The sequence below is a fragment of the Ursus americanus genome, chromosome 22 (assembly GCF_024610735.1).
Source record: "Ursus americanus isolate L20-20 chromosome 22, mUrsAme1.1.p, whole genome shotgun sequence".
NCBI classification, from domain to species: Eukaryota; Metazoa; Chordata; class Mammalia; order Carnivora; family Ursidae; genus Ursus; species Ursus americanus.
Window position 1 is genome coordinate 22,479,952 of NC_142148.1, and position 232,784 is coordinate 22,712,735.

General features: G+C 42.3%; 3 protein-coding genes, 4 non-coding genes and 1 pseudogene across 9 annotated transcripts; 4 read left to right on the forward strand and 4 right to left on the reverse strand.

Moving 5' to 3' along the window:
- Positions 1–6,269: 6,269 nt before the first annotated feature.
- CNBD2 (cyclic nucleotide binding domain containing 2) lies at positions 6,270–62,676 on the reverse strand. Of its 2 annotated transcripts, XM_087853610.1 has the most exons (13): positions 62,306–62,676; positions 59,911–59,964; positions 45,325–45,462; positions 42,916–42,969; positions 39,577–39,740; positions 35,794–35,950; positions 35,128–35,279; positions 33,227–33,365; positions 25,468–25,582; positions 21,312–21,489; positions 19,027–19,147; positions 11,783–11,946; positions 6,270–6,615 (listed from the first exon to the last, which is right to left on the reverse strand). In XM_087853610.1, the coding sequence occupies exons 1-13, from the start codon at positions 62,609–62,611 to the stop codon at positions 6,297–6,299; spliced, it is 2,061 nt and encodes a 686-aa protein (XP_087709736.1). In that variant the 5' UTR covers positions 62,612–62,676; the 3' UTR covers positions 6,270–6,296. The 2 variants fall into 2 exon arrangements, with proteins under 2 accessions (XP_087709736.1, XP_087709737.1); XM_087853611.1 differs by lacking the exons at positions 59,911–59,964; positions 62,306–62,676 and adding an exon at positions 47,772–48,118.
- Positions 62,677–62,779: 103 nt separating this feature from the next.
- SCAND1 (SCAN domain containing 1) lies at positions 62,780–63,614 on the forward strand. Its single transcript, XM_045805778.1, has one exon. The coding sequence runs from the start codon at positions 62,829–62,831 to the stop codon at positions 63,360–63,362; it is 534 nt and encodes a 177-aa protein (XP_045661734.1). The 5' UTR covers positions 62,780–62,828; the 3' UTR covers positions 63,363–63,614.
- Positions 63,615–64,619: 1,005 nt separating this feature from the next.
- PHF20 (PHD finger protein 20) lies at positions 64,620–209,307 on the reverse strand. Of its 2 annotated transcripts, XM_087853609.1 has the most exons (20): positions 209,172–209,307; positions 189,367–189,481; positions 188,004–188,050; positions 158,350–158,419; positions 154,880–155,051; positions 153,111–153,195; positions 145,101–145,180; positions 140,815–141,202; positions 136,039–136,152; positions 135,171–135,359; positions 134,475–134,654; positions 108,382–108,660; positions 93,215–93,313; positions 91,972–92,136; positions 90,823–91,001; positions 83,333–83,432; positions 79,999–80,194; positions 74,162–74,567; positions 72,281–72,464; positions 64,620–67,176 (listed from the first exon to the last, which is right to left on the reverse strand). In XM_087853609.1, the coding sequence occupies exons 2-20, from the start codon at positions 189,447–189,449 to the stop codon at positions 67,034–67,036; spliced, it is 3,159 nt and encodes a 1,052-aa protein (XP_087709735.1). In that variant the 5' UTR covers positions 189,450–189,481; positions 209,172–209,307; the 3' UTR covers positions 64,620–67,033. The 2 variants fall into 2 exon arrangements, with proteins under 2 accessions (XP_087709735.1, XP_045661692.1); XM_045805736.2 differs by lacking the exons at positions 158,350–158,419; positions 188,004–188,050.
- On the reverse strand, positions 75,751–75,857 carry LOC123800899 (U6 spliceosomal RNA). The gene has a single exon (XR_006782050.1). It is a non-coding gene; the product is annotated as a U6 spliceosomal RNA (small nuclear RNA).
- LOC123800884 (U2 spliceosomal RNA) lies at positions 79,655–79,843 on the reverse strand. Its single transcript, XR_006782039.1, has one exon. It is a non-coding gene; the product is annotated as a U2 spliceosomal RNA (small nuclear RNA).
- LOC123800929 (U6 spliceosomal RNA) lies at positions 82,630–82,741 on the forward strand. The gene has a single exon (XR_006782063.2). It is a non-coding gene; the product is annotated as a U6 spliceosomal RNA (small nuclear RNA).
- On the forward strand, positions 142,896–143,245 carry LOC123797776 (transmembrane protein 256 pseudogene; annotated as a pseudogene).
- Positions 209,308–210,743: 1,436 nt separating the features above from the next.
- On the forward strand, positions 210,744–210,847 carry LOC123800913 (U6 spliceosomal RNA). Its single transcript, XR_006782058.2, has one exon. It is a non-coding gene; the product is annotated as a U6 spliceosomal RNA (small nuclear RNA).
- The last annotated feature ends 21,937 nt before the right edge of the window (positions 210,848–232,784 follow it).

Sequence of the window (232,784 nt, forward strand, 5' to 3'; positions counted from 1 at the left end):
AAAGCTGAAGCTCTCCTAGGGAAAGGGTCACAAAAAGCTGAGAGAAGAGGTTAGGTCTCAAGCAGTCTTGGACCTCTAGGGCAAAGCTATCCCTCAGTGGACAGAAGAGGAAAGAAGTCCAGAGGGGACAGGCACCACCTGGGAACACACCTCATGACTGGCAATATGTATTGCCAGGGAAAGAGAACTGCTTCGGAGTCAAAGGCTCCATTCTTGTCTAAGCTCTCTCACTAACTGGGGAACACTGGCCAACTGATCCTCTTTGGGCCTCAGTCTCCTGACCTGTAAGGTGAGCTCCTCCAGATCAGATGCTGGGCCTTTCAAAACCGTAGACTTAGTGCCAGAGTCAGGGCCATTCTCTACTAAAAGGAACCAGGGTCATTGGAGAAATGGCTAATTCCAGGATTATATCAGAGGAAGTACAAGATCATCTGGGAATATCCTGTCGTGGCAGAAAATAAAGTGCTTAGAGAATAAGAGCATGTCAAAAGGATTGCATCAAAATATAGAATGATAGTAACAGGTTCTGATACACTGAATAAAATAGGAAGCCATGAGTCCAATACTAATATAAATAAATGAACTAAGGAAAAGTATGATAAGGAAGGGGATATTTACATAGTCACGTATCTCCTCACAAATCCCTATCAAAACAATATGACATAATCAACAGAGTGAAAAGGCAATCTGTGGAATGGAGAATATATTTACAAATTATATATCTGAAAAGGGGTTAATATCCACAATATACCAAGAACTCTGACAACAAAGCAATGGACAAAGGACTTGAATAGACATTTTTCCAAAGATGATATACAAATGGCCAAAAAGCACATGAAAAATGTTAAACCTCATTAATCATGAGGGAGATGCAAATCAAAACCACAGTGAGATACCACCTCACACCCATGAGGATGGCTAGGAACAGAAACCAGAACAACAAATGCTGACACGGATGTGCAGAAATTGGAGCCCTCGTGCACTACCGGGGGGACCGTGGAATGGTGCCACTGCTGTGGAACCAGGATGATGGTTTCTCAGAAAACCAAAACTAGAACTACCACATGACTGCAGCAATCCCACTTCTGTATATATGTCCAAGAAAATTGAGAGCAAGTTCTCAAAGAGCTATTCATTCACAGCAGCAATATTCACAAAAGCCAAGAGGTGAAAGCAACCCAAATTTCCATCAACAGATGAACGGATAAGCAAAAGGTGGTATCTACATGCAATGCAATGAGTAGTATTCAGCCTTAAAAGGGAAGGAAGTCTCATCACAGCATGGATGAGCCTCGAGGACATGGAGCTAAGGGAAACAAGGCAGTCACAAAAAGACAAATACCGTAGGAGGTTATCTAATGTAGTCAAATTCAGAGACAGAAAATAGAATGGTGGTTACCAGGAGCTGGTGGGAAGGGGAAAGGGGAGTAGTTCAATGGGTATTGAGTTTCAAATTTGCAAGATGAAATCGTTCTAAAGATCTCTTTCACAACAATGTAAGTATACTTAACACTACTGAACTACTCACCTAAAAATGGTTAAGATGGTAAATCTAATGTTTTTTTTTTTACAACATACGTACATATATACATAATTTTTAAAATAAAAAGGGAATAAGTATCAAAAGTGACTTTACAGTGGAGACACCATTTCAATCCAATAATCAAAGTTATCGCCAGCAATGGGACAAAAAAATCTTGGGTCACCTGATAGCATCCAATGAGAAGAACATAGCCTCACTTCTGTGATTGCCAAAGATAACTTAAATCTAATCATGAGAAAACATCAAACCAACCCAAACTGAAAGACATACTATAAAGTAACTGGTTTATATAATCTTCAAAAGTGTCTCCATAATCTATTTTCTTCTTGATTCTGATTTTCTCTTGGGGGTGAGGAGGCTTTAGAAGTTTAAGAACAGGTGGAGGGCAAAACAAAAGACACGGAGGGTCAGGGACCCTGCACAGCCCTGGGGTTGGGGGGAGGCTTGAAGCACACACACCAGACCCCTCAAATTTTACAAATGATAGCAGTGAAGCTCCAGAAAGGGACGGAGCCTGGCTGCAAGTCGCACAGCACATGTCTCAAGGGGCCAATTTCCCACAGCTACGTCCACAGGGCTAAAGCCCACAGCCTCCAGCAGCCATGAAAACCCCTGTTCTAGCTTTGGGGCTGCTTCTCAGCCACCTAAAAACTACTCATCCTTGTTGTCGGCTCTGAACCAGTGGTCACAAATTCTGCAACTCAGCACCCTTGTGGTTAAGCCCCTTAAATCCCCACATAGCAGAAAGGCCTCGTGGTGAACTGCGTCTGGAGGTACTACGGGAGTTGTCAAGTGACCCATGTCACCCCAGAGACTGTCCATAACGGAAGGTAAGATTTTTCCATGAGTTACATAAAGGGAAGGAGGATTTAAAGAATGCTTTTGCTTCCAACCCCAAGATGTGATCTCAGACACTTCCTGTAACAAACTTTGGCAATATCTCCTGTGTTTATTTTTCAAATGGGTTTTTCCATTTTCCCCAAACAGTGGAAGCTGTTAGCGCTGGGGCTGTATTTTTGGCTCGAGTGGCCTGGGTGTGCCTCTCCAAGTATGACTATGCTTTATTTACATATGGAAAAGCATTCCAGAGGGCGATTATATTCTCTCTCACACAGTTCCAGGGTTGTGGGCACTGAATTCTGAAAACAGGTAACTCATTTGGGATAGATGAGTAACGTGGCGTAACAGCACGCGCGCTGCCGTGCGGCCTGCTAGGGGGCCACCGGGTGCGGAGAAAGCACATGCACTTCCTGCAGCCGCCACCCGACAGCTGAGGGAGCTTGGACAAGCTCCTAGGCCTCGGGCTAGGCCTCGGGCTCCTCGTCTGTCAAATGAGCATAACGTCAGGAAATGTTTTCAGGACAAGTGATAGCCTTTCTAGAGTGCCTCACACAGTGCCTGGCACACACTGGGCACTCAGTACCTGAACCCGGGCCCTTCCCCCTAGCGGTGGACCACTGTGGGCTTCCTGAACCTTGGCTCTGTGCCCAGGTGGGCAGTGAGGAGCACTGAAAGCAGTTCGTTGCTGACACGGTGCCAAGGGGTGTCCTATCTGCTCCTCCTAAATGAGCACCCTCCCCAGTTCACCCAGGATGGCCTGTAGCACTGATTATGAAGACTTAGCCTTCCAAAGCCTCGGTTTCCTACTCCACTGAAGGGGAGAGAGAGTCTCTCGATGGCCAAACCCATCTCAGTCAAAAAGGGTACTAATAACATCTAATATGTTCTGAGCACTCACTGTGTACCAGGGACCTCACAGGTGTAACCCAAATATACCTGGGGGCCCATTCTCTGCTCGGTTGCTGAATTCAAAGCAACAGCAGTACTGCATAAAACCGTAATTAAGAGCTATTCAAATGTTTACTTGGTTTCTTCAAGAAAATACCAAAGAAAAACATATTCTCAATGCACAGGAAAGCTCTTTGAAAACCTCTTTACATTTCTCATCCTCAAATTCTTCTCTCTGCTAAACGGTGGCTTCAGAAAAAGCTCTGCTCTTCCTCTGCTCCTCTCAGGACCCCCGAAGCCCAGCCCCCACAGTCTCTCTCCCCACACAGCCCCCTCACTCCGGGGTTGCTCTTCTCATTGACTTCCTCACCCACCATGTCCTACCTCTTATTCTGGAGGTTTTTTCCTCTCACTTCCCAGGAAGCGGAGCCCAGGGATCAGGGTGAATAAAATCCTACATCTTGCTGTACATGTAGCACCTCCTTTTTCTTTTTTTTTTTTTTTTAACATTTTTTTCCAGTTCATGTACCATCTCTTTTATTTTATTTTAAAGATTTTATTTATTTATTTGGCAGAGAGAGAGACAGCCAGCGAGAGAGGGAACAGAAGCAGGGGGAGTGGGAGAGGAAGAAGCAGGCTCCCAGCAGAGGAGCCTGATGTGGGGCTCGATCCCAGAACGCCGGGATTATACCCTGAGCTGAAGGCAGATGCTCAACGACTGAGCCACCCAGGTGCCCCCATGTACCATCTCTTTTAATCCTCAACAGCCATTACGTGGCAGAGCTGGGATCTTAACCCAAAGGTCATCAGACTGCAATGCTTAGCAAGATGGCTGTCACAGAACAAGCACGCAATAATAAGCTTCTCACCCCTTCTCTGGTCATGTCGTGTCTGCTCAAGAACCTTCAAGGGCTCCTCACTGCCTAGAGTAGGGGTCAGCAGACGAAGGCCCAGAGGCCAAATCTGGACGACCACCTGTTTCTGTAAATAAAGTTTTATTGGAACAATAAAGCTGTTTTCACCCAATAGAGTTGAATAGTTACAAACAGAAACTGTATGGCCTGAAAAACCTGAACTATTTATTACTTGGCCCTTTACAGAGTTTGCTGACCCCTGGCCTAGAGAATAAGAGGGAACAGAGACTGCCTCTTTTCCTCCTCTGGATCTGCTCTGAAGCCAATATAAACAAAAGTAAATAGATTTCAAATGAATGAACAAGATGTTCATACCATCATCTTGGAGCCACAGCCCTAAATGCAGAGAGATCCCTAAATATAGTCAGACACCCCAATTTACCTAGTCCCCAAACAGTGCCACTTCGTCCCTGTAGGTCACAGACAGCCCTTTCAGACCTGCTGCAGATGTCCCAGACTCCTTGGCATCTGGAGCTATCAGAGAAGTCAGAGATGATTAAGTCCTCCACTTCTCTACTCTTTCACATCTACACCCTCTTCTGATAGAAAAATTCCATACTCCCCCTTCTTTGCTGTGCAACATAAAAAGTCTTCTTTCAAATTCAGCAAACAGGGGCACCTGGGTGGTGCAGTCGGTTATGCTGCCCGCCAACTCTTGGTTTCAGCTCAGGTCATGATCTCAGGGTCCTGGGATCGAGGCCCATTACGGGCTCCACACTCAGCCAGGGTGTCTGCTTCTCCCTCTCCCTCTGTCCCTCCTCCTGCTTACGCTCATGCTCTCTCTCTTTCAAATAAATAAGTAAATCTTTTAAAAAAATGAATTCAACAAACAAAATTATAATGTTGAATGTGCTTTTCAAACTATACTCACCTCTCGTGAAGGCCATTGATCTTGTCCAATTTGCTCACTTTGCCACCGGGGAAACGGGCAGGTACAGGACTCAAGGTGCTCAAGGGGGTCCACTGGCATAGAAACAGAGCCAGGCTCTCCAGAGCTCCTGAGGCCCAGCTCAGTGCTCAGGTGTTCCGAACCTGCTCCTTGCCAGGTGGGGCAGGTGAATGTGTGGGGTGGGGAGTGATGGGTGGAGGAAGGCTCCTGTCTTTCCTGGCAGCCCCTGGCCAGGCTCATGTGCTGCTGTGGCCTCTACCAGGCTCCCCGGTGCTCTCAAAGCTGAACTATGGAATTTCCCAAGGGAGAGAGGTGATTTGGCCCAGTGCTACCAACAAAAAGAGTCAGCCCAGGTCACTCACAGCCAGGCACAGATTCAGGACCCCCCAGAGGGGCTGAGGAGCCCTTGGTAAGTCCAATCTACCCCCTCCTTACCTCTGGCCTGACTCTTCTCTCTCAGGCTGCTGGCTCCCGATCCTTGATACCCAGGACGCCAGCTCCTGTCACTCTGCCCATCTGTCTCTCTGGCTCCTTACACCTCGACCCACCAGTCAGGCCTCCTCCAGTCTCTGGCAATGCCCTGTCAGAGGGGTTTGATGAGCCCTGGCAAACCAGCAGCCTGGAGGCCCAAAACAGCCCACGTCTATGTTTTGTTTGCCTAACACAGTATTGCAAAAACAATCTGAATTAGTTGCTCACATTTAAAAACCAGTAGGAATCATCTAAAATATTGGGTTTCTTGGTTCTCTTGAAAAATCTAAAGACTGGCAGGACCGGGCCTGCACTATTTCCTGGCATGGCATTGACTAAAGATACGGAGCAGCTGCTCCACCTGGATGGGCGACGTGCATACCAGGCCCCACCATCGCCTGCTGCCTGCCCAGTCTTTCTGACGCACTCCTTCAGATGACCTGCGCAGACTCTGGAAGGCGTTGAGTTTGTAACCCCAGTCATGCTCACTTTGATCTGAGCCCCTCTGTACCTCCCATCCATCTCACCAGGTAAGACCCTCCCACCCCCAGGGCTTAACCCATCCACACCCAGCCTCCTGATCGTCCACTCACGCAAGCCCCACAAGTATCAAGGGAGAGAGTGCTCAAGCTGCTGCCCCCCAAACATCCCTCTGGACCCACAGCCCCCGGGAGCCCTGACTCCAAGCCCCACAACTCCCATGTGGTCACTCAGGAAAACAGGGTGACCAACCCAACATCTTTTATTGAGTCTAAACAAGGACTCCTGCATTCTTATACTGAGGCAGGAGCTCTTGGATTTTATATCGGGGTGCTGTGATGGCTTGGACGATCCTCAATGGGGGCAGGTATTTCTGGGGTGCCATAAAAACGGGATGACAAGGTTTAGTCTCCTTATTGAAGCTACACAAATCCAGAATCAGTGACCTGGGGCTATAGATCCCTTTCTTCTTGGGCCGGATTGGGGTGAACGGTGGACGCTGGCGAGGCTTCACCAGCAGCCGCAGGAGGTCCTTCCGAAAGATATTCCAGCTGTTCTCCTGAAGGAACTTCTGGCACATATCTTCATCACTAAAGGTGAGGCACAGATGCTGAGTTTCCCACACCAGCTTCTCCTGGGCCCCTGCCCCTCCAGCCTTGCCCCCCACCACTCTTCCAATTCCTAAACACAGTGTGCTCCATCCCACCTGGCTGCCTCCTCCCAGACTCTTCTGCCTCCTCTCCCTTTCCACACTTTCTTCCCCTAGAACCGTGCTGCTCCGTGCAGTGGCCATGAGCCACATGGGGCTACTGAGTACCTGTAGTGTGGCCAATCTGAGTTAGAGATGTGCTGTGAGTTTAAAATACACACTAGATTTCAAAGACTTAGAGCAAAAACAAATGTAGAGACTCTCATTAATAATGTTTATGGTGATTACATGTTGAAACGATAATATCTGAGATACACTGAATTCAATTAAAATATATTTTAAAAATCAATTTCACTCATTTCTTTTTACTTCTTATAATGTGGCTATGAAAAAATTAGATTATTTGGGTAACCATTTATCCATCAAGGAAATATAAAGCAAAGCCACAGTGAGATGACCACTAGGATGGCTATAGTAAAAAGACAGATAAAAATGTGTTATGAGGGGCGCCTGGGTGGCACAGCGGTTAATCGTCTGCCTTTGGCTCAGGGCGTGATCCCGGCGTTACGGGATCGAGTCCCACATCAGGCTCTTCCGCTATGAGCCTGCTTCTTCCTCTCCCACTCCCTCTGCTTGTGTTCCCTCTCTCGCTGGCTGTCTCTATCTCTGTCAAATAAATAAATAAAATCTTTAAAAAAAAATGCATTATGAGGTGGAGGGAGTAAAACAAGGGTTCTGGTGCACTGCTATTGCGAAAGTAAACTGGTGCAGCCACTTTGGATGAGAATCTGGCAGTTCCTCAAAAGGTTAAACAGAGTTAACATAAAGCCTAGCAATTTTACTTTTAGGTATATACCCAAGAGAAATGAAAACTTAATGTCTGCACAAAGCCTTGCACAAGAATGTTCATAGCAGCATGGAAACAACCCAAACATCCATCCACTGATGAATGGATAAAGTGTTATATATACATGCAACGGAATATTATTTGACACTAAAAAGGAATGAATTCGGGCGCCTGGGTGGCTCAGTCAGTTAAGCGTCCGACTCTTGGTTTTGGCTCAGTTCATGATCTCAGGGTCGTTAAGATCGAGCTCCATGTTGGGCTCAGCACTCAGCACAGAGTCTGCTTAAGATTCTCTCTCTCTCCCTCCCTCCCTTCCTCCCTCTTTCTCTTCCTCTCTCTCAAATAAATAAATAAACAAATAAAACCTTTAAAAAAAAAGGAATAAAGTACATACTACAACATGGATAAAACTTGAAAACACTATGCTAAGAAGCCAGTTGCAAAAGACCACACCTCGTATGATTCCATTTATATGAAATGTCCTGTACAGGCAAATCTATGGAGACAAAAGTAGATTGGTGGCTGCCTTGGACTGGTCTTGGTGCCCTGGCTCTGCTCTGTCCCCTCCCCTCGTAGCAGGCAAGGGTGGGGAAAGTGGGGGAGAAGGAGCAGGCTCAGCACCCACTGGCTTATTTCCTTCTGAGACCACAGCAAGAGAAGGGCGTGTTCCATTTCCACTGACTTGCCTACACTCTCACCTAAGGAAGCAACCCTAATAAGTCACTAACAAATTAGAACATTCTTCCAGCGACATTATATTGACCAGGGCAGGGTCAACTTTGATCCATAGGCATCAACTTAATAAAAAACCCAGAGGTCACAACGGGCTACTGGCTAGTCCTGTTGGGCTCAGTGGTGTGCCAAAGTCAGCTCCTCTCAGTTCAGTGGTGATCACGTGCGCCTCTCCTCAACCCCGTGTTCAGTGACATCAGGCTGGTAGGTCAAAATTGGCCATGGTGGGAGAATGTACACCCCAGAAATCAGTAAGCCCTTCAAATCAGGCTTCCCTCCCACTCACCTCCCAGAAAGCTGGTTGTTAAACATTCACCAGCACACTACTGGATAGTCTCCACTTAGAAAATTCCACTAATTTCCAATTTCTTCTATTAAAAAACCAGCAATATCTAATGCTGACTTAGCGCTTACCAAGTGCCCAGCACTTTACTTGTTAACCCATTTAATCCTTACAACTACCCATTTCACAAACATGGACACTGGAGTTCAAAGATGCTACAGGACTCACCAAAACCTATGAGGGGGCAAGCGTGTGATTACAGATGCTTGGGGGGGCTTTTTTTTTTTGGTGGGGGGGACTCAGAGTCCAAGTTAAGACAAACAAGATTCCTTGTTGCCTCCTGATGCTGATGGTCATATTGATTTCTAGTTAATTTTTTCACAAAACAGGATCACTCTTCTAAAGGCCTCAGCTTGGTGCAGGGCTTTCAGTTCCAATCCCTCCCTCACGTGAACTCAAAGTTTCATCTGTCCCTGCAGGCTGTAAAAACTTCAGCCCACGATGGCCTTAACCCCCGGCCCAGCCCACCCCCACCAGGCAATCCCACACTAGATCACACTCTGTGCTTTGGCTTTTAGGCTCTCCTTCATTTTGGCCCTTGGAGACTTCTCTTCTCTCTTGGGAACTCAGCTATTGGTTACGTTCTACACAGAGCTCCCCGCACTTTGCAGGGGTAGAGACATCAGGTTACCCAGGCCGTGGCATTCACAGGACAGATGTCACCGCCATGGACTGTGTGATCTTCAGGACATCATGTCCTCTTTCCCGGGCTTCACAATCCTCAATTAAAACATGGAGGATTTAAGCTAGATAATGGATATGGTTTTCTGCCTGCTTTAGCAGTCTAGAAACCATGAGTTCAACAGTGAATGAATGAGCCAGAATTCTATCTGTCAGCACTGCGGATCATCGCCGCGAAGCGCTGACCGCGCGGGACAGATGCTGAGGACTCAAGCATCTGCCACCCTCAAGTCTATGGAAACCTCTTCTGAATTTCAATTCAATAAGCATTAACTGATACCCATCACGTGCCAGGCATCATTTGAGGATCTAAGGCTCCTAAAATCCTTTTTTCTTTTTAAGATTTTATTTATTTATTTGAGAGAGAGCAAGCATGAGCAGCGGGAGGGGCAGGGGGGGAGGGAGAAGCAGACTCCCCACTGAGCAAGGAGCCCCGGGGGCCGTGGGGCTCCATTCCAGGACCCTGAGATTATGTCCTAAGCCAAAGGCAAATGCTTAACTGACTGAGCCACCCAGGCGCCCCAACATCAAAAGGTTTTAAGCAGGAGTTTAACATGGCCAGGGTCTGGGTTTTAGGAAGAGCACAGAATGCAGAAAGGATCTAGTGGGGAGGAGACAGAGGCAGGGGGCCCAAGGGTAGGCTGGGGGGGTCCCAAAGTGGGGGTACAGGGTCATGTCACCTAGGGAGATGAAAAAGATCCACTGGGGTGTGTGAAAAAAATAGTAGGACATCATTTATATTTATTTTTGTCATATTCTTCTTAAAGGTCTATTTTGGCATGTCCATAATATATATATTAGTACAGCAATATATGTATGTAATAATAATAAGTTAACATGTTATTCATGTTTACATATATTCTAGGGGGGTATATATTCAAACACTTTTTAGTAATAACAGTGTGAGATCAAAGTAGTTTTGCAACCACTGATCCAGTTAACTTTTACATAAAAATACAGTTTTTTTTCACATTATAGAAGTATTCACTCCGGAAAATTTGAAAACTAGGGAAAAGTAAAAAGTAATCTTTTTCTTGAATCTTTCAAGATAGATGTTTTATTAATTATAAAAGTAATATATCATCATTACCAAACATTTGGAGAATAAAGAAAAAAGCCCACTTGGAATGCCACTATCCTGACAGCAATTTTTTTTTGGGGGGGGGGAGGGACAGAGGGAGAAGGAGAGAGAATCTTAAGCAGGCTCTATGTCCAGCATGGAGCCCAACACAGGGTTTGATCTCACAACCCTGAGATCATGACCTGAGCCGAAATCAAAAGTCGACACTCAACCAACTGAGCCATGCAGGTGCCCCTGAGAACTTTTAAAAAGTATTTATTTTTGCCAAACTATGGAGAGAACCCAAATGTCCACAGACTGATGAACGGATAAAGAAGATGTGAGATAGATAGATGGAATATTACCCATTATATATATAGAGAGAGAGACTATTACTCAGCCAGCAAAGAGAATGAAATCTTGCCATTTGCAACAGCATGGTTAGAGCTAGAGAGTATGATGCTGAGCGAAATAAGTCAGTCAGAGAAAGACAAATACCATGTGATCTTACTCATATGTGGAATTTAAGAAAGAAAACAGATAAACATATGGGAAGGGGGGACAAAGGAGAAAGGGAAACAAACCATAAGAAACTCTTAAGGGTAGAGAACTGAGGGTTGATGGAGGGAGGTGGGTGGGGGATGGGCTACATGGGTGATGGGTATTAAGAAGGGCACTTGTGATGTATCACTGAATTCTCCTCCAGTAACCAATATTGCACTGTATGTTAACTAAGTAAATTTAAACTAAAAAAAAATTTTTCTTTTCTTCCCTCATTATTAAAGCAATGCGTACGCACTGCAAAAGCAATTAAATATGAGAGGAATATGTAACGATAACCAGGAAGTACCTTTTCGTTTCACCTTCCAGACAGAATGACTCTTACAAATTTGGCAACATCACAGATGTCATCACTTTTGCTTATTTCCTTCTAGGTTTTTCTCTTGTGTTTTACAAAGGCATAGCCATAGTACATGCACAATTTTGCATCCTGTCCTTTTCATGTATCATCACATCACCTATTTTACCCTCCTCCTACAGAGCCATTAAACTTACAATTTTTTTTAACACAGCAGTTATGTTCTATCAAAGGAACGCACCACAATTTCTAAACTATCCCCTTAGTGCAACACGTGCGGGTGGTGGTGGTAGAGGTTTTTCTCTCTGTCATGAAGATGGCTGCTATGAACATCTCAGCACATGTAGCTTTTCCCAGAAAATTCACAGGTAGACCTTTTACTTCAAAGAGTATAGCCCTTGCAACATAATACTAAAATCATTATCAAAAAGATTGAGACAATTTAAGGGGTACCAACAACTACCGGTTTCATTCCCCCCTTTTCAGCATTAGGTATTAGCACTTTTTTTTCTTTCTTTTACTAAAACAATAGGTGAAAATTTGTTTATTAGGTCTGGTGGGATGTATGCATGTTTCCAGCACTAACCTGGGGTAGTTGACCTTGAACCTGGACAACTTCTCTGTTACCTCGCTGTCGATCAGTTCACAAAATTTTTCTTTCCTCACCCGTATCACCTCAGCTCCCAGGCTCACCAGGATCAAGGGCCGCATGTCTTGCTGGTTCTCCGGGAGAAGGATCTGGTGAAGGCCCTGGGGAACAGAAAGTTCCAGAAAGTTTGTCCTCAGAGACTGTCCACTTCTACCAACAGATTATCTAGATGGGAAAAACAAGGCCCCAGACAGAAGGTGAATCCATTTGGGGGCCATTCTGCAAGTGATGGGGAGCAAGTCTTTCTGTTACATGACATCAAAGGTCTCCGGCTGCTGGGATTAGAAGAGCCTGTAAGAAAGGCACTTTGTCCATGTCCTACCTCCCTGCAGGCTTTCCAAGAATCACACTCAGGCAGTCCCTCTCCAGGGGACAGCATTTCACAAGGCTTCCCCAATGTCCAATCTCAACTCTTGTGCCAAGTAAAGCCATTGTCTCTTCCTCAAGACAGTGACAGAATTCCAGCGGCGAGTCTTCCTCTTCTAAATCTTCCCTCCCGCAGCCACCACACCCTCCCTCATCCTTTCTGCAGGTCTTTGCTCACATGTCCCCACTGAGCCTCAGTTACCTTCTCTGTCCCTCACAGACTTTGGGGGTCACTGGCCTCCTCTGTGCAGCTCCGTCACTCCTCTGGCCCCCTGGCCGTGATGGCAATGACGATATGACAGCAATATTTATTGAGCATTCGCTACACCCCAGGCCCTCTTGCTGCTGTCATGGATACTAACTCATTTGACACCGTCACAATCCCCCATGAGGTGGGTCCTATTGTTATCGTCATTTTACAGAGGATGCTGCTGAGGCTGAGCAACCTGTCCCACATCACACAGCATGACGCAACAGAGCTAGGATTTGGGCGCGGGGGTCAGAGTCTGTGCTGTTAACCACTATACTCTGAGGAAACCGAGGCACAAAGAGGTTAAGTAGCTTGCCCAAGGACAGAAATAGGTGGAGGCAGGATTTGAACCCAGTGATCTGCTCAGGGCCCCAGTGAGGGCAGCACTGTTGGCAGGTCCCCTCATCAACCTGCAACCCCCCCCCCCACACCAGCCAGTCAGGGCTCTTTTCTGCCTAAGCCCTTCAAATAAGTACCTTCCCACAGGATAAATGAAAATGCCTCATTGTGGCCCCAAGGCCTGGGCTATCTCACCCTTGCCTGGCTCTCCAGTCTGGCCTCATGCCGCCCTGCCTTGTTTACTCTGTTCCAGCCACGCTGCCCGCCCTTCCAGTACCCTTGACACTCCTAGCTCCTTCTGGCATCAGGCTTTGAGCCTAGTCTTCCTCAGTCCACAACACTCTTCCCCCAGGTTGTCCCCAGCTTGTTCTCTTCACCATTCAGGTCTCAGCTTACACACCACCTCCTCAGAGCCGCCTTCCTTGATTGCTCCATTTAAGAAGCCTGCGTCCAACCAGCTTTCAATTCCATTCCTAACAGGAACTTGCAATATTTTATGTTTGCTAATTTTTTATTGTCTGTCCCCAGACTAGATCATAATCCCCATGAGGACAGGAAGAATGTCAGTTTACTTGCCCACACTAGCATTTTGGGCCATGGTTGGAGCATGGTAGATGCCCAAGACTTATCTGCTAAGATAAGGCTCAAATGGGGTCACAGAACATTCAAGTTAGCAGCTCATCCAGGAGAATTTCCTCATTTTCTGATGAGGACACAGATTCAGAGAGGTTGAGTGATTTGTCCAAGGCCACACAGCTGTCTAATTAGAAGCAAAATGAAGAGAAGGACCCCCTGACCTTGACCCCAATCTGTCATATCCCTTCTGCCCCGCCCATGGCTCCAGCTTGCCCAGTCTAAGGGCTCAGTCTGCCTGTTCCCTGGAGAAGCTGGTTCCCCTACACCTCTTGGCTCAAAACAGAGGCTCTACTCCAGGCCCCAACCTCTGCTGTTTCTAAGACTGACCCAGCTTCACACTTCTGCTGCCCATGTTAGGCAAATGTGGTCCCCTAGGTGAACACAGGCACAGCTGTCACCATTCACTCGCCTAAAATGAAGCCAGGGCCTTGAAAGCAGGGAGAACAGAGTCGAACCAAAGACATCTTACGGAGACACCCACAGGCCTTTTCATCAAGAGTCATGCTAACACATATTTGTGGGGGGCCTTCTCTGTGCTGGGCCCTGTGTGAAGAACGAGGCAGCCAGGTCTTTGCCCTGAGCCCCCACCCAAAGCCTTCTACGCCATCCTAGAGAATCAAGGCCAAGGACCCTATTCCAGCACTGCAGGCCCTTGACAACACGGACCCTGCTGTTCTTGCTCCATATTGCACAGCCTCCACTGCCGGCACCGTCTGCCCAACCAGGAGATGCCTTTCTGCCCTCTGGCGCCCTCATTCGGCTCCGGGTGCCCAGCCTCCCCAGCTACTCTGCCTGGCTGTGTGTGAGGCTGCATTCACAAGCCAGGAGCTGGCCTCAGGAGCCCTGGGTTCAGTTCTGAGCGTCACTCAGAAGCACTAACTGCCCTGAAGGAAACGGTGAGTGGGGAGCAGCTGGAAGTCACCTCACCTGAGCGCTGCCTGAAGGAATGGAGGATGTTTTGACCGAATGAGAAAATAATTAACGGGGCATTGGCACTGTGCCTGGCTCCAGAAATGCTGAATGAAAAACAAAGTGACATTCTTTAAATATCTAAGGGGCCATCATGTGGCTAGGAAGCTGACTTCTTGTTTTGTTCTTGGGGGTGCAGGGAAGGTTAGGGGAGGAGCTAGTTAAAAGTTGCAGGAGGCAGAGTTTTGCTGAAAAAACGGAAGCATTGCCTAAGAGCTTGGACATATTCCATCGGCCTTGAGGGAGGGCTGTGCCAGGGGCTGGGGCTCCCCCCCCCGGCCTGTGCTGGCCTTCCTGACTCTGAAGACTCACAGTCCCGTGGGGCAGGAGCATGAAGAGCCCACCACAACAGGGCGTGACAGGCACGTGAGGAGGACCCTGGAGATACTGTAACTGAGGAAAAGCGTTAAGGGCATGGCGAGGGAGCAGCTCTCCGGACTATGATGACCACACACTGGATGATGACCACACGTGGGGCTTCAAAAGACAGCCCCTCCCCGGGGCAGGCGGAGGCCCACCTGCTACCCAGTTCCCACAGTGATGAGCTCACGGCCAAACTTGTTTCATCCATGCATTTCCTGCCCTGCCAACTATTGCATAACGTGGGGCTTGAACTCACAACCCTGAGATCAAGGCCTGAGCTGAGATCAAGAGTCAGACACTTATCGAATTGAACCACCAGGTACCCCAGATAATTGTGTTTTTAACAGACTTTATTTTCCAGAACAATTTTAGACTTAGAAAAATTGAGAAGATTGGGCACCTGGGTGGCTCAGTCATTAAGCGTCTGCCTTCACTCAGGTCATGATCTCAGGGTCCTAGGATCAAGTCCCACATCAGGCTCCCTGCTCAGCAGGAGGTCGGCTTCTCCCTCTCCCACTCCCCCTGCTTGTGTTCCCTCTCTTGCTGTCTCTCTGTGTCAAATAAATAAATAAAATCTTTAAAAAAAAAAAGAAAGAAAAAGAAAAGAAAAACTGAGAAGATAGTACAGAGTTCCCATATACCCATACAGTTTCCTCTGTTATTAGCATCTTACATTAGTAGGATATCTTTGTTATGATTAATGAACCAATATCGATACATTATTATTGTTAACTCAGGTCAAAGAGTTATTTAGATTTCCTCTTTTTACCTAATATCCTTTTCCTGTTCCATGATCCTATCCAGAACGCAAATTCATTTTCTCTTTTATCTCCTTAGGCTCCTCTTGGCTGGGCAGTTTCTCAGACTGACCCTGCTTATGATGACTTTGATAGCTGTTGAGGGGTACTGGTCAGGAATTTTGAATGATACCCAGCGATGAGAGTTTGTCTGATTTGGTCCCTTGATTAGACTGGGGTTGTGGATTATTGGGAAGAGGACCATGGAGGTAAAGTGTCATTCATTCTCATCACATCCTACGCCATTTCATCATATTGAGGGATATATAATCAACACAACTTAACTGCGGCTGGTGGCCTTGATCACCGGGCTGCGGTGGTATTTCTCAGGCTCCTCCGCGGTAAAGTTACTCTTTCCCCCTTTCTGTACTGTACTCTTTTGAAGGAAGTCACTGTGTGCAGCGCGCACCTAAGGAGGTAGGAGTTATACACCCTCTCCTTTAGGGCCATGTGTCTATGTAAATTATTTGGAATTCTTCTGCATGGGAGATTTGTCTCTTCTCCCCTGTTTATTAATTTGTTCATTATTTATTCATTATACCAGTATCTTCTCAGAGATGTTTACTATATACTTTGAGTTATAATCCAATACTATTTTCTTTTGTTGCTCAAATTGTTCAAATTGTTCTAGCTGTGGCCACTGGGAGCTCTTTCAGTTGGCACCTGTGTCCCTTTGATAGCCTGCCTCCATCAATGAAGGTTTTCCCCCAACACTTCCTTACTCCTCCACACTACAAAATGCTCCAGGCTCAGCTTGTCTATTTCCTGCCCTAGTCCTAGAATCAATCATTTTCCAAGGAGCCCTTGTTCCTCTTATTGAAGAATGTATTAGAAACCAAGATCCAGGGGCGCCTGGGTGGCACAGCGGTTAAGCGTCTGCCTTCAGCTCAGGGCGTGATCCTAGTGTTGTGGGATCAGGCCCCACATCAGGCTCCTCCGCTATGAGCCTGCTTCTTCCTCTCCCACTCCCCCTGCTTGTGTTCCCTCTCTCGCTGGCTGTCTCTATCTCTGTCAAATAAATAAATAAAATCTTTAAAAAGAAAAAAAGAAACCAAGATCCAGGGGCACCTGGGTGGCTCAGTCAGTTAAGCGTCTGCCTTTGGCTCAGACCATGATCCCGGGGTCCCGGGATCGAGTCCCACATTGGGCTCCCTGCTCAGCAGGGAGTCTGCTTCTCCCTCACCCTCTCCCCTGCTTGTGCTCTCTCTTTCTCTCACTCTCTCTGTCAAAGAAAGAAAGAAAGAAAGAAAGAAAGAAAGAAAGAAAGAAAGAAAGAAAGAAAGAAAGGAAAGAAAGAAAATAAAAGAAAGCAACCAAGATCCAGGTGCTAGGTCTGCTCTTTGCCACTGGAGTGTCATTTCTTTCAGGCCCTGTCAGTTGACAGAGCAAAAGATATATGTTGATACACATATCTATAAATATTTCCATGTGTAACTATCAGTATTAAGCTAAACAGGAGTTCATAGTGATGTCCAACGAATCCCTTCCCACCTGGATCAGTCTAGCCTCCTCCTCGCTTATCTGCAAATTTCTATTCCAATGATGAGAAACCTGGCTGCCATTATCTGCCATTCATTGACTGAACTGATCCATTTCAGGACACGTGTATTGCAGTATCAGAACTGTTAAGCATATACCCATGGATACCAATGTTATCAGCTAGAGTACAGTGCTCATGTGCAGTTCCTTCGGCTTTCAGTCTCGTGAAGCCCAGCCACCTCCAGCATTACATAGGTCAGCACCTTTTTCTCCTACCCTCTTCACTGAGATCGTTTCATACATTTGTACTATCATTAGATGTTTTCGTCATAATCTGCATTCCCTCCTGGGATCCCCTGCCTCCTAAATGACTCCTATTTTTCTTTTTCTTTCTTTCTTTCTTTTTTTTTTTTTTTACAAATCGGATACATTAAGGTTCACTCTGCGCTATGGGTCTAGGGGCACCTGGGTGGCGCAGTTGCTAAGCGTCTGCCTTCGGCTCAGGGCGTGATCCCGGCATTCTGGGACCCACATCAGGCTCCTCTGCTAGGAGCCTGCTTCTTCCTCTCCCACTCCCCTGCTTGTGTTCCCTCTCTCTCTGGCTGTCTCTCTCTGTCAAATAAATAAATAAAATCTTAAAAAAAAAAAAATTCTATGGGTCTTGTCAAATGCTTAAGGTTTTGTATCTTCCATTACAGTATCATACAAAATAATTTTACTCTCCTAAAAATCCTCTGTGATCTACCTATTCATCCCTCCTCCTGAACTCCAAACCTCTGGCGACCACTGATCACTATCTCTATAGTTATGCCTTTTCCAGAATGTCATATAATGGGAATATACAATACTTAATCTTTTCATATTGGCTTCTTTCACTTAAAATATTCACGTAAGTTTCCTCCGTGTCTTTTCTTAGCTTGATAGTTCATTTCTTCTTATTGATGAATAATATTCCATTGTTTGGATTTACCAGTTGGTTTATATTCACTTTTCCATGTAAATTTTAGAATAACTTTGTCAATATCCACAAAATAACTTTCTGGGATTTTGGCTGGGATTGCGTTGAATCTATACACCAAGTTGGAAAGAACTAACATGTTAACAATAGAATCTTCCAATCTACGAACATAGAATATTTCCCCATTTATTTAAATCTTCTTTGAATTCTTTTATTATAATTTTTTAAAAGATTTTGTTTTATTTTTTTGAGAGAGAGTGCACACACAAGCATGGGGGAGAGGCAGAGGGGCAGGGAGAAGCAGACTCCCCACTGAGCAGGGAGCTAGATGTGGGTCTTGATCCTAGGACCCTGAGACCATGACCTGAGTGGAAGGCAAGTGCTTAACCAACTGAGTCACCCAGGCGCCCCATGAATTCTTTCATTATAATTAATAGTTTTCTGCATGTGGATCCTGAACATACTTTGTTAGATTTATATCTAAGTATTTCATTCTTGGTGCTATTGTAAATGGTATTGTGTTTTTATTTCAAATTCCAATGTTTGTTGCCTTATACCCTATGATCTTGCTATAATAATTTATTCACTTCAGGGGGGTTTTTTGTTTTGTTTTGTTTTTTGATTCTTTGGAGTTGTCTACATAGACAATCAAACATCTGCAAACAAAGGCAGCTTTATTTCTTTCTTCCCAAATGTTTTATTTCCTTTTCTTGTCTTAATGCACTAGCTGGTCTTCTAGTACAATGCTGAACAAGAGTGGTGAACGGGTACATCCCTGCCTTGTTCCTGGATTATTTTAAAGCAAGTCCCAGATGTCATATCATTTTATCTGTATTTTGATATGTATCTCCTAAATATAAGGACTCTTAAAAAACATAACCATGATACTGTTATCATATCTTAAAAAACCCTTCATATCACCAAATATAGAGCAGGATGTTTTTAAACCTTCCTGTTATCACTTAACACTCGCAGCCTGCCATGTTACACACTATATCATGAACAAGGTTCTCTGCACACTCACCACAGCTTCTCCTTCCTCCACAGTGTGGATCTTGATGTAGGCGCCCACTGCAGCCTCCTCGGGGAGATCACCATACTTGGTACTGATCATGGGACATTCAAGCAAATGAAGATTCCTGGATCTGAAATATGACAGCTTGTTAAAGAGAGCTCATTGTCGCACAGCCAGTTCACGAGGCCCTCGACAGTCAGCCCCCTGCTCTGTTGCACAGAGAGACCTCCCCTCCCTGGAGAACTCACACTGCCCCCAGAAAGTGAGAAAACTCAAACCAAGCTCTGGAAGAGAACATGTCAGGAACTGGAGAAGTTTAAGAGCAGGGAGACTAGCAAAGAAAGAGATAGGACCCCTTTAAACACTTGAAGGCTGTTAGGTGGAGGAAGGGGCTGATGATCTCATGCAGCTGAGCCAGACCGAATGGACGAGAAGTCCAGGCTGGCTGACAGATGCTCAGCATGAGGAAGACATTTCTAAGTCAGAGCTGTCCAATAATGGAACAGACTGCTTTGACATAGAGTAAGCTCTGCGCCCCTGGGGACACAGCAGAGGTTGGGCCTCTCCTTCTTGGCAGAAAAGCAGAGAAGAAATGGCTTTGTTTATTGGTTTAAAAGACAGGTTTCCTTGGGCAGCCCGTAGGCTCTGTACTTTGTTCATGTTGGAATTAATTTTACACAGGCAATCTTGTTGTGCTTTCTTTGGTCACAAGCAAGGTAGAAGGAAGAAATAGGCTATGCTATCTGGATTAGAGGCAGGGAAAAAATTATCAACTGAGAATATAGCTGATATTTTCACCCAACTCATAAACTCACCGAACACATGAACGAGGCAGCCCACAATTCTCACCCCCCAGGACATGTCCAGCATGCTCTTTATTTTTCACTTCTGGGTCCAACCTGTCCCTTCCCTTTACTGATGTACAGCAGAGAGACTGGGTCTGTTCCACCCCTATCTTCAGAAGAACTGGGACTGGGACTTGGAGCACTGGATCCTTTGGAAATAATATCCATCAGAGGGAATAACAACTCAGAAGTCATGGAATGCTCCTTATGGAGGCCAGCAGGCTAGAAATGTTAATAGGCAAAGGACTTGAGTGTAGTGGTACTTGGAGCAAATGGAGATTGTGACACTGATGTTATTATTAGTATCACTGTGATATATTTTTTTAAAGATTGTATTTATTTGAGAGAGCAAGAAAGAGAGCATGAAGTGGGTGAGGGGCAGAGGGAGAAGCAGACTCCCCGCTGAGCAGGGAGCCCCATGAGGGGCTGGATCCAGGGACTCCAGGATCACGACCTAAGCCCAAGGCGGACACTTAACCAACTGAGCCACCTAGGGTCCCCTCATTGTGGTATTTTAATTTTACATGTAATGGGGGGGAGAGGGAAAGAGGTACTGTGTTGCTCTGGGTCCAGCGTTGAGCTGCCTCGAGGCAGGTACCACTGAGCGTCCTTCCCTGCTCCTCAGCCTCTCAGGGTTGAGGCAAAAGCACAGCCCTCGTTGTGCATTCTCTTTCCAGCCGGGACAGTCGTACCAAACAACAAGACGGAGCACTAAGAAGCTGCTCAGGATTGAATTCTGGCTCTGCCACTTCCTGCCTGTATGACCTCAAAGAAGGAACTTAATCTCCCTCTGTAGCTTGGTTTTCTCACCTGAAAAATGGGACTGATAACAGTACTTACCTCATAGAACTGTTGTTGAGGGTTAGATAATCCAGGACCTGGCAGAGAGTATTCCACAGGTGTTAGCTATAATTACCATTATCTCATTTAATTCCTGGCTTCCGACAGCACCAAGACTTAAATACTATTATCTACAGACAAGGGAACTATGGCTCAGCGAGGTCAAGTCCCTTGTGCAAGGACACAGAGCTAAAATAAGTGGCCAAGCCAGAACTTGAACCCGGGCTGAACTGACTCCAAAGCCCAGGCTCTTATCTCCTGCCTCATTTAGATGGGTAGAATTCCCGAGGAGGCTCAGAGTCAAAAAAAATCTAGCGACACACAGAGTATCAGAGCCAGAAGATCTACCCCTCCTTCTTCAAATAGGTCCCCTGAGAAAGGAAGTAGCTGACTACCTGAAGTGGCTCTGTGGGTTCCAGGCAGAGAATGCAGCTCCGGGGTCTCGAATCTAGGACTTCTCTAGGCTGCCTTCTGTATATACCTTTGGGGTCGAGCTGTGCCTGCTACCTCTGCCCCCTCCCCAGTATCCCTGACATTCTGTCGTTTCAAGTTATATCTCCCTCTTCAACCAGAAACTGGACACTTCTGTCTACCCAGAGCTAAGCTTACTTGATCTTCGGGCCCAACATCTTTGGCAGAGTATTTCCTGAGGTGTTCGTCCTCCTACTGAAGCTGGTCCTCTGTTGCTCCCAGGAGTTCTGGAGGTGCTTACGTTTCAGAAAGCTAAAATCCTGTACGGGATATGATTTGATCTGAAATTCCTTAAATCTCTCCACAGGAGAAGATTCTGTTAGAGAAAGCACAGAAAAACACATTAATGGGCCTTTCATATGTGAGCGTTGTGCTGATGATGGTGAAAGGTATACCCTACTCACCTGCCTGGCCAGTCTGACGCATGGGGGACATTAAGGAAAATAGAAAACGCTGTGGTTTCCATGTATTGTCCCTCTGGGCCGGGCCCCGAGCAGACCCTTCACATATGTTACATCCACATAAGTGTCACTGGCTCCATTTAAGAAATCAAATGAGCATCAGAGAGTCTAAGTCACCCAGGAAAGGGCTGAAGCTTGGATTTAACTCAAGTCTACCTGATTTAAAGCTCACGACTTTCCACTAATAGATCATATTTATCTGGGATTGGGGATGGAGGCAGCAGTAAGAGATAAGGGAATGATGAGCCATAAAACCTTGAATGAGGTAATTTCCTGGAGTCCTCATAGAATTATTATAGGAATTACAGATTAAGGAGTGCCTGAGTGGTTCGGTCAGTTAAGCCTCTGACTCTTGGTTTCAGCTCAGGTAATGATCTCAAGGTCCATGTCGAGCTCCACACTCAGCACAGAGTCTGTTTAAGACTCTCTCCCTCTCCCTCTGCCCCTCCCCACCCCACGGGTGCACACGTGCTCCCTCGTTCTCTCTCTCTCTCTCTCATAAATAAATAAATCTTTTAAAAAAATAAATCTATTTTTATACTGTTAGAATCAACTATTAAAATTAATGTTAATAAAAATGAATTCAAAATCTATAAAGAGTAGGCCTAAATTAACAGAGCACATATAAAAAGCCCTGAGTAAACCTTTTTGGAAGGCTTTTTGTCAATACCTATCAATATTTTAAGTGTGCATGGCCAGTATGCATTGGATTGATTACTTGATTTAGGAATTCTAAGAATTTATCCAAAGTTTCCTTGTACAAGTATACAAAGATAAACACACCATGAAATTCACCACAGCAGGATAATACTGAAAAATTGGAAATAACCCAAAATATCTGTAAAAGGTCATTGCTTTAACTAATTATGGTATACACATACAGTAGGATAAAACTCAGCTATTAAGAAACACAGATCTAAAAAAAGAAAGAAAAAGAAACACAGATCCATACTTCTTTTTCCAGCCAAATGGACTAACAGGGACTAGACTTACCTCCCATCTAAAACTACTAAAAAAACTGGGATAAATGTATGAGGCATGGGACATCAGGCCATGAAGAAATCATCCCCGCAAGATAGAAAACAAATGGGGTAAGCTTTACTATTGCCCCAGCTTACTGCCTGGAGGTTTTCTGACCCATGTTGCAGGAAGAGGGAACCCAAGGGGAGCCCAGAAATTCCCCTGAATTGATGAAACAGAACTGAGAGTCTGGAGAAGACAAGGCAGTAAGAGTTCACAGAGCAGAGTACCCGAGAGCAGAGAGCTGCACAAATAAAGAACTCTGAAGATCAAGGCATAATAAATGGAAACACATCCCATGTTCATGGATTGGAAGACTCACTACTGTTAAAATGTCAATACCACTCAAAGTGAGCTATGGATTCAATGCAATCCCTAACAAAATCCCACTGACTTTTTTGCAGAAATAGAAAAATCCATCCTAAAATTCATATGAAATCTCAAGGGATGCCAGATAACCAAAACAATCTTGAAAAGGAACAAAACAGAAGGACTCACACTTCCTGATTTCAAAACTTACTAGAAAACTATAGTAATCAAAGCAGTGTAATATTGGCATAAAGACAAACATATAGACCAAAAGAATAAAATAAAGAGCCCAGAGATAAACCCTCAGAGATATAGTCAAATGATTTTAGACAAGGGTGCTAAGACTTCAATGGGGTAAGAACAGTCTTTTCAACAAATGGTGCTGGGAAAACTGAATATCCACATGCACAAGAGTGAAGTTAGACCCTTACCTCACACCACACATAAAAATTAACTCAAAATGGATCAAAGACCTAAATGTAAGGCCTAAAACTATAAAACTCTTAGAAGAAAACAGGGCTCGGGGCACCTGGGTGGCAGTCTGTTAAACGTCCAACTCTTAATCTCAGCTCAGGTCTTGATCTCAGGGTCCTGAGTTCAAGCCCCGCATTGGGCTCCATGCTTGATGTGGCGCCCACTTACAAAAAAAGAAGAAAACACAGGGCAAAAGCATCATAACATTGGATCTGGCAGTGATTTCTTGTATACATACCAAAGGCACAGGTAACAAAAGAAAAAAATGGACAAACTGGACTTCATGAAAATGTAAAAAATTCGTGCATCTAAAGACAATATCGACAGTGTAAAAAGGTAACCCACAGAATGAGATAAAATATTTGCAAATCATATATCTGGTAAGGTACTACCATCCAAAATATATAGAAAATTCCTTAAACTTAACAAAAAAACAGACAACCAGATTTTAAAGTGGGCAAAGAACTTGTATAGACATTTCTCCAAAGAAGATACGTGAATGGCCAATAAGCCCACAAAAAGATGCTCAATATCATTAATCATTAGGGAAATACAAATCAAAACTGCAATAAGATGCCACCTCCTATCCATTAGGATGAATATCATGTTTAAAAACCAAACAAACAGAACATAACAAGCACTGATGAGGATGTGGAAAGATTGGAACCCATGTACCCTGTTGGTGGGAATGTAAAATGGCACAGCCCCTACGGAAAACAGTATGGCGATTCCCTAAATAAATTAAAAACAGAATTAGCATATGATCCAGCAAGTCCATTTCTGGGTATATGTTCAAAGGAAAACTGGGGCTCAAAGAGATAACTATACACCCATGCTCATAGCAGCATTTTAGTCACTCTAGCTAAAATGTGGAAGTTCTCAAGTGTCCATCAATGGATGAACGGATACACACAATGGAATATTATTCAGGCTTCAAAAGGAAGGAAATCCTGACACATCTACAATAGGATGAACCTTGAGGACATTATGCAAAGTGAAATAAGCCAATCACAAAAAGACAAATACTGTATGCTTCCAATTATATGAGGTACAGTAGTCAAAATCATAAAGATAGACGGTAGCATGGTGGTTGCCAGAGGCGGGGGAGAAGGAAATGGTTAGCTACTGTCTAATAGGGATACAGCTTCCATTTTACAAAATGAAAAAAAGGTTAGGAAATGGATGGTGTTGATGGCTGTCCAATATTATGAATATATTCAATACCATCGAACTGTATGTTTAAAAATGGTTAAGACAGTAAATTTTATGCTATGTGTATTTTGCCACAAAGAAGAAAAAAATTGGGTAAAAAAATGTTAGGGATGCAGCTTTTTCTCTGGCGGATTGGCAGCAGAAAAGAGAAAAAAAGAATTGACAGGAGAAGAGAAGGGATATCTCCTGTGTGCCTGCGCATAGGCCCTGGACACACACAAGCTGATTCAGCCTCCCTTGTAACCTGTGGGATAAAGACGACAAACATCTACTGTAGAACACTATCCAGGTAAAGTTCTAAGAGCTTCTGTATTCGTTTGCTTCATTTCGTAACAAGTCTATGAGGTAGGGACCATCTGAGGGCACTGATGGCATGGGGACATGGTCACTTGCCCAGTATCACACAGCTAGGAAGAGAGGGACCCTGGATTCAAATGCAAGCAGTTTGGCTCCTGGGCCTGTGCTCCCAGCCACTCCACTGCCATGACAAACCAGACCCAGAGGCTTTAAGTACTCACCAGAGTCACCCAGCTAAGCAGTGAGATTCAAACCCAGCTCTGTCAAGCTCCGGGCTCCTTTCCACCCCTCTCCCCAGGAGCAGCTGACACAAACGGAAAGCTGAAAAAGGAGGAGCTGGAGGGTGGGCAGGAGCCTCACCGGGTGGGGCCATGTGGGCCACGTTTCCACAGCTGGGAAAAGAGGGGATCAAACCAGACATCCTGCTGGGCCTTTCTAGCTCTCGATGTCTAAGAGTCTACGGGCCGGAACTGGAAGCAGAAGGGCCCAGGCGCCCCCTGCTGTGTGCGGCTGCCAGTTACCATTGAGGTGGGTCTTCAGAGGTCTGTTGTAGAGCAGCTCCAGATGCTGCCAGATCCACTTGTAGTAGAAAGGCGAGGTCCCAAGGTCTATGAGACGCAGCACTTCACAGCTGCCCTGGAAACATCAAGGGACACAAACAAAAGGGCTAACCCCTGAGGCTCGGGGCAGGCCAGGCTTTGAAGATAAGCTCTATTGCATCTTACCCCAGTTTACTTGGCTTAATGCAAGCAGTTTTAGGTTCTTTTTTTTTTTTTTTTAACACAAATGTTATCTATTCATCATAAGTTCAAATAGCTAAATAGGCATGAGAACCAAATAAATGTTGGCACTGGGGGGAAAAATCACCATAGAGAATGTTATTGGGATGAGTGGTGAAATTGACTATGGACTGCAGATTATGTTACATTAATGTTAAATTCCCTGATTTGGATAATTATTCTGCAGTTAATTTCTGACTTTAGAAAATAATCACTCGGGTGCCTGGATGGCTCAGTTGGTTGGGTATCTGCCTTTGGCTCAGGTCATGATGCCAGGGTCCTGGGATCAAGCCCTCATTCGGGCACCTTGCTCAGCAGGGAGCCTGCCTTTCCCTCTCCCCCACCCCCTGCTCATGCTCTCTCTGATAAATAAAATCTTTAAAAAAATAAAACTCAATATATCAAGGACATCATCTCACGCCAAGTAACATGGTCATACATTATTGTTTTTAATCCCATATTATTCTATGTATGCCGCGACTTACATATGATTTAAAATAAGAAATAGTTGATCAAAACAAGCCAGACACAAAGAGCACATATTGTATGATTCCATTCATATGAAATGCAAAAACAGGCAAAAGTAATCTTCTGACAAAGTCAGAAGAGTGGTTCTCTTTGGTGGGGGGGATTTTGTCTGGGAAAGGGTACAAAGGAGCCTTCTGGGGTGCTAGAAATGATCTCTACCTTGATCTGGGTGATGCTTACACAGGTGTATACCTATATAACAATTCACTATGCTGTAAGGTTTAGATCTGAGTTCTTTATTGCACACATGTTACACCTTAAGAAAATATTTTTGAAGATTAATATTCAGTTGTATCTAATTTGTCAGTATTATATATAACTCTGTTCTTGCTCAGGACGACAAAACCCCACTTATAAAACTCACCACCTTCCCAAACTCTCCTGCAGTGGGGGTGGCAGTGAGCCAGTTCCAGCTAATGACATATAAGTGGAAGACTGATGGATAAAACTCCTAGGAAACTTATGGTTGTCCTTCCCTATTACCTCTGCCTGAAACTCAGATGTGATGGCCAGAGGTGGAACAGTCATGTTGTGACCACTAGGATGAAAGCTATAAGCTGGGGATGATTAGGGGAGAAGCTAGAAGGAGACTGGGGTCTTAAAGACTTCCTCCAACAGCTTTCTAGCCCTGGATTGCTTAATTCTAGACTCTCAACTGCAAGACAAAATTACTGTTCACTAAGCCACTGCAGTCAGATTTCTATGACAGCAACTTTAACTGATACTCTTGTACATATGTCTTTATGCCCAAAGGGGTCATTAAGGCAGTTCACAAATACTCAAGTTCTCCCCCCAAGCGTAAGGCAGGATTGTCTTTTTCCTTTGAATCAGACATGGCCTTCTTACTTGCTTTGGCCATTTTTCTTAGCAAAGTGACTTCTGATAATCTGGGAATTTTAAAAGCCACTGCTTGATTCTCAACATTCCTTTCCCCTGTCCTATTGACCACGGAAGCATAGGTGAAGACACTGGGTCCCCGAGGGACCATGAAATGCAAGGCCTCCTGCTGATGTGCTGTGATCACGCAGTGGGATGAAGGAATGAGTCTTTGGTTAGTTAATCCACTGAGATTTGAGGATTGCTTATAATTGCAGTATAACCTAGTTTATCCTAATATAATATCCATGTTTGACTATCCCCTTGGTATTGTTTCCTCCAGGTATGTACGTTTTAAATTTCCATACACATTGCCGAACTGCCTCCCAGAAATAGTTTACATTCTCGCCAGCAGTGCATAACAGAGCTTGTTGTATCTTTGTGTTACATCGAAAACTGAGTTTTCACAATCCTTTTAATCTTTCCTAATCTGATAGGAAAGACAGATATGCCATTTTTTTTCTTATTTATTTCATATCTTTATAAAATCTTACCCTTTTTTAGTAGGAACTGTAAGAGACACGTCACAGTTAAGGTTCAAGACAGATTACTGTTGAAGAGGAAGGAGACGGGATCAAACATTTAATAAGCCCTTATTTACGCCAGGTGTTGGGCTTGGAGGTTTAGTCAACATTCATGCAACATTTATCAACAAGGAACTGCTGGTACCAGAGGAACGCAGGTGAATATTTTCCTCTCAGAAAGTCTCTCGTGGGTCTTTAATCCCATCTGTATTGTGTAGAAAACAATTTCACCATGTGCCCCCAAATGATATAAATTGTTAAAAAATGAGTCAATTGTGGGTACTAAGTATGTTTTCTATGCCACCAGGAAATGACCTTCCCTAACTTTCCTGGAATCCCAGGACACGCAGGCCACTCAGTGCTGATATCGCTCTCTAGCGGCCATATCCGTGAACTACAGGAGCCGGGCTACCGAGTCTCCGATGAATACTCCCAACAGCCGGGCTGGTGGGAAATAAAAATGGGAGAAAAAAACAGTCCCTGTAAAAGGGGCAGGTGCTCTTCAACCCCAGCCAGAGGGGGCTGCCTCACAATACAGCCTGGTGTTGACTGATCTTCTGAATAGTCAAAAGAAGCCAGAAATCCGAAATTTTATTTACAATCTTCACAATAACGGTTAAATCAGTTTTCAATAAAACACTGTAGAGGGTGGCTCAGTCGTTAAGCGTCTGCCTTCGGCTCAGGGCGTGACCCCGGTGTTCTGGGATCAAGCCCCGAATCAGGCTCCTCCGCTATGAGCCTGCTTCTTCCTCTCCCACTCCCCCTGCTTGTGTTCCCTCTCTCGCTGGCTTTCTGTCAGATAAATAAATAAAATCTTTTAAAAAACAAAACAACAACAAAAAAAACCACTATAAAGGACAAATCCAACTCACCTACTAGCCAGGATGGCCACCGCCCTCACACACCTGCTGTCACTTTGTGACATCTGTATTATTTTTCTCAGAATGAACTTCTAGAGCGCCTGCATTAGACTCACCAGCTGTGCTTATTCAAATGCAGATTGCCGGAGTTAATGAATGAGACTCTGGGGTGAGGCAGAAATTGGCCTAAGAAGCTCCCTAAAGTGTTCTTTATGCTTACTCATATCTGAAAAACCTCTTCCCTTAAATCAGAGATCTCCAATTTTAGTGCACATCAGAATCACCTGGAAGGCTGTTCAAAACAGAGTTTTGGATATTGAACTGCTCTTGGGTAGGCCTGAGAATCTGCATTTTTAGTGAGCTCCCAGGTCATACTGACTGCTGCTGCTGATCCAGCGACAACACTCAGAACCACTGAATTCGAGGATGACTGTGAGCTAAGTAAATCTGCGCTAGACTCTCATCCTTACAGACTTGAGGAGGTCAGTAAAGTCCCACTTTACAGACAAAGAAGTGGAGGCTGAAACAGACTAAGAACGTTCTGCTGGTCAAGATGTAATCATCATGCTGGTTAAAGCAAGTCTTGAACTTTGACCCCCTATCACCCCTGCCCCCAATCTTCCCTGGCTATACAGTATCAAAAGACCTCAGAGTTAAATCTGGAGACACACGGCATTCTTGGCTTTGGAGGTGATCACCCCAACATTTTAGGAAAGAGAAAGCAGATGTCAGGGAGGAGAAGGGATTGCAAAGTATTGAGGGTGGCCTTCAGGGCTCTCTGCTACCATTCCCTCTGCTAGGCTCTCCCCACTCTCCTCACATGGCCATCAGGATTCTCCAAGCTTACCACACTGTTCCCCGCGGCTGGCAAGGGCCTCACCCTCATCCCCACCCTCACCCTCATCCCCACCCTCACCCTCTGGGTCAGATCCTGTGCATCCAGTCCCTTAGAGTGTACAGGTTGGAAGACATATACTCCCAAACATCTCCCAAGCCTCCTGGCAGCTAAGGAGGTGATTTGGGGTCCCCCGCCTGGATGCACGTGGGCAAGGTCTGGTTTTGGACGGCAGGCCCTCCACGGTGCTCGTGGAGGCGGTGGCTATAGCTGTGGCTTCCGGAACTTGGCAGGAGAAGCAGCACCTGTGACTGTCCAGTCTGGACTTGGACTTGGAGTCATTCAGGGATCACCTTCAGTCTAAGGTCTGTTCCTTCAGGACTCCCCATCACCAGTAGGTCTGTTAGCCATTCAACATCCTACAATAACTCCCTTTCTGCTTACATTTAGCTCGTCTTGACTCTCTTCTCTGGGACTGAACCCAGAATAACAGCACAAATACCCACCTGGTGTTAAGTCTAATAATCGGCTCTCTGGGAAAAGGTATACACATCTATAAATCTTACTCTTACAAAGGGTGTGCTGCACACAATTTATAAATAATAACAAAACAAACTATACTCTGACTGAAAGTTCCATATAGCCAAGTGATTCTCACAGAATGCTGTTGCAGACTCTGGCTGAGTCCTGTAACCATAGCCGGTCTATAGTCACAATTCAACCACGATTTGTGAAATGAAGTTGCATCCGATCCACTCTTTTCCCAATAGACTTAATATTATTAAGTCTGGTTTGTAATCTCCTGGCAAACTACTTCTCACCCTTGTATAAATTATATTCATTAACTGAAACCCCCTCTAGCTTTAGCACTAGTATATTAGAACTTTGCTGGTTCATCAGTGATATAACTCCTATGATGAATCTATGATAAACAGTGTTTAAATACTGGCAAAACATTTCTGTAATTTCCTTCTCTTTACAACATGATGGCTACTGACCCACCCCATTTTCAAATGTAATCTGCTCATAAACATTTTCTCTATAGCTTTCTTAAGACAATCAGCAGAGCTATAAATCAAAACCTGACTCAGGGTGTCTGCTGATTTCCACTGTCCCGCTGGGGCCAATTTTCATCTACCAATGTGAAGTCACTGACTGTGGAGATGGGAAGAGACTTGCACAATTGTACAGTATTTGCACCGGATAGATAAAACAGACATAAATAAACTCCAGAGCACAGATAATAGTAAAACGCAGTAATGTCATGAGGAAATGATGAATTTTCATTATTTACTATCCTTGTTTTCCATATAATATATTTAATCGTAGGTTTATATAATTTAATGTTTAGTAATTATTGTGTCTATTGTCTTGCAAAATTCCTGAAAACTTAACCAGCTCTCACAGACCAGTAGGAGCCAACTCCAGCACACAACCAATCCTGCCCTTCCTTCTGTCTAACGGTCCAACGCTTCAACGGTCAACTCCTCCTCACCTTCTCCAGGAAGCCTTTCTTAAAGCCCCCAGTCTTTAGAGAGGTCTCCCTCCTAAATCCTTGTAACTTGAAGAATTTGCACTAATCACTTCGTAGTTGGCCTGGATAACTTGGTACCTGCTCAGAATCTAGTGGAAGAGAGATATAAGGAGAGAGAAAGAGTCTTTTCTATCCTCATATCCCTCCAGAGCATGAACCAACCATGGCAAAAAATCAGCAATGTTTGGTGGCTTGATAGGAGCAACAGCTATATGGGAGGTACTAAAAGTTTGTGGGCAGAAGCCTGACTCCGGCACTTACTAGATGGGTGGCCTTTCCTAAGGTGTCTTAACTTCAACTTCCTCATTTGTAAACGTGGAGTAATAATATCTTCCTGATACAGCTATGGTGCAGATTCGCGGTGAAATGGTACTATGTTCACAGTTCATCAAAGCCCTGCTTGAAACAGCAAAAGACTGGGGCAACCAATCCATCAATAGGGAACTGGTTAGATAAATTCAAGTACAATCATATAGGAAAACATTGCACAAGTGGTTAAAAAAAAATATATATATATATACATACACACACACACACATATATATATATGAGTGGGTTCTTTCTGGACTGATATGGAACAATCTACAGAAATACTCTTGAAACGGCAAAGTGCAGAACAGCCTGTGTAGCATGATGCCCTCTATGAAAACAAGGAAAGAACATAAACATGCGTTTGCCTTTATATACAAAGAATAGATGCAGGACAGACACAGAAGAAAACGGTGACAGTGACTGTCCCTCGGGAGGAGCACTGGGTGGCAGCGGGAAGAGGTGAGAGGGAGACATTAGTCTTTTGAACCTTTCGAATTTCGAACCATGTGCAAATAAACCAAAACAATTACCAGTGCTAGTAGAACCCCTGGCACAAGAGCAAAGGGTCTCAAAAACAGGCAGTTGTCATGATGATCATGAAAACGACAAAGGCATTGAGCAGAGTCCACAACTGACAGAAAAGTCGACTCAAATTGCAAATCCCAGCCCGAGAAGAGCTTCAGAGTCAGACCTGGGTTGAACCTGGCTTCTGCCCCTCATCAACTGTGTGACCTTGGAAAAGCCACTTAACCTTCCTGTGCCTCAGTCTCCGCCTCTGTCAAATGGGAATAATGGCAGTACCAGCCTGCACTGGGCTGCTGCGAGGCTGAAATGACACAAAGCACATGGAGCACACAACCTGGGACACAGTAAGCACTCAATAAATGTCAGACTCTCTTTTCATTATCAATCAACAGAGAAGTTGGCACAGGACATAGAGCAATTCACAAAAGACAAAATTTAGGTAGTAAACAAACATGATGAATCTCACCACTCATGAGGAAAAATGTAAATTAAATCCCCAGTGAGGTAGCAGTTGCCATCTATGAAATGAGAAAAGTTTTGAGGGAATGACAGGTGAGCCTGGCAGAGGTATGCGGTGCTGGAAGCTAGAGAAAGTGGATCCTCTGGGACAGCGACTTGTTCCAAATCCATAAACATGATCCAAGCAATACCACTTGTTTTTTTTTTTTAGATTTTTTTTTATTTATTCATTTTTGAGAGAGAGGGCGCATGAGCACAAGCAGGGGGAGGGGCAGAGGGAGAAGCAGGCTCCCCACTGAGCAAGGAGCGCCACACAGGACTCTCCCAGGACCCTGAGATCATGACCTGAGCCAAAAGCAGACGCTTAACTGACTGAACCACCCAGGCGCCCAAGTAATCCACTTCTGAAAATCTGTTCTGAGGTGATGAGCGCATGGGTGATTTCTTCCCTCTATCCAGAATTATGTTTTATAATGTGGTCATATCACATGTATAACTTAAAGATTATACTTTTATTTTATTTTTTTAAAGATTTTATTTATTTATTAGAGAGAGAACACACACAAAGAGGGGGAGGGGCAGAGAGAGAGGGTGAAGCAGACTCCCCACTGAGCAGGGAGCCAAACTAAGGGCTCGATCCCAGGACCCTGAGATCGTGATCTGAGCTGAAAGCAGACGCTTAAGTGACTGAGCCACCTAGATGCCCCTAAAGATTATAATTTTAAAAACTGATCTGGCATCATTAAGATTCAAGGGCCAAATGTGTTATTTAAATATGCATCTGTATGTAAATAAGCATGTACATGAGCTCAAGGAGGAGGTACCCCCAAGGCCCTCTTTCTAATTAACAGTGTGTCTCAAAGTTCACAGCAACCCTCCGAGGGAGGAAGGCCAAACTGTGTGGTATGCCATTTACAGCTGGAACACGACGCTCAGAAAAGGAAGTGCTGCGGAACAGGGTTCAGCCCCTGCCTGTGTAGCCGCAAGACATTATACTAGGCATGCCTTCCGGGCTTCCACCCCACTCTCCCCATCCCAGCACTCTTACCTTGCTGACAAACATGATGGAGGACGATTCTACAAAGTCTTTTGAGATCAGCTGCCCATAAGGGAACTTCTCCACCTTCCCCAGGGTTACGAGCTTCCAGAGCTTCTCATCAGACAACGATTCAAACAGATCCATCTTCCTAAGGGGAAAATCCTCTTAGAATTCATCGCCCTCCATCATGGAAGGTGCCCAGCTCTCAGCAATTTCCAGAAAGGGAACGTGTCATCTTACTCTTGCAAATGCTTGAGGTGGAGGATTTTATTCGGCCTCCAGTTGCCTCACCTGGCCTGTGCCACCCCCTCCAGCCCTCCCCTCTGCTGCTCCTCAGTCCAACCTCTCTCACTTCCACTCTGCCCTCCAGGGGCTTCTTCCTGGCTCCATGCCCCAACGCTGTGCTCACTAGGCTAGTCTCATTCCAAGCAACTCTGAGAGTTCCCCTCTTCAGCTCACCTGCTGTCCTGTCCCCTAGCCCAGCAGTCCTGACCCTCCCTTTGGTTTGGGCAGCTCGCTCCAACCTCCTCCAGCCTGTTAGCTTCAAAGACTCGGTCCTGTGCCTGATGAATGGGGGATATCTGGACTCCCCTCTTTTTGCCTTTGTTCACTATGACTGAAGGCCCACCCCACAGTGCCACCCCTTCCCCTGAGCTCATGTGCCACCACTCAGTGCCTTGCCTTCCTCATATGAATCCCTACAGGGCTAACAATCATCTCATATTTTCTCAAATCCCACAGATCACGAGCCCAGAACTCGGGTGACTCGGCATTAAGTTCCATCGAGGGCACCAAGGGGGAGCAAGGTTGGTGCCATGTCCAAAGGAGAAGGGTCTGGGGACACAGGAAGGGAAAGCAGGGTCGCCACAGAGGGAACACCACGGGGCCACACACTTTCCATGATCATCTCATTCAATCCTTACAATGATTTGGGAGAAATGAATCATTATCCCCATTTTACAGAGCAGAAGACTAAATTCAGAGAAGGGAGGTGACCCATCTACAATCACATGGTTGACAAGCCCAAGAGCTGACACTGCAACTCAGTCCTATATTTCCACTGTGTGAAAACAGGAAGTGCTCCCCGCTGCAGGACTAAGTCCTCCCTTCGCAGGCCCCAGTCCTTCTTACAGCTCCTACTCTCTGCACTCTCCTCTGCCCTATAGGGCAGCCCTCTGCCGCCGCACTGCTCTAGAGCCGCACGACCCCACAACCTGTATTTTCGGGGCTGGTGCAGATACTTCATCTGATTTCCATTATTTTCCTAAAGGCGAGTAACTAGAAGTGATACAATGAGCACCTGCGTGTGCCTGGCGCGATGACAACATGGGGATTACCGTGGCGAAAGGGCCACTACGCCCTCACGACCATAAGTGCTTCCTGCCTGAGGGGCAAATAAACTGTAAAGGAGGTACTATGTAATCAAGAATGAGTTTGGCTGGGACTTTACGGAAACACGGGGTATGGCGGAAGAACTGGGGAGCGCTCTCTCTCTCTTCTGGAGGGCAGATGGGTGGGGTTGGTTAGGGAGGTGGGGCGGTGACGCCCAGAGACTTCTGAATTGAACATTCTGGGTACATCACCACCCTGAGGCTTGGTTTCCTTACCTATAAACTAGACAGAACAAGAGAAACAATGTCGCGAGATTGAATAAGTTAAAAGCGCTGGTACAAAGGGCTTAGTACATGTTAGCTATTCTGTTAGTATCGTCACACAAAGAAGGGACGTTTGAGCTGAGACCTGAGGGTATAGTAGGAGTTTGCTAGACGGAGAAGTCTGGTAAGAGGTGTCTCCCACCTCAAGAGCATTCCAGGCAGAGAGAACAACACCTACTGTATCCCACCGGGCCTACAACAGTCAGGCATCTAAAAAATACACAGGGGTTAGATGTTGGCTGATGCTGGCGGTACCTAAAAAATTCAAATTGATGCTGAGCATCTTTCTGGAATTCCTGGTCCAGCTTATTCGCAAGGAAATCTTCTCTGTCGACAACCAGGAATTCTGTTTCTTCCATACAGACCACGGTGGCTCTCCTTACTGAAGGAGTCAGAACGCCCAATTCCTGTTGGGCGGACATGGGCAAAGGCAAGTGAGAGGCTACCAAGCGAGAGGCTACCTCTGGCTTTCTGCCTGCAGCCTTGCCCACCTCTTTTCCTGCTTCCATCAGCCCCCAGAAATCTCTACTCCCCAGACTGTGGATTGTCTGGCCCTGTGCTCCTGTTCATTCCCCATTTCTGGGGGCCCATCACCTCCCTCTTAATATGCTGCTTGTGGAAAAGAGTCAACAGGCTTGACCAGACCAGACAGAGGAAGCCGGAGGGGCCTCGCTGAGGGGTCACTGTGTCTCTGTGGGGGTTATACAGGGAACACGTTCCTCAGACATCACAGACAGAGGAGCCAGCCTGGGACTTCAGCTAGTCCAGTCAATTGGCCTGTGACCGGAAAGGGCACTGGGACCCACGACAGGGCAGTGACTTACTCACAGGAGAAGGCAGGACTGGGCCTGGCTGTTCTAGCCCGAGTCCTGTTGAGCCCCCAAGCCTGCCCCAGCAAGGCAGACCTTTCCCAGTGCTTACCTCAAAACAATCACCCCTGTGCAACAACGTGGGGTGGGTGTCCAGGAAGGCGCTGCTGCCATCATCATCCTCAGTCACTGCAACCATGCCCAGGTAAATGAAATAAAAGCTGTTGCCCCTCTGCCCCTTCTTGACGATCACGCGCCGGCGACCAAACCTGAGGAAAGACAGTGGCCAGTAGGTATGGTAGCAAGCAGGGAGCCTGGCCCGTGCTACAAGGAGCTCCGCACTGCTGGGCTCTTTGCTCGGGAGCAAGAAGGCACAGGCTGGGATGAAAAGGGACCTCACAAGAGCCCAGCCCCGCCCCCATCAAGCTTGACCTCTCCACTAACATCCACCTAGTCGCCTGCCTCCATCAGACTGAAGCTTAATGAGAACAGAGCCTTCGTCAGTCTGCTTTGGCACACAGGACGTGCTCAGTGAACAGCAGCTGAATAAATGAAGGACCAAATCCTGAAAGCAATGGCTGAGTAGCTAAATGATGGAGACCAGGATCCAAGTCCTGATTCTGCCCCGAGCTGCATGGCTCTGGGCACTCACATTCATTCCCTGACACTCAGGGTCTCTTGTCTGTAAAATACAGATGAACACGCCTAGAAAAAAAATTGACAAATGGTCTTCTAATCCCCAAGAGCTCACTACACAACTGGGAACCATTAGGGTAGAGGTGCCCAGGTCCAGAGCAAACTGGGAGTTAGTTCTTAAGCTCCGAGGGGGAAGATTTTTGCATTTCAAATGTAAGTTCAAATTTCACTTCTTTCAACATTCATTCATTTCCTTCCTTCATTCAGTAAGTTAAATAAATACCAACTGTGTCTATCAGGCAGAGTGAGAAAGGACAGATTTTGTCCTAAGAATTACGGTCAAGTACAGGAACTAAATTAGGTTTAAAAATGCTTTAAGGGGAAAAAAAAGTGCTTTGAAAAAGATAAGCACAGGCGAATTCAGAATCATAGAGAAAGGGAACTTAACCCAGCTTAGGAAAGCCAGAGCAGGCTCCAGGATAGTGTCTGGAGTCTTCCAGGTAGACAGAGAGATGGAAGAGTGCCCCAGGCAGAGAGACCACCACGTCCAAAGGCACAGAGGTGGCCGGAAGCATCGTATCTTGGGGAAAATGGAAGACAGGTAGGTCAGGGGAGTAGTGGGAGAGAAATTTGGCTGTGTCTAATCATAAGACACTTCAAATACTGGGCTAACTTTGGATTTTACCCAGAAGGTAATGGGGAACACAAAAGTCTGGAAAGAGGAGATGGCCCAGATAGCAATGACTAGATGGGAGAAGACAGGCACATTCAGCTGGGAAATGAGACTTTGGGGAGCACAGCTAGTGCTCATCCAAGTCCAGACTCTTGGAGCCGGAGCTGGAAAGACCCTCAGGAACCATCTAGCTGGATCCACATTACTAAGATGAGGGAAGGTCACACCTGAGTCACACCTGAGTCAGCACTAGACCCCAAATCTCCCGTAGCAGACATCTGTGGCTTTTGCTGCCAACCATCAGGTCACCTTTTCCACCAACCACACCCTGACTTCACTTTGGGGAAAACACCTTTTCTTGACTCTCAGACAATTCGTCATCTTGCTGCCACAAGAGAAAGTCTGGTGAAGAAGGTGGTTTATGAGAATGGAGTGTGAGGAGGTGGAGAGAGACAGACAGGTACTGGGTCCTGGGGACACTGGATCCCTGAATCCGGCTGAGCCAGAAGCTGGAGAACTATCCCAGGACTTTTCAGATACGCGGGCCACCCATGCATTCCCTACAGCTAGGTTTTCTGTCCCTTGTGACTGAAAGAATCCTGTTTAATCTGCTCATTTCCAGTCCCAGAAATAATCAACTAGCTGAAGAGGGCTTTAACAGTCACCACCTCTTCATCCTCACACAAACCCATAAAATCTGTATGGGTAGCCTCGTTACATGGACGAGGATACTGAGGCTCAGAGAGGTTAAGTGGCTAGCCTGAGGTCACACCTCAGAGTGGCAGATGCAGCATCACATTCCAGAGCTTCTACCGCCATGATTCTTTTTCTTTGCATGATACCATTCTGCCTCCTATGGAATCTTACTGTAAGACAGTGGTGAGTTGCTCTTCTTTATTGGGCTAGAACAAAGCAGATGATTCCCTTCACCTGAAATGTTCTTGTCTATACTTCCACTTGTCAAATATACCCATCAAATGCCACCCCTTCTGTAAATCTCCTTTGGCCAAGCCAGCTGGAGGGTCCCCTCCTCTCCCAGGCTTATTGCCTGTAAACAGATCCTGTGCAGGTCATAACAGGCCTTAATCTATAGCTAGTTGTGATTATGGGACCTGGGACCTCCATGAAGGAAGACACCAGGGCACAGACCTATAGCACCCTTACAGCCTAGATTTTCAAGACAGGACTTACCTCAAATATTCTGCTAGGCTGCCTCTCTTAAGCCACCGAAATGTCCAAGAAATGGCAATATTTCCACACACACCTCTTAGACTTCTCTCGTACAAGGTATTTATACGGTACTTTTTGTGTTATGGACCCTTTGACAATCTGGTCTTCACAGAATAATGTTTTAAATATATAAAATAGGGGCGCCCGGGTGGTTCAGTCAGTTAAGCGTCTGCCTTCGGTTCAGGTCATGATCTCAGGGTCCTAAAATCGAGCCCTGTGGGGGGCTCCCTGCCCAGCGGAGAGTCTGCTTCTCCCTCTCCCTCTGTTCCTCCCCCCTGCTGCTCGTACTCTCTCTCTCTCAAAAAAATAAAAATCTTTAAAAAAATGTTAAATATATATTTATTTATATAAATAAAATACAGCATAAACAGTTAATAATTGCCTTTTAAAACCCAAATTGTGGGGGCACCTGGGTGGTTCAGTCAGTTAAGAGTCTGACTCTTGATTTTGGCTCAGGTCATGCTCTCAGGGTCATGAGATCAAGCTCCAGATGGGGCTCTGCGCTCAGCGGGGGTCTGCTTCAGATTCTCTCCCTCTGCCCCCCGCCCTCCCCCTTCCCCCCATGCCCCCTCATGCTATGCACACGCACTTGCGTGCACTCTCTCTCTCTCTCTCTCTAAAATAAATAAATAAGTCTTTAAAAAACAAACGAACCCCAATTGTGATCTAGCAATATACGTGCGTCTCTATCAAGGCACTGAATAACAAGACCCAGCAGCAGATCTAATTACTACCATAATTTCAAAGATGTGATGAATATAAATTATTTTTTGAGAAACCTGCAACAATATGAATGTGTAATCTTGGTGATTTCTTTTGGTGAAAAAGTCACAGGAATAGCTAATACTATAGTGGTTCATTACCTACATCCGCGATTAAAGGAAATGATAAATTTTAGTTAGAGGTTAATGAAAACAGATATAAATTTTTTCTTCTCCAAGTTCAGAGACCCTTGCCCTAGCTCCTATCTGGACATAGCACAATCACCTGTGACCCACTGTGGCTTTTAGGGCTCGGATTTGAGTCTCAGCTCTACCCCCCATTACTTGGGTGACAGAGTCTGAGTCATTCTTACCCTCTGAGCCTCTACTTCCTCATCTCAAAGAGGAGGGAACTGGACCAGATCCTTTCTGAGGTTCCTACCAGAGCCCCTCCAGATCCAGCGGCTCCTTAATCCTGGGTAGACTAGCAATAAATGAAGGAGATCAAGCATGCTACAAGCATAACAACGAACACTCGAGTGAACTGACAGCTTTTCACGGCTGACGCACCACGGAGACACCAGCAGACCTGCCGCAGGCTCCTCCTGCCCAGCCTGTCCCAGCCCAGGTGCCAAGGGGTGTGCCCCTCACTGACCGTTCAAAGCGCATGACTTTGGCCAGGAGTAGCTGCAGGTGCTCTGAGTAGTTGCGGTAGCTGTCCAGGACCTGCAGGAGGTTACAGAGGGCCTGGATCTCGGGCTCTGTCCTCCAGGAAGGCAGCTTCTGCGCGATCTGCATGGCTTTTGGAGGGAAGTGACCCTGGGGAGAGAGGACCAGAGTGACACACAAGACCTAGCAGTCTCCCCCAGGGGCCAGTGGGCAACTCCCCACACTCTGTTCTTATACTTTCCACTCCCCGTACAACAGTGGCTGACATGTACTGAGTGCTTACTGTGTGCCTGGCATCGGGATACACATCTTACACACACCATCTCACTGCATCTCTGCCCAGCCCGAGAAGTGAAGCACAATTACGGTTCCCATTTGACAGATGAAGACACTCAGGGTGATAACCTAGATCTGCTACGTACCAAGACCCTTATCCCCAACTCCTGACCATACTGGCTTTGCCGTTCACTGACCACCCCCTTATGGGCCCCACGTGGTCTGACTCCCTTCCTCCCTACCCCCCACAACCTCACCTCCTGCCTCTCTCCTTCATTCTCCAGTCTCTAGCCTTCTACCCATCCCTTGCAGGAGCCAAGCTCACTTCTGTCCTGCAGACTTTGCTTGAGCTATTTCCTCTGCCTGGAATGTTCTTCCCCTGGGTTTTCACATGGTTATGGCTGCTTCCTCCTCTTCATTCAGTTCTTATGTTACCACATCCTCAGGGAGTCCCTACTGGATCATTTGACCTAAAATAGTAAGCCCCCTTCCCAGCAGTCTATAGTCTCTGAATCATTTTTCCCAAGTAATGCATACTTTCTGAAATGACCTTATTCTTTCTTTTTTAAGATTTCACTTATTTATTTGAGAGAGAGAGAGAGAGAACACACACACGAGTGAGGGGGGGCAGAGGGAGAGGGAGAAGCAGACTCCCTCCTGAGCAGGGAGCCCCACATGGGACTCGATCCCAGGACCCTGAAATCATGACCTGAGCCAAAGGCAGATGCTTAACTGACTGAACCACATAGGCACCCCTCTTTTTTGTTAATGTGTATATTATCTATCATTTCCCCATTCTACACACACACACACACACACACACACACACACACACAGAGACACTCTACAACTGCACTATCCAATATGGCAGCCATTAGCCACATGTGGCTGTTGAAATTTAAATTAAATTAGATGAAAAATAAGTTCTGGGATGGCTGGGTGGCTCAGTTGGTTAAGCGTCTGCCTTCAGCTCAGGTTGTGATCCCAGGGTCCTGGGATCGAGCCCCACATCAGGCTCCCTGCTCAGCGGGGAACCTGCTTCTCCCTCTGCCTGCCACTCCCCCTGCTTGTGCTCTCTCTCTCTGTCAAATAAACAAATAAAATCTTTAAAAAAAATAATAAGTTCCTCAGTCACACCTAGCTACAAGTGCAACATGTGTCTGTTGGCTACTATATTGGACAACACAGACAATTGAACATTTCCATTATCTCAGAAAGTTCTATTGGACAAAGGTGTTCTAGACTATAATCCCTAATATAAACACCTAGTGGCTTCATCTATCTTATTCACCCCACTCTAGAATAACATCTCACATGTAATGGGCACTCAACAAAATAAAAATTTATGGAAAGAATGAATGAATACCAGCTAATTTTACATAACAGTAGTTGTCATAGAACCAAAAAAAAAAAAAAGTGGGACATGATGAGAAATTCTGGACAACAGGTCTGAAGCCTTGCATGTTCACTCAGAGGGGCAGTGCTGCTCAGTGATTAATAACACACAGATTCTGGGTGCCTAGTGGCTCGGTCAGTTAAGCGTCTGCCTTCAGCTCAGGTCATGATCCTGGGGTCCTAGGATGGAGCCCCAAGTCGGGCTCCCTGCCCAGCAGGGAGTCTGCTTCTCCCTCTGCCCCTCCCCACCGATCGTGCTTTCTCTCTCTCTTTCTCTCTAAAAGACAAATAAAAACTTAAAAAAAAAATTTTTTTTAATGGACAGGCTCTGGTGCCAGGTACTGGGGTTTGAACCTTGGCCTGCTCCTTCCTATGTGTGTCCTGGGACAAGTTACTTCTCCCTGAGCTTCTGTTTCCCTGAGAGCAGCAGAATCTGAATGTATAAATAGCAAAGCTAATACATACAAGGGGCTTACAATGGGCCCAGCTCCCAGCCAGGACTATGGAAGCACTGACTTTTTTTTTTTTTTTTTTTTTTGATGAAGTAGGCTCCGTGCCCAGCATGGAGCGAGCCCAACATGGGGGTTAACCCCATGACCCTGAGATCAAGACCTGAACTGAGATCAAGTCAGATGTTCAATCAATTGAGCCATAGGTGCCCTGTGTTGGCCATTTTTAAGGTCTGAATCCAATCTTCTTCCTTCCTAACCCTCTCTTGCTATCAATAACCCATTGGGATTTCTATCACAGGGTCCATTTATGACAAAACCCAGATGACTCTGGTTTCTATGAACAAAATCGATTCTCTGGGCCCACTAGGGGCCCTAATTCTTTGAGGAAATCTCTCTCACCACCCCCAACCCGTAGAGACCCCCTTCTCTGGATTCCTACAGAACTGACTCTGTTACTTAACTTCCCAGGTAACTTTCCTCACCTTAACTCCTACTTAGCTCCTTAAGGGCAGGTGGTGATGTGACACCACTGAGAACCCCCACAACCAGACATAGATCTAAGCCTCGAGCTGGTAAGAGCTTCAAATCTTTCCTATAAAGAGTTAGGCCCCTTTAAAATTTAAATTAAATTTTAATTTAGTATCCAAGATTTGGTGGGAAGAAGCTGGGAAAATAACAACAATTCTTGAAATTCAGAGAACAAGTCACACAGTCCACAGCCTCACCGAGATATGAAGCATTCCCTCGCCAGAATGGCTGTCTGACAGCCACGTGGGGGATAGGTGTGCCCAGTGTCTCTCAGAAGGCTTGAGGCAGAGCCAGAATTCACACACAGGCCAGGGTTTTTCCCACCACCCTGATTAATTCTCCTGTGTCTAGAGTTCTCACAGCCTCTACTTTGCATTTTTCTCCCTTGTCCACGGGTCCAAGTACAGGAGCTCTCTCTGCTGGTTCTGCTCTGTTCTAAGGCGACAGTGGGTTCAAGGGGGCTCACAGCCTCAGAGTGTCAGGACTGGAATTTTGGGATCACTGAGATGGGCTATTTCATAGATGAGGAAACTAAGTGGTTAGTTCAGGATGATACAATGGTTTGGTGCCAGAACCCGGACTGGACCCAGCTGTTCTGATAGCCAGTTCAGTGCCTCTTCCAGGCCATGAGGCAGAAAGAAAATTCCCAGCAGCAAAGTCAGAGTTACACATACCTCCTCTGCAACGAAGTCCATGGTATCAAATGTGATTCGGCCTTGCTTCCTTTTCTGCAGGGAAAAAAAGGAATGGGAGAGAAGAAAGAAAATCAGCAAGACTGCTCCTAGAATTTTGCATGAAACCCTCCTGCATCCCCAGTCCCCATCCCCGTGGTAGGCAGGAAGCCACAGGAACCCTCCTACCCACTGGCCCTCTCATGGTCATCTCTGCTCAAAAGCCCCAACTCAGCCCCAGACTCGGGCCCAGCATTGACGTGTCACTGTTGAGACAGAGAGAGATGCGGAGGGGTGAGGATAAAGAGAGGCAAGATGGAGAGTAAAAAGGAAGAGGAGGAAGAAGCAAACAAATGGGAAAGTGGAGAGGGACAAAAAGGGACAAAATGGGGGCGTTGATGAAGCCAGCCTTTGCTAAGTGCCTATGAGGAGCCAGGCTCGCTCATCTTCCTTCCTTACTCCATTTCACCCTCAGGACAAAGCAGGTATTACTGAGCCCCCTTTTGGACCCGAAGCAGGTGAAGGAAACTGCCCAGCAATGACACTGAGTAACTGGTCCTCTCCTAGAGTATGGCCAGAAGAAGGAAGTGTAAGAGGTCTTAGGGATGAACTAATCCAACTCTATCTCCTAACAGACACAGGGGGTGTGGAAAGAGTAGGGCAAAGGCAGAGAGGGGGAAGATATGTGGGAGAAGGCAGAGGGAGAAAAGGGACAAACAAGGCCCTGACCACCACCTGGGCCAAACCAAACCACCCCCACCCTTCTCTCTAGGCATACCTCAGGTCCTCCCCACCCCAGAGCCCCATTCATAGCTTGTGTACCTGCGTGGTGCTTCTCAAGAAGGCCCGTGAAAGAAAGCAGTGGTGTTCAGAAAGATCTGGATTCACGAGCTCTAATGAAAACTGGTCACGGCTCTCTTTACCCAACCCCACACTCCAGCCCTAGCTCTCTGCCCAGTGGCCACAGGACCCCCTTAGGCTGCCCTTAAGGGGCTTCTGCTCTGCTCAAGTCCACTCTGCCCATGCAATGTCATTAAGTTTTAGCCTCACACTCCCCTGAGGACAAGGTTGATTTGGGTCTTCAGCTTCCAAGTGCCCAGGCACTGACCCACATCTTCTGGGAACCAAAGACTCCTGGTTCCCAGGGACCATTGCTTTACCACTACATGATGACACCCTGAGTCAGAATGTCCTTTCTGACAGTGAACCTCAGTCTCTCGGGTTCCAATTCTTCCACTCCACCCCTTCCCAACTCATGGTCCAACCACAGGGCAGAATCTGGCTGTAGATTCATTTGGTTTGGCCAGCATAATGTCCTTAAAATACATGAATTTGTTTAGACAGGACGTGCTCTTCTTTTCTGCAGACCCTCAGGCCCCTACTCCCTGCTATGTCTTAAACTCAGCCACACACACACAGTTACACCTGCCAGCCCCTTAGAGACTGATCTGATGGCCTTTCTTTTACCCATCAGCACTGCCCATACCCCTCTCCTTCAGAAACCATTTAGGACAATTTCTTGGAATGAATCCCTGGGTGTAGTTGGGAGGCAGGGCTGAATCTAGTCACTTGGCACAACAGGAAAATGGGCAGGGTTTGTCCAGAGATTGAGAGAAACTTTGGGGCCCTGAATAGTAATGAAGACACCTTTGGGGATCCAGAACAGGTTAACAGAATGGTGATCAACTTTTCTGAGCTGAAAAGGGTGCATGATCTACCACTAGGATGAAATATTTGAAACGGGGACCTTCTAGAAAATCTAGAAAGCATGGTCTCCAAAGTGAGCAGGGCCCTGCATGTGCCCCTTTATTTAAATGGAGGGGACAGGAAAGAAGGTGGAGAAGATGAACATTCAGAAAACCCTGACTCTAATGAGACTTCTGGATTTCTCTGGCTCTTTTGATCCCTGTTGGAATGGAGATGGCTTCTTCCCTACTCCTGGTGTTTCTTTCCACATGGAGGGAGTTGTACTGGCAGAACACTACTAGCTCTTCTCCTTCCACACTGAGAAGGAGCAACTTAAACTCCTTGGTGAATTTGGAAGGAAGAACTGGGTGAGATCATTCCTTCTCCATCCCTCTGAGCCCACAGTCTGCTCTGCCCTCCTCTCCTGTGAGTTTAGGGCAGGAGGCCCTGCTCCCGCAGTGGAGGCCTGCCTTGGTACAGCACTGCCCATCCCCAGGGACATAAGGCTATCTAATTCTGGGGTTTAGTCTTAGGTCATCCTCTCGCTTAATGATACAAACCACCTTCTCCAATAAAAGTCTCATCATTGATAAAAGTGACAGTTGGGTCTCCCATCTGGTTTACCCTTGTCTTCTCTCTGTTGGTTCAGAATATGGCCTGAGAAGTGAGGTGCTATTTCCTAGACCCCCTTAAACCCTCACGATCCTGCTGAGGCCAGCTGCTTACATCCCAGAAGGAAAAGAGAGGATGCTTTCTGTGAGCAGTCTCGATGATCTGATATTCCCGGAATCCCCTGAGGCCCTGGCGGAATATTTTACACACTCGGATCATCACAATGATATCCATGGTGAGCTGGTACAGCCCCTGTGGAAATAAAACAAATTAGATCAGTAGAAACCATCTGTTTTCAACAGCCACCAGCAGGCTGGATGGCGCTGACAAGGTGAAACGGGATAGGATTAAATGTAGGGGTGTTTTGGAGCCATGGTTACATTTTCAGAAAGTCTTCTAGCCCACATAAGATAATATCATTTGTTTTACGCCACAAAATTGTGTGATATGTTACAGTAGCAATAATTGGAAACCAATATAACCACTCCATCCAAGCTGGGCCATCTGATCCCAGGCAACCTTTGAGCCTGGCAATTTGGAATTGGAACTGAGAACAAATCAGACTCTCTATCCCAGTATGAATTTGGCAGTAAGGGCAGTCACCTCCTGTCTGCCAAGTAAATACAAGGGATAGGGAAACAAGTTCAACACCAAAGAGACAAATCCAGAATGTGAAACAATCTACAAGTCAACTAACCCAGTTTCTTAAGAGACATACAAATAAATGCAAAGTATGAAGCTTTGGATCCTGATTCATAATAACAAGCTGTAAAAACCATTATTTAGGGACAAATAAAGAAGTTGAATATGCCTGGAGATTAGACGATATTAGGGATATTAGTGTTAATTTTCTTAATATTATAGTGATGTTGTAATTACGTCCTTATTTTTAAGAAGTGTCATAAAAAAATGCAACTTAAGGGCGCCTGGGACGCTCAGTTGGTTAAGCATCTGCCTTCAGCTTGGGTCATGATCCCAGGGTCCTGGGATCGAGCCCCACATCGGGCTCCCTGCTGAGCAGGGAGCTGGCTTCTCCCTCTCCCCCACTTGTGCTCTCATGCTCTCTCTCTCAAATAAATAAAATCTTTGAAAAAAAAATGCACTTACTCTCAAAGGATTCAACTAGCACACACACAAATATGTAAAGCCAATGTGGCAAAATGCTGACTGTTAGATCTAAGAAGTGATCATTATATTTCAACTTCTACGTTTGAAAATTTCCATAACAAAACAAATGTAAAAGCTAAAAACTTTTGTTTATTAACTTCTGTTAATCAGGAAAAAAAGAAAGAAAAGAAAAGAGAAAGAAAGAGAGAAAAGACAAACTGAAGATTGGAAGAATACATTTGCCATGCACAGAATCAACCAAGGACTCCTACCCAAAATTACAAAGAATAACTATTACAAAAAACTACTATCTGAAACTGTTTTTTTATTTTAAAAATTCTATAAATCAAAGGAAAAATACAAATAACCCAAAAGAAAAAATGAACAAAGGATATGAATAGGTAATTTAAAGGGAAAACCCAAATCACCTATAAATAATGAAAAGATTCTGAACATCACTAGAGATAAAGGAAATGTAAATTAAAGCGACAACAAGATACCATTTTACACTTATTGGATTCGGGGAATGGGAGACATTTCCCATGGGAAAAGCTGAAAACAACTGAAGTGTCCGTCAGTAGGGGAATGTTATCAATGCATTACTGTGCAGTCCCAGGACTGAACATAGCCCTAGAGCTGTGTATGTCAGTGTGGGTAAAGCTCACACGATTTTGAGTGGAAAAAAGGTTGAAAAGGACACCATTTTAAAAAATGTGCTACATGCTATGTTGCTTATAAGTACATATGTAACAAAATTTTTAAATCTAGATAGGAAGAGCACACATCAGCCTCAGGAAAGTGGTCCCCAGTGCGGAGGAAGGAACGGGATGATGAGGAGCTTCACCAGTACCTATAATATTTTCTTTAAAAACATGTATATCTGAAGGAAATATGGGGAAAGGCTTTATTAATAAAATTAATACTAATCAAATACCAATTTTCCATCAGGTACTATTCTAAGCCCTTTATATGTATCTACTCATTTCATCCTCAACAATAAATCAATGCAATAGATACTAATACTATCATCACCCTTCACAGAGGGGAAAATAGGCACAGCAAATCAAGTAAATTGCCTAATACTAATATTAGTCATATGACTAATAGGTGATAGGGATTTGAACCCAGGCAGTCTGGTCCAGGATGCGTAGGTTCAACCTACCACTCTATCCTGCTGCCAGGCCTTATTCTCTCTGGATCTCCTAATAGCAGGAAGGGTGGGTACAGAACAGTTCTTAGGGGCTCAGACTGTAGCCTGTGCCATGACCAGGGTCAAGGGGATAGCAGTCTACAGGGAAGGAGTCAGAATTCAGTCTTTCTGTAGCCTCACCTGGAACTCTAAACTTTGTGCCATGTTGTGACTCCAAAAGATATAGCGTAGGCCCCCTCTTACACCTGCCTCTCCCTTCCTCAAAATACCACTCTTCCCTCCCAGGACCCTGGACACTCCTCACCAGTTCCTTCTTCAGCATCTGCCACGAATAAGACACCATGTATCTCCTCATGGTTCCTGATCTGCAAATGGCACAGCTAGCCCCTTTGCCTTTCAAGGGTAGGACCACAAATCCTTCCCAAAGAATCCACTTATATTAGAAACAAATAGTTTCCCTCAGTGGCAAGGTAGGAGTTCCTCTCCACTCCTCATACCCTACCAATGGCTTCTGGAAGCCTTGTTCTGAGAAAATCTCATTCTCAGAATCTCCTTATATCACAATGGTGGATTCTGGAAGAGAAGGCAGTGGGAAGGAATTGGAATCTGGGAGTCTAACATTTATTGAGCCCTCATAGGCATTATCTTAGTTAATCCTCACAACTACCACAAGGTGAAGGTCTCACACCCACCCCATGCATAAGAATGAAGTTTCATGTAGCTAACTGATTGCCAGTCATGGGGCCATCTTAAAGTAGGAGGCTTCTGGGCTGGGGGCAGGAGCACCCAACACCTCAGCCTAGGGGGATCTCCAAGGCTTAGAACTTGGAGACCCTGAAGTGTGAGTGCATGACGCTGTCCTATAAATCTTGTTAAATCAGCAAATCAGGAACACTCGGAAAACCAGAAGTACTCAGCTAAATGGGGTGCCAAATGTTGAAAGGAACTCAGTGACTAGAACTCAGTGACCCTGAAGTCCTTCCAAAAGTAGAGAAGACTATGGAATCTAAAGTACTGCTGTTGACTAAATTAAACATGGCAGTTGATGATCACGATTTGCTCTTGTATGAGAATCTTCAATAAAAAACTATGACTTCAAGTATTGCCTGATTTGATATTCCTATCCAGCTAGGCCTATCTGCCACCCCTCTCCCAACTGACAGCCAAATGGAAGGACACAGAACACAGTGAAGAGAGCCTGACAGCAGGGAAGACCCAAGCTCGGGATTACTAAATTCAAAAGCCACCACTCCTAGAGTGAGACACTAACCACTTACAGAGATGAGAAGAGATAGAATTGGGTTTTCTTCCTCCCTCGCCTAGAGAAAAGATGCAAAGAACTCAGGGAGATACAGAATAAGAGAAAGTTTCGGAGAAAAAGAGAGAGAAGCAGTGTGGAGTTTTTGCCTCCTCTACCACAGACTTGGTCTTAAGGAAATAAAGTTTAGGGGGTTTCTGAAACAAACTACTGGGGACGGGAAAGGCCAGAAAGATAGTGGAAGGTGGCTATGGACAGGGAGGTATCTGATCGGTCCTCTGAGCTACCTGAGATGCACGTGACATGAAAAGGACCCAGACTAACAAGGGCATCAGAGGATGCCAGTAAGTAGGGCCAAGACCCTGAGGAGACACTGAAAGTAGATACTCCCACCTCACCTCTTGCCAGCAGTGGTTGTATAACTTCCCTAGGAATTGGATCAGTGTTGGGGAGAAAGAGGCAGGAAGTTTGGAGAACTCTGAACTGGCCTAAGATGAATCAATCAGCCTGAAATTACATCCCCTTCAAATTACTAGATTGGATCTCAATTTACCTGACGACATCTAAATTGTCTATTAGGAGGCAGAGTGGGGACTCAGAGTCAGACAATAAAGTCAGTTCTAGAAATTAAGGAAGTGTTGAGCGCCTGGGTAGCTCAGTCAGTTATGCATCTGCCTTCAGCCCAGGTCATGATCCCAGGGTCCTGGGATCAAGTCCTGTGTCGGGCTCCCGCTCAGTAAGGAGTCGGCTTTTCCCTCTCCCTCTGCCCCTCCCCCTGCTCATGCTTGCTCTCTCTCAAATAAATAAATAAATCTTGAAAATACAAAAAAGAAATTAAGGAAGTGTCATTTCTGTCCCAGTTTCTAATCTTATAACTGAACTGTTGTAGAGTAGAACGTCAGAAAGGGCGTTGGTCCTAATCTTAAGTGATTTTTTTAAATTAACATATAATGTATTATTTGTTTCAGGGGTACAAGTCTGTGATTCATCAGTCTTACACAATACACAGCACTCAGCACAATACATACCCTTCCCAGTGTTCATCACCCTTCCACCCCATCCCGCCCACCCCCCTCCACTCCAGCAACCCTAAATTTGTTTCCTGAGATTAAGAGTCTCTTATGGTTTTGTTTCCCTCTCTGGTTTCATCTTGTTTCATTTTTTCCTCTCTTGCCCTATGATCCTCTGCCTCGTGATCTTAGGTAAATTACTTAACCACACTGGGCCTCACTTTCCTCCTTTTAAAACTGAGTTAGAGGGACACCTGGGGGGCTCAGTAGGTTAAGTGGCTACTTTCAGCTCAGGTCATGATCCCCAGGGTCCTGGGATCAAGCCCCGCATCAGGCTCCCTGCTTAACAGGTGCTTCTCCTTCTCCCTCTGCCTGCCGCTCTGCCTACTTGTGCTCTCTCTCTCTGTGTCAAATAAATAAATAAATAAATAAATAAATAAATAAATAAATAAATAAAATCTGTTTAAAAAATTAAAATAAATAAAACTGAGTTAGAGTCAATTCCACAAATAATTTTTCTTTTCCTTTTTTAAAAAGGATTTATTTATTTATTTGAGAGAGAAAGCGTGAGCAGGGTGAGGGGCAGAGGGAGAGAGAGAGAATCTTAAGCAGACTCCCTGCTGAGCACGAGCCCAACTCGGGGCTTGATCCCAGGACCCTGAAATCATGACCTGAGCCAAAATCAAGAGTCAAACCCTTAACCAACTGAGGCACCCAGGCGCCCCAAATAATTTCTTTTCAAGATAAGATCCTTATTGTTTTGCTAATTATAAGAGTTATCCAACAAACATTTATAGAGCTCCAACTACATGCAAAGCATGAAAAGGTGAATAAGATATGGTCTCTGCTCATAAGGAGTTCACAATACAGTGGGGATGGAAACTGCAGCCATAAGAGAAAGTCACACTAAAATAAAGCTATAAAGATAAACGAAGAAAGGGCAGGGTCTGATCAGAGAGCACGTGATGTGGCTGGAACATGAGATACACAGGAGGCATGGCAGGAAGTGAGGCTGTGCAGGCAGAGGTCACAAACCAGCCACCCATGGGCCAAATTGAGTTTGCAGACTGCTTTATTTGACCCACACGGTGTTCCAGTTAAAATATTGTTAAAACTTAACTTGGTTATCTTTAGTTGGGGAATGGGCTCTCTAATTCACCAAAGTCCTCACCTCACAGAATCATGTTACCTGCCAGGCATGGTACCTACTTGCACTCCCAGTATAAGATCTATATAGCCTCTTTCAGGCCTAAAATCCTTTGACTATATAATCAGTGGTTGCAAAATTGTGGTCCACGGGCCATATCTAGCCTACTGGCATGTTCTGACAGTTTTTTAAAAATTTTGAATTAGGGGCACCTGGGTGGCTCAGTTGGTTAAGCATCTGCCTTTGGCTCGGGTCATGATCTCCGGGTCCTAGGATCGAGCCGCACATCAGGTTCCCCGCTCAGCAGGGAGTCGGCCTCTCCCTCTCCCTCTGATCCTCCTCCCTGCTTGTGCTCTCTCTCTCTCTCAAATAAATAAATAAAATTTTAAAAAAAGATTTGAATTAGTTGGGGCATATGGCTGGCTTAGCCGGTAGAGCATGCTACTCTTGATCTTGGGGTTATGAGTTCAAGCCCCATGTTGAGTGTAGAGATTACTTAAAAAGTAAAAAAGTCTTTAAAAAATTTTTTTGAATTAGTTGTCAACACTTAAATATTAGGATTTTACAGGCAATTATCTAGGAAAACATAATTTATCCAAGTGACCCTGATATAAGCCATCTAAATGGACTAACTTTCACAGAAGAAATAGAGGAGGTTGTAAAAGAGCTCTCTCACCACCTCCACCATTACCAAGAAAGAAAATAGTATCAGGTCATAAAGAGAAAGCTAGAGATTCATCTCACTTATAAATATTGTTTTTAAAATCATAAATATGGGGCACCTGGGTGGCTCAGTCGTTAAGCGTCTGCCTTCGGCTCAGGGCGTGATCCCGGCATTCTGGGATCAAGCCCCACATCAGGCTCCTCCCCTGGTAGCCTGCTTCTCCCTCTCCCACTCCCCCTGCTTGTGTTCCCTCTCACTGGCTGTCTCTCTCTGTGTCAAATAAATTTTTAAAAATCTTTTAAATAAATAAATAAATAAATAAATAAATAAATAAATAAATCTTAAATATAAGCAAACAGAATTCAATAATACACTTAAAAACAACATCATTGGGGGCCGTATGGCGGGCACAGTTAGTTAAGTGGCTGACTCTTGGCTTTGGCTCAGGTTGTGATCTCAGGGTTGTGGGATCGAGCCCTACCTCGGCTCCGCACTCAGCGTGGAGTCTGCTTGGGTTTCTCTCTCCCTCTCCCTCTGCTCCTCCTCCCCTCCCCCTGCTCTCTCACTCTCTCAAATAAATAAATAAATCTTAAAAAAAAAAAAAGACGTCATCCGGGTACCTGGTTGGCTCAGTTGGTAAAGAATGTGACTCTTGATCTCAGGGTTGTGGGTTTGAGGCCCATCTGGGTGTAGAGATTACTTACAAATAAAAGAAAAAAAAATTTTTTTTAAAGAAAAAAAGAAATCATTTTGGAGCATCTGGCTGGCTCAGTCAGAAAAGCATGCGACTCTTGATCTCGGGGTGGTGAGTTCGAGCCCCACATTGGGTGTAGAGATTACTTAACAAACTTTTTTTTAAAAATTAAAAACTTTTTTTGAGAGGGCCACATTAATGAACAGGTCACTCTTGGGGACAACTGGGGCTCCAATGTGTGGGGACCTTAATAAGACTGCACAGAGCAGGCCTCGAAGTTGTCCCATTGATTAGGGGCTACCGCTGGAGGCATTCACGGGCCAGCTTCTCTGGACTGAGCAACCCAGTGGCCAGAGAAAGCTCTCAGCGAAGGTACTTAGAGTAGGAAGCTGTCTTGTTGGCCTGTGTAGAAATGGCAAGTCAGAGGGTTAAAGGCATTCTCTATTGGCTTTAACTACAGGTCTGTGGGCTACAGGTCTCAGGGAGAACTAGCAGAGTTCCAAAGTCTTCCCAAAAGGTGGTACACTGGAAGGCAGAACCAACAGCACCTTCTGTAGAGCACTGGGATCAGAAGGGCAGGGCTCTGAGAGCTTCCCGTGCCACTGGCACCGAGGAGAAGCAGGGCACGAGGGCTGGCCAGGGAAGCATGCAGACTGCCATTCCTGCAGCCCTGCAGTCGCCAAGCTCCATCTGCCAGGAGGAAGAAAGAACTAAACCAATTCGTTCACACAAAACCTTTGTCAGAAGGAGCTTTGCTGATGACCCTAAGAGACTTCCTGCCAGCCTGGAATTCTACTCTAGTCCTTTCTCCATGCACACCTCCAACAAACAGCTGGTCCAAAAAGAACTCACTTCATTCAAAGGGGATTTATAATTAAAAAAATAGATAGCACCAGACCCATATATTACGGAAAAGTGGGGGACGGAGGGAGGGAGGGAACAAGAAAAACAAATGGCAGATGAAAGGCACTCACAGAAAAAAAAAAAAAATTAACATGAAACAGATGATAATCAGGAACCACAAAGAACTCAAAGGGCTTAATACATTTCAAAACAAGAGTTCAAAGCAAAGATCCAATAGTTCAAAGAGATGATGAAGCAACTGGAGGAGATGGTATTGGCAGAGCTCAGGAAAGAAGTTTTTTAAACAAAAAAACCACCTCAGAACTGAAGATCATTTCAGAAACATCAAAAAGGAAGCTAGCCTTGCTGACAGAGGTCAGGATTGCAAAAAGCAAGTTAGGGAGTTATCAATGAACACTTAGAAAGGAATGAAGAAATAATACAACTAACAGGTATGGAAACATAGAGGGAGAGAGAGTGGACTAAGTACATGGGTTTCTTCAACTTTTAGAGGTATAAATCTTTTTTTTTTTTTTTAAGATTTTATTTTTAAGTGGGGCGCCTGGATGGCTCAGTCGGTTACGCGTCTGCCTTAGGTTCGGGTCATGATCCCAGAGTCCTGGGATTGAGCCCCAAGTCCGGCTCCCCACTCAGCGGGAGAGTCTGCTTCTCCCCTTCCCTCTGCCCCTCTCCCCAACTCGTACACGCGCTTTCTCTCTCTCTCACTCTCTCTCAAATAAATAAATAAAATCTTTAAAAAAATTATTTTTAAGTAATCTCTACACCCAACGTGGGGCTCAAACCTACAACACCAAGATCAAAAGTTGCATGGTTTGCTGACTTAGCCAGCCAGGCTCCCCTATAGCTGTAAATCTTAAGACACATTTAAGCCTGATAAACCAAGAAAAAGATGTAAAGTCTATTTAAAGATATAAAGGGGGGCGCCTGAGTGGCTCAGTCATTAAGCGTCTGCCTTCAGCTCAGGGCGTGATCCTGGCGTTATGGGATCGAGCCCCACGTCAGGCTCCTCTGCTGGAAGCCTGCTTCTTCCTCTCCCACTCCCCCTGCTTGTGTTCCCTCTCTCACTGGCTGTCTCTCTCTCTGTCAAATGAATAAATAAAATCTTTAAAAAAAAAAAAGATATAAAGGGAACTAACAATAATAATTAAAACTACATAGAAAAGGATGAAAAAAGGAGAAGTATAACAATTACTCTTTTTGGACTTCTGAATCTTGTACTAGGCACATATATATCTATAGATATAGATATATATGAATATATGTCTATTTATATAGATATATGTCTTATATAGATATATATATTGACATATATCTATATAAGATATAGATATATTTGTACTAGGCACATATATATATATATATGACATATATAGCTTCACCTGTTAAAATGAATGCATCAATTTTTAAAATTTTTTTTATTTAAGTAAACTCTAGCCCCAACGTGGGGCCAGAACTCATGGCCCCAAGGTCATGTGTCACATGCTCTACTGACTGAGCCAGCCAGGCGCCCCTAAATGCATCAATTTTTAAGTAATTAAACAAAATCAATGCAGTACAATAAGCAACAGAGCTATAGTAGAGCACCACAATAAAAACAGGTTCATTGAGTTCTAGAAACTAGGAGGGTTGCAGTTGAATAGGAGTGAAAGGAGAAAATGACGAAAGGATTATAAAGTACTCAGGCTTCTAAATTTACATTGGTTTATCAGGAACAATAATTAGTAATAACTGAGTTAATTACAAATGCAATCCAGCTAGATTAAGCACCCTAGACCAGTTATCTGCAGCTTATCAAAGGATAAAAGGCCTTTACCCCAATATCAAACACATTTAATAAAATAGGTTACCAAAAGAAATGAATAAAGTCAGTAGAGAAACCAGAGCAAGCTTCTGAGACTTTGTAATAAAAGATTTAAACACATACACACACACACACACACGCACACACGCACACATGCACACACGCACACACACACACACAAAAGGAACACCCTGGGGCCCTTGTATCCAAACCACCTCATTAGCTAAACCTGCTTTCTCTTCACCATGATCACAGCTGGCCTCCTGGAATGATGCATGTAGTGTGTGGTAAGAATAAACAATAAGATTACTAATCTGTTGAAAATATGAATATCCTGCCTACTCATAACTTACCTTAAAATTTTCTATTTAACATCTCCCATTGAGAAAATAATACACAATAACAACTGCTGGCAAGAATGGGGAGAAAGTGGAACCCAAGTGCATTGCTGGTGGGAATGTAAAATGGTGGAGCCACTGTGGAAAACAGTATGGCAGTTGCTCAAAAAATTAAACATAGCTTTACCATATGATCCAACAATTCTACTTCTGGGTATATACTCGGAAGAATTAAGAGCAGAGACTCAAAAATGTATCTGTATACCAATGTTCACAGCAGTATTATGTTCATAGTCAAAAGGCAGAAAAACCCGGGGCGCCTGGGTGGCACAGCGGTTAAGCGTCTGCCTTCGGCTCAGGGCGTGATCCCGGCGTTATGGGATCGAGCCCCACATCAGGCTCCTCCACTATGAGCCTGCTTCTTCCTCTCCCACTCCCCCTGCTTGTGTTCCCTCTCTCGCTGGCTGTCTCTATCCTGTCCAATAAATAAATAAAATCTTAAAAAAAAAAAAAGGCAGAAAAACCCAATCCATTGAAAAATGAATAAGAAAAATGTGCTACATATATATAATGGAAAATTAGCCTTAAAAAGGAAGGACAGTCTGATACATGCTATAATGTTGATGAAACTTGGAAACATTGGAAATTGGAAACAAGCCAGACACAAAAGGACAAATATTGTAGGATTCCATTTGTATGAGGTTCCTACAAGAGTCAAATTCATAGAGACAGAAAATAGAATGGTGGTTGCTGGGGGCTGGGAAGAGGGGTGAATGGGGGGTTATTACTTAATGGGTACAGAGTTTCAGTTGGGGAAGATGAAAATTTGCCGGCGCCAGATGGTAGTGACAGTTACATGACAATGTGAATGTACTTAATGCCACTGAACTATACACTTAAAGATGGTTAAAATGGTAAATTTTGTTTTGTAGATTTTACCACAATTTTTCTTTAAAAAAAAAAAAAAAAGGATGTTCCCCTTCCCCCTCCATTCTTAAATGATTGTCTAGAAGCCATTAGGTGGGACCAGCCATGGTGGGCATCTCCCTGGGGGTGGAGGAGACTATGGTTGGCAAGCAGGTAGCACTGGAGCCCTGGGCAGGGTAAGGAGGATGGGAGATGGAAGCAACAATGGGAGATTAGTTACTAGTCTCTAGTAGGAGGATTGGTCCAAGACGATCATGAAAGCCAGGCTTCTCTCTGTTGAGAAAGAGAATTAAATGTATGGAAGGGGCAAAAACTAGAATAAATCCCATGGTGTTGAACTTGAGTTGAAGGTGTTGGTGTGAACACATAGATTTCAATATATAGAGACTGATATAGAAATGGATTTATAAATAAACATATATATATAGTTAAAATAACAAAAATTCAACTGAATAAATTTGAAGATCTAATTGGCTTTATCAAATAATTCATAAATCATGCAACACCTCATCTAGCAAGCAGAGATAGTCTGAAGAGTTACGTAAAATGGAAGGCTTTCATAGAGAGGACTGTGGGACAAGGAAGTCACTAGCAAAGGAAACATGAAGGTTCATTAGAGGAAAGTAAGAGTTCAGGATGATGGCTTCTCATTGGCTGAACCACAGCACTTCCCATTGGCTGCGCTTGTTGCTGGGCCAAAAGAATATCTTCCTTTCGCCAGAGTAGTGAAGTAGTAACGCCTTCCTGTTGGAGATGCAAGGTACCTCTCCTCCTGTTTGGGGTAAGTGGCCACAAGTGGTTGCAGAAGAGCTCCCCCTAAAAGCCTTCCTAAGTCCAACTTTAGTTAAGGTTTCCTTTACTAACTTTCCCGGTACTTTTCTTCACTCTGTTCATGAGGGAGCCTAGGGGCAGCGATTATCCCAACAGCAATGAACAAACCCAGTGCCTAAATCTTGGTTTCTCAACACCATTCTCCACTAAAAGAACAAGGGTTTCTTGGAGAAATGGCTGATTCCAGAGCTGGGTTAGGGAAGGTACAAGATGTACTGAAAAGTATGGAAAATTTCAAAAAATGATGGAGACGTGTCAAAACGACATTGATATCAGCCTGAAGGGGTTCTTACTGGTCAAATATAGGGTAATTTCAGCATCAGAATAATGAATTCCAGTGGCAACCAAGATGCAGTAACCCCATTACAGGGGTTTCCCCCCGTCCATTGCAACACACAACTTGGGACTCTTTTATTTTATTTTTTTTTAAGATTCTATTTATTTATTTGACAGAGAGAGACACCCAGTGAGAGAGGGAACACAAGCAGGGGGAGTGGGAGAGGAAGCAGCAGGCTCCCAGCGGAGGAGCCTGATGCGGGGCTTGATCCCAGGACCCCGGGATCACGCCCTGAGCCAAAGGCAGACGCTTAAGGACTGAGCCACCCAGGCGCCCGGCAACTTGGGACTCTTACAAGTAAATAATGGCAAGTGTACTGGTGTGGGGGGCGGGTAGTTAAAATGAAAAAACAGCCCCGGTGGGGGTGAATTTCCTGGTTTAATGAAGTCACAGGATACAAGTCATTAGACAAAAATCAATTGTATTTTTATATACTGTTGAACAATTAGAAACTGAAAATTTTAAAATAACACCATTTATAGTAGCACTAAAAACATGAAATACTTAGGTATAAATATAATATGTGCAGATTCTATAGGCTGAAAACAATAAAACATTGATGTAAGAAATTAAAGAACATCTAAATAATGCCAGACCTGGTACCAGTTCCTTTACATATATTTCCTCTTTGACTCTTCAGAGCCATTCTGTGTGGTAGTAACTACCCCCAGGCTCAGAAAGAGTCCAACTTATCTAAGGCCATATGATAAAAGAATTCATAGCAGCTTCATCTTGGAATAGCCCCAAATTGGAAATAACTCAAATGTCCTTCAACCAGTGACTGGCTAAGCAAACCATGGTACATCCACGCCATGGCTTATTACTCAGCAATAAAAAATGAACAAACTATGAAACATATAAAACAACCTAGATGGGGCGCCTGGGTGGCTCAGTTGGTTAAGTGTCTGCCTTTGGCTCGGGTCGTGATCCCAGGGTCCTGGGATAGAGCCCTGCATGGGGCTCCCTGCTCGGCAGGGAGTCTGCTTCTCCCCCTCCCTCTGCCGCTCCCCCTGCTTGTGCTCTCTCTCCCTCTCTCAAATAAATAAATAAAATCTTAAAAAAAAAAAAAGAGTGCAAAAGGCTTTAAAAAATATATAAATAAATAAATAAATAAATAAATAAATAAATAAATAAATAAACAACCTAGATGAATCTCCAGGGAATTATTCTGAGTGAAAAAAGCCAGTCCCAAATAGTTACACACTGTATGATTCCATCTCTGTAACATTTTTGAAATGACAAAATTATAGAGATGGAGAACAGATTAGCGGATGCCTGCGGCTAGAGATGGGTGGTAGGGGAGAGGAATGGGTGTAATTATAAAGTGGTAGCATGAGGGACTGTCAGAACTAGACCCCAAGACCTGACCTTTGCTGCCTACCTGCTTCTAATCACCAACCTCTGTCCCACATGTTTCCTTAAGCTCTTCTTTCCAGCTTATCTCTTTAACTCAGGCAAAAGACCCAACAGACAGAGCATCCTGTGATGGAAACTGAAAACCCTCAAGCAATTAGGACTGCTTGGACAAAATGCTGCAGCTGGCCCAGACCACCCAGATCAGTTTGAACTCAACCCCTGACTCACGAGTGCGCAGATGAGCCATGGAGTGACCGTTACCTTTACCTCATTATAGTACTAAAATCTCCACTCAAGGAGGAGCACAAACCTCATTTACATAATACACAATGCATGTATAGGCATGTTTCCTTAAGGTGCATGCACGACATTATGCCCACCTCTTCATATGATGACAAGGCCCTCCTATCTAAATATCCATCCTAACCCTAAATAAAAGGAATCCATTCACCCTTGTTCAGAGAGTCATGGCTTTGGAAGTTATTACCCGTGATCTCCTTATTTGCTGCAAATACGGTTTACTTTGTGAGAGCACTCCACGTGGTATAGTTTCTATCTGTGATTCACCAAGGATCAAACTTACTTTATTTCAGTTACAGGATCTTAGTGCTCATCAAACATTTCTAGGTATTGATTGTGGAACAGTTGCATGAACCTACACATAAAAAAATCACATAGGCCTATACACATACACAAATAAGGGCTTATGAAACTGGTAAAATCTGAATAAACTCTGTGGATTGTATCATCATCAATTTCCTGGTGTTGACATTATACTATGATTGTGCAAGATGTCACCACTGGGGAAAACTAGGTGAAGTGTGCATAAGACCTCTCTATACTATTTTTACAACTTTCTATGAAGCCATAATTAATCCCAAATAAAAAGCCTTAAAAAAAAAAAGTATCCAGTCTTCTATACCACAACCCCCAACAGTATGCCATCAAAAGACACCATCTCTAAAGGAGTATGGGAATCATATTAGAGCTCCCCTTCACAGATGAAACCCACTACCTGTCCTCTTTTCCTTGATTCGACATTTACTGAGAGTCCAACTGGGAATCAGGCCTTGTGTTGGAAGCTAAGTGATAGGAGATGCATGATTTATGATCCCTTCCCAAGTGAGCTCCCAACCTAGTGCTAATGAAAAGTCCTAATATGATAAGAACATCAGACTACAAGTCAAAAGAATTCTGACCTCATGGAACCACTTACTAGGTTTTTTAGTTTGGACCAATCCATTTCCTCTTGGTGTGCTGACTTCTTAACCTGCAAAATTCAGGAGAATGGAATACGTATAAATATATTTTAAACTTAACCTGGGTCCTGTGGGTGGGTTCAAGGATACCTGGAAATCACCTGAAATTATATGCGTAAGTATGTAGGATAATTCCAGAAGAGGTATGTTAACTTTTTTTTTTTTTTCAGATTCTGGGGGTTTGCTCACCCATAGAGTTTAGAATAACTGCATCTAATTTCTGGATTTAATGTCAATGGTCCCTTCCATTCTAACATTCCACTATTCTAATAGATCTCCAAGATCTCTCCATTTCTAATATTCCATGATTCGAATAGGGATTCAAGAAATGGACTAGAGATCTAACATTCTGTGATTCCATGGACCACAAGAGTTCATTCTCTTCCCCAACAGAACAAGGATTCAATTTTTCAACGTGGAATTCTAGGCAGTCTACGATTTAACCTCCAAATGACCTTTCAACCTCGGCTTTCATCCCTTTGCCAGACCCTGGCCACTCCCCCTGTGTAGTCTGCAATTTCCACAAAGTTTTGGTCCCATTCACTCTGTGCCTTGGCACAGGCAATGCCTTCTACCTGGAACACCCCTAAATCTACCCTTTTTCTTCTTGAGTATCAGCTCGAAGTTCTCTTCCCCAGTTAAGCCTTCCATGACCCTTCATCCTTGCAGCAAGGTTTGACGTGTTCCCTTAAACCCAGGTTTTTGACTGCCTGTTACCACCCAGGGAATAGGACAGTTGGTTCACTCAGAATCAAAATGAATCAAAATGCCAAGAGGCGAGGCAGAGGAAGTAAAGGTTTGAAGCTAGTAGGTATAACAAACTCTAGACCCCTGTTTTCCCACTTCTGAAAATAAAGAAAAACATCAGCTCTAAGGAAAACAACCACCTGAGAGCAATAGTAAACATAAACAGCATTCTGTTTCAGAGACAAAAGGGAGTGTGTGTGGGGGGGGGTTGATGCCATCTGGGACAGAGCATCTTGTCTAAAAGGAAACTCTACTCAGCTCCAGCTAATTGTCGATTGGCAGCAGTGGGGGTGGGTCCAATGTGGTCAGCTCATCTACTTTTTCAAGAAAAGCTGGAAATCCAGATTTGCATGTGAAATCTCCCAATTTTGTGTCAATAACTAAAAAATATTCAAGACCCATTGCAATGACTTTCAAGGTTTTCAAGCTGTGAAAAATGTTCTGTGAGGATCCACTTCTATCTATCCAAGAGAACACACCCTGCGGGGGAGGCAAGTTTTGTATCAGCGCTGCTGGTATATTGCAAGTTGTTAAACAGACCCACTCCTGCGCAGAGCTCAGACAAAACCTTTCATATGGGGCCCCTGTCTCCCTCTGGGTCTTAGTTTCGCTATAACTGTGAGTCAGCTGACAAACAGAATTTATCACTGAAGGGTTATCAAAGCTACGTGCTTTTACCTGCATCATCTTGATGAATTCTCATAACTTCTATGAGGTAAGTTGTATTACCTCCACATTTTACATATTAAAAAAACTGCAGCTGAGAGATAGCAATTTACCTAATAAAGGCAATAGCAAACATATAAAAAGCCCTTTCTTTCAAAAGGCTTTACTGATTTAATCCTCTCAACAAGTCTGGCCTAAGGCAAATAAACCCTGAAATGGGGATTCCACCAAGGTAGCCTGATTCCAAAACCAAAGTACAGGGCTTCTTAACATAAATACAATGCAAGCCATACATACAACTTAACTTTGTCTAGTCGCCACATTTAAAAAATAAAATAACACAGGTTAATTTTAATAATACACTTTATTTGACCCAACATATGCAAAATATTATCCATCTAACATGTAATCAATATAAAAATACTGAGATATTTTACTTTTTTTGTACTAAATCTTGGGAGTTTTTTACATTACAGCATATTCCAATTCCGACTAGCCACATTTCAAGAGCTCAGTAAGCCCATGCAGCTAGCGGCCACTATATGGGGGAAGGCATGTATTTACAGTCTACTCTTAATGTTTAAAAGCAGAACTCACAGAGGCACCTGTCCCTTGGTTTCAAAGGACACGCAAAATATAATGGCACACAGTTCTTGAGCATATACTTTGTCATGGAAGGGGCGAGTCTTACTATGTGTGTTGGGGATCCTCACACGTTTTATTTTGTCATCCTCGCAACAAGGCGAGCGCCACTGCCCTCGCAGTGAAAGAGGACTGAAAGAGGACTTCCCTTAGCCTCCCCTAGTGCCGACCTCCGTCCCGCCGCCCCGCTCCCGCCACCGGCCGGGCGCCAGTCCCAGCGAAACCGGGGTTCTCCATCATCCTAGTCAGGATCTGGTAAGGGGCAAGGAGACGCGCACCGCAGGAGACGTAGATCACCTTCGGGCGGAAGAGCTCACAGTGGGTAAAGATCCCTCCGGGCTCCTCCTCCGGCTCCTCCTCCTCCAACACCTCTTCCTCCTCTTCCTCCCCCTCCTCCTCCGACTCCGATTCTGACTCCGACTCCGATTCCTCGAACTGGTGCCCGTAGGCGACATCCCGAAGAGAAGCCCAGCGCACGTTTAGATAGGTCCGCCTCCTCCCCTCAGTCGCAGCCGGCTCTTGACGCAAACGGCTAAAGCGAGGGGGCGCCGCTTCCGGGAGTCGGAACTCGGCTTCCAGGCGCTCTGGCGCCGAGCTCATCATAGAAGCTAGTGGGGACTTCCGCTTCCGGCACTCTCAGGCGCTTTGCGGGTGAGGTTGAGTTCGGGCAGCTGTCGACCCGCCCCCATTCGTCTCCCGGGAGGCCTCGTGGGCTCGGCCCTTACGCGCCAAACGACTCTCTCTTTCAGCCCGCCCCCGCGCAGACGCAGTGCTGAGCCCACAGCTGCGGGACAAAGAGTGACGTCCTGAGCTTGGAGTCATGGCGGCCACTGAGCCGAGCTTGGCTGCTGCCGGGGGCCTCGCGCTGCAGCCAGAGAAGGAGGAAGGAGCCTGCCTGAGCTCAGGCCCACAGCGTAACTCTGCGGGCTCCTCGTCGACTCCCGAGGCCCCACCGCCTTCCCCCGAATCCTCCAGTCTCAACGCCGCGGTCCCCGAAGCGATTCCTACGCCTCCTGCGGCGGCCTCCGCGGCCTTCGAGCTGCCTCCCACAGTCCTGGGCTCCCCCCCGCTTGCCGAAGCCGCTCCGCGCTCCCCTCCACACCCTGGCGGATCCCGACCCGGCCCGGAGACCTTCCGCCAGCGTTTCCGGCAGTTCCGCTACCAGGACGCCGCAGGCCCGCGGGAGGCGTTCCGGCAGCTGCGGGAGCTCTCCCGCCAGTGGCTGCGCCCCGACATCCGCACGAAGGAGCAGATCGTGGAGATGCTGGTGCAGGAGCAGCTGCTCGCCATCCTGCCTGAGGCGGCGCGGGCCCGGCGGCTTCGCCGCCGCACCGACGTGCGCATCACGGGCTGAGCTGTGGAGCTGCGGGCGGCCGGACTCGGGCGTTCTCTGGACTGGGGCCACGATCGGGTCTGGAGGCCTGAGCCTGTCTCTCCATTCCGCGTTGGTGAAAAATGAGTTTTTGGCAGCTCCAGTCGTCTGATATGTCCCTTTCGTTCGTCCTTTACTAGGTTTATTTTCCCGAGCCTATCTCCTTCCAACCTCTTTTTTGGCTGGTGGCGAAACCAAGTTGGGAGCCCATGAAAATAAAGCCTTTGTTCCCTATTCACTTGGCATTTATTGGCTTTTGTGGGATCATTAACGTGTTGGCTAGGCTTGGGCCTCCGCATCTGGGAAATTTTTCTCCTCGCTCCACAGGACCCCACTTGGGATTCCTTTGTTTGGTTGGAGTCTCCGTGAAGAGGGTTTTAGCAGCCTGGTTTCCGTATTCGCCCCTACCTCTCACTAGATTATGAATTTGCTTTCCCACCTAAAAAGGTAGTGGATAGTGGTTGTGGCAGGCAAATAGCTGACTCGATAAGTGCTTACCTAACTGGCTACCTCTATACCAACTGGGCCATTAACTTGTTCAACCAACCTGCCTTTTGGGCACAGGCTTCCCAAAAGACCCAAGCCATTGGGCTACTTTAGGAAGTGTTTTAGTACAGTTCCTTACAGAGAGCTCACCTTGTCGTATTTTAGGCTCCTAAGATTTAAGTAGAACTGGCGTGAACTAATGGATTACATTGCTAGAGCCACACTCACTTTAATTCTTTCCAACTACCTCTACTTTTTTAATCAGCATAATTGTTTAGAAAGACAAGAAGGAATTTGGCAAGTAGTAGGGAAGCTCTGTTATGAAATCTTAACGCCTACTTTTCCTTAAGTCCTCTGCCCACCCAGGAAGGAACTAATTGGGGTCCACAGGCAATTTGGATTGGTCTCAGAAGGGTCCTAATTGCAATGGGTGCCATCTCTTAATATGAGGAAGGCCAGACCTATCTTCACTTCATTGCTCTCAACAACTGAAATACAGTAATCCTGCAGCTCACACCACAAAGCACGAGCCAGACTGGGTTAGAGGACCGTGTGGGACATTTTACATTCGAATAGACCCTTAGATGAATTCAAAATTATTTTGCATACTTTCTTGGGATTTAGGATCTTGATTTTGCATCTGCGTCCCTGCAGAAGATACATGTTTACAAAGTAAAAGTTTTCCTCTAAAAGATGTTTATAGAAAAACATGTAATGCATACTAAAAATAGGGTACAGAACGTTGTAACATGATTGAAACAGCAACAAAAACCTGTTTTATTTTTTCCAAATACAGATACAGAAGTTTGCATGTTTTGCAAATATTGCTTCAAAGCAACATTTCTATATACAGCGCCTTCTGTTCTAATAGCACGTAAACATAGATATGTATCCACAGTGCAATGTTGGCTCATCAAGGGTCCACCTTGCATAACACTCATCATTTAAAGAAACAAAATGATTAGTCAAACCAGAACTGTTTTTGTCAAGGCAATTTTTTATAGGTGGATAGTTTCTCTCAAAAGAAAACTTAGGTAGTGTACATATTTCTAAATGGTAACAGTAATCTTTGCAAATAACAGTTTCCAGTGCTCCAACTTGGGGTTAATTCAGCTTGACCCAGGAATTGAGGGTGGAGCCCCTCAACATGGCTTTAAATTAGAGAAGCACACTGAGGTTATCAGAATTTGGGAGTCATCACTGCTTCCCTAAGGACAAAAGTCGCAATGAGTAAAACGGGATTATTTCCTTTATAAACAATAAGCCCAATAATGGCCACTTGGCAGAATTAGGGTAATTCAGTTTCTGCTTCCACCTTTGAGAAACACATGACATTGACTCCCTTAAAGTTGTAGCTTCCCCAGATGTGATGCTCAAATGTATTTGAGAAAAGAAAAATCAGTAATCTAATAATAGTCATCATACCTCACAGTTGTGGCTACAGAAAATCATCCTGTTTCATCCCTTTTCAGGCAAACACACAATTCTTATAATGTGGCTGTCTGATAAACCACAAAACATAGATGCCATGCACACTCCTTGGACATCTCTTCCCACACCAGAAATGCCAAAGTTAGCAATGGGAAAGAGCCTCTTGGAGAGGAATCACGTCAGCTTTACTACAGGTGTCACAGCCACATGTTTTCCCTCTGATGGATAAGCTACAGCAGGTCAACTGGTTCTAAATTCATTTTATATCAAATGGTGAAGAAATCACTGGACAGAGCATTCCCTGAAACAGATTTTGGTACAGAGGCCTTCAAAAACCACAATGACCTGTGTGCCTCCAAGGCCTAATCATTCCAAAGGTCGCTGGAGATACTGTCATTGCTATAGAGATATTGGCTACTTCATGTTTACATAGTAAATATTTGCAGCATATAACATTACAGATTCATAAACCCATAATTACCTTGTGAGTGTTAATGGGACAACTGTGCTTTGATTTTTGCCTTTAGTGATAAGAAAACTAAATGGTAAAACAGGTCACTCCTCAAAGCATGGGAACATTTTCTTTAACTTTGTCTAGCAAAGAAAAATGAAAAAATATAGCAATTACACATGGAACCGTAACCTGCAAGAAGAACAAATGTCTTAAAAGGTACAAATTGTACCTGGACCTTAAGCAGCATAATCACCTTGACCTCACAAAATAATACAAACAGGAAATCTAAAGTGTTAAAGTATATTAAAACAATTCTGAAAATGCCAACTACTGAACATACACCCTTCTGGGAAGGAGAAACGCGGCAGATGTAGAATCTGAAGTTTGTTTACAACAATATAAAATAAGGTAATTCTCCAAACCACGTTCTTTGTAACAAATCTTTACAGTGAAAGAGTTCAAAATTTGGGGAAACATTTTTTTGGACATTAAATAGAACCGGGAAGCTGTCGATATTAAGAAGTGGGTAGAAAACGCTGTCCTTTGGGTTCCAGACCCTGCCTGCTTCAGTTTGGAATTCCTCCTAGATTCTTATTACAGTGAGATTCTAGTTCCTCCACAGGCTGCATGGGTTCTGCTACAAAAGACACAACCCAGCCAACTCTGGGGTAAAAGCATACAAAACTTGTCCCCGGTACCATGAAGTCATGCAAGACAGGTGGGTGAGAAAAGTGAAGAGTCCTAAGGAGAAGGCAGGGCAGCCAAGGCCTCTGCTCCTTCCCAACCTCCACAGAATGTTAAGTCACGACATTCTCACGAAGCTGGAAAAATGAAAATGATGCCTGCTGCCTAAATCCATGCCAGGCAGAAACAAGAAGGCTTGGCATGTGCCCCACCCTGACAAAAAAGTCAATTAAATAAGCCGCAAGTTGAATTTACAACTGTTTCCGACTAAACTTTTTTGGCTCTCATTCCATTTATCAGTGGCACGATTTCAAGTGAAGTTTGTGCAAAAAGACTCACTCTCCAACGATGTGCACAGAAGAAGGGAATCCCAAGAGTCTATTTGCCACCTTCCTGGTAGGCTTCAAGATCAGAGTGCCCTGCCCTCCAGCAGCCAAAATGGCCCCTTTGTCCAGTGTCCATCACACCCCCTGCCCGGATCCCTGAAGTCAGTCGGTGTCACGTGCATTCGGCATGCTAGGTTTATTTATTTAAATATGCAAAGCTCCTCCTGCAGGTGCCCCAGGATTGTGCCCCCACTAGTTCTGGGTGCCCAGTTTCATGTTGAGCAGCAAAGTGCAATCTGCTGCACCTTGCCCAGGTCCATCAGCAGCTGCTTGATGCAATGCTTGAGCTGCGGAAGCCTGGCCAGTGGCTCCGGGGGCTCCAATTCCCCAGTGTAGTCCAGCCAGCTCTCCAACACTGTAGGCAGAAGAGAGAGAAGACACAATGAGCTCCTAACACTTCATCTGTGAGAACATCACCGAGAATTTCAGCATGTTCTCCCATCTATCCCCACAAGGGGCAAGGAGGAAGAGCCACTCAGGTGACACTGACTCATCACCATCTCTACGAAGTATTACCCCTAGGACAAGGCTCAAATGCTTTACGGGAACACAGTCCAACAGAACCTTTCTGCAGTGGAAATGGTCTATGTTGGTGTTGTCTATACAGTAGCCACTAACCACATGTAGCTAATTGAGCACTTAAAACATACCTATGTATGACTAAGGAACTGAATTCAAATTTTATGCAATTTTAATTCATTAAAGAGCCACACACAGGAGCGCCTGGGTGGCTCAGTTGGTTAAGCGTCTGCCTTCAGCTCGGGTCATGATCCTGGGGTCCTGGGATCAGGCCACACATTGGGCTCCCTGCTCCATGGGGAGCCTGCTTCTCCCTCTCCCTCTGAAGACAGCTCCCCCTGCTTTTGCTCTCTCTCTCTCTTAAAAAAAAGAAGAAAAAAAAAAAGTCACATGTAACTAGTGACTACTGTATTAGTGCAGCTCTACAGTCTAGAAGGCTTTGAAGAACCCACCTTCCTCAGTGTTACTCCCCAGTCTTTTTTTTATTCTTTCTTTCCTTTTTTTTTTTTTTTTAAGATTTTTATTTATTTATTTGAGAGAGAGAGAGAGAGAGCGAGAGAGCGCAAAAGCAAGGAGGAGGAGCATTGGTAGAGGGAGAAGCAGACTCCCAGCTGAGCAGGAAGCCCAACACGAGACTTGATCCCAGGACTCCGGGATTATGACTTGAGCCGAAGGCAGTTAACCAACTGAGCCACCCAGGCGCCCACTCCCCAGTCTTCATAAGGTTTTCCCTTGTTGGAAATCAGAGAGCCTAGTGTTTTAGCCTCGTATTAAGAAAAATGAGAATCTAAAGGGACTTGAAAAGGTCTATTTTTATCACTATTAACTCTGATTTGTTTCATATTCCTATCATCAGTATCACCAAATACTCTGACTTTATTTTCTAAGTATTTAATGTAAGATGTCCAGGTACTAACATCCTTGATTATATTGGCTCAGTATCTTAAAAAACTGCCTTGTCTCTGAGAGCAGGGATTTCTCTAGAGAAGGTGTCTTTTCTTCCCTAAGCCACTCCCTGAAGCTCTGGCATTTGGAGAGAGGCCATTTTGGCACCCTGCATCTTTTGACAAGAGCCAGCCCCTTCAGGGAGGACTGTGCTCACCCCACTCTGCCTGTAGCCTTTCTAGTTCATAAACCAACCTGTACTGAGCACCTTCTGGACCCCTGAGCTGAAGGTGCAGAAAGAGGAAAACCCACCCAGTGCCTGTTCCTCAAAGAGCTTATAGCCTCACACATAATCCTTTTCCCTCCCCAGATCCAGCCCTCCACCTTCCTTCCCACCTTTCAAAATCCTTTGTTCCCTGTAAGTTACTTTCCAGAGAAGCCCTCCCCAACTCTACAGCCTGAATCTGGTTGCTGTGTTAAATTAAGGGTGCTATGTGATCACATGCTTTCCTCCTTTGGAGTACTGACCATGGCTTATAATTATATATAAAGGGATAATCTAATTAATACCTGTCTCTACCTCAAGATCAAGTTCCATGAGGGCAGAGGCCAAGTCTGCCTTGCTTATTACCCTTATATCCCTAATACTCAATTGTGCCTGAAACATAGTAGGCACTCAACAGAGGCAGTGAGAAAATGTGGGAATGGCCTAGCAAAGTGCCCTACTGACTGCTCAGGCTCCACAGAACTCACCTACCTCCCTCTGGTTTCATGTTGGTACTTGGGGGTTCCAAGAAGGAGAAACAGCCCTTCCTCCTCATCCCAACGAGTACAAGGACTTGAAAATAAGAAAAATCAGACTGCCTTCTCAGACCTGAACTTGAAAGCCAAGAGTAAAGGATCAAAGTCACGGGAGAGTGACTAGTGTGACAGGCTGAGCAAAATAAACTCCTCAGTGACCAGTTTCAATACATCAATTACTCTTTAAGGGAAAAAAAAACTAGGAGACAGGAGACTGCTCAGCAAAAGGGCACAAGAATAAATGGAGAAAAGGCCCGAAATCAATGCTGGAAGAGCCCATCTGGATGAGTGTAGAAAAGATGCAGTCAGGGGTACCCGAGTGGCTCAGTAGGTTAAGCATCTGCCTTTGGCTCAGGTCATGATCCAAGGGTCCTAGGATCAAGCCTCGAGTCTGGCTCCCTGCTCAGTGGGGAGTCTACTTCTCCCTCTGCCCTGCCCTACCACTCATGCTCTCTCTTTCTCTCAAATAAATAATAAAAATCTTAAAAAAAAAAAAAAAAAAAAAAGAGGCAGTTAGGACTGGCTGGGTCATTTCCAAAAGATAGACAATATGTCAGTCCATCTGTCCTTGACAAGATGATCCTACAATTGCTGAGAGGCCCCTCTTATGGTCATTGTAACTACTTCAGATCTGGTTCCAAAGACACCAAAGACACCTCCCAACACTGTGGTGACCCAGGAGGCATGCACAGGGAAAAAGAGCACCAGTGTGCAGACAGAAGAGTCTAGGCCACTCGGCAGTCTCTGAACTTGCTTAAGAGGAGTGTTTGGAGCCCCTAAGGTGGAAGCCTTCTCTCTAGATCTCCAGGACTGAAGACAACCCTAAACTGTAAGAGCCAAGAGCATCTCCTCTGGACCCCAGCATCCAGCAGGCCAGCCTTCTCTCCATACCATGTGCTGGACCACTACCCCAAGTTTCTCTTTTAAGGAAGCTCAACAGCTTCTCAGCAGTATAATGATCATAAGCAAGGCAGAAGGTCACAAAGGTAAAGTTCTATTTCATATACTTTCCCAGACCATCTAGATAGAGGCCAATGCTCAGTAAAGTAACATTTTTTTCTTAAAATAGTATTTCTAACACTAAAAGATTCAATATTTTCATGGTCATTAAAAATCTTTTGTCTTGGGCACCTAGGTGGCTCAGATGGCTGAGTGTCTGCCTTTGGCTTAGGTCATGATCTTGGGGTCCTGGGATCGAGTTCCACATCAGACTCCCTGCTCAATGGGGAGCCTGCTTCTCCCTCTGCCTGCTACTCCCTCTGCTTGTGAGCTCTCTCTCTGACAAATAAATAAAATTAAAAAAAAATTTTTTTTAATCTTTTTTAGTTTTACAACTGTTTATACAACTACATAAAATATTAAATTATGGTTAATATTAAAGCAATAACTTTTAAAATATAAATCAGTCAATAGAATAGTTTACTAGACTATTTCTTAAAAGGAATACTATATCCAAATTCTTATAAAAGCTCAGTTTTTCTAAATGGTATTTGGATGAACTCAAGAGTTCCCTCCCTACTATAGTTGAAGTAAAATGGGATTCCGATAAATCTTAATTAAATACAATGGAAAAGACTTTATCTGAATAAAATCTTTAAGATTTATAATTGATTTTCATACTTCAGGGCCTGGAGTATCAGAACATGAACAGAGTACGTGATGCCAGATCAGCAGGACACACAAGAGGCCCTCAGGAAGGCCAGAGAAGGGAGCCCAGACTTATCCTCCTCAGCACACTGGCCATGAGACTGACTGGGAGTGGCAAGTCAGTAAGAGGTAGGGAAACACTGATGTCTCCCTTAAGGGCAGGCTCCTCTGGCAACAACAGAACATTCTCTCTGTTTCCATAGTGCTAAGCCTACTCTCAGGGACCCAGAGCCACTCCTACTGCCATTCTCTCAAAATCCCTAATTTCCAGTCTGGCATTCAATCCTCTTTCAGCTAGCGAATATAGCAGGGTTTTCAGACAGTGGAATCAGTTACCATTCTAAGGAGCCCAAGGAAACCTTTTAGGAGTAAAAGAAACAGAAACACTCCCCCTTCCAGAACTGCCCTCAGAATGGACCCTGAATTAGTCTCCCGTTCCTAGTTCCTCAGGTTTGCCTCAAAGGCAGGACAGAAGCATGAGGGCATTGGAGGTCCTTCTCTTACTTTTCTCCATCAGGACAACCCTTTCCCAGTCAAGCCAGTCCTTTTATCACCTACTAAGTCACACCCTCCCCCTCAGAAAACCTCACTTTCCCCAAGGCTCGGCTTCAGACCCAGGGATTCCAGGAAGCCTTCCTGTTATCATTTCCCCTGCCACACTTCACCTTCGGCAGGGCCTCGGTCATACACTTGCCCTGGCCACACCTCATGACTCTAGTTTGTGTAATGTGTGGCATCTTTCCGAGTTATTTCATGCAAGTAGCTTCATATCCCCAATTACAGTAATGGTAGCCTGACTATACTCAGAATCCTCAAACAGAATATTTACTTTTCAATTTGGCTTCATTTTAAGAATGAAAACAAAAAATTAAGAAATAAGTGAAAAATCAAGAAGGAATTCTGTCTTCAAAAATCAAACTGGCAACTTCCTAGGGATCAAAAGAGACTGAACTCGAGCATGTTTATCATGAGAAATACCCAGGGTTACCCAAATGACTCAGTCAAGTTCTTAAACGTCTGCTGATAAAGAGGAGAGGCCTTCGGTTTAGATTTTAAGAAAGGCCAAAATAGGGGCGCCTGGGTGGCACAGCGGTTAAGCGTCTGCCTTCGGCTCAGGGAGTGATCCCGGCGTTATGGGATCGAGCCCCACATCAGGCTCCTCCGCTAGGAGCCTGCTTCTTCCTCTCCCACTCCCCCTGCTTGTGTTCCCTCTCTCGCTGGCTGTCTGTCTCTGTCAAATAAATAAATAAAATCTTAAAAAAAAAAAAAAAGAAAGGCCAAAATAAAAGGTTTCTTCAGATTAGTCCTTGAAGACATCCAAAAACCTCTGTTAAGTCAAAGTTGAAGTTCCCCACAGAACTTGGTTAGCAAAGTTGCTAGGTCGCACAATGCCTGCAGGCAGAGTCTAGTTATTCTTTTGCACTCTGCTTTGCAGAAGGCACTAGGTAAGTGAGGGAGGACTCCTGACATCACACAGACCTTAGAAGTGCCCGATAAATACTAAAAGTAAAGCCTGACCATCTAGAGGGAGGATGGGGATGGATGAGACTGAAAAGAAAGGAAGCAAGAACACAGCTATCTGTGGAGAGCCAGAGAAGGAGCCCTACCATCCAGCTCCTTCTCAATGGAGTCCATCCTATGTGTGACTTCGTCCTGAAGAGATTCCACATGGGTCAGCAGGTTAAACTGCCACTGGTGCTGGGAGCTCAGCAGCCCCTCTCCACCTCTGTCCAGCAGCTTCCGAGTGGGCGCTTCCTCAGGCAGGACCTTTTTGGAGACATATTCCCTCACCTAGGAATGCAATGGCATTTAAGTTACTGAGTGGAGACAGTCCCAGTCCCTTCTCCAAACAGCCAGTGTTTGCAACCACCTGAAAAATCAGATGCTGTTTGAATATTCCAAACCTCTACCTCCTTCTCTTCCTGTCTTGGACACCAGGCAGAAGTATGCCTGGGGTAGCAATCACAAACACTCAGGGCAGCACAGGCCTCACAGCTGCTTCCCAGTGACTGGCGCAAGCCCCAGGCCTGAAACAGGCCTCGCAGAATGGCTTCTAGAGCCCTGAGATCAGAACAGAGTAGGATGGGCACAGACAGGGGTTAGTATGTTACTTAGCAGGGATAAGACAAACTAGTCTTAAGTCCACGCTCCTTGTCTTGCTGAACGTGTGAGCCTGGATTAGTTATTTTTCCTCTCTGAGCCTCTGATGCAAGTAGTAAAACCTATCTTACAGGTTCATGAGGATGAAACGGGATAAGGTTATAAAACACCGTGTTGGCCTCTGGTCAGCTTTCCATGAATAAAAGATATTTTCAATCCTAGCTGACTTGTTTAGGCCCAGTATTTTCAGAATTTTTAATATGTGGCAGATGACTCTAGGAATCTGCCTAGTTTGTAGGATCACAACCCTCTTCTACAGTTTGGATCTCAACCTTTCCTTCCTTCCTTCATTCATTTGAAATGAAATATAGTCAAGCTAATATTAGAGCTGACTGTGCAAAGCTCTGTGCTGACAGCTCTTCACAGACACGATGCACAATAACTAGAGGGCATGGGCACTAGCCCCTCCCACAGGGAGGTGAAAAGACACATCTAAGGAGGTGAAGTGACCTGCTCAGCAATCCACAGTAAGTGGCTAAGCCCAGACTTGAAACCGGCTCTATATCCAAGACCAACCTTGACCAGCACCGTTCAGACACTGGCAAAGGCACAATGCCCACCCATGAGGGGCTTATAATCTAGGATGTCCCACTCAGCAATATGCAGTAACATATCTAATGCTGGTGATGCCAACCACAGGGTAAAGATTGAAAGGAAAGATGACAAGGGTGGAGAAACTCTCCAGTTACACAAAGCCTCACTGACCAACTGAGGACAGGACAGAATGACACCAGTGAACAGTTAAAGATGACAACATTGGCAGGAAAATGACACAAAGAGGCTCTAGAAGAGAATAATTAGAATAACAAAAAATTGAGTGTTGTTCTTGGGAAAGCTGAGGAAACCAGCAAATATCCTGACAAAAGGGACTGTTCTTATGTCAGGGCTGCAAAGTTAAAAGTCAAAGTAAAGCTATCATAGAATTGTATTGAAAATCTTATGCCTAACAAAACACTTGATTCATTCTTTGCTCATGCTAGGAATTAGCAGCTAGGTGCAATTATAACATAAACCCTGTTAAAGAAAAAAACCTAACTTCCATTTATCAAGTGCCAATCAACACTTTTCCCCTCACTTCTTCCCACCTCCCCACCGCCCAACCCCAATGACTGTCATTTTGTAGGCATTTCCTATAACCATGATCTCGGGTTTAATCAGGCTCTCCTGACTTTGCATCCATTTTAACCCACCAAAAAACACCTATGATAAGCAAATTTAAATACAATTTTACAGTAAGTACAACTTTATAATGTCTTCCACAGAACCCTACAGGGGGGGCTCAAGCACTCAAACACTAGATTAAGAACAAGTACAAGTGAGCCACATACCTTTAGGGAGCTAGATTTGGAGTCACTGGCCCCCCTACTCCTGTCTTGGTCTAGCGGCCAGCCCAGGCGTGGAGAGAGAGAATCATCACCATTCTCACGGAGGGGGTTGACTGCATCGTCGAGGGCAGAGCCCCGGGTCTCCACCACCAGCTTCTGCTCCACAGCAGGGTAATAGGCGCGGGGCTTCTGATAGCAGTGCTCGCTGGTGATATAGGACTCCTCCACAGACCGGGGTAAGGGCAGGGGCAAGGGCTTCTCCACCGCCCCATTCAAAGTTCTATAGCTTGGGACTTCCTCTTTGCTCTTAGCTTCAGTGACATGGATGTGTTTCGAATGAGATCTCCCCTCCCCTGAGTGCTGTTTCCAAGGCTGACACCACAGCTGCAGATCAGGATGCCCCCTGCTTCTGTTGGGAGGGCAAACATAGAAAGGGCTTTGGAGCAACTGGGACCACTGCAGGGTGTCTCAACTCCCACTCTCCCAAGAGGAAGATGGGAGATGGCTTGGGCCACCTGGCCACGAGCCACCACTAACCAAGCAAAAGGGAACATAAATCCATGGTCTCTGAGGAGACCACCTGTAGCTAAGCTCCTGCTGTGAACACTCACAGTGAGTGAGACTGGACTTGGAGTCAGAAGACCTGACTGCATTTCAATTCAGCCACTGATTAGCATTACAGCTATAACGAGTCACTCAGCCAGACTCATTCCCATTCCCTCCTCTGCAAAACTGGCCTAACCATCTGTCTGCTATTAGCCAATGAGTTTGATAAAGATTAAGTAGATTAATTCAAATAAAGTACTTTGTTGGCAGCAAAGTACTCTTCAAATGTGAGTTACTAAAAATAACCCAATAAGTAAGCATGATAATCCTGGCATGCAATAGCTTTCAGTTGCAAAAATGCAATGATGGGGACACCTGGATGGCTCAGCCGGTTAAGTGTCTGATTTCGGCTCTGGTCATGATCCTGGGGTCCTGGGATCGAGTCCAGCATCGAGTCTGCTTGTCCCTCTCCCTCTGCCCCTCCCCCTGCTTGTTCTCTCTCTCTAATGAATAAAATCTTTTTTTTTTTTTTTTAAAGATTTTATTTATTTATGTGACAGAGAGACAGCCAGCGAGAGAGGGAACACAGCAGGGGAGAGGGAAAGGAAGAAGCAGGCTCCCAGCGGAGGAGCCCGATGAGGGACTCGACCCCGGAACGCTGGGATCACGCCCTGAGCCGAAGGCAGACGCTTAACGACTGCGCTACCCAGGCGCCCTAATGAATAAAATCTTTTAAAAAATGCAATGACAATGGGTCAAGGGGGCAGGAATCAAAGTCATCTACATATAAGCCATTAATAATTAAGTTTTTAAAAATTCTTCTAAAATCTTTTATTTTCACCATTTCAAGGAGAAATCTTTGTTATTAAAGAACAGGGATTCTAATCCTTTTTTGAGCCACAGACTCCTTTGCTTTGAGAATCTGCTGAAAGCCCTGCCTACACATATGTGCACATAAAACTATGTCAGCACTTCAGTCTCCCAGCATCATTCACTGTTGGAGTTCTGACCCAATAGAGGATCATTAAATTAATCTACTGGATCATAATCAATTGTAATGCTCTACGAATTTGCACGTCATCCTTGTGTAAGAGCCATGCTAACCTTCTCTGTATCGTTCCAATTCTAGTTTATGTGCTGCCGAAGCGAGCACAGCATAATCTATTGTAGAAAAAGGAAAACAATAAAAAATATCATAACATACCATTCTAAATAATAGTAGGTGTTCTGTGAAATTTTAGTTTCAGTTTTATGTATGTGAGTAATATAAAATATATTTCTTATTGTGGGATATACATTTTATTAAGTTTAAAAGCCACTACTCGAGATAAATTTCACCTTTTAACTCTTCTTTACTACCCAGAACTTCCACTACTACCTTTGATCATTAAATGAAAAGAAGGAAAAAAGGGAGGGAGGGAAGGAAAAAAACAGTGGGCTTCTCGAGTAAGTTACCAGAGTTCCTAGCTGGGAAGGCAGTGCCCTCTAGGGGGCGTTTGGAAATAAACAGACAGGTGCTACCCACATTTGGTTCAGAGATGGGCAGAAATGTGACCTAACTGCCACAATGACTGACAGGTACTACTGGCATTTAGTTCACTGAATCCAAGGATGCCTAACATCCTATAATGCTTGGAACAATCACACATGATTGGGATAAAGAAGAATCATCCCACGATATAATCAACAGTACCTTCCCAGCCCCCAGCTGAAAAACACTGAACCAGATCAGCAGGAAAGCAGAGCTTAACTCACCAGCAACTCCCATATCTGGTACCCCTCCACACACACCTGACTGAAGCCTTCCTGCACAAATGGAATAGGCCATATATATGAAAGCATGGAGTGATCCTACAGAACCTAAACCTCTGCTCCCAAGGGGCTACAAGTATCCTTCCTCAGCTCTCCCTCTCCACCAATCACCAACACCCCTCCTATCCAGTGGAGAAGGACAGGCAACAACGAGTATCAAGGCAGCCTAGGTCCACTGTCAGCAGGGTACCAAGCCTGTACCAGGAATCCAAGATGCCAGACACACCTCTGAAATCATAACTGCTTCAGGGGAAATGAGAGTCATTGTTAACTTCCAGGTTTACTGCAGTCTGAAATCTGTTAACTGGAGTGTACAAGCCACAGTATGGACCTCTTTTTGCATGAAGATCACAAGTCTTTGCTTCCCCCTTCCTAGGATTTTTGCCCTTCCAGGTAAGACCTGAAGCCCCAGCTACTACTTCACACAAAAATAACGCCCTGGACTTTCTTTGTACACCCTGTCAATCATGAAGAAGGAATGTACAGCCATGCATGGTACTTTTTAAATGACACCAGATGCTCTGAAGTTACTCCCAGTTTTATTGTTTGCCTTTGAAAATAAACCTGCCAGGCTACTTAGGAACAGTATTTCTGAGAATGAGGACCCAGAGTTTGTGATAGCAGAGACTATCCATGTGTACACAGAAACAATGGGACCACCTGCCCAGGATCTTTTCTTCACATATAATGAACAAGATCTCCCTATGCCCTCTTCTGAATTGCTAGAAGTCAGATTTAATTCCAGTAGAAAGTCACTGTTATAAAGACGAAGGATCTAAATGTGGATTCAGAAGGGACACGGTTCCAGAATATGGAATAGGGCCAGGAGCACTGGCATTTCAGTAAGAAAAAAAGAAACACCAGCTGGTTGAATCCTCAAATGAAAAGTAATAGAACAAAGTTTACAATCATAAGCATCACCTGAGGTTTTTCCAGGCCCTCACACGGACCACCTTCTACCTGCCTGTTTCTGGCATCTCATTAAGAAGAAATTATTTTGATATATATGGGGTAAAGTTTTCTGATTTTTTAAAATGTGAGGGGGAAAGCTTGTCTCTGACGTATTTTTTTAAAGATTTATTTTAGAGAGAGAATGAGTAAGCATGGGGGAAGGGGGCAGAGGGAGAGAGAGAATCTCAACCAGACTCCCCACTCAGCACAGAGCCTGACACAGGGCTCGATCTCACAACCCTGAGATCATGACCTGAGCCCGAATCAAGAGTCGGACACTTAACTGACTGAGCCACACAGGTGCCTCAAGTTTATCTCTGATATCTTATCCAGGGCTATCACTTGATTCAGTTCATCTCAACAGATATTGTCACAATGACAGCTAACTGCCCCCAGCAACTACGTTCTCTTTCTCTTAGCCTTCCCCGCAGTTAGGTGTGTCCATGAAAAAAGCCGTCTGTTCTCCCGTTTCTCTTTTCCCTGACCTGGGGGGCTGGAACAATTGAGGTATTGGTGAGGCTGTTTCGACCATGCAGATGAAAAGAACCCCAGTGGAATGCCAGAGCAACAAGACAGAAGGAACCCAAGTCCCGAGTCCACAGACGGAATCCTGGAAAAAGACCACCTATCTGGCCTGGACCCCTGACTACCCATGGACCGACCTTCGTTACGTGGCAAAGAAGATTCCATTTTGTTTCAGCCTTTATTTTTTGGGTCTTTGTTATAGCACCTTAGCTTTTACCCAAACCAATATATACCATGTCTCAATGTGCCCTTGCTCAACCACTCCTTGTCATGCCAGTTCTTGAAGCCATGAGGCTTCTGCACCAGAATGCAGGGGAAAGCAAACCCCCTTCTTCCATCCCAGGGCTCTGACACTCTGTCTGATGCTGAGGGGCCTCCAGGACTAACCTGCACAAAGGAAATCTTGTTGGGGAGTGGCCTATCGTGTCTAACTTACTCACGGCACGAGTTTGTCACTGTTGATGTCTTAACTAAGATGGCCCCCTATGAACACGCCCATGGGAAAACTTGAGAAATTTTTACATATGAGAAGCTGTCCCTGACACAGACTGTTCTGATATCAGAAGAAAATGCATGGAATCACTGAGAGGAAGTTAGAAAGATTAGGACAAGTACTTGACAGGAGCCAGGCCTGGAGTTCTAGACCTGACTCTACCCATGGAAATCATGGGAGAGCAGCAGCCTCATGCAAGGCCCCAGATCCCTATTTGGTAAAGTGGGGGTCGATTATGAAAGACAAGAGACCCCAATAAGAGCTATATGTCTTTCTCAGAGCTTACATGAACTTGGGTCATCTGACACATAGAATGCAACCACAGAAGGGGAATTCACACTCAGTTTCACTCCTCAAACTTCTAGCCACTAAAAGCCCAAAGTCCAGTTCCAGAACACCTAAAACTTTGCATGAGCAAACCATGAAGAGAAAGACTTACTGAGTAACCACTATGCTGGAGAGCAGGCCTGCCAATATTATCTTTTCCAGCAGCTTTCAATTTTACTTTGTTTACCAGTCAAGGGTGTTAAGGATGAATGGATAAACAAAATCCAACATTATCTACAATGGAATATTATTCAGCCTTTAAAAAGGAAGGAAATTCTGATACAGACTATAATATAGATGAACTTTAGAAGACACCGTGCTAAGTGAAATGAGCTAGTCACAAAAAAGACAAATACTGTGGGATCCCATTTATATGAGGTATCTAGAGTAATCAGATTCACAGAAACACAAAGTAGAACGGTGGTCGCCAGTGGGGAGGGGGCGGGCAAAGTGGAGAGAAGTTGTTTAACAGATACAGAGTTGCAATTTTGCAAGATGAAGAGTTATGGAGATTGGTTTCAACAAGATGAATGTACTTAACACTACTGAACTATATATAAAAAACAGTTAAGACTGTTTATAAATTTATAAAACATAAATTTTATATTATGCATATTTTACAATAAAAAAATTCAGAACTGTACACCAAAACAGTAAACAAACTAAACTATAAATACATACACCTATTTTGATTATGGTGACAGTCTCAAGGGTGAATACATTTGCAAAAACTCAATGAACCTGTAAAATGACCCAACTTAATTATATACAAATTCTACCTAACAGAGTTCCTTTTTTTAAAAAAGAATGTTGATTGTGTAACTGACATATTCCCCCCACCCAGGGGGTGCACCGCTCCTGGAAGTACTGCAATACCAGGTCAATGCACGGCGTGGTTGGAGAAAGCTCCTATTCCATCTCCTAGTTCCAAAATCCATTTAATATATTGTGCTGGATAGAGGACATATCAGATATTAAACTGCTAAGAACACACACTACACCTGACCTTAGCCAAAAGGCTGAGATGTAACTGAACGTTTTTAGTAAAGGTCTCAAACTCATTGGTCTTACCACTGATTCTTGTGGCTCTCCAATCTCAAATTTATCCTGACCGTCTGTCCCCCCGTCCCCCACACAGACCATGTCAAATCAGACTCATCCCCAAAGTTACAGGTGCCACACTTACTGCAAGACGCTCATCTTGAGCTGCAGGCCATGGAGAACCTCGATCACTCTCTGCACATCTCCAAGAAGCTGGTGGGTGGCCACAATCTTCTTGGCATTCTGGTGGGAGTAGTTCTCTTCTAAAAATGCCAGGCCATGCATATGTCCCCTGCTCAACCACTCCTTGTCATACCAGTACTTGAAGCCAGGCCTCTGACCTAAAGCAGTGACAATGACAGAGTTAACACCTGGCCTGAAGAAAACCCAGACCATTGCATCATTGCACAGATATCAAATAAATTACTGGAAGGATGGACTGGTGTGTTCATTTTATTTATTCATCCAATAAACATTTACTTGGCACCTACTATATCCTGGGCTCCCTACTAGGGCTTGGGAATAAGGGAGTAAGACGTGTAAATTTCCTGATCTAGAACATGCCAGAGGTGGAGTGGGAACCTGGGTATCTCTTTACATTTAAATCACATCATTACATCTCTTATTTAAAACCTTCAATGACTTCCTACTGCATACGGGGGGCGGGGGGGGGGGGGGAGCCAAAGCCCTAACACTGGCCTAATGAGCTCACTGCACCCAGCTCCTTCCTGCCCTCCTTGCCCCACCCTTACAGTGGCCTCCTTTCAGTTTCTGGAACACATTCATGTTTTTGGTCTTAGGATCTGTGCTCTAGCATCCTCTCTGTCTGGAGCATTATTTCCAAGGCCCCTGAAGGACTGGCATCTTTCCACTTCTTCAGACAAGCCTTTTATTACTTTCCAAGTAAGAAAGCTTCTTCAATGCCTCCTAACTAATTCCCTATATGGTTGCTAAGCTCCCCCACCAAAGCATTCATCCCTACCTAACATCTTCCTGCTTATTTGACTTATTTTGACATCTGTTTCTGGCCCCAACCTCACTAAGAGCAAGAATAATAAAAACCATCTTGTTCATGGTTGTAAAGACATCTTGAATGGATTTATCAAGTGGAAAGAAGCTCCAAGTTCCCCTTCCAACTGTCACCTATCACCTTACTAAATATAAACAGTCAGGCACCCTCCCTTCTCTGAACCTCCATTTCCCTTCTATTAGAATGACAGATGAATTGGATGGTTTCAGTGGTCTTGCTCATTACAGGGATCCTTAGGAAGAACTGAAAACACAACTACATGTGACTCGGCAGTATTTCCTGCTCCAAAAGCCCAAGGAACAGCTTTCAACCAGATAAGCGTTTACCTCCCAATATCTATAAAAACCCTGAAATAACCCACATAATCCCTGGCACGGTCCTTGGGCTCTTTCTGACTTTACTAAAACACATGGTAGCGATACACCTCGACTCTGTAAAAAAACATCGTCATGTAACCTTTAAAGAATAAATCTGTTAGGTTAAACTTCTGGTCCAAGACGCTGCACAAACACAGGCTATAAATATAAATGTAAAAGACAGAGAACACTCGATTTAAGGAGGAGTCTATTTACAGCGCTGGCAGTTAGAGTTGTGAAGTTCAGCAAGTGCAGAGGAGTAGATGAAGATGTTGTGCATGATTTGTAAAAAGGAAAAAGTGGAGGGAGGGGAGGAGTGAGAAATATTAAAGTAGACAAAAGGGATTTTTAAGCGGCGCTAAGGAGCCCCAGGGATTACGGGTGGCATCTCAGAGGCAGCTGCTACATGAGTGGCCTGAGCAGAGGATTCATAGTAGTACCACCTGTTTTATAAAAGGAAGGTCGAAGACCATGGTTCTCATCTCCTATCTGGCACTAACTTGCTGACTTATCTTAGCCCCGTCCCTTCTGGGTCTATATTTGCTCACCTATCAAATGTCAGGGCTGAAATAAGTGGTCTCTGAGATCTTGCCCATTAATTACATTCTGTGATTCATAGACTAATCTTCTGACCATATTCTTTCCTTGGAATAAAGCGACAAAAAGGCAGATTCCTCTCTATCTAGGGACTAATCTAGCACAAGGAGATACAGTGTCACAACAGAGGTCATCAGGTCCCAAGGGAACACACTTGCTAGAACATGAACTACAGTGACTACCCCCTCCCCACACAACCAGCAAAATCAAGATCTGACCCCATGAGTCAGTTCTAATTCCTATTTGCTTTATGAGATTGAGAAAGTCATTCATGTCCCTGGGCATCAATTTCTTCCTCATAAGCAAAAACAGGAAAAGGAGCTCCCACCAGGACCACCTCATAGGACAAAAAGGATCGACAGAAGTAGAGGCACTTAAGCACTGTCTAGCCTTGCCTAGCCTTGCGATTATGGAACTGGAGCAAAGGGGAGAAATCTTACAGGTAGTGAAGGGAAAAGAAATCACCATCCCACCGACAGCAAGACAAGAACTACAGATATATAAGACTTCTGGAAAGGGGAACCCAAGAGCCATAGGACAGCCATGCAGCCATGGAACAATGAAACTAACTGATCCTGTTAAGGAATTAATTCGCTGGTTTGGGTAGCAGTCAAGCCCTATCAACTACACATTTCCCCTTCCCCTCAAGGGCTTCTCTCTCTTCCAGGTGGCAATGATGCAGTGGAGGGCAGGTGCCACCAGAGGGAGCAGAGGGAGGTTCCTAACCCTTCAACAGCCCCAAAAAGCCGAAGACATAGTCCACATCTTCATGAACCCTCAATAAAAGGAAAAGGTGCCTGTTTCAGCAACACATATTCTAAAACTAGCTCAACACAGAGAAGACTGGCATGGCCCCTAAGCAAGGCAAGAATGACATGCAAACCTGTAAAGCATTCCAGTTTTTATAGTTTCAGTCATGCAAGATGGAAAAAGTTCTAGAGATCTGCTGTACAACATTATGTTTCTGGTTTATAAACAATACTGTACGGTACACTTAAAATTTTGTTAAGAGGGTAGATCTCATATGATTTTTACTACAATAAAAAAGTAATTCTAGCTCAAGGCCAGGCTTTCCACAGGCTTCACACAAGCTCTCTCATTGCTAAGTTCAGGACAGCAGTCTACCAGGTGTGCTAGCAACAGGGGCAAGGAGAGGGGCGCCTGGGTGGCACAGCGGTTAAGCGTCTGCCTTCGGCTCAGGGCATGATCCCGGCGTTATGGGATCGAGCCCCACATGAGGCTCCTCCGCTATGAGCCTGCTTCTGCCTCTCGCACTCCCCCTGCTTGTGTTCCCTCTCTCGCTGGCTGTCTCTATCCTGTCGAATAAATAAATAAAATCTTTAAAAAAAAAAAAAAAAAAAAAACAGGGCAAGGAGGAGTCAGTCTAGCCAATGTCGAAGAAATAAGTACCAAAATCACAGACAGGGAGGCTGCTTCATGGCCAGCTGTGGAAAAGGTTACATACTGTTAATATCCCTGACTCCATAAATCTCTACCTGGAGGGTCTTGGCAAACATAACAGGTGTATTTCTCAGGCACATTTTCTTCCAGTAATCCCATGCAGACCCCATGCTGCCAGCACTGGCACTCTTCACACTGTTAGAATTAAAGAAGCAATAAAAATTAAACTCAGAAGGTATCCTCCATCCAAAAGCAAGACCCACTGTGGGGGGAGGGGCACTGGGAGGGAGAAGGAAACGGGAGGGAGAATACTCCCAAATGAGCTGAGCTGCAACCCCTCATCTACAACTGTGCCGGCCACAATGGCAGCCACTAGCCACCTGTGGCTCTTTACATTTCAATTAACAAATTAAGTTAAAATTCAGCTCCTTAGTCCTATTAGCCACATCTTAAGTGCTCAAAAGTCACACGAAGCTAGTGGCAATTGTACTAGATAGCACAGATGAAGACCATTTAGAGTTATAAAACACTGTTCATCTCAGAAAACTATTTTCACTCCCATTTCTAGAGGTTTTCACTTTTCTGATCACTTTATGAGAACAGAGAAAAATGTTCAAGTCCTTGGAGGAAGATTAACCTGGAATGACTAAAACCTGAGTCTGAATTCTAGGTCAGACACTCACTAGCTGTGTGACCTTGCACAGGTCACTTCTCCTCTCTTGGCTTCAGTCTTCCCCACTTGCAAAATGGGGTACTCTTCCTACTGACCATGGTGGCTGTTTGTGAGGAATCACAGGGTCCTATATAAAAACTCCCATCAAAGAGCCCAGCATACAGCCCTCATGCACCTATTACTACTGCAACTGGGCAACCTAATTGCCTTTGATACCTCCTGGAATAATCACATGCTAGCTCTTCTGAGTTTATGCTCTCTAAATCTTACCAAAGGTCACACAGCTGAAGAGAGGCACCAGTGGTGAGAACGATCAGCAGAGCTAATTCTTTTACCCCGAGGCTCCAACAAGCCTTACTTGGGTAAGAGGCTAGAGGCAGAGTGGGGAGAAGGAGGGGCAGGAGGCAGAGAGGGAAAGAAAGGAGCAGACAATGAGGGCAGCACCGCGAGTTGTGTGGATGGCCTGAGGATAGTAAGCCTGAGGGCTAAGGGTCTGGAGGGAATGGAAAGGAAAAAGGATGCCAAAAGAGATACTAGAACACTTCATGGAATCTCAAACCAGGATCCTAAGCCTTTAACTATGCAAACAAACGGATAGCTCTGGAAGGTGGACAATAAGCTTCCTTCCCAGCATGGCCTTTGAGGGTGGGCCACCAGCCTGTCCACAAGGGACTAAAGTCCAAAGCTCAGACAGTCCTCAGCTATTTGGAGCCAGACAGGGCCTAGCATCAAGACAGCTTTCCTGGGCAAATATGAATCCTCTAGGAAGCTAACTGCATCAGAATCAACAGAGGCAAAGCTGGAAGACAGACTTTAGCTAAGATCTGATCCAGATTCATTAATTTACACATGAAGAAACTAAGGCTCAGGGGGAAAGTAAAGGCTGCACAATAACAAAAGAGTTAGCTGCAGAAAACAGAATTAAGAATAAGTCTGTCTCACCAATAACTTTTGAAATCTCTTGACAACTGGGATTCACTAAAATTCAATCAAATACAGCTAAGTTGAAAACTTCAAAATAACTTTTTTCATATGGGTTTGGCTAAAAAACATTCATTTTAAAAGTTTAAATTTAGGGGGCGCCTGGGTGGCTCAGTCGTTAAGCATCTGTCTTCAGCTCAGGTCAGGATCCCAGGGTCCTGGGATCAAGCCCCACATCGGGCTCCCTGCTCAGCAGGAAGCCTGCTTCTCCCTCTCCCTCTGCTTGTGTTCCCTCTCTCCCTGTGTCTCTTTCTGTCAAATAAATAAAATCTTTAATAAATAAATAAATAAATAAGTTTAAATTTAGAAATGAACAAGAATAACAGAAAAGATAAAATATCTAAGAATAAACTTAAGACTAAGAATAGACTATCTAAGATATCCAAGAATATCTAAGAATAAAGCATGCAAGATCTCTGTGGAGAAAATTTTAAAATACTATTTAAAAGACAAAAAGGTAAGGAATGGTAAGGAATATCAATGGTAGGAATATCTTATTCCTGCATAGCAAGAGTCATCATAAAGAAGTCCTTTCTCCTTAGGTAAAGTTATAAAAATAATATAGTACCAAATAAATAATTAATGAATAGCTACAGAACTGGATAGAAGCTGATCCTAAAATTAATAGCCAGGAAATTTGTAAAAAAGAATAAAAGGGGGTACTAGCCCTATCAGATATTTTAAAAATATTATAAAAGTAAAATAGAATTGTATAAGAAATACACAGATGGATCAATGGAAAAGGAGAATCCAAAAAGCGATCCAAATACATATGGAGGGGTGCCTGGGTGGCTCAGTCATTAAGCGTCTGCCTTCGGCTCGGGGCGTGATCCCGGAGTCGTGGGTTCGAGCCCCACATCAGGCTCCTCCACGGGAAGCCTGCTTCTTCCTCTCCCACTCCCCCTGCTTGTGTTCCCTCTCTTGCTGGCTGTCTCTCTCTCTCTCTGTCAAATAAATAAATAAAATCTTTTTAAAAAAATACATATTGAAATAAAATAAACAAAGGTGATATTGAAGTAATGGGGCACGGTACTGGGACAACCGGGTAGCCATGGCCCTCACACCTTATACCAGGATAAATTCCAGGTGGATCAAATATTTACATCACTTTAAGAAGAATAAATGAAACTTCAAAAGTACCAGAATCAACCATGAGAGAATTCTGTTAAAAATTTTTCTATAAACTTTTATGAACTTCCAATGAGGAAGGAACTGTTATATCTAAATTTCAGAAGCCATTAAAGAAAAGTTTGATACAGTTGACTCATAAAAACAAACAAAAAATCTGAAAGTCAAAAGATGACAAAACAGGTACAAGAAGCTGTTAACTGTTCTTGCAGCCAATACAAAACAAGGTCTAAAAAAGCCTATACAAATGAGTAGGAAAACGACCAACCATTCAACAGAAAAATGGATAAAGGACATGAACAGACAGGTCAAAGGAAAATATCTAATTCTTAAATAAACAGATGTTCAAATCAACCACTAAAAGAATTCATGAACAGTTACTTGAATTAATATAATTAATGGGAAATTAACCAGACTAATAATATGCATACACATTAGTATTTCTAGGTTTGGGGATTACATATAAATATCAAGTAATTCTTTATACATTTATGTACTGCCTGAAGTTTTTATAATAAACATTTGCTTTTATCCTAAAAGTGTTATTCTCATGAAAAACTATTTACAGAGTATAATTTTCATTTATATATATATGTGTATGTGTATTTCAAAATATTAACAGTGCTTATCTCTGGGTAAAAATAATCTGGGTAATTGTTTTCTTCTCTGTGATTTTCTCCGTTTTCCAGATGCTACAAGTATGAAATTTTTAAAAATTTATTTAAAAATAAATTATAGGGGTGCCCAGGTGGCTCAGTCTGTTAAATGTCTGCCTTCAGCTCAGGTCATGATACCAAGGGTCCTGAGATCGAACCTCGTGTTGGGCTCCCCTCTCAGCTGGGAGTCTGCTACTCCTTCTCCTTGTGTGCCTCCCCCAGCTCGTGCGCATGCTCGCTCTCTCAAATAAATATCTTTTTAAAAAAATTATAAAATGGCTATACCAATACACTATTTTTTCACTTATCTTTTTTTTTTAACATTTTTTTAATTTGAGAGAGCACACATGGTGTGTCAGCACGGGGAGGGGCAGAAGGAGAGGCAGAGTGAGAGAATCTCAAGCAGACTCCCTGCTGAGCATGGAGCCTGACCAGGGGCTCAGTCTCATGACCCTGAGATCATGATCTGAGCTAAAATCAAGAGTCAGACACTCAATGGACTAAGCTACCCAAGTACCCCTTTTTTTCACTTATCTGAAGAGCAAAGATAAAGCTTGGTAATACCCTCTACTGAAAAGGGTGCTCCTAAGACCTCACTGGTACAGCCTCCAGGGAGAGTTTATATAATATTGCTATGACAAACAAAAATATTTATCAAAATTATACATGCACATAACCTGTGGCCCAGGAATTCTACTTCCAAAACTTGGTCCAACAGGTGTACTTACACAAAATTATTCATTACTGCTAAGGTTAGAAACCATCTAAATGTCATCAACGTGGGAAGGGGTTCAATAAATGATGATCCATCCATTATACAGCCATAAAAAAGAATAAAGAAGTTTTTTATGTTTGAAAATGAAATGGGCGTCAACTTATATATTGATAAATGAGAAAAGATACTGAAAATACTACATACAAAGTAACATTTGTGTTTAAAAAAAGAAAGATGGTTGCACAGCAATGTAAATGTACTGAGTTCATCTAATGCCACATACACTTAAAAATGGTAAATTTTATGTTATTTTACCACCAAATAAAAAAGGGGGGGAGGAAGAGAAAAAATTTGTTATCGCTTGCTTAGCCACAGAGTGTTTCCAAAATGCTACAAAAGAAGCTGATAAAGGGTACTTCCCATGAAGGGGGATGTGGGGTCAGATTTTTTTCTCTATACCTATGTATACTTTTTGGACTTTGAACTATATGAATGCTCTATGTAGCAACAAACAAATAATATGAATTTTAAGACAAACAAAGCTTTTAAAATGGACTTCTGGTTAAAACTGCTATACAACTTTTACTGGGCTTGGCACCTAATACATGTTTGTTAGTCTAGGGCAAACTATAGCCCAGAGGCTAAATTCAGTTCAAGTCCTGTTTTTGTAAGTAAAGTGTCATATGAATACATCCATGCTCACTTATCATGTAATGCCTATGGCTGATTGGGGCAAAGCTGAGTAGCTGCAATAAAGAACACATGGCCCTCAAAGTCTACAATATTTATGACCTAGCCCTTTAAGAAAAAGTTTGCCCAAACCTGTCCTGTAACAATTAAAATAATTTAAATATCCGGGGGCGCCTGGGTGGCACAGCGGTTAAGCGTCTGCCTTCGGCTCAGGGCGTGATCCCGGCGTTATGGGATCGAGCCCCACATCAAGCTCTTCTGCTATGAGCCTGCTTCTTTCTCTCCCACTCCCCCTGCTTGTGTTCCCTCTCTCGCTGGCTGTCTCTATCTCTGTCAAATAAATAAATAAAATCTTTAAAAAATAATGATAATAAAATAAAATAAATAAAATAAAATAATTTAAATATCTGATGGATTTCCTGAGGTTCATTTTTATGTGATACCCAGATTTCTCAAATATTCATGATTATTAAGTAGGATTTTAACCTCCCAATGATTTATATTACTAGCACTGGTAAATAAAATCAAATAATAATTTACTTATGTTAATACCAATCAAATAATGGAAATAATCAGAGAAAATCACTCCTCTAAAGTAACGTATGCATCTTCTAGGAAACAAACTCTAAATGTATTCTAGGGTAGTGCAAATTACCAATATAAATAAAAAATTTATTTAAAAAATAATCATCGAATCTTCCTAGATGAAGAAGACATTTAAAACTAGATGATGAACACATTTAGTAAGTTTAAATTGCATTTGTTCCAGAGCTCCCTCTAAATATATGCCTTTTGCTAAAGTTACTGAGTGGAAAAGGCATATTGCTCATAATGACAGGGAATGTTAAAAACTGTCCCTCTATACCACAAAGCAAGTGGACAGCAGAGAAAAGTCTTCTACGGCAAAACATGAGGTGTTTTGAAGTGAGCTCATCGTCACCACAACACCCCAGGAAGCCAAAGCGTTGAGCTGAGCTGAGCTAGGGGAAGGCCATGCAGAGCCTGGGAAGAGACGAAAGTCAGTTTCTGACTCTGCCCTGTAACAGCTGGCATGGCCTCAACAGCTCCAAACTTAAGTTTCCTCACAGAGCACATAATGCCACACCAAGCTCTGCCTCCCCGAACACCCCCTATCATCCTTGCTACTTATAGAAAAGTCAATAGGAAAAGTACAGTGGATCAGAACTAGGTCTCTTCTGAAATAGCCCTGCCAGGAAGGGCCTTTACTACTCACCCACTAAAGATTTCTATAGACAAATGAAGACCAAATCAGGCTTCCAAGACCCAGAACTGACCACACGCCCCACCGAGAGACAGGATAAGAACTAACCATCTTCAACATCCTTTTAAAAACCAAACTTAAAAAAAAATTCTACGTAAACGATAGTTTCCATGTTGTGTGAGAGTTTTCAAATTGTAGTCCACTGAGTTTCAAAGGTTCTGCAAATGGGCATCTTTCTAAAAATAAGAATATTTTTTAAAATTAAAACAAGAAATGCATCTTCAAATGTGTCCCAAACATAAAGTTAAGACAACATAACCCACCAGTATACGTAGCTCTGTACTGCTAGGCTAGCTCAGTATTGTGCTACACTTGGAATAAAGCTTTCCCTCCCATCTCTGATTAATCAGTGACCATGCAGCATGCTGTTTAGGAAAAGTCACCCATACAAATGGCCATGTCTCACAAAAAGAGAAAAACTATTGAGTCACTAAAATGCTTCAAGTTGGCAACTCTCACGCACAACCCTGACTGCATGTCAGACTTCACGGGAAAAAGCACACCATTCACACTTCTGAATTCAAAAGTGAAGATGATCTACTTTGAACTTTCAAAACTACTGCTTTTAAACTTGTTATACATTTTGTGGTTCTATGAAAGAATCCGTTAGGAAAATGGGTTTTGATGTTAAAAAGGTTTGAAAATCACTGACCTAAGGCTTACTAAAGGTCATAAATATCATTGAAACCATGTATGTACTCTGAATTCCCAGACGTTACCATGAAGGCTACTGAAAAACAAAGAAATTCCCAAAGACTCCTAACCAATATAACCATGACTTACTTGAAAAACTCAGGTTCCCTAGACAGTCCAGGCAGCTGCCAAGACACGCAGTGTATTTATGACAGCCTTGGGAGTCATCCAGCCAGCAGCCACATCACCAGAACTGTCGTCAAGAGCAAGAAAAGGGCCAGAGGCGAGCAGGTGCTGGCCAGTGATGCTGTCCCCAAGCAGGCAGGGAGGCCCACCCCGCAGGCACATCCCAAATTTGGAAATGACAGATACAAATGTCAGGAAAATAAAGAACAAGAAACAGACAAGTTATGAAACTGGCCTCCATATAGAAATTTTACATCAGAGAGAAAGTAAGGGACCATAGGAAGATTCAACTGCCACTCAAGAGATTCAGATCCCTGCTGTTCAACTCCTCACTGTGTGACCAACAGGCAAGGCCCTTCCCATTTGTGGATCCCAGCTGCCCCAAGCAGAGCAGGACACTTTTAGACTCAGTGATGTTTCAAGTCCTCTCTCATTCTATTAATAGGCTATTTACCTCAGCCTGAGATTCAGAAGAAGCTGAATTAAAAAGTAAGCTCAATGTGCTGCTGGTAATACTGCCTATCTGGCTGGGGCTTCTAAAAGGACTCTGTGTTTGCTGTCCTCAAACTGCAGTCCCTCCAAATTTCCTCCAAGGACCAGTTTGTGTTTCTCTATGCCTGTCTCATGGAAGCTCTACCTACCTGAATCATGAAGTCATTTTCCTCCTGAACCTCACAGATGCAGCGGACCACTTCAAAATCATAGCGGTCGTCCCCATCAAGTTCCTCGTCTGGGTTGGTGGTCACATCAACATCTTGACCATACTCCTCATCGCTCCAAAGAAAGCTCTCAGAAGAGGACTCACTCAGATTATCCTCCTCTGAGAGGGAAGGAAAAACAACAGTCACTATTTTAAATTAAAATTTTCAAAAACCTAGAATGTCAAGAGTGGAAGTGACCTTACACCCCCGCTCCTCTAGGAACTTTTGCAGAGCTGGGAACCAGGAACTCCAATCTGTTCCTTGGGCCTGTCATTCAGCAACAGCCCAAATGACATATGCTGCCTGATGATGAACTGAACTCCATTCCTCATTTTACTGAGAGTGAAGCCCAAAGTAAGTGGCAGCTCAAGGTCACAGAGCTCATTGGCAGAGAGGTTGCAATTCCCTATGAACTACACAGATCGTCATCCTAATGATTCATATGCTCCTCAACCTCATCCCTTCCACCCAGGACCTGGCTCACCGTCAAGTCTACATCCAGAGCCATCTTTAAAACTCTGTAGACAGTAGGAAATGAAAAAGGGGCAGATTCCAGGGATAATCAGAACTAGAATCACTAGATCTTGGTGCCCGATTAGTTCTAATTACAGCTAACCTTTACTGATCACTTATTTTGTACCAGACACTGTTGTAAGTACTTTCCATATGCTTATGAAGTCCTTCCAAACTCACAATCACCCTCTAAATTGCTGGAGAAGAAGCAGCTTCAAGGTTGACTCAGATTTCCCCAAGCAACCAGGTGAGATGCAGACTCCATCAATAAGAAATGGAGCAATGAGAAGGGTAGGTATGCAAGAGGATGGGGTATAATGGATTTGGGGGGTTACAGACATACTGGCCTGGAGGTACCTAAGAGGCATTCAACTAAAACCAAAGTTGGAGAGAGAGAAAGTTCAGGAAAGGCACAGCTAATAGCCTTTGTTTTATTTGATGTACTTCTTTATTTTGAAAATATAACAGACTGTACTTGCAGAGGGCCTGGGGAGTAAGTTACAGTGTCAACATAAATCCAGCCTTCTCCAACTATAGTGCTATACAAATGATCAAGTCAGCAGACAGTCTCCTTACCGGATACTTTCACTTTCCCTTTATGGTTTCCAGATTCTGAGCCATGGAGCTGTGGGCTCATATGGACCCCAGGTTTATGTGAGGACCCACACCTGGTGACAGCAAATGTCTTGGGTGGAGAAGGTTCCTGAGAGGTATCACTGATCTCCTCACTGCAAGGGCATTCTGGAAGATAGGATCAAAAAGGAATTAGTATCCCCACATATCATCAGGGCATTCCAGAATGAATCCCATCCAACCAACAGCTCCACTGTTCAAACAACTCCACAGCAGAGAAGAGATTCAACTGCAAAGGGGTGTGGAGGATAGATTTAGGGATTAATACTTCTGGCTACCTCCAAGAACCTCAAAATCAAAAGCTTCCTCCTCACCATCACCCTTCTCCCCTTTTTTCTGATAAGACTGTTTTTCTAAGCCAAAAGATAATTAAGAATAAAACATGGCATCCCTTTGGCTCCCAAGGTGGGAACACTGATTTTCTTAACATCTTTGTAGGAGCTAGATACACACTCTTCAAGAAATAAATCCTTTAGTGAAAGGTTGAGATATGTGTTTGAGTTGTGTGTAGGGGCGCCTGGGTGGTGCAGTCAGTTAAGCATTTGACTCTTGGTTTCGGCTCAGGTTGTGATCTTAGGGTCATGAGACTGAGCCTCACGCTGGGCTCTGCACTCAGCACAGAGTCTGCTTAAGAATCTGTCCCTCTCCCTCTTCTCACCCCCTCTAGCTCTCACTCTCTCAAATAAATAAATAAATCTTAAAAAAAATAAAGAAAAAGGAGTTGAGTATACAAGGGGCGCCTGGCTGGCTCAGGTGGTAGAACATGCAACTCTTGATCTTGGGGTCATAAGAGCCCCACGTTAGGTGTAGAGATTATTCAAAAACAAAATCTTAAAAAAAAAAAAAAAAAAAAAGAAGAGTCGTGTGTACAAACAAATACAGTCATTCATCTGCATATCCTCTCTTACTATAATGTTTTCACATGCACTACCCTATGACAGGGCACATTGGCCAATGCTGCAAGAAAAGAAGGCCTTCCTAAATGCCAGTGTGGCCTTGTAACACCCAGGATGAACAGACTCCTCCCCTGCCAAGGTGTATGCTAGGCTGAGCCCACAAGCTCCCTCAAAGGCCTATGGCCCCTCCTCTCCTCAGTGCAAGCTCAGAGGCCAGAACTGGAGAGAAAGCAACCCCTCCCCAACCCAGGATAGGAAACCCAAGTGAAACACCCCAGGGAAAAAATTACCAGGTTTGGTTTTCTTTTTCTTTTTCTTTTTTTTCTTTGGCTTCACTCTCACAAACTCTTTGAATTTCTTCTCTTTATTCTTTTCTTTGTCTTTTGCAGCTGGAATTAAAAATAAGTATAAGATAAGTCTTGGCTTTCTAACCTCTTGTTTCCATTGCTAAGATGTTTATTCTCAAGTAAGTATGTTCAATGTGAGGAACTAAAATGGGCAAAGGAACAGAGTTCTGGATCTGGTTCTGCCTACGAGGTTACCTTCCATCCCCCTCAAGGCTCTGGAACCCCTTCTCCATCATCTAGCCTTTCGATCAATACTGAGCAACTCTGGCCCACTGCCTGTTATTTTAAGTTTTATTGAAACACACCATGCTCATTCGTTATATATTGATGATGGCTGCTTTCACACTTCAGCAGCAGAGTTGAGGAGTGAAGATGGAGACTTCACGGCCCTCAAAGCTGAAAATATTTGGCCCTTACAGATTAAGTTTGCCAACCGTACTTAGATCAAGACTCTTCACTGGCTACATACTACAATCACCGGGTGAGATTTTTAAAAAGTGAGTGCCCAGGGCCCACTCACAGAAATGCTGATTTATGTGGCTTATGGTGTGACCTGCATGTCAAGATTTTTTTTCTTTTTTTTTTTAATAATTGAGGTACAATTCACATAAAATTACCCGTTTAAAAATGAACAGTTCACACTTTTCAAACACCACAACTTCATTCTCTACTACTCTTCACAGCAAACTCAACTCATCAACACTCCCTGGTCCAAACTTCTCACTTCAGTTTTTCCTAATTCCATTCTAAAAAGCTTCCCACCCACCACTCTTGAGGCTATTTTCAGTTTTCAAAGTTAACAATAGCCTTACCATTGCAAAAATCCAGTTGTTTTGCTTATCAAATGTGTCCATAGCATTTCATATAATTGATCAAGCCTTACTCTGTAGATGTCAAGAAGTGTTTAAGCACACATATCTTGGGACCTAACCACTTTACTCCTAGATATTTACTCAAGAGTAGGGATACTGTGTCCACACAGAGACAGGTACACGAATGCCCGCTGCAGCTGTAGTTGTAATCACAAAAGGAAAAAATGCTCAAATGTCCACCAGTAAATGAATGCATCATTTGTGGTGTGTTCACACAATGGAATACTTTTCAGCAATAAAATCATGAAGTATTAATATGCGCAGCAATCTAAGGGAATCTCAATACGCTAAAAGGAGCCAGATAAAACCTAATATATACTGCATGATTTCATCTGTATAAAATTCTGGAAGATGAAAAGTAATCTATAAAAAACAGTGCCTGATGACAGGAAGGGAGGGCTGGAAAGGAGGAATTAAAAAGGGGCATGGGGAAAGTCTGGGAGGCAACAGATGTGTTTGCTATCTTGACTATGTCGCTCTTCAAATTATACAGTTTAAATACGGGCAATTCACTGCACAATTAAGCTTCAATAAAGCTGTAAAAAAAAAAAAAATCCAGTGGTATGTAGTACATTCACCACATTGTGCAACCAGCTCTACCTAGCTCCAAAACACTCCCATCACTCCTAAGGAAAATTCTTTACCACTAAGCAGTTTCTCCCTAGCCCCTCAATCCCTGGTGACCACCACTCCACATCTGTCACTACACATATATCTATTCCAGACATTTCATATAAATGCAATCACACAATATGTGACCTTCTGTGTCTGGCTTCTTTCACTTAGCATGTTTCCAAGGGCATCAAAAACCGATGATCACAAAGCAGTTATGGAGTAAGGTAAACAATCAGATTCAACTGATTTTTAACTAAGCACTTCTGTGCAAAGAAACCACAAACATCTCATTTAATCCTAACAACAACCTGTGTATATCATTTTCATTTTACAGATGGGGAAACTAAAGCTCAGGGGTGAAGGCACCTGCCTGACATCACACAGATACCTGAAAACAGGTTCATCTGGCTCTTCGGCACCATGTTAGCACAACAGCCCAGGCCTCTCACCCTAAGGGACGTCCAGAAACCATCAGAGAGGAGAGTGGGATGACCTCCTAGCTGACAAGCCTGGGCTCTACAGACAGAAGTTAATCTACTGGCTAAAGAACACAGGATTTAAGGGTCTCTAAGTTCCCTCCCAGTTAAAGTAGTCCATAACTGAGAAACAAAGTTCAACAAACAAAACTCTAGAAAATACCTTAGTCTAATTTACAAAAATACTCAATTTAAGATTAAGAAACCAAGGTCCAATGCAATAAACCGACCTGGCTAATCATACGGCTGATTAGCAAAACACAGTCAAGTGCCTCCTGAATTTTATAAAAGTTATCAACCATATTTACTTTCCTCTGATCCTGGGAACAGTCTTCCTCAGATATAAAAACAGAACTCATGGGGCGCCTGGGTGGCTCAGTCGATTAAGCATCTGACTCTTGATTTCGTGGTCATGGAATCAAGCCCTGAGTTGGGCTCTGCTCTCAGCGCCTAGTGGGCTTGAGGATTTTCTCTCCCTCCCGCTTTGCCCCTCCCCCCACTCTCGTGCTCGCTTATTACACACATTAGAAAGGAAGAAATAAAACTATCTTTGTTTGCAGAGATAGGGCTGTCTACGTAGAAAATCCCAAAGAATTGACCCAAAACAAAAAAACAAAAAAAACCCTGCTGGAACTAATAGTGATTTTATCAAGGCTGTGAAGAAACAAGGTTAATATACAAAAGTCCACTGCTTTCCTATATATTAGCAATGAACGACTGGAATTTGAAATCAATAAATTTAGCAAGGAGGCCTGCACGTCTCCACTGGAACTGAAATTAGAATTTGGTTGAGGGGGGTGGCTGGGTGGCTCAGCTGTTAAGCATCTGCCTTCAGCTCAGGTCATGATCCCAGGGTCCTGGGATCGAGCCCTGCATCAGGCTCGCTGCTCGGTGGGAAGCCTGCTTCTCGTTCTCACACTCCCCTTGCTTGTGTTCCCTCTCTTGCTGTCTCTCTCTCTCAAATAAATAAATAAAATCTTAAAAAAAAAAAAAAAAGAATTTGGTTGAGGGAGAGAAGATGATGTGGCTAGAAGCAGATCATGTAGGGCCTTGTAAGGAACTTGGCCTTTACTATGAGCGATTTAGGAGGCCACTGGAAGCCTCAGAGTAAAGTTGTCCCCCTTCAGGCTCCTTGCTCAGTGGGAAGCCTGCTTCTCCCTCTGCCTGCCATTGCCACTGCTTGTGCTGTCTCTCCCTTGCTCTGACAAATATATAAATAAAATCTTTAAAAAAACACCTCTAAAAAAAAGAAATTGATATATCATCACACACAAACATACAGAAACTGTTGTGCAATCCAGTTTTTGATTTGTAAACTCAGGTTTTAATGACCTCCAAATTAAAGTAACTATATCCATTAGTTTACTGAAAGGCTAACAGCATTAACCCAATTGGTAGAAATGGCTGAAGAAGAGAGATCACCTTGGTCCTGGATCCTTGAGAGGTCAAGATGTAGGGTATAAACTGCCAAGTACCAGGGCATACCCAGTTATCATCTAAGTACAGGAGGGTATTTTTGGTCTTTTTTCATTTCATATTTTATAAAACAGCATCACATCCTTTAGGGAACCCAAAGTCAGTAAAAGAAGAATGGGGTGGTTCATTCCATACAAGGGATTCCCGAAGTCCGCACATTATTCAAAGTCATATAATTCATGACTAACATTTCCATAAAATGAAGACATAATGAACACTTTCATTGGCCTACCAGCTTTGAAATCACATGGCTAATGAATTTTCTCGGTTTCTTAGGATTTGAATTAATTCAAATTTTGCACATAAGACTTTTTGTATCATACAACTTCAAACATAATTTTGCATAAAATGCAGCTATACCTTAACATCATTACCACTCAACAGAGGAGGAAGTGAAATTCAGAGAAGCTGCAAGATCATGTAGACTGCTGATCGGAAAAGGAGAACTCAGATCTCTGAAAGGACTTGGGCCCTGTGCACAGTCCCTGAAATAGGAAACAGGGCATGGATCTGCTCTGTAGTTCACCACCACCACCACCTGGTTCCCTAGCTCTGCAGGTTTCTTTTCTCTCCCTGCACGTGCTGGGTGTAGGAGACACTGTGGCTATCTCCCAGAATCTCTTTTACCTCTACTTCACTGGGCAGCATGCAAGGGCTTTGAACAGGATTGACTCCACACTCAGTTAAATCAGTAAGAGTAATACCATGGCCCTGGTCGAAATTTTAGGCTTAGATAATCTGAGCCTGGCCAACTGGTTCCTAAGGCAAGGATCGGAATGGACTGATCTGACCCACATGTGGGATCCTAGTCCAACATTTATAAAAAGGATATGTTTTTACTTTCTTGTTAGATTTGAATGAAACAGTATAGAGTCTTAAATGATACTGGCTACCACCCTATGACCACAAGGTATCCAGCCTGAAAACAGCACTGAGAGGCGAGATGGTAAGACAGTCCTGGACTCGAACGTCCCCTGGACTGCCCCATTATGTGAACCAACACACCCTCTTGATTGTAGAGTCAATTCAAATAGGATTTCCTGTTACTTGTAACTAAAAGCATCCCAAGTCTTGCAGCTGGTCTGAAATATGGTCACCTTAAGCTTTAAAGAGTCCCCTCCCAAGGCTTCAATTAGAGGAGTAAACAATGAAGATAAAAAGAAGAGCTATTCTGGGAAGTTCTGCTATACAGGCCTATGAATGCAGAGGGAAGAGAGAAAATCTTCAGAGTCTCACCCTGGCTTCCTGCTGAAAACTGGGAAGTCGCACATGGCCTGAGATGGCAGAGCTCACAGGGACAAATGTCCAGCAGTGACTAAGCTAATGCAGATGATTCCCTGAGGTACAGGGGTAGACAAGCTGACAACAGGCAGAATGCATTCGGACTACCCATGTACACAGGAAGTCTCCTACAGGGAAGCACTCCTACTCCCCACTCCAGGACCCAGGGGCAGGGCATCCTTCCCTGGAATCCTAAAAGACCAGACACAGAGCCTAAAGTGAGGCTGCAGAGCCTTTGCAACTAGATTCAAATCGTGGCTCTACCACCTGCTAGATGAATAGATATTGGTTCAAGTTAACCCAACTCATCTGCATCTCAGTTTCTAATTTATCAACTGGGCACAACAGTACCCACATCATAGGGGTTTTTTTTAGAATTAAACAAGACAATACAAGTAAAGAACCTGGAACAGTGCCTAGCACATGGCAAGTTCTCAAATGTTAGCTGTTGCTATCTTGCTTGTAATACCCTCTCCATGAAGGGTGAGACTGGTCTGCTGTCAGTTCTCTCCTTGGACAGCTTGACCAATTGTTCCATGACCCACACAATATGAACCTGACTGTGAAGCTTCTTCCAGATTGCCCAAGCTTGGCTGCACAAAGAGCAATTTCCTGCCAAGGTTCTGGATCAGAGAGCAGCTTGTCACCTGAGGAGGGCAAGGCTTTTCTAGGATGGCCACTTGTCTCCTCAGGCTGTAGGTGTCCATTAGAAGTACTAGAGCCCTTTTCTCCCTCTGTACAGCCTGCTCCCTATTTCTCCACCAGACCATCACCAACTTATGAGAGCAGGACATTAGACTGCTGCTTCCAGGAGGGAAAGGCACAGAATAACATCACCATCACCTATGGGAGAACAGCCTGTACACCACAGAGCACAGCCACGTGGCTGGGACAAGCAGCAACCAGAGCATGCTCTGACCTGCATGAAGGGACAGCAAGCAGCTCAAGGGTAGAGCGGAAGTGGGCACACTCTTGGAGGAATTCTCACTGCCTACCAGAGGAGGTCATACTTGTGGCAAACTGGCATTTCACCATGCCTATCTTCCCAGCCTCTTCTCCCAGCAGTTCCCCCACCACCCCATGGATCCCACCAAAACACCAGCCCCACAGGGCCCTCCAATAAACCCCTCTCTCAACCCCTGCATTTTTCTGCCTTAGTTCACATGGCAGAGACTGCTATGCCCTCTCCAATGCCCATTTCTCCACTTCTTTCATTAAGGAAAGAGAACATTTCCCAGCTTCTCCTGAGCAAGGTGAGGTGAGGGACATACATTCTGGCCTATGGGCTATGAACAGAAGTGATCCGACACTTCTGGGTTTTACCCTTAAAAGAAAGAGATATGCCCTTCCCTTCCCAGCAGCTGAAAGGCAAGGTGGTAAGCAATCCTGGACCATGAAGAGGAAAGCAACACCTAAACATAATGCAACAATGAGCTGGCCTTGGACTTCACAGATCCACAAGAGCCACCGTGGGGAGCTTGCAGTGTGACCTGAGAGGGAAATAAACCTCTGCCTTGTTGAAGCAGGGCACTTTGGTTCTTTTAGGCACCGTAATCTAATGAAGCTCATACTACCCTCTTTCCTTTAAGGGGAGAGAGAGCATGTCCCTGTAAGAAGGCCAGTCTAATGCCACAAGGTGTAGATGGCAACAAAGAAGGGTCAGGTCCACTCCAGTGCCTCAAGACTCATTTGGGCCTAAAGCCGAGGGTTACCTAGAGTGAGAATATGAACCAAATGGATGGTACAATAGATAATAAGCACAGGTGAGGCTTCCTTTGATTCTAGAGTATTCCTTCTAGGACAAACTGCTACTGAGGACTGAACTCATCTATGCAGAAACAAACCCAAATACCAAGGAAGCCTGAACTTGCCACTGAAAGAGAATTTATTAAATGGATTCTAGTATTCTGAGAAACCTCATTTGTAAAAGCAAATCTAAACTGACCTTCCAAATTCACTTATGTTACAAAAGGCCTGGCTGAGGGAAGAGGAAACATCTGAAGGCCAGAGTCAGCAGGGGCACCTCAGGGACAAAGGACCATAGCCATTTATTCTCCTCGATGCCTCTTAACCTCCGTTCTGCTTGGTGCCAGCATGAGTATGACTCTCCTATGCCTGAACTTCGTTCAACCCCTCTACCCTTACACTTCAAGCCTTAACTCAAATGTCACCTGTCCTCTCAACATCCAGCCCCTGCTCTACAGGCAAAAATCTGAATCTTTGTTTCCACAGCACATTTTATGTTCCTAATACAGAACTTAGCCCTTTTTACTGTATCTGATTATGGGCTTTTCTCCTCACAAGAAAGGGCCTTTTCTCATTCACATCTGATCCTACATCATCACTTTAGAAATGAGGAAATCAGATCCGTGAAGAGCTCAGATCACAAGTGAACAGTAGCAGGACCGCTGCTAAGATTCAGTCTGTGGATTCTCAGACCAGAACTGCATCTCCTGCTCAGCCTAACCAGTAAGAAAATTGAAAGAAACAAAAAACAATCTCTGCAGACCATTTTCTGGAGCTCATGGAACAGAAGCACCAGGAATCTCCATCTGAGAACTCCATTAGATTTCAAGGTCCCATAAGCCATAATCAGAGCACTCAGCATAAAGGGAGTATTTTTTTACAGTAATTATCCCTAAGCACCACAAGTCCTGTAACAGTCTATCTGTTTTACACTTAAGCATAATGTCAAGTTCACAATGCCTGTGAACTTAGGACACAAGCTGCCTGGTGTCAGAGCCCCACCTTGGAACATCTCCCCACCTGAACCTACCCCCCACCTGAAATTCCACCCCTAAGGATAAGGGCTTTCTTAGAAGTCTGAGCAAAACCTAGATACATTGAGAAGAGGTGAGCTATTAAGCTGGTCTTATTCTTTCAAATCTTGAGAAATTTAGTTATCAGATTAGTCATGTACTCAGCAAAACCATGAGGAAACAGAAGGAGGCTTTGATGGGAGTAAGTGAGGGGAGATGCCTGGAACAGGGGGTTTTCTGGACGCTTGGGGTCTGTAGAATCTTCTAAATACCCTGCTGTGTTTGCTCTCATTGACAGCCAGCGTCATGACAAAGGCTGAACGTGGCTACTGACCCCAGTTCACTGATGATGATGACTGAGGCTCCTACTGGTTAGTAGCACAGGCAGGACTAGTGGCCAGGGTTTTCATTAACCACCTAGAACGCAACAAGGTAAACAGTCTGGTTTACTTTAGCCTAGTCACTGCTGGCTATCTCCACAATCAGGCACGGGGCAGTTGTGAAATCATCCATGAGGTCTGTGTCCACTTGACATGAGGACAGGGGTGTGAGCTTCCCTAGCTGCACAAAACTGCTCTCCACTGAAGAGCATACAGGAAAGGAATGACCAGGCTCTACCCCAAACAGTCAGTGAGTGGCCTGTGAGTGCCACCATATGGACCAGTCTTATAGAAGATCAGCAGGGGAGTAACAAGTTAAAAAGCAGGGGAATTTAAAAATCCCTTTTGTTCACCCTAAAGAATTTTGTATTGCCCACCCCTGCCAGCCAGGTGAGTATATCCACAGCAGGTCTTGTTATTAAAAAGGAAACTGGCAGGCAAAAATTCAACAACAGACTTCCAAATCACAGTCAAAGGATCCCTCGGCATTAAGAGAGAGAATAAAATCTCAGGCAGGTATGTTGGTATAAGACCCAAGGGCAGTACACAAAAGTGAAAATCAATCACTCAGGTTTTTTAATTATACCAAAATGGCAACAACTTGCATATTGATTTTAGTAGTAGTCAGTTGAGTTTAGAACTCAGATCTCTAACTGCCTGGTTTAATGATTTCACCGAGACAAAGAGCTACTATTCATTAAGAGTTTACTATCAGCCAGATACCGTGCTAAGCATTTTGCATTATATTGCATTCAATGTAACAAAGCTCTGAGGTCGGTAATACTATTATCTTCATTTCACAGAGGGGAAAATTAAAGTTCAGCAAGTTCTTTGCCCAAAGTCACATAACAAACAAGCGGTAAAGGCTGGATTCAAATTCAGGTGGGCTGACTCTGAGCCTGCACACATTACTAACACAAATCAAGACCCTCAAGCATATTTAATTGGGAATCCCTAAACCAGACAAGCAACCCGCACACAGCCAGACATCCACCCTGTACTCAGGTGCATTATACTGGGCAAGGTTCCTCCTCAGACAATTACCATGATCAGAGACAGGCAGAATTATGCCCTAGCAGAGGGCACACACCATGGTGGTCAGGCAAAGCATAACTTTCCTCAGTCCCCTTATGGCCTCCTGTCAAGCCTCAGCCTTTGGAATAACATGGTTCAAGAGGCTCTGTGTCATCTGGTATAGACTGCACCCACGTCCACTTGCTCCCTAGTCCTGCCTGCTCAGATGTCACTCCATCACTGTATCCACTGACTACTATTTCTACTGGGTCCTGACACCTCAATCTGGTCTCCACTTATCAACACAATTACCAATCCCTAAGCACTAGCTGTGTCCACAGATCTGAGCAGAGCCCATGGGATACTGAAGCAACAATGTTAATTCCTCCCTAAAAACAGTTACAATCTAGCTGAAGAGCTCATACCAATGCACCAACTTCAGTCATACATGGCTGGATGAGACAAAATTATGGTGAAGTCGAAGAAGGAAATGCACATCCTGCCTAAGGGACCTTATAATAGGTTCATTAAACAGATTAGCTCACAGACTCATCGTAAGAACTCATCAAGTTTATGAAGAAGACAGAAGTCAAGAAACCTACAAAAAGTCCAACAGCGGTTACAAGAATTGGATAGGATTCACAACTCATATGTCCAGCATTAAGAGAAGAAAACTGGCTGAGAAAGTATTACAACAATCAAGGCAAGAGAGGAAAACCACTGTCCTATCCTCAAATACCAGATTCATTTTTATCTGGTTTTGAATTGTATATAAAACCATATCATATAGGTTATGAGCTTACACTAGCTTCTTTGGCTCAACATTATATTTGTAAGATGCACCCACATTGGTGGATATGGCTGCGGTCCACTCACTGCTATGTAGTATTCACTGGATCAAGACACCACAATTTATTTGCTCTACTTACACATTTACAGGCACACCTCCGAGATATTGCAGGCTTGGTTCCAGATTACGACAATAAAACAAAAGTCACAATAAAGTGAGTCAAATGAATTCTTTGGGTTCCCAGTGCATACAAAAGGTATGTTTACACTATACTGTAGTCAAAAAGTATGCAATAACATTATGTATTTTTGAAAAAAAATGTACACAACTAAATAAAAAATATTGCAAAAAATTGCTAATCATCATCTGAGTTTTCGGCAAGTCATAATTACTGACTGCAGATCAGTGTAACACAAAATAATACTGAAAAACTTTGAATAGACACGTAGACCAATGGAAGAGAGCAGAAAACCCAGAAAGAATCCCACAACTATATGGCCATTTTATCTTCAACAAAGAAGGAAAGACTATGCAGTGGGAAAAAGACAGTCTCTTCAACAAATGGTGCTGGGAAGACTGGACAGCTACATAAAAAAGAATGAAACTGGACCACTTTTTTACACCACACACAAAAATAAACTCAAAATGGATTAAAAACCTGTGTGTGAGACTTGCAAACCATAAAAATCCTAGAAGAGAGCACAGGCAGTAATGTCTCTGGCATCAGCCACAGCAACATTTTTCTAGACAAGTCTCCTGAGGGAAGGGAAATGAAAGAAAAATAAACAACTGGGACTACATCAAAATTATAAGCTTCTGCACAGGAAAGGAAACAATCAATAAAACTAAAAGACAACCTACTGAATGGGAGAAGATAACAGTAAATGGCATATCTGACAAAGGGTTAGTATCCAAAATATGATATAAAGAACTTATAAAACTCAGGGCCCCTGGATAGCTCAGTCGGTTAGGCATCTGCCTTGGGCTCAGGTCACGATCCCAGGGTCCTGGGAGCGAGTCACACATTGGGCTCCCTGCTTAGCTGGGAGCCTGCTTCTCCCTCTCCCTCTGCCTGCCGCTCCCCCTACTTACACACACTCTCTGTCAAGTATATAAATAAAATCTTAAAAAAAAAAAAAAAAAAAAAGAATCTGAGGGCACATGGGTGGCTCAGTTGGTTACGGATATGCCTTTGGCTCAGTCATGATCCCAGGGTCCTGGAATGGAGTCCCATGTCCGGCTCCCTGCTCAGCAGGGAGTCCAATTCTCCCTCTCCTTCTGCTCCTCTCCTTGCTCAGCTCTCACTCTCTCTCTCTCAAAAAAATAAAATAAATAAATAAAATATTTTTTAAAAATCTGAAGGAAATACGGAAAAAAGTTAACATTTGTTAGTCTGGGCAGGGGATGGATATATGCATGTTTGCTATATAATCCCATGTACTTTTCTATATGCTTAAAATATTCCAGAATTTTAAAAACAAAATACTAAAAAATCACTGAGATATTTTTTATCAGATACACAATAATTTAAAATTTGATAATATCAATAAGAATGTAAAAAAATTGATACACATAACTGGTTGGTAGATTATAAACCAGGATAAGGTTTTCAAAAGGTGACTTGGCCTCATTCATCAGAAGTTTAAATATGCACATACCTTTTGCCAAAGCACATCACCTCCAGGAATTTAACCCATTGGGCTTACTTGTACACAGGGGCAAATTTATCTTTGGGAGGTTTACTTTACTTTACCACTGGATAGTGTGAAAAAAATTAGAAAAATATAAATTTTTTATAGGAAGAATGTTTAAAATACAGTACACCCATACAATGAAATAATGACAACTGTTAAAATGTCATAGAGCTAGGAGCACCTGGGTGGCTCAGTCGGTTGAGGGTCCAACTCATGACTTCTGTTCAGGTCATGATCTCATGGATCGTGAGGCTGAGCCCCACATCAGGCTCCACATTCAATCAGACTCCACACTCAGCAGGGAGTCTGCTTGAGATTCTCCTCTCCCTCCCTCTCTGCCCTTCCTCCATCCATGCTCTTGCTCTTTCTCAAATAAATAAATCTTAAAAAAAAATAAATAAATAAATAAGGTAGAGCCTCATACCTACATTGATAGGGAATGATGGCCAAGATACCTTTAATGAAAAAAGCAAGTTGCATATGATACTGTGTAAAAGATATTTTCTATTTGGACATATATGTGCTTGGACATGCACAGAAAATATTTGAAAAAAGTTTGCTAAACAAAAATAGTCACATCTGCAACGGGGGTGGAAATGCCAAGGGAAGGGAGACCTTTTCCCTTAGTATTCTGTGGTACCAATTTCACACCAATCATATGTCACTTTTATACTTGGGGTTGGGGAGTACAAAAATTATAGATTCTAAACTTAGAGCCACTGAAATGGAGTGTCTGGAGAGCAGGACCCAAAAAATCTGTATTTTAACAAGTAATCTAGGGACGCCTGGGTGGCTCAGCTTATTAAGCATCTGCCTTCAGCTCAGGTCCAGATCCCAGGCTCCTGCTCAGCAGGGAGTCTGCCTCTCCCTCTCCCTCTGCCCCTCCCCCTGTTTGTGCTCACCGTCTCTCGCAAATAAATAAATAAATAAAATCTTTAAAAAAAAAAAAAGTCACCTAGTGTGACTCCCAGGCAGCTGGATTAGCCACTGCTCCAGCTGAGACCTGGGCCAGGTGGTATATGGGGTAAGGGGAAAATCTCAGTGACAGATCCCTCAAGTTCTAAGAAATAAGGCTGCCCCCAGAATTGAACATGTATTCAATGGCAGAGAGATATAAACTCACCTAAAAGACAGAACGGCCACCAAAGCCAGCAGGATTGGCCAGTAATAGACATTAATATCCATAAGGATGTTAAATGATCCCTAAGGAATCAATGTTTGGTCCTAAATGAAACAAGAATCACCCAGGCAAGAGAATGCTCCAGTCTGAGAACTAAGCCAGTCTTTATTTCTTTGTGCCAGGAATATTCACAACCAAGATCTCAAGCAGAACAGGACTCAGGTCTCTTTTGTAATGCCTAGAAAAGAGCCTGGCATATAATAGGCATTCAGTAAATAGGTGCTGAATGAACAAGTCAATCTATTTTAGTCTGAGGCATTTCTAACTCCAGTGTTCTAACCCAATGCTCAATAAGCAATTTTCTCTTCCCACACAGGTCTGAACTGGATACGGGAAACGAGTTTTGACAAATAAATAGCTGGCACTTGGCCTTGACCATCATCTATTGCTATTTGGTTCATACCAGCCTGCTCTGAGAAACAGCCATCCACTGGTGGGTACCTGAGCAGGACTCTGGTAAAGTCACTCTGGTGAGTGCTGCCATGCCCTGCCGCCCTCCATGGCAGGAGTAGTCTCCTCCTGGGGGACTACTGGCCAGCTGGCCTTCCTCAGGCACCCCCTATTAGCTCAATGCTTAGGCTCCCCAACTGCGTGCTAGACTGTCTACAGCTGAGCGTATTAGAGCTGCATGGCCGATACAAAGGCTACTAGCCATATGCAGCTACTGAGCAACTGAAATGTGGCTAGTCTGAATTGAATTGTTCAGTAAGCATAAAATACACACGAGATTTTAAAGGCTTAATATAAGAAAATATAAAATAGCTCACTATAAATTCTTATACTGATTACATGCTGAAATGACAGTATTTTGGATATACTGAATTAATAAAATACATTAAGAGTAATTTCACCTGTTTCTTTTTACATTTTAAAATGTGGCTATGAGGGCACCTGGGTGGCTCTGTCATTTAAGCGTCTGCCTTCAGCTCAGGTCATGATCTCAGGGTCCTGGGATCAAGTCCCACATCGGGCTCTGTGCTCAGCAGGGAGTCTGCTTCTCCCTCTCACTCTGTGCTCTCTCTCTCTCTCTCTAATAAATAAAATCTTTAAAAAATAAATAAAAATTAGAAAAATAAAAATAAAATGTGGCTATTAGAAAAAGTTACATGTGGCTTGCATTGTATTTCTAATAAATAATACATCACATATGGCTGAGAAACTCCCACCCTATCTTCACAACATGGCTGAGGACTGATCTCTCACAGGGTCAGAGATCACTTTAGTTAACATGGCCTGACCCACTGTCCTGAAACCTGATTTCATACTTTCTTGGGAACAGTAACATGTCCTAGGAGTTCCATATAACATTTAATACCTATTTATTTTGGGGTGCCTGGGCAGTTCAGTTGGTTAAGCATCCAACTCTCGGTTTTGGCTCAGGTCAAGATCTCATGGGTTGTGGAAATGAGTCCTATGTCGGGCTCCTCACTAAGCAGGGAGTTTGTGTGAAAGATTCTGTCCCTCTGCCCCTCCCCACCTTCTCTCAAAATAAATAAATAAATCATTTAAAAAAATACCTATGTATTTTAATGGAGAAGTTATAAGCCAAAAATATAATAATGATGTTACAATTTCAGGTAAAAAGAAGCTGAAGAGCTTGTAGAATTTACTGGAAACTCATTAAAAAGGCTTCTGTAGGTACCTGGCTGGCTCAGTCAGTGGACCATGCAACTCTTGATCTTGGGGTCATGTGCCCCACACTGGGCACAGAGATTACTTTAAAAAAATAAATAAATAAATAAAAGGCTTTGGGGCACCCAGGTGCCTCAGTCGGTTAAGTGTCTGCCTTTGGCTCAGGTCATGATCTCAGGGTCCTGGGATCAAGTCCTACATCAGGCTCCCTGCTCAGCGGACAGTGTGCTTCTCCCTCTCCCTCTGCCTGCTATTCTGCCTGCTTGCATGTGCTCTGTCAAATAAATAAATAAAATCTTTTATAAAGAAAAAAAAAAGACTTCTGAAATTCTCCCAGAAACACGTAATTTTTCAATTTGTAAGTTTTAGAAAAAAATCTCCAAAACAGCTCTTTGTAATAGGACATGACCATGAGATTTTGTGGTAATCCTTACTACCACCATTGTCGTTTCTATGCAAAATAAACAGTGCTGTTAGAAAATATCTTAAGTTGCAATTAAAATGAAATTGAACTCAAATTTGGAAACAGCAAGAGAATCCCACATATGTTTTAGTTCTTTTGTTCTTTTGCCCTGCTAGCAGGGATGGAGTAGGTTTGGAGGATGGAGTGACTACACCTGGCTTCGGAAGGAGCTCCCTTTCCTTGACGGTCCCCACTCATACCAGGATTATAGGGGCCTTCAAAAGCTAAGGGACTTCTCAAGGAACCTTGAGCAGCAGGAGGCCAAGATAAGAATAACAGTTAGGTATTTGTACTTCCTCCAGCAGGGCCATAGCCCCATGATGCAACTCCTGAGGATCACTTGGCATTTTCAATCTTCGAGATTCAATTGGACCAGACCAACCTAATGCCTTCTTTTATGTCAGAAATGCAAGCAGTGTGACCTGAGCAACAGACAGTCCTCTATAATATAGATACAACACAGAACCAAAATACTTACTTGGGGAGCTGGCAGAGACCCGCTTCCTGGTCAGGCTCTCCTGGTTGGCCTTGTCTGAAGCTGACGAGCCCCTTGTTTGGACATGCCTCTTTCCTGGGCTCTCCTCTGGCTCTGGTGACTTCTCCATCCCGTGGAAATACTTCATGTGATAGTGCAACAGCTTGGCCTTGCGGAAAAATTTTAAACAATCCACAACCTTGCACCTGAACTTGTGATCTAGGTCGACAGCTGGTGCTTTACATGTCACAAAATCATCTGTTTTCTTAAATGTATTTGTTACTGAAAAATAAAAAAGAAACAAAAACAAAGATCCCTTATGCTTCTCCTAGTTTCTATAACATATGCATTAACACATGGCAACAGAAAGTGAAAGAGCAGAATGCATATGTAGCTGGAGACATCAGACAGCCATTACCTCCCCAGATTACTGTTTGGAGAGAATGGATACAACTTCAGGGCAAATAATATAGATTCAACCATGATTCATCTTCTGAAAGAAAAGATCAACATGTTTTTTGTTTGTTTGTTAAGCAGCCATACAAGTTCTCAAGGTTGTAGACTGTGGGGAAAGAACAGGGGAAAATCCTTAAAACAATCAAAAAAATCAGGGACCCAACCCAGCACTTACTACTCATGAGTTGGACCAGATTCAGACTTACTACCATCTTGATACTTGCATGTGTGGACAGAACTAGGGAATATTCTGGTTGGGTGTCTTTATGAAACCAAAGGAATCTCACAATGGTTTCTGCACAAAGAGAGTGTAACTGTTACAAAGGTTTTTGAGATTTTGCTATTGTGTACTTTGTGCAAAGGGACTCAGAGACAGTAAGAAAAAAAAAAGACAACCAAATAAATGAATCTTGAAGGCATGAGGAAAACTCAGGAGTCAATGATCAAATTTAAAGAGGCAAAAAAAGTTTGAAACGCCCCCCAAAAAACCAAATAAACAGAAGGCAATGGTCTATCATGTATCAATGACAAAAAATACAGCTGTCACAAGGAATTCATGTATGTTGGAAACAGTTTATTGAAGATTCCTTTCACAATGCCCTCCCCAATGAGAGCAATCACCTTAAATTCAAATTCTCCTACTCTACTTGATTAGGGCACCCAAGAATATCCTGAGTGGACCTTTCCTGAGTAAATCAAATTTCTCCTTAATGCAGTGTTAACAATTTCCATTAGAAGCACAAAGCATACTGAACCATTGGTAAATATCAGGATTACGTTTTCAAATACCATACCACAATCACAAGAAACAAAAAAAAAAATTTTTAAGCTCAATCTAAATCATACTCTATATTTCAAAATCAGCACTAGGGTATAATTACAAAGCTGGTAATGCTTGATGATCTGACAGATGCCATTGTATGGGCAATTTAAACAAATAAAAAATTATACATCCCAAAGCAGAATGACTTAAAATCACTTTCTATCTATAACAAGAGATAAAAGAAAGAGGTTCAAATCAATAAGATGCACTTAAGAGAAGAAAAGTAACATGAAATAAAATGGAATATATAGACAAATGGTTGCACTGGAAAAGCATGTCAGTGGAGAAATTCAAAACTCAAACTTCCAATACATCCTAAAATTATTTCTTAAGAGAAATTACAAGTGATTTCTCTGGAATTTCCTCCTGTTGGGCCTATTAAGTTAAACCGTATGAATTTGCCATTTTTGTAGATTAAGAAGGTTAAATATTGGCTATCTCATACAGTTCAACCTAATAATCCCTTTTTCCATTATGACAGTCTCAAAAATCACTGCAGACAAGGGACGCCTGGGTGGCCCCGTCGGGTAAGAATCTGACTCTTGGTTTCAGCTCAGGGCCATGAGATTGAGCCCCATGTCGGGCTCTGCCCTCAGTGCAGTCTGTTTGAGATTCTCTCTCTCCCTCTCCCTTTGCCCTTCTTCCGGCTTATGCTCCCTCTCTCCCTCTCTAAAATAAATAAATAAATCTTAAAAAAAAAAAACATCACTGCAGACAACTCCACTTACCATTACATGAACAAAGCTAAGGTCCAAGTCAGAGCGCATCAACACCTCCTGCCACCACCTGAGAGCTACAGTAGTCAAGTTCAGCCAGAGTAAACTCATACATCGTTTGGCCTGTGTTTGCAGCCCTGGTTGATCATGATGAACTTATTTTATAATGGAAAAGAAGAATGCCAAAATGCGAACATCTTTGAATTTAAAAAAAATTAAGAGTCGAAAATAATGAGAACTTTGAACCAATTCCATGAAGAATTATCATTCTCTTTATTCAAAAACCCTGCACCTTTGTGTACACACAACTGGCCATTTGCATAAGGCAAAGACAGGACAGTGGTTAGAAGTGTGGGTTTGAAATCATTAGCCATCAGGGAAATTCAAATCAAAACCACCTTGAGATACCACCTTACGCCAGATAGAATGGCAAAAATTGACAAGGCAGGAAACAACAAATGTTGGAGAGGATGTGGAGAAAGGGGATCCCTCTTACATTGTTGGTGGGAATGCAAGTTGGTACAGCCCCTTTGGAAAACAGTGTGGAGGTCCCTTAAAAAGTTAAAAATTGAGCTACCCTATGATCCAGCAATTGCACTACTGGGTATTTACCCCAAAGATACAGATGCAGTGAAGAGAAGGGCCATATGCACCCCAATGTTCATAGCAGCATTGTCCACAATAGCCAAACTGTGGAAGGAGCCGAGATGCCCTTCAACAGATGACTGGATTAAGAAGATGTGGTCCATCTATACAATGGAATATTACTCAGCTATCAAAAGAACGATTTCACAACATTTGCAGCAACATGGACGGCACTGGAGGAGATAGTGCTAAGCAAAATAAGTCAAGCAGAGAAAGACAATTATCATATAGTTTCACTCATTTATGGAACATAAGTAGTAGGAAGATCGGTAGGAGAAGAAAGGGAAGAAGGAAGGGGGGTAAAAAGAAGGGGGAATGAACCATGAGAGACTATGGACTCTGGGAAACAAACTAAGGGCTTTAGAGGGGAGGGGGTAGGGGATCAGGATAGGCTGGTGATGGGTATTAAGGAGGGCACGTATTGCATGGCACACTGGGTGTTATATGCAAGTAATGAATCATAGAACTTTACATCAAAAACTTGGGATGTACTGTATGGAGACTAACATAACATAATAAAAAATTTTTATTAAAAAAAAAAAAAAAGAAGTGTGGGTTCGGGAACGCCTGGGTGGCTCAGTCAGTTAAGTGTCTGCCTTTGGCTCAGGTCATGATCCCAGGATCCTGAGATCAAGTCCCATAATGCTCCTTGCTCAGTGGGAAGCCTGCTTCTCCTTCTGTCTGCCGTTCCCCCTGCTGTGTGCGCTCGCTCGCTCTCTCTCTCAAATAAATATAAAATCTTAAAAAAAAAAAAAAAAAAAAGAGTGCGTTCTGCAGCTGAACAGCCTGGTTAAAATCCTAACTCCTTTACTTACTCCTGCCTCATGTTCCTCATGTACAGGGTGAAGAGATTAATGGCAACTACTTTATAGAGTTGTGAGCATTACATGAATTACATGCAAAGATCCTAGAAAAGTAACTGGCACATACTAAGCGCTCAATAAATATTGGTTCTTACTACCATATACTATAATTTTGGACTTATAAACAAATAGGACTTGTGAACAGCACCTGCTCAGGAATTAATCTGCAGAACAACAGAAGTCCCTACTACTCTCAGCCTTACTGCACGCTCATGCTAGAGGCAGTGTGGTATAATGCAATCAGCTCAACTTTAAATCCCAGCTCTACCTTTCATTAGCTGTATAAATAAGCTGTACATATTTTCTAAACTATTCTCATTCAGTTTCTCATCTATAAAAGAGAATAAATACCACCTATTTTAAAAGAGTCGAGAGAAGGCTATAGTATATGTGCTTGGCACAAAGCTGTTCATTTCAAATATTAAATACATCTTGATAAACAGGCTTACATCATTTATGGAATGTGGCTGGAGACAGCTATTATAATCATCAACCACACTGAAACATTCCTTCAACCAGCCCTCATAAGCTCTGACTGGGGACATATCACTCTGTAAGCACTCTGTTTTTCTGCATCCTTCTAAAAATGTGAAATCCAAACCAACCAGAAGATTCCTAGTATGGCCACTCAATAAGATTATTACCCCTACCTTTCAGAACTTCATACTTTTACTAATGCAGCCAAGGGGTTTTATAAATTTGTTGGGTTTTTTTAATAATCACATTACATGGTGCTGAAAAGTACCAGCTTAGTCCACCAAAATCCTGAACATTGTGTTGTTTGCCTTTTTAAAACATGAATTACAGTGCATTTCCATTTTCCCCAAATAGTTTTGTCAAACTACATATTGGAAGTTACACATTTATCCCTAACAAATTCCATGAGATTATTTTAGTCCAAGAAGTTTATAACTCTTGATTCTGTAATTCTATATATTTAGGTCTTCATCTAAATTGTTGATAAAGATCCAGTGGGACAGAGCTGAGGATAGCCTCTGGATAGCCTTCAGGCTGACACCAATCAATTAATCTACACTCTCTCAGGTAGAACTGCCTGAGCCAATTCAACTTCATCTATGCGGATTCCCAATGCACTCATGCATCTATCTCCTCCAGGATCAGAGAGAGATTTCAAGAAATATGTGCTCAAACTATCTGCTGAAATAAAGATTCACTTGGTCTGACGGTGCTATAGATCCCCAAAATTAATATGTGAAAACCTAATCCCCAATGTGATGGTTTTTGGAGGTTGGCCTTTGGGAGGTGATTAGGTCATGAAGACAGAGCCCACATGAATGGGACTAGTGCCCTTATAAAAGAGATCCCAGAGAGTTCCCTTGCCCCTTCTGCCACATGATGACATAGTGAGAAGACTGCTGTTTACTAACTAGGAAGCAGCCTCTTACTAGACAATGAATCTGCTGGCGCCTTGATCTTGGACTTCCCAGGCTCCAGAACTGTGAGACATAAATGTCTATTGTTTATAAGCCACCCATATTCTGTTATAGCAGCTTGAATGGATGAAGACAGTCTACCGATGCAGTAAGCTTCTCAAAAGGAAGTAAGTTTAGTGTGGCAGAATAAAAACTCTTCCTCCCTAGAAGTAATACCCTGGGTTTCTCACAGCTAAGCACAAAGTAGGAACAGCTGGACCTCCAAAGGTAAATAAGCATGGCACTCAGGTGGGCCACCTGCCTCTAAGAGGTGGTACTAGTATCACAGCAGCTCAAGTAAACAGAGAAACTCCCCACGAGAGAAGGCACTGCCAGGTGTCACTGTCACAAAGGCCCTGGCCAAATCAAGAGCTCTTTTCAAAATGGTAACATCAATGAGACAAAATGAGTCACTGGTTGTTGCCTAAAGGAGTACATATTTAAAGAAGAATGATTTAAGAATTATGAATATTCAAACACAGAAGTTTGATAAGTAAGATTCCCTCATAAACTCAACTCAGTGAGAATAAACTGACCATTCCAATTATAAGCCTGTCAATAATCTACCTTGCAGTGTCGAGAAAAACAACATAAGCATCAAGGTGAGAAAAGCAGCAAATAAAGTATAAATCAGTTATGGAAAACAGCCTTTGACAAAATCTGATAAATTACAATTAACTATAATTTTGGATCCACAAATCAAAAAGTAGATAAGAATATAGTAATAAGATAATGTTTATGCTAACTTTTTAAGGATGATAAAATATTTGGGACATGTTAAATGAAAATGAAACAACAGCAAAAACAATAAACATCCCAAGACTTAAGTAATCACTTCCTTTTTCATGAAGACCTTGCAAACTGTACTATTTTTAACCCAACTAATTTTAAGAGATACAGAAAATGGTATCTTCCAGACTGCATAATTTTATCTTAGTTTTTGTATACAACAGCCAAGACAAGCCTCTGTATGCAAAATGAAAGCTGCCAATTCAGCCAGTGTAGGTCACATGGTTCCCTCCGTTTGGGATACCTCTCTCACTTACAAACCAAGCCTTGCTCATCCTTCAAATGCCACCTACTTGCATAATGCTTTTGCCTTGGCCTCTCAGCAGAAAAGAATCTACTCTGCCTTCTCTGAATTCCCATTAAGTACTTCATGTAAAATAAATCTTGTACTATCTATCCCTTTCTATCTGTATTACAGTTGGTTCTGCTCATTCTTTCTTCTAAATGCTGAAATGGGGGACATGCTCCATTCTTTACTTCTATGATACTTATCTTGGTATACTACAACATTAAACAAGAGAGCTGGCCTCTCCAAGACCATTTCCTCACCAAATGGGAGGAAAAATACTTATTTCACAAGTCTCCTACATATTTCCTTGAGGTAATAGAAGAGAAAACCCATTATTAACTACACCAAGTAACTTGAACATTAGTTGTCATCATGGCTGTCACTGATCTCATTGTTGGTTTTTTAAAAAAAAATCAAAGTTGTGGGGCGCCTGGGTGGCGCAGTCGTTAAGTGTCTGCCTCTGGCTCAGGGCGTGATCCTGGTGTTCTGGGATCAAGCCCCACGTCAGGCTCTTCCACTGGGAGCCTGCTTCTTCCTCTCCTACCCCCTCTGCTTGTGTTCCCTCTCTCGCTGGCTGTCTCTCTCTGTCGAATGAATAAATAAAATCTTTAAAAAAAAAAAATCAAAGTTGTGCATAATCCCTGCCATGGGTCCGTCTATTAGTGGCACAACCTGAAAATTTTAACATCTAATTGCCCCACTTTATTAATCAAACACTCAAGTTTGGTAACAAAAGCATAATAGGAACAACAAAATGATGCAACCAGCAAAATATTTTACATTTTCAAAGAATTTAAAAATAGAATATGGGGGGGGGGCGCCTGGGTGGCTCAGTTGTTAAGTGTCTGCCTTCGGCTTAGGGCATGATCCCGGCATTATGGGATCGAGCCCCGCCTCAGACTCCTCTGCTGAGAGCCTGCTTCTTCCTTCTCCCACTCCCCCTGCTTGTGCTCCCTCTCTCACTGGCTGTCTCTCTCTGTCAAATAAATAAATAAAATCTTAAAAAAAAAAAAAAAAAGAATGTGGGGCGCGACTGGGTGGCTCAGTCAGTTGAGCATCTGTCTTCGGCTCGGGTCATGATCTTGGGGTCCTGGGATCCAGCCTGGCATCAGGCTCCCTGCTCAGTGGGAAGTCTGTTTCTCCCTCTCCCTTTGCCATTCCCCCTGCTTGCGCTCTCTTGCTTGCTCTATCTCAAATAAATAAAGAAAATCTTTGAAAAAAATAAAAACAGAATATGTACGGCATAACTATGCCAAAGAAAACCCACAAGAGAAATATAATGATAAAAAAATTACATAGAATATATACAATACAGCAATATAAATAATGGCAACCCTCTGGTTACAAGACTTTGAGTAAAAAGAAAAACTGTTTTCTACTCTTCCATGCTTTAATAAGGTATAATAGCCATATTATCTTCACAACGGAAAGAACAACACAGTGCTTTTGTATTTCTATATTATCCTACTCTCCAGAACAGTGTTCCTGTGGCAAAAGAAGCATGGTGCTAAAAGCATGGCCAAGAACTAGGAAAGCCACTGGCTGCCCAAAGGGCCCACTGGACCACACACAGTCTGCGTAGATCCCAGGTCTCTCACAGGTGTGTATTTCCCAGTGGGAGTTTATCTGGATCATATGGCACCAGCCAGCTGAATGACATCATCCACTCTGGGATACTACTGTCCTTTGTCAACAAGGGAGCAGTTACTAGGAGACAAAAGGCAGAAAATATGAAAATTAAATCCTCAAGGGAGCCTGGTTCAAAATCTAAGGTTAATCGAATTACCCTTTGGGTAGAAAATAAATCACTGGAACCAAGTTACTCCTGTTTTTGAAAACAATATGGAAATTAGTATTTCCAAGTAGTTACTGGCATTATCACTTAACTGCTCTGTACTCTTCCTCATGTTTAATAGACTTTTTTTTGGAGCAATCAAGGCAAAGCATAGAACTCTCCCCTGGGATCCAAGGATCAAAATCCCAAGAGTCACCCTTTGTTTTTGCCTCTCCCAAAATTACTACTATATGTTGATATATGCAGAGAAAAATGGTCCACAGAATTTGAATTTGCTTTTAAGAATAATAGCTCTAAGGAATGTTTTCTTTACTTCTGGGAGGAGAATAGGGGAAAATAAATTATAAAATGTCTCCAAATAATCCCTGCCTCCTGGTGTTCACATCCATGTGTAATCTCCTCCCCTTGAGTGTAGGTAGGACCTATAACTTGCCTCTATTGGAATAAGCAAAGGTGATAGTATGTCACCTTTCTTGAAAAAAAGTTTTGTGATTATATTATGTAATATTTAACATCTATCTTACTAGCAGGTATTCTACTTTGAAGGCTTGATGAAATGTGCTATGTTGTGAGCTACTCTATAGAGAAGCCCATGGAACAAGTAACTAAGAGTGCCAGCAAGAACTGTGGCCCTGAGTATGACAGCATGCAAAGGACTGAATGGTGCCAACAACCATATGAGCCTGGAAGCAAATTCTTCCCCAGCAGAGTTTTCAGATGAGAACACAGCTCTGGTCAACTCCTTTCCTGCAGTCTTGCAGAGGACCCGTTAAGCTCTGCCTGGATCCCTCGAGCACAGAAACTATGAGAAAATAAATGTATTGTTTTAAGCCACTATGTTTGTGGTAATATTGTTACATAGCAGTAGATAATTTAGGGCAGGATCAGAACCCTCTCGTTTTCCACATACTTGAGTAATGTTTTTATACTTTCCCTTTTATGATAAACATCCATTAATTTTATACTAAAAAAAGGTTTTAAACTATGTTTTCTGAAACGTGGCTTAGAAATAATATCCTATTTAACCCTTTTTAAAATACCCATTACCAGAACCTCAAACCTCATAGTTAGAGGATTATGATGGTGATATTTAGTCTCATTGACCCATACCCTGGCATTCCAAGCCCATGTCAATCTAAGTACCACCTTTCCAAACTCATCTCCCATTAATCCACAATGAGGCCTCAGCAGCTGCCTAGCTAGCCCAAACAACTGCTTCATGCTCTCATAGCTCACACCTCCACTCAGGCTTTGCCCTCTCCCTGACATTCCTCCATGGCTTGGCCAAATGTTCACTTCCATCCAAACTCAGCCCACTCCCCATGCGGGAAGTTGCCCAGATGGCCACAGCTCTCAGGGACCACATGCCATCAACTCCTGACACAAATGACTACCACATCTTCAGCACCTCAGATCTGCTGCTGGATCCTGTTATTTGCCACTTCTCCAGCCAGAGGATAAGGGCCACTTCTCATTGCCTTATGTATGTACCCTCAGCACCACCCCCTAATACAGCTGGTATTCTTGTCAGCAATGACACCACATGATCCCAGTAGTTTAACACTTTTTTGAAATGTATTTCCAATACTATAATGGGTAAAACATTTATCAGGTCTCTAAAGAAATAACTTTATCAGCTCTGAAGCAACAGAAGACAATCAGAGAGAAACATGAATGGATTTTAATATTCACAGCAAATCCAGTCAAATGCATCAAATAAAGAAAAAATGTCCTTAAGTAGAGGAATAGTTAAATAAACTATGGGAAGTCTGCATTATGTAATTCTAATCAGCTATTTAAAAGAATGAAGTAGCTCTGTACTTACTGATACGGACAATCTCAAAATATACTAAGTGAAAACAGTCCATACCATAGTATATGACCTCATGTATGGTTACAGGTGGGGAAAAAAAGATATTACAAAAATACATAGAAAGGGGGATGCCTTGCTGGCTCGATCAGAGGAGCATGCAACTCTTGATCTCAGGGTCATGAGCTCAAGTCCCACATTAGGTGCAGAGATTACTTAAAATAAATAAATTTTTTTTTAGATGCAGAGAAAAGAAACCACAGAGATAGAAATTAAGATGTTGACAGTGGTTATCTCTGGAGAGGGGCTTGGGCTAGAAATAGTAATAAGAGGAACTTCCACATTTTCTATATACACCCCAGAGAAATAGTAATAAGAGGAACTTCCACATTTTCTATATACACCCCAGGAGCAACAAGCATACCTAGCACCCAGATCTCGGTTTCTAAATACAGTTTTTCACTTAAAAGAAATTCTTGGAGAAACCCAAGGGTTTCTGAATTCCTTGCTGAAAGGATGGGTAAGTACAAGATGAGCTTGGAACATCCTGCTAAACCAGAAAGTAAAGAAGTGCTCACATTTAAAAAAAAAAAAAAAAAAGGCAGAGTGGGGTGGGGGCTGACTGGTTCAGTTGGTGGAGCATGTAATTTTTGATCTCAGGGTTGTGAGTCTGACCTCCACGTTGGGTGCAGGGATTACATAAAAATAAAATCTTTACGGGTGTCTGGGTGGCTCAGCTGGTTAAGCATCTGCCTTCGCTCGGGTCATGATCCTCGGGTCCTTGGATCAAGCCCTGTGTCGGGCTCCCGGCTCAGTGTGGAGTTTGCTTCTACCTCTCCCTCTGCCCACACCCAGCTTATGCTCATGCTGTCTCTCTGTTAAATGAAAAAATAATATCTTTCAAAAATTAAATAAATAAATCTTTTAAAGTAAACAAATAAAATCTTAAAAAATATATATATAAAGGAGCACCTGGGTGGCTGTCGGTTAAGCTTCTGCCTTCAGTGTAGGTCATGATCCCAGGTCCTGGGATCAAGTCCCACACTGGGCTCCTTGCTTAGCAGGGAGCCTGCTTCTCCCTCTGCCTGCTGCTCCCCCTGCTTGTGCTCTCTCTCTCTGACAAATGAATAAATAAAATCTTTAAATAAATAAATTAATTAATTAAATAAAACATAAAAAATATATATATTTATATATATAAATAAAGCACTTTTTTTTTTAAAAGATTTTATTTATTTATTTGACAGAGATAGAGACAGCCAGCGAGAGAGGGAACACAAGCAGGGGGAGTGGGAGAGGAAGAAGCAGGCTCATAGTGGAGGAGCCTGACGTGGGGCTCGATCCCATAACGCCGGGATCATGCCCTGAGCCGAAGGCAGACGCTTAACCGCTGTGCCACCCAGGCGCCCCAAAGCACTTCTTTATATACATAAAGAAGTGCTCGCAGAATGAAGAAGATACAGGAACCAGTCTGAAAGGCTCCCCCACTGGCCAAATCTCGGACAATGTGGGTATTTAAATAAATAACCATAGACAGATCAGGCGCCTGGGTGGCTCAGTCAGTTAAGGGTCCAACTCCTGATTTTCGCGAGGTCAGATCTCAGGGTCATGAGATAGAGACCCACATCGGGCTCCATGCTCAGCAGGGTGTCTATTTGAGATTCTCTCTCTCCCTCTGCCCCTCCCCCTGCTCATGCTCTGTATCTCTCTCTCTCTCTCAAATAATCCTTAAAAAAGAAAAAAATGACAGACACAGATTATAACCCATAGAACAAAGCAAGAATCCATGAACCCATGTAGATACAAAGAGAAGAAAGAAAGAAAGAAAGAAAGAAAGAAAGAAAGAAAGAGAGAGAGAGAGAGAGAGAGAGAGAGAGGGAGAGAGAAAGAAAGAAAGAAAGAAAGAAAGAAAGAAAGAAAGAAAGAAGCTCTTGCTTAAAATAGAATACAAATTAACAAAATACCAAAGAAATTATTTAAAGTTAGAAATCACTATTTGGGGGCGCCTGGGTGGCTCAGTTGTTAAGCGTCTGCCTTCGGCTCAGGGCATGATCCCGGCATTATGGGATCGAGCCCCGCATCAGGCTCCTCTGCTGGGAGCCTGCTTCTTCCTCTCCTACTCCCCCTGCTTGTGTTCCCTCTCTCTGGCTGTCTCTCTCTCTGTCAAATAAATAAATAAAATCTTTAAAAAAAAAAAAAAAAAAAGAAATCACTATTTGTCGGTCATTAGAGTAAAAACTGTTTCAAACAAGAAATACCAGCAGATGCTAAAACAGTAGGTGAATGTTTCATGGAGAAACAAAATATTTACATAGCCTCAAAGTATCCTCTCACAAGTATAATTTATTATTTATAAATTTTTATTTAATTTATTAATTTATTAATAATTTATTAATTATAAAGGGAAAAATAGTAGCTTTACAGAACAGATACTACTTTAGCCAAGTGATCAAAGTTAACATACTGATAAATGCGACAAACAGATATCATGTGCCTCCTGATAGAATACACTTCTAAAGAACACGTTGCCTATAGGGTATTTCTACTAAAAGTTAATAACCTAAAACTAATCATGAGGATACATCAGAAAACACCAAACTGAGGGACATCATATCCTTCAGAAATGTCAAGGTCATGAAAGACAAAGACTGAAAAATTATTTCAGATGAAAGGAGACTAAAGAAACAGATAATGAAATCCAATGTGTCATCCTGGATTGGATCCTGACCAGGAAAAAACGTTTTTCCTACTTTTGCTATAATGGACATTATCAGAAGAACTGAGGAAGTCTGAATAAGGTCCTGATTTTGATAATCATATTATAGTAATGTAAGAGAATGTCCTTGGTTTTAGGAAATATGAATTGAAATATTTATGGGTAAAGTTCTGTAACTTATGCCAAACAATTCATAAATAATAGTTTTTTAAAAAGGGAATAGGGTCACCTGGGTGGCTCAGTCAGTTAACTGACTGCCTTTGACTCAGGTCATGTTCCCAGGGTCCTGGGATCCAGCCCAACATCGGGCTCCCTGCTCAGTGGGGAGCCGGCTTCTTTCTCCCTCTCCCTCTGCCTGTTGCTCCCCCTGCTTGTGCTCGTGCGTGCTCTCTCTCAAATAAATAAAATCTTTAAAAAAGAAAAGAAAAGAAAATATCTTAAAAAAAAAAAAGTGGCGGGAGGGCACTTGGATGGCTCAGTAGGTTAAGCGTCCATCTCAGTCTTAGCTCAGATCTTGATCTCAGGGTTGTGAGTTTGCGGTTTGCCCAGCATGGAGCCTATTTAAAAAAATAAATTTTTTTTTAAAAGAATAATAAAACAAACATGGCAAACCACAAACTAGTGGGAGAATCTGGTTGAAGATATATATGAATTCTTTGTACTACTTTTCCAACTTTTTATAAGTCTGAAATTATTTCAGAGTCTTAAAACTTATTAAAAATATATGCGGAGGAGGGCCTGGCTGGCTTAGAAAGTAGACCATGCAACTCTTGATTATGGCAGCTGTGAGTTTAAGTCCTACACTGGGGGTAGAGTTTATTTAATTAAAAAAATTTTTTTTAATAAATGCAGAAAAAAAATATATGCAAAAAAGCTACTTTAAGGCCACAGAACAGCTAAGTGGGAGGAAAACAACTCTGCCAAGGCTTTCCCCTAGATGCAAACCTCTGCACTCAGTCCTCACAAAAATCACTGAGCGTTTATTCCACAAGATGGCAGAGCTGCCCCAAATGCCAGAGCCATGTTTGGAGCAGCTAACACCGCTCTTTTGCTCTTGGCTAGATGTGTGTTGACTTCCCTGGCTCCCCCTCCTGCCGTCCAAGAGCTTCTTTCACACAGATTTCCTAGATTAGGACTCCATCCCAGGTTAGAAATTCTGAGACTGGCACCAGCTCAGGACAGCAATCACTAAGTAGTGACTCACGTGACAGCATCCTGGCATAGAGGGACCCTGCTGGATGTTTCTGATGATGATACCGCCCTCCTTCCTGCTTACTTACATAATACATTCCTGGTAAATGAATCCTCAACAAAACAATCGCTCTCCCAGCCATCTTCCTAGATCATCCTGTACTCACCACTAAGCCCATGTTCCAAAAGAAACACCAGAAACATCATTCCATTTCCAGGTCAACATATCTTCCTCCCTCAAATTAAAGAATTCCAAAGGCACCAACCACCCTGTCTGGAGTACTGACATCACTTGTACCACACACTCCTCTTCAAACCTGGCCACCCCACTAAGCCTCTTACTCGTAGTATACACACCGCTTTAACGAGTGCCCTCCAGAGATGTGGGAATTTTGTGTCACATACTATGCAACTTCCCTAGACAGGGACTGTGTTCATGTCTCAATTTATATAGCACCCAGCATCTCATCAGATGGCTTTAGGCACTCAGATGGAAGATGGGAGTCAGAAACCCTGTATCACCAGCCAGTAGGAAGTGTGCAACTATGGTTAAGTCCTTCTTGCCAAATATTAGGCTCTTTGCCTATAAAACAGAATAGTGAAAAATTAGAAATAACTTAAGTATTTTTCAGCAGGGGACAGTAAATAAATTATAGAATACCCATACAATAAATTACATGTAATTGTGAAAGGAGATATGAACTAATATGGAAAAATACCATAAATGAAAATTGCAAGCCACTGAATAATGTAAGAATATGATTCCATTACTTCGTTTTTTAAAAAGTTATACCTGTGTATGTATATTTATATATGTACCAGAACCATGTCTGGAAGGATGGAAGGACATATATCAAATTATACCATGGCTCCTTCAAGAGTGAGGATGCTATCTATATAAGGGAGGACATTTCACATTTATTTTCTTTTACGTGGTTTTAATTTTTCCTGGTATGTATTGGTTTTGAAATTTATGAGGGGGAAAAAATTCAGCAAAATGACTCGATAAAGTAATTTTTTTTTAAGATTTTATTTTTAAGGAATCTCTACACCCAACATGGGGCTCGAACTTACAACCCTGAGACCAAGACTCGCATGCTCTACCAACCGAGCCAGCCAAGTACCCCTATTATTTTACAGGGGGTCCGAGTAGAGGTCCGAGTTGACTTTTTCAGAGTCATAAAAATTCATCAAGAACTAATACTCCTTGAGGCGCCTGGCTGGCTTGTTGGCTGGGTGGCCGACCCTTGATTTTGGCTTGGGTCGTGATCTTAGGGTCCTAGGATAGAGCCCCGCTCTATCTATCCATGGGCTTCACGCTCGGCAGGAAGTCTGCTTCAGCATTCTCTCTCTCCCTCTGCTCCTCCCCTCCCCCCTCCGCCAGTTGGTCTCTAAAATAAATAAATCTTAAAAAAAAAAAGAACTAATACTCAAAAAGAATTACTATACCTTAGTGTTCAGATTGTAAGAAATCACATTTTATTTTAAAAATCAAACACTATGAAAAACCTTTCACTGTTATTTCCTTATTACTCAAAAATAATCATCATACTAAGTCCACACAGTCTGGGACAACCTTAAGTTCCTGCCATGTTATGTCTTTCCATGAAAAAAATTAATGAATAACTGAAGTAATCTAACTTTAAACATCTTAAAAAACATACTAAAATACCTTTTCACATTATTTTTCAAAAAAGATTTTTTATTTGATCATACATGTTGATTTTTTTAATACCCATATCCAACAGGAATCTTAGAAAAAAGAATCACTGCATCAAAAAATAGGACTTCAAAAAATTTTTTAAAAGATTTTATTTATTTATTTATTGGACAGAGAGAGAGACAGCCAGCGAGAAAGAGGGAACACAAGCAGGGGTAGTGGGAGAGGAAGAAGCAGGCTCCTCGCGGACGAGCCCGATGCGGGGCTCGATCCCAGGACTCTGGGATCACACCCTGAGCCAAAGGCAGATGCTTAACGACTGAGCCACCCAGGCGCCCCAGGACTTGAAATTTTGTTTTGAAAAAGAGTTGTCAACATTATGGCAGATCTAGAAATATTTAAGCTGGGCAATCAATCAATAATGCAATTAACCATTTATCAACTGGAAGTGTCCTAGACAATCCATTCTTATAAATAAGTGTCTCCCCTGAAGTCGAAGAGATCAATTATTCAACTTTCTGTGTCTTCCTAACCTTTTCCAGCTTTCCTTTCTCCCCCTCAAAGTTTTGGTACATAAGAAATGCTCAAGTAATTGACTTGAATTACCGGAAGTAACTGAATGAATGACCCAATTAATTAAATATTCCCCACTACTTAACTGATGAAACAAGTCTTCCAATGGATCTATTTGCTCTGGTCAGGTATAAAACATATTCAATAAAAGTGTGCCAAATGTAAGCCCAAAGGTAAGAGCACACCTGCTGTGTCTGCAGGATAGCAAGGAGGCCATGTGGCTGGAGTAGAGTCAGCAGCAAGGAGACAGTGAGGAAGGGTAACAAGTGGCCAGAAGAAGGAGGGCCACTGCAGGCCAGTGTATGGGCCTGTAACATGCATGAACAAATACCAACAGTTCTGGGCAGTGGGAGACATGAATGTTGGTTTTATTATTCTTTTTTTTTTTTTTAAGATTTTATTTATTTATTTATTTATTTGACAGAGAGAGAGAGAGAGAGAGAGAGAGAGAGAGAGAGACAGCCAGCAAGAGAAGGAACACAAGCATGGGGAGTGGGAGAGGAAGAAGCAGGCTTCCAGCAGAGCATGAGCCCGATGTGGGGCTCAATCCCAGGACCCTGGGATCACACCCTGAACTGAAGGCAGATGCCCAATGACTGAGCCACCCCATGGTTTTATTATTCTTAATAATAATTTCTGGATTTCCTTTCAATTTTATCAACATAAAAAGGCAAGTTACCAAAACGAGTATACTGAATGTAGAGAAGATCACTTCCATAAACAAGGTAAAAGGCACCAACAAAATCCTTGGTGAAGTTTCAATAAGGTCCTGGTTTTGATAATGATATTATAGTACTATAATGTAAGAAATATACACCGAAGTATTTAGAAGTCTGAAATTTATTTTCAAACAATTCAGAAAAAATACTTTGAAATACCTTAAGGCCAAAAAATAATAACTAAGTAGGAGGAAAGCTACCTTACCAACAGAGAGATCCAGGTGAACACGTCAGGGCTATCCCCCCTATTGAGAACGAAGCATTGTCAGTAGTTCCATCAACTCTTCAAAGCAACTGACCTTAGTTTGGCAGCAACTGATCTGCTCAGCCTTAACCCAGTTCAGAAAGCCTGCAATTAAGTCAGAAAGCACACCTAACAGTCTCAGAAAAGACTCTATGATTATGCTGTTGACGTTGCTCTGCTTCCATCTCCAAATGCCTAATTGCTACTCATCCTTCAAGGCCCTGTGAAAGTACCACCTTCTTCCACCCCTGCCCCCAAACCACCAACCTAAATATCACCTCTCTCCCAGAGTCAGATCCAAATAGCATTTAATGAACACTAAAACCAAGAGTGTCCCATTCATCATTGTATACTCAACAGTTAGCAGAGGTCCTGGGCATATAGTAAGGGCTCAACAAGTTGAGTCCTGAGTTCAACTTTCACGTGGCAAGCACACATTATTACTGTCAGTATTCTCTCCCATAGTTTTAAGTATTTATATTACAGGCAACGGCAGTCTTATCAGTTCCCCTAGACAGAAAAACCTAGAGCACTGATCAGATGTCTCATTCATTATTCTAACTCTAGAACAATGAATTCTCAAGCAGTTCTCCACCAGTACATGCCTGATGGCAAACCATAGACACTTACAACTTTCCAAACTACAATGGCCATAACCCTATGACTTTCTACTCATGACAACAGAGAACACAGCACATGAAAGCTAAACTACTGTAGGCATTACACGAAAATGGACCTGATTAATTTTAAAATAAATCATTTGCAAAAACAATTATAGACATTACTCTAAAACATACCGGGTTAACTTACAAGTAAATCATTTGTAAACATTCAGTATTTTAGTGACAAATAATTTCCTACTCATTTTATAACTGACAACATATCAAGACTCCATGGGTTAGAATCATTGATCTAAACCACAGAGCAATGTGTCTCATTTCTAACAGGTACATAGATTAAAAGAAAAAAAAAAAAAAGCTGAATAAGCCTGTACTTCTATTGGGTCTTCTCCCTTATTTATTTTGTGGTTCATATAGAATATTGACAAATGAGAGAGCTTAGAATAGTCTGGCACTTAGATGGCACTAAATAGTTGTTGACTAAAACAAATGAATGGACCACAGCCCCTTTCCAAAAAGCTCTGGTAACCTGTGAATGACCAAATAGGTTGGGCCCAGATTTAGAGAACAATCTGAGATCTCTGAACTTCTAAGGGCACCTACACTAACAATTTTATTTTAAAACATAAACAAATGCCTACCCAAGTAGAAGAATTTCAACAGTATTCTCCTCTGGCTTCTACGTCATCAAAGCAAATAGCCCAGAGCACTTACTCTTCCTAGCTCAAACTCAAGGTAATCTGACCTCTATCGTTGCTATAACCTTTCTTAGAAAAACGGGCAAGTACTTCAGTTAGTTGCAGTGGTTTCTAAATTCCCCAGAAAATCCTCTGTGTAACCCGAAGAAGCAAAAAAAGACGTGAACTCTTACCACCATCCTTTCCCAAAGCTCATCTGTCCTGCCCTCACTTTACCTTATTTCCATCCTTTCCACAAACCAGAGACACAGCTAAACTAACTGACAGGACAGAAACCGTATGTGTGTGTGTGTTTTGGAAAGAGCTTAAAACCCCACCGAATATGTAAACTTTAAAACAGGCACTGGAGGGGGTGCCTGAATGGCTCAGTTGGTTAAGCGTCTGCCTTCAGCTCAGGGAATGATCTCAGGGTCCTAGGATTGAGCCCCACATGAGGCTCTGTGCTCCGTGGGGAGTCTGCTTCTCCCCCCCCCCCACTCCTTGCTCACGCTCCCTCGCTCGCTCTCTCTCAAATGAATGAATTTTTTAAAATATTTAAATAAGTAAAGAAACAAATACTAAAACAGGCACTGTATTTAGCCTCTAGTCTACTTAGCCTCTAGCCTAGTCTCTTCACTCCTCTCATCTGCACAGCATATTTCCCGGTGATGTAGGAACAATTTATTACCAATTTCAAGTGATATCTAACATAACACCACATTCAAGACAATATAATTTAAGAGCTTAGTCTTCTGAATTATAAGGAACATGGCTGTCATCTAGAGCTCTCCACACCAAAACAGACAACCAAGTTCTGAGATTAAATTTCCACCTCATTTGAACAAGTTCCTTTCTCCCACATGACAAAAAAGTAGGTTGGGAGGAGAGGAGCACTGCCCCTGATAGAAGGCTCAGCAAGAAAAGGGAAACTGTGTACACCCAAGAAGAGCCCACAAGGCTAAGGCACAACACTAGACCCACCGGGACAAAAGACCAAACTAAAGGCACCACAGAGGAGCCAGGACTGAATATTTGAGTACTTTCAGCTTAGTATTTTCAAAAAGCTGCTCTGCTATACCATTTATGTTAACCACATGGCACGTGGTCAAGACCCCACACCCCAAAAGGGCATCTGGGTGGGTCAATTGGTTAGCATCCGACTCTTGATCTCAGGTTCATGACTTCAAGCCCCACCTTGGGCTCCACTCTGGGCATGGAGCCTACATAAAAAAAATAATAATAAGGGGTGCCTGGGTGGCTCAGTTGGATAAGCATCTGCCTTCAGCTCAGGTCACAATCCCAGGGTCCTGGGATCAAACCCCACGTCGGGCTCTCTGCTCGGCCAGGAGCCTGCTTCTCCCTCTCCCTCTGCCTGCTGCTCCCTCTGCTTGTGCTCTCTCTCTCTGTCAAATAAATAAATAAAATCTTTAAAAATAAATAATAAAAGTATGCAATTCTGACGACAAATACTCATTATAGTGTCAGTCTTTTAAATGGTCCTGTTAAAAATAAAACAATTTAAATGTCATTCACCATTTAACAAAGTAAAATTTTCTATTTATAATTTAAAGTACTCCTAATACTTGGAATTTGCCCTTCTAGAAGAAAAGTAAGTATTTTCAAATCTTATATTCATTGTTAAATATATAAATTAGATTTAGTACAACACAAATGAGGACATAAATGTACAGATTTGGTGACAGCTAAAATTAAAGTCACAAGTATGTAGTGTCAAAATACAGAATCATCAATATTCAATTGACTACCTTCTCTCCAATGAAATAACATAACAGGAATTGTGCTACACACACCTTTGCTTATGTTGTCCCCTCTGCTGGAATACCCTGACGCCATCTATCACTCATGGGACAGTACTATCCATCCATCAAGATTCAGCTTAAAAATTATTGAACACTTGGGGCACCTGGGTGGCACAGCGGTTAAAGCGTCTGCCTTCGGCTCAGGGCGTGATCCTGGCGTTATGGGATCAAGCCCCACATCAGGCTCCTCTGCTATGAGCCTGTTTCTTCCTCTCCCACTCCCCCTGCTTGTGTTCCCTCTCTCGCTGGCTGTCTCTATCTCTGTCAAATAAATAAATAAAATCTTTAAAAAAAAAAATTATTGAACACTACATCTGAAACTAATGATGTACTATGTGTTGGCTAACTGAATTTAAATTAAAAAAAAAAAAAAAGATTCAGGGCGCCTGGGTGGCTCAGTGGTTAGATGTCTGCCTTCAGTTCAGGTCATGATCCCAGCGTTCTGGGGTCAAGCCCCACACTGGGCTCCCTGCTCAGCGGGAAGCCTGCTTCTCCCTCTCCCACTCCCCCTGCTTGTGTCCCTCTCTCACTGCCTCTCTCTCTGTCAAATAAGTAAATAAAATATTTAAAAAAAAAAAAAGATTCAGCTTAAATGGCATGTCTCCTAAGTTAGGATGGTCTTCAGGCAGCCACTAAGTCTTACTTGTATCAGTGATACTACTTGTTTTAGCACAGCGCCTGGTACTTAGCAGGTTCATAGGGTGTTCCAACTGAGCAAAAGAAGATATGCAATCGAAGGTTGGTAGCAAAATCTCTTCTCACCTTTCCTGCCCTAGCTGCAGGAAGACAATTTCATTTAATCTTTACTATTTCCCCAAGTCTCTCACTAAAAGAACTTCTCAGAATATTCTTCTCCAGGGAACAATGGGCAACCCACAATCTCCTCAAGCTTCATTCTTCCTCTGAGCTCATACGTACATAATAAGTTTTATTTTGAGAATAACAGAGCCCATACTCCCCACACACTGGAAAGGGAGAAGGTTACATGTCACCCATATCTACCAAAGGAACACTTCCCAGGTCTAGAACCATGTCCTCAATAGAATCTCATGAGAATTGATTCCACAGCTCATTTCTGGCTAAATTTTCCAAAACACTACGTCTTCCCCTTGTTAGGTCTGCCGTAGTCCAGAAGAAGGCTATCCTGTGAGACCTTAGGCCATCACAGTCATCTAGGAAATGCCAGAATTTACCTACACTTAATTCCCTTCTCCCTTACTCTACCCCTTTCAATTTATAATAAGTCAAACTTTGCAAAATAAAGAAATTTTTAAAGATGAATGTTGATCAAGAACTTTGGGGTATGAGCTATCAGTGGGAAACACTTAGAATTTTATGAAAAATTTTAAAGTGTGGCTTATATAATAATTAATGTGATTTTTTTAAATATGGTAAAATACATATGTAATAATATTGACTATGCATATTATGATCATAACTATATTTTCTAAATACTGAAAGAAAATAAAATTCTTAATTTCGGTATTATAAATGACAATAAATAAAAGTAAAAGACAAGAGAAAATAAAGTACAACGTATATAAGACAAAGGATCAGTATCCATAATGTACAAAGAAAACCTGACAAATCAATAATAAAAACAACCCAACAGGAAGTGAGCAAAGAAAATTCACAGAAAAATAGATAAAAATCTTCAATAAACACATGAAAAACTGTTCAATCTCATTAAAAAAAAAATGGACCTTAAAAAATGAAGTCTTGTTTACAATGTGAACACAAATTTGAGAAAATTTAAAAGATGAATAATATCCACAGACGGCAAGGATGTAAGAGAAAATGTACTCTACCATACTCTTGGTCAAAATATTAAGTGGAATGGTCATTTTGGAGGGTAATTTGTTAACGCAATTTAAAATGTGCATTCCCTTGAACCCAGCAATTATACTCAAAGAAAGTTATTCCAAAGGACTATTTACCGACTGTTCAAAAATATATGTTCAAGGAATACCAATGCAACATTGTTTGAAACACTGACTGCTCAGAAACACTCTAAATGTCCATCAAAAGGGAAATGGTTAAATATATGATGGAACATTCTTACAAGACAGTAATATTCAATCATTAAAAAGAATGAAACAAACGTACTGACAAAGATCTCAAGACGACTATAAAAATAAAACAATAAGCCTAGAATTAAAACCAATTACATTTAAAAATAATAAAATCTTAATTGCCTCCCTACCTATGTAAACATATAGAAAAAGATCTGTAAAAATAACAAACTAATAAAAGAGGTTTACCCAAGGGAAAAGGAGCAAGATAGAAGACACTTCTTACTTTAACTCCTAATACATCTACATGACATTTTTATGATCAGTATAGTCTGTATTATTTTATAGTGCTTTTTAAAAAGGAAAATAAAAAATAAATACACATATACACAAAAAAGTGGCTTAGATATTCTTCACTGTAAAAGGCAAAGATCAAGATTTATTCATAGTTAGCACCATCTCGGACTGTGAACATTTACCACAAATATAACATTATTGAAATGTTAATCCAAGTAGCTATTAATGCAACAAGCAATCACTACTTAAAAGAAAAAAATCCCTCTGTATAGTCATGAATGTGTACAACCTCCCAGCCTGTCTATTACCATAACGTCTTCTCTTTCAGTCATGTTAGTAAAGCTCATAGTGGAACATCCCTTTTGCATACAACAATTATAAACCAGAAAAAAATATTAAAAAACAAATATGAAAAGGCACTAAAGAGTAACAAAAAGCCTGCAGAAACAGGAGTCGGATATTTGGAATAAGAGAAGGGCATTAGGTAAGTTTCCCATATTTTAAGGCTTTTCACCGAAAGGCAGGCTCCAGTCAGTAACAGTGGGTAGCTAAAACTCAAGTAAGAAACTTTTAGTCTTACTGGTTGAAGAAATAAAAGACAAAGTTCAGTTCAACTACAACAGCTGGAAAGTGAGGGAGAAAGTCCTAAAAAGAGAAAGCTACGAAAGGGTGGCCTCATTTTCTTCATATAATTCTGCCTAAATCTCTGGCTGATCTTTGAATGTACAGTTTCAAGCAGCCCAGTGTAAGCTAAAAGAACCGAGCAGAGGTTTCAGCTGCTGCCCCCTGCAGAGGAAAAAAATTTGGAATTTGAGAGATCAGCATTCTTTGGAGGAACATACTATAATCCAAGCTCTACAACACAGCAGACCCCATGTGCAGGATGCAATACAAAAATTTAGACATGAAGAAAAGGGAAAATGTGATCTTTAGGCAATAGGAAAAAAAACCCTCAATCAATAGAGATTAACTTCAAGATAATCCAGATGTTGAACTTGGCAGACTGGACTTTAAAGCAACTATTAAAACTATGCTCATAATGAATTTACAGTCTCCAAGATCTCAGCAGAGAAGCTAGAGGGAAAAAGGGGAATTCTAGGACTAAAAAACATCAGAAATGGGGTGCCTGGGTGGCTCAGTTGGTTAAGGGTCTGCCTTCGGCTTGGGTCATGATACCAGGGTCCTGGGATAGAACCCCACAGGGCTCCCTGCCCAGTGAGGAGCCTGCTTCTCCCTCTCCTGCTCCTGCTCCCCCTGCTTATGCTCGCCTTCTCTGTGTGTGTGTGTCAAATAAATAAAACCTTTAAAAAAATTTTTTTTAATCTAAGAAAAATTAAATAAATAAATAAATAAATAAATAATAAAAATAAAAAACACCAGAAATGAAAAATGCCCTGGATGGGCTTAACAGTAGATTGGAATCGAGAGAAGAAAGAATTTGGAAATAGAAATATTCAATCTGAAGGGCGCCTGGGTGGCTCAGCTGTTAAGCGTCTGCCTTCGGCTCAGGTCATGATCCCAGCATCCTGGAATCGAGGCCCGCATCGGGCTCCCTGCTTCTCCCTCTCACACTCTCCTCATTTCTCTTCCCTCTTTCGCTGCCTCTCTCTGTCAAATAAATAAATAAAATCTTAAAAGAAAAAAAAAAAGGAAATACTGAATCTGAAAAAGGGGGGAAAGGGGGAAAAAGAAAAGAAAAAAATCACCAAGTCCCAGGGACCTGTGACCCACTATCAAAAGCTCTAACATAATTCTAATGTGAATCACCAAAAAAGGAAGACAGAAACTGAGAGAATTGGACAGAAAAAAATATTCACAGAAATAATGGTTGAAATTTGATTTTAAAAAAATTTTCAAATTCAAGCTCAGTGACTCTCAAACAGGTTAAAAAAATACATCACGGTCAAAATGCTAAAAAGCAACAATAAACAGAAAAATCTTAAAAGCAACCAAGAGGAAAATACATTCATTATACACAGAGAAACAAGGATATGAATGATCACTAACTTCCCTTCAGAAACAGAGGCCAGAGGACCATGAACAACACCTTTACAGTACTTAAAAAGAAAAAAAAAAAACAAAAACAAAACCGTAAACCCAACATTCTATATCCAGTGGAAATATCCTTCAAGTCTGAAAGTTAAATAGTCATTCAGATAAGCAAAAGCCAAGAGAATTTGTCACCAGAAAACCTGCACTATGAGAAAGACTACAGGAAAATTTTTAGGCTGAAAAGAAATATTCAGGAAGATATGAAGAAGTAGAAATGGTAAATATGTGCATAAATTAGCCTCTTTTGTCTTCTTCGTCTTTATAATACATAGTTATTAAGAGCAAAAATTATAATACTGTATAGTGGATTTTATAGCACATATAAATATATCATGAGACAGGTAGAGCATAAAAGGGGGAAGGATTAACAGACTACACATTTTATATAAACTGGTTCAATATTAAAAGTAAACTCTGAAAACTTTAGGATATATATCATAATCCCTACAGTAACCTCTAAAACAAACGCTAAGAAATACAACTAATAGTTAATAGCTAAATTAAAATGAAATTTGAAAAAAAATTCAATTAACCTAAAAAAACAGGAAAGGTGGAAAAGAACAAAACACAGGATAAATAGGAAACAAAAAGCAAAGTGGTGAATCTAAAAGCAACTGTATCAATAATTACATTTAATGCAAACTACACATTGCACTTAAAACCAAAACCCAACTAGATATATACTATCTATAAAACACACTTTGAATTTAAAGACACAGTTAACGTTGAAAGAAAAGTGATAGCAATAGATACACCATGCATATAGAAAGCAAAGTATCTGTACTAGTAACACATAAAGCAGACTTCAAATCAAAGTCTATTACCAACGATACCATGACATTTCACATTATAAAGGGAAAAATTCACCAAGAAGACATAACAATTATAAATGTATATGCCCCTAATAACAAAACTTCAAAATACATGAAGCAAAACTGACAGAATTCACTGGAGAAACAGACAAATCCACAATCATGGTTAGAGATTTTTAACATCCCTCTCTTGGGAATTGACAGAATTAGACAAAAAAACAAAATCAATGAAGATATAGGTCAGAAAAACACCATCAATCACCTTGACCTTGACCTAATTGACAGATATAGAGCAGATATATAATGGCAGAACATACTTTTTTTTCCCCCAAGTGTATATGGAGCATTCACCAAGACAGAGCATATGCTGGGCCACAAAATAAGTCCCAACACATTTTAAAAGACTGAAATCCTATAAAGTATGCTCTCTGACCACAATGGAATTACATTACAAATCAGTAACAATAAAGTATCTCTAAAAACTCGAATACTTAGAAATGAAACAACACACTTTAAAGTTAACCCATTATCAACAAATGAATCACAATATATCTTGAATGAACAAAACTGAAAATACAACATATCCAAATTTGTAGGATGCAGCTAAAGCAGTGCTTAATGGGAAATTTGTAACTTTAAATGCTAATACTAGAAAAGAAGATCTAAAACTAATGACCTAAGTGGGTTTTGTTTTGTTTTGTTTTTTTTTTTGGTTTTGGTTTTGGTTTTTAATGACCTAAGTTTCTAGAAAAATGTAAAGGAAGAAAATAAGATCAGACAAAACAAAAAACAAAAAAAAAGATAAAAAAACAACAGAAATCAATGGCATTTTGAGAAAATTAAGGTAAAACATTGGTTCTTTGAAACCATCAACAAAATTGATAAATCCCTAGCTATACTAATCAAAAGAGAGGAAACACAAATTTGCAATATCAGAAATGAAAAGGATATAGCATTAAAATGATAAGGAAATATTAGTAAGGTGAAAAAAACATCATAGAAAGGTCCATTTTTTAAAAATTCACCATCAAAGCAGAAGCAAAAGTATATATAGAAGATGATTAAGTTAACACTAAATAGGAACCTGCCACAGTAGAAATCTCTTGTAACTCAGCAAGAGGAGAAGCCGGTTCAGTCTTCATACTGTTTTCTCCCATTGACTTGCAGTTCAACTCCAAGCCTGCAGCCCCCAATCCATCACCAAAGGAGTGGCAAGTCAGCGCAGATGAAACCTGGTCAGCTTCCAAAGGAGATTTCAACTGACCTAGAAGAAAAAAAGAAAGCCTAGGGAACATATACATATATATAATCAACCAGAAGTCCCAAAGCAGACTAAGATATCCAGGGACTTTTTAGTCCTCACAGCATACAACAATACATTCACAGGTTCCAGCACACATAGCCAAAACTCTGAGCACCTCAAAGAAAAAGGTCAATAGGAGACCAAAGTAAATAGAGGATTTTTCTGGAAGTGTTGACAAAAAGGCAGAAGCACTGGAGCGAGATGGCACCAGAAACAGAGAGAGAGGGACAGGACTCTTTAAGCACTATACCTCCAACCCAACGTTCAGACATATACAAGTAAAACCAATCACGAACGTGTACAGAAAGTTTGTCTACTGAATCACCAGTGAAGAACAGTATAAGAAACATTGCAACCCATTCAAAAATTTAATTTCAACACCATCTAAAACTTGTGGAGGTAGTATACAATGATTTAGACTGGTTCTCACTAGACAGGCAAGCTGGCCAGACAATTCTAGAACAGACGCTGACTCACCTTCTTCAGATTCCTTGTTACTGGAAGATGTGTTTTGCAAAGGATCCGTGTTAACTGTATCAACCAAATCTGATATAACCAAGTCAGGATCTAGGATGTCATGTGTCCCATTAGTGGACAGCCTGGAGGACCGTCTCCTCGATAAGTCTTTGTCAGTGTTTTCCGAATAGGTTTTTGACTTTTCCTGGGCTATAAACCATTAAGAGAATTATGGTCAAGAACCCGATAAGAAGAAATAACTCTATTACAGATTTCTGGGCTGGTTACCTTTATAAGGGCTTTACAGAGACTCCTGGAATATTAGACCAGTGATAAAAGGAAAGATCTTTTCTTAATTTATAGTTTTAAGTAAAGGCAGTCTCTCTACCAGGATAGAATCATCCTTACTCATGGTCTGAAAAATCTGTTTTAAGGTCATGCCCCAATCTTGACAACTAAGTTCTATTTTGGGGCTTCCCAACTTAAAAGTTTATGTACTAATTTTCAAAGTCAATAAGGTTTATAAAGCCTTAGGAAAATCACAAATTGTTTTTGGAGCCAAAGTATTTTTTTAAATCAATAAATAGCATTTTTGAAGTCTTACTCAACATATGAAATCCATCCCATCCCAGCCATTAAATTTCCAATGGAAATGTATTTATGGGTATGAAGATGACACCACTGAATCCAACATTAATATAGTTTGTGCTTTGGGATTTATTTTTCTTCAAGCAAAACTCCTTATCCAACCCAAACCATCCAATTAGCTCCTGTGACCAAAAACAGCATTAGAGCTTATATATAGGCAACAGGAAACAACATGGATACAGAGGAGGCTAATCCAATCAACATCAAGTTCTAGCCACACATACACAAACTGGAGACTCACACGAATTTTTGTCAAGCCGGGGACGTTTCAATGGGACTTCACTTCCTTTTGATATTTTCCGCCTTCTCAATTCCAATGTTATTGGTTGCAAAGTTTGAGAGTTTGAATCCACAGCTACAGTGTATATAAAACCACACAAAAGAAGTTATGTCATTTCTTCGTGCCCAATCCTCCTGATTATATAAACACACACACACACACACACACACACACACACACACACACACACACGCATGATAAACAGACCCCCAAAGGTCTAATAAGAAAAATGTAATGGGTGCAAGGCTACTTCCTTAATACGAGATGCTGACACCCTAGAGACTGACCTCCTTCATCTATTTCTCTCTCTTTTTTTTAAAGATTTATTTAAGTAATCTCTACACCCAATGTGGGACTCAAACTCAAGCCCCAACATCAAGAGTCACATGCTCTACCAACTGAGCCAAACAGGCGCCCCTTCTTTCATCTCTTTTTTTGTTTGTTTGTTTCTCCTATGACCCAGCTCTGCATCCACTTCTCTCCTAAAATCCCCTCTTTGAAACACTAAAGCCCCAGGAACGCCTGGGTGGCTCAGTGGGTTAAGGGTCTGCCTTCGGCTCAGATCACAATCCCAGGGTCCTGGGATCAAGTTCGGCATTGGGCTCCTTGCTCAGCAGGGAGCCTGCTTCTCCCTCTGCCTTCTCCCCCTGGGGCTTGGGCTTGCACATGTGCACACTCTCTCTCACAAATAAATAAAAATAAAATGTTCAAAAACATAAAAAATAAAACACTAAGCCCCAACATGACTTAAATTTTTTTTTTTTAAGATTTTCTTTATTTAGGGGCCGCTTGGGTGGCTCAGTCGTTAAGCGTCTGCCTTCAGCTCAGGGCGTGGTCCCAGCATTCTGGGATCGAGCCCCACATCAGGCTCCTCCGCTGTGAGCCTGCTTCTTCCTCTCCCACTCCCCCTGCTTGTGTTCCCTCTCTCGCTGGCTGTCTCTCTCTCTGTCAAATAAATAAATAAAATCTTTAAAAAATATATATTTTCTTTATTTAGGGGCACCTGGGTACCTCAGCCGGTCAAGCGTCTGCCTTCAGCTCAGGTCAGGCTCAGGTCATGGTCTGAGAGTGCAGTCCTGGGATCCAGACCTGCTTCAGGCTCCCAACTCAGCGGGGACTCTGTTTCTCCCCTCTCCTTATCCTCCCCACCCCCTTTTTAGATTTTATTTATTTGAGATTTTATTTATTTATTTGAGAGAGAAACGGAGAGGGTAAGCACGAGCTGGGGGGGGGGGGGGGACAGACGGAGGGAAAAGTGAGCCCAATGAGGAGTTCAATCCAGGACCCGAGGATCATAACCTGAGCCAAAGGCAGACACTTAACTGACTGAGCCACTCAGGCACCCCCAACATGACTACTTGAAAATATGAAGGTGCAAGGGCAATTTTTAAAAAGTCATTTTTATCACCATCAAATCTCATCAAAACTTGAATTACCCAATACTCAGAAAATCCACCATTCAAGCTAATTCCTAAGGTGTGTACCTGGGACTACAGCTTGAGTGTTGTCAATCTCTACCTGCTAAATTAGTTAGCTTGGCATTGGTCCTAGTTATGAGGGACCAAAAAGAACGTCAACATTTTTAACCTCTTAAAAACAATTCCAGGAAAATCTCAGGAGACTATGCTGTTTGATAGTCAGTGCTCCAGGCAAGGCTGCTGATCTCAACAAATCCAGCTCTGACATAATTTAGCAGTGCAGACACTAAACCCTTGGATAGTATTCACTCTTTATTTTTAAACCCAACATTTAAGAAGCTCTCCCCAATCATGAAAGATGAGAATCCAAAAAAAAGGCAGGAAACAAAAGAAATGAAACTAGGACGCTTGGGGGGGGGGGGAGGCTGAAAGGAGAGAGAGGGAGAAAGGGGGAAGGAGTTGGGGGGGTGGCCCACAGAGGGTCGGGGGTTTGGGGAATGGGGAAGAAGACTCACTGAAGACCAGTAGCTTCAGATCGGCCATATCGAAAGGCCCAACAAGAGACAGAGCTGAGAGCTCTGAGGAGGCAAACCAAATGAGTATGCTGAGCTCCTCGGCTATGTTCAATCTTCCCAATGTGCCAACATTATTTTGTTCCAAGTGGTGAGAACTTGGAAATCATACACATTCCAAATTAAACACAAATACAAACAACCCTCCCTAAATAGCTCAGATCCTGTTCCAATCAAGTCTGTAAACTTAGGGAGCTCAACACTCCACTCGGTCAATGAACTTTTTCCAAGCAATTTTTAAAGGAGATTTTAACTACACAGAAGATATTTGGTAAGCATTCTTCACTTTGATACCACGTACAAACCAGGGCTGACGACACAGAACCTTAGTGTTTCCCAAATTCTTTTTATGGTTAAGAATCATGGGGGAAGGGGCACCTGGGTGGCACAGCGGTTAAGCGTCTGCCTTCGGCTCAGGGCGTGATCCCGGCGTTATGGGATTGAGCCTCATATCAGGCTCCTCCGCTATGAGCCTGCTTCTTCCTCTCCCACTTCCCCTGCTTGTGTTCCCTCTCTCGCTGGCTGTCTCTATCTCTGTTGAATAAATAAATAAAATCTTAAAAAAAAAAAAAAAAAAAGAATCATGGGGGAAGGCTGTTAACAATTCCAGAGATTCTGACTGGGGAGAAATGGCTCGGGCAAACTTGGAAAACACCATTCTCTATTAAATCGATCCTATCTGGTATGAAATCTAACACTTACAAAATGAAAGCAATAAACTGAATGCCTCCCCACCTTTTTTCATCTGAGTGAAGTCACGTGGCTTCATGGGGGCAGTTGAGTTGAGTACAAAGTTGAGTACAACTACCCCAGTACATACTTTCGGGAGGGTACGAGCCAGAGCACGAACAGCTAAAGGGGAATCCATCAGAGCACTCAATTCCCACATACAGGCTTTCCTAAGCTGAGATGAAGACACATCAGACTTCTACCAGTTCTCATTTTCCACCTCTCCTTGCATAAGTGCCCTTCCTCCACTTACATAAAAAGGCCTGCCTAACACTCATCCTCCATCTTAACACGGTACACTGCCCAGAGGTTTAAAACCTCCAGACCTTCTTAACTGGAGTTCCTCAGCTGAACACAGAATGCAGAGGTAAGTTTCTCAATTCTCCCAAGTGTGGTTTACAACTAGTACCATACTCAATGCATGGAAGAGAAGTCAATTCACTATGGATGCCTTGGGCAGTTGGGGTTTAATTCTTTCCCAGAACCCTGTAGAGAAAGCCAGTGAATTTAGGCCACTGCTTTCAGACAGAAATATCACGAGAGCCACAAATGCAAGCCATATGTATAATTTTCAATTTTTTAGTTTAAAAAAAAGTAAATTTAATTTTAAGAATATATTTTAACCCCAATACATCCAAAAACATCACTCTGACATGTAATCAACATAAAAAATTGAGATATTTTGCCAGTTTTTTTGTACCTAGTATTTGAATTCCAGAGTATATTTTACATTCACAGCATATCTCAATTCAGACCACCCACATTTCTAGTACTCAACAGCCACATGTGGCTAGTGTCTACCATACTGGACAGGGCAGGTCTAGGCCATAATTAGGCCTAGGGACAATTCCACCATGCTCAGCTTTTGAGCACAAAACTCAGTTACAACCACTAAAGGAGGAGATGGCTTAATTCATTTGCGAAGAAATCAATCTATATCTAATTTCCTATCTTAAAGTTAGAACTCAGATGTGAGAAGGCTGTCTACTGGGAATGAATACTAATATTTATTTGAAGTAAATTAAGGCAGACGTTTTTCCCACAGAAATTAAGTCTGATGTATCTGCCTGGGTTGACAGGACTCACTTTGCATTCCACATCATGCAGGACCAATGAATGAGCTAACTCTGTATATTTAAAATACAAAATATTTTAAATATATCATTTGCAGCTATTTAATCTTGTGAGAAAAAATAGCTATCACTCTAAAATGTACTAAAGGATTCAGTCTTTCAATATTCGTGTGGGAAATATGTAAGCAAGAATATGTGAAGACTACTGCCAAACTCCTAGCCAGCATTCAGACTAGAGATCCTAAGCATTCTTCACGCCACTGAACTGATCTCAAGAAGGAATGTTTGATCTAGGAAGAAACTCAGGATGTGTTTTATTCTTGGATATTCCTGAAGAATTCCAAATTTCAACTTTTTAAAATAACTTATACATTCTTCCCTAAATCTGTACCCTTTAACTTTAACTCTTACCAATTAGCCATCTCAGTTTTTCACTTAGACTGTGAAAATGTCCAACCCAGAATCACTCTCCAGAGGGCTCAACTTCAAAATGCACCCATGCCTTCCTAGGTCCAGTGTTCTTTGATCCAGGCTCTGTCAGACACCCACATCTAATTACTTCTTTCCTCTTTCATGTCTCTCAGGAAAACTATTATTTCCTAATCCCAAGTTCTATTAAGCTTACTTAAACTGAGATCATTTGAATAGGCACAGGCAAAAGGCCTTAGCTTATTAGGTTTTACCATATAAGCTGAAGCATCTAGTGGACAGTTATGTACCACCCCAGAAGCTTAGTCGAGGACATGTTTTGCAACTTATATTCATCTGGATACATGCCTCCCTTAAAATTCAGCTCCACAAACATAACTTATTTTCAGATCACAGGATGATTCAAAGTCAGTCACAAAAATGAAAAACTGAAGTATGGAAGTGATAAAGAACCACCAAGAGCCACAGAAGAACACTCTGGCATTGCCCAATGCAGACCCCACTTGGGAAACTCACCAGTAGGAGCTATGGAAGGGGGCCTGCCTCGTTTTCTTTTTGGCTCCCTCAGGTTTTCTTGTGGACTCTTCACAATGTCATTTTCAGGTTTTTTATCCACTTGAGCATCTCCAGAATACTCTCTGTCATTTTCTGAAATGTTCTCCTTATCTTCCTTCTCGTTCTTGGGAAGGCTCTTCTCTGACACCTTCCCCTTTTCAGAAGAGATTAACTTTCCTTCTTTATCAGGCTGCTTGGGTCGCTTTTCTGTCTTTAAGGCTTTATCCTCTTTGTCTTTCTTCACATTGACAGTGGTTTTTCTTTGCTCTTTAAACTTCTCTCGTTTATCAGGTGATGATGGAAGACTTTTGTGATCTGTTTCTTTAGGCCTAGCATTACCCACAATATTCTAAAATGAGCAAAATAGCGGTGAAACACACTTTGTGATTACTTGCAAATATAAAATCAGATGGTTTTTTGCAAACTTATGAAGACAACAAATTAAAACAGGACATATGTTATGTCACATAATGGAAAGAACCACTGAAAATATCCATCCATACTCTGAGGCTTGAGAACCAATCCTAAATTTAAAAAAAACAACAGTCATGTTCAATTCCTTCTGAGCCAGAGTGATCTCCCATATTTTGATTATTAGTAAGTCACTAGATAATTAAAGGGACAGACAAATACCCAGGAACTTCTGCAAAGCAATCTTTCTGACAGAGGTGTTCTAAGAAAATGCCTCCAAGCTACGTCCTTCTTATCCCAAGCATAACTACATAGACCCAGGGCCTTTCAAAGGCCTGGCTCAGTTTGCCAATGGATGCTGATGCCCTGTGTAGAGAAGAACACAAACTAATAACTGGAAGCTGAACAGGAAAGCTATGAAGATTGTCCAACCCAGAAGCAGGGTCTTTGCTTCCTCAGCTGGGTAAAGGCTGTGCCCAATCCAACAAAGGCACCTACTGTGCTCCTGAGCTATTAAGTTTTTGTCCACTAGACAGAAGTACTACTTCTTGGTTACTTTCCTCCTAAATAACTTTTAAAGAATTCATTCTAAAACTCCTGTGTCCTAGTAGGACACAGCTCTGAAAGCTTTGTAGTTTCTAAAACTACAATTAAGTTTGTGTATCTCTCTTCCAAGACCTCTAGAAAACAGCAGGAAGCACATATCATGTTCATATGGGATCCCCAGCACCTAGCACACATTAGGCACACAGATTTCTCCCTAAAGCTAGAAGGAGTGCCTTCACTCAGGAAGGTTTAATTTGTCCCACAGGGAAAAATAATAAACAAGGAGAATCCCTATGACTAGAGCCTAGAAGGAAATATTTTTTCAAGCCCCCCAAATTTTCTTGAAAGCAGGTTGAAAGTAAGCACTCCTCAGTAACTGCTGGCAGAACTATAAATTATAACCACTTTGGGGGGGGAGGAGGAGCACGTTACCAATTCGTGTCAAAAGAATTAAAAGTTTATACTTTTGAACTAGAATGAATTCTTGGAAATGAAACTAACAGAATAATCGAAATTGTATACTCAGATTTACAAATATCCTTATAAATGACCATTAGAAAATTGGTTACACACAGTACATTTATATACATATAATAGAACACTGAAGAGCCAGCAAAGCCATATTCTCATACACTATTAAGAACTTAAGAAAATGTTATTTTGTTAAAAGAGCAAGACATCCCCCTTTTTTTAGAACAAAAAGAGAGAAAGAGAGCAAAATATGGAACAGTAATATACTACATGACCCCAATTTTAAAAATACAAATATTTAACAAAAAACACAGAAGGATATATCCCAATATGTTAAGAGCAATTCTATTTAGATGACTGAATTATATCATTTGTACTTCCTTTGTGCTTTCCTACAGTGTCCAAATTTTCTACAGTTTATGTATCGTTTTTGTAACTTCAAAAAAATTAGTATTCCTAATATATAAATTATCGAAACATTCAGAGTAGTATGATCACACAGGAAAAAACCTCAATCTATTCCAATAATATATGAAAAAAGCTTTAAAAATTGTCTGTGACAGATATTTTTAAGAAGTTAAGCTTTGGAGGAGCATGACCATCCATCCACTGTCATGGCCAGGCCAGCAGCTGCTTTCCATCACTTGGGCACCTTGTCCAGAGCTGGGGCCTTAGACTTGGCCTCCTACGGGACGCAGGGCACCCAATTTCCAGATGCCTATGGGAAGGAGCTCTTTGACAAGGCCAACAAATACCACTTCTTACACAGCCTGGCCCTATTACAGGTGCCCCGTTGTAGAAAGCCCCTCAGGGCCGGGTTACTACTAGCCTCTGGAACCAGCTTATTCTTCACTATCTTTTACTACCAGGCCCAGGTTGAGTGGAGACCAGGCTGAGTGTTCAGACTTTGGCTCCTGTGGGAGGGAGCCTGCTAATCTTGAGCTGGCTTGCCTTGACTCTTTGAGCTTCCTTGTATTTAACTTCTGGGTACTTTTTTAAGAGCTGGAGCAGGGAGAGGATTAAAATAGAAAGGCAAATTAAAAAAATAATTTAAAAAAAAAGAAGTTGAGCTTTGTATGTTGCCATTATGGAACCCTAGATCCTCAGGGCTGAAGAGACCTGAGAAGTCGTTTATCCAAATACAACGCTCTCTTGGGGAAAAAAACAAACACAAGCAGGAACTGTGGGCCTATACCTGACCACCCGCCAGGTCTGAGATGAGGTGAGACACTCAGGGATAGCTGGGAATTGGGAACTGAAGCACCCACAAATCCACACTGGGTAAGGTGCTCATCTCCAAACCAAAGCACCACAAGCACTATCAATCAATTTATTCAGTACAACAGAGTAAACAGTTGAATGTTTGTCATCTGGAACCCTGGACTTCCATTTGGGGAGGTTCTAGAACAATGTGACAATTCTGAACAAGTTCTTATCTATACAGTCCTCCATCTGTATTAACTCATTCCACAAACTCAACAAAAAAATTGCCAAATTTAAGGCCAAAATAACATTTTATTTATTTTTTTAATTTTAAGTAAACTCAGGGGACCTGAGTGGCTCGGTCGATTGAGCATCCGCCTCTAGCTCAGGTCATGATCCCAGGGTCCTGGGATAAAGCCCCACGTCATGCTCCCTGCAGAGCAGGGAGCCCGCTTCTGAACCCTCTCCTCCCAGCTCCTGCTCTCTCTCCCTATCTCTGTCTCTCTCTCAAATAAATAATCTTTTAAATTTAAAAAAAAAATTTTTTTTAAGTAAACTCTACACTACATGTGGGGCTCAAACTCACAACCCTGTGATCCAGAGTCACATGCTCTACTGATTGAGCCAGCCAGGCACCCCACAAAATAACATTTTAGAGTACTGTAGTGACAGCTCCTTAGATGCCTAAGAGGCAAATGATCCCAGCGAAAACATCTTCAGGGCTAAAGCTTTATAACTGTTTCAATTTTCTTTTAAGGAAAACCAGAAAAAGGCAAAAAGCAAAAACATTCTTAAGGCTACCTTTAAAGATACCATGAAACATAATCCTCTGAAATTGCTAAATACATGTACAGAAGAATTTACTAAAATTTGTGATAAGTAGAGGCATTTGATAATAAGAAAAGACACAACAGGTTCCAGCATCATCAAATACTGTCACATGAACAACTACCCAAAAAGGTAACAAGTAACAATCAGAAGTTTTAAAATATCAATACCCAAATTTTGATCTTGCTTTCCCAACTATTTCATTAAGGCATAAACATGAAAAAGACTAAAGGGGAAAAAAAGTATGAAAAGAGTAGGCAACACTTCTAGATGGCCCATACTTCCAGTGTCAAAACTCCTGTCTCATGCTCAAGCGAGCACATGCATGTGGTGACTGCAACAAGAGGAAACAAAATTTTCAAACCAGGCATATCTAGCACAAGTGACTGCCAAATTCATGCCAAACTATAGTTCTGAAACCACCAAGTCATGGTCCTGAGCTGAAGGACAAAGTTAGATGAGGAGAAAATACACTATGGCTTCCTCAAGCCTTAGCAAGTTCCCTATGATGAGCTCTAGGGACAGGGCACAGGGAAAGAGAGAAAAAAAAAAAAAAAATAGCCCGACAGTTCTGAGAAAAAGATGAGGAAAACAGATAACAGGAAATGGCAGAGAGAGATAAATATTAACAATTTCTGAAAACTTGTGTATTGCTTTCTAGTGAAATTGTGTCAGGTGAAGGAAATACAGACTTTGCCATCATAAACAAATGTAACATCTTTATTTGAGAAACAGAACTACAATGTTAGCAGTATTCATACCACAAAGCACAAAACCACATTTCTCACCTGATCTTTGGAAAAAGCTTTGACATGAATATGTTTGACAGTCTGAACTACTCCATCATAAAATTTCACAGTGTAAGTACCTAAAATTCAAGAAGATATCATGATTTAACTTACAGTTTCATGAAAGCAACAAAACTTTTCAAAGCATAAACACAAGGGAGCTCCAACCACAATAATAAATGTATGAGAATTAAAATACTAAGAAACACACTCAGTCTTATTTATGTCCAAGGTAATAACTAGCATGCATGCCTTCATTTCTTAGTTAAGATTACATAGTAAGTTTTCTCTTTATACAGATCAAAATCCGTCTGCTTTTTGATGGAAAAAAAGAATTGCACTGAATTTAGGCCAAGAACAAACAGCAGTAAAACAATTAAGAATGTGAGGAAAAGGCAGTTTTATTTACTGCTTGGTGAATTATTAGGTTTCATCAAACTTTATTTTCTGGGCTTAAGGGTGGTAATATCTTTTAAACTTTAAAAGAAACATGTCTGCTTACTAAAGGTATCATATTTCTAGAGGTCCCATTAGTCTCATAATCCATATGAGTAACCTTCATGTTACAACATCTGAACAGACTTGGCCAAAACATTAACCAGTGCCTGCTACATTATCAGTTTTATTCCATTAGAAAAAGAAATCTAACAAAAATCATTCTGTAAGACCGAAGCTGAAAATCCAAATAATCTTCTTCCCAAATAAAGCACCAACTACAATACAAAAGTTCTCATTAGTTGCACTCAAACCAACTCTTTCAAGCTTCTGCATCTTAGAACCCACCTCTCCCCCCACCCTACCTTTTTTTTTTCCTTTTTATTTTTTGGTCCCAGGGATTAAAAAAAAAAAATCACAGTTAATCTTGTCAAGATTACCAGTGAACTACTGGTAACCATGTAATGGTTTACTGCTGGTAAACACCATCAGTCAGTTTTCAAGATCAGTTTCTCACCAAACAGGGAAGGTAAAAAAAATCCCTGGCAGTAAAAGAATGTAACAAGGAAGCCTGAGACCTTCTGGCTAGTTACCTCCTTCTCAAACATTCTCTCCCCTCCCCAACCCACCTCACCCTCCTCCACTCCACCTCTCCTGCAGTCCTAAATAGGGCCCTGTCAATGGCCAGCCACCTCTAATGAAAGCCTCACTCTGTAGTATTCAAAGTCCACTGCAATCTTAGCCCAATTATTTTCCAAACCTTGTTTCTCATTACCAACACAGAATACCCACCAACTCAAAGCGATGAGCTACTTGCCACCCAATGAAACTGCCTTGTGACATTTCCACCTCCACATCTTTATCAAAGTATTTTCCTGCCTAGAACGCACTACTCATTGACCCTTAAGCACTCAGCTCAAATGACCACAATAGTTCTGTAAAAGCTTCCCAACTTCCTGGATAGAAAGATTTTTCCCTCCTCTGAACTTCTCAAAGACTCATTTTGGTACCTTGCCTGCAGGGCCTCAACTTAGTCTATCTTCATATAGAAGGCAGATCCCAAATCAAAGGCAGGCTCTCCAAGGCCAGGGACCACATCTCACACCAGTTTCTCTCTCACACAGCATCTGGTTCACTATAGACTAGGGCTTCTCGAAGTATGGTGCCCAGACCAGCAGCATCAACAACTCCTGGGAACTTTTAGAAATGTAAGTTACCAGCACCACGCCCAATATACTGAATCAAAAACTCAGAGTGCAACACAAAAATAAATGAGTGTTTTAACAAGTGTTTCAGGTGATTTTGGTGTACTGCCACAGACAATTAATAATTACCTACTGAACTTTACTCCTGGTAATTACAAAATAAAGTTGATTATCTGTCACAAGTGTCACCAACACAGAACAAAGTGGCTAGCAAACTAGATAGAAGGATATATGGTTATGCTTAGTTGGCTAAAACAAGCAATAAGATGTCAGGCTATGATAAAGGATTCTACATAAGGCAGCTCATCAATGACTAATGAGTTCTTACAACAAAGGCCTGGGCTCCTGTCTCTATTTGGCAAGCAAAGAAGCAATGATAAGCAATGCTATGGAACTCTAAACACACCCTTTACAAGCAACCATGACATGGTTCTGGCCAGCCTGGGGATGGGGGTATTAAGAACCTAACTCTCATGAAATCTTAAATATCAAGTGTGCCAACAAGAAACCCAAGCCTATACCTCTTCAACTTCCTTACCAAGAAAGAAAGTCAGCATCAATTACATCAAGATGAAAACTGTTCATTTCTATAGACATTTCAAACATCCAGAAGGACATTTTCAGCTATTTGAGGTCAATTTTGATGCTTACTCCTGATGGCAGGCTCAAAATGGAGGCCTCAAATGAAGGGATGTACCCTGAGTTCCAAAAAGAGCTAAAACAGAGCTAAGCAGAGCTGGGATTAGAACCTAAGCCTCTCTGCTGACCTCTGACCAATTCTTCTTCCACCATTCCAAACTGCCTATTCCTCAAGTCCCTCAGCCTAAAGTCTAAACCACAGACACAGTGGCATCAATGGCCATTCTGAAATGACCCACTCTATGGTAAAAGGTACTCAGGAATCACTGTCCTGAGACAGTAATATCCTGGCCCTGACCCTTTTTACTTCCAAATAACTATAAGGGATCATCTCAAAACATTCTCCCTTGATCATGTACACAGCCTAACTTGGGCTTCAATAAATCAGAAGGAAAAAAACAACACATCCAATGGACAATGGTGGCCTAGGCTCACTTCTGGAAAGAGGCCCCAAATTTACTTCAATGGTTCTTGTACAACTAAAAGAATGTCTTCCTGGGGCACCTGGGTGGCTCAGCTGGTTAAGCACCTGCCTTAGGCTCAGGTCATGATCCTGGAGTCTGCTTCTCCCTCTCCCTCTGCCCCTGGCCCAGCTCGTGTGTGTGTGTGTGTGTGTGTGTGTGTGTGTGTGTGTGTGTGTGTCAAATAAATAAATACAATTTTTTTAAAAAATAAAAAATAAAAATAAATGTCTTCCCGTGGAATCCTCCTGTGGGTGGCTGACAATAGAGCTTTCCCATGACCATACATAACATCTAACAAATAACATGTAAATGACAGAAAAATAAGTGCATCCTTAACACAAAGGCCCCCTGCCTCAGGCTCCCTTAAGAAGCCCCTGTACTTACACATGCCAGGTGAAACAAAGCTTCCTGGTCTTGCCCCTCAGGGGGTTAAGAACTCAGCGTATCAGATAACCTTATAGCAGTCAGTAGGTGCAAAAGGGAAACTAGAGATGCGAGGCAAGCTGATCTTCTGTAGGACCAAGGAAATAGGACGCACAGGTGACTCTGGATAGATATCTGCTGTTCTTGAGTTCTACCATAACTCTGACTCAAGGGCCCTTTCTCTATCCCACTCATCTCCAAGGGTCAAAGAATTCCAGAATGCCATGAATAGGAGACTCAAAGTTTTCAAATATGGATTCTCAAAGTCTTGAGGTTCCTGTACATGCGTCTCAGGGGGTGAGCAGAGGGATATGCACATGTTTGCAGGTATACCTTCTCCTCCCCCATCTTTTCTTCTTAGCAATTTTACTAATGGGCTTAGGTTCTGTAGCCAACAACTTCTAAAAATGCTTTTCTGTTCTAATTCCTTCTTCTAATTCCTTCTGCTCAAATGAGCCCAGAGAACAGGTAGTGAACTGCCAATAATCATTGGCACGGACTGGGACCAGATCCTGACCCCCAATCGGGGCTCTCAAGACACCACCAGGCTCCAGAAAGTACTCACCATCTACACCCACCCTACCATCATATCAGGCATGTGTGCACGCACACCCAGTGAACACCTGCCACTGACAACTCCTGCCATTTTGGGAAAACTCTGCCCTAAGAGGCAGCCCGGTACTGTGGGAACTGCAGTTCAGGAACTTTGGACCCCACAGACCTGCATTCAGTTCACAGCTCTACGATTCATGTACGGGCTCTGTAACCTCAAGCAACTTCTGTGAGCTTAGTTCCTCATCTGTAAAATGATGGGGTTGATGGCAACAACCTTTCATGTTTGCGTGAATACTAAATGAGATCAGATATGGAAATTGCTTAGCAAAGGAACTGTTAACAAAGGAAGGGATCAATAAGTGATTCCAATTATTACCATCCATCAATCACTTTACAAGGGAAGCACCAACCCCTTCCCCACAAAGACAGTAAGAGCCACGCTAGCACCTGCGTGTGTGGGCCTATATCTTCCTTTTATCTCTGTGCAAAGCTGTTCAGTCCCAACATCCCCACATTTCAAATGTAGGATCAGTTACAGCATGAAGGAGACAAAAAATAGTAACTACTTCAACAAGAAACTCTAGAAATGAGACCATTTCCATAGAATCTCCTGTTATAAATGCAGACTTCAGGCACTGGCCCAAAGATTAAACTGAGGGAACAGGGGACACGTGATTTAAGAATACGAATAATTTTAAGGAAGAGGGATCTGATTCGCCTGTTCACTCAAGTTAAAGAACCACAGATCAACAGGAAGGAACAATTCCTCATTTTGTTGAAAATGCAAACCTACTTTCAGTTTCCCCCAGAGAATGCCTTGCAGAGCAGCAGGGTCCATGACTAGGGACACAAAGCCCTGACACACAAGTAGCCCTGCCATCCCCAGTGTAACAAAGGGAAGTTGAGCAGCCCCAGCAAAGAGCTGAGGTCAACTCACCAGAGATGGCTTCCGAACAAAGATTCCCTGGAAGCAGAATCCCATCCTTTACTCCAACACAGATGGAGGGACTAACAAGGCTAACCACGTGTGGCTGCGTTCACATGAAATGATGCTTACCTGCTACTGCCAAAGAATTATTCCAGGTGAAAAGAGCTAAATAACATTGCACTGCCCTCCCCAGTTTCCAAGTGCTTAATTACTCCCTTAAGAAATTCTAAAGTTGCCATTTGGTTGTGTTTCAATGATGCCAGATTCCCAGTGCCAGCAGTCTCAACGCTCAGCCTCGGGAAAACCACCAAGGAGGTTAAGAGTGGCAGGAAAATGAGGGCAAGCCTTCCAAAGATTAATCTATAGGGTATGACTTCACTATATGCCCAGCTACTCCTAGTAGCACCAACAAGACAGAATGACTTTTACAGGAAATAAAGGGGGTACCTTGCCAGCAGAGCTTCTCCTCACAGTGCCATTAGGCTGCAGTGGTCCCTGCTACAGATAAAACTGAGGCAGAGCAGAAAATACCAGAGAAAGAGTGGAAAAAAGAGCCCAGCACTGTCTCTCCCCATCCTGCGATTACTGAAATCATACTGAACTAGAAACTGTCCAACAGATCCCATGTAACTGAAAGGCAGCAAGAGTCATCATCTCTCCCCAAAATCAGACACAGATCTGAGCTCTCACAAAGGATAGCTTTCCTTCACAATTCACAATGTGGCAATAATACCAGCCTCCAATTCCACTAACTTTTAGGATTTCCCCTCCCCCATCCCCTTCTTCTCCTTTGCCTTCCAATTAGTCTCAAGACCAGTAAGGACTTCAGACCCAAGAACTCTGGGGAAAACTGGTTCTGGCAGAAATCTCCACTCATATTCAATGTCCTTCGATTAACTAAAATTCACTGGACAGAATTCAGAGCTTACAGGACCAATATTATTAGGGTGACAAATGACCGTTTTAGGGACAATCATTATCTGAACTCTTTCTCCCATGGTTTTAGCTCATGGAGGAAATAAACTGAAAATATTTTTTAAAACAACTTCCAAAGCTCTGGTTGCCCCAGTTTAAAAGACATTTAAAAATCTTAACTATGGCCAACAATTTGGCCAATGACTTTTAGTCCTTAAATTATTATTCCAAAAAAATTCCAGACCCATCCACATACAAAACCAACCAACCAACCAGTAATTGCAGACAGGGGTGCCCGCCCCCTCCCCTTATGATTTATCTGCACTGTTCTGTTCCTGTACCCCCTCCTCCTGGTGGCCACATACTTCACACTACTTTGAACTAGTTTTTGTTTGTTTCCCTTTAAATCCATGATGCCCAGCTCTGGGCTCTGAAGATTTCAGATGCAAACAGTAGGTTCCTAAGCCTCTACAGGTCCCACCAAGACACCACTCGACCCCTCTGCAAGACTGCTCCCAGGGTTCCCCAAACCCTTCTTCCACAATCTGGCTTTTCTTCTTTGCCACTTCCTCATCCAACCCCCCTGGCCTCCTTTCTATCTTCCATAACTCTGGGACATCACTGGATCAAAAGAGAAATGTTGCTTCCTTTCTACAACCTCCTTTATCTACAGAATTACCATGGTACTACTCACAACTTGTACTTTATCTAAGGGCCAGCCATTTCCCCAAGGGAGCACAACTCCAATGGATATTATTCAGGAGCAAAATATAATTGATCAGCATAAATCAACCTAACAGACATGCAAGAACACATCTATGTACATATAGAACACCTATATTTCATATCATATGATTTAAATCCAGTGAGAGCAGAAAACGTTGTTCACCTTGAAAATAAGACTCTAAAAAAGTAAACCATGTCAATTACCAAAAGGCAGTTTAATACATGTAAGCTTTCCTTTAAAATACGTTTTTAGGCTAAAGTGATACATATGAAAAGTAATAACAGGGGATTTTATTTCAAACACAAAATTATAAAAGAAATTTAGGGAAACAAGGACTATCCAAAAAGACTTAAATCAACCATGAGCTGGAGTATCACTAACTGCTTAAACATCTTTAAAAATACAACCTTGCTTTGGAAGCCTGAGGCAAGAGGATTGTGCATTCAGGATAACCTTTATCTTAGCAGAGTTAACCCATACTGGCCTAACAGCTGGGGGTGGAGGTAGAGTGAATGTAGCAAAAGAGAAACAAAGTTCTGCCATATGCAAACATATGTTCATTTTTTACCATTTCAACCCATTCTCAGACAAGGCTTGGTCAGCCCCAGGTCCAGCATTCAACAGAGTGCTGAATGAATACTGGAATAACTTCACTGTATTCAGTCAATCTGGCCCTAGAGTCACCACTAACAGTGGTACTAAAATGCCTGACTAGCTTAAACATTCACTGAAGAGATCATGAACATACCACAAACATCCTGACAGAAAATGCACAGCAGTAAAAGGTATCACTCGGACCCAGAGTCTATTCTCTCATTGTGAGGATGCTGACCATGCATATTACCTTCTTGACCCTCCTTTTGCCTTTGTACTAGCAAAATGAGCCTCTTTAGATCATGCTGCCAGTCTTGATACCGCACGGGTTCTAAACTGGCTAAGGCATCCCAACTCAGTGTTCTAAATCCCAGGGCCCCAATTTCACCTAGCGGCTTTGATATTACAGACCACCCTCAATCATGTTGCATCCAGGAAGCATTTTTTTTAAGTAGGCTGAACACCCGATGTGACCCCAAGATCAACAGTCACATGCTCTACTGACTGAGTCAGCCAGGCACCCCTCACAAAGCATATTTTTAAGAAATGTTTATTAATGTCCACTTCATTTCTAGGCTATTCACAAATAATTAAAAGGAATATTGAGGCTTATTTCATCAATTATATTAGGAACTCCTGGACAAAAACCTGCACACTTACCAGCAGAGTAAAGGATGAACCATAACTATTTTATGGAAAACTATTACTAAAATTTAGGAGGCAAAAATCAAATTCCTTGGGGCGCCTGGGTGGCACAGCGGTTAAGCGTCTGCCTTCGGCTCAGGGCGTGATCCCGGCGTTACGGGATCGAGCCCCACGTCAGGCTCCTCCACTATGAGCCTGCTTCTTCCTCTCCCACTCCCCCTGCTTGTGTTCCCTCTCTCACTGGCTGTCTCTATCTCTGTCAAATAAATAAATAAATAAATCTTAAAAAAAAAAATCAAATTCCTCTTTTTAACCCAGCTTTATCTCCATTTATAATTTCTTCCTAATTTCTGACACAGTGATTAACTTGGAGAGGATTCCTAGGCAATAAATATATACTGAAAATACACTATCGGACTCTAATATTACAAACTCCCCCCCAAGTCATGAATAAAAACAATAACAACTCAAACACCTTACCATCCTTGTTAACAGCAGTGACTTTGGCTGGGTAGAAACGACAATCAGACCAGCAAGCAAGGACCTGTTCGTTTATCTGAAATTCCTAAAAAGCATTAAAACAGAACAGAACAAAACAAAACAAAAAGATCTGTTACCAATCCAATTTCATAGGATGCACACAGTATCAGATGTCATGAGAGAAGCTGACTGACAACAGTGGGAAGGGGAGATGGCTACCGGGATGGAAGAAGATGTTTCTGCTGTTCAACACTGGGAGGCAAACCAAAAGGGCTGGACGGACACAAGACTCTTCTATCCTGGAGGTCTGGGCAGGCATAGCAAAGCACTGATCATAGTCCCCACCCTGTCCTTGAGCCCAGGACCACTAGGAACACACCCAGCATACAAGTTGGAAGGAGGGAACCTACCGCAGCCCAAGGGAACCAGCATTCATGCCACCTAATACCACCCACATTTTTAAAGGGTTTTCTGCCAAAGGAAGCACACATTCACCTATAATATTTCAAACTGTTTTCCCAGCACACAGTTTACATTGATACAGTTTGCAGAATGAATACTGAGCAATCAAACTGGACAACAGTAAACAATTCTTTTTTGTTGTTGTTGTTAAGATTTGTATTTATTTGACAGAGAGAGAAAGCACACAAGCAAGAGGAGAGGCAGAGGGAGAAGGAGAAAGAGAAGCAGGCTCCCCGATGGGCAGGGAGCCAGACATGGGATTCAATTCCAGGACCCTGGGATCATAACCTGAGCTCAAGGCAGACACTTAACCGACTGAGCCACCCAGGCAACTCAACAGTAAATAATTCTGAATGGGGGTGGGGATGGGGGAGGAATGACACACACAGACAGCAAGAGTTCAAGTTTCCTGGCCAGGGTTAAAATGAAAAACAGAATCTGGGGCTGAGTCAGATCCAAAGGCAGCAGGATTTCTACAGATTTCTCAATGCCTGTTTAAAAAAACTCAAAACTAATACTTCATTTTTCATTCTGAAATCAGTAAGTGCTCCAGGCATAACGATGAAATTTAGAAAAAGGAATACAGTCCAATTCCATGATATTCAAGAGCTTTTTTTTTTTAAGGTAGGCTCCAGACCCAACATGGGGCTCGAACTCACAACCCCAAGATCAAGAGTCACATGCTCTACCAACTAAGCCTCCCAGGCACCCCTCAAGAGTTTATAAAAGGGGGTGCCTGGGTGGCTCAGTCGGTTAAGTGTCTGCCTTCGACTAGAGTCATGGTCTCAGCATCCTGGGATCCAGCCCCACATTGGGCTCCTTGCTCAGCAGGGAGTCTGCTTCACATTTTCCCTCCTCCCTCCACCCACCTGCGCACGTGCACATGCTCACTCACTCTCGCTCTCTCAAATAATAAATAAAACCTTAAAAAAAAAAGTTTATAAAAGACCATGATATGAGGCTCCACATGGAATGATTGCTTAATAAATGGTCAGACAACAAATAAGTTTAATAAATGACCTGAAGGGATATAGGGGTATAAAAGAAAGAGATAAGGTCCCCACCATTCATCCTTAATGCTTTTCAACCAAGTTAGTTTATGAGCTGTCACGTCAATCGTATCATACACACAGATGACAACTGAGATTCTTCAAGAGCCCCATGCACCATGGAGATCTCAGGGTTGCAACTACAGGCCTAAATAAGGATTGGTTCCCCAGCTGCTACTGACTTTCACACCGAACATCAAAGGCTGGAACATAAAGTACCCAATGGCTTACCCCGCTCATTATAGATTTGATACTCACAGAAGATCCTTCATCTTCATGTAAGCCCTCTTTCCTCAGCTGTATTTTCTCTAAAGGGCGTAAATAAGGACTGTCCCAGCAGAACCACTCATCATAACGATGGTTCCAACGCTTGAAATGGATGAGTACTTTTCCTTCTTCGTAGTCAATGTCTTCTATGTGAGCTGGATACCTGAGTCAGAAAAAAAAGTTAAATGCCTTTAATACCTGCCCAAAATATCCAAAATAGTACCCTTTCAAACCTCTTCCCAAAGGACTAGGTTATCAAAGTATTAAATAAAGCCTACCATTTAGAGACTGTGATTGTGTCAAATTGCAAATTATGGAGGCTCACAGACTTGGGGTTCAAATCCCAACCTGGACATTACTTAGTTTATGTATTACTAAACTGACTTTTCAGAGCCTGAGTTCCGTCACATAGAGTAGAGGAAGGATACCCAGCATACTGGGTTACAATGCAAGTAAAACAAGATGACATACACACAAGAACAGAGCACAAATGAGGCAGGAAGCAAACATTTAACAACTAGATTATATTTTACATAAGCCAATAAATTAGAATGACCATGCAACCCAGATTGTATTAGATAGCCCCAATTTAAGAATTGTATAATCCATATAGAATACCATGCAGCTGTTAAAAAAAAATAAATAACCAAAATGGTTCTATGTCATGATATCTCTCAAGATGAACTATTAAATGAGAACAGCAAGGTACAGAACATTGTGTATGGTAAGCTATTGTTTATTTTTTTAAAAGATGAAAAAGTAGGGGTGCCTCGGTGGCTCACTCAATTAAGCATCTGACTTCGGCTCAGGTCATGATCTCAGGGTCCGCTTTGAGCTCCCCACCCAGTGGGGAGTCTGCTTCTCCCTCTCCCTCTGCTCCCCCCACTCATGCTCTGTCTCTCTCTCAAACAAATAAAATCTTAAAAAAAAAAAAAAAAAGATAAAAAAGGGGTGCCTGGGTGGCTCAGTTGGTTAGACGTCTGCCTTCGGCTAGGGTCATGATCCCAGGGTCCTGTGATGGAGCCCCACGTCAGGCTCCCTGCTCAGAGGCGAGCCTGCTTCTCCCTCTCCCTCTGCCTGCTGCTCCCTCATCTGTGCTCTCTCTAATAACAAAATTTTTAAAAAACAAAAAAAAAAGATGAAAAAGTATATTTATACATGCTTAAATATGCATAAATTATCTTACACAAGAATCTAACAAGGGTTACTTATTGAAGTACGTACGGTCAACAGTTCAACAGTTCACCCTCCTTCTAGACTGAGAGTCGGAAAAACAAACAACTACATTTCCCTGACTCCCCAACAATTGGCAATCAAGGTCATGAAGACCTGTGGGTTTAGAGGCAACTGTAGTGGCCCAACCCAGTGCTCCAGTGCAAGGCCTCTCAAACTTTCATGTAATGCAACTCATCAGAGGATCTTATTAAAATGCAGATTCTGATTCAGCAGATGGAGCTAGGGCCTTAGAGCTTTAAACAGCTCCCTGGTGATACTGATATACTGGTCTGCATTAGCAAGGATCTAATGTCTAGTTACTGGCTTACTAAGTAGTATCATGCAAGTGTTGCGGGTGGCAGTGGCACTGGCAGTAGTGAATTCCTGACCTCCAGAACACAGCTCCAGCGGTCCTCCAAATTGATACTTAAGGGCAGCAACCTGAGTCCCACTCCTCCAACGCTTCTAACAATTTTGTAAATACCCAATTTCTTGTGTTAAATCCTTTTGGTACTTAAAACCTAACTGACACAGTAGGGGAACTGGGTATGTGCGGGAGGGAAGAAGCGAAAGTGACAGGGAGACTTTTTGTAGTGTACCTTTTAATGCTCTTTATTTTTCAACCATATTATTGTGTTGCTCATTCCAAAAATAAATAAATGGTTAAAAATGAAGAAAAATAAATACTGTTTGCAATTGTTCTCTTAAATACACTTGTATTAATCAGATTGCTATTCTAGATTGAGAAAGTTCAGATTCTATCTATATTTTCTCTCTATAACTTGGATTTGTACCATTTCCAGCCTTTCTTAAATCAATCACCTAGTACCCCCGCCAACCTAATAAATATATGCTACCTAAATAAACAGGCCTGCTTCCTTGTGTCTGTACACTATGTGCTCTTCAATCCTACACTAGTAACCTCTAAGGCAGTTTGCTTGCCATTTAACCTATCACAGTAGGTTGCAGATACTGAGCATACAATAAATGTTGAGCAAAGGAATCTTGCTTTCCCTATTCTTCCCAAAGGTCAGGTGTCCTGTCAATTCTTCAATCCCAAAGCTCTTAGACTCTAGCTACCCATTCCAATTTGAGTCACTCTCCAAGTTCAGGCCCCCATCACTTTGTATGGTTATTTCTCCAACAGGATTGACAGGGTAAGCTTTTCAAAATTCTGAATGGTACTATACATACATTAAGCGCCCAAAAAATGTTAACGGAAGGAATAAACAGCTTTGAAACTAGTGTCTCTACTTCAATACAATTGACATACAGCTGCTACAAACATAAGATATCCTGACAGCAGGCTAATTGTATGATCTGACAAACTGTGAAGTACAATTGCAGGAGACAAAAGGATTCCCTAAACCTATTCCTCTCTATAAAACAGGGTCAGTTGGTGGCACATTGAACTCTTGATCTTGGGGTTGTGAGTTTGAGCCCCACATTGGGTGTAGAGGTCACTTAAAAATAAAATCTTTAAAAAAAAAAAGAAGAACATGGATATTTCAATTACATTCCTCTTGCCGGGATGCGTGGGCTCAGTCAGTTAAGTGGTTAAGCATCTGCCTTCAGCTCAGGTCATGACTGGGATTGAGTCCTGCGTGGACTCCCTGCTGGGCAGGGAATCTGCTTCTCCCTCTCCCTCTGCGCCTCCATCTTCCCCCCTTCCCGTGCACTCTCTCCCTCTCAAATACATAAAATCAATATATTATACATATATATATATACGTATATATATATATACGTATATATATATACACACACGTGTGTGTATATATATATATATTCCTCTTGCCCTCTCATTTGTTCAGTCTACCAGAAACTAGCAAGCCGCCCCCTAAAATAACAAACTCTGACCTAACACACTCCTATTCAAAAGCCCTTTCTTGAATGATTTACTATATCTAGCAATAGTTTTCAAACACAAGTCTTTGGACCAACACATGGAATTAATTTTTCACAGAACTGAATTTATTTAATTTGCGGAACTTTTCTTTATATTAAATCACATTCCTTCTAAATTTCTGGTGCGTATTTTTTAAATTAAAACAGTGGTAACTGTCTGTTTTTAATACTCTTACTAATATTATGGAGCCATTAAAAAGATTAAGTCAGCTCTCTATGTACCGATTTTAAAAGGTCTCTAATAAAAGTGGAAAAAAACCCAACAACTAAAGATGCAAAATGGTACTGAATACACTACCATTTATTTGGGGGAGGGGAGAGAGGCAATACATTCATACCTGTTTATAAATGCGTGGGCTATCTCTGGAAGGATGATCAAGCAACCCGGTTTGCCTCTTGGGAGGGGAACTGGATAGTTAAGGAACTGGAGAGGAAGTATGAGACTTATTTTATTCAATGTATATCTTTTTGTATGTTTTGAATGTTGTACCATGAGTATGTATTAACTATAAAAAATATATAATTAGATATTTATTTTAAATATCCTTATTTGGCAAAATAAAAAGTTGGCAACCTCAGGACAAACCCCAAATTATTTTGAATTTGCACTAGTCAGTATCTTCTAAAAGTCTGGTAAGTCCAAATTCACAGAATCAACTCTAAATTCCTAGGTTAGCAACTCCAATGCATATACTCAAGAGTCTGAAGAAGGACCTCTAGGCCCTTGGCTAGCCTAAAGCCCTTCTCTGCTCAAGTAACTTCACAGGGCACAGGCATCCTACTGTCTGCAGACTACACAAACCTCTCCAGAAGGGTCAACAGTAACCAAGAGGTAAGCAAGATTTCCTAAGGAGAAGGCAGTTTTCCCTACTTTCCTAAAGTGCAAGGCCCTCATGGAGGATGGGGAAACCCAACTGCATTTCAGAGAAGAGGGCAGATCAAAATTGCTAGTTGCCTTGGAAAACAGCTCAGCTTTATCAGTCAACGGAACTTTATTAAGTGACTTTGATCTGCTCAGTCAATTCCAGGTCTTGAAAGGGATTATAAGACCTATGTGTTCTGGCTCCTGCCCTTGAGGAGAATCAGACATGTGAACCAATTAAGTTTTAAAACTATTAGGTGAAACCATATAAAACCACTGATAACTACTTTTTACCTACAAAAATAATCATTTTATCTGGTGAAACATTAATATCTGGACAACCATTAGGGGTACTGGAGAAGATGCCACAAGGTTAACAAAAAAGGTGTTGTGAATGGAATCTGTTTAGACAGAAAAAGGGAGAAAGAATTTCCAACTTCAACATGTACCCAACAGCCTCCAATAAGACTCTAGTTTCCAAACTAACATTCCAGCTGGGAGTCACATTTCTAATGGAAATATTAGCCAGAAAGGAACAGATATCAAATACCAAACTGATTAACAAAAGTAACCTCTATCGAGGGAAAGATGTACTGGAAATGGCCAAGAGATTTTGCCTGTAGTTTGAATTTTTCTTTCTTTTACTTTTTTTTTTTTTTTTTAAGATTTTACTTTTTTATTTCTTGAGAGAGAGAGTGAGTGCAAGCGGGAAGGAGTAGAGGGAGAGGGACAAGCAGACTCCACTCTGATCATGGAGCCGGACTTGGGTCTAGATCCCACAACCCGGAGATCAGAACCCAAGCCGAAACCAAGAGTCAGACACCTAACTGACTGAACCACCCAGGCGCCCCTATAGTTTCAATTTTTACAACAATTTATTCACATAAAAACTTGTGTAAGGAAAAGTAAATACTTTTTTTTAAAAAGTGGGCTCCATGCCCAGTACTGCAAGGCCTGAACTCACAACCCAGAGATGGAGAACCGAGCTGAGATTAAGAGTCAGACATTCAACCAACTGAGCCACCCAGGTCCCCCCAAAATAAATACTTATAAATTGAAAGTTCTGAGAAGTATGTAATGAGCAGACTTTCAACCAACAGCTTCATGGTTTCGGGATTTTTTATGCTGCTTGGCACTTCCACAAAACAGAATAATATGCAGCTATATACAAAAGAGAGAGAGAAAAGAGCGCCTGAGTGGCTCAGTTCGTTGAGCAACCGACTCTTGGTTTCAGGTCATCATCTCAGGGTTGTGAGATGGAGCTCCACATCAGGCTCCATGTTCAGCACAGAATCTGCTTAAGACTCCCTCTGCCCTTTTGCCCCTCTCTCTAAAATAAGTAAATCTTTTAAAAAGAGAGAGAGAGAACAAACTTGGTGAATTGATATAGAAAGATTTCCAAGACATGTTAAGTTTAAAAAAGGCAAGCTACAGAATAGTTCATATCTTATGATACCTTCCTTGTTACAAAAAAGGGAAATAAGAATATGTATTTGTTTTTGTTTGTATTTAAATGAACACTAGTAGGATGGATAGAAACTAATAAAACTGGTTACCTATAGAGGACAGAGCAGGTATAGGATAAAGAAATGGAAGCAATCATTCTCACTGTAGACCTTGTTACACTGTTTTGATTTTTGAACCTATTCAAATTCTAGCCAATGGATTACCAATTAATTCCCTTGCATTTCCCAGGTGGACTATCATATCATATTCAAATTATGGCTATACTATCTCACTTTCAATACTGATACCTACTATTTATTTTTCTTTTTTTATCACACTGATTAGTGCTTCTAAGATGATGTTGAAAATTAGCAGATAGCTGGCATCCTTATCTTTAATGAAAACGTCTCCAATATTTCATCAAGTCTGAAGTTTGTCAAATCTTCTAATCAATGCCTTTAATATGAAGTTTTCCTCCACACCTACTTACCAAGGATTCATCAGGAATAAATTTCGAGACTTTTCAGACTTAGACTTTGTCAAGATGAATATACAGCTTTTCTCTTTTATTCTATAAATATGATAAAATAGCAGATTTCCTAAGTTTAAGTTACCATTACCCTGCTAAAATACGTCATATTTGGATGTGTGTGTCATTCATTTAATAACTGTCTATTTGGTGTTCTAGTATTTTACTGACAAGTTTTGTGTCTCTTTTATAAGTAGGATTTGTCCAAATTTCCTCATATTATGTCCTTCCTGCCCAGTTTTAGTATTAGGCTATACTAACCTCATAGAAAGTACTAAAAAGCTTGACTTCATTTTCTATTAACTGCCTACTCTGAGATCTTTCCAAGAAAATTCTTTTGTCTTTTCCATCACTTCTATGGTTACTAATCTGGTCATGTTTTCTACCTCTTCTTGAATTAATTTTGCCTAAATAAGGGAGTATGAAATGATTATCAGATACAATTTAAGTGTTCAATAGTTTTCCTTTGAAGAAAAGAGCTCAAGACTCAATAAAAACATTTCAAATTCAACTCACAAACAGGATTTTTTTAATAGATTTTATTTATTTGTCGGCGGGGGGGGGGGGGGGACAGCACATAGCAGGGGGAGCGACAGGCAGAGGGAAAAGCAGGCTCCCTGCTAAGCAAGGAGCCTGATGCAGGACTCGATCCCAGGACCCTGGGAGGCGCTTAACCGACTGAGACACACAGGTGTCCCACAAACAGGATTTTTAAATGGCAAATACAAACACCAGATGCTAAGCACTTCATAGGGCAAAAACTACTCCCTATTGATTCTATTACTCAACAAACATTCCTAAATTTATATTCTTTTTTTTTTTTAAGACTTATTTACTTATTTGAGAGAGAGAGATTGCATTGGGAGGGGCAGGGGGAGAGGGAGAAAGAAACTCAAGCAGACCCCACGCTGGGTGTGGAGCCAACACAAGGCTTGATCGCACAACGCTGAGATCACAACCTGAGCCGAAAGCAAGAGTCAGATGCTCAACTGACTGAGCCACCCAGGTGCCCCATAAATTTATATTGTGAGACAAATGGCTAGGTCCTGGAGTTACAAAATAGATGACCAAACATCAGGCATTCTAGAGTAGCAAGGGCCCAAAGAGAAGTATGGTGGGTTCCTTGGAATTCGCCATCCATCTCTACAAAAAGACCAAGAACATTCTTGATCTCTGGAAGGAAAAGAGTAAAGGAGTATCAGGCCTAGAATTATCGGGCCTTACCTATACCCCATAACCAGAACCAGATAGAAGAGACAATATTTCCTATGACATACCTGGGCTAGAGACCAAGTTTCTGCATGCTCTCCTCTACCCCCTTTCAAAAGCACTTAAGTGGACACTATTTTTTTTTAATCTTTTGTAAAGATTTTTTTTTTTTATGTAATCTTTACCCCCAAAGTAGGCCTCGAACTCATGACCCTGAAATCAAGAGTTGCATACCCCACCAACAGTCAGCCAGGTGCCCCGGGCCCTTCTCTCTCTCTCTCTTTTTTTTTTTAAGATTTTACTTATTTATTTGAGACAGAGCGAGTGAGTGTGGGCAAGTGGGGGGCGACGGGGGAGGGGGTAACAGAGGGGGAGGGAAAAGGAAAAGCAGACTCTGCACTGAGTGCGGAGCGTGACAAGGAGCTCAATCCCAGGACCCTGAGATCATGACCTGAGCCAAAATCAAGAGTCGGCCGTTTAACTGTTTAACTGACTGAGCTACCTAGGGGCCCCTACACCCTTCTCTTTTAAAGTACATTTCATACCACTCGACTCCTAGTCTCTTCCTTCATTTACTCAAAACTACTTTTGCTCACCTCCCTCAGAGGCAGCAAATGAATGGAAGTCTGCTTCAAACTTCTTCATCAGGTACTAGAGGGTTAGGAAAACGGCTTTAAAGAAGAAGACTTAGCACTTGGGCTGAACCTTGAAAGATGAAGAGAGGTGTTTGCCAAATGTGTGAATTTCCTTCAGAGTGTTCTGCATGTAGAATGCATAAGCATTCAATAAATGTTCATCAAATGATGAACATCATTTTTTTTAAGATTTTTATTTTTAAGCAATCTCCACACCCAACACAAGGCTCAAACTCACAACCCTGAGATCAGAGTCACATGCTCCACCAACTGAGCCCCCCAGGTGCCTTTCTTTTTTTTTTTAAGATTTTGTTTATTTATTTATTTAAAAGAGAGGGAGTGAGAACGTGCACAAGGATGCACACAAGTGGGGAGGGGCGGAGAGGGGGATAGAGAGAATCCCAAGCAGACTCCACAGAGCATGGAGCCTGACACAGGGCTCAATCCCACAACCCTGAAACCATGACCCAAGCTGAAATCAAGAGTCAGATTCTCAACCGGCTGAGCCACCAAGGCGCCCCCAAATGTACTTTTTAAAAAGATTTGATGGGATGCCTAGGTGGCGCAGTCTGTTAAGTGTCTACCTTTGGCTAAGGTCATGATCCTGGGATCATGTCCTGGGATCAAGTCCTGCATCACGCTCCTTGCTCAGCTGGGAGCCTGCTTCTTCCTCTCCCTCCCACTCCACCTGCTTGTGCTCTCTCTCTTTTTCTCTGACAAACAAATAAAATCTTTTTTTTAAATTTTTTTAAAAAGATTTGATTATGAATACCTAGAGCCACAAAAACAGCAATAGGAATATACACACAAATCAAGGTGAATCATCAAAATAAACCAATGATATCCATGTTGCAGATGTCAAAAAGACAAAAAGATCCCCATACAAGAATTGTCAAATTAGGGGTGCCTGAGTGGCTCAATCAGTTGAGTGTTCAACTCTTGGTTTTGGCTCAAGTCATGATCTCAGGGTCATGAGATCGAACCCCATGTCAGACTCTGCACTCAGCAAGAAGTCTGCTTGAAATTCTCTCCCTCTCCCTCTGCCCTTCCTCCGGATGGTGCATGCATGCTCTTGCTCTCTCTCAAATAAATAAATCTTTAAATAAAAAAAAAGAATTGTCAAAATGGAGGGAACTGACCACAGCACCTAGACAAAATTAGTTACAAAACAGCTTTCTTCCAAAGGCCAAAAAGCATTGAAAACTCATATTTTTCCAAAATTCAAAACTGGCAAGGACAGATAACCTAAACTTCATAGTAAATTAGGTTATTATGGTGATCTTATTTTAAGCAAGGAGTGTAACTGTCCACTAAGCCAACAAGAAAGAAAGAAAGAAAGAAAGAAAGAAAGAAAGAAAGAAAGAAAGAAAGAAAGAAAGAAAGAAAGAAAGAAAGAAAGAAAAGGAAGGAAAGAGAGAAAGAGAAAGAGAGAAAGAGAGAAAGAAAGAAAGAAAGAAAGAAAGAAAGAAAGAAAGAAAGAAAGAAAGAAGAAAGAAAGAAAGAAAGAAAGGAAGGAAGGAAGGAAGGAAGGAAGGAAGGAAGGAAGGAAGGGAGAAAATCATCAATTCAACAGACATTTTCTGAATCCTACTCTGGAACAGGAAGTGTGCCAGGGTTTGGAAATACAGGGCCAAATCTATGAAGATGTGTGATCGCAGCAGCTGGCAGAGGAAGACAGACTCTATGTTGTAAGACACACTGGGCCTTTCATTTCCTCAGACTTATCACATACCTTCCCATACCCAGTCTGCTCCTTTTATACTTGAAACATCTCTCCCTGCCCACTCTTCCCAGGCAACAGCCTTACCCTTCTGCAGCCTCAGAATCCCTGACTACAATATCTCAAGTAGCCCCCATCTCCTTCCAGTCTATGTCAGCTTCCCACTTGATTCCTTCATAGTACTTACCCCAGTCTATAATTATTTCCTTTGTTCCTCCATTTACTTATTTATGTTTATGGTCTGCTTCCTTAAGACACTACAGAAACCTCTAACAGTATCTGTCTTATAGTCACTGCAGAATCCTCAGGGGAATAAACGTGTGTCTATACGCCCAAGTAATGATAATAAAGTATCAAGGTGCAACAACAGAAGACTACTTAAGGTAGAGTAGGGTACAGAGGACCAAAAGATCAGTTCTAGGGCCAAGAGCGAATAAAGAGGCTGAGGAAGAAGTGGGGGGAGAAGGGGCTCAAGACAATGCTAGTGAAGAAGAGACACTTGATTTTAATTCTGAAAGATGAAGAGGCATTTTCCAGGTGATCAAGGAGACAGGCTGGAGAGTGTTTCTCAGAGAGGTCGCAATATGAGTAAATCAGCATAGGTACAGAGGAAGGGAAGCACAAAAGAGGACAAAGTAGTGCAGAAAACTGAAGGTGAGAAAGGAAACAGTAATTCCACGCAGAATGCTGTACAGGAACCTTACAGATTCCATACCTGTAGTATGGATGGGCAGTTGGGCCCTAAATGACTATTTCCCAACAGCATTCCCAATGGCAGTCCATGGACCACTAGGTGTTGGTGAACAGAGTCAGCAGTCCATAGGGCTCCATGAAAAATGTTTTACGTGCTTTTCCATAATATGGGCCATCTTTATCACAGCAAACATAGTATCATTTTGTTCCAATGCTACTAAAAGTGGGATCCATAGATAGTATACAGGTTGGAGGTGCCAGTCCTCACATTTTTGAGTTTGAGAAACATTGCTCTAAACTACCAGATAAGCCAACCTACCCAACGTCTTCGCCAAGGAAAAGAGAGGACTGTGGGAGAGTGAAGCTCACACCAAATGAGAGAGAATAATGCCATTTACATGTCCAGAAAGGCAGAGAAAAGTCTAGATCTAACACAGGGAGACAATATTGGCTTGCCCACAGTAAATGACTTCAAATCTCGGAAGGCTTGCTGCTCAGTCTTGGCTGCTTATGAGTAAAATTAAGCTTCCCGACCCCACACACTGTGCACATGCTTAAATTAGAGCAGCTAGACAGTGCTTGGCAGGAATCTGTTTGGTCCCCCCACACATACCAGAAATACAAACTGAAGAAACATTACAGAGGGAAAAAAAGGAGGACCAGAAAGGATAAAAATTTCCCTCTGATTTCCCACTCCAACTGGTCAGTGCTCACTTACAGGGCTATTAACAACCAATGTGTACCACTGACTGTGGGGGTTAGAACTCCCATTACATAAGGATCTCACTGGATCTTTACCACAATCTCAGGAGCACTTAGGCAGTTGTCATTACCACTGCACCCATTTTACATTTGCAGAAACAGAGAGGTTCAAAAGAGTGACTAGGAAAAGGTGTAAGCAAGATCAGTATCCAGATTTTCTGACTAAACCCAGTGAGGAGCCTTCTGCTCTTGATTTGACTTCACATATAAATATCCTTGTAGTGACACAGGTCCATAAAGGTGTCTCTCGTCTTGACCACCTAATAGTCTACCTGATGGCTAGCCCAAAATCTACCTAAATTTTCCCCAGGGGTTGGGCATTCAGGCTGCTTCCGCATTCTTACTTTATATAAAAATAGCCTTTCTGTAAATATACACGCATTTACTTCAAGAATCAGAGTGCGCCTCTATTCTTGGCTCAGTGCACGCACCAGAAGCAAAAGTTCTACACACAAAAGTAACATTCTAAGCCATCCCCAGCCTTTGCTGGAGAGAGGATGGAAATGGAAGTTGTATTTAGTGAAAAACAAAAGGCTAACTATTAAGCTGCAGAAAATCTGTGCTGTTTTAGATGCCTTAACTCTTTCCCTACCCCTTCACCACCTCCACCTCCATTAGTCAATATCTGACACTTCTAACTCCAGAAATGTCTTGAATTCATCTCTCCTCTCCATTCAAATCATTTCTCACCAGCAACAATTAAATAGTCAGTACATCCAGGCAACCTATGCCCCTCTATCAGTACTGGCAAAGGGCCTGACACAGAGACACTCAGTAAATATTTGGTGACTGAATGAACACCACCACTTTTCTGTTCCTAAGAGGGATCTATGTCTCTCTCTCTCCTAATTAACTTCTCCCTGTTTAGCCCAACCTCCCAGCACTCCTGATGTGTTCCCTCTCCAGATTGTGGGAATACATCATATTCCTTGAGCCCTGAATACTTATGCTTACACTGTTCCTTCTGCCTGCCCTCACCCTCACTTCCATCCTGGAAATCTCGTCCTTTGAGCTCACTTCCTTCCAATTCCCTGGCCCCTGTCTCCCTCCATCATACTTGCCTGGATAAACCCCAACCCTAGGTAAATCGGATTCTCCACATTCTCCAGCCAGGCAGCTAATTATGGCTAGATAATGCACTCAACGTGCTGATGAGTCTCACTTGAAATGCATGACCACAAATAATGCTTTCCTTGGGGATGGAGCAGGCTGTGTGACTGAGTGTGGGAACATGTCTATATCTTGATCTGGGTGTAGGTCACACACACACGTATCCATGTTAAAAAGTTCATCAAGCTATACACTTGAGATCTGTGTACTCTAATATAAATTATACCTCAATAAAAAATTTTTTAAGAATTTAAAAAAAGAGAGGGGCACCTGGGTGGCTCAGTCAGTTAAGCATCTGCCTTCGGCTCAGGTCATGATCCCAAGGTCCTGGCTCCCTGCTCAGCTGGGAGACCGCTTCTCCCCCTGCCCTTCCCCTTGCTCCTGTTGTCTCTCAAATAAATAAATAAATTCTTTTAAAAAAAATTTTTAAAGAGCAGCATAATCTTTGCTCTCTATATTCAATGTCTTACAACTGTAAACTACCATGAAAATTATTATCAAGAAAGTTTTTTAAAAATTCAGGGTGGGGGGGACCCTGGGTAGCTCAGTCAGTTGAGCGTCTGACTCTTAGCTCAGCTCAGGTCTCAATCTCAGAGTTGAAAGTTCAAGTCCCGTACTATTTTAAAAAATAGTAATAATTCAGGGTCAAAGGGAAGAATAAAATTAAAAATAAATAAAAAATAAAAATAAAAGAAAGGAGAAAGGAAGAAAAAAATTTTTTAATTAAAATAAAAATCCAGGGGCGCCTGGGTGGCACAGCGGTTAAGCGCCTGCCTTCGGCTCAGGGCGTGATCCCGGCGTTACGGGATTGAGCCCCACATCAGGCTCCTCTGCTATGAGCCTGCTTCTTCCTCTCCCACTCCCCCTGCTCGTGTTCCCTCTCTCGCTGGCTGTCTCTATCTCTGTCAAATAAATAAATAAAATCTTTAAAAAAAAAAAAAAATCCAGGGCCTACCACTGGCTGTTGAGTGGAAAAGAGCCTGATGAGGAAAGGAAGCTTAGTCCAGAAGGATATAGGAGACTAGTTAGGTGGCTAGTGCTAGCCAGGGTCCAGAAGATCCATGATAGAAGCTTTAGGCCAGAGGGGGAGGGTGGAGGTGGCAGCCAGTGTGAGAGTCAGGATAGATTCTGCATGTGGATCAGACAATTAGCTGATGGAATAAGTGATGGGGTGGAAAAGAGGAACTAAGGAGACTCCAAGGGGGCTCTACAGGTTCTAGCCTTTTGAGTTCTGTGACACTTCATTGTTCAAAAAAAAAAAAACACATCCTACCATTGTAATAAAAAATATATATATATTGGGGCGCCTGGGTGGCTCAGTCGTTAAGCGTCTGCCTTCAGCTCAGGGTGTGATCCCGGGGTCCTGGGATCGAGCCCCACATCGGGCTCCTCCATTGGGAGCCTGCTTCTTCCTCTCCCACTCCCCCTGCCTGTGTTCCCCCTCTCGCTGGCTGTCTCTCTCTGTTAATAAATAAATAAAATCTTGGGGCGCCTGGGTGGCACAGCAGTTAAGCGTCTGCCTTCGGCTCAGGGCGTGATCCCAGCATTATGGGATCGAGCCCCACATCAGGCTCCTCTGCTATGAGCCTGCTTCTTCCTCTCCCACTCCCCCTGCTTGTGTTCCCTCTCTTGGTGGCTGTCTCTATCTCTATCGAATAAATAAATAAAATCTTTTAAAAAAATAAATAAATAAAAATAAATAAATAAATAAAATCTTAAATATATATATATATATATTATTTTTTATTCTAAGAATGATAATCCAGAGACGAGAAGTAACAATTCCTCAGTAGCAATGAGCACACCTAGCACCCAGATCTCTGTGTTTAATACCATTTTCCAATAAAAAGAACCAGGGTTCTTTGGAGAAATGGCTAAATGTAGGACTGGGGAAGGAAATATACAAGATGAGCCTAAAATATTTTGTAGTGCCAAAAATAAGAAGTGTCTCACTCACACACACGCACGCGCGCACAAACACACACACACAGCGATGATGGGTGTATGTCCAAAGGACACAAGAGGCAACTGAAAGAGATCCCAATGCAACAAGAGCAACAAAACAGTATTGGACTATAACCCAAAGTCTAAAAGATATATGAATGCATGCTGATATAAATAAAAGATCATCAAAAACAAGGAAAATCTAGACACTAACACAGCCAGAAGCAGCCTAAAGAGACATGAATGCTAAACATAATGTTGTATCCTGGATGGGTTCTTGAAACAGAAAAAGGACATTAGGGGAAAACTAAAGAATAAAGTATGGACTTTTAGCCAATAATAATATACCAATATTGGTTTATTAACTGCAACAAATATACCTTACAGTTCTGTATTATTAATGTACAATGTTAATAGTAGGGGATACTGGGTGTGCTATACACAAGAACACTGTATTCCCTTTGGAATTTTTCTGTAAATCTAAAACTATTCTAAAATAAAAAGCTGAGGGTGCCTGGGTAGCTCGGTCGGTTAAGCAGCTGCCTTTGGCTCAGGTCGTGATCCCAGGGTCCTGGGATCAAGTCCCACATCAGACTCCTGCTCAGTGGGAAGCCTGCTTCTCCCTCTGCCCCCTCCTTACCTTCCCACTTGTGCTGGCTCACTCTCTCTCTCTCTCGCAAAAATAAATAGATAAAATCTTAAAAAATAATAATAAAATAAAATAAAAAGCTGGGACTATTGGCTGGTTCAGTCAGAGGAGCATGCAACTCTTGAACTTGGGGTTGTGAGTTCAAGCCACATATTGGTTGTGACAGCTTAAAAATAAAATCTTAAAAAATAAAATAAAATAGGGGCACCTGGCTGTCTCAGTCACTAGAGCATGTGACTCTTGATCTCAGGGTTGTGAGTTCAAGCCCCACATTGGGCATGGAGCCTACTTAAAATTTTAAAAAATTAAAAATTAAATTAAATTAAATTCTTACTGAAAAAACTCCATGACCACCAACCTCCAATGGGACTTTAACGGAATTTGATGGCATCAGCAATCCTACCACATTTTTCACATCCAATCCCTCTTCAATCTTCTAAATGACATTTCATATCTTATCTTCTTTCCTCAAACCTAAGCCTTCCTTCTTTAGATCCTCAGTCTTAGCTAAGGATTTTCTTATCCCATTTAAAAAATAGAATCAATCAAAAAAGAATTCCCAATGCTGATAGGAACATAAAATGCTGCAAATGCTGTGGAAAAAAAGTTTGGCAGTTCCTCAAAAGATTAAACAAGTTAATTATCGTTTGACCCAGTAATTCTACTCTTAGTTAAATACCTAAGAAGTATGAAAACATATGTCCACACACAAACTCATACAAAAATATTCATAGCAGCATTATTCATAATAGCCAAAAGGTGAAAATAATACAAATACTCATCTACTGATGAACGGACAAACAAAATATAGTATATCCTTATAATGGAATATCATTCACCCGTCAAAAAGAATGCTGCTATATGTTACAACACAAATGAATCCTGAAAATACCATGTTAAGTGGGGCGCATGGCTGGCTCAGCTGGTAGAGCATGTGACTCCTGATCTCAGGGTCGTGATTTCAAGCCCCACACTGGGCTTGGAGCATACTTTAAAAAAAAAAAAAATGAGAAGGTAATACAAAGTAGTTAACTTTGGGGCACTTGGCTGGTTCAGTTAGTAGAGCATGTAACTCTTGATCTCAGGACCACGAGTTCAAGCCCCACACTGGGCACGGAGACTATTTTTTTAAAAAGAAAATATGTTAAATGAAAGATGTTAGTCACAAAGAACACATATTGTATGATTTGGTTTCTATGAAATGTCCGGAATAGGCAAATCTATAGAGACAGAAAGTATATTAGTAGTTGCCCAGGGCTGGGGAGCGCTGAGGGGAAAAAGAAAGTGACTGCTAATGCATACAGGGTTTCTTTTTGGGGTAATGAAAATATTCTGAAGTTAGATAACAGTGATAGCTGTACAACTTTGTGAATATGCTGCACTGATTTGTATGCTTTAAGAGAGTGAATTTATGGTATATAAATTATAATTCAATTTAGGAAAACAATAAAAAAGGAGGGAAACAAAAGAATCCCACCAAGCACTGGCAAAGACACAGAGCAACTGGGACTCTCATGCATTGCTGGTGGAAATGCAAACTGGAATAGCCACACTGGAAAACAGCTGGACAGTTTTTCAACAAGTTAAACACACACTTAACCTATGACCCAGCAATCCCACTCCTTGGTATTTACCTAAGACAAATGGGAACTTATGTTCTCTCATATTTAGGAAAAACTGAAAACAATTCATATTTTTGAATCAGTAAATGGATAAACTGTGGTAGATCCACACAATGGAATTCCACTCAGCAATAAAAGGAACCAATGACTGATTCATGCTAAAGTGTGGATGAATCTCAAAAACATTATAAGTGAATATGATAAGAAGCCAAATTTAAGAGACTACACACCTTATAATTTCATTTGTATGACACTCTGGAAAAAGTAAAACTACATGACAAGGACAGGATCATGGGTAATAAGGGCTGGAAGTGATAGGAAGAGTTGACTACAAAGGGATACAAGGAAATTTTGTGGGGTGATAGAAGCACTCTACATTTTGATTGTGGTGGTACATGCTTGACTATGAATTTGGCAGGCCACATAGAACTGTACAGTATAACTCAATGTTATTTTTTTAAGATTTTATTTATTTATTTATTTATTTATTTATTTATTTATTTATTTGACAGAGAGAGAGAGAGAGCACAGCAGGGGGGGGCAGCAGGCAGAGGGAGAGGGAAAAGCAGGCTTGCCAAGCAGGGAGCCTGATGTGGGGCTTGATCCCAGGACCCTGGGATCACGACCCGAGCTGTAGGCAGACACTTAACGACCGAACCACCCAGTCACCCCTCAATTTTATTTTTTTTAAAGATTTTATTTATTTATCTGAGAGAGAGAGAGAGAGGGAAAGCATGAGCAGGGGAAGGGGCAGAGGGAGAAGCAGGCTCCCTGCTGAGCAGGGAGCCCAACATGGGGCTCAATCCCAGGACCCTCAGATCATGACCTGAGTAAAAGGCAGACAGATACTTAACTGACTGAGCTACCCAGGTGCCCCCCCATAACTCAAGCTGAAAACAGAAAACACACACACACACACAAAGAAAAAAACACATGCTCCCATCACCAACTCTACCAGTCAACCTTCATTTCTATCTGTATACCCAGTCTCCCTTTTCCCCTTATAATAAATGAACCATCTGCTCCTGTAAATGGCTAATTCCTCCATTTGTGCACCACACTAGTCTCTCTCCCATTTTTCTTGAACTCATGCCAATCAGGATTTTGTCCCCACTTTGTCAAGATCATCTATAACCTCGATGTCACCAAATCAACAGTCACTGAATCTTCATCTTACTTGACCCAGCAATGTCACAAACTGAAGTGATTACTCCCTGCTTCTTGAAATACTTTTTCGCATTAGGCCTCTGGACATCCTCCTCTTGGGGATTCCTCCTGCCTCAATGGTCACTCCTTCCCAGTGTCTTTTGCTGGTTCCTCTTCATCTGTTAACATCTACAGGAAGGCTCCAGGGCTCAGTCCTCCTTTTTATCTATACTGATTCCCTAGATTACCACTATCCAACAGAACCTTCTCACTGAAAACGTTCTGTATCTCTGCTCTCTGATACGTTAGCCACTAGCCACATGTGGCTATTGAGCACTGGAATTGTGCCTAAGGTAACTGAGGAGCTGAATTTTCAATTTTACTTAAACAGCCACATGTGGCTAGTGGCTACGTTTTGGACAGTACAGCCACAAGATGAGCTCATTCAGTCTCATAAAAACACATCTGATAACTGTTAACCAAAATATACAAGGAACTCTTAAAACTCAACAAGAAGACAAAGAAACAAACAAAAAATGGGCAAAAGACCTTAACAGACACCTCACCAAAGAATATATAGAGATGGCAAACAAGCATATGAGAAGATATTCAGGGACACCTGGGTGGCTCAGTTGGTTGAGTGTCTGCCTTTGGCTCGGGTCGTGATCCCATGCTCAGGATGGAGCTCCCTGCTCAGCAGGGGGTCTGCTTCTCCCACTCCCTCTGCCCCTCCCCCTGCTCACTCTCTCTCAAATAAATAGATAAAATCTTAAAAAAAAAAAAAAAGATACTCAACATATTTCGTTAGGGAAATTGCAAATTTAAATCACAATGAGATACCACTATTTATCTATTATAATGACCAAAATCCAAAACACTGACAATACCAAATACTGGTGAGCCTGTGAAGTAATAGTAACTGTCATTCACAGGTAGTAGGAATGCAAAATGGTACAGCCACTTTCAAAGAGTTTGGCAGTTTCTTACAGAACTAAACATACCATATGATCTGGCAATCACACGCTATTTTTTTTTTTTTTAAATAAGCTCTACACCCAACATGGGGCTTGAACTAATGATCCTAAGATCAAGAGTCGCATACTCAGAGTGACTGGGTGGCTCAGTCAGTTAAGTGTCTGACTCCTGATCCCAGCTCAGGTCCTGATCTCAGGGTTGTAAGTTCAAGCCCCATGTTGGGCACCATACTGCATGTGGAGCTCATTAAAAATTTTAAAAAAATTAAAAAGAAAAGCTGCATGCTCTACCAATTGAGCCAGCCAGGTACCCCGCAATCACATTCTTTAGTATTTACCCAAATGAGTTGAAATCTTATGGCTAAATAAACTGTGGTACAGTCTGACAATGTAGTATTACTTAATGCTAAAAAGAAAGGAGCTATCAAGCCATGAAAAGACATGAAGAAACCTTAACTGCATATTACTAAATGGAAAAAAAAGCCAATCTGAAAAGGTTACCTACTGCATATATGTTCAACTGATGACATTATGGAAAAGATAAAACTATGGCGACAGTAAAAAGGTCAGTGATTGCCAGGGGTTAGGGGACAGGAACACGTGAAAAGGCAAAGCACTGGGGATTTTTAGGGCAGTGAAACTATTCTGTATAATACTATAACAGCGGATATGTGTCGTCATAAATTTGTCCAAAACCACAGAATGTACAACACTAAAAGTGAACCCTAAAGTAAACTACGGAACTTGGGTGATAATGATGGGTCAATGTAGGTCCATGCATTATAACAAATGTACCATTCTTGAGCAGGGTGCTGATAGTGTGGAAAGCTATGAAAGTGTGGGGGCAATGGATGGGTCTTCTCTGTACTTTCTGCTCAATTTTGCTACAAACCTAAAACTGCTCTAAAAAATAAAATCTATTTTTTTAAATCCCATGTACTCACTGCCAATTTCCAAATTTCTAACTCTAACCCAGAGCTCACACCTAAATGCCTGACTCAGTTACTCGACCATCTGCTCAACAATCTCTGCTTGGTTATCCAAAAGGAATGCCATATTTAACATGTCCAACACCAAACTGCTGATTTTTCCCATTTCAGCAAATAGTAATTCTACTAGTACTTAGACCAAATGCCCTTGGAGTCACCCTTGCCTCTTCTCTGTCTCTCACAACATCATCTGCAAATCTGTCAGCTATACCTTCAAAAAATACTCAAACTCTGACCACTTCCCATAATCTCCACCACTGCTTTTTTTGTTCAAGCAATTATCACCTTTAATCCAAACTACTACAAAAGACTCCTTACTATTCTCCCTCTTTCTTTCCATGCCTGCCTGCAGCATATGCTACACAAAATAACCACAGCCACTTTTAATAACTGAAATCAGACAATGTCACTTCCCTGTTTAAAATCTTGTAATGACTTCCTATTACATTCAGAATAAAGTCCAAATCCCCAAGTATGGCCAGATCTGGCTCCTGCTGACATTTGTGGACTCATCTCCTACCTCTGGCACCATTAATCTTAACCCTCATTTTCCAGCTTGAATATGCCCAGCATGCTGTGCCTTGACTGCCTCTGCCTGAAACCCATTTCCCCTGGATGTCAACCTGGCTCACTCCCTCCCTCACTTTGGATCTCTATTCAAATGTCTCCTTAATACAAAGATCTTCCCTGAATACCTTCTATATGAGAAAACGTCCCTCATACACACACCGAGTCACACTCTTGTCCACTTAGTATTTATTCCCCTTCCTAGCATTTATCACAACTAACCTTACAGGTATGGGTCTGTTTGTTTATAGTCCATCTACCTCCACCAAATGCCAGCTCCTAAAGATCGGGGACTACATCAGTCTTAATCACCACTCTATTTCCAGCACCTAGCACTGAATGAATGACTTGGCATAAGACACCTCTGTGAAACCTTCTAAAATTCCCACATACACACGAAATGAACTGTTCTCCCTCAGGGGTTTATACATGAACTCTGTACAGAGTTAAGTATCACTTTATGATATAATCAATTTCAAAAACTTCACTTTCTATCCTAGATACAAGACACAGCATGGGGATCAAAGTCATACCCTGTCATGCTCACGAGCCAGAATACCTTGATTCAAGTCCCAAATTCATCACTTATAGTTGTGCAACTTGGGGAAACTTAGTTAACCACTCTGTGCCTGTTTCCTCATGTATAAAATGGGAATAATAAAAATACCCACACCTCATAGTGTTATGAGAATTATATGGGGTGTAACATGTAAAGCCTTTAGACTTGTGCCTGGCAAAGAATATATCCCTCAATAAATGTGAGCTATTAGCAAAGACATAAGCATCAGAATATATGATTAACATCATTGGCTGGCAATGCTAAAAGCCAGAGCCAAATACCCAAGTAGCCTCTAAACTTCTTGAGGGCCTATGTGATTTTTCGTTCTACAGTGTGTAGCTTAGTGTCTGACTCCCAGTAGACACTCAATACATGTATGTGAAAAGCTCAAAAATGAAAAATTATTTTTATTTTCTTGCAAGATTTTATTTTTAAGTAAGCTGTACATGCAACGTGGGGCTCTACCCCACAATCCCGAGATCAAAAGTCACACATCCCACTGACTGAGCCAGCCAGGTGCCCCAGAGAAAAATTACTTTAAAAAAATAAAGAAAATTTCGGGGCGCCTGAGTGGCTCAGTCATTAAGCGTCTGCCTTTGGCTCAGGGTCTGATCCCAGGGTCCTGGGATCGAGCCCTGCATCGGGCTCCTCTGCTGGGAGCCTGCTTCTTCCTCTCCCACTCCCCCTGTTGTGTTCCTTCTCTCACTCCAATAAATAAATAAAAAATCTTTTAAAAAAATAATAATAAAGAAAAATAAAGAAAGAATAAAAAAGAATAAAGAAAAAAAAGGATGGTACAAGAAGTGAAGAGGTAAGAACTAGGAACTCAGACTTGATCAATGCAAATAATTCTAACAACGACAAAAGAAGAAAAAAAATTAAGAGGAGAGCTAAGGACATTATGCAACTCAGATTTTAAAATCCTTTGTACAAAAAGTGGAAGGAGACCGTGATCAACTTATATGGAAACAAAGCAGTGGAAATGTGCCAAAGAGTCAGGAAAGCAACAGACAGAAGGAGTTTTTCACCGTGTTCTGGGCAAGAAGAGAGAAGGCAAGGCCTACTGTTAAGAGGCAGATGGTGCGCTCCTGACAGATGAAGGGAACAAGGCGGAGGGAGGCAGAACTAGCAGTTTCCGGTTCTAGCCACCAAACAGCATTGCTAGGAGACTGCAGCCTCTCACATGGGAGTCAATTCATCTGCATAACCCCAGAGGTAAAGTGGACAGGCAGGATTATACCATCCACAGAGTAGGAAATGGGTAACTGGAAGTTGTGTCCCAAAGTGGTAGGTCCAAAATTAGAACATGAATTCTTATCAGTATTCCATAGCCTGTTTGGTGAGATAAACTGTTTTGAGAACTAACAACCCCCATGGAAAGTCTAAATCTGTATTTTACAAACTCCCCTCTCTAAATAATAAAAATCCTAATCCTATGATTTCTTTGGGACCCCAGAATTTAGGAAGGAAAAGCTGGTTTGGATGATTTACAAATGAATTCTGATAAGGTATACATAAAACAGTTTTCTAACAAAATCAAGTTAAGTCTCAGATTCATCAGTGATTAATCTGTGATCCTGGTAGGGTGCCCAGCTGGCTCAGTTGGAAGAGCATGTGACTCTTGAGCTCAGGGTTGAGTTCAAGCCCCATGTTGGGTGTAAAGATTACTTAAAAATAAAATTAAAAAAAAAAAATCTGTGACCTTGGGCAAGTCATTTTACTTCTGAGATTCAGTTCCAAGTGGGCTTGCTTTTGGAGATTAAACAAGATACCTCCTGTAAAGCAATTAGAGCAATCAGCATCATACCTGACACATAGAAAATTTCCGATAAATGTTAGCTACCATTGCTATTGTTGTTTAACGTAAGTACATGTGTAGTAGACAAAGTAAGAGAGAAACCAGGCTTCTGTATAAGCATCACAGACAAAATAAATCAAAGATACAAACCTATTAAAAATATCAAAGCATTAATCCAGAAAGACCCACTCACCGACTCTGGGTCACATTTGTATCTTCATACATGTCTACTGTCACATGGGTTTTGAAAAATACCTTAACCCTTTTCATCCCGGTTGTTTGTTTGTTTGTTTGTTTGTTGCAACCTAGCAGCAAATCCAGAAAATATGGACGAGCACTCAGAAAAATACCACTAGAGAAAGGGATCACCTGGGAGGCAGAGCCAGTGTTTGGAGTCAGATCAACAGGGCTTCGATTCCAGCTCCACCACACACTAGCTGTGAAATTTGGAACAAAGGACTTTTACCTCTGTGAGCCTTGGTTTCTTCCCTCATTTATAAAATTGAAACAATAAACAACATAGCTTGCTGAGAAGATTTAATGGAGAAGCTGCATATGGGGAGCCTGGCATAGTCAGTGCACATAATTGCTATCTAATTCTGCAATATTAAAAAAAAAAATCTCTCAGACTTAAGATGTAAGCAATCAGAACAACCCAGAAAAATGTTTTCCTACAATCATCTGGAACTTGGTCCACAAACACTTGATTACCTATTATATGCCAGGTGCAATTTTCAGGCACTAGAGATATATCAGCAAACAAAATTGATAGCCCACCCATGGCTGCCTTGCAAATGCACCCATCACATCCTTATCAAGTACATAGTAGATAACCCCAGCTGCAAAGGCTCTAAACCCATCCCAACCTCTGTGCCATCTCCACACTTCCCTAAGGTTGCTCCCAGCCAAGGACTGAGTGAGCAGGTATACTAAGATAAGACTCCTCCTAAGAGACAAGACTCTTTTGACAGCAACATTGGCTTAAGAAATCTCCATCTCCTTTACCAAAACTTTCTGAGAACTGTATTTCAATGGAAGACATCCTACCTTCCTTTTCTCTCCCCCCCAGGGGTAAGACTTGCAAGACAGTCTGAAGGCTCTCCCAGCCTCTTCCCCTCACTCCCCATTTCTCCCTATAGGGGGTTTCCAAATCAATCAACTGCATTGCTTCTCAGAGAACCCTAGTAGGACAGATAAACAAATAAAAATATAATCGGGAGTACTTGGCTGGCTCACTCAGTGGAGCATGTGACTCTTGATCTTGGGTTGTGAGATTAAGCCCCACACTGGATGTGGAGATAAAAATAAAATCTTTGGGGGCCTGGGTAGCTCAGCCAGTTGGGTGTACGACTCTTGACTTTGGCTTGGTCATGATCTCAGAGTCCTGAAATCGAGCCCCACAACAGGTTCCACAATGAGCCTGAGCCTGCTTAGGATTCTCTCTCCCCCTCTCCCTCTGCCCCTCCACCCCCAACTTGAGGCATGCATTCGTGTGCTTTCTCTCAAAAAATAAATTAATTAAATAAATTAACAAATAAAATCTTTAAAAATTTTTAAAAATCAAACCAAATAATTATAGACTGGCAAAGGTATAGCATAAGCAAATTCTTTAGGTGTTCTCCTTATCCTGTAAGTTGTGACGCTTATAAGAATCTATACATGTGTTAAAACTCATAGGCATGTATGCCAAAAAAGGGGGGAATTTTACTGTATATATATTTAAAAATAACTTAAAATGTAGAAAATTATACTGCAGGAGTATTAAAAAAGAACTCAGAGCAGCACCTGGGTAGCTCAGTCAGTTAAGCGTCCAACTCTTGGTTTCAGCTCAGGTAATGATCTCAGAGTCATGGAGCCTGCTTAAGATTCTCTCTCCCGGGGCGCCTGGGTGGCACAGCGGTTAAGCGTCTGCCTTCGGCTCAGGGCGTGATCCCGGCGTTATGGGATCAAGCCCCACGTCAGGCTCTTCTGCTGTGAGCCTGCTTCTTCCTCTCCCACTCCCACTGCTGTGTTCCCTCTCTCGCTGGCTGTCTCTATCTCTGTCAAATAAATAAATAAAATCTTAAAAAAAAAAAAAAAAGATTCTCTCTCCCTCCTCCACTCTAAAATTAACTAATTAATTAAAAATTAAATTTTAGAAATAAAAGAAACAAAGATTTTCAAAATAAGAGGAAAGGCAAAAATAAAAATCAAAATATAAATTACAAAATATTAAATTTAAATTGGAAATACCAAAATGAACTCACAACTTTTCAAAAATTTTATTTCTTAGCTCTATCCACTGAAAAGGCCTAAAAGCAATAACATTCTAGCAGCAATAACCACACCCAAGGCCCAGAGCTTTATTTCTAAACACTACTTCCACCTAAAAGGAATTAGGCCTCCCTGGAGAAATGGTGGACTCCAGGGTCTAGAGCATGACATGCGCAAAATAAATGTGGGCCTTCTAAGTAGTGCCAGAAAAAAAGAAAATATTCAAGGACTAACAGAACTGTGTCAAAAGAACGAAGAACCAGGTTTAAAGGGCCTCCCACTAGCTAAATTTGGGATAATTTTAGGACCAAAGAGAATAATGAATGTAACCGACTATAATACCATACTAAATAATCTGAGTTTTGGTGATCCTTTTTTTTAAGATTTTATTAAGATTATTTATTTTTAAGATTTATTTATTTGACAGAGAGAGAAAGCCCAAGTAGGCAGAGCGGCAAGCAGAGGGAGAGGGAGAAGCAGGCTCTCCACTGAGCAAGGAGCCAGACATGGGGTTCGATCCTAGGACCCTGGGATCATGACGTGAGCTGAAGGCAGACGTTTAACCGACTGAGCCACTCAGGCACCCCTGAGTTTTGGTGATCCTTAAAAGTGAAAAAAGAAAGGGATGCCTGGGTGGCTCAGTCGGTTAAAGCGTCTGCCTTCAGCTCAGGTCATGATCCCAGGGTGCTGGGATCAAGTCCTGAATCTGCTTCCCTGCTCAGTGGGGAGTCTGCCTCTCCCGCCGCCTGCCACTCCTCCTGCCTGTACTCTCTCTCTCTCTCTGACAAATAAATAAAATCTTAAAAAAGAAAAAAAGAGAAAAAAAAAGCTCTTCTTGCAAAAGAATGTCACTAATAAAACACAAAACATAAAGCCAATGATAGAGGTAGAAAATCACTATTCTTCCACTTTCAGTGTAATAATAAATTCAGGCAAGGATTATCAATGGATGCTGAAATCATCAGGTAAAGGGTGTGACTTAACAGGATACTGACATGCACCAAAGCATCCCCACAAATTATTTACTACTTTCACAGAGAAAAATATACCTTTAAAATGGTGAGAGATGACAGTCACTTCCTTACGGAAGAGATACATGGAACAGTGGACAACCTAAGCTTTGTGTGTCCCCTGATGTGATACAATATGAAACACACACCATTACCAATGAAACATTCTGAAAACAAATGTTAATTCTGATGTCTAGACCTAACTTTCAGTTTACAGGAAACATATGAGAATACAAGAAACAAGGGAAATTCACCATAAGAAAACAATGTGACCAAACCAGCATGCAGAATATTCTACAAAACAACTGTTCAGAACTCTTAAAAAAAATAAATAAATTGGGGCACCTGGGTGGCTCAGTTGGGTAAGTGTCTGCCTTCCACTCAGGCCATGATCCCAGAGTCCTAGGATGGAGCCCAGCATCTGGCTCCCTGCTCAGTGGGGAGCCTGCTTCTCCCTCTGCCCCTCCCCCTGCTCATGCTTTCTCTCTCTCTTTCTCTCTAATAAATAAATAAAATCTTAAAAAAAAAAAAATGTAGGGACACCTGGCTGGCTCTCAGACAGAAGAACATATGGCTCTTGATCTCAGGGCACTGAGTTTGAGCCCCATGGTGGGTGTAGAGATTAATAAAAAAAATAATAAACTTAGAAAAATAAGATAAAATATAAAAGGAAAAGTAGATTCTCTGCCATTAAAAAAAATTTAATGGGCCAGTCTTGATTACTGATCTCAATTTTGAAAAATGACATTCTTGGAACAACAGGAAAATCTGAATACAGTTCGGATACTAAATATTATGGATACTAAATATAACGCTACCGCTAATTATGATTAATTACATTATAAAAAGTATATAAATCAAATTGGGTAAATATGTTAACTATTCATGAACAGAGGTGGAAGGTACAGTGTTTATTACACTGTTCTTTCAACTTTTCATTATGTTTGAAAATTTTCATAATAAAAAGCTTGAAGCTCATTTACTTTAGGATCCCCAAAATAAGAACAAATAATCCAAGGATTCAGAAGTTAAAAATCAAAAGGAAATAAGTGATGAAGAGTTAGACCCTAACCCCCACAACCACATCTTACCTCAGCGTACTAAAAACTCAGTATGCGGCTCCACCCTGAAGAAATACCCCTTATTGTAATGTAAATGATCACTTTCTCAGGGTGAAAAAACAACCACTAAAGATAATAAGATAATAAAACAAATCCTTCATTATTTTTTTTTAATCTTCGCCTCTTTCTTTTTAAGTAATCTCTACACCACTGGTAATGGGGCTTCTGGCTGTCCTTAGATAGTGCCAGGCTCTCTCATAAGCTGATCCTCGCCTGTGCTGCCACCAGAGTAGGTTGGCCCACTGCCTGCCCCATAGGCAACACCTAACAAACACACCTAAACAGTGTCCATACTGGACAGCAAGGCATGGGGTGGTGAGGAAGAGCCATGAGTGGGTGCTGGAGAAGAAGGAGCACTGCAGGCATCAGGGCAAGGAGGTCAGACCTGACACTTGGTACACCAGTCACAAGCACAAGTCCCACTTCTAAGCAGTTAGCTGTATCAGCTCAGGCTGCAAGTGGGAAACCTTTTATCAGCTGCCAAATAATGTTTAGAAAAGATTTCTAGTTCTAACAGCTTTTCTTCACTAATGAAAGTTCTGAACGCATCTTAATTTCTTCTAAAAGCAATATAAACCACTTTCTGTGGAACTGTGGGGAAAAAAAAATTGGAAGCAGGGGTGCCTGGGTGGCACAACTGGTTGAGCATCCTCCAATTCCTGGGTTTGGACTCAGGTCCTGATCTTAGGCTTGTGAGATCAAGCCCCAAGCTCTGTGTTCGGTGTGGAGTCTGCTTGCGATTATCTCTCTCCCTCTCCCTTTGCCCTTCCCACTTTCTCTTTCTCTCTCTAAAAACTAAATCTTTAAAAACAAATTGGAAGTTGGGGCACCTGGGTGGCTCAGTCAGTTAAGATTCTACCTTGGGCTCAGGTCATGATGTCAGGGTCCTGGAATAAAGCCCTGCATCAGGCTCCTTACTCAGCGGGGAGCCTGCTTCTCCCTCTCCCTCTGCTGCTCCCCCTACTTGTGCTCTCTTGCTCTGTCAAATAAGTAAACAAAATCTTTTAAAAATAAATAAAATTTAAAAATAAAAAAAATTGGAAGCAAAAAGTTCTATACAAAGGTAGAATAACCATCTGAGATAGTTTATCCACTTAAGAGAACAGTTATCTATTACATTATACTATCATAAGAACTAAAAAAGTTAAAGAATATATAAAAATCTTATGTACACAAAGGTCATGCCTATTTTATTTATTTGAGAGTGAGAGCATGCACACGCACAGAGGGGCAAAGTGAGAGTAAGACAAGCAGACTCTGACCTGGATTCAATCCGACAACCATAAGATCATGACCTGAGCCAAAATCAAGAGTCCGAAGCTTAACCAACTATGCTACCCAGGTGCCCCATGCCCATTTAAACAGAACTTTTTTCTTTTTTTAAGATTTTATTCATTTATTTAACAGAGAGAAAGACAGCCAGTGAGAGAGGGAACACAAGCAGGAGGAGTGGGAGAGGAAGAAGCAGGCTCCCAGTGGAGCATGGAGCCCAATGTGGGGCTCGATCCCAGGACCCGGGGAATCACGCCCTGAGCCAAAGGCAGATGCTTAATGACTGAGCCACCCAGGCGCCCCAAACAGAACTTTTCATGCAATCTCTACACTCAACATGGGGCTCGAACTCATAACCAAAGATCAAGAGTCGTATACTCCACCAACTGAGGCAGGCAGGTGCCCCATGATCATGCCTATTTTATATATAAGCAATTACAAAAAAGACTACCTTGTTAGGTTGGTAGAATTACAAGTAACTTTTTCCTATGTTACTTACTATATATTATATAAATTAAATTGCTAGCATACTTGAAAAAAATATGACATAAGCATAAATAAAATCAAGATAATTGACTCAAGAAAATGAAAATAGCAGAAGACTAACAATTAAAATATTTGAGGGGTACCTGGGTGGCTCAGTCAGTTAAGGGTCTGACTTTTGATTTCGACTCAGGTCATGATTTCAGGGTTGTGAGATCGAGCCCCACGTCAGGCTCCATGTGGAGCCTGCTTAAGATTCTCTCTCCCCCGCTCTCCCTCTGCTCCGCCCCACCTAAAAAAATAATAAAAACTTTTAAAAAGTAAAGTATTTGATTTAGAAGTCTAAAATTTATTTTTATAAAAAGGGGTATTGGCGGGATGCCTGGGTGGCTCAGTCGGTTGGGCATCTGCCTTTGGCTCAGGTCATGATCCCAGGGCCAGGGATCAAGCTTCATATCCAGCTCCTTGCTCAGGAGGGAACCTGCTTCTCCCTCTGCCTGCCACTCCCCCTGCTTGTGCTCTCTCTGACAAATAAATAAAATCTTAAAAAAAAAAAAAAAGGGTGGAGGGGTTATTGGCAAGGTCTAGCAAAGCTTCAAGAAACTGTTCCAGATGGGGCACCTGGGTGGCTCAGTCAGTTAAGCATATGACTCCTGGTTTTGGCTCAGATCATGATCTCAGGGTCCTGGGATCAAGCCCCACATAGAGCTCTGCACTCAGCGCAGACTCTGCTTTCCCCTCTCCCTCCCCCTCTACTCCTCTACCCAGCCCCACACATGCTCTCTCTCTCTCAAATAAATAAATAAAATCTTAAAAAAAAAAAAAAAAAAGATTCCGGGGGGGGGAGAAAAAACTACCTCACTTCCCTAAGACTTCTATAACAATAGACTGAAACTAGACAAGGATGGTGCAAGAAAAGATCAAAACCAAAAGTACTAGTGAACATGGATATCAAAATCCCAAATAAAATACTAGCAAACTGAATCCCACAATTTATTATATAAATGACCTAACAGGGTCTATCCAGGCATGCAGGCAAGAAATGTGCAACATTAGAAAATCTACTAATGTCATATACCATACTAACACAATGAAGAGACCAAAATGTATACGGTCAATTAATTAGATGTCCAGAAAGCATTAGATGAAACTCAACAGTCACTCAGGCCAGGGGAAAAAAACAAAACAGAAACAGAAACAACTTCCAGCAGACCAGGAATAAACAGGAAGAAACTACCTTAATCTGATTAAATAACCTACCATGATCTTAACATTAAACATTATACTTAATGATAAACCTTCACATGTGCTCCTGCTAATCAAACAATAAGACACAGAAGGCCACTATCACCACTACTACAATTTAACACCATGCCGGTGTGGTCCTGGTCAATGAAAATGTGTGAGAGAGAGAGAGAAAGAAAAAGCAGTAAAGAAGGAAGGAAGGAAAAGAAATGAGAGGCTTAAGGACTGGAAAGTAAGAGGCAATATACCTGTTTGCATATATATAATAATCTACACAGAAAATCCAAAAGAACTAGTACGACAAGTATGAAAATGCAGCAAGGTTTCTGGATACAAGTTTATACAGTTTATACAGCAATAAACTCTCACATACCCACGACTTACGACCACTTTTGCTTCCTCTATCCTCCCATCCTTTCCTCCCTTCATAATATCTTTGAAGAAAGTCCCAGACAACAAATAATTTTATTCATATATGTCAGTATGTAATCTCTAAAAAATGAGGACTTTTTAGGGATGCCTGGGTGGTTCAGTCAGTTAAGCATCTGCCTTCAAGAGCTCAGGTCATGATCCCAGGGTCCTGGGATGAGTCCCGCATCAGGCTCTTTGCTCAGCGGGGAGCCTGCTTCTCCCTCTGCCTGCCACTCCCCCTGCTTGTGCTCACTTGCTCGCGCTCACTCGCTGACAAATAAATAAATAAAATCTTAAAAACAAAAAAAAAAAAAGGACTTTTTAAAAACATAACTATATCATTTCTATACCTAAAAGAGTTAACAATGATGCTTTAATATCATTAACCAATGTTCAAATTTTTAACAATCTCACAAATGTCATAAATCTTTGTTTAGCAGTTGCTTTTAAACTATGATCTCAGTAGGACACCTGGGTGGCTCAGTCTGTTAAACTATGTTCTCAGTAAAGTTCACACACTGAATTTGGTCAACAATAACAAAACAGCATGACTAAATATCACCAATAACCAAAGAGAAAATGTAATATAAAAAGATCCAGGGATGCCTGGGTGGCTCAGTAGGCTGGGCATCTGACTCTTGGTTTCAGCTCAGGTCACAATCTCAGGGTGGTGGGACTGAGCCCCACATGAGGCCCCATGCTCAGCACGGAGTCGCCTTGAGATTCTCTGTCTCTGTCCTCCCCCCACTCACACACACACTCTCCTCCCTCCCTCCCTCCCTCCCTCTCAAATAAATAAATCATTTTAAAAATTTAAAAAAATTTAAAATAAAAATTCACATCAAAAGTAAAGGTCTAGGGGCGCCTGGGTGGCACAGCGGTTAAGCGTCTGCCTTCGGCTCAGGGCGTGATCCTGCCGTTGTGGGATCGAGCCCCACATCAGGCTCCTCCGCTATGAGCCTGCTTCTTCCTCTCCCACTCCCCCTGCTTGTGTTTCTTCTCTCGCTGGCTGTTTCTCTCTCTCTGTCAAATAAATAAATAAAATCTTAAAAAAAAAAAAAAAGTAAAGGTCTACACCTGAAACTAATGTAACACTGAATGTCAATTATACTTCAATTTTTAAAAAAAGAAGAGTAAAAGTCTAAGAAAACAACAAGTAAAATTAAGCACAAAGGAGCAAAATCTGTCTTAACACCTATCAAGACTTACTTTAAAGCAATATGAATTAGATAATGTGTTGCTATTAGCACCAGAGTAAATATAAATTAATAGAACAGAATAAAGAGCTAAGAAGAGACCCATGTTATGGGACTTGGTATACAGACATGGTACTGCAGATCAGTGGGGAAAGAATGGACTGTCCTATAAACAATGTTGGGGCAACTGATTATTTAAACGGTGAATAAAAAAAATTAGACCAAGTTCATCCCATACACAAGATCAATTCTAGGTAAATAAAGATCAAAATATGAAAAGCAAAACTTTAAAACTTTTAGAAGAATTTTGGAGAGTATTATGTGCCACGAAAGATACCAGAAACAAGCTGAAAAGACAAGCTTACAGACTGGAAGATTTCTGCAACACAAACCGACAAACAATTGGAATCTGTAACATATTAGTAAAACACTAATCAATCACTAAGAAAAGACAACCAAATAGGAAAATAGTCAAAAGCAAGTCACACAACACACAGAAAATGCTCAACCTCACTAGAAGTACAGGCAACATAGAATAAAACAAAGTTTCATAACCAACAGATTGGCAAAACCAGAAAGTCTGTAAAAAGCAAGGATTGATAAGGATGTGGAAAAACAGGAAGTTTTATGCACTGCTGTAGGGGTGTTATTTAGTACAAGCATTTTGGAGATAAACTTGGCAACTTCCAGTAAAACTGAAAATGTGTATATCATATTACTCAACAAATTCACGGGAGTAGGGCTTATCAAACAGCAGTTCATGACCCATTAGATTATAAAATCAAATTAATGATTCTAGACCAGCATTTGTGCATATGTTCAGGAAACATACATACAACCTAGAGGGAAAACATCAGAATATAATGCATGTCCTAAGGTTAAGAACTGTTTCTAAAAATTTTTGCTTCAGTTAAATTTATATGTGTATATAGATGGGTACTACACTGGATTTAAAATATCTTACTATAAGTTGCCATAAAAAAGGTTTGAAAGCCACTGCCCAAGAAGTATTCTAGCAAATGGACACACAATAAAGTCATTTACAGAGATGTTTACAACAACACTGTGTTGGTTTTTTTTTAAGATTTTGTTTATTTATTTGACATGACAGAGACAGCCAGCGAGAGAGGGAACACAAGCAAGGGGAGTGGGAGAAGAAGAAGCAGGCTCCCAGCGGAGGAGCCTGACGTGGGGCTCGATCTCAGAACACTGGGATCACACCCTGAGCCAAAGGCAGACGCTTAACAACTGCACCACCCAGGCGCCCCATTAATTTATTTATTCTTTTTAGTAATCTTTACACTAACATGGGGCTCTTACTCATGACCCTAAGATCAAGAGTGGCACACTCTTCCGAGCTAACCATAGCAACATCATGTTTAAAGTGGAAAAATTGGAGGGGCGCCTGGCTGGCTCAGTAGGTACAGCATGTGACTCTTGACCTTCGGGTTATTAGTTCAAGCCCCACATTGGGCCTAGAGCTTACTTTAAAAATAAATAAAGTGAAAAATTGGAATCTAAATGTCTACCAGTAGGAGACTAGATAAAATACAATATATTCTTTTTTTTTAATATGGTATATTCATAAACAGTACTGTACACAGAAGTTAGGATGAGTATCTTATATATCACTATGAGTAAATTATACAAACATAAGCTAAAGAAAAGAAACAAACAATATAATATCACTTATATTCACTTTTAAAGTACCTAAAGTGATTCTAACTATTATTTATGAAACATATATATATATAGTAAAAATGTAAAAACATGGACAGAAAGGATACAACCAACTTCAGGATGCTGGTTGCCTCTATGGAACACAGAAGGGGAACTGAATCGGTAACGTATAAAAGATACTTGTATTAAATCAGAAATGTTTTATGCCCTTAATTTTTTAAACATAAATAAAACAAAAATGTTTTATTTATTCTGAGTAACATTTATTAATTTATTAATAAATTTTATTATTAAATTTTACACACTAATTTGTTTTACTAATATTTATTAATATTTTTTAATTCTGAGTGATAAGTATACAGATTATTTTATGGCTAGCTGTACTTTTTTACTTTTTCTATATTTTAATTTTTTCCACATTAAAAAAGAATTCCCTCCCTTGATTAAGCTGCCTTAAAAAGAGCTGAGGGAAAACAAAAAAGATAAATAATTATCTGTAAATAATTACAGATAATACAAACAGCCTAAAACAACTAGGTGTTCAAAATGTCCATAATTCATATATCAAATCTTCTAGCCCCAAAAGGCAGCAGAGACATTTTCTGCCCCTGCCAACATTTCCCTGCTTCTCTTTTTCTCTCTTTTCTCTTCCTACACCCCAGGAACTGGTCAGTCTATTTTGAGAAAACTCCCCAAAAGGGCTACACTCTTCCTTATGAAAACTCAGAAAGGCTTGAGTTCTGAAACCCCCACCTTTATCTTAAGCATTAACAAATGACCAAATTCTAGGATGTTCTCAACAACAACCATCATTTTACAGTTGGTAAGGAAGGCCTTTCTCCACATATTCCATTATTTGATTCTCAGAAAAACTCTGAGGTTGATATTACTACTACCCACACATTTACAGATGAAGCTGATGCTCAAAGTGGTAATTACCACCCAGAGGTCACAAGTCAATGACAAGTCAGGACTACAACCCCTCAGCCTCTAAATTTAATCACCCCTACTGAGTGATGACTAAATTTCAACCATAACATACACCCAGAAAACAGGAGGGGTTGTTCACAACACACAAACTATTCCAATCTAATCCCTTTCCTTCATTCTTCCATCCCTGATCTTTCCTCTCCTCTTCCAGACAGGCAGGCAAGAACAAGAGAGCTGCCACTTTTAACTGTTCCCTGCCTTGTAGCCATCCATGCTTCTTTTTCCCATCAGTCCTTTCCCCAAACAGGCAGAAAGGAGAAACAAGTATTAACAAGTAGTCACTGGATGGTCTCCATGACAGAGGGATCCCAGCACCAAAAAGAAAGGACATTTCCACAGCTCTAGGCTTAAGTCTCCTTCTACCTTCCAAGAGTCAGGGAGCAGGAAAACACTAGAGAAAAGCCCAGGCTACCCCTTTTTATCAATGCTAGCAAAAATCCTTTACTGAGGAATTTAATTAACAGAAAAATGTAAAAGTACCAGTTTTTTAATCGGTCCCGGGCTTCCAACTGGGCTCCCACTTCAAAGCTGATTCCTCGTCTGTTAGGTGGATGCTTTGTCATTTTCAGTCATCAGCGGGGCTGCCTTTATTCTCCTGAAAAAGCCAATTAAATATTTATGAAACTTAGGCAAAGTCTGCCCAGAGTGTAGCATCGCTCACTACACATAAAAGACAAACAGGCATTATTCAAAACAAAAAGCTCCAGGAAACTGCCAGTGGCTTCTTTAAGCCTGCTCTCATCCTAACACAGGTGTGCCCTCCACTGGCTCCTTCTCTATTATGCAGCAATCTGTACTTCCAGAAGCCATGAGGAGAACCCACACTCAACCATGCTGACCAAGGACTCACTTATAAGGGGCACCCCTCAGAACTCCAAAAAAACTATTGTTCTCCACATTAAATACAATCATTTGCTAATGCGTTGTCAACAAGTATCTGCTGAGAGACTAGGAAAACGGTAAAGACCAAAAGAGACACAGTTCCTGTCCTCATGAAGCCTCTAGTCCACTGGGGGGAGACAAAAATGTAGCCAGTAAACAGATGAATAACTACAAGCTGCAACTCCTACGAATTTTAAGTAATACAAAAGAAGTAAACAAAAGCTGAGACTCTGATTTCTGGCCCTACTTGGAAGGCCAGACAAGGAAGAACTATACTTTTTTGTTCTATTTATATTTTCTGCCTCTTCTTGAGTTCATTCTGACAACTTATATTTTCCTAAGTAATTCATCAAATCTTTGGATACTGGGATGCTGGTGAATAAAATTTATCTTTAGGGGCCAGACATGGTTCTGATGGAAATGTAGCCACTCTGAGCTGTTGGGGCACTTAAGCAGGAGTGCTCACACAGCGGGTTACCTCAAACTGCATTTTCCTGCACTAAACTTTGGGTCTCAAAAGTTTATACTGCCCAAGCAACACCACAGCACTGCCAAGTCAACATCTGCCTCATACCAGAAACACAATCTTTGTAGTGGACTGAATGTGGAAAAATCACACAAGTGGATCCTCATATCTGATGTGTAATGCCATCACATCTTAGGAAGAATTTGTTTGCAGTACATTACATGAAAAGGCAGGATCCCAAAATACACCACTTTGAGCCCACATTAAAACTCATGTATGTTTGGGACACCTGAGTGGCGCAGTCAATTAAATGTCCAATTCTTGGTTTCAGCTCAGGTCATGATCACAGAGTCCTGGGATCAAGCCCCATGTTGGGCTCCCCCTCCCTTTACTCCCGCCCCTCCCCCACCTGCACACACTCTCTCTCTCTCTCTAAAATAAATTAATCTTTAAAACTCATGTGTGTTTAGGGGTGTCTGGGTGGCTCAGTCAGTGAAGCACCAGACTCTTGACTTCTGCCGAAGTCATGTTCTCAGGGTCAAGAGATCAAGCCCCACATCAGGCTCTGCACTGGGTATGCAGCCTGCTTAAGATTCTCTCTCTCCCTCGCCCTCTGTCCCTCCCCCTGCTTGTGCGCTCTTTCTCTCTCTCTCAAATAAATAACTGAAATCTTAAAAAAAAAAAAAAAAAAAAAAGCTGGTAGAAAAATACAGGTTGTAGGTGATCTTTTCCTTTTATTTATTAATTTTTTGAAGTAATCTCTATACCCAACATGGGACTTGAACTCACAACCCTGAGATCAAGAGTCAAGTACTCTACCAACTGAGCCAGCCAGGTGCGCCTGTTCTTTTCCGTTTAAACAGTTTCATAGGGACACCTGGGTGGTTCAGCTGGCTAAGCGTCTGCTTTTGGCTTAAGTCATGATCCCAGGGTCCTTAGCTCCAGCCCTGCATTGGGCTCCCTGCTCAGCGGGGAGTCTGCTTTTCCCTCTGCCTGCCGCTACCCCTGCTTGGGCTCTCGCTCTATCTCTCAAATAAATAAAATCTTTGAAAAAAATAAAGTTTAGTAAATTAAAAGATTTTCACAATGGAAATTTTCCATAAGAAAAACAAAAACATGTAATTTGAAGGATGAGCTATCCATTAAACAACCAATTCGCAAGGGCTGATACCAGGTAACACACAAAGCAAGTGAAATGAAGGCAGGAAATGGTTGACAGTTGTATTAAGGAAGCTGAAACATTCTAATAAACTGAAAAGTTACTATGTTAAGAAGGAGTGTTTCCAGTATAAGAACCCTAGGAAAGGGAGAGCCAGAGGTCTGAATGGCTTTACCTACCACTCTCCAGGAAAATGAGACATTAAATCTTATAAGTAAATCCAATCGGTATAATTTTTCATTTTGGGGGCACTTGAGTGGCTCAGTCGTTTAAGTGTCTGCCTTCGTTCAAGTCATGGTCCCAGCCCTGCATGGGCGGGCTCCCTGCTTAGCGGGGAGCGTGCTTCTCCCTCTCCAGCTCCCCCTTGCTTGTGTTCCCCCCTCCCTCTGACAAATAAATAAATAAATAAATAATCTAACCCCCCAAAAAAAGTTTTCATTTTGGCTTGATTGACAAATACCACCTCAAATTATCTATCCTTTTATCTCTGACTTCATGCATAAGTAACATACAGATTAATAATCTGGCCTCCCAGGGGCGCCTGGGTGGATCAGTCGTTAAGCATCTGTCTTCGGCTCAGGGCGTGATCCCGGCAATCTGGGATCGAGCCCCACATCAGGCTCCTCCGCTGGAAGCCTGCTTCTTCCTCTCACTCCCCCTGCTTGTGTTCCCTCTCTCGCTGGCTGTCTCCATCTCTGTCAAATACATACATACATACATACATACATACATACATACATACATAAAAAATAGTTTGGCCTCCCAGATTATATGCAAAAGTAATGCCAGGGCTGCCTGGCTGGCGCTGTCGGGAGAGCATCCAACTTTTGATCTCAGGACTGTAAATTAGAGCCCCACGTTGGGTGTAGAGATTACTTTAAAAAAAAAAGAAAGAAAAGAAAAGAAAGAAGCAATGCCCAACAAGAAGGCAAGAGTGGCACTGAACACTCACTGAGCTCCTCCTATTTGTCAGCAGAGGGACAGCTCCCTTTTATAGATGCTATGTATATAATGTAATGGGATTAAATGCTTGACCTCAATCCCCAAATCCACCCCATACTAGCTGAATGAATTTGGGTAAATTACTTAACCCCTCTGAATTTGTTTCCTCTCCTTAAAAAGGGTTATCGGTGATAACAGTACCTGTGTCTCCAGGCAGTGGGTGTGAGGATTAAATAAGATAATCCATTTAAGGGGCACAGGACGGGTACAAAGTAAGGACTATAAAGGAGTTATTAACTATTAATAATTCTATTATCACAAATGAAGAAATTATGCTTAAAGTAATTTGGTTAAGGTTCAGGTGCTAAGTGACAAGCCCCAGAACAAAAGCTCAGGTCTGCTTGATTTCTGAAGTAATTCTTTCACCACACAAATTCTCCCCAGGTACCCTAGGAGGCCTTCCATTAAAATACAGGAGTGTGGAAGGAAGGCAGTAAATGAATGAAGATGAGCAAATTATTCCCAGGGGCTCAAAGGGAAAAAAAAAAAAGGGCAGGGGGGAGAAAGAAAGAAACAATTCCTCTTGAGGCTGAATTGTCAGAAGGTCTTCCTTACCATGAACCAAAACCTGTTCCATTCTAACTCTGACCCACCCGTTTGAAGTTTCACTCTCTGGTATTGAGAGGGAGCAGAAGGCTAGCTGAAGACAAAGCATAAGCTGACACCCTGCAACCTCTCCCCTTACCCCCACTCCTGGGTAGGGTAAATGTGACATTCTTCCAGGAAGCTCTCAACATAATGTTAATGCTTTACTAGAAGGAAAAACAACCATAGCTTGAAAATAGCAAGGCCTCCAGTATCCTGAGAGTCTTCTTTAGCATATGAAAATCATTTTGGACACCTCCCTTTTTCCTTTTTCCCCCAACTCCCAAGTATATAATCAGCCACGCCTCACAACCCCCCTGCAGCAGCTCTTTCTATCCATGGGTCCCATCCCAGTTCTTTAATCAAACCACCATTTTGCACCAAGAACGTCTCAAGAATCTTTCTTGGCCGTTGGCTCCAGACCTCACCCCACCAAACCTCACCTACATTCCTAAACTACATCAGTACCACAAAGAATAAGATGAAGGATTAATCTGACTTTTGTGTCCCATCCTCAATCATCCCTCCACTCCTCTGGGGTGGCAGTGTTTGTTTTTAGATTTCACATTAAATCAGTAAGGCATTGTGCTGGAAATTAGGAATAAGAAATCCAATTCAGTCCCTGCTCCAGTCCACCCAAAAAGACAAACACAAACACTGGAAAGAGATGAACAAACTCCAACAAGGGGCAAGGGGAATGACACCTGAGAAATCATCTAAAAGTCTCAATTTAATTTTGTTGTTATTGTTTTTAAATAAGCTCTACGCCCAACATGGGGCTTGCACTCACAGCCCTCTGAGATCATCTATGGACTTAGGCAGCCAGGCACCACAAAAGCCTCAATTTAATTTGACAACAACACTAACAAATAAAAAAGAGTTCAAGACAGAAGCAGAAATTAAAAAAAAAAAAAAGTTACCTAAGAAGTTCCTTTTTTTAACTTCTCACATTTAGTTTTAAACACAGATTGTTCTCAAGATACAAAAAGGGGAAGATTCCATAGCTTTTAACTTATCCATTCTTCAGGGCCTTAGCTTATTCTTCCAAAAATCTCCAGCTTCCAGAATTAAAAGTTAAAGGGAATACATTCAATAAGAACATGGAGGAAAATTAAGAGAAAAAAATCTTATGCAATCTGTATTTATACAGGATTCCATTTTAAAGACCTTGACAGAACTTTAAATTACTCCTTCACATTTCCTACAATGGGAACCCACTGCCACAAAGAAGACATAAAGCCTTATTTCCTTAAATACAGTATTCATAGTCGAGGCTCCTGTTATCAATAATAATAAAAGCTTTAAGTATATGCTGTGTAATAATGTTTAAAAGGCACTTTCAGAAATGGGGGGAACAGCTACAATGCATATGACAAGGAGCTAACTTCCTATATTAACAAAGAGTGCACACAAACCAAGAACAAAAAAGTCAACTTACTTAAAAGCAGGCAATGTATAAGAACTGGCAGACTACTGGGGAGTGGGGAGATAATACAAAGGTCTAATAGCATGTTATATTCTATCTATGTAAACTGACCCTAAATTAAAGGAAATATAAATCAAAATAACAATTTTTCAGTTCTAAGGCAAAAAAATCTAAAGGTAGGATAACCAGTGTTTGCAGGGATGAGGAGAAAAAAGCATCCTTATGCACTGTTGATAGAAGCATAAATTGGAAAAGCTTTTCCAGAGGCAACTTGGCACTATCTACAAAAATACACATGCAGCGCCTGGCTGGCTTAGTCAGAAGAGCATGCGACTCTTGGGGCGCCTGGGTGGCACAGCGGTTAAGCGTCTGCCTTCGGCTCAGGGCGTGATCCCGGCGTTATGGGATCGAGCCCCACATCAGGCTCTTCTGCTATGAGCCTGCTTCTTCCTCTCCCACTCCCCCTGCTTGTGTCCCCTCTCTCGCTGGCTGTCTCTATCTCTGTCAAATAAATAAATAAAATCTTTAAAAAAAAAAAAAAAAAGAAGAGCATGCGACTCTTGATCTCAGGGTCATGAGTTCAATCCCCATGTTGGGAGTAGAGATTACTTAAATTAAAAATACACATATCTGCAACCCAGCAGTCCCACTGCCAGTAACCTACCCTAAAGTCTGCCAAACTACCTGTAACATGATCAATATAGCTCTGCAATTTCTGCAGCTAGTATGTCCATCAAAAGAGGCCTTGGTAAATGAATTACGGCTCATCTATACAACAGAATGTTGTACAGCCATTAAAAGGAATAATGGCAATCAGCAGATGCTGATACGGAGCCATCTGTAAGACATATTGTCAAGTAAAAAGGGCACAGTATAGAGGCATGTGCATGGTATTATCCTTTCAATGTAAACAAACATAAATACAGACACATCTATTATAGCATACCCATAAAATTATTTCTTAAAAGGAACTAAGAAACTGTTTTTTGGGTTTTTTTTTTTTTTTAAGATTTTAATTATTTATTTGAGAGAGAGTGTGTGAGAGGGGTGAGGGGCAGAGGAAGAAGCAGACCCCTGGCTGAGCAGGGAGCCTGATGCAGGGTTGATCCTGGAACTCCAGGATCATGACCTGAGCCAAAGGCAGACCATTAACCGACTGAGCCACCCTGGCGTCCAAGAACTAAGAAACTGTTTCAGTAGTTCCCTTAATGAGAGGAATGGAGCATGGAAATGTAATTTTTCATTTTTTATCTTACTATATTGTTAGAATTTTCTAACCTTGAGAATGTACTTTTTTTGTTGTTGGCAGGGATGTATCTAGTTGATAATATTTTAATTTTGGATTACTTCTTTGTATTTTTAAAAAAATATTAAACAGAGGAAAGTCCTTTCATTTTTATACCGTCTTACCAGACCTTCATAACTGCCAAGTGATCTAGTTATAACTATATGTGACATTCCCATGGCACAGAAAGAAAACTGAGGTGCAGAGGAGCTAGCAGCTTCAGAGGTCCTCCAAACCAGGAGATATCCCGGGATGCCTGGGTCGCTCAGTCAGTTAACCGTTTACCTTCAGCTCAGGTCATGATCCCAGGGTTGTGGGACTGAGTCCTACATTGGGCTCCTTGCTCAACAGGGAGTCTGCTTCTCCCTCTGCCTGCCGCTCCCCCTGCTTGGGCTCTCGCTCTCTCTGACAAATAAATAAATAAATAATCTTGAAAAAACAAAAAAACAAAAAACAGGAGCCATCCCTCTTATAACATGTAACAGGATTTTCCCAGAGATACACAAACCACTTCTCAAAGGCCCTTCTTCTCTCCCCTACCAAAGTTGTTACTATGTTTATTATATTCATGCCTTTAGATATAAACATAATTTGAATACAGACAGGAAGATTAAGTAATTGGATGCTTTTCATATGTTGTGTCAGAATTATCACACCATTATATAACAAGCAGAAATATTTAACTTTTCAGAAAGAACAAAACCTAAGACTGGCCCAGCTGTGGGGAAACTGAACATTTCAACCACTGCCTAATGCCCTGACCATGGCCATCCTTTTATTACCTCAATCTGCAAGCAACGAACAAGCTATAAAACTGCTTATACACTTGGACTCAGTAACTTCAATGTGAAGAATACAGTTCAGGATAAAAATAAATCATTTTGTAAAAACGAGAAAAAAAATAGCTCTTTAGATAAAACTCTGGGGAAACTAGATATAGTTCACATGTTTAAATACAAGAGAATACTGGGGCACCTAGGTGGCTCAGCTGGTTAAGCATCTGACTCTTTTTTTTGGCTCAGGTCATGATCTCAGGGTCCTGAGATCAAGCCTGCTTGGGGTATTCTCTCTCCCTCTCCCATCTCCCTGCCACTTCTGTTCTCTCTCAAACAAAACACAAACAAAAAAAAAAAAAGAGAGAGAGAGAGAGAATATTTAAATAAAACCTAATGTAGTAGGATTATACTCTAAGATCCATTAGGGAAAGGAATGACTGACACTCAACAGATGCATAATAAATGAAGTAAAACACAAAATGACAAGGATGTGAACTAACTTTACAAAAGAACAGACAGAAAATATCCTTAGGCAGACTAACAAGACCTACATAAAAAACATTTATAATGATAATAACAATAGCTAACTGTACACATATTAAGTCATGTAATCCTTATAGCAACTACAGAAGTAGCTACCATTATTAATCCTTACTGCAAAAATGAGAAAGAGGAACAAAGGAAAGTTAGGGACATCCTAGGACACCCATATAGTAAGAGGCTGTGCCAAGATTTGAACCATAGGCCCTATGGCTCCAGATTCTCAACCACTACCACATATTTGTTTATGAGCTACATTTTTGAGTTCTCTTTCTTAACTCATCAAATGAGGATTAATAATGGCCCCTATCTTGGATGCTATAAGGATTAGGTGAGAAAAGATGTGAAAAGTCCCTATTTGTAGGGACACAAAGTAGGTACTCAAAAAATGGCAGAATTTTCCGAATTCATAATACATTTACAGTTAATGTTATACTGACAAGGACTCTGGGTTTCATTCTGGGAGAGGTGGAAGAGTACTGTAGCCATGGTAACTGGAGGTCCTGCCCTCAGCAACCCCATTGTGCTCAAGAAGGAACTGAAGGCTCAAAGTAATAAAGAATTAAAGTGATAGATGGGTATGGAACAAGACTTTTCAACAAGTCAGCTGAGACAGAATCAGGGGGAAATAAACCCAGGGACACTCAAGGGAAGAATGTCAATCACCAGAAACTACAGAACAAGCTTTGTGATAACCTAATAGCGCTTGCATTCAACCTCCATTTAAAGCTGATGGTGCCTCTGAAACTTAATGCAACACCTTTTCAATGGAGGGACACTTCAAGCAAAACACCACCTTAAATCTTTATGCCTCCTTCATTCAATAAATATTTATTTTTTTAAAACATTTTATTTATTTGAGCAGGGTGGGGCTGGGGGGAGGAGCAGAGGGAGAGAGGACAAGCAGACTCCACGCTGAGTGCAGAGCCTGACACAGGGCTCCATCCCACCACCCTGAGACCGCAACCTGACCCAACCGACTGAATCACCCCGGCGCCCCTCAATAAGTATTTATTGAATGCCTATGAGCCAGGTGCTGCAGAGAGATACTAGGAGGACAAGACTACCCCATCCCTGTTCTCTAGTGGGGAAGGGAGACAATAAACAAGATACACACAAAGAAGATAATCTCTGGCAGGATAAGCACCCTGGGGAAAACATGAACAAAACAATGTGAACCAGTGACAGAGGAGGACCACTTTAGATAAGGCTGTTACTAAGGACTCTGAAGAGCTGAGATCTGACAGAGATCTAAATGACCAGAAGACAACCATGTAAGATCTAGGGGAAAAAATCTAGGCAAAGAGAAAGTCCTACAGGCAAGGTGCCTCAGGTGGGAATGAGGTCCCCTCTCCCTCACAGCCCAGTGCCTAGGAGGTGGAGACTAGCCTGCAGCCCACAGTGTTGTCCCATAAATGCATAAACAGTATCAGCAGGTCCAGTGACACCTTGATCTCACAGGAAGAAGTTTCCAAGGGGACTCTCTGCCAGAGTATTGTCTTGGAGGAAGGTCAGGAATGCTTAGGGATGGGAGCACAGAGAGATTTTAGACTCAGATTCTCACCAATCCTGGCTCCACTAATTGTTGGCGGAGTTAAGATGAGAAAAATCACTGAGCCTCTCTCTGTTTGCCCACCTATAAAATGGGATTAATAACCCCTACCTCCTCGGGTTGATGTGAGGAATAAGTGAGCTAATGGATGTCCAATACTTAGCACAGTAAACACTAAATATTCAGTATTAGAGATAAAATAGTTGTGTAACAGTAGTAGCAGCAAAAAGGACACAAAGGATTATAAGGCACAAAGGATTATAGTCTAGTCAATATTATCATGAAATATCAACAAATAGTACCCAATATACTAAAGAACGTAAGAAGCATGTCTGTAGTCCTAGGGAGATGACAAACTGGTTGAAGTCGGGGCAAGGGCCCCTCCACCCTCAAGGACACAGAAGGAAGACTGGATCTAAAGCCAAGACCGGTTCCATTCCTCAGGCCCCTCCCCAGGTCACACTGTAACAACTGAATTAACCTCTTTTATTCGAGGAGGTTAGGAAGTAAGCAAAGGAGAGGGGGTGAAATTAGGAAAGAAGGAAGGAAAGAAAGAAATAGGCCAAAAATTCCCTTACCCTCTTTACAGATACTTGAAATGCTTTCTCCAAGAGCCAAGCTTTTCCTTCCACAATTAAAATCAGACAGAGAGCAAACACAGGTTGAGTTTACTTATTCCAAAACACTGAGAATGAGTTGGTCAAATCAGTGATCTGCCCAAAGCAGTGGAAAGGGCCTATTGTACAGGCTGGGCTCCAGAATATATTTGCTCAATAACCTTTGCCACCTTCCTCACCTTCACTGAGCTAATCATCCTACCCTCACAAGTACCTTTTCTCCTCATCAGAGTTGAAGGCCCAAGACTGGTCAATGTGCCAAGCTAGAAACATGGACATCACCCTTGCCTCCCACTCACACTCCCCACTTTGTAATACCTACTTCTAGGCCTCTCTCACCTCAGGCCCCCATCAGATCTAATCCAGTAACTATAAGGGCTTTCAGCAGAGCTCAAAACCCCTAGCCACACCCTCCCAGATCAAATCAACACTGTCTCATAAACTCACCTCTTCTGCCTGTTTTAATACAGATACTATTCTAAGTGCTTTCTATAACCATCATCTCATTTAGTGTCTACCTTAGAGATTTGTAGTGATGATGATGATGATGATTCTCACTTTTTTTTTAAGATTTTATTTGTCAGAAAGAGAAGAGAGAGCGAGCACACAAGCAGGAGGAGGGGAAGGCAGAGGGAGAAGTAGGCTCCCCACTCTAAAATAAATTTCTGGGGGCGCCTGGGTGGCTCAGTCATTAGTGGCTGCCTTCAGCTCAGTTCATGATCTCAGGGTCCTGGGATCGAGCCCCACATCAGGCTCCCTGCTCAACAGGAGGCCTGCTCCTACCTCTCCATCTGCCGGCTGCTTCCCCTGCTTGTGCTCTCTCTCTGTCAAATAAATAAAATCTTAAAAAAAATAAAATAAAATCAATCAATCAACCAGTTCGGGTTATGTCAATTATATCTCAATTTAAAAAAAAAAACCAGCTCAGTAGTTCCCCTATGGAACCAAGTTCAAGCTACTCAGTGTGGCATTAAGGATGAGTGAGTTAGCCATTGTGACCAAACCAACCTAGGAGTCTCTAAAGGTGGGCCCTTAAAAATAGGACAGTAGGCAAGCTTAGCAGAGGGGCAGTGGCACACAATAGTTAGGTGCCAGAACTCTGGAGTGAGACAGGCTGGGTTTGGATCCCAGCTCCAATATTTTCCAGTTAACATTGTACAAGTCATTTTCTCTGTAACCCCAGGCTCCTCACCTGTAAAATAGGAATAGTACCAGTACCAACTTCATACCTTCATACAGGTGTTGTGAAGAGAGAAATTACTTAGGCTCTCAGAGTATTACTGCTCTCGCAGCCACATGTACAGCCAGACTCCTTGCAGTTCCAACCTCCAGGACCTTTGCTCTGCCCAGTCCTTCCACACCTCCCTGAAGGGGCTGGCTGGGCCAGCGGCTCACTATAATATTCTCCCATGGCAGTCTGGCCTGTTCTCTGGGCCACAGCACTCAGCACTCGACACTGAAACTGCCTGTCTCTGAGCGATCTCTCACAAGGCCCTGAACTCCCTCATAGGCAGCCCCAGCATTTAACAGGCAGTGCCCTTACGTGGTGGTCAGGTGCTTGTTAAATGTCAACTTCCTCACTGGCAGAATAAAAACAGAAAAAAGACAACTATCACTCCCCTAGAAGGAAGTAGGGATTCAAGAAGACATCACGTGGAGGCTCTTTGAAAGTGCTACCCACGCGTAAATGAAGGAACCCTTATTACTCCTTAGGGGCAGGGGAGGAAGGCAAGGCACAAGGAATGAGGCACCTGAAGACAGACCACAATTTTCCTCCTGGGGCCTAAGAAAAACCGTATTCGTTTTTCAGTCAGGGGAGGCTCCAGTCCACAAATGCTGGTAGCTGTAGAGTGGGTTTGTGTGACTTCCTTTCAGAGGGAGCCTTTTTTTTTTTTTTTTAAGGTTTATTTAGGGCACCTGGGTGGCTCATTCGTTAGGCGTCTGCCTTCAGCTTGGGTCATGATCCCAGCGTCCTGGGATTAAGCCCCACATCAGGCTCCCTGCTCAGCGGGGAGCCTGCTTCTCCTTCTTCCAGCTTTCCCTGCTTGTGTTCCCTCTCTCCTTGTCTCTGTCAAACAAATAAATAAAATCTTAAAAAAATAAATAAATAAAAAAGATTTATTTATTTGAGGGAGAGAGAGAAAGAGAATGCATGCGTGTGGGCACTCCCGAGTAAGGGGAGGAACAGAGGCAGAAGAATCTCAAGCAGACTCCCCAAAGAGTACGGAACACCACTTGGGGCTCTATCTCATGACCCATGAGATCATGACCTGAGCCGAGCCCGATGCTTAACCGACGGAGCCACCAATTTGAATATGGAGTCATTAGTCCACAGGGCCTCCAAAGACATTTTCCTGAATTACAAGGGTTTCACTGCTTATGGGGTTTTAAAGACAAATAAAGTATTTAATAGTTAACTAATTCATTACCTTATTCTTTAAATATTAACTTTTATTCCTGGCCTTTATTATTAATACCAGGAAATGGCTTACATTTACTTCACCACAGGCTAAGTCCTTGACAAATACCTTATTCCCAACAATGCAGAGAAGTTGGCAGTATTATCCCATTTTACAGAGGGAAAGGAGGCTTAGAGAAAATAATTTGCCCATGGTCACCTGACTAGGTGGAAGAGCTGGGATTTGAGAAGCAGGACCTCCTCTAAGACCCACTATACTTACACTACTTTTAAAAAAGGGCCTTTGGAAATATACATAAATAAATAAAAGAGGCCTTTGGGATATCTGCACACTAATGATATTAAGGGATTACTTGTTTAAGCTGTTCAGTGTAAAAATGAAAAAAAAATTGTCTTTTCCTTCTCTACTGATAGAGTTACGGATAAAATACAAACTGACAAATAACACGAAGGGATTTTAAAAAACAATTTGTGAGGAATAAAACAGAATAGTAAGATACACTCAACTCTTCACACTTTACCAAGTTTTGATAACCTTATATGTTAGGTTTTCTCATTCCCATTTTAAAGATGAAGGAATGGGACGCCTGGGTGGTTCAGTTGGTTAAGTGTCTGCCTTCAGCTCAGGTCATGATCCCAGGGTTCTGGGATTAAGCCCTACATCAGGCTCCTTGCTCAGCGAGGAGCCTGTTTCTCCCTCTGCCTCTGCCTGCTGCTCCCCTTGCTTCTGCTCTTTCTGTCAAACGAATAAATAAAATCTTAAAAAATAATAAAATAAAAAATAAAGATTAAGAAATGGGGCACCTGGGTGCCTCAGTCAGTTAAGCATTTGCCTTTGGCTCAGGTCATGATCACAGGGCCTTGGGATTGAGCCCCACATTCGGCTCTGCACTCAGCACAGAGTCTGCTTGGGATTCTCTCTCTCCTTCTACCCTTCCCACACCCTCCCCCTAAAAAAAAATTAAGTCTGTACTAGGACAAAGAAAGCCTGAAATACTAAGATGCCTGGGAGTCAGCCTTTAAAATCCTAGGATTGGGGTGCCTGAGTGGCTCAGTCGGTTAAGTGTCTGCCTTCAGCTCAGGTCATGATCCTGAGGTCCTGGGATCAAGCCCCATGTCAGGATCCCTGCTCAGGAGGGAGTCTGCCTCTCCCTCTCCCTTTGCCCCTGACCCCCACTTGTGCACTCACTCTCTCTCTCTCAAATAAAATCTTTTTAAAGAATTAAAATAAATAATAAAAAAATAAAATCCTAGGATTATGTCCTGACATGGGATAAGCTCTCATCAGATCAAACTATCATTTTTTTTTTTTAATGTAAGCTCTACGCCCAATGTAGGGATTGAACTCACAACCCTGAGATCAACAGTCGCATGTTCTACAGACTGAACCAGCCAGGCACACCCAAACCATCATTTTAAATCCTTCCCCAGACTCCTCTTCTCCCTCCTTCAACAAAGTCCATGGATCCAGACACCACCTCCCTTTCATACAAACTGCCCTACTTATGATTGGTGACTCACACCAGGCTCCTAAAATTTTATGGGATTTCTGCAAGCTCATTACTTCCATTATTTGGTCAAAGAAAGCAAAGAACAGCTGGACACCTAGTCCAAGATCCAGCAAAGTTGTCAAGCATTACAAATCGGGGTTTCAATTTTCAATAGGTTACCCTAAGTTAAGGTTAGCCAGTCAACAACCTGTAAGGGGCAATTGCTGAGAGAGATGAATAAGACAGGAATATCCTCCCTTTCTCTGAGCTTACAATCTAACTAAGGAGGCTCTAACTAAGCACACATTTTGGCTTAAAGAATGTTTATCATGAAAAATGTAAACTTCCCCCCAGTAGCTAGCTCCTGGACAGATGAGGAAGGGAGGTTAGGGAGTTATATACAACCTTGAGCCCTGATTTCCAGGCAGTATCAGCAACTGCCTTTGAGAATCATCGGGTGTTCTCACAGAACTGTTTCCCTCACTGATGAAGTTATTTGAGATCTAGATTTCTTATCATTGTCCTCAGCAATTTCTTGTCTGGGGCTTTAGGAGTGTATTCTTAGGGAAAAAAGCACTTGGAAGTCATTTTTAAATAGCGCTTGTACTCAGGATACACTCCCAAATTTCGGATAGGGAGTTAAAATCTGGGAGAAGTACCAGGTAGCTGATCCCCCACAGATATGGAAGAGCTTTGGAAAAAGAGGACTAAAAGCATTACATCTCACTTTCCCCAAACACCAGCCAAAAGCAAACTACCTACTTCACTTTTAAATTTCATTCTGACTACCCTGCTAATTCAAAGCCAAAAAGAAAGCTGGGGTGGGAGGTGCCTGGGTGGCTCACTCAGTTAAGCATCTGCGTTTGGCTCAGGTCACGATCCTGGAGTACTGGGATGGGCTCCCCGCTCACCTACCCTGCTTGCGCTCTCTCTAGAGTTCTCTCTCTCTCATAAATAAAATCTGTGAGAAAGAAAGAAAGAAAGAAAGAAAGAAAGAAAGAAAGAAAGAAAGAAAGAAAGAAAGAAAGAAAGAAAGAGAGAGAGAGAGAAAGAGAGAGAGAGAGAGAGAGAAAGAAAGAAAGAAAGAAAGAAAGAAAGAAGGAGAGAAAGAGAGAAAGAGAGAAAGAGAGAAAGAAAGAAAGAAAGAAAGAAAGAAAGAAAGAAAGAAAGAAAGAAAGAAAGAAAGCTAGCTAGCTGGGGTGGGGAGGAGAAAACACTATATATATATATATATGTATATACACACACATATACATATAAATATATATATCTATAGTGAGAGAATTTACCAACATAGTTGTATATAAACTACAAGACTCCCTGTTAGTGACTCAGGAAGTATCTAACACTGAAGGAACACTGAATAACAGTGAGAAGTTTAGGCAATTTTGAATGAAATTAAGCATGAAACTGGCAGAGGACATGGAGGCAGAAGTATGCTGAAGTTGGGTGTGAGGACAAGCTGCCTGCCTAGGTTAGAAAAGAGGCAGTGACAGGAGTGACTTGGACGAGTGAATGATTGGCAGCCCGCCCAACAGAGCACGTGAAGGAAATCAGATCTGCTAACAACAAGCTCCCACCGACACTGGGTTTCTAAGCAAGGTACTGACAAAGACTCAGAGCAGGGTAGACCTTGGAGATAATCAGCCCCTCATTTTACAACTGGGGAGAATGAGGCCCAGTAGCATTAAGTGACTTGCCTGAGGTCTCACAGTGAGTGGAAGAGCTGGGACTAGGGCCAAATCCAGATCAAATCCGTTACTGAAGAGGATCTGACATTCATGTGAGGGATGAGGGGGGAGGGGGAGGCACGGGACACAAAACAGTCTAGTCATTCAGGTTTGTCCTGATTAGGGCCCAGAACAGGATCATGCTGGAAAAAAAGGCCTTGACAGGTGACAGCCAGGGAAATAGGTGCAGATGACTTAAGACATTTGGGAAGGAAAAGTCACTAAGGCTCATTTGGTACAAAAAGAGAGCATTGTAAGCACTGATTGCCATCAAAGAATATCATCTTCCCACCAGCATTCGCCTTTGTGAAGCTCTGGTACAGAGATAAGCCAGCAGCTTCTATTCAAGGTCCAGGCACCTGCCTTTCCCAGGCCCATTTCCAAAGAACCTAGAACACCAAGGCCTCCTTGGAAATTCCAACACATATGACCCTGCTCATTTGGGGTATCTCAGTCTCCCTACCCATGGTAGGATGACAAGTGAGGACCTAGAGAGATGAGAGGGCCAACCACTATATCAACCCTGCAGTATTCACTAGAAGACTCTATGTCAAGAGGCACCTCACTGGCTCAGTTCGTTGAGCGTCCAACCCTGGATTTCAGCTCAGGTCATGATGTCAGGGTCCTGGGATGGAGCCTCACATCTGACTCTCCACTCAGCAGGGAGTATGCTTGTCTCCCTCTCCATCCCCTCACCTAATGCACCCTCGTTCCCGTGCCCCCCCCCCAGAAATAAATAAATAAATCTCCATAAAAAGAGAAGAGGAGCGCCTGGGTGGCAGGGTCAGTTAAGCACCCAGCTCAGGTCATGATCCCAGCATCCTGGGATTGAGCCCCATGTCCCGGGTCAGGCTCCCTGCTCAGCAGGGGGTCTGCTTCTCTCTCCCCCTGCTCTTGCACATGCACAAACTCTCTCCCCCACTCAAAAAAGGAAACAAAAATTCTTTTAATTTAAAATTTTTTAAAAATTTAAAAATTAAAAAAAGAAGAAGAAAAAGACTATGTCAAGAATTATGTTCAGGGACACCTAGGTGGCTCAATCGGTTAAGAATCTGCCTTCAGGGGCACCTCGGTGGCACAGCGGTTAAGCATCTGCCTTCGGCTCAGGGCGTGATTCCGGCGTTCTGGGATCGAGCCCCACATCAGGCTCCTCCGCTAGGAGCCTGCTTCTTCCTCTCCCACTCCCCCTGCTTGTGTTCCCTCTCTCGCTGGCTGTCTCTATCTCTGTCAAATAAATAAATAAAATCTTTAAAAAAAAAAAAAAAGAAGGGGACCATGGCCTTGTACAAACTTTAGAGGATATGTCTGGATAAAGAGAAAGTGGAAAATAATACCTCAGCATAAGGCTAACCACCACCTTCCTATTTCCTATTGAAGTATAGAACTTCAATACTCAAAGTGTAATTCAGTAATATTGGTATCACCTGGGAATTAGAAATGCAGATACTGAGGACACACCCTAAAACTACTAGATCAGAATTAACATGTTAGCAAGACCCTCCCCCAGAGGTGATTTAAATGTACATTCAAGTTTGAGAAGCATCGACAGAGAATACTTTAAGGGTGCACTGTATATAGCAGTACCAAACAGATAAAGTACCAAACAGGCACATCAAGAGACCAAGTACCTGCTCACTTTCTGCATATCATATTTTATTGGGTACTGATCAGATAGACCTCCAGTGTTTTTTAATCAATTTGGTATTTACTAACGACCACATGATCTAAATGTGGGATCCATTTCACTTCCTGAAATAAAACACCTTAGCTCTAGGGCTTTCAAGCACATGAAATATAAAACAGCTTAGCTGTTCTGAAAATATAATAATGGTTAATTTTATGCAAGTTCCAACACTGAGTTCAGAGCACTTCTCCACAAGCCCCATTAATTCCTACAGGTCCCTGGGAGTATCATTAAATCCCCCAGCATCCCTAAGAAGCAGGTGCTGGGCAAACATCCAATCTCCAAATGAGATTCAGAAGGATGTGGTCCTGAAAATGCAGTACTTTCCTGCCTCATCCTGCCAGTATAGCTTCTCAGGCCCAAACTCTCTCCCCCACTGAGGCCTCACAGCTGCACACTCAAGTACTTCCCAAAAGGGAGAAAGGTCAGAGGTATCATTATCCCATAAGCACTTGGGATTCCAGCTGTGGAGAAATTAATCCGGTTAGGGGTTCAGGCAGAGAAGCCCTAAGTAAGATCTGGAAAAGCAGAGAGAAATACAAAAGAAAGAACCTACTGAGAGGCTTTTAAAAGACAAGAGGTCTGAGATATTTGGAGATTTTAAGGTGGGGAACCAGAGCAAGCCCTGGCAGACATGTGAGAAAATGATGGGGAGAGATAAGTATCCATCCCCCACCTGCACCTCAGGGACAAGAACAAAAAGAGTGATGAAGAGATTCCTCCAAATGACCTCTTTTCTTGATAAAAGGAAGGAAGAAAGCCAATGTAGGGAGGATCTTATGAGTTGGAAGCAAGACTGGAAGAATCCCTTCAGAAATTTTTCCCAATATAGGGGGGGAAAGCAAAGGAGAGAAAACAATACACATCCAACCAGAATCTTACAGGAAGAAAACCACCCGGAGGATTAAAAGTCCTGTGAATAACCAAAGAAATGCAAGGGGATTCCTTTCCAGTTTAAATCCAGTGCTGGAGGGCTAAGTAGTCCTGGACTTGAGGCCACCTCCAGCTCAAGGAGTAAGCAGAAAAGGGAAAATCTCTACAGACATCAGTAAGCAGAGCAGTGTCCAAAGGGAGTTAGAAACCAGAAAAATGCAGCAAATGGGATAGGGCAAGCTAAGATAGAAGAGTTTCTGTTAGTAAAAAGCAGAAAGATAAAAGATAAAGTAGACATATAAAATACAACATGCAGGCACCCTTGCGGAGGGGGATCTTTTCCTCAGGGGAGGGGAATTCAGGAGGCGTGACTATAGGAAGTGTGCTCTGAAACAACGCCGCAGAAGCAGAGAAAGTGCTGTGCTGAAGAAAGATACGCATTCACCAGAGGAAGGAAGAGGAAATGGGTCCCCTGACCAAGCAGGGAGAGCACCTAAAAGGGAAATGGGGTTCCAAAGAGGAAAGGAAACTGAGGAATGAAAATGTCTTGGATAGAAGAAAAGCTAAAAAGGATAGGAGGCATGCTCAAGAACCAAGGATCATGGCCCCAGAATGAGAGGACTTAGAAAAAAATGTATGTCCTCCCAATTTAAGTATCAGGAAGGTGGCTGCACCCTGAGAACTGTGCAACCAAAAGGGGTGGATTCTGTACATTTTGGAAACACAGGAAATAAATACACTCAGATATGAAAATGAGTCTCCCCCAGGAAATAAAGTAGTTCGATTTGAGGAACTCATGAAAATGGGTGCAACCCCAAGAACACAGTGACTAGAAAAAGCAGTGAATTCCTTTATTTGTGCAACCGCAAACCTCTACCTTCAAACTTCAGGATTCGGATCGCATTTTCAGTAGACTCTGGAAATGAGGCGCACCCCCAGATTTCAAGGGCTGGGGAAACGAAGTAGCCCCTAAATTTAAGAAATTTTGGAAAGCATGTTGCAAGATCTGGGGCCTGGAGAAGGAGAGTCTTTCTTGGATTTGTGGGAATAGAAGCACCCCCAAAACTTTGGTTACTGGATCCCAGATTTGAGACTCAATAATGGGGCAAACCCCAAAATTTGAAAGGAGTGCGTGTTCAGATTGGAGGCTCGGAAAAGGGAGTGTCCTCCCAATTTGGGGGGGTGCCCGAGAAATGGGGTACATCCTCAGTTTGAGGAGCTTTGGAAATTAAGATTAAAACCTCAGGGCTGGAGTTTAAGAAAGGGGATGCACCACATTCTCTGAACTGTAGAGAAAGGGGACACTCCCATAGTCAGGGGCTTGAGAAAGGGGTGTGCTCCCCAGAATAGGAAAAAAGAGTCAATAAAAGAAAACGCGTTCCCAAAGCACAAGGTAACAGCAGCGGCTGGTGGTGGAGCTCCCGGGGACCACACAGCTCAGCCTCTAGCCCTATCGCTTACCCCCCACCCCCAACACGGCCCGCTCCGCGCCCCGAGCCCGCACCCCGCGGCCCAGCCCCCTCGGGCGGCACTGATTGGCCGCGACCGCCGTCATTCCCTCGGGCAGCCCTGAAGATTGGGCGCCGCTCGCACGCCCGCCACGCTCTCAGCAGCGGTCCCCGGGCCTCCCTCCGGGCTGGGCGAGCGGGGCCGGGCGGGGAGCGAGGCCGGGCAGGGGACCGGAGCAGCGGTGGCGGTCGTCACCGCTCCCGCTAGCACAGCGCGCTCACGGCGCCGGCCCGGCCCAACCCGGCCCCGGCCAGTCGGCTTCTCCTCGCCGCGCCTCGCCGCGAGCTCACCTCACAGCCCCGCTCCGGCTGCGCCGCTCCAGGACCAACCGACAGAAGGACTCTGCGTGCTGCGCACCACGTGACCCTCGGGACGCGCCCAGCGTATCCCCCGCCCCCCACACACACGCACCATCGCCACCACCGAGTGACGCAGCGCCCCAGCTGCCCCGCCCTCGGCCCCGCCCCGCCTGATGCCCGTGGAGACGGCTCCTGCGGGCCACGCCCACTGCCCTGACGCGCGGGAACCAGGCCGGCGCCCTGATCCAGAGCACGAAGTCCCCACTTACCCATAACCACTGAGGTAACACGAAGCCTGGGAGTGGACACTACCCATCACCTGTTAATTTTGCCTCCTAAGTGCATCTCGAAGCCTCCCACTTTTCTCCATCCCGCTGCCGACACTCCAGGCCAGGCCACCTCTCTCTTAGATGATGGTGGTGCCCTCCATCCTATTACCCTTTCCCCTTCCGATCTATTCTTCATACACAAACGATGAAGCTTTTCAAAACTCAAGTATAATTACAGCCAAACTCTGCTCAAAACTCATTGCCCACTGTTCTTCCGGTTGAAATCTTAATCTTTACTGTAGCCTATCAACCAGGCTCTTCTGAACTTAACCTGCCTCTCTCAAATTCTCACACATCCTGCTTTCCCACGTTCTGGGCCTCTTTCAAGTGCTCAAGCCAAGTTCCTTGACGCCTCGGGGTCTTTGCACTAATACCTCCTCCACTTTGCCTCATTAACTCCTAGGAAAGGATACCAATTGCTGGTGTGGAGAGGAGCTGTATTTTGCCTCGGGGGACCAAGGTGGGAGTTGCAGCCACACCAAAAGGGTATGAAATGTTTTCCCAATTGGACTTGGGAAGTCCCAAGGAGAGAGGCTGAACATTTGTTATTTATGAGGGCCATGTGGACTTTAATTTACATTGGAAAGACAAGGCAGCCAGATTGCACTTCTTAAAATGTAAATACAATCTTGTCACTGCCCTGCTTAAAACAGCCCATCTATTCACCTGCATCCTTCACCCTTGCTCATCCTCCGGCCACACTGACTTTCTGTCAGTTTCTGTGGTTCTTTCTAAATTCTTTCCAGCTGCTGGATCATTGAATAAGCTGTTGCTTTTTGCAAAGCTGACTCTTCATCATGCAGGTCTGTTTGTCATCTCCTCTGTGAGACTCTCTTTAGCTACATTATCTAAAAGTGTTTCACTCAATCAAATGCCTGCCCCATGGCAATTACTCTCTACCTTATTACTGTTCATTTTCAACGGAGCACTAATACAGTTTTAATTATTTCATTTGTTTGTTCTCTTGATTGTATTTGTCTGTTTCCTAAATTAGAGTTAGGAACTATATTACATCAACTGAATTTTCAAACCTGACAAATAATAGATTTTCAATGTATATCTGTCAAGGGAATGAAAGGAAAGAAAATGATACTGAAAAAAAAAAAAAAAACTAGTAGATTCTTCTTTATGGCCCAAGTCCATAGGAGAGGTGTTCTTAGAATCAGGATCAAAGAGGGCATTACCTCAGGGCAGAGGAAGAGGTTCTGGGAAACCAGGGACAAAAGCTTCAGCTGTGCTCCCTTCAGCAGCACATATACAAAAATTATAACAATACAGAGATTAATGTGGCCCCTGTGCAAGGATAACATGCAAATTAGTGAAATATTCCATATGTGTAAAACAAAACAAAACAAAAACAAAAAAACCACTTCAGGAATTTGAGGACCAGAACCACCTGCATAAACTCAGCTAAGTGCTCCAATACAGTAAGAAAGGACCTTCCCAGGATCCTCTTGGTTTATGTTTCTTAACATGAAATTGTTCAAATGTTGGTGGCTGGGGCACCGGGGTGGCTCAGTTGGTTAAGTGTCTGCCTTCAGCTCGGGTCATGATCTCAGGGTCCTGGGATCCAGCCCCACGTCAGGCTCAGCAGGGAGTCTGGTTCTCCCTCTCACTCTCCCTTTATGCTCTCTCTCAAATAAATAAATGGAATCTTAAAAAAAAAAAAATGTTAGTGGCTGTTGTAGCATATAGAGGATTTGTTGTCCCACAACCATAATTATGCCAAGAATCCCAGACTCAATAGCCCCACACAAATACAACATGTTTCTTCACTTATTCAGCCTGCATGTATTGAAACCCAGGCTTGAGCTGGGCACCAAAGACACAGGGCAGAATGACATGTAGACCCTGCTCTCCAGGATCTCACAGCCTGGAAATAAATCATTGCAATTTGTAAGTTAAAGTTCTTTTTGTCTGTTGCAAGTACAGGCACTGACACTGTTGCCGATACAAGCAAAAGAGAAATACGCTACAAGGATATTAGGGGCCTAGAGCATGAACAGGAGGGCAAGCTTGGAAAACAAGCAGACAGAAAACAGCTTCACCAAGAAGCAACTGCTACTGCCAACAGCAGTACACACTACAGCTGGGATTCAATCCTAACATCCTTTTGTCTTTAAGTCACTCACTTAAGAGGCAAAAAAAATCTTGGCTCGGAGCCGCTATTGATTGGTCAATCTCAGGTCACATGGATTAGTCCAGGCTGCCAGAGAAAGAAAGAAAAGAGGAGCAATCTGCCCCTAAGGATATTCCCTGGAGTTGGGAAGAGGGGAGAGCTGTTGCTGCCCAGGCAAAAATAACTTGATACAGATATGAAAAAATTACCTTGGGAGTTAAGCTCTTTCTGATTCCTGCAGAAACCTGGCTTGCCAGGTTCTTCTAAACTGGACCTTCACTAGCTGCTAGTTACAGAACTCCAGTTTGCAAAATTCTGATCTAAAGCCCCAGTCTTACCCTGCCTCCTTAGCAGCACCCACCTTTCCCCCAGCATCTCACTAGTAGTCGGTCTCAACCTCCCAATTATATCTTAGGTAGAGCCTTTCTTTGTACAAGATAAGCATTCAACTAATAGTTGTAATTAGTGAATGAGTAAAATAATTAATGTAAAGCAGACTCAATTCCATGAGAATCTCTCCAGCTAAGTATCTAACCAATTCAGAACTCTGGTCCCAGCCTGTGAAATGACAGATCCACAAGGAAACCCTGCATGCACACAAGGTATATAGTAGCACAAGAGGCAGGCAGTAACTGCATGGAAAGTCCTTTCACTCCCTACGCATCACTTTTCTTCTTAAATTGTCACATTTAAGTTAAATAGCGTATGAGAAAATTTATTATAAACTGCAAAGTTCTATATAAATGATGTTCTGATTGCATTCTTACTAGATTTGTCATCATCTAGAGTATTCAAAATGTCCCTGGCTAAAGAGAAGCAGAACTAAAGGCCTAACATGAGATAGGATATTCAATTAGAAAACTGATCTTTCTCAGCCTCCAGCCAGCAAACCTTTATACTCTGTCCTTATGCAACCCCAAAGTATTTACGATGAGTCTGTCTAGGGAAAAGGGGAAAAGTAAAATAGAAAAGCAAGCCCCTCAGCTGTGACTCACACTCACAGACCCCATATACTCAGAGTATCACCAAGCTCGAGCATGCCAGTCTCTAAAGTAGGAACTGGGGTATGGTATTTGCAGCACCCAGCTGAGTGTGAGAACTCAGGAAGCCGGAAACCACAGTCACAGCAGCATCTGAGAGGTCCAAGAACCTTCACAAGGCGCCCGGGGGCCCAAGGGAAGCAAGTTGAGTCTTGGCCCTGGCCTGAGGTCTTTCAGTCTGGACCTGATGGAAGGTTCTTGAGCTCCCCAAACCTTAGTGCTCTCCAAGTAAGGGGGAGGAGAATTAAGTAGGAATTCTAACATATTTCCAGCATTTTGCAAGATTATAAGAAGGAGGGTGAAGAGGAAAAAGAGAGGAGGACATTTTTAATTCCTGTCCTAGATACTAAAAAGAATAATAAGGGGCGCCTGGGTGGCTCAGTTAAGCATCCAACTCTTGATTTCAGCAAAGGTCTTGATCTCAGGGTTGTGAGTTCAAGGTCCATATTGGGCTCCATACTGGGCATGGAGCCTCCTAAAAAAAAAAAAAAGAAAAAAAAAATTAAAGAAGAGTAATAAAATCCACCTGGACCACTTCAAGGGACTAAGTCCTGTACTACTTTGTCCTTTGGGAGCCCCAGTACCTAGCACTGTTCTCTATAATTTAAGCATACTTTATGCATATTTCTTGTGGGTTGAAACTCATGCCAATCCAGAGATAAAGAGAAAGGGGGAGGAATTTAGCCCTAGGGACTAAAGGAATGGAGGGTAAAGAAGTTGATTAAATGAACAGTCTCTAAATCTGCTGGTACTCCACTCTCCCAAATATCTTATAATTTAATTTTAAATAGTTAACGCTATGCCATATGGTTCAAATCCCAGAAACTATATAAAAGGTATACAATGCAGAGTTTCCCTCAAATTCTTGTCCCTCATTGGTTCTGTTTCTACTGGTTAACCACTATTCTTACTTTCTTATATATCTTTTTAGGATTTCTTCATACATAAATAAGCAAATTCAAATATAAGTTAAAAAAAAACAAATATAAGTTCAAATATATCTGACTCTTTTATACAAAAGGAAGCATTTATTTTTTTAAGGTTTTTTGTTTTGTTTTAAGTAATCTCTACACCCAGTGTGGAGCTCAAACTTACAAACCTGAGATCAAGCATCATATGCTCTACTGATTGAGCCAGTCGGGTGCCCCCAAAAGGAAGCATTTATATAGTTGTCCTCCACCTTACTTTTTTCACTAAACAATGTATTTGGACACCCTGGAATACATTTTGTACAATGGCATAAAGATAACTTCCTCTTTATCTTGTTTTATATTACTGCTCCATAGTATTTCTTATGTGGCTATACTATAATTTGCTTAATCAGTCCCTTACCAAAGGCCATTTAGGTTGTTTCCATCTTTTGCAATTTAAAAACAATGTTCCATTTATAAATAGTAAAGCACATGTGTGCAGACAGAACTATAGTCCAAATTCTCAGAAATGGAAGCTCTGAGCCACAGGAGTATATGCATTTTTAACTTCGTTAGAGATTGCAATTTGCCCTCTGTAGATTCCCCAGAGATATAACTCCACAGTTGCAAAATATGTCACAAGTAATCTGTTACTCGTAATAATTAAAATCCAGCCATTTATTTATAGTTTAAGAAATAGAAGCAGTTTCAAGATTTTTCCCATTATGTTAATTCTCATTTACTTTCATTCCTGATGAGGAAAGAAATGAGCAATGTTGCAGTTTCTAGCTAGAAATGTGTATAACCCACTATGCAACTGTGTATATCACACATGTCAATGTCCCCCTGTGTGTCTTTAAAAGAGATATATTGGAGATTATCTTGATGATCTTAATGTAAAGGAAAGTATCCTTGAGCATGAAAGGACAAGTCAGTAAGGAAAATGTTACAAATTCAACAACATTGAAAAGTTCTATTCTATCAAGGCGGGGCTAAAAAAAATTCTATTCTATGGACAAATGTACATATATATAAACAGATGGTTTGCAGTATGTAGGGAAATGAGAGTGGGAGTGGAGGCTAAGGAAGTGTAACTCAAACAAAGAGGGGCCATTCACTTTGTTTCCAATGTTCATAAACAATGTTGCAATAAGAAAAAAGAAAAAGGGGAAAAAAGAAAACCAGCTTAAGATAGAACATGGTTTTAGCTAAAATGAAGCCCAGTCTGGGGAGGATTAAGAAGGTGAAGATGATCGCTTCTCAGCCTTTTGGCTAAGATCAAGTGTAAAAAGGTGATGATGGTTTGGGGAGAGATTTTATTTTAAAAAAGAGAAAAAAACAATGTTGCAATAAATAATTATCTCACTGATGATCATTCACAACGTTTCCAATTGTTATAAACAATGCTTCAATAAACAGCCTTGTATGTTCAAAACAGGAAAAAAAAAGAAAAAGTGGGGTTATGTCTGCCTTAATGGAAATTGCACCAAGAAACAAATATATGAGTATATCTGTAATTATGCACATTTGATGTTGAAAAAAAAAAAGTGGTAGTGGTGGTGAAGAATGTTAGTAATTGACATTCTGCTGCTCAAACCCCACTGGATTCCTGCTTATTGACTCACTAAGACCCGAAAGCTCTCTCCCCCTTTTTTGTTGCCCCACACTTGTACATATGAAATCTCACCTCCTAGACTTTACCCTATCCAGCTCAACCCACACTTCCCTTGGGCCTAAAACCATATCTGACATCCAATCTGGATTCCAAATTCCAGGCTCTAAATAGCACACAAAAGAAAGTCATTGGATGGTAATTATGGAGAAACAGGTAGTCACAAGTACTCTCACACCTTACTCCATTTTCTCTGCTCTCCTTGTCTATATTATTGTCTTTTTTTCTTTTCTTTCCTTGCTACTTCATAAACCCTTTTCAGGTCTTTATACTTTTCCTATTTATGTATGTATGTCATCTCCACACCCAACGTGGAGCCCAAACTTACAAGCCCCAGATGAAGAGTTGCATGCTCCTCCCACTGAGCCAGCCAGGCGCCCCTGGGTCTTTAAGAGTCTGTTTTTGTTTTTGTTTTCAAATATTTTATTTCTTTATCTGAGAGAGAGAGCAAGACAGAAAGAGAGGGAGTACGAGTGGGATAATGGGCAGAGGCAGAAGCAGGCTCCCTACTGAGCAGGGATCCCAATGTGGGGCTCCATCCCAGGACCCCGGGATCATGACCTGAGCCACTGGCAGACGCTTAATCGTCTGAGCCACCCAGGAGCCCCTATGTTTTTTATTTATCCTAGTTGCTAAATCATCATCCCTCCTCCTCCTCTTGTTTTCAGGGAACCCTTTTCATTGCAGGAGGTTAAATAGAGGCAGAAACCTCTGCATACTTGGCTAAAGTAGAAGTGAAAGGTGCCATAAAAACCCAAATGACAAAACCTGACTACTATAAGAAAGCTGGATCCTGCCCACATTTAACTCTCCCTGCCCCATTGGGCTTCTGCCCTCCCACCACATGTCTTGGAGTAAGACCTCCGACTGTTCAAAGGCCAGATGACAAAAGAAAAGTTATATTTATATTCCCTATAGATTTTCCAAATTTTTCTTTCACCCCTACACCCTCACCTTTGCCTGCCTCTCCTTCCTGTTCTACATCAAATCTTCATCCCTTTCAGAAAAAATAATAATAATGATAATATTTAGTGAACATCTACTGTTTGCCAGGCATAGTGCTGAGTACTTTACATGAATTATTTCATTTAAAACAATAACCCTTGGAGAAAGGTCCTATGTATTATCATCATTTTGCAGCTGAAAAATGGAGGCCCAGAGAAGTTAAGTTGCTTGTCTAAGGTCACATTGCTAAGAATAATATAAGCGCAGGGGTGCCAGCCTGGCTCAGTCAGAAGAGCATGTGACTCTTAATCTTGGGGTCATGAGTTCGAGCCCCACATTGGGTGTTGAGATTACTTAAATAAATAAAACTTGAAAAAAAATTTGTTTCATATCCTTAGAATTCAAAATTCATAAGGGTAGGGACATTGTTTTGTTTACTGCTATATCTCCATGGAATAATGTCTAACATGAAATCAGTACTTAAAATTTCTCATGATAATATCAAACAATATTTTTGGAGTACTTCTGATATGCCAGGTACTCTAAGCTTCTTTACATATTTATTTTCTCATCCAATCTTTATAACAACCTTGTAAGATTTAACAACCTTTTGAATGTGATGTCCAAAACTTTCCGGTGGCCGGGGTGCCTGGGTGGCTCACTTGATTAAGTAACTGCCTTCCGCTCGGTCATGATCCCGGAGTCCTGGGATTGAACCCCATGTTGGGCTCTCTGCTCAGGGGCAGTCTGCTTCTCCCTCTCCTCCTGCTCCTTCTCTCTCTCTCTCTCTCTTTCTTGCTCACTCTCTCTCTCTCAAATAAATAAAATCTTAAACACACACACACACACACACACAAACTTTCCAGTGGCCTATCAACAATTGTCTCTGAGAAAGAAAAAAAAAAAAAAGGTTGATTTTCAGCATTTGCAGATCTATTTGTGGTGTAAATACCCACACTGTGGCTGATCTCAAACTACCAACGTGAGATCAACTGGCTCACAAAATTCCTGGACATGTTATAATTGGTTCATGAGCTGGTCCAAGGCCACTCCAGCACACCACTGGCTACTGTTCTTAGCAGAGCACGGAAGACCTTTCACAAATTAGCCCTTCTGTACCTTTCCAACAAAATCTTCTCTGACTTTTCAACTCACCCACGCAGCTGACTTTGAAATCATACAGAATTCCTGTCTGTGTGGGAACATGCCCTGCTTGTCTGTACTTAATTGTCACTGGGCAGCATGCTCTATCTCTGAGTTCTTTCATCCTTCTTCTTTACATCCTGGCTTTATACTGATGCATCTGAAAGCAACCCCAACCAATTCAACAAATAGTTGTTAAACAACCAGCACATTCCAGGCAGGATGCTAGGAGCTGGGGGAGGGGGGAGAGATAAAAGAGAAGCAATCAGTGTTCTCAGAGTAGCTCACAATATGGTAGTGAAGTCAAATGTGTAAATTGAATTACAATCCAGTAAGAGAAATAATGAGAGATTGATTGAGTCTAACCATGGTAGTCAGGATAAAGGCCAACTTCCTAGAGGAGGTAAAACACAAACATCTTTAAGGACAGATATTTTCTAGGCAGGTAGATACAGGCCATCTGAGACTTTGTGAACAGATTCAGAAAGTGGGGTAAGACAGATGACAAGGGGGGCGCCTGGGTGGCACAGCGGTTAAGCGTCTGCCTTCAGCTCAGGGCGTGATCCCGGTGTTGTGGGATCAAGCCCCACATCAGGCTCCTCCGCTATGAGCCTGCTTCTTCCTCTCCCACTCCCCCTGCTTGTGTTCCCTCTCTCGCTGGCTGTCTCTATCTCTGTCGAATAAATAAATAAACTCTTAAAAAAAAAAAAAAAAGACAGATGACAAGGCTTCTTATCTGCTCCCCAAAACCTTCAATGGGAAACTGTTGCACTCCATTATAGCAGAATCTCCAACGGGAAAATGATCAAAGTCAATGAATAGATCATGAACACAGGACTTAAAAATAAAATCTTTAAAAAAATAAATGGGGTGCCTGCCTGGCTCAGTCAGTAGAGCATGGGACTCTTGATCTCAGGGTTTTGAGTTCAAGCCCCACATTGGTTGTAACGATTACTTAATAATAAAATCTTAGGGGCACCTGGGTGGCTCAGTTGGTTAAGCCTCTGCCTTCAGCTCAGGTCATGATCCCAGGGTCCTGGAATCAAGCACCATGTGGGACTCCCTGCTCCGTGATGAGTCTGCTTCTCCCTCTCCCTCTACCCTTGCCCCTGCTCCTGCTGTGCTTTCTCTCTCCCTCTCTCTCTCTCAAATAAATAAATAAAATCTTTAAAGAAATACAATAATAAGTCAACATCTTGAGAAATATTTGCCAAGATTTTATACCTGTTGGTTATCATCAAATCCATGGCCAGCAAACTAGGTATTCTGTTGCTAGATCCAAGAATGACGCAGAACTTGATAGACCTGTTTGAATCAATACAAACATTGGAAAATGTAGCAGAAAACATCGGAAATGACAAACCAATGTTGGTGGCATATGGAGAAAAGTACACATGATAAATATATAAATCATAAAAATAATGAAGTTAACACTATGTGTCAGCTACTGATTTATGTGCCCTACTTACATTAACTCATTTAACTTTTGCCTTAGTTTTTTAATTTTTTTTTAAAGATTTTATTTATTTATTTGAGAGAGAGAGAGTGAGTGAGAAAGAGCACGAGTGGGGGAGGAGCACAGGAAGAGGGAGAAACAGACTCCCCACTGAGCAGGGAGACCAATTCAGGGCTCCAAGTGAGGCTCAAAGCTGGGCTCGATGTGGGGCTCGATTGCAGGACTCCAGGATCATGACCTGAGCTGAAGACAGATGCTTAACCAGCTGAGCCACCCAGGTGCCCCAACTTTTGTCTCAGTTTTATAAACTAGGTTTAATTATTATCCCACAGATATTTCACAAATGAGAAAACTGAGACTTAAAACAGGTTGCATAGTTCACTCCATGTTACAGACTTACAATGGAGTGCTGGAACCAGTTTCTATAGGTTTGCAAGAGCTAATAAATATTCACTTGGTAGTTTAGAATAGGCCATAGTGGGAATATTTACACTATGGCAAACAGTACACAACAACGGTTTTTGTTTGTTTTTTGGGAGTTTTTTTTGGGGGGGGGTGGTTTTGATGAGAGAAAGTTTATCAGCATACCACTGGTAGTCTCAGCTGTTAGCCCAGGCCCTGGGGATATAATAAAGAACAAAATAAAGAAAAATCCCTGCCTTCATGGAATTTATAGTCTAATGGCAGAGATGGACAATGAACAAATAAGTAAAATATATGGTATGTCAGATGATGACAAATGCTGTGGAGAAAAATAAAGCAGGAAAGGGGACTAAGTAGATAGGGAGAGCCACCTTTTTTTAAATTTTATTTTATTTATCTATTTGAGAGAGAGAATGAAGGCATATTTTGCAAAGCATTTTATTAAAAACATTTTTTAAAATATTTTATTTATTTGCTTTGAAAGAGAGAGAGAAAACAGGACCAGAGGGAGGGGCAGAGGAAGAAGGAGGCCCCCCTGCTGAGCAGGGAGCCTCACACTGGGCTCCACCTGCTGAGACCATGACCTGAGCCAGAGGCAGATGCTTAACCAACTGAGACACCCAGGTGCCCAGAGAGCCACCATTTTAAATAGTATGGACTGGGAAGGCCTCACCGAGAAGGTAACATCTGATTAATGACCTTGAGATAGGAAGGAGGCAGAGCTGCATCTATCTTGAGGAAGAATGCCCTAGGCAAAACTTCCAGCAAATGCCAAGGCTTCTGGTGGTACAGATGTAGATTGGGTATTTAAGGAACAACAAAGAAGCCAGTTGACTAGAACAGAGAGAGTAAGTGGGAATCTGCAAGGAAGAGCTTGATAAGTGTACTTAATCATCTTTTTTTAAATGTTTTTATTTATTTATTTGAGAGAGGGACAGAGAGAGCAGAAGTGGGGAGGGAGGGACAAGTAGACTCCCTGCTGAACAGGGAGCCCAATGTGGGGCTTGATCCCAGGACCCTGACATTATGGTCTGAGCGGAAGGAAGATGCTTAACCAACTGAGCCACCCAGGCGCACCTGGCATTTTTTTTTAATCTGAACAAAAATTACGTCTTGGTATTCATAGCTGGATAAATTGTAAACTAGTAACAAAAGTAATAGTTCATGTTTTTGAATGGTGCTAAGGTCTTCACATACATTATCTTACTTAATCTTTTTCATATTATTTTACTTAATCCTCAGAGCCATCTTTGAGGCTACAAAAAGTGAAACTTAGCTAAGAGATTAAGTAAATTGCACAGAATTACAATATGTAGGAGAATGGATGAGAACCCATGTCTGTTCCTGCCTGCTCTATGCCTACCATTCTCTATTGAGTTGGTAGGTGAATTTGTTAGATCCACAGAGTTAATTTGAGTGATGGGGTTTCAATGTAATTGTAGGGCAATAGAAGGGTGTTATTAGGCATGTGGGTGTGATTTGGCATATGATTAGAAAAACAAAAGCCTGCAGGCCTTAAGAAAGGCATTAAGAGTTAACTGAAGGAGGGGCGCCTGGGTGACTCAGTCAGTTAAGTATCCAACTCTTGATTTCGGCTCAGGTCATGATCTCAGGGTCCTGGGATCAAGCCCCACATCAGTCTCCATGCTTAGCGGGGAGCTGGCTTGAGGATTCTCTCTCTCCCTCTGTACTTCCTCCCACTTGAGAGCTCTCTCTCTCTCTCTCTCTCTCAAATAAATAAATAAATCTTTAAAAAATTATCTGAAGGAATAATTTTAACTGAGAGAAATGGGGAAAGACGTAGAAAGTAGCATTTGAACTGGATCTTGAAGAGTAAATATCAGATCCTTACATCAAAGTCACGTAAGGAGGTACAAACCACGTTAGGAAAGAGAGAGAATGTAATATAATGGATTGTTAACTACATAACTGAAGAAATAAAAGGAGAAATCTAAGGTGTCATGGTGGTAGTAATTATAGGAACAGCTACCACGCCTAGGGCTGAGGAAACAAAGGATAGAAGTTGAAATTACTAAAATGCAAAACTTAAAAAAAAAATTAAAAGAAGGGCCAAACAGAGCTGAAATGTGGATGTCTGAAGAGGAGGTGCTGCTTGACAGGTGCTTGTGTCTCTGAATTCAGAGGAAGGGCCCCATGGGGTTGAGACCCAGGCCTGTGAGTAGGAAGCACCGGGCAGTTAGTGCTGGTGTCTCCGAAGAAGGAATAATGAGACTGGTTCTGTAAGTGTTGGAAAAACTGCATTCTGATTCAGCTGCTTGTAATAGGAAGGGACTGCCAGTGCTGGAATTGAGGAGCTTTGCTGGACGCCATAGATAGGAACAGGAAGCAAACAGGAAGGAGGCTTCCATCCTTCCTCCTGAGCCTTGCAGTGTTCTGCTAGTAGTCTCTATTGGCAGACTTTAATAGAGAGCCACTGTGAAAGGAGAAATATTTGCAGAGTCCCAACTCCAAAATCCTAAAGCAGAGGGTGGATTTGGAGGTGAGAAAATACCTAGTAACCGACTCACCTTACCTGGTCAGAAGGCTTAGCATGGCCTGGCTTTTCATAAGCTTCTTTGCTACAGCCACATGACATTGTGGCAGATGCTGAAAGACAGCATACTTCCTCCTGCTACAAGGCCTTTTGCATATTCTATTCTGTGACTGGAATGTTCTTCATCTATTGAATGCTCTTTCTCACACGAAATCTTCCTTTAAGATGTTTTCATAACACCATAACCTCTCTTGTAGCATTTGTCACAGTGTACGTCTTTTTACAGATACGGTCTTTTGATCAATGCCTGCCTCCTCCAACTAGATTTAAGTTCCAGGAGGGCAGAGTCTGGCAGAGGCTATGACTGTGTTTGTACGCTATTGTTTGTTTTCCTAGTGCCTAGTTTAGTGACTAACACATTGTAAAACTTCAGTATATATTTGCTTAAGGAATTATTTCAATATCCTGAATATAGAGACTGAAGCCATAACATGAAGAGAGATGTGTTCTAGAAAGCAAATATTTAGGGTCTTTTTATTTCCGTTATCTCCCTCCAGCATCTTGCTCTAGATTCTAGAGGTCCATAGAAGATCCCTTTTTTCCCTTCTTTTTGACTGAGGTAAAACTCACATAACATAAAATTAATCCTGAACCATGCTAATGTGTCTAATTTTTGGCATTTACTACATTCGCAGTGTTGTGCAACCATCGTCGCTAGCTAGTTCCAGAACATTTTCATCATACCAAAAGGAAATCTCATACCCATTAAATAGTCACTCCCTGGGACACCTGGGTGGCTCAGACGGTTGGGTGTCTGCCCTCGGTTCAGGTCACGATCCTGGGGTCCTGGGATTGAGTCCCAAGTCGGGCTCCTTACTCAGTAGGGAGCCTACTTCTCCCTCTGCCAGCCATTCCCCCTGCTTGTGCTCTCTCTCTCTGAGAAATAAATAAATAAAGTCTTAAAAAAAAAAAAGGTCACTCCCCATACTTCCCTCCCCACATTCCCTGGCAACCACTGTCTGCTTTCCATCTCTATGGAATTACCCATTCTGAACATTTCATACTAGATATGTGAGCTTTTGTATCTGGCTTCTTTCATTTAGCATAGTGTTTTTGAGGTTCGTTTACTTTGCAGTACATATTAGTACTTCATTCCTTTTTATGGCTGAATAATATTCCATTGTATGGCTATACCACCCTTAGTTTACGCATTCTTCAGTAGATAGACATTGGGGTTCTGTCCATTGTTTCACTATTATGAATAGTACTGCTATGAAAATTTGTGTACAAGTATTTGTTTGAAAAAATATATATGTTTTCATATATATTATATATACATATGTAATATATATGTATTATATGTACATTATATATTATCTACTATGTATGCACATATGTTAAAATTATATATAATCTATGTACATATTTTATATATATTATATATACACATATATATATATTATACGTACATAGATAATATATGTACCCTTAAACAAGATCAAGAGTCACATGCTCTACCAACGGAGCCAGCCAGGGGCCACTGGGGAAAATATATTTTCAATTCTTGTGTCTACACATAGGAGTGGAATTACTGGATCATATGTTAATTCCATATTTAACTTTTTGAGAAACTGCCAAAATGTTTTCCACAGGAGTTGCACCATTTCACATTCATACCAGCAATGTCTGAGGGGTCAACTTTTTCTGTGTTCTTGCTGAGATCTCTTGTTTCTTTTACAACCACTGCATACAAGTCATATATTCCAACTCAGATGCTTCATTTATATATGGAGGTAGGATAAAAAATATATATATATGGAGGTAGGACCTGGTTACTTAGAGATATTCAGAAAAATAATGTCTCTTTGGCTCTTCTCCAGAAAATAATTGTTAAGGACCTATTTTTTCTGGCTCCAGAAAATAATGAGCCTACTAAATACATCCTTTTTTTCTGGGCTATTCATTGTACAGGGCCATTCACTCATATCATGTAATCACATGTTTTCATTCAAAATCGTTGTGGGTTGATGCTTCTTTTGCTTTTCATGCAACATTTTCAAGGTATATCTCCATCTTGTGATGTCTTGTCAGCAGGGTCTTCCTATTGCTAGATTGGCTTAAACCCCAAATCTTTTGGAATGTTATGTTTGATTGCATTTCTTTTTGCTTCTGTTAACAATTTTTCCCCCACTCGACCACCGTTTATTTGACATCCATCATGAGCCAGTTTCAACCCTACAGCATCCTCCCCCCTAGGCCCTGCAAAAGAGGGACAGGAGGAGGGTAGGCAGTGACTGCAGTGTGAGGCTCTGTTCAGCCCCAGGGCCAATGTTGAGTGTCCATAAATGTCTGCCAGCCAAATGAACAGGTCATCCTGCATCAAACCCATTTCCCAGAAAATAGGCTCCTGAGGGAGGTGACCGGGACACAAGGGCTGCTATGTAAGACCTTTCCTTTCCTCCCTTCAGGGTGACCTGTTAGCAGATTTTTTTTTTAAGATTTTTTTTATTAATTTAAAGTAATCTCTACACAAATGTGGAGCTTGGACTTATAACCCTGAGATCAAGAGTCAAATGCTTCACTGACTAAGCCAGCCAGGTGCCCCCCTGTTAGCAGATATCTTTTTTTTTTTTTTCAATTCATTTGAGAGAGAGATCATGAGCAGGGGGAGGAGCAGAGGGAGAGTGGGAAGGAGATAATCTCCAGCAGACTCCATGCTGAGCATTGACCCTGACACAGAGCTCAATCTCAGGATCCTGAGATCATGACCTGAGCCAAAACCAAGAGTCAGACACTGAATCCACTGAGCCAGCCAGACACCCCAGTTAGCAGTTATTTTTTAAATTTTATTTAAATCCAATTAATTAACATGTAATGTATTATTCGTTTCAGAGGTAGAATTTGATTAATCAGTTGCATATAACACCCAGTGCTCATTAAATCAAGTGCCCTCCTTAATGCCATACACCCAGTTACCTCTTCCCCCCACCCCCACCTCCCTTGCAGCAATACTCTGTTTCCTATAGTTAAGAGTCTAGCAGATGTTTTTAAACAATACTTGGGGCTCCTAGGCAGCTCAGTAGGTTAGGCATCCGACTCTTGATTTCAGTTTAGGTCATGATCTCAGGGTCCTGGGATCAATCCCTGCGTCGGGCTCCCCTGGAGAGACTGCTTGTCTCCCTCTCTCCTTCTGCCCCTCCCCTTGCTCATGTGCACACACTCGCTGTCTTTCAAATAGATAAGTAAATATTTTTTTAAATTTTTATTTATTTATGAGAGAGATAGAGAGCGAGAGCATGATAAGTGGAAGGGGGGAGGGGTAGGGGGAGAAGCAGACTCCCGGCTGAGCAGGAAACCTGACGTGGTGACCCATCCCAGGACCCCGGGATCATTACCTGACCTGAAGGCAAACGATTAAACCACTGAACCACCCAGGCACCCCAAATCTTTTTCATTTATTTATTTTTAAAGATTTTTTTATTTGTTTGACAGAGAGAGTGAGAGAGCACAAGCAGGGGAAGCAGCAGAGGCAGAGGGAGAAGCAGGCTCCCCACTGAGCATGGAGCCTGATGCCAAGCTCAATCCCAGAGACCTGGGATCATGACCTGAGCTGAAGGCAGATACTTAACCTACTGAGCCACCCAGGTGCTTCTAAATAAATCTTTTTTAATATTTTATTTTATTTATCTTTTAAAATATTTTATTTATTTGACAGAGAGAGAGAGTACAAGCAGGTGGAGCAGCAGGCTGAGGGAGAAGGAGAAGCCCAATGTGGGGCTCAATCCCAGGACCCTGGGACCACGACCTGAGCTGAAGGCAGTCGCTTAACCGTATGAGCCACCCAGGCACCCCTTAATATTTTATTTATTTGATATAGAGAGAGAGAGTGAGAGAGAGTGCACGATTTGGGGGGGGAGGCGCAGAGGGAGAGGGAGAAGCAGACTTCCTGCTACACAGAGTCCGAAGTGGGGCTCAATCCCAGGACCCTGGGATCATGACCCAAGCAAAAGGCCAGATGCTCAATGAATTAGCTACCCAGGAGCCACTAGGTAAATAAATATTTACAAAAAAAAAAAAAAAGAAGAAGAAGAACAATACTCTGCCTCCTAATTTGCAATGTTTTATTTGGTTCTCTGGTGGTCAAACCAGGATATTTTAGAATAAATATATATTTATCCTGGTCCTCTATGTCTGTTTCTACCATTCCTTCACTTTATTTTTTAGTTTTTTAAGATTTTCTTTCTTTTCTTACTTGAGAGAGAGCACCCAAGGGAGCTTGAGTGAGGGGAGGGGCCGAGGAGGATGGAGAGGAAGAGGAAAAGAATCCCAAGCAGACTCCATGATGAGCATGGAGGACCTCTCTGGGCTTGATCTCAGGACCCTGGGAGGTCATGACCTGAGCTGAAAGAGCCGACACTTAACTGACTGTGCCACCCTGGTGCCCCTACTTCACTTTATAAGATTGATTATTTATTTGTTTGTTTTTTTATTTATCTGTCAGAGAGAGAGAGCACAAGCAGGGGGAGCAGCAGGCAGAGGAAGAAGCAGGCTCCCTTTGGAGCAAGGAGCTGGGTGTGGGACTTGATCCCAGGACCCCGGGACCATGACCTGAGCCGAAGGCAGACATTTGACTGAGCCACCCAGGAGTCCCCCTACTTCACTTTATTTTTATTATTATTATTATTATTTTTTAAGATTTTATTTATTTATGTGACAGAGAGAGAGACAGCCAGCGAGAGAAGGAACACAGCAGGGGAGTGGGAGAGGAAGAAGCAGGCTCCCAGCGGAGGAGCCCGATGTGGGACTCGATCTCAGAACGCTGGGATCACGCCCTGAGCCGAAGGCAGACGCTTAACGACTGCGCTACACAAGCACCCCTATTTTTATTATTATTTTTAAAAGATTTTTTTAAATTTATTTATTCGACAGAGATAGAGACAGCCAGCGAGAGAGGGAACACAAGCAGGGGGAGTGGGAGAGGAAGAAGCAGGCTCCTAGCCGAGGAGCCTGATATGGGGCTCGATCCCATAACGCCGGGATCACGCCCTGAGCCAAAGGCAGACGCTTAACCGCTGTGCCACCCAGGCGCCACCCCCACTTCACTTTAAATATTACTTGATTTAGGGGTGCCTGGGTGGTTCAGTTGTTAAGTGTCTGCCTTCAGCTCAGGTCATGATCCTGGGGTCCTGGAATCAATTCCAGCATGGGGCTCCCTGCTCAGTGGGAAGCCTTCTTCTTCCTCTCCCACTCCCTCTGCCTGTGTTCCCTCTCTCGCTCTCTCTCTGTCAAATAAATAAAATCTTAAAAATAGATAAATAGGGACGCCTGGGTGGCACAGCGGTTAAGCGTCTGCCTTCGGCTCAGGGCGTGATCCCGGCGTTATGGGATCGAGCCCCACATCAGGCTCTTCCGCTATGAGCCGGCTTCCTCCTCTCCCACTCCCCCTGCTTGTGTTCCCTCTCTCGCTGGCTATCTCTGTCGAATAAATAAATAAAATCTTAATAAATAAATAAATAAATAAATAAATAAATAAATAAATATTACTTGATTTGTGTGTATTTGTCAAACTTTTCTATTAGTACAATTAAGATTTGTGCATTTCACCGTAATATTTACCTCATTAAAAATTTTTAACTATTAAACTCTAGTTAGAAATAAGCCATGCTGAAGTGTTTAGTGATAAATGTACCAATACCTATAATTTATTTTGAAAAGCATTAAAGGGGTGCCTGGCTGTTCAGTTGGTGGAGCATGTGATGCTTTATCTCAGGGTTGTGAGTTCAAGCCCCATGGTCATATAGAGATTACTTTAAAATAATTAAATATATATATATATATTGTAAATATTTTATTTACTTATTTGAGAAAGAGAGAGCATGAGCAGGAGGAGGGGCAGTGGGAGAAGCAGACTACCCGCTGAGCAGGGAGCCCAAAGTGGGGCTCAATCTTGGGATTCCGGGATCATGACCTGAGCCAAAGGCAGACACTTAACCGTCTGAGACACCCAGGCACCCCAATAATAAAAAAATCTTAAAAAAAAAATCTGCTAACAGGTCACACTGAGGGGAGGCAAGGAAAGGTTTTACATCAGGCCAGTACCTTCCCCATAGCAGCCCATGGGCCCAGTCACTTGAGGGTTTTTGGGTTTTTTTTCAAGATCTATTTTATTTTAGAGAGAGAGTACACAGGGTGGGGGCAGAGGGAGAGGGAGAGAAAGTCTGAAGCAGACTCCGCGCTGTGCACAGAGCCCAATGTGGGGCATGATCTCATGACCCTGAGATCAGGGCCTGAGTGGAGACCAAGAGTCTGAAGCTTAACCAACAACGCCACCCAGACTCCCCCTCCAGAACATTATCTTGAACATGATTTTTGTTCCTTCGGGTGTTTTCTAACTAACCTGGACACTATTTTTTTTTTAAATATTTATTTAAGTAATCTCTACACCCAATGTGGGGCTCAAATTTACCACCCTGACATCAAGAGTCACATGCTGTTCTGACTGAGACAGCCAGGTGCCCCTAAACTGGAAACTTTTTTTTTTTTTTTAAGATTTTATTTATTTGAGAGAGAGCACAAGCAGGGGGAGCAGCAGAGGGAGAGGGAGAAGCAGGCTCTCCATTGAACAGGGAGCCTGACGGGGGGATCGATCCCAGGACCCTGGTATCATGACCCAAGCCAAAGGCAGACGCTTAAGGGACCAAGCCACCCAGGAGCCCCCTTAAACTGGAAACTCTTGAAGGAAAGAGACCGTGCTTTTATTTTGTACCCACAAATTGTCCTGCAGGGTGCTGAAAATACTGAAGTTACTAAATATTTGTTGAATGAATTAGTAAATGGCATATTTCACTAATAAAATTACAAAAGAGTGTTCTAAATTATGTTTTGTTATAGTGTATTGAATTTTTTCACTTTTATTTTCAAGCTAAAATAATGTTTTGGATAATCCTTTTGCCTGTGGAATGGACAGATGGGCTATATTATCACCTTATTCATGAGTACCCCTTAATTTTCTTGATCCCATAAATATGGGCGTTTTTGACATTGTACTTTTTTTAAAAAAGGTTTATTAGAGAGAGAGAGGGTGAGCACGACCACAAGTTGGGGGTAGGACCAAAGGAAGAGGGAGAAGCAGGCTCCCCATTGAGCAGGGAACCCAACTTGGGACTGGCTTCCAGGACTCTGGGATCATGACCTGAGCTGAAGGCAGACACTTAACCGACTGAGCCACCCAGGCATCCTGACATTGTAGTTTTTGACAAAATATTAAACTCCAGCAAAAACATTAATTGTTGGGGTGCCTGGGTGGCTCAGATAGTTAGGCATCTGCCTTCGGCTCAGGTCATGATCTCCAGGTCCTGGGATCCAGCCCCATGTCGGGCTCCCAGCTTAGCGGGGAGTCTGCTTCTCCTTCTCCCTCTGCCTCTCTCTCTCTTTCTCTCTCTCGCAAATGAATGGATAAAATCTTTAAAAAAAGAAAATCAATTGTTTCCTTATCTAGTTCACATAGGCTCTTTAGAAACTGCACCTTTAAAAAATTAATTAAAAAAAAACGAAACTGCATCTTGAGTTTGAGGAACAGGATTCTCTGTTGGCGACACCAAGCAAAATTATGAGAGTTGCAGTTCATGGTATCAGCCTTAAATAAGTGGCTAGTGATGTACCCCTGAAACATCTCCTCTTCTTTTAAGGACTAATCATTCTCAAATTGATGAAAATTCCTCTGGGATATGTCACTAAAATGACCCTGACATTATGGCCAGTAGAGACAAACGCCAAATTCAATCAGTAAATTGATTAGACAATCAAGTACTAAAGGGGGAATGATAATTTCATACACCTGAATGTGGGTGGCAAAATTAATTCCATCTGTATGAAGAGGCTTGAATTTCTTGCTGTCAAAATGACTTTGGGGAAAAAAGGTTTGTTGTGCCTGTCAGTAGCTCAATAATATTGCTGGAAACTATTAGGCAGACTATGCAACTGTAGTCTTTGGTCCAGGTCAAAGGCTCTGGTCAAAAAGAAACCTTGGTCTTCTGAGTTAGTGTCTGCATATCTGCATTCTTTTGTAAGGTCAATCACAAGTTTTTTGAGATAATAAAATCTTTTTCCTGTGGGTGTCTTTTTATACAGAGAGGTTTCAATTTAAATATAATGTCTTGAAACTTTTATATTAAATGTTTTTTTAAGATATACTTTATTTTTAGAGAGAGAGTGCACAAGTGGGGGAGAGGGGCAGATGGAGAAGGACAGAATCTCAAGCAGACTACCTGCTGACTGTGGAGCTGGACACAGAGCTGGATCTCATGATCCCAAGATCATGACCCAAGCTGAAATCGGACACACAGCTGACTGAGCCACTCAGCTGCCCCTTAAAACTTGTATATTAAGTTTAGAGATACTTTGTATATATTTATAATTAAATTATAATGTTTAAGAGAATTTTGCATACTAAAGATTCTAGTTAAATATGTATGACTGATTAAGATTCATGATTTTATGTGAAAGATATAGGAGACTACATCAGAAAAAAAATGTTTTTTTAAGATTTTATTTATTTGACAGTGAGAGAGACTGCCAGAGACTGAACACAAGCAGGGGGAGTGGGACAGGGAGAAGCAGACTCCCCACCAAGCAGGAAGCCCCACCCGGGGCTCCGTCCCAGGACCCTGGGATCATGACCTGAGCTGAAGACAGACTCTTAACCGACTGAGCCACCCATGTGTCCCATGTTCAACTTGAATTAACTCAATGGATAAAGTGAAGGTGATTTTAGAATTTTTGATTCATAAATAAAATTTTAAATTTTGAGTCTTAAGGTTTTAAAGATAACTATTAAAATGCATTTACTTTACAAATTGAATATTAATTTTTAAAATGCAAGTATCAGGGGACATTTGGCTGGCTCAATCTGTAGAGCATGCAATGGGGTCATGAGTTCAAGCCTCATGCTGTGTGTTGAGCCTACTTAAAAAAAAAATGCAGGTGCCTGGGTGGCTTAGTTGGTTAAATGTCTGCCTTCCTCTCAGGTCATGATCCCAGGGTCCTGGGATGGAGCCCTGCTCAGGCTCTATGCTCAGTGAGGAGCCTGATTCTCCCTCTCCCTCTGCCTGCTGCTCTGCCTACTTGTGTTCTCTTTCTGTCAAATAAGTAGATAAAATCTTTAAAAAATAAAATAAAATAGACATTTGTTTTTAAAAAAATGCAGGGGCTTGTGGGTGGCTCAGTCGGTTAAGCATCTGACTTGATCTCAGCTCAGGTCTTGATCTGAGGGTTGTGAGTTCAAGTCCTGCATTGCAGTCCATGCTGGGTGTGGAACCTACTTAATTTAAAAAAATGCAAGCATCAAAAATAGCACTTTCTGTTCATAAAAGTCATACATTGATATCAAAAAACATTGGCAGAATGTATTTTTAAGATTTTAAGTAATCTCTACAGCTAACATGGGGCTTGAACTTACAAGCCCGAAATGTAGAGTTGCATGCTCCACAGACTGAGCCAGCCAGGTGTCCTGATGTTGGCAAAATATTTTAAATTTTAATTAAAATTCTCTAAGAATAGTATCTATTACCTCCTCTATTCCAGGCTTTTGGTTACTCTGTGACCTCTTCTCTATAAGTTATAAAACAGAATAATATATTTTTTTAAAGATTTTATTATTTATTTGAGAGAGAGAACATGAGGAGGGGAAAACCAGACTCCCCGCTGAGCAGGGAGCCCCTGATGCGGGGCTTGATCCCAGGGCTCTGGGATCATGATCTGAGCCGAAGGCAGACGCTTAACCGACTGAACCACCCAGCACCCCAAAAATAATCTTGTTTTAGAGAAGAGTTTTCCAGTTGGTGTTTCTTGATTGTGCTCTAAATTTCCAGGTTCACTCTGATCATCCTTGAACAGAAAACAATTTAAGAAATATTCAATAATCAAGTGACCAAAAGCTTAAAACCTTCCTATTCCCAAATAAGTCTAGAGGTTAAAGTCAAATTCTGTGTTGTCATGTTCCCAAACAAAAAAATTATTAAGGGGCCACCTTTGTGGTTTGATATTTGCACAATTAACAAGTCCCAGTAATAGAATTAAAGGTGCAAAGAGAAGGCAAAGTTTAGCTTTGGTTTTTTGTTAGCTTGAGCATTTTATATGCTTTAATGTTCTGTGCTGATTTTCAACACTTAAAACATTTAAAAGAGGACCCGAATTTTTAGGAAAAGGAGTAAGGGAATATCACTAACTATGCAGCATCTATTAATCCTCTAGGAGAAACACCTGTGTGGAAAATTAACCAGAAATGTAAAGTCCCTTTACACTTATATTTCCCTCAAATAATTGTTTAGCAATAACAGAAGTTAACTTTTCTGAGGATTAACTATTTGCCAGGTACTTTACAGACAGTACCTCATTTAATCCTCACTATACTCCTATTAGGTCTTCATTTATTGAGTGTCCACCTGGCTGGGCACCAGGCTAAGCACTGAGAATTCAGTAGTGAGCATGATCAAGCTGAGCATTATCAGCCTAGGTCAGTTTCAAGAAGCTTAGCCTAGTAATTATGCTACCCTTCTTCCTAAGAGGAATTGGAGGATAGGCTCTGAGAGATTAATTTACTTGTCCAAGGTCACACAGTGCTGGAGCAGCTTACGAGAACCAAATTATCTCATGTCAAATCTTGACCCTCAGTCACTAAACTGTTAATAGACTTATCCGTAAGATTTTTATTGCTTTTAAGTTCTCTAATTTTTTTCAAATATTTTTTTCAAGTGTTTTTATCTTGGAGAAAGCCTTATAATCAACCACCTCTCTGCTGCCCCTTCTTTTTCACAGTGTTGACTAGAGAACCGGTGGTGGTTTTATACTCTTAACTGCCAGGTGTCTGAGAAACTTAAGGGGCGAGAAGCCAAGTCCCAGGGGAATGGGGGACATTTTTGAAGAAACAACAGCAACCCTGTCAGAAGGCCAGACTATAAAATCTGTGGCACAAAGCTGATCCATTGCCAAGGGAAGCGGTTTTTCACCTTCTCCTTGCCTTTCTCCACTATTTCCAAGGGTGTTTAGTTAGCCGTGCCTAGCCCACTGGCTTC

What these genes read in the sequence shown, in the direction of transcription:
- CNBD2 (XM_087853610.1), bottom strand. Translation starts at nt 62,611, where the DNA reads ATGATGAGCTCGGCGCCAGAGCGCCTGGAAGCCGAGTTCCGACTCCCG. An exon ending in ACAGGGGTGATTGTTTTGAG is followed by an intron (nt 35,280 to 35,793) that starts GTAAGCACTGGG and finishes TCCGCCCAACAG; the next exon opens with GAATTGGGCGTTCTGACTCC. An exon ending in TGGAGGAAGGAGAAGCTGTG is followed by an intron (nt 11,947 to 19,026) that starts GTGAGTGTGCAG and finishes TCTGTTCCCCAG; the next exon opens with GGCCTTCACCAGATCCTTCT.
- SCAND1 (XM_045805778.1), top strand. Translation starts at nt 62,829, where the DNA reads ATGGCGGCCACTGAGCCGAGCTTGGCTGCTGCCGGGGGCCTCGCGCTG.
- PHF20 (XM_087853609.1), bottom strand. Translation starts at nt 189,449, where the DNA reads ATGACAAAGCATCCACCTAACAGACGAGGAATCAGCTTTGAAGTGGGA. An exon ending in GCCCACGCATTTATAAACAG is followed by an intron (nt 155,052 to 158,349) that starts GTATGAATGTAT and finishes TTTCTGACTCAG; the next exon opens with GTATCCAGCTCACATAGAAG. An exon ending in AGGGAAAGTGAAAGTATCCG is followed by an intron (nt 91,002 to 91,971) that starts GTAAGGAGACTG and finishes CTTCCCTCTCAG; the next exon opens with AGGAGGATAATCTGAGTGAG.